The 288,358-nt window shown below is 41.7% G+C and overlaps 4 protein-coding genes and 1 pseudogene across 8 annotated transcripts; 3 read left to right on the top strand and 2 right to left on the bottom strand.

The window, feature by feature from the left end:
- The first annotated feature begins 11,558 nt into the window (after window positions 1–11,558).
- On the top strand, window positions 11,559–28,197 carry serpina10a (serpin peptidase inhibitor, clade A (alpha-1 antiproteinase, antitrypsin), member 10a). Of its 3 annotated transcripts, none has more exons than XM_071370432.1 (7): window positions 11,587–11,719; window positions 13,457–13,688; window positions 14,300–14,611; window positions 14,888–15,169; window positions 15,658–15,931; window positions 19,727–19,874; window positions 27,104–28,197. In XM_071370432.1, the coding sequence occupies exons 3-7, from the start codon at window positions 14,323–14,325 to the stop codon at window positions 27,287–27,289; spliced, it is 1,179 nt and encodes a 392-aa protein (XP_071226533.1). In that variant the 5' UTR covers window positions 11,587–11,719; window positions 13,457–13,688; window positions 14,300–14,322; the 3' UTR covers window positions 27,290–28,197. The 3 variants fall into 3 exon arrangements, with proteins under 3 accessions (XP_071226531.1, XP_071226533.1, XP_071226532.1); XM_071370431.1 differs by having other exon boundaries at window positions 13,457–13,510; XM_071370430.1 differs by lacking the exon at window positions 13,457–13,688 and having other exon boundaries at window positions 11,559–11,719.
- On the bottom strand, window positions 27,935–148,118 carry ppp4r4 (protein phosphatase 4, regulatory subunit 4). 2 transcript variants are annotated; one of them, XM_071370429.1, is made up of 26 exons: window positions 147,921–148,118; window positions 146,799–146,974; window positions 144,821–144,894; window positions 92,930–93,032; window positions 92,546–92,693; window positions 88,139–88,212; window positions 84,138–84,244; window positions 83,371–83,478; window positions 73,804–73,925; window positions 72,366–72,488; window positions 65,957–66,120; window positions 62,848–62,967; window positions 57,763–57,840; window positions 48,527–48,610; window positions 47,511–47,690; window positions 46,828–46,933; window positions 46,358–46,505; window positions 45,447–45,591; window positions 44,043–44,081; window positions 43,483–43,554; window positions 41,965–42,028; window positions 40,343–40,423; window positions 39,847–39,937; window positions 39,503–39,561; window positions 36,210–36,423; window positions 27,935–28,593 (listed from the first exon to the last, which is right to left on the bottom strand). In XM_071370429.1, the coding sequence occupies exons 2-26, from the start codon at window positions 146,901–146,903 to the stop codon at window positions 28,548–28,550; spliced, it is 2,655 nt and encodes an 884-aa protein (XP_071226530.1). In that variant the 5' UTR covers window positions 146,904–146,974; window positions 147,921–148,118; the 3' UTR covers window positions 27,935–28,547. The 2 variants fall into 2 exon arrangements, with proteins under 2 accessions (XP_071226530.1, XP_071226529.1); XM_071370428.1 differs by having other exon boundaries at window positions 147,902–148,118.
- Window positions 118,604–123,228, bottom strand: LOC139556454 (general transcription factor II-I repeat domain-containing protein 2A-like; annotated as a pseudogene).
- Window positions 148,119–174,823: 26,705 nt separating the features above from the next.
- On the top strand, window positions 174,824–193,501 carry LOC139556460 (ankyrin repeat and SOCS box protein 2-like). Of its 2 annotated transcripts, XM_071370433.1 has the most exons (10): window positions 174,824–175,061; window positions 184,822–185,111; window positions 187,828–188,178; window positions 189,384–189,553; window positions 189,693–189,848; window positions 190,087–190,332; window positions 190,816–190,987; window positions 191,071–191,659; window positions 191,781–191,934; window positions 192,275–193,501. In XM_071370433.1, exons 3-10 carry the CDS (start codon window positions 187,835–187,837, stop codon window positions 192,409–192,411), a joined length of 1,968 nt encoding a protein of 655 aa, XP_071226534.1. In that variant the 5' UTR covers window positions 174,824–175,061; window positions 184,822–185,111; window positions 187,828–187,834; the 3' UTR covers window positions 192,412–193,501. The 2 variants fall into 2 exon arrangements, with proteins under 2 accessions (XP_071226534.1, XP_071226535.1); XM_071370434.1 differs by lacking the exon at window positions 184,822–185,111.
- Window positions 193,502–215,404: 21,903 nt separating this feature from the next.
- On the top strand, window positions 215,405–260,703 carry LOC139556461 (ankyrin repeat and SOCS box protein 2-like). The gene is made up of 10 exons (XM_071370435.1): window positions 215,405–215,528; window positions 219,595–219,888; window positions 240,078–240,247; window positions 241,064–241,219; window positions 241,722–241,967; window positions 242,127–242,298; window positions 248,093–248,140; window positions 255,737–256,310; window positions 256,544–256,697; window positions 257,967–260,703. Exons 2-10 carry the CDS (start codon window positions 219,602–219,604, stop codon window positions 258,122–258,124), a joined length of 1,965 nt encoding a protein of 654 aa, XP_071226536.1. The 5' UTR covers window positions 215,405–215,528; window positions 219,595–219,601; the 3' UTR covers window positions 258,125–260,703.
- The last annotated feature ends 27,655 nt before the right edge of the window (window positions 260,704–288,358 follow it).

Genomic DNA, 288,358 nt, shown 5'->3' on the forward strand with positions numbered 1-288,358 from the left:
AAATAGCCCTTACACAGCCTGGAGGTGTGTTGTGTCATTGTCCTGTTGAAAAACAAATGATAGTCCCACTAAGCACAAACCAGATGGGATGGTGTATCGTTGCAGAATGCTGTGGAAGCCATGCTGGTTACGTGTGCCTTGAATTCTAAATAAAATCACTGACAGTGTCACCAGCAAAGCACCCCCACACCTCCTCCTCCATGCTTCACGGTGGGAACCACACATACACAGATCATCCGTTCACCTACTCTGCATCTCACAAAGACACAGTGGTTGGAACCAAAATCTCAAATTTGGACTCATCAGACCAAAGGACAGATTTCCACTAGTCTAAAGTCCATTGCTCATGTTTCTTGGCCCAAGCAAGTCTCTTCTTATTATTGGTGCCCTTTTAGTGGTTTCTTTGCAGCAATACGACCAGGAAGGCCTGATTCACGTAGTCTCCTCTGAAACGTGTCTGTTACTTGAACTCTGAAGCATTTATTTGGGCTACAATTTCTGAGGCTGGTAACTCTAATGAACTTATCCTCTGCAGGAGAGGTAACTCTGGGTCTTCCTTTCCTGTGGCGGTCCTCATGAGAACCAGTTTCATCATAGCACTTGATGGTTTTTGCGACTGCACTTGAAGAAACTTTCAAAGTTCTTGAAATTTTCCGGATTGACTGACCTTCATGTCTTAAACTAATGATGGACTGTTGTTTCTTTGCTTATTTGGAGCTGTTCTTGTCAAAATATGGACTTGGTCTTTTATCAAATAAGGTTATCTTCTGTATACAACCCCAAACCTTGTCACAACAACTGATTGGCTCAAATGCATTTAGAAGGGAAGAAATTTCACAAATTAACAAGGCACACATGTTAATCGAAATGCATTCCAGGTGAATACCTATTGAAGCTGGTTGAGAGAATGCCAAGAGTGTGCAAAGCTGTCAAGGCAATAAGGTGGCTTTGATTAACACTTTTTTGGTTACTACATGATTCCGGTGTATTTTTTCATAGTGTTGAAGTCTTCACTATTCCTCTACAATGTAGAAAATAGTAAAAATAAAGAAAAACCCTTGAATGAGTAGGTGTGTCCAAACTTTTGACTGGTACTGTAGGTATCATCATTATATCCAAATCTCTGATGAGCTTGAATTTGGCAGGTCGTGTAATGGTGGAAGGGGATGCAATGTTTGATTCTGTTGGCGCTAGTTAAGTTGGTAAGAATAACTGAACGATGGTAATAAGAATGGAGCTATAAAAAAGCTGAAATTGGAATTGAATCGCAGTTTCTGGTTGGAGTACTCTTCATGAATAAGGATTTTTATTTGGGAGACCCGTTTGCAGTTACGAAGACAGTGAAGGAAGAATTGTGAAAGGTGGAGTCGGTCAGATTGACCAGGAGGAGTATGTTGGTGTTTCATGTGTATCGAATAAGCAAAAGGAGAAAGCTCTGTGGCGCTATAAACTTTCAATGTACGAGGTGGAGAGTTATGATTTTCAGAGTAAGGCACCGAAGAAAGGTGTCATATCTGGTGTCTAGGGATAACATGCCGGGAATAGTTGGGGCTAGTTGATTAACACGTACTGTGAATGGAAAGGTGGAAAGGCTTTCCGTACTGTATATGAAGTTGTATACGTACAAAAACCAATACAATATAATTTTTAAAAAGTTTGACCATGTGTCAAGTATTTGCAGACGGAATATCAGTTTGAGTCTGAGGATGCACAATGCTGCAATTGTGATGGGAATCATGTTCCAGAGAAGGGTGAAGGAGGTCAAAGTAGTGAGGATCAGGGCTGTCGAGCAGGTCTCTTATGCGGAGGCAGTGAAAAGGAGAGAGTAGACGTGAAAGAGACGTGGAGAAGTCAGAGATAGCCAGAATTGTAAAGTGGGCTAAGGAACAGAAGTTGTGTTTAGGAGAAACGCCATCAGTGCGTGCTTTGCAAGCAATGTAGAGGATGAAGGCGCGGCAAGGGCGAGGTGAACAGATAGACATGGTTATGAACAGTGAGAAGAGCCGAGTGTAGTGGGAAGATGTGTGTTGAGGAAGAATGGTGTCAGACATGATAAAGAAGAATCTGGACCAGTAGGAGTGGAATTTTGGGAGGAAGTGGATCCCTTGCCTTTTGGCGGATCCATTTGTGGTTTCATGGTGGGTGAGAAAGGATTTGAGAAAAGTTGAATCCGTGAAGGTAACCTGTAGTGGACTTGTGATATTTGTTTGTGTTTCTTCTGACTAGAGGGCGAAGGCACTCCGTGTCACATAACTTGGGTCAAGATCTGTTTCTTGCTTTGCTCTTAGGAACAGGGCACCATTGAAAGAAGTGATTTATGGGGTAGCATTAAGTGTGGAGGTGGTACAATTGAAGTTGAAAATTCTTGTTGTTTGTGATGCCCGCTGTTTGGTACGACGCAGACCCGGTGGGTAGCGTGGTGAAACAGTCATTGTCAGTCCTTTTGAATTGAGTCTCTACCAGACAAAGAAATGTTAGGATATATCAGTTATACTGTTAGAGCTTTTGTGCCGAATCCACTGAGGTGTTTCAGGTGCAACGTTTATGGCCATCTTGCAGCAGTGTGTAGGAGGGAGATGTGGGAAGTGTGCTGGAGGGCATGGGATAGAGGATTGTGTAGTTTAGGTGGATAAAGTTGCGTCAATTGTAGGGGTGTTCATGTTGCTGGAGATCGGAAGTGTCCGGTGCAAGACAGGAAGATTTAAGTGGACAGAGTCAAAGTAGTGCAGAGGGTGTCGCATGCTGAGGCTGGATCAAGGGTGAGGGCTTCCGAGAGGATCCCTGTGAGTAGTAGATCTGTGCCAGTACAGAGGGATAGGGTAAGGAGTGAGTTATGCTTCAGTAAGGTTGGCTTCTTAGATGTCATAGCAATGGTTATCAACTGTACTGCAGAAACGGAGCATAAATCACAGAAAATAGATGTGGTGGCAGCTGCAGAGAAGTATTTGGGTATATGAGATTTGACTTCAGAAGTGTTACGGGATGTGTTGAGGGGTGGTGTCCCATCCTCCCAGGCTGTTGGCATGGGCAGGAGCAGATAGGGTCAAAGTAGTGGAATGGGGTAGTGGGTTTTTAATGGGTGTAGGTGGCAACTGCAGAGAAGTACCTGGGTGTATGAGATTTTACTGCAGAAGAGTTAATGGGGTGGCGATTTATATTTTCATGAAATAGTGGTAAACACACTACATGACCAAAAATAGGTGGACACCTGCTCGTCAAACATCTCATTCCAAAATCATGGGCATTAATATGGAGTTGGTCCCCCCCTTTGCTACTAACAATAACAGCCTCTACTCTTCTGGGAAGGCGTTCCACTAGATGTTGGAACATTACTGCCTGGGACTTGCTTCCAGTCGGCCACAAGACCATTAGTGAGGTCGGGCACTAATGTTGGGCAATTAGGCCTGGTTGAGGGCAGGGCTCTGTGAAGGCCAGTCAAGTTCTTCCACACCGGTCTCGATAAACCATTTCTGTACGGACCTCGCTTTGTGTACGGGGGCATTGTCATGCTGAAACAGGAAAGGGCCTTTCCCAAACTGTTGCCACAAAGTTGGAAGCACAGAATCGTCTAGAATTTCATTGTATGCTGTACCATTAAGATTTCCCTTCACTAGAACTAAAGGGTCTAGCCCAAACCATGAAAAACAGCCCCAGACCATTATTCCTCCTCCACCCAACTTTACAGTTGGCACTATGCATTCAGGCAGGTAGTGTTCTCCTGGCATCTGCCAAACCCAGATTTGTCCGTTGGACTGCCAGATGGTGAAGCGTGATTAATTTACTCCAGAGAAAGCATTTCCACTGCTCAGTCAAATGGCGGCAAGCTTTACACCATTCCAGCTGATGCTTGGCATGGCGAATGGCGATTTTAGGCTGTTCGGCCATGGAAACCCATTTAATGAAGCTCCCGATGAACAGTTATTGTGCTGACGTTGCTTCCAGAGGCAGTTTGGAACTCAGTAGTGAGTGCTACAACAGAGGACAGATTTTTATGCACTATGCGCTTCAACACTTGGCGGTTCCGTTCAGTGCGCTTGTGTGGCCTACCACTTCGCGGCTGAGCCGTTGTTGCACCTAGACCTTTCCAATCCACAATAACAGCAGTTACAGCTGAACGAGGCAGCTCTAGCAGGGCAGAAATTTGATGAACTGACTTGTTGGAAAGGTGGCATCCTATGACGATGCCACGTTGAATGTCACTGAGCTCTTCAGTAAGGCCATTCTACTGCCAATGTTTGTCTATGGAGATTGCATGGCTGTGTGCTCGATTTTATACACCTGTCAGCAACGGGTGTGGCTGAAATAGCCGAATCCACTAATTTGACAGGGTGACCACATACTTTTGTATATATAGTGTAGGTGTATGATTAGTTGGTGGTGCATTTTTTTCCTTCTCCTTTTTGGAACAGCAATAATGAAGAGAATTTAATGTAGGTAGGCCGTAACTGGCCTCACACTTCAGTACAGTAGATGGCGGTGTATGCACCATGAAAATGGATACGATCCACCAACCCAGTCCCGAAGAAGAAAAAGAGCAAATATAATACTTGGCCTATGCAGTGGTAGTGGAGGGTAAAAGCACTTTACTCACCTTTATATTTTGCGCTACAGTTTACACACCTTTTGCGGAAAAATGCATTAAAAGTACAGCGAGTGTTACTGTTTCACCGCGACCGACAAAATCTGAGTTTACCACCTATTAGTTATTTACCACTACATCGGGCCTATATTGATTTCCAAAACGAATAAAACATCGATATCAAGTTAACAAACCTAACGTTAGCCAGTTAGTTAGCTAAATAACTCGTCTAGCAAGGACACGATCAGATAGTTAACTATCCAACTTAACCGCAATTACCATTGAGTTAGCTAGCAACTGCTCATGTTTCTAGCTAGCTAACGTTAGCAAGCTAGCCAAGAAACGTTAGCTAGCTTGCTAAATTGTTAACGTTACACAAGTAAAACTACTCACAAATGAAGGAAACGTTACTTACTTGAGCAAACAAACTTTGCATTCCAATCTGGTACATGAACAGATGATAACAAAAAATGCTCAAATATCTACTGAATGGGTGTCGCTAATATAAAGAATTGTAAGGAGGAGCTCCGCGGAACCTTAGTGTCCGGAAGTAATTTAGCCATTCATTGTAGTTATTGCGATTTGTGGAGTTGCTATTTTCTCCGAGTTTTCTCGTGTCAATTAAGTCGTGACATTCTTGGATTACGCATTATATGAATAAAGGCCGATTTAATAAACAAATAAGATAGTCAGTTGAAAAAAGGTTAAGGATACATGACTGTGTACATATATGGCTGTGTTGGCAAAATCCCTACATATGCCATCGAGCCAAGCGGGGAGAGGCTGCCCGTTGTCACATCCAGCCAGTGTTTAGGAGGTACCAGAACAAAAAATGTGCACGCGCGAGGAAGCTCTGAGGTAACATAACGCACGAGAGAAAAAAATCAACTCAATAACAAAGCATCGCATTTGAGCCTGTGTAGACTTTGTGATTTTAACAGAAGTACCGTGAATTTTGGTTAGTATTTTTTGTTTTGGTAGTTTAGTATGAATTTGTTCATCCAAAACATATTTTGTTTTTGGGAATATTTTACTAACCCCGTACAGTAGGTGCGGGAATACGCCGAGTGTAGTCTGCCAATAAACCCCCAAAAAGTATAAGAAGAGCTCATTGTACGTGCATAGTGCAGTAGGGCATAACAGAAGTTGTACACATGGGGAAACATTTTTAGTAGCCTACGGTCAGGGGAAAATGTGGCCTTTTATACAATGATGCTTCATTTTACATGCCTGGAGACTTTGGCAGAATCTTTAATATTGCACAAATGATTGAAATAACAGGCTACTCTGACACTGAGATCAATAAAAACGACCTCGTCTTTAATGTCTGCATGCTGTTCACTTAAAGATTTGCCGCTCGTTCCCAACTGTAGACTATGCAATCCACAGCTAGGCACTTTTTTAAGCTAATGATCCTCTGTGGCTAAATTTTAGGCCTTTTCATGGTGTAGTAGGCTATTCTGAATTATTACATTACTTTCTGAACAGTCAGCAGTAATTATATAACTTTGGCAAATGTATTCAATTTATCAGGGGTGCTGCAGCTCCTCCAGAACCCAAAATAATGATAATTTAATCATTCTCCTATTTGTTTAAAATGCAGTGGTAAACATTGGATTCATGGTGATTTACATATCTTACAGTCTTGTACCCTTAAACATTTTAAAACTGACTATAGTATTTGTTTATTAAATTTGACTTTATTAATATAATGAGCAATCCAGTAATGTCACGAGTTAATTGACACAAGAATACTCTAGAAAATAGCAAATCTACAGATCCAATTAATACAATGAATAGCTAAATTACTTTCACTCCTCAGCACTCTATTTCCAAATGTTCGGTGGTGATAAATAAAAACAATACTTATTAAACTGTTCTTTCGTTCCAAAAGCCTGTGGAATTTTCTTTCCCAAAAGCTAGCTATTGGCTACTAGCTATCCAGTATAAAAGACAGGTTTGAAAACTCAATAGGTGAAGGTACCACCAAAGACAGTACAGTATGAAGATAGGCTAAAACTGCTTCTCCAATCGAATTCCCCAATCACACTTGTAAGCGATGTTGGCTAGCTAAACTCATGCACATGAACAAGTCTTCGCGTCTAACGGTCGTCTCGGGCCGAACTACGCATGTGCAGGCCGTCGAATCAAAGGCACTCCTTAAATATAAAGTAGTTTTTGACAAAAATGTAAACTTGTCAGTTTGTCACTTTCATGAGGTTGGAGTGACAATATGTTCAACAGCTTAAGCCATTGGCTCGAATCTAGTGTGTGCCTTTAGATTTCGAGAAAATTAACATCTAAAGAAAAGTGGTTGATTTCTAAAACCCCAAACCCCGCCCTGATTGCTGCAGTCCTAACACGTTGTTTACCCCCCAGCCCTCTTCCTAGCCACTTTCCCTCCCGGGAATCCCAGTCAAAACCGGATGGAGTTTGATTGCCATCTTATGTGGAGGTCCAATTCACAAACGTTGCAGCCTCGGCCCCCCACTTGTGAGGTTGATATGACTGTGTGACACCTTCATATTATGGTATTCCAGTAAAAGAAGAACTTACATATTTAGGCATAACCATTACAAAGGATCAGAAGTCTAGAGGCTTACTAAATTTTAACCCTCTTATTAAAAATACCCAGAAGAAGCTAAATCAATGGCTACAGAGGGACTTATCTTTAAAAGGTAGAGTCCTAATAACCAAGGCCGAAGGTATCTCTAGACTAACATATGGCGCTCTATCTTTATATCTTGACAGTAAAATAAGCAAGGAGATAGACCAGATGCTTTTCAACTTTCTTTGGAGAAACCGTACCCATTACATTAGGAAAACTGTTGTAATGAACACTTATGAAAATGGTGGACTGAATTTTCAGGACTTTACTACTTTAAATAATACTTTTAAGATCAATTGGATAAAACAATTCCTAAGAAGACCCACTTCTATCTGGAATTTTATTCCTCATCATGTCTTCTCTACTTTTGGTGGCCTTAACTTTTGTTGTGCAATTATAATATTGACAAAATTCCAGTGAAACTTTCTGCTTTTCATCGGCAGGTTTTCTTGTCATGGTCCTTAATTTATAAACACAATTTTTTTTCCACACAGATATTATATATGGAATAATCGGGATATATTGTATAAAAATACTTCTTTGTTTTTAGAATATTGGTTCCGAAATAATATCCTATTGGTGAGCCAACTGGTAAATGCAGAGGGTCTTTTACTCAGTTATAAGGAATTCTTATCTCTTTACAAGGTCCCTGTAACACCTAAAGATTTTGCAATTGTTTTAGACGCCATTCCCTCAGGTGTTGCTCTGTTATTCAGGAACGTGTCAAGACCTGACCCTCAGAGCCTACCTTCTATTGACCCTGTTGACTCATCAGTAGGAAAGATTTGTTTCTCTTTTGGCCCATTCAACAACAGAGCGATACGAACCTTGTTTCAGCAGGATGTTGTATCTATACCTTATGTCATGCCTTATTGGAATGGATTTATTGATAATATCTGTTGGAAAAAAGTTTGGATGTTGCCACACACATACCTACTGGTTAACTAAATTAAGGAGGTTTCCTTTAAAATTATTCATAAATATTACCCTGCCAACCACTATATGAAGAAGTTTAAGGAAAACATAAATTCAAATTGCTCCTTTTGTAATGACCACCCAGAAACAGTGTTGCATCTTTTTTGGCATTGTATACATGTAAGAAAACTGTGGCAAGACATCAGTAGATTTATAATTGAACACATTTATGAAGATTTTACACTATTGTGGAGAGATGTACTGCTTGGATTCTTTACATATGATAAAAATAAGCTGAAACATTTTTATGTAATTCATTTCATTATTCTTTTGGCCAAATTTCATATCCACAAATGTAAATTTACTAACAAAAAAACACATTTTCTTACCCTACAAAAAGAAATTGAACTGTATTTTAAGACTATTAAATACTCTAACAAAAAAGCTGTTAGAATTGTAAGTGTATGTATGTCCCTTAAGGTCCTTGTGTAATTGTAATGTGATATTTGTACCCCCTAGCTCGATTGTCCATTATATATAATCTATATATACTTGTGTTCCCTTATGTACTTTCTGTATTGATTTGTTGTTAAGAAAAAAAAGAAGAAAAAAAGAAAGAAAAGGTTGATATGACTCACAATTCAACGCAAACTGTGTCGAACTGCATTTTGGGCATGTCAGACAAAATTATGACGTTAGCTTGTAAATATATATACAGTGGGGCAAAAAAGTATTTGGTCAGCCACCAATTGTGCAAGTTCTGCCACTTAAAAAGATGAGAGAGGCCTGTAATTTTCATCAAAGGTACTTCAACTATGACAGACAAAATGAGAAAAAAAATCCAGAAAATCACATTGTATGATTTTTTATGAATTTATTTGCAAATTATGGTGGAAAATAAGTATTTGGTCAAAAACAAAAGTTTATCTCAATACTTTGTTATATACCCTTTGTTGGCAATGACAGAGGTCAAACGTTTTCTGTAAGTCTTCACAAGGTTTTCACACACTGTTGCTGGTATTTTGGCCCATTCCTCCATGCAGATCTCCTCTAGAGCAGTGATGTTTTGGGGCTGTTGCTGGGCAACACGGACTTTCAACTCCCTCCAAAGATTTTCTATGGGGTTGAGATCTGGAGACTGGCTAGGCCACTCCAGGACCTTGAAATGCTTCTTACGAAGCCACTCATTCGTTGCCCGGGCGGTGTGTTTGGGATCATTGTCATGCTGAAAGACCCAGCCACATTTCATCTTCAATGCCCTTGCTGGTGGTAGGCTTTGTTACTTTGGTCCCAGCTCTCTGCAGGTCATTCACTAGGTCCCCCCGTGTGGTTCTGGGATTTTTGCTCACCGTTCTTGTGATCATTTTGACCCCACGGGGTGAGATCTTGCGTGGAGCCCCAGATCGAGGGAGATTATCAGTGGTCTTGTATGTCTTCCATTTCCTAATAATTGCTCCCACAGTTGATTTCTTCAAACCAAGCTGCTTACCTATTGCAGATTCAGTCTTCCCAGCCTGGTGCAGGTCTACAATTTTGTTTCTGGTGTCCTTTGACAGCTCTTTGGTCTTGGCCATAGTGGAGTTTGGAGTGTGACTGTTTGAGGTTGTGGACAGGTGTCTTTTATACTGATAACAAGTTCAAACAGGTGCCATTAATACAGGTAACGAGTGGAGGACAGAGGAGCCTCTTAAAGAAGAAGTTACAGGTCTGTGAGAGCCAGAAATCTTGCTTGTTTGTAGGTGACCAAATACTTATTTTCCACCATAATTTGCAAATAAATTCATTAAAAATCCTACAATGTGATTTTCTGGATTTTTTTCTTCTCATTTTGTCTGTCATAGTTGAAGTGTACCTATGATGACAATTACAGGCCTCTCTCATCTTTTTAAGTGGGAGAACTTGCACAATTGGTGGCTGACTAAATACTTTTTTGCCCCACTGTGTATATATATATATATATATATATATATATGATGGAAAATTGGCATAGTCTCGTAGTGATGAGTCTATAACACTTAGCTCGCTTCATACACATCTTTTTTTGAATTCAGAAATGTATTCGAATAAATTACCCAACTATAAAACTATCTAGCCAGCTATGGGTAACTGTAGCTAGCTAGGTACATTCGTAGCTTTAGGTTGGTTGTTTTTAAGCTCAACTTTAAGATTTCCACCAAGGACGTTGCCTCTCCGATCATCACTCCCCTCGCTTGGGCAAGGGACATTTAAGGTACACTCGGACGTAAAACGTCATTCTATGGCTAAGGGCTGTCTACTTTGACTTTGGACTGTAACCAATGGGCCAGATATTTCACCGGATGTATAAATGTGAAGCATCTGGTTGGCGTTTCCATTCATTAGCAAATATGTTTAAGATAGGAAGCCCAGTGGCCGGAAGTGGGAGAAGATGGAGCGAGATGGACTTTGGCCGACCTTCTGCACATTTTCTCATCGATAAAACATTTGATCTCCATACAGTTTTCTGTTTCCAAACTAAAATCTGTATCAAACAGAGTGGACTGCATTTTATAGACTTTACACTTTGCCAAAGTTGAAAAAAAAATGCTACTCCTGCGCACTAGGATTAATTTGCTCCCCATTGGAAACGACAGGGTCTGGTCTATCCTGGCGTTGTTATAAAATTCTTTGATACCACTGTGAAGCAGGCAAGAATAACTATGTACTTCCGGGTCATGGATATTTGGAATCCTTCAGAATAAATGTCCCGTCCTGTTTACTTTGTAAATTAATAATTAGTGCGAAAAATGGAAAATGTGCACCATTATTTATATATTTCCTACTAGTTATCATACAAAGAATAATTAAAAGTATTTCTATAAGATGTTTTTTTTAAGCCTAAATGGTCAACATTATTTGTTGTGCGTGTACAATGAACCGTACAAAATTATCTGTAGCTTGTGTCACAGTAAAAGGGGGGTCCATTCTACTCAAGAGCACTTATAGTTTCCAAATTCACAGAGTTTACACCAAGAGGAGTGTCGCTGCTCATTTGGCGGCCCATAAAGAGTGGCCAATCAGATTAAATCCAATCATTTTTTCATACTGCAAATACATATTGCACTATACACAATTATGTGTACGTTGTGTCTCTATAAAAGGAGTGTCCATTTTACTACGTCCAATATGAATGGGCTAATTAACAATGGGATTTAAAGTATTTTCTAAAGTTGATTATTATAAATATAATGTTATTTCTAATATTGTTATTACTGTTATTATTAAGAGTAGCATTATAAATCATGTTTTATTTGTATTACTGTTGTTACCTTGATAACTATCTAGTAATCATCACTTTTAATGCTGTTAAAAATAATGTCAATAGTATAATATTATTTGTGTTATAAAGGAGATTCACTTTATTCCTGTTTTCATATTGTTTAAACTGCTAACATTTCCTCATAAATTTGTACGAATTTCTACTCTTTGTATTCTTCTTTGCATGACTTTTACTTTGAAGAAAAATCGCCGAGTTCATGGCCTTATTCTTTCTCGGTCTTGTTTATTCCTGCCTGCGGAACGGAGGTCTTCACAGACGTATTTTATGTTATCTGTGACGTTATCCTGATCAATTTCCAGGCTGGCTTTTTAGTGCAAAAGTAAGTATTCTATCGTCCTTTCTATTTTAAAATATGAGTTGCTATTCAGTGTCGCATCATCTTCGGTGAAGAAACCCCGTTCGTTACACCCATGCTATTGAAATTGCCTACGCATAATAATATTATTGCCATGTCTCTTGCCATAACTCAAATTGATGTAAATTTTAAAGCTAGATTAGGGTTCCATTTTATTTTATACAACGATATCACGGTGTTTTGATGCACTCTTGCGTAATAGTCGCCTATTTGTCTATTCTTGAATGGTTTAAATGGTTGTGGAATGTGCACATAAATAGCACCCCATCTCCCAAGATCAGGGCCATAATCTGTTAAATCCCCCTCAAAATCAATTCAAAAAGGTACTTTAATAAAGGTCAACGAGCCTGATACAACCTACCAGCCCATCCTATTTATGTCTCAGTAGCTAGGTTTCCATCAATGATTTGTATATACAATAGATGACTGATAGGGGGCGCTGTGTTGAAGCCACCACGCCTCCATCTTGGCACTCTTTGGAAGCTATGTAAATGCATTTATTATTGTCTTCATTCGTTTTTGCCACATGTATTATATTAGACACCTTAATGCATACTTTTAAATTATGTTATGTGTTGCTAAACATACAAAACAATATATAAAGATATTTTCCTTAAAGTCTATATATTTGAGATGACTAATGGTATATGTAATTTTGTTCTTAAAACATTATTGAAATAATGTAGAATTCCATTCATTCCTATGGAGGACTTTTCCTACTGGGGAGTGCCAATATGGCTGACTAACTGGTGGCTTCAAAGCCTCTTGATGGTAGTCCTTTGTAGCTCAGTTGGTAGAGCATGGCACTTGTAAAGCCTGGGTAAGGGGTTTTAATCCCCAGCACCACCCATACATAAAATGTATGCACGCATGACTGCAAGTTGCTTTTGATAAAAGCGTCTGCTAAATGGCATATATTATTATTATATTCATGTCCAATACATAGCATCAGCATTCCAGGGTTTATGTACATAATTGGTTTCCATCTGATTGGAGATACATTTTCATACAAATATTCTAAAATCTGCATAGAGAAAATAGTGTTGACACAACTGTGGGAAGCATTAGAGTCAACATGGGCCAGCATCCCTGTGGAATGCTTTTGACACCTTGTAGAGTTCATGCTCCAACGAATTGAGGCTGTTCTGAGGGAAAAAGAGTGCAACTCAATATTAGAAAGTTGTTCCTAATATTTTGTATGGAGGTTGGATTAATACTGTCAAATTATGAAAATGATAATGCCCTTTAAGTGTAAGAGAAATTTATTTTGGCCTGCCTGGTGACATCAGCTGGTGATAAATTTAGTTAATAGACTAATAAGAAAGAGTTCCAAATCTCTCTGCCAATAACAGCTAGTTTTCAGTTTTCCCTTCCCCACTCAGAACACTCTCAGACATTCCTAGCAAAATTCATAATTGAGAAAATCCTCTTTGCGAAGAAGCAGTTTTTAAAATATTTTTTTACTATTTTAATTTAAAAGAATCTCAGTAAGGTACTTAATTGTTACCCAGAAGTGACTGGATATTCTTTAAAAAAGTCTGCATTGGACCTTGTCGGGAAGAGTGAGGTGTGCCCGACTACAGAAGTGCTCTGGTTGTCTTCCTAACTGCTCCACTTGAGCGAGGTCCAGCCTGCAGTCTTGTGCCAGTCAGTTGATTAGGGAATGCCTTGCAGGTGTGCTGATTTAGTAATCCTGCACAGGTGTGTTGGGTGAGCAGAGCTGTGGCGCAGTCTTCGGCTGGCCTGGTGCTGAAGGTAATGCAGCCTTCCACATTGCTAAACTGAGTGCCACTGTCCATAGTGATGCACTGGGAGTCCTTCAGCTACGCCTATGCCCATGTCTTTCACGGTGCCACAGACCTTTGAACAAAAATGAAGGATTTCAGCACCCAAAGAAAATAATGCAGTTACACAGGACAGACTTAGGTACAAGGTACGCATTAAAAAAGTATCAACTGATACCGACTCAATGTAGTCGGAGGTACACTCCGCTGACACTCTTCGCAAGTCAACTCCATTGAGATTTATGAAGTGGAGTTTACTCAGCTACTCTGGACACCGACAGTTTTTTAGATTAGTGACCCTATTTTGTGGAATCAGTTTTTGTTTACAGAACACTGGTAATGAATTTCGGATGACAGGCACCTGAATGACGCGCAACTAGGATCCCATACTATATACAAGATCCTAGTTGTGGTCCCGAAGCTACTGTAGCACTGTCTGCATTGCCCATCAAATGTATTATTTGTAATATGTAGGTACTTTACTGTCCTAATAAAATATTGTAATTTTAATAGCCTGTTACATATCGTACATAATTATATAAATATTAAAAAGATAGTGGACCCCAAAACCAAAATTTGTCAAATATTTCTCAGCTCGATTTTAGACCATTTGTTTTGTATGAAAATGTCAGGCAACCTTTGGTTTTGGAGTGTACTATACCTTAAACGCTAGGCAAATTAAATGTTCATGTGTTAGTGTTGAACTTAACTTTCTGAGGACACTTTGCTTAAAACATATATCTTTTGTTTCCATTGCGAGCTGAGAAAAGCGGAAGAAGAACCATGACGTCCAGACTCCTCCCCCTCCTGGCGTGCATCCCACTCCTCGCCATGCCCCTCCTGGCACAGGAGCCCAGCGCTGTGGAAATCCAGGACCTGAGCACCAGAAATGCTGACTTCGCTGCCCGGCTGTACCGTGCCATTGCTAGCACCACTGATGACAACGTCCTTCTCTCCCCATTCACCGTATCTCTGGGTTTAGCTGCATTGATGAGTGGCGCCGACGGCTCTACACGCGAGCAAATCCTTCAGGGCCTGAGTCTGAATGCTCTCGACCACCTAAGGATCCCAGGTATTTAGCCCTAGAGAATAGAGACGCAGACCAGTAAGTGGGAGGGTGGTGGGTTCAAATCCCAGGCTAGAGGAGGAAACGAACCAGTAACCGAAGAGTTCCTGGTATCAGATTATTTTGCCGTTGTGCCCTTGAGCAAGGGACTTCACCTCAAAAAAGTTACATTGCTCTGCGGCTGACCCTGTATTGTTCCCATCATTTTTCTGTTTGTTTGTGTTTGTCAGAATAAAAAATAAAAAAATACAAATGTACATTTTCAATTGTTTTCTATGCCAGAACTGTTCCAGAGTGTCCGGGATAGCATGGCCCAGAGCGGGTTTGTGAACCAGGGTATCGGCATCCTTCCCCGCCAGCAGTTCAAAGTGGACTCGACCTACCGAGACGTTGTGCAGACCAAGTATGGAGGAAATGTCCAGGGGCTGGACTACAGCGACGGGGCTGCCAAGGACACCATCAACCAGTTTTTCTCCACCTACACCAGGGAGCAGGTGAAGGAGGTGGTCAGCGCCATCGACCCCCAGACCCAGATGATGCTAATCACTGCCGTCTTCTTTCAAGGTGAGGAGTAGGCACAGGGGTTCAGTAGAACATGGTGCTTGCAACTCCAGGATAATGGGTTCGATTACCTGGAACACCCATACGCAAAAAAAGTTGCTTTGGATAAAAGCGACTGCTAAATGGCAAATGTTATTATTATTATATTATACAGTATTTTACACCTTATTTTATGACCTTTTGTAAACATAACCATGCCCCCAGGCTGAAGCGCAAAGGGCAGAAGTGTCTGGGAATGAGATTATTGTAAGCACAGTCTGTTTATAAACATATCTTTCCAGGTGCCATTCACTGCCGTTGTTGCATTGAACAAGGCACCTAACATCTAAAAAAAAATGCTCTATTAGCACTGCTTTGTGGGTGATGCTGTGCTGCTCCCAGCCTTGTTCGTGTGTAAGTGAGGTTGGGTATTGTGACATCAACATATATTTCAGTTGTGACAGCAACATGTCTCTTTTCTATTTGATTCCCTTTTCTGTTTCTCTCACCAGGCCAGTTTGCCCTCACCTTCAATACCAGCTTCACCCAGGACGAGCGCTTCTACGTGAACAAGTACAAAATTGCCATGGTCCCCATGATGTTCCGCTCCGACAAGTACCACCTGGCGTACGACCGCTCTCTCAAACTGGGTGTCCTGAAGCTGCCCATGACGGGTGGTGCCGCCATGCTGGTGCTTCTGCCCGACGAGGACGTGGACTACACCTCCATCGACGAGGAGATCACAGGAGAACGCTTCCAAGGCTGGCTCAAACAACTCAAGAGGACGTAGGTTGGATTGGACTACAACAATGGAATGGGTTGCTTATATGTAGTTCATGGGTCGTTCAACCTAAAAATGCATCAGATTGTGCTGAAATCGTTTCTGTAGTTAAAAACAAATAAGATTAGCATTCCTGAAACATTATTTAGTTGAAATATAATTTGATCTGAGAAATTAAGCTAATTAATTGCACCCAATTTTGCCATTTTAATTTCTAGGATTCATATAATTTTCAATAAATATAGTACCTAACTTCCGATTTGGACCAAAATTCTTCCTAACTTTGGTAGAGCTCTATTTTCGTCTGGTGTTAAGTCAGCTCAATTTTCAAAGGCACACTAGTTTGTGATTTCGACCTGATAAAGCCAGCGCTCTTCAATTCTTAAACGCTAGTGCCAGGATTGGTAATTTACCTGTCTTATATGAGCGCGCTGATGTGGGAGGGGTGGCAATATCTGAGGTGTGTCCTTAAAAACGTGCGCCAAAGCACCAATTTCAGTATGCGCTGGTGGAGATGTTTAAGACCAACCGAAAGCTGGTCTTAGCGGCAACGTGGTTAGTTATGCCATGGATTCTGACTACAGAAGCTCAGCCTATCCAGATGTGATACACAGTGCCCATATGCACATGGAACAAGAAAGATGTGCTCTTTGTGCCCGTAAACCTCGTATTTAGAAACAGAAAAAAATATGTTTTTTGTTGTTATGCCCAATGCATTCACCAAGTAGTCAAGACTATCAATATGTGAGACCGCTTTAAAATTCATCTTTAAAAAGCTTTAATAAAATATGCAGATTATCAGCAGAAAAACAGTGATTGGACATCCTCCTTTTTATCTATGCAGGCTATTTAGCCAGCTCCTGTTATTATTTTGGATGTGCGTAAAAAACCCTCCATGTAGGCTATGCAGTGCATTCGGAAAGTATTTAAACTTTTTCCACATTTTGTTACTTTACAGCCTTATTCTAAAATGGATGAAATTGTTTTTTTGTCCTCAATCTACACACAATACCCCATAATGATGAAGCAAAAACAGATTTAAAAAAAACCCTGAAATATCACATTTACATAAGTATTCAGACCCTTTACTCAGTACTTTGTTGAAGCACCTTTGGCAGAGATTACAGCCTCGAGTCTTCTTCGGTATGAAGCTTGGCACACTGGTATTTGGGGAGTTTCTCCAATTCTTCACTGCAGATCCTGAAGCTCTGTCAGGTTGGATGGGGAGCGACACTGCACAGCTATTTTCAGGTCTCTCCAGAGATGTTCAATCGGGTTCAAGTCCGGGCACTGGCTGGGCCAGTCAAGGACATGCAGAGACTTGTCCCGAAGCCACTTCTACGTTGTCTTGGCTGTGTGCTTTGGGTCGTTGTCCTGTTGGAAGGTGAACGTTTGCCCCAGTCGGAGGTCCTGAGGTCCGGGCTCTAGAGCAGGTTTTCATCAAGGATCTCTCTGTACATTGCACTGTTCATCTTTCCCTTGATTCTGACTAGTCTCCCAGTCCCTGCCACTGAAAAACATCCCCACAGCATGATGAGGCCACCGCATAGCTTCACCATAGGCATGGTGCCAGGTTTCTTCCAGAAGTAATGCTTGGCATTCAGGCCATAGAGTTCAATATTGGTTTCATCAGACCAGAGAATCTTGTATCTCATGGTCTTAAAGTCCTTTAGGTGCCTTTTGACAAACTGTCATGTGTCTTTTACTGAGGAGTGGCTTCAGTCTGGCCACTCTACCATAAAGGCCTGATTGGTGGAGTGCAGCAGAGATGGTTGTCCTTCTGGAAAGTTCTATCATTTCCACTGCGGAACTCTGGACGTCTGTCAGAGTGACCATCAGGTTCTTGGTCACCTCCATGACCAAGGCCCTTCTCCCCACCAATTACACAGTTTGGCCGGGTCGGCCAGCTCAAACTTATTTTATTTAAGAATGATGGAGGTCACTGTGTTCTTGGGGATTTTCAATGCTGCAGACATTTGTTGGTACACTTCCCCAGATCTGTGCCTCAACACAATCCTGTCTCAGAGCTCTACTGACAATTCCTTCGATCTCGTGGCTTGGTTTTTGCTCTGACATGCACTGTCAACTGTGGGACCTTATATAGACAGGTATGTGCCTTTACAAATCAATGTCCAATCAATTGAATTTACCACAGGTGGACTCCAATCAAGTTGTAGAAACATCTCAAGGATGATCAATGGAAACAGGATGCACCTGAGCTCAATTTCGAGTTCATAGCAAAGGGTCTGAAATTATTATGTAAATAAGGTATTTCTGTTTATTGTTTTTTTATACATTTGCAAACATTTCAAAAAACCTATTTTCGCTTTGTCATTATGGGATATTGTGTGTAGATTAGAGATTTTTATTTAATCAATTTTAGAATAATGCTGTAACGTAACAACAACAAAAAAACAAGCCGTAGTAGGCCACCCTTACCCTACTATAACGAAAGTTGGTTCAACACCAAAGCATCTGGTGTCTTTTGTGAACGCTGCGTGTAACACATCCGGTGTCAGGATAAATAAAATGCAAGGTCTGCTAACTTTCTTTAATTATGTTTAATTACCGCAAACAATGAATGGCAAATGCAATTTTCGTATATACGGGTTCGCTGTTTCACCGCGCAGGATGAACAGAGAACTGGCAAGAAGTACGTAAACAGCTGTTCTTATACCGTGATGACGTAGTTTCAACGCGTCTGTTAGCCTATCACAGTAGAGGCTGGGCTTGGTTTAGACTTTGCCCCCCTTTGCTGGCCCTTTGTCCAAGCCCCTTGGCGCGTTCCTTTGTTCACATCTGGTTGCTGGGTAGATTAGCTCCGTCTTGGGTCTGTCGATTCTACACTAAAACAGTTCCTAATATGGTATTGTCCAGTATTCTAACCTCCTCGTTGGTCTAGAGAGATGCACCCCTCCCCTCTCCAGACTGTCCACAACTTTTATGGCCTGTGTTGGTCAGTCCTTACACCTACACACCCACACCCCTCTGTATAGTTTGTGTATGTGTGTAACAAAACAATATTCCTCTTCAACCAATATGCTAACAGGCTATTATGCTTAAACATAAATCCTAACACTTTCTTATCCTGGCCATTCATTAGCTAAGTAGCCTATCCATAAAAGGTTTCTAAATGTTCTACTCATGCATACTCAATTTGGCTTGTATCTGTCACCATTTCCAGAGTGCCTCTTGTCCGGTTACCAGAGGAGTGCTCCTTCAAGCATAGGCTATTCAGATTATTTCAGTCCTATAACGCCATATCAACGGTAGGCCTAGGCTATATTTTGCTTATTGAGAACGTGCCTCACACATACAATACAATTTACGGGAGCTTATAGTATTTTTTATTTGAGAAGTGCAATGCGTAAAGGCCTATACTCATTGAAGCCAAATGGGTTGTTACTGTAGTTTATGCTATTTAGTAAACTGTAGTATGAATCAACAATGGACTAGGATGAGAATATTCTGTGCCGCCAGCCGAATTGGAGTTGATGAAAAAGGAAGGCATAAATATCATACCCCAACAAAAATGCTAACCTCCCGTTATTGGTAATGGTGCGAGTTAGCATGTTTTGGGGGCATGAAAATACCCTCAAATAAAAGGTGTCAGTCGCCTCATATAAAACATTTGATCTCAAATCCAAAATGCTGGAGAATAGAGCCAATGCTGATAGAGCAAATGCTGGAGTATATATTATAATAATTTACTCATTTGCTTTTTTAGAACTTCAAACACTCAACCATTGGCCATATGACCCATTCCTAATGATTATGATGTCACTTCTGGTGCATTGCAGAAGGCTGGAGGTGCAGCTGCCTAGATTTATACTGGAGCAGTCATACTCCCTGCAGAAGGTCCTGCCAGGCCTGGGGATCAGCGAGGTCTTCCAGGACAGCGCTGACTTCTCTGGCATCGGTGGGGAAACGGGCCTGAGGCTCTCTGAGGTCAGTGTATGTGTGTGAGCTGGTGTTTCTCCATTAGTGTGTGTGTGTATCTGTCATTGAGTGTGCATATCTGTGTGTTCTTCATCAGTGTGTATGTGTTTCTCCCTCATGTACATGTCTGTCACAGTGTGTCTCCATATGTCACTTGACGGCCTCTTGCTCAAGTGTTAGACTGAGATAATGGAGGAGTGATAGATACCCACTGTGGGGTGGGTGGGGGACTATAAATAATTTTAGATGCATCCCACTTCCGGGAGTGTTTTGAATGTCCACCTGTGGTTACTTTATACTGTTTGGGTTAATTGTCTCTGTGAAAGGGAAGACAGGAATAGGCATCTTGCTGAAGGCCTGCATTTTGTGGTGTCCTTAATGTCTAAGCAAGGGCTCTTTGGTAACTTGTGGCCACTGAGAAATACTTTTTACTAACAGAAAATGAAAAGCTTCATAATATTCCCAAAGCAATGTGTCTCATCAGAGCCCCAAGTGAATACAAGTGAGTTGCTACAAAATCATTATAAAGTGATTAAAATAATAATATATTATGTGATAATATATATCAGTGCTTTCCCAAAGTTAAATTGGCAAACTGATTTCTTTGGTAACATTATTCTCAGAATGTCATGCATTCATTCACAGTAAAGACAAAGCCTTCCAGAGTAAGACAAGTCAAGGTTAGTACATTTAAAAAGGTTAGTGCATTTAAAAAAAAATATTTAAAAAGGTTAGTATGTTTAAAAAGGTTAGTACGTTTAAAAAGGTTAGTACATTCAAAAAGGTTAGTGCATTCACATCCGGTATGACACGAGGGAGAGCTCGGTTTGTTGTATTGAACGTTTTGAAAGTCCCCCCAAAAATGTGGTTACTAGCTACCTTTTGAATTTGAATCCTGTGATGCGGTTAGCCGTAGTTAAAGTATTTACTCCCCTAGACTTTTTCCACATTTTGTTGCGTTACAAAGTGGGGTTAAAATTGATTGTCTTTTTTGTCAACAATCTACACAAAATACTCTAAAGTCAAAGTGAAAGGAACATTTTTATTGATTTTACAAACTATAGAAACACCTTTGGCAGCAATTATTTATTTTTGGATGAGTCTCTTAAGAGATTTGCACACCTGGATTGTGCAATATTTGCCCATTATTATTTGTACAATCCTTCAAGCTCTATCAAGTTGGTTGTTGATCATCGCTACACAGCCATTTAAGTCTTGCCATAGATTTTCAAATAGATTTAAGTAAAAACTGTAATTAGGCCACTCAGGAACATTCAATGTCATCTTGGTAAGCAACTCTAGTGTAGATTTGGCTGTGTGTTTTAGGGTTATTGTCCTACTGAAAGGTGAATTTGTCTCTGTGTCTGTTGGAAATCTGACTAAACCAGGTTTTCCTCTAGGATTTTGCCTGTGCTTAGCTACATTCAGTTTCTGATCATCCTGAAAAACTCCCCAGTTCTTGCCGATGGCAAGTATACCCATAACATGATGCAGCCACCACCATGCTTTAAATTATGGAGAGTGGTACACAGTGATGTGTTGTGCTGGATTTGCCCCAAATATAACAGTTTGTATTTAGGACAAAAAGTTAATTCCTTTGCCACATTTTTTACAGTATTACTTATTGCCCTGTTGCCAACAGGATGTGTCTTTTGGGGTATTTAAAAAAATTCTGTACAGGCTTCCTTTTCACTCTTGTCATTAAGGTTAGTGTTTTGTAGTAACTATAATATTGATGTTTCATCCTCAGTTTTCTCCTATCACAACCATTAACTATTTAAAAATCACCATTGGCCTCATGGTGAAATCCCTGAGTGGTTGTCTTTTTCTCCTGCAACTCAGTTCGGAAGGAGGTCTGTATCTTTGTAGTGACTGTTGAACATCCACTTGTATTGATCATATCTTCACTAATGCTGCAGAGCTATGCTCCAAAGCAATATCAGTTTCCATTCCTGGATGTAGTGACCCTAACATTGTGGCAATAACAAGGAAATACAAAGTGCCAAATGTTGGGCCTAAAGTAATTTATAAGAGATAATACAAAATGTTTCCTCAGGATTTGTTTGTTGAAGACAATGTATGTTGGTCTGATGTGTGTGAGGAAGTGAATCCAAATGCAGCACTGCAAGTATTTGTAAAAGTATTAATGCCAATTGTTTATAAGCATGCACATGTTAAGTAACTAACTGTGCGAACTGTTGTAGCCCCCTGGATTGATGATGAATTGCAAAATTGTATGGTTCAAGGAAATTATGCAAAAGAGGTGGCAAACACGCCGGGCTGCTCAGCTGATTGGTTGACATACTGTAAATTGAGAAATGTGACTAAACTTAACAAAAAGAAGAATACATTATATTACCAAACACAGATAAATGACATAAAACACAATGGAGAAAACTTTGATGTACCTTAAATAATATCATGGGTGGAAAACCCAATTCATCTTCATTGTTCATTGAAGTTGATGGTTCATTTATAACAAAACCTTTCGATATTGCCAGTCAATTCAATGACTATTTCACTAGTAAAACTCCGTAGTGAAATGACAACATTGAACCATCACAGTATTTTTGAACAACCTACAGTGAGGGAAAAAAGTATTTGATCCCCTGCTGATTTTGTACGTTTGCCCACTGACAAAGAAATTATCAGTCTATAATTTTAATGGTAGGTTTATTTGAACAGTGAGAGACAGAATAACAACAAAAATATTAAGAAAAATGCATGTCAAAAATGTTATAAATTGATTTGCATTTTAATGAGGGAAATAAGTATTTGACCCCTTCTCAATCAAAAAGATTTCTGGCTCCCAGGTGTCTTTCATACAGGTAACGAACGGAGATTAGGAGCACACTCTTAAAGGGAGTGCTCCTAATCTCAGTTTCTTACCTGTATAAAAGATACCTGTCCACAGAAGCAATCAATCAATCAGATTCCAAACTCTCCACCATGGCCAAGACCAAAGAGCTCTCCAAGGATGTCAGGGACAAGATTGTAGACCTACACAAGGCTGGAATGGGCTACAAGACCACCGCCAAGCAGCTTGGTGAGAAGGTGACAACAGTTTCTGTGATTATTCGCAAATGGAAGAAACACAAAAGAACTGTCAATCTCCCTCAGCCTGGGGCTCCATGCAAGATCTCACCTCGTGGAGTTGCAATGATCATGAGAACGGTGAGGAATCAGCCCAGAACTACACAGGAGGATCTTGTCAATGATCTCAAGGCAGCTGGGACCATTGTCATCAAGAAAACAATTGGTAACACACTATGCCGTGAAGGACTGAAATCCTGCAGCGCCCGCAAGGTCCCCCTGCTCAAGAAAGCACATATACATGCCCGTCTGAAGTTTGCCAATGAACATCTGAATGATTCAGAGGACAACTGGGTGAACGTGTTGTGGTCAGATGAGACCAAAATGGAGTTCTTTGGCATCAACCCAACTTGCCGTGTTTGGAGGAGGAGGAATGCTGCCTATGACCCCAAGAAACCATCCCCACCGTCAAACATGGAGGTGGAAACATTATGCTTTGGGGGTGTTTTTCTGCTAAAGGGACAGGACAACTTCACCGCATCAAAGGGACGATGGACGGGGCCATGTACCGTCAAATCTTGGGTGAAAACCTCCTTCCCTCAGCCAGGGTATTGAAAATGGGTCGTGGATGGGTATTCCAGCATGACAATGACCCAAAACACACGGCCAAGGCAACAAAGGAGTGGCTCAAGAAGAAGCACATTAAGGTCCTGGAGTGGCCTAGCCAGTCTCCAGACCTTAATCCCATAGAAAATCTGTGGAGGGAGCTGAAGGTTCGAGTTGCCAAACGTCAGCCTCGAAACCTTAATGACTTGAAGAAGATCTGCAAAGAGGAGTGGGACAAAATCCCTCCTGAGATGTGTGCAAACCTGGTGGCCAACTACAAGAAACGTCTGACCTCTGTGATTGCCAACAAGGGTTTTGCCACTAAGTCATGTTTTGCAGAGGGGTCAAATACTTATTTCCCTCATTAAAATGCAAATCAATTCATAACATTTTTGACATGCGTTTTTCTGGATTTTTTTGTTGATATTCTGTCTCTCACTGTTCAAATAAACCTACCATTAAAATTATAGACTGATCATTTCTTTGTCAGTGGGCAAACGTACAAAATCAGCAGGGGATCAAATACTTTTTTCCCTCACTGTATCTAATAAGGAAAGAGAAGGATTGCTGTTTTGAATTTGGTCAAGTTAGTGTGGGAGAGGTGGAAAAACTATTGTTATCAATAATGATAAGCCACCAGGTATAGACAACCTTGATGGGAAACTATTGAGAATGGTAGCAGACTTTATTGCCACCGCTATTTTCTATATTTTTAACCAAAGCATAAAGGAGTGTGTGTGTGTGTTTAACTATACTTGTAGGGACCAGAAGACCCCACAAGTATAGTAAACCAGAAACAAATTGACCAACTGGGGACATTTTGTTAGTCCCCACAAGGTCAAATGCTATTTCTAGTAGGTTAAGGCTCGAATTAGTGTTAGGTTTATAATTAGATTTAGCTAGGGTTAGTTTTAGGGTTAGGAGACACATTTAGGTTTAGGATGAGGTTTTGGGGTTAAGGTTAGGGTAAGGGAAAATAGGATTTTGAATGGGACTGAATTGTGTGTCCCACAAGGTTAGTTATACAAGACTGTGTATGTGTCCACAGGTGTGGAAGGAAGCTAAAGTAATTCCACTGCCTAAAAAATAGTAAAGCACCCTTTGCTGGCTCTAACAGCCCCCCAATCAGTTTTCTGCCTGTTCTTAGTAAAATGATGGCAAGGATTGTGTTTTGCCAAATACAATGCTATTTTTACATCAACAAATACCCTTCAATTCATTACAATTTCATCTCTTATCAAAATGAAAAGAAACCAATAAATACATTTACCCAATAAATGTATGTAAAATGCAGTTTCCCCGACCCTGACTTTGAATACCAGTGCTCGAAGACCTAAACCAACTGGAGTTGTACTTAAAGGGTGGGACCATTGAGCAAGTTGAAGAAGCTAAACTCCTAGGTATAACATTGGATGGTCAATTATCATGGTCAAGTCATACTGACAAAGTTGTTGTGAAGACTGTTATAAAAAGATGTTATGCATTTTCTTACACAAACCAACTGTAGTAGTTGTTCTGGTCTTGTCCCGTCTTGATTACTGTCCTGTAATATGGTCAAGTGCAGTGAAGAAAGACCTAGCAAAGCTGCAGCTGGCTTAAAACAGAGCAGCACACCTTGCCCTTAACTGCACATACAGAACTAACATCAACAGTATGCATGCCAGTCTTTCCTGGTTGAGGGTTAAACAAGAGATTAACTGCTTCTCTTCTAGGTATGAGAAATATTACTGTGACAAATTTCAGATTGTCTGCATAATCAAATCAAATTCAGCTCAAACATCCATACAAACCCCACAAGACATGCCGCCAGGGGTCTCTTCCCAAGCCCAAAACGAATTCACGGCAACGCAGTTTTATACAGAGCCATAATTGCATAGAGATTCTCCAATTACTCAAGCAAACAGTAAAATTACCTGTAAAAAAACGGATTAAAAAACAACTCATGGAACGGCGGGGACTATAAGGACACACACAAAAACACACATTTGTTTTTGCATTGTTTGTACATTCGGAATGTATTAAGACCCCTTGACTTTCCTTATTTTGTTACGTTACAACCTTATTCTAAAATTGATTTACATTGTTTTATTCCTGATCAATCTACAAGCAATACCCCATAATGACAAAGCAAAAGAAGGGTTTTCAAAATTTGTGCAAATTTATAAATAAATACAAAACATTTACATAAGTATTCAGACCCTTTACTCAGTACTTTGTTGAAGCACCTTTGGCAGCGATTACAGCCTCAAGTCTTCTTGGGTATGACGCTACAAGCTTGGCACACCTGTATTTGGGGAGTTTCTCTCATTCTTCTCTGCAGATCCTCTCAAGCTCTGTCAGGTTGGATGGGGAGCGTCGCTGCACAGCTATTTTCAGTTCTCTCCAGAGATGTTCGATCGGGTTCAAGGCCGGGCTCTGCCTGGGCGTCTCAAGGACATTCAGACTTGTCCCGAAGCCACTCCTGCATTGTCTTGGCTGTGTGTTTAGGGTCGTTGTCCTGTTGGAAGGTGAACCTTCACCCTAGTCTGAGGTCCTGAGCGCTCTGGAGCAGGTATTCATCAAGGATCTCTCTGTACTTTGCTCCGTTCATCTTTCCCTCGATCCTGATGAGTCTCCCAGTCCCTGCCGCTGAAAAACATCCCCACAGCATGACGCTTCCATCACCATGCTTCACCGTAGGGAGGGTACTAGGTTTCCTCCAGATGTGAAGTTTGGCATTCAGGCCAAAGAGTTCAATCTGGGTTTCATCAGACCAGAGAATCTTGTTCATGGTCTGAGAGTCTTTAGGTGCCTTTTGGCAATTTCAAGCGGGCTGTCATGCGCCTTTTACTGAGGAGTGCCTTCCAACATCATGGCTTGGTTTTTGCTCTGACATGCACTGTCAACTGTGGAACCTTATATAGACAGGTGTGTGCTTTTGAAATCATGTCCAATCAATTGAATTTACCACAGGTGGACTCTAATCAAGTTGTATAAACATCAAGAAGGATCAATGGAAACAGGATGCACCTGAGCTCAATTTTGAGTCTCATAGCAAAGCGTCTGAATACTTATGTAAATAAGGTATTTGTAATTCATTTGCCAAAATTTCTAAAAACCTGTTTTCGCTTTGTCATTATGGGGTATTGTGTGTAGATTGACATTTTTTTTTTTTTGTGTCAATTTTAAAACAAGGCTGTAAGTAACAAAATGTGGAAAAAGTCAAGGGGTCTGAATACTTTCCAAATGCACTGTATATTGTTGTATTTTACATTTGTGTGACTTTCCTTGTCTATCCGTGTTTTGTTACTTGTCATGTTGTGTTTTTTGTGGACCCAAAAGCTAATGGGGGATCTAAATAAACAAGGAAGCTGCCTTTTCGAAAGGCCATCATTAGGCTTCCATCAGCTTCGTGCTGCCAGTTGTCTATTAGCACTATTATGCCAACTCCTTGCCACTCTTTGTCAATGTCATGACAATGGCAATTGGCTTGACCAGGATACTGGACAGCAATGGAGTAGGCAAGAGCACAAACAGATCTGGGGCCAGTTGGCAGCATTATTCACTTTCCTGACATCTTAACCATACAATCCTTTCTTAGCTTTATTCTGTGGTTTCAGGTTGTGCACAAGGCGGCCATCACCGTGGACGAGACCAGCAGCACCGGGAATGCTCATGCCCCGAACATCTTCGCTAGTCTACCTCCTCGGCTCACCGTCAACCGGCCTTTCCTCTTCCTCATTTACCACCAGGCCACCAGCAGCATTCTCTTCATGGGCAGGGTGATCGACCCCACCAAGAAGTAACTGCAACCGTAACCATTGTCATATAGGTGTTTGTGGTTGAGTAATAACACTGTAACTAATGGTCTTGTCTGCCTGTATTGTCCTCTTATAAACACACAAGTTGCAGGGCACCATAGGAGTCTGTGTAGATAGTATTAATGCATCCTTTTGGTGATTTACTTGGTGAACTATAGGTCATATTCAGATATAGTGACACGAGGTCAGATTGCAATTGGACAAAATGTCTAGTTTTCATTATTTGCATACCAATATGCTGAGCAGTTATGTAATTGCCTTCATCTTAAGTACTACTCTCCATCTCTTTTTTTCTCCCTCCCTTTACGAGGCTTAATTTGTCATTTTAAAGGCGCTGAACATGTTTAGCCTGCTGTACTCTAAAATTATAACATTTGCACTATGTAACCTATAGGGACCAATTGTGTTTAAAACAGAACAAAGGACTAACAAACTCTGTGGTGTTTTCCGGGACACAGATTAAGCCTAGTCCTGGACTAAAAACGACTTTAGGAGATTCTCCATTGAACATGCTTTTTAGTCCAGGACTAGGTTTAATCTGTGTCCGAGAGAACCTGCCCCAAAAAGTCATTCACTGACTTATGCTTTATATTAGAATAAGAAAGTAAGTAAGTTGAGCTCATTATCATGTCACATATTCAACACAGGTTTATTGATTGGGTGGTGAGGGTTGGCATGGGTGGATCACTCAGGCGCTTCAGAGGCACCAGGCACAATCTCATTTGTGGGATGGAGAAATTCCGGTACCAATCACAAGTGTTGGATCATTTGGTCTTCAAATAGCCATTTGGGAAAATATAAAACATAAGAGAAGAGACTTTTCAAAGCATGCTATAATACAGAAAATAATTGCCAATAAATAAAGGTACAAATAAAATGCATACTGTTACATATTTTGTTTGTAATTACTTATTTTTTGTTGAATGGAACGAGTTACGAGTATTTGTGGAATAAGGCAGAGATGGGTTCGATGTCTGTTCTGTTTCCCATTGGCGTAATTAAGACTCCGGACGTCTTTCCCCCGCAAGCCAATGTTGAAGTGTTTATTAGGGTTTGTTTGTCATTTGGAACCTGAAGCAGGGGGAGGACAGATGCACACTTTTGACAACTTGAGATAGATGAAGGAGGATGACCATCGGAGCAGGGGTGTAGTGGTCGTGGCCACCCGGTTCTTCACAATGCCTTGACCTCAAGGTCATTGCCGGGGACTAAGGGTTCTGTCATCGCCCCCATATAGCCAGCTTCACTCCCTCCCCGACTGCATACCGAAAGAGTTGGACTTCCTTTGTCTGGAAAACAGAACAGAATACAGGAGGTGCAGGTAAGCATTGGGTAAACAAGTTAATAAGTAGTAAACAAGGAGTGACCTATGCCAAATCGACCCCTAGCTCCCGCCCCTACATACGAGTTGGGCAATTTCTCCTGGCAAAGGCTGGTATGAGTGCAGGTTCTGATTATTTGAATCGGGGGTGTTAAAGCTGAGAAGATGAGGTGTATGCGATATGGTACAAATTCCACCTGGCCAATCTCATTCCAAAATCATGGGCATTAATATGAAGTTGGTCCACCCGTTGCTGCTATAACAGGCTCCACACTTCTGGGAATGCTTTCCACTAAAATTTGGAACATTGCTGCGGGGACTTGCTTCCATTCAGCCACAAGCATTAGTAAGGTTGGGCAGTGATGTTGGGCGATTAGGCCTGGCTCACAGTCGGCGCACCAATTCCTTACAACGGTGTTTGATGCGGTTGAGGTCAGGGATCTGTGCAGGCCACTCAAGTTCTTCCATCCCATTATAGTCGTGGCAAAAAGTTTAGAAAATGACACAAATATTAATTTCCACAAAGTTTGCTGCTTCAGTGTCTTTATATTTTTGTCAGATGTTACTATGGAATACTGAAGTATAATTACAATAATTTCATAAGTGTCAAAGGCTTTTATTGACAATTACATGAAGTTGATGCAAAGAGTCAATATTTGCAGTGTTGACCCTTCTTTTTCAAGACCTCTGCAATCCGCCCTGTCATGCTGTCAATTAACTTCTGGACCACATCCTGACTGATGGCAGCCCATTCTTGCATAATCAATGCTTGGAGTTTGTCAGAATTTGTGGGTTTTTGTTTGTCCACCCGCCTCTTGAGGACTGGCCACAAGTTCTCAATGGGATTAAGGTCTGGGGAGTTTCCTGGCCATGGACCCAAAATATCAATGTTTTGTTCCCCGAGCCACTTAGTTACCACTTTTGCCTTATGGCAAGGTGCTCCATCATGCTGGAAAATGCATTGTTCGTCACCAAACTGTTCCTGGATGGTTGGCAGAAGTTGCTCTCGGAAGATGTGTTGGTACCATTCTTTATTCATGGCTGTGTTCTTAGGCAAAATTGTGAGTGAGCCCACTCCCTTGGCTGAGAAGCAACCCCACACATGAATGGTCCCAGGATGCTTTACTGTTGGCATGACACAGGACTGATGGTAGCGCTCACCTTGTCTTCTCCGGACCCAAACAATCGGAAAGGGGATTCATCAGAGAAAATGACTTTACTCCAGTCCTCAGCAGTCCAATCCCTGTACCTTTTGCAGAATATCAGTCTGTCCCTGATGTTTTTCCTGGAGAGAAGTGGCTTCCTTGCTGCCCTTCTTGACACCAGGCCATCCTCCAAAAGTCTTTGCCTCACTGTGCTTGCAGATGCACTCACACCTGCCTGCTGCCATTCCTGAGCAAGCTCTGTACTGGTGGTGCCCCGATCCCGCAGCTGAATTAACTTTAGGAGACGGTCCTGGCGCTTGCTGGACTTTCTTGGGCGCTCTGAAGCCTTCTTCACAACAATAGAACCGCTCTCCTTGAAGTTCTTGATGATCCGATAAATGGTTGATTTAGGTGCAATCTTACTGGCAGCAATATCCTTGCCTGTGAAGCCCTTTTTGTGCAAAGCAATGATGACGGCACGTGTTTCCTTGCAGGTAACCATGGTTGACAGAGGAAGAACAATGATTCCAAGCACCACCTTCCTTTTGAAGCTTCCAGTCTGTTTTTCGAACTCAATCAGCATGGCAGAGTGATCTCCAGCCTTGTCCTTGTCAACACTCACACCTGTGTTAACGAGAGAATCACTGGCATGATGTCAGCTGGTCCTTTTGTGGCAGGGCTGAAATGCAGGGGAACTGTTTTTGGGGGATTCAGTTCATTTGCATGGCAAAGAGGGATTGCAATTAATCTGATCACTCTTCATAACATTCTGGAGTATATGCAAATTGCCATCATACAAACTGAGGCAGCAGACTTTGTGAAAATGTATATTTGTGTCATTCTCAAAACGTTTGACCACGACTGTAGATTGCAAAATAGTTGGGAAGAGATTTTTAATGTACAGATTCCATGGCACATGGTTTATGAACTGATACACAAAATGCTGCGGATTCAAAACTTAGAATTTCTCAATTTAAATTATACAAAAGTCTTGCAACCAATTGTTTTGGTACTGTCCATATGTAGCTTGTTTTTGGTCACAGGTTCAGGAATGACTGAAGAATTGCAACATTTACCTGGAGCTTACTCTGCAAATAGCACTGCTCTGTGATTTGAAAAGTCAGTAAATCTATCAATAATATAACACTTTTAGCAAAAAATGTATCTTTAATTTACAATCTGTAGAAACTATGAGAATAGAAAGGTTCAGAACTGTTGTGAAATATCAGCAACATTGAAAAATATATGGCAACTAGAAATCTAAACTGGATGGTGTTCAGAGATAGATGGGAGGGGTTGAGTGGAGCTGAAGGGTGGGACTAAAAACAAGATAACTAATGTAAAATATACTGTGTCCGTAAAATGTCTATAGGTTCAGAGCTTTGTGAAACAGCAGTTAAAAATGTATGGCAAATATAAATCAAAACTCAATGGTCTTCAGAGATAGAAGGAAGGGATTGAGGGTAGCTGAAGAATGGGATTAAAAACAAACAACGGATAACTATTGTATAATACACTGCATTCGGAAAGTATTCAGAACCATTGACTTTTTCCATATTTTGTTACATTAGTGTTATTCTAAAATTGATTAAATACATTTTTCCCTCAACACACAATAATACCCCATAATGACAAACCAAAAACAGGTTTATAGATTTTTTTGCTGTTGTCCATTAGTTTACTCCAATTAGGGGAGGGGTGGTTGGGTTAGGGGAAAATAAAGGAAAATATATTTACAAAATCTATATATATATATATATAAATAATAGGGGGGATTGGAAAGGGTGCAAACAATTACATTGATGGAAGCCACAATCTATCTGCAATATTAAAGCTGATCTACCCCCTAATTACATTTTTTTTTATCTCGTCAAACCATTTCTGTATGAACCTCGCTTTGTGCATGGGGACATTGTCATGCTGAAACAGGAAAGGGCCTTCCTGAAACTGTTGCCACAAAATTGGAAGCACAGAATCGTATAGAATGTCATTAATTGTATGCTGTAGCATTAAAATTTCCCTTCAATGGAACTAAGGGGCCAACCCCAAACCATGAAAAACAGACCATTATTCATCCTCCACCAAACTTTAGATATGCATGGGGCAGGTAGCGTTCTCCTGGTATCTGCCAAACCCAGATTCGTCCATCGGACTGCCAGATGGTGAAGCGTGATTCATCACTCCAGAGAATGTGTTTTCACTGCACCAGAGTTCAATGGTGGCGAGCTTTACACCCCTCCAGCTGACGCTTGGCATTGCGCATGTGATCTTAGGCTTGTGTGCGACTGCTTGGCCATGGAAACCCATTTCATGAAGCTGCCGACGAACAGTTCTTGTGCTGACGTTGCTTCCAGAGGCACTTTGGAATTCGCTAGTGAGTGTTGCAACTGAGGACAGATGATTTTTACGTGCATCAGCCTTGCCGGTTCCGTTCTGTGAGCTTGTGTGGCCTATCACTTCGCGGCTGAGCTGTTGTTGCTCCTAGATATTTCCACTTCACAATAACAGAACTTACAGTTGACCAGGGTAGCTCTAGTAGGGCAGAAATTTGACGAACTGACTTGTTGGAAAGGTGGCATCCTATGACGCTGCCACGTTGAAAGTCACTGAGCTCTTCATTAAGGCCATTCTACTGCCAATGTTTTGTCTATGGAGATTGCATGGCTGTGTGCTCGATTCTATACACCTGTCAGCAACGGATGTGGCTGAAATAGCCGAATTCACTCATTTGAAGGGGTGTCCACATATATTATAAACTCAGCAAAAAAAGAAACGCCCCCTTTTCAGGATCCTGTCTTTCAAAGATAATTCGTAAAAATCCAAATAACTGCACAGATCTTCATTGTAAACAGTTTAAAAACTGTTTCCCATGCTTGTTCATTGAACCATAAACAATTAATGAACATGCACCTGTGGAATGGTCGTTAAGACAGCTTATAAACGGTAGGCAATTTAGGTCACAGTTATAAAAGCTTAGGACACTAAAGAGGCCTTTCTACTGACTCTGAAAAACACTCATCTGCGTGAACGTGCCTTAGGCATGCTGCAAGGAGGCAGATGTGGCCAGGGCAATAAATTGCAATGTCCGTACTGTGAGATGCCTAAGACAGCACTACAGGGAGACAGGATGGACAGCTGGTCGTCCTCGCAGTGGCAGACCACGTGTAACAACACCTGCACAGGATTGGTACATCTGAACATCACACCTGCGGGACAGGTACAGGATGCAACAACAGTCCGAGTTACACCAGGAACGCACAATCCCTCCATCAGTGCTCAGACTGTCCGCAATAGGCTGAGAGAGGCTGGACTGAGGGCTTGTAGGCCTTTTCTAAGGCAGGTCCTCAACAGACATCACCGGCAACAACGTCGCCTATGGGCACAAACCCACCGTCGCTGGACCGGACGGGACTGGCAAAAAGTGCTCTTCACTGACGAGTCGCGGATTTGTCTCACCAGGGGCGATGGTCGGATTCGCGTTTATCGACGAAGGAATGAGCGTTACACCGAGGCCTGTACTCTGGAGCGGGATCGATTTGGAGGTGGAGGGTCCGTCATGGTCTGGGGCGGTGTGTCACAGCATCATCGGACTGAGCTTGTTGTCATTGCAGGCAAACTCAACGCTGTGCGTTACAGGGAAGACATCCGCCTCCCTCATGTGGTACCCTTCCTGCAGGCTCATCCTGACATGAACCTCCAGCATGACAATGCCACCAGCCATACTGCTTGTTCTGTGCGTGATTTCCTGCAGGAATGTCAGTGACAGGAATGTCAGTGTTCTGCCATGGCCAGCGAAGAGCCCAGATCTCAATCCTATTGAGCACGTCTGGGACCTGCTGGATCGGAGGGTGAGGGCTAGGGCCATTCCCCCCAGAAATGTCCGGGAACTCGCAGGTGCCTTGGTGGAAGAGTGGGGTAACATATCACAGCAAGAACTGGCAAATCTGGTGCAGTCCATGAGGAGGAGATGCACTGCAGTACTTAATGCAGCTGGTGGTCACACCAGATGCTGACTGCTACTTTTGATTTTGAACCCCCCTTTGTTCAGGGACACATTATTCCATTTATGTTAGTCACATGTCTGTGGAACTTGTTCAGTTGTTGATTTTGGTTATGTTCATTGAAATATTTACACATGTTAAGCTTGCTGAAAATAAACACAGTTGACAGTGAGAGGACGTTTCTTTTTTTGCTGAGTTTATATACACAAGTATTGAGGGTACTGGGCATGGGTCGATTTGGGATTGGAAAGTTCGCTTCACTGCAGTTCCTAAAAGTCCCTTAGACTGATATCAAAGGTCACGTTGAAAGATATGCCGTTGATGTTTGTTTTGATTGTTTAAATGCAGTTCCAAAAAGTCACTGACAATTTGTGTACTCATCATAAGTTAAATAATGCATGTGTCGGATGGTGTCTATTGCAATTTCCAAAATGCATTTACCATTTTGGTCTGGATTTGGTATTTGTGTGGATTGACTCACAAAGTGTATTATAAAGTGTATGACATAAAGAAGCCAACAAACTATAGGTGCGAGTGCAGATATCTGAACATATATTGACAGAATCGTGGGGATTGTGTAATCATCCAAAAAGACAACAGTTCAACAGTCATGTTCATTAGGGCACGCATGGGAAATCTTTCAAAAATGTTTTTCAACATAAACAAAAAGTTCATATAAACCATCCCTGTTTCAGTCTGATTTCCCCCCAATTTGGTACCTAATGAACACAACACTGGTAATAACTGACTAACTGCAGTAAGGCAGGACATTCTTTTTGGCCACACTTTACATTACATTACATAGGCTTTAGACCAGAGGAACTACAGTACAAGTAGAATAACCCATATATTTATCCTGCCTTCTAAGAACATGCTGATGTGCAGTACTTACCACGTTTGCCCTCACTTGTTTGTCTTTGGGCTCAATTTTTGCCTTGGAAAACAGAATTGGGGGATGGTAAGTGCTGTTACCTGCCTGTACTTCTAATCACATAAATTAAAGTTATTCCTAATAAACTTATACTACTAAACCTGAAATAATGCCCATGTAATGTAAAGGTTTGTGTTGCCTTGTTTTATGATGCATCTGTATAGTGGACTTGATGGAAGATGATCGTCAATGCTTAGCCCCCCCACCCTTTCATGTATATCTAAATTGATAAATTGGGTGTTAGCATTAGCAATATGAAAACAGATTAATCTTGCCCTGTGACTCCTAGGTTGAAATGATCGCCATATTTCTTACACCTATCCCATCCTTTCAGATCTACACAAGCGCCAAGGGGCAGTGGTCACCGACCGTAGTCCTGGAGCGCTAAAGGGTCCAGCACAGCACTGGCACACCTGATTCTACTAACCAACTGCTTATCCAAGGTAAATCAGGCGTCTCAGTGGTGGAACAAAAGCCTGTCCACCTTGTAGCTCTCTAGGGCAGTGCTCTCCTATGCTGGTCCTGGGGACCCACTGTGTACTTCGTAGGCTTTTTCTCCAGCACCTACACACCTGCTTTAACTTATCTCTAAAGCCAACCACTTGATTAGGCAAATCAGGTTTGTTAGTGTTGGGCGAGAACAAAAGCCTGTAATCCATATGGGTCTCTCCTTGGACCAGGCTTAGTGACCACTGGCCTAGAGGGTTGACTAGACCAGAGGCTGTAGGGGGTGGACTTTGAGTAACCCTATTTCACTCTTACATCACTGTGTAAACAACGACTGTATTAGCGGGGTAAACAGTTGCAAGTTACATTTTTAGCATCATAAAATACTAAAAGTGAACTGGTTTGTCCCAACTCTGTCGCTCTAAAATGCATTAATTTAATGTTTTATCTCTTTCCTCAGAGTTAAGTTGTTCACAGGAATGTCTCATTTGCTAAATAGTAACAACTTGCTACTATTTGGAACCTGGGGTGTATTTCCTTCACTGCAGTTCCAAAAAGTCACTTAAGACTAATATCAAAGAAGTCACGCTGAAAGATATGCCGTTCAAGTTGGTTTTGATTGTGTCAATGCAAAAAATCACTGACATAATTTGTGTACTCAGAGGTAAAATAATGCATCGGTGTAGGATGGTGTCTATTGCTATTTCCAAAATCGATTTAATTTGGTTTGGATTTGGTATTATTGTGGATTCACTCATAGTGTAAATCATGAAGGAGCCAACAAGCTATAGGTGTGAGTGCAGATATCTAAACTTGATGAACTAACGTCTCCTATTGAACCTGGGGTGTATGCATTAGTTCACACCGTAGAAAAACGTTTTTCAACGAGAACCAGAGTTTCATATTGGACAAGTTCAGGTAGCACCCTCCCCGTTTCGGTCTGTTTGGTTCCTAGTGAACACATCCCTGGCTGGCACACAGTTTTTCAAACGGTGATGCCATAGTAAAATAGGGTTATTGGAATTGGACGGAGGACGATGAGTGCTGAGAGAGGACCTACATGGAGAGTTTTCTGGACTGGGTGTCCTTGCTCCCGTTGGTGGTGCGGTGGTCCAGGGTGCTGCTGCGGTGCTGGTGTTGGTGCGGGTGGTCCACCAGGGTGTTGGTGGTGTTGCTGCGGATCAGGACGGGCATGGAGGAAGCCGAGGGAGTTGGAGACAGCACTGATGACGCTGCTGCCACGCTGAAGTGGTGCGACCGCAGAGCCTCGTCCGCTGCAACACACACAGGAAGTGATGAGGTGGCTGATGATGTGACAGACTAAGTGATGAGGTGACCACAGGAAGTGACAGGGTGGAAAATTTGGATTTAAAATAATTGTTATTTTATTTATGCTAATTTAGTTGACAGGGAGAGAGCACATGCTCCAGGGCTCTCCAAATCAGGGGTTTGGAAGGTCACCTGAGTCTGTATGTATGCAGGGATAGTTCACTCCAAAAATTAGATAGGGCTGATCTTTTCTGTAATTTGACTTTGAGATCTGTACATTTCTCCTCATGCTTATAATCTGATGGGCTGGAATGTGGACACCATACCGATTTGAGATTTACAAATGGTTATCAAGGAATTGTGTTCATATTTCTGTATTTATTTATTTAATATTGGCACTAAAATCAGATGAGTTGCACTAAAATAGGATGAGATTTTCACTAAAATAGGAGTTGCATTTACAAGAATGACCCAGCTTTTTGGGGTGTTGCATTACTTTAACAGAAGGTTCACACATGGTTACATTTAATTTAATTTGTTGTAATATTCTAGGAAGGTCCTACGAATGGTTTGACATTGGGAATGTTTTCAAAAAGTTCAGAGAACTTTAAGAAACAATGTTCTTCTGAGGGACTGTTTCTGTGGAAATGTCAGTACTTTCAAGATAACGTTTCCAACATGGTTCTTTTTGAAGTCATGTTCTCAAATTGTTCAGAGAACTTTAAGAAACAACATTCTTCTGTGGGAATTTCAGTACTACCACAGAACATTCCACTAAATGTTCCCATGTTTAATGTAATATTTTTACTACATTCTGGGAACATTCCAAAAAATTGTGTGACTTAAGCGATGTTCTCATAACGTTCAGAGAATGTATATTTCATGTCAGTTCTTACCAATATTCTAAAATGAAATGAAATTCTACACATTAACATCAAACTTTAAAGGTCCAATGCAGCTGTTTTTATCTCAATGTATCTCTGCCGAAGTCGGTTCCTCTCCTTGTTCGGGCGGTGTTCGGCGGTCGACGTCACCGGTCTTCTAGCCATCGCCGATCCATTTTTCATTTGTTTTGTCTTGTTTTCCCACACACCTGGTTTTCATTCCCTCATTACGTGTTGTGTATTTAACCCTCTGTTCCCCCCATGTCTTTGTGTGGTATTGTTTGTTTGTAAGTGCTGGTGCACATGTTGCCTGGTGCGCGTCGGGTTTTGTACCCAAGTTGTTATTTTCTTGATGCCGTTGGTTTTGGAATTAAACTGCTCCGGCTATTACCTAGTTCTGCTCTCCTGCGTCTGACTTCCCTGCCACCAGTTACACACCCCTTACACTCAATATAAAATAATTTTTGGGTAACCTTACTGTGATTGTTTTCAATTGAAATGGTCAAAAATAAACTTTTGCTAGGACTGTCTGGGAGTGGTCTTCGATGGGAGGGGAAAACTGAAAACAAGCTGTTATTGGAAGAGGTTTGGAATTCTTTCTTCCTGGTGATGTCACCAGGCAGGCCAAAACTCCATCCCACCAAAACAGCCTGAAATATCAGGCAGTCTTTTCAAACAACTCTTACACTAAAAGGGCATTATCAATTTTCACAATACTATTCTAACCTCATATTGTGGAAATATATATAAAACACAGGAAATCACATTTGACTGCACTGGGCCTTTAGATTTTGTTCTCAGAACATGAAAACTTTCCATAAAAACCACAAGAATACTTTTATAACTTTCACAGAATGTTATAAGAATGTTATTTAAAAACAAAACCATTCACTTTCTCAGCTTCAACAAAACTCTATCCTACAGCATATCTTGTTAAGTGTGTTCAGGTGCGTTGGCCACACCTGATCTTAATGAGTGAATAAACAAAAATGAAAAGCTTTGTATGCGTAACAAAACATGGCACGCTGGTGACAACCTGGTGGCGCAGTGGACTAATTCCATGGATAGAGAAGATAAGATCATAGGCTCGAATCTCACTGATGCTGTGCAGTGGTGTAAAGTACTTAAGTAAAAATACTTTGAACTACTACTTAAATAGTTTTTTTTAAGGTATCTGTACTTTACTATTTATATTTTTGACAACTTTTACTTCACTACATTCCTAAAGAAAAGTATGTACTTTTTACTCCTTACATTTTCCCTGACACCCAAAAATACTCGTTACATTTTCAAGAGAACATCCCTGGTCATCTCTACTACCTCTGATCTGGCGGACTCACTAAACACAAATGCTTTGTTTCTGAATGATGTATGAGGGTTGGAGTGTGCCCCTGGCTATCTATAAATTAGAAAAACACAAATTGTCCCGTCTGGTTTGCTTAATATATGGAATTTGAAATTATGTATACTTTTACTTTTGATACTAAAGTACATTTTTGCAATTACATTTACTTTTGATACTGTAGTATATTTAAAGCCAAATACTTTTAGAACTAAAACTAAATACTTTTACTAAAGTAGTATTTTACTGGGTGACTTTCACTTTTACTTGAGTCATTTCCTATTAAAGGTATCTTTACTTTGACTCAAGTATGATTATTGGGTACTTTTTCCACCACTGATGAAAAATGTATGTGTTTGTATAATTAATGCCAAAGAAAATTAATTCCTGTGTGTTTAAAAACATTAACCCAAAATAAGTCTTATTCAGTGAAAGTTTAATTAAAGGAAGTTATAAAAAAATAAAAAATAAAAACTTTAAATTTCGTTCTTAGTGTTAAGAAAATGTTCAAAAATAACCATTAAATGTTTATAACATGTAGAGAATGTTCTCAGAATGTTATTTCAAATAACCTATAATTTCCGTTCTCAGAGCGTCAATAAAACCTCCCAGGAAAAACTTTAAAGTAACTAGAGTAAAACATTCTCAGAACCTCCCTCGCTTTTGTTCTCAGAATGTACTTTTTGTTTGTTTTACCGGTTTGGAAATGTAGTGCTTCGTTCCCGGAACCAATTTGAAACCAACAACACAGGTTGGTTCCCACAACTTCCAAGGAACTAGCTGGGAAGCTACACTAAAATAGGATGATTTGCACTAAAATAGGATGAGCGCTGCACTCAAATAGGAATACTTGATTACCATTCATAGGAAGCAAGTTCTTCCCTTTTCCAGGACAGCTTCCTGAATCCTTGACCTTTCTGGGGAGGAAAACCAAGATGGAAGAACGTGTCAAGACAATAACAAGTGGCTAAAAAGTATACGTGGTCCCATAAATATAAATGTTACTGGAATGTGTGTGTGCGTGCGAGATTTATTTTCTTAAAATAACAATCGAAAAGCATAGCTGTTCCTATAAAGAGTATTTCTTTCAAATATATCCATACATTTATGTTTGATTAAATACATTATATCAAAATATATTTCAGCAAAATTATATAGTGATGTTTTGGGATAGGGATATGGTTGGACAGGGTACTACTTACAGAGTTTTGTCTGGATTAGCCATCTTGGGTGTAGTAGGGTGGCTGCTAAGCGACCGACTCCGTGCCAGTTTGGCCTTCCTCAACTCTTTACCTGTAGATTCACCATCACCATGATCAAACACTATCTCCACCAAGTTGAACAGGATAGCTTTTTGGGTCATGTTTTTTTGTCTTGATTCACTGTGAGTTGAAAGCGCTTTGTCGTGTGCAACAATCTGCTACTGTTGCTGTAGGAACAGAGTTATCAAAACCCCTTACGGTTATGCTAGAATGGCATGTACATTTCTATCCATGGTCAAGGTGCTTTGGTAACACTTTACAATAAATTAAATCTTAAAAAATGTGTGTTTACAAATAATAAAATACAAATGTATTAATTGTTCATAAAGAGTTAATGAATGCTTATTAGTATAAGGTGTTGCCAGTGTTTCTCTTTCCCACGTTGACAAATTTCCCAATTGGAAAAATAAAGATATTGATTGTTTCCCAGTCTTACCGGAGGAGGTGGACAAAGTGGCCCCGGACGTGGATCCAGACAGGCCCTTGGTCCCTGACAACCCTGTCTTACTGTCCCTCCCTGCCAACACAGCCACCCACACAGTCACAACATGTCACAGGGCACCATGTCTCAATGAATTTGAGATCTGTGTATTATCTATAATACAGTTGAAGTCAGAAGTTTACATACAGCCAAATACATGTAAACTCAGTTTCAAAATTCCTGACATTTAATCATGTCTTAGGTCAGTTAGGATCACCACTTTATTTTAAGAATGTGAAATGTTAGAATAATAGTAGAGAGAATGATTTATTTAAGTTTTTATTTCTTTCATCACATTCCCAGTGGGTCAGAAGTTTACATACACTCAATTAGTATTTGGTAGCATTGCCTTTAAATTGTTTAACTTGGGTCAAACATTTTGGGTAGCCTTCCACAAGCTTCCCACAATAAGTTGGGTGAATTTTGGCCCATTCCTCCTGACAGAGCTGGTGTAACTGAGTCAGGGTTGTAGGCCTCCTTGCTCGCACATGCATTTTCAGTTCTGCCCACATATTTTCTATAGGATTGAGGTCAGGGCTTTGTGATGGCCACTCCAATACATTGACTTTGATGTCCTTAAGCCATTTTGGCACAACTTTGGAACCAAGCTTTGCGACCAAGCTTTAACTTCCTGACTGATGTCTTGAGATGTTGCTTCAATATATCCACATCATTTTCATCCTCATGAAGCCATCTATTTTGTGAAGTGCACCAATCCCTCCTTCAGCAAAGCACCCCCACAACATGATGCTGCCCCCCCCGTGTTTCACAGTTGGGATGGTGTTCTTCAGCTTGCAAGCATCTCCCTTTTTCCTCCAAACATAACGATGGTTATTATGGCCAAACAGTTCTATTTTTGTTTCATCAGACCAGAGGACATTTCTCCAAAAAGTATGATTTTTGTCCCCATGTGTAGTTGCAAACTGTAGTCTGGCTTTTTTATGTCGGTTTTGGAGCAGTGGCTTCTTCCTTGCTGAGCGGCCTTTCAGGTTATGTCGATATAGGACTCATTTTACTGTGGATATAGATACTTTTGTACCTGTTTCCTCCAGCATCTTCACAAGGTCCTTTGCTGTTGTTCTGGGATTGATTTGCACCTTTCGCACCAAAGTACGTATCTCTAGGAGACAGAACGAGTCTCCTTCCTGAGCGGTATGACGGCTGAGTGGTCCCATGTTGTTTATACTATTGTTTGTACAGATGAACGTGGTACCTTCAGGCGTTTGGAAATTGCTCCCAAGGATGAACCAGACTTGTGGAGGTCTACAATTTTTTTTCTGAGGTCTTGGCTGATTACTTTTGATTTTCCCATGATGTCAAGCAAAGAGGCACATCCAGCACATGTTGGCTGGATTCACAACGAGTGTAGCTTTAATTTGGTATCTTACATGTGTGATTTAATGAAAGTTTGATTTTTATATCATTTTATTTGAATATGACGCCAGAGAGGTTAACAAGAAATTTGTGGAGTGTTTGAAAAAAAACGAGTTTTAATGACTCCAACTAAGTGTATGTAAACTTCCGACTTCAACTGTATATTTGTAAAAATCTCAACGCAGATGTGTGTGGGAACGTACGTTTCTTTTCTGTGTGTTTTTCACTGGTGAGCTTGGCTTCGCTCTGCTGTCGCTCTAGCTGTTCCTGTGGTGGACGAGAGAAGCGACTCAAAGGGTTAAAAAAAAGAAACAAAGGCAGTTATTACAATCTGTAAAATGTAAACACAACTGTGACATATTCGTCATCTTAGAGGGCATGTTTTGACACAATAACATTATGGTAGCTAGCAAAATAGTGTTGATGCAGTTGCTAACTAACTGTAATTAGCTTTAGCTAGCTATCAAACTAACTTGGCTAACGGTGGGGCCAACTATTTATTATACTGTATTAATATTATATTTATTTATAGTTAACTAGCTAGATACTGCACCCCTCTTTACTAGCAAACACAATGCTAATAATATTATAGGTTACTATTAACCTTAGGTTATAGATTAAAATTGTTTTACATGTTGACGTTTGTGACGTTTCTTCTTTCCAAACATATTGTGCCTTGTACAACCAAACCCATATATCCCCTTCAAAAGAGCCCTTCCTTGCTGCTATATTTACAACTAAGAATTGTGACAAAATACATTTCACAACAACCAGGAATAGATACCAAGGATACACACACACACACACACACACACTATGGACTTTTGACCTAGTTTTGAAGTCATAATAAAGTTAGTGTATTCTTTCATTGACTAGATGCCAAAGAAAATGACAACTGCTATAGTGCCTCAGAAGACAAAGGAATAGGCTATACACTAAAGCAGTGATATTCAAAAGTATTGTATTTTTGGGGGAACCAAAAAATAAGAGTACAGATTACTGTATGGGACAATATGAAATTCTATTGAATACATTTATTTATTGGTTTGCTTCTATTTTAAAAATGTAATAATTGAAGGTTATTTGTTTATTTACTGATTTTAAGGTTGTGTCATAAGATTTGGGGTGGCTTCGTGAGAAATTCTTGCCAAAGAAATGGGGTCCCCAGAAATTTCTAGCTGAAAAAATAGGGTCCCCGCTGAAAAAGTTTGAATACCACTGGACTAGAGCAGGGTGCTAGAGGAATTGAATAACAGAACATCAATCCATCTCTTTATAAATAAAGAGAGTCAAAAAAGCTTTCTGAAGAAAGAAATGAAAATAGATTTTTTGAAAAGGTTAATTCATGCAAATATATGCACGAGTATGTCATGTTAAAAATACCAATAATGTTCTGAACAAAGACGCATGTTTGCTTGTTTTATTTTCCACTAATAATAAACTGACAGTGCTGTATGCATAAAGGGGGCTTATAAAATATTGGTTCTACAAATAACAAGAACAAGGCGATGTTTGATGACATAGTGCTCGGTATTGACAGGATGGTGTAAAATCCCTCACCATCTTTAGAAGAGGGTTAATAGTACATACACTAACAAGCTTAACTTGTGTGTGTGGTGCTACGAGTTACTGCGCGAAAATCTACATTGTATAAAAATAACTCCTGGCACACGATTGGCAAAATCGTGTGTGCAGGAGTTATTTTTATACAAGTCCCTCACCATCTCCAGCAGTAGTGTCTCTTCCTTCTCCTTCTTCTGGTCTAGCAGATCTCTCTCGTGTCTCTTATGGTACTAAAATGGAAAAGTACATATTAGACTGTATTCAAATCAGACCTATGGTAGCACTTCCATGTTGTAACAATAGAAGGCAACCTTTAGGAATAATAGAGCTGTCCTCAGACCACTTGACTTTTTTCACATTTTGTAGCCTTATTCTAAAATAGAGTAAAAAAAAATAATCCTCAGCAATCTACACACAATACCCCATAATGACAAAGTCAAAACAGGTTTTCTGCAGCATTGAAAGTCCCCAAGAACACAGTGGCCTCCATCATTCAGGCCAAAGAGTTCAATCTTGGTTTCATCAGACCAGAGAATCTTATTTCTCAAAAGAGTGTAGAAACGGTTGCTAACTAACTGTAAGCAATTTTATCTGGCTAGCTAAACATCTTAGCTGTGGGGCTAAAACAATTCACTCATGCTTATAGGACATTGCTATCTGCTACATAACCATTCTTCCAAGTGTTCTAAAAGAGTGAAGAAAGTAAAGGATTACTTACAGGTTCTGTGATGTCCATTTTGTCCAATTCCAGCACTGTCTAAAAAAAAAAGGGGGAAAAAATGTTTATATATATATATACACACACACACACACACACACACACACACACACACACACACACACACACACACACACACACACACACACACACACACACACACACACACACACACACACACACACACACACACACACACACACACACACACACACACACATATACTACAGTTCAAAAGTTTGGGGTCACTTAGAAATGTCATTGTTTATGAAAGAAAAGCAATTTTTTTGTCCATTAAAATAACATCAAATTAATCAGAAATACAGTGTCGACATTGTCAATGTTGTAAATGACTATTGTAGCTGAAAACGGCAGATTTTTTATGGAATATCTACATAGGCGTACAGAGGCCCAGTATCAGCAACCATCACTCCTGTGTTCCAATAGGCATGTTGTGTTAGCTAATCCAAGTTTATCATTTTAAAAAGGCTAATTGATCATTAGAAAATCCTTTTGCAATTATGTTAGCACAGCTGAAAACTGTTGTCCTGATTAAAGAAGCAATTAAACTGGCCTTCTTTAGACTAGTTGAGTATCTGGAGCATCAGCATTTGTCCATTTGATTACAGGCTCAAAATGGCCAGGAACAAATAACTTTCTTCTGAAACTCGTCAGTCTATTCTTGTTCTCAGAAATGATGGCTATTCCATGCGAGAAATTGCCAAGAAACTGAAGAGGAGTGGGAGGCCCTGGTGCATAACTGAGCAAGAGGACAAGTACATTAGAGTATATTAGAGTGTCTAGTTTGAGAAACAGATGCCTCACAAGTCCTCAACTGGCAGCTTCATTAAATAGTACCCGCAAAACACCAGTCTCAACGTCAACAGTGAAGAGGCGACTCCGGGATGCTGGCCTTCTAGGCAGAGTTGCAAAGAAAAAGCCATATCTCAGACTGGCCAATAAAAATAGAAGATTAAGATGGGCAAAAAAACACAGACACTGGACAGAGGAACTCTGCCTAGAAGGCCAGCATCCCGGAGTCACCTCTTCACTGTTAATGTTGAGACTGGTGTTTTGAGAGTACTATTTAATGAAGCTGCCAGTGAGGCGTCTATTTCTCAAACCAGACACTCTAATGTACTTAAATGATAAACTTTGGAACACAGGAGTGATGGTTGCTGATAATGGGCCTCTGTACGCCTATGTAGACATTCCATAGAAAATCAGCCGTTTCCATCTACAATAGTAATTTACAACATTAACAATGTCTACACTGTATTTCTGATCAATTCTATGTTATTTTAATAGACAAAACATTTTATTTTCTTTCAAAAACAAGGACATTTCTAAGTGACCCCGATTGAAATTGTACTCAGTAATGTCATCCACCCCTCCCTCCCTCACCTTGCGGACGGTGGCCACCACATCCTTGTCCTTCTCCCGACAGAGTAGCTTGCGGACGCAGAACTCCAGCTGTTGCAGGAGGTGTTTGTCTGCAGGCAGCCTGATGGTGGACCTCAGCCGGGGCAGCATGTGGCACAGCTTATACCTGGGTCATGTTTATTCGGCACAAAACAGGAAAAACAATTCTAACAGGGAGGGCACAACCTGAGTGTGTCCAATAAGAATGCAGATTTTCATTTTCTGTTGCAAAACGTTTTGCAAGGGAGTGCTTACTGAACATGACCATGGTCAATATACATGGCATACTCAGAGGATGAATTTCTCTAAAGCTTCATAGTATTAAGATCATCTTTCATCCATTGTCTACAACAGCACGCTACGTTAGATGTCCCACCACGAGAGCAAACGTACAAGCGGATGTGTGGTGAGCTTGTACAAGAAATGGCTGCCAAGAAATGGATGCCATTGATGATGGATGAGGTGAGGTGTCCCCATATGAAGCAAAGCATCTAGAAAAGCACTCGAAAAATCAAATTAAGGAATTAAAGGAGGATTGGTTTTGACTTTTAAATTAATTATATATAGCCATTTACTCCTGAAGAATATACAGTAACTTATAAATGACTCATGGGCTTAGTTCAACTGTCGTACCCCAACGGAACCCAAAATATAAGCTTGTTTCACTCCATTATTTGTGAACAATTTAATTCTAAACAAATCCGGTATAGCCTCAAAACATGGTTAATTGGATGACGTCCATGAATCCATAACTCCGTATATGAATTTGAGAGTGTTACATTTCTCCATGCCCATCCCTCAGATGTTCACCAAAAAAAGTGGCGGGACAGACGTGTGTCGTTTGAATCCCTGTTTGTCCCTTTAAGTAACTTATTAATTACTGAATCCAGTACCTGACGTTGGCTACAGGGTCATTGACCAGCTCCAGAGCCTGGATGAGGAAGTGTTTGCAGAAGTAGGCCTTTGAGAAGAGCTCCATGGCAATCTCACACAGGTCCAGGTAGCGAAGCCTGTTCCAGTAACTTCTGCCCTGAGCAAGCTCTGGAAATGAGGGGGAGGGAAGGGAGAGAAGGCAGGATATACATTACATTACAAAAGTCACACAAACTGCCACGTTTGCGCGAAACATTAAGAGTCTTCTCTTTTATTCTAGGTAAAACCGTTGGGGAATTGGGAGCCATTTGCTTAGCAAATCTATCATGGCACAGGTTGTACTGGCATCTGTGACAACACTTTTTCCATATAGATGTCTGCATTGTATTGTTTATTTTTGTCAACCTTGTTGGCAAACAAAATAGATAGATGTATAGACAGACAGAGACACTAGACAGACAGACGTATTGACAGACAGACAGACACAGACCTTGCAGCACTTTGCCGATGATCTCTTGCCGCTGCTCCTGCTTGCGGTTGTAGCGTAGGAACATACACAGCGTCCTGGCCGCCTCTCTCTGGACTGGGAGAACATTCTGGCAACAACACGGAATAGACACACTTAGTGAGCAGAGACAGAGTGTTTGTCCCAAACGGTAGCCAATTCCTTTGATAGTGCAGTGCACTATGAAGGGAATAGGGTGCCACTTGAGATATATCCTCAGCCTGCTGTTAACACAATGTAGGATTTCCATTTTATAGTTTCTATCCCTTGTGGGATAGTTGAATAAAGTTCTATCCTACATCAACTCATCTAATCAGAGATGAACACATCGTTTAACAATGTAACATTGTGTTTTTCATTGGGAATTGATGTCAGAATAGAAAGTACCCGGGTCGTACACTGTACAATGCAAGAATGTGTAAGGTCATTGAGCTGAAGATTAGGCATTGGCTCAGGGAGCTAACACAAGTCTTAGGCAAGGTTACTCAGGTCTCAGGCTAGTTCATCAACGTATGTGTGTAGCTACAATATCTATAAAATATGTGACTGGCATGCCAGCCATAACTCTAACCCTAACCCTGAGCTTAAACCAAACCCTAACTATAATCAATTACGTCATTCAAAGTGAGTTTGTCCCATTAGATTCTCCCTATGTATGCTAGTCTCACGTTGGTGGTGACGATGGCGAACATCCTCTGCAGGAAGCGGAAGTAGATCTGGTCGGCGGAAACAACACGGGGCAGGCAGGCATAGCGTTGCAGCAGTCTCTCATGCACCCGCCAGCGGAGCGACAAGGCAGCCTTCTGCTCGGCCGCCGCCAGCGCCGGGACCAGCTCGGGGACAATCAGCTGGTGGACCCACCATTGGGAGGGGAGACAGGTGGGAGAGAGAAATGTAGAAGGGCATGGAGGAAGGGGGAGGCACAAAGAGTATAAGAAAGAGGGGTGAGGTTGAGAGAGGAAGGAGAGAAAAAAGGCAGCGAGGAGGTGGGGTAGACAAAGGGAGAAGGAGGGAGAGAAAGAGATGGAAGTGTGTAGATAAGAGTTAAAAAATATTATGGTGAGAGAGGTACAGACAGAGACAGAGGGTGGGTAGAGAGGGGGCAAGGGAATAATGAGTAGAGAGGGGGCAGGGGGAGAGAGAGGGAGCACAGAGATAAGAATAACAAAAAAAAGATTGAGATACAGAAACATCGCCAGAGTGAGAAGATGGCAAAGAGAGGAAAGATAAAATGAACGAAACAACAGAGCGAAACATTAGAGTGATGAAGAGAGTATGAGAGGGACATAGGTTATAACATTTTTAAAAAGTAGTGCAAAAACTGATTTTATGAGATAAACAGTAGTGTACGCACAACTAGTAGGTTCAGGGTACAAAAAGTCTGAAACATAGGTACTCACACACACGTTGAATAAGACTGGGAGGATTCAATCGTGTGCATGTATATATCTTTATATATGATAGCTGCACCACACAGAATCAACCAGCAGAGGGGGTTAGCTCATTCACAAAGACTACTAGACCTGGGTAAGTATCCACAAAGCCGCTCAGAGTAGGAGTGCTGATCTAGGATCCGTTTAAATCATGATAAGATTATATGGACAGATCCAAGATCAGCATTCCTACTCTGAGATATTTTGTGGATTCAGGCCCAGAGCAGTAGACCATAGACGGGGGTACGTACCTTGCTCTCGGGTCCTGGCCCTTCTCCTCTCGATGTGGCCAACTCCAGAGTCTCCTGAAGATGGCTTAGCAATGCATCTAATACCTGCACAGAATAAAAACATCATCATCACTATCATGATTGTCATCTTCATAAACAACGTCATCGTCGTCAGCATCATCATCGTTAACATCATGGTCTTCATAGTTGTCATAATCAAATGCCGACCGTATTACCTTCCAAGAGAAATCTCTTTGGTTATAGTCACAGCCATGTATATTCCCCCTCAAGCCAATTCCATGACTGAACTACACTGGACTTTGTGCAAACTGGAAACCATATACCCTGAGGCAGCATTTATTGTAGCTGGGGGTTTAAACGAAGCAAACGCTACCAAAGTTCTATCAACACATTGACTGTAGTACTCGCGCTGCAAAAACGCTCGACCACTGTTACTCCCCCTTCCGGGATGCCTACAAGGCCCTCCCCTACCCTCCCTTCGGCAAATCAGATCAAGACTACATTTTTCTCCTCCCTTCCTATAGGCAGAAACTCAAACAGGAAGTACCCGTGCTAAGGTCTTTTCAACACTTGTCTGACCAATCGGAATCCATGCTTCAAGAATGTTTTCATCACGCGGACTGGGATATGTTCCGGGTAGCCTCTAAGAATAACATTGACGTATACACGGGCAGGGTGACTGAGTTCATCAGGAAATGTATAGGGGGTGTTGTTACCACTGTGACTATTAAACCCTACCCAAACCAGAAACCGTGGATAGATGGCATCATTTGTGCAAAACTGAAAGAGCGAACCACCGTATTTAACCATGGCAAGGTGACTGGGAATATGGTTGAATACAAACAGTGTAGTTATTCCCTCCGTAAGGCAATCAAACAGGCAAAACGTCAAACAGAGACAGTGGAGTCGCAATTCAACGGCTCAGACACAAGACGTATGTGGCAGGGGCTACAGACAATCACGGATTACAAAGGGAAAACCAGCCACGTCACGGACACTAAAGTCTTGCTCCACGGAAAAGCTAAACACCTTCTTCGCCTGCTTTGAGGATAACACAGTGCCACCGATGCGGCCCGCTCCCAAGGACTGTAGGGTCTCGTTCTCCGTGGCCGACTTGACTAAAACATTTAAGCGTGTTAACCCTCGCAAGGCTGCCAGCCCTGACGGCATCCCCAGCCGCGTCCTCAGAGCATGCGCAGACCAGTTGGCTGGAGTGTTTACGGACATATTCAATCTCTCCCTATCCCAGTCTGCTGTCCCCACTTGCATCAAGATGTCCACCATTGTTCATGTACCCAAGAAAGCAAAGGTAACTGAACTAAATGACTATCGCCTCGTAGCACTCACTTCTGTCATCATGAAGCGCTTTGAGAGGCTAGTTAAGGATCATATCACCTCTACCTTACTTGACACCCTAGACCCACTTCAATTTGCATACCGCCCCAATAGATCCACAGACGATGCAATCGCCATCGCACTGCACACTGCCCTATCCCATCTGGACAAGAGGAATACCTATGTAAGAATGCTGTTCATTGACTATAGCTCAGCATTCAACACCATAGTACTCTCCAAGCTCATCATTAAGCTTGGGGCCTTGGGTCTGAACCCTGCCCTGTGCAACTGGGTCCTGGACTTCCTGACGGGCCGCCCCCAGGTGGTGAAGGTAGGAAACAACACCTCCACATTGCTGATCCTCAACACAGGGGCCCCACAAGGGTGCGTGCTCAGCCCTCTCCTGTACTCCCTGCTCACCCATGACTGTGTGGCCAAGCACGCCTCCAACTTAATCATCAAGTTTGCAGACATCACAAAAGTAGTTGGCCTGATTACCAACAATAACGAGACAGCCTATAGGGAGGAGGTGAGGGCCCTGGCGGAGTGGTGCCAGGAAAATAACCTCTCACCCAACGTCAACAAAACGAAGGAACTGATCATGGACTTCAGGAAACAGCAGAGGGAGCACACTCCTATCCATCGACAGGATCGCAGTGGAGAAGATGAAAAGCTCCTCGGCATACACATCACTGACAATCTGAAATGGTCCACCCACACATACAGTGCCCGCAACCGCAGGGCTCTCTAGAGGGTGGTGCGGTCTGCCCAACGCATCACAGTGGGCACACTGCCTGCCCTCCAGGACACCTACAGCCCCCAATGTCACAGAAAGCCCAAAAAGATCATCAAGGATGTCAATCACCCGAGCCACGGCCTGTTCACCCCGCTGCCATCCTGAAGGCGTGATCAGTACAGGTGCATCAAAGCCGAGAGACTGAAAAACAGCTTCTATCTCAAGGCCATCAGACTGTTAAACAGACATCATTAGCCGGCTACCACCCGGTTATTCAACCCTGCACCTTAAAGGCTGCTGCCCTATATACAGTTGAAGTCGGAAGTTTACATACACTTAGGTTGGAGTCATTACAACTCATTTTTCAACCACTCCACAAATTCTTGTTAACAAACGACAGTTTTGGCAAGTCGGTTTTTCCAACAATTGTTTACAGACAGATCATTTCACTTATAATTCACTGTATCACAATTCCAGTGTGTCAGAAGTTTACATACACTAAGTTGACTGTGCCTTTAAACAGCTTGGAAAATTCCAGAAAATGATGTCATGGCTTTAGAAGCTTCTAATAGGCTAATTGACATCATTAGAGTCAATTGGAGGTGTACCTGTGGATGTATTTCAAGGCCTACCTTCAAACTCAGTGCCTCTTTGCTTAACATCATGGGAAAATCAAAAGAAATCAGCCAAGACCTCAGATTTTTTTTAGACCTCCACAACTCTGGTTAATCCTTGGGCAAAATTTCCAAACGGCTGAAAGTACCACGTTCATCTGTACAAAAATAGTACGCAAGTATAAACACCACGCAGACATCATACCGCTCAGGAAGGAGACGCGTTCTGTCTCCTAGAGATGAACGACCTTTGGTGCGAAAAGTGCGAATCAATCCCAGAACAACGGCAAAGGACCTTGTGAATATGCTGGAGGAAACAGGTACAAAAGTATCTTTATCCACTGTAAAACGAGTCCTACATCGACGTAACCTGAAAGGCTGCTCAGCAAGGAAGAAGCCACTGCTCCAAAACTGACATAAAAAAGCCAGACTACGGTTTGCAACTGCACATGGGGACAAAGATCGTACTTTTTGGAAAAATGTAATCTGGTCTGAAGAAACAAAAATAGAACTGTTTGGCCATAATGACCATCGTTATATCTGGAGGAAAAAGGGGTACGCTTGCAAGCTGAAGAACACCATCCCAACCGTGAAGCATAGGGGTGGCAGCATCATGTTGTGTGGGTGCTTTGCTGCAGGAGGGACTGGTGCACTTCACAAAATAGTCAGCATCATGAGGAAGGACAATTATGTGGATATATTGAAGCAACATCTGAAGACATCAGTCAGGGAGTTAAAGTTTGGCAGCAAATGGGTCTTCCAAATGGACAATGAACGCAAGCATACTTTCAAAGTCGTGGCAAAATGGCTTAAGGACAACAAAGTCAAGGTATTGGAGTGGCCATCACAAAGCCCTGACCTCAATCCTATAGAACATTTGTGGGCAGAACTGAAAAAGCATGTGTGAGTAAGGAGGCCTAAAAACCTGACTCAGTTACACCAGCTCTGTCAGGAGGAATGGGCCAAAATTCACTCAATTTATTGTGAGAAGCTTGTGGAAGGCTACCCGAAACATTTGACCAAAGTTAAACAATTGAAAGGCAATGCTACCAAATACTAATTGAGTGTATGTGAACTTCTGACCCACTGGGAATGTGATGAAAGAAATAAAAGCTGAAATAAATCATTCTCTCTACTATTATTCTGACATTTCACATTCTTAAAATAAAGTGGTGATCTTAACTGACCTAAGACAGGGCATTTTTACTAGGATTAAATGTCAGGAATTGTAGGCCTCCCGGGTGGCGCAGTGCTATGCTGCGCCACCAGAGTCTGGGTTCGCGCCCAGGCTCTGTCGCAGCCGGTCGCGACCGGGAGGTCCGTGGGGCGACGCACAATTGGCTTAGCGTCGTCCGGGTTAGGGAGGGTTTGGCCGGTAGGGATATCCTTGTCTCATCGCGCTCCAGCGACTCCTGTGGCGGGCCGGGCGCAGTGCGCGCTAACCGAGGGGGGCGGGTGCACGGTGTTTCCTCCGACACATTGGTGCGGCTGGCTTCCGGGTTGGAGGCGCGCTGTGTTAAGAAGCAGTGCGGCTTGGTTGGGTTGTGCTTCGGAGGACGCATGACTTTCGACCTTCGTCTCTCCCGAGCCCGTACGGGAGTTGTAGCGATGAGACAAGATAGTAATTACTAGCGATTGGATACCACGAAAATTGGGGAGAAAAGGGGATAAAATTTAAATGTCAGGAATTGTGGAAAACTGAGTTTAAATGTATTTGGCTAAGGTGTATGTAAACTTCCGACTTCAACTGTACATAGACATGGGATCACTGGTCAGTTTAATTATGAAACACTAGTCACTTTAATAATGTTTACATACTGCTTTACTAATTTCATATTTATATTCTGTATTCTATTCTACTGTATTTTAGTCAATGCCACTCCGACATTGCTCATCTTAATATTTACATATTTCTTAATTCCATTATTTTACGTTTAGATTTGTGTGTATTGTTGTGAATTGTTAGATACTACTGCACTGTTGGAGCTAGGAACACAAGCATTTTGCTACACCCGCAATAAGATCTGCTAACTATATGTATGTGACCAATAAAATTTGATTTGATATTGGTTTTAAATATGCATAATTAACATCGGAGTCAATGCCGACCATGAGAGGTAGATGTTCAAAATACTGCTTTCTAACCATTTAAGATAGAAACACCAAACTAACTTCAGGATGATATAAACACTTTAAAGATTCATAACTATTAACTTAAAGTGATATTTAGGTTTGCATACATTTGCATAAATTAACTTGGGTTCCAATTACTTTCTAGACACTTTGAGCTACAAACACGGAACCAACTTCAAATCCACTCTAGTGTAGCCTCCAGAGCTTTATTTAACCAGATAGGACAGTTGAGAACAAGTTCTCAATATATGGAATGAGGTAGGTAGTTGGTTTGATGGATGGGCTATTTACAGATGGGCTGTGTACAGCTGCAGCGATCGGTAAGCTGCTCTGACAGCTGATGCTTAAAGTTAGTGAGGGAGATATAAGTCTCCAACTTCAGTGATTTTTGCAATTTGTTCCAGTCATTGGCAGATAACTGGAAGGAAAGGCAGCCAAAGGAGGTGTTGGCTTTGGAGATGACCAGTAAAATATACCTGCTGGAGCGCGTGCTACGGGTGGGTGTTGCTATGGTGACCAGTGAGCTGAGATAAGGCGGAGCTTTACCTAGCAAAGACTTATAGATGACCTGGAGCCAGTGGGTTTGGCGATGAATATGAAGCAAGGACCAGGCAAAGAGAGCATACAGGTCGCAGTGGTGGGTAGTATATGGGGCTTTGGTGACAAAACGGATGGCACTGTGATAGATTGCATCCAATTTGCTGAGTATAGTGTTGGAGGATATTTTGTAAATGACATCGCCGAAGTCAAGGATCGGTAGGATAGTCAGTTTTACGAGGGTATGTTTGGCAGCATGAGTGAAGGAGGCTTTGTTGTGAAATAGGAAGCCATTTCTAGATTTAATTTTGGATTGGAGATGCTTAATGTGAGTCTGTAAGGAGAGTTTACAGTCTAGCCAGACACCTAGGTATTTATAGTTGTCCACATATTCTAAGTCTAGTCATTCAACTGAGACTGCTCTTCTCTGTGTCACGGAGGCGCTCCGCACTGCTAAAGCTAACTCTCTCTCCTCTGCTCTCATCCTTCTAGACCTATCGGCTGCCTTTGATACTGTGAACCATCAGATCCTCCTCTCCACCCTCTCCGAGCTGGGCATCTCCGGCGCGGCCCACGCTTGGATTGCGTCCTACCTGACAGGTCGCTCCTACCAGGTGGCGTGGCGAGAATCTGTCTCCGCACCACGTGCTCTCACCACTGGTGTCCCCCAGGGCTCTGTTCTAGGCCCTCTCCTATTCTCGCTATACACCAAGTCACTTGGCTCTGTCATATCCTCACATGGTCTCTCCTATCATTGCTATGCAGACGACACACAATTAATCTTCTCCTTTCCCCCCTCTGATAACCAGGTGGTGAATCGCATCTCTGCATGTCTGGCAGACATATCAGTGTGGATGACGGATCACCACCTCAAGCTGAACCTCGGCAAGACGGAGCTGCTCTTCCTCCCGGGGAAGGACTGCCCGTTCCATGATCTCGCCATCACGGTTGACAACTCCATTGTGTCCTCCTCCCAGAGTGCTAAGAACCTTGGCGTGATCCTGGACAACACCCTGTCGTTCTCAACTAACATCAAGGCGGTGACCCGTTCCTGTAGGTTCATGCTCTACAACATTCGCAGAGTACGACCCTGCCTCACGCAGGAAGCGGCGCAGGTCCTAATCCAGGCACTTGTCATCTCCCGTCTGGATTACTGCAACTCGCTGTTGGCTGGGCTCCCTGCCTGTGCCATTAAACCCCTACAACTCATCCAGAACGCCGCAGCCCGTCTGGTGTTCAACTTTCCCAAGTTCTCTCACGTCACCCCGCTCCTCCGCTCTCTCCACTGGCTTCCAGTTGAAGCTCGCATCCGCTACAAGACCATGGTGCTTGCCTACGGAGCTGTGAGGGGAACGGCACCTCCGTACCTTCAGGCTCTGATCAGGCCCTACACCCAAACAAGGGCACTGCGTTCATCCACCTCTGGCCTGCTCGCCTCCCTACCTCTGAGGAAGTACAGTTCCCGCTCAGCCCAGTCAAAACTGTTCGCTGCTCTGGCACCCCAATGGTGGAACAAACTCCCTCACGACGCCAGGTCAGCGGAGTCAATCACCACCTTCCGGAGACACCTGAAACCCCACCTCTTTAAGGAATACCTAGGATAGGATAAAGTAATCCTTCTAACCCCCCCCCCCTTAAAAGAGTTAGATGCACTATTGTAAAGTGGTTGTTCCACTGGATATCATAAGGTGAATGCACCAATTTGTAAGTCGCTCTGGATAAGAGCGTCTGCTAAATGACTTAAATGTAATGTAAATGTAAGTCAGAACCGTCCAGAGTAGCGATGCTAGTCATGCGGGCGGGTGCGGGCAGAGATCGGTTGAAGAGCATGCATTTCGTTTTACTAGCATTTAAGAGCAGTTGGAGGCCACGGAAGGAGTGTTGTATGGCATTGAAGCTCGTTTGGAGGTTTGTTAACACAGTTTCCAAAGAAGGGCCAGATGTATACAGAATGGTGTCGTCTGCGTAGAGATGGATCAAAGAATCACCCGCAGCAAGAGCGACATCATTGATATATTCAGAGAAAAGAGTCGGCCCGAGAATTGAACCCTGTGGCACCCCCATAGAGACTGCTAGTAGTCCGGACAACAGGCCCTCCGATTTGACACATTGAACTCTATCTGAGAAGTAGTTAGTGAACCAGGCGAGGCAGTCATTAGAGAAACCAAGTTTGTTGAGTCTGCCGTTAAGAATACAGTGATTGACAGAGTCGAAAGCCTCGGCCAGGTCGATGAAGACGGCTACACAGTGCTGTCTTTATCGATGGAGGTTATGATATCGTTTAGGACCTTGAGCGTGGCTGATGTGCACCCGTGACCAGCTCGGAATCCGGATTGCATAGCGAGAAGGTACAGTGGGATTCGAAATGGTCGGTGATCTGTTTGTTCACTTGGCTTTCAAAGACTTTAAAAAGGCAGGGCAGGATGGATATAGGTCTGTAACAGTTTGGGTCTAGAGTGTCTCCCCCTTTGAAGAGGGGGATGAACACGTCCGCTTTCCAATCTTTAGTAATCTCAAACGATACGAAAGAGAGGTTGAGCAGACTAGTAATAGGGGTTGCAACAATGGCGGAGGATACTTTTAGGAAGAGAGGGTCCAGATTGTCTAGCCCAGCTGATTTGTAGGGATCCAGATATTGCAGCTCTATCAGAACATCAGCTGTCTGGATTTGGGTGAAGGAGAAGTGGGGGGTGGGGGGAGGGGGCTTGGGCAAGTTGCTGCTGGGGGTGCAGAGCTGTTGGCCGGGGTTGGGGTAGCCAGGTGGAAAGCATGGCCAGCCTTAGAGGAATGCTTATTGAAATTCTCGATTATTGTGGATTTATCGGTGGTGACAGTGTTTCCTAGCCTCAGTGCAGTGGGCAGCTGGGAGGAGGTGCTCTTATTCTCCATGGACTTTACAGTGTCTCAAAACTTTTTGGAGTTAGAGCTACAGGATGCAAATTTCTGTTTGAAAAAGCTAGCCTTTGCTTTCCTAACTGCCTGTGTATATTTGTTCCTGACTTCCCTGAAAAGTTGCATATCGCGGGGACTATTCGATGCTAGTGCAGTACGGCGCAGTGGTCTAAGGCACAGCATCGCAGTGCTAGCTGTGCCACTACAGATCCTGGTTCGAGTCCAGGCTCTGTCGCAGCCGGCCGCGACCGGGAGACCTATGGGGCGGCGCACAATTGGCCCAGCGTCGTCCGGGTTAGGGGAGGGTTTGGCCGGCAGGGATGTTCTTGTTCCATCGCGCACTAGCGACTCCTGTGGCGGGCCTGGCACAATGCACGCTGACACGGTCGCCAGGTGTACTATGTTTCCTCCGACATGGCTTCCGGGTTAAGCAGCATTGTGTCAAGAAGCAGCGCGGCTTGGCTGGGTTGTGTTTTGGGGGACGCATGGCTCTCAACCTTCGCCTCTCCGTACGGGAGTTGCAGCAATGGGACAAGACTGTAAACTACCAATTAGATACCACAGAATTGGGGAGAAAAAGGGGTAAACATTTTTTATACAAAATAATAATAAAATATTTAAAAAAAAATATATATATATAAAAACCACTCTAGTGTAAATTACGTAGCTCTGTTCAGATTATTTGTTTGATCATAAATTAGCATATAATAACCCACCAACAATAACAGTATCTCTTGAACCGTTCAATCTAGACACAAAATCAAATTTCACATGTCCTTGCTATCCTAGCCATCCTTCTATCAATCAATCTGTCCATGTAAGTACTTTTTCCACTATAACCATTCACTACCATTACTACTGAAGTCACTACCAATACCATAACTTATTTCACAATCATAAATACTTTAAGACAAGCTAGCAAGCACTTTTCTAGTTTACTACATATTTCAAACATACTTTTAACAAAGTGAGTCTTCTGCGTGTCTCACCTCAAGTGAGTCGTCCTGCAGTAACACAACCAGCTCCTTGTGAATGAAGTGGACATTGGGGCCCAACAGCTTGACAATCTGAGCGATCAAGAGGGGGAGAAGAGAAAATGTGACGTTATGTGTTGGCATACACAACCAGATTTTGAGGTCAAATCCATTTCTATTTCAAGGAATTAGACTAATCGATTCAGACTACTTCGAATTGGAATTCAGGCTGTCAAACTCCATCGGGTTGTGTCAGTGTGATCTATCACATTTTGAATTGTTCTGAAATGTAGCACACAGAAATTGCTTTTGGATGAGGATCTGGGACATACACAACATTTGTAGCTAATATAACTCAAGAAACATGTTGTCAAATTGGGTATGTTTCTTCAGCCGCAAGGCATTGGTGGGTCTTTTTGTCCTTGCCATGGATTGGCTAAGACACAAAGGCTTTTAAAAAAAACATTTTCACTGCATTGACCATATTATAGTCAAATCATGGTTTACAAGCAGGTGAGCTGGTCCTACTATTTTTTGCCATTTTCAGGTATTTTGTGTTGGAAAACTGAGAATGTTGAGTGTAACACGTCAACCCTGTTACCCATAGATATATAGGGTAGATAACAAATTATTATAATTTTTTAAGCTTACAGTGGGTATTATAAGTATTCATCCCCTTGGATTTATTCACATTTTATGATGTTACAAAGTGGTATTAAAATTGATTAAAACATTTTTTTTCAGCAATCTCCAGAAAATATTTTGTAATGTCAAAGTGGAAGAAAATATATATATTTTCTACAGACTAATATTAAAGAAAACACTGATATACAGTATCTTGATTAGATAAGTATTCACCACGCTGAGTCAATACATGTTAGAAACACCTTTTGCAGCGATTACAGCTGTGAGTCTTATTAAGTAAGAGCTTTGCACACATGGATTGTGCAACATTTACCTATTCGTCTTTTGAGAATTCTCCAAGCTTTGTCAAGTTGTTGGGGATCATCGATAGACAGCAATTTTCAAGTCATGCCATAGATTTTCAATCAGATTTAAGTCAAAACTGTAACTTAGCCACTCTGTCTCTGTCTTCTTGGTAAGCAACTCCAGCGTAGATTTGGCCTTGTTTTGTAGGTTATTGTCCTGCTGAAAGGTGAATTCCTCTCCCAGTGTCTGGTATAAAGCAGACTGAAGCTGGTTTTCGTCTTTGATTTTGCCTGTGCTTAGCTCCATCCTGTTTCTTTATATCCAATGTCAAGCATATCCATACCATGATGCAGCCACCACCATGCTTGAGAATAAGGAGGCAGTTAACTCAGTGATATGTTATGTTGGATTTACCCCAAACATAGAGTACCAGTCAAAGGTTTGGACACACCTAAATTGTAGAAAACTTTTAACAAGGAACACCTGTTAATTGAAATGCATTCCAGGTGACTACCTGATGAAGCTGGTTGAGAGAATGCCAAGAGTACGCAAAGCTGTCATCAAGGGAAAGGGTGGAAGAAGAATCTTACATATAAAATGTATTTTGATTTGTTTAACACTTTTTTGGTTACTACATGATTCTATATGCGTTATGTCATAGTTTTGATGTCTTCACTATTATTCTACAATGTAGAAAATAGTAAAAATAAAGAAAAACCCTGGAATGAGTAGGTGTGTCCAAACTTTTGACTGGTACTGTAAGGCTTTAACTTCATGCCAAAATGTGTATTGCTTTGATGTTGTCACACCCTGATCTGTTTCACCTGTCTTGTGATTGTCTCCAACCCCCACCAGGTGTCTCCCATTACCTCATGTGTATTTATACCTGCCTTTTCTGTTTGTCTGTTGCCAGTTTGTCCTGTTGCCAGTCCTACCAGCGTGTTCCCTTGTTTCCTGTGCTCTAGTTTTTGCTTTTTCTAGTCTTCCCAGTTCTGACCTTTCTGCCTGTCCTGATCCTGCCTGCCGTCCTGGACCTGCCTGACTCTGATTTGGATAACAACTCTTTGCCTGTCTTGACCTACCGATTGCCTGCCCCTTGTACTGAAATACACTCAGACTCGACTCGTACTATCCGCCTCCTGTGTCTGCATCTGGGTCTTAGCCTGAGCTGTGATAATACGAACTGGCCGTTAGACTGGGGATGAAAGCCAGAGGACAGGCTGGCCGACGACCCAATGAGGATGCATAACGCCTTCCAGAACCGGGATGAGAACTGAGGACAGCGATTGGAAACCATTACGACCGGAAGTCAATGGATCCGGAAGACGTGCTGCACCATGAACTGGACCGTCTACTTAGCTGAGGGCAACTTAGGAAGGGGGATAAAATGGGCGGCTTTGGAAAACCTATCCACCATCGTAAGGATGGTGGTGTTGCCCTCTGATGGAGGGAGACCCGTGACGAAGTCCAAGGATATATGGGACCAGGTTCCTGTGAGGAACAGGGAGTGGTTGAAGGAGGACAGCCGGAGCTTGCTGCGGAGTCTTGTTCTGCGCACACACAGTGCAGGCGGTAACGAACGTGGAGACGACAGGAACCATGGTGGGCCACCAAAAACGTTGTCGGAGCTAGCCAATCAGGACCTGAAGACAACTCTTCGTTGCCTCATCTCCACCAATCCCACCACCTGGAGCCAGCAACTTATGTGGATGGAATATGCCCGCAACACCCTTTCCTGTTCTGCTACTGGTCTCTCGCCTTTAGAGTGTTCCCTGGGACCCTGGGACCTTTAGAGTGTTCCCTCCACCTCCGTGTGGAGTCCCACAAACTTTACCCCCGTTCTATCGGCCCTTTCCCCATCTCTAAGGTCCTTAGCCCCTCTACTGTTGACCTTCTGTTGCCCTGCACCCTCCTTTCCATGTATCTAGAATTAAACCCCTGTCTCACAGCCCTTTGTCTCCTGTTTGTCTGTTGCCAGTTTGTCTTGTCCCGTCAAGTCCTACCAGCGTGCTCCCGTGTTTCCTGTGCTCTAGATGTAGCTTTTTCTAGTCTTCCCGGTTCTGACCTTTCTGCCTGTCCTGACCCTGCCTGCCGTCCTATACCTGCCTGACTCTGATTTGGATAATGACTCTTTGCCTGCCTTGACTTCCGATTGCCTGCCCGTTTTACTGAAATAAATTGTGAGACTCGTACTATTCGCCTCCCTTGTCTCCATCTGGGTCTGAGCAGTGTTGTGTTTTTTTTTTCAGTATTACTTTAGTGCTTCGTTGCATGTTTTGGAATATTTTATCCCGTATATTTGTATTCTTTTCACTGTCATTTAGGTAATTCCGGTGCATTCAGACCGTTGAGATTTTACACATTTTGTTACATTACAGCCTTATTTCTGAAATTGATTTAAATCTACACAATACCCAATAATGACAAAGCAAAAACAGGTTTGCTAATTTAATTAAACTGAAATACTACATTTACATAAGTATTCAGACCCTTTACTCAGTAATTTGTTGCGATTTACAGCCGTGATTCTTCTTGGGTATAACGCTACAAGCTTGGCACACCTGTATATTAGGAGTGTCTCCTATTCTTCTCTGCAGATACTCTCAAGCTCTGTCAAGTTGGATGGGAGCGTCACTTCACAGCTATTTTCAGGTCTCTTCAGAGATGTTCGATCGGGCTCAAGTCCGGGCTCTGGCTGGGCCACTCAAGGACATTCAGAAACCTGTCCCGAAGCCACTCCTGCATTGTCTTAGGGTTGTTGTCCTGTTGGAAAGGGGAACCTTTGTCACAGTCTGAGGTCCTGAGCACTCTGGAGCATGTTTTCATCAAGGCTCCCTCTGTACTTTGATCTTTCCCTTGATCCTGACTAGTCTCCCAGTCTCTACCTCTAAAAAACATCCCCACAGCATGATGCTGCCACCACTGCTTCACCGTAGAGATAGTGCCAGGTTTCCTCCAGACGTGACGCATGGCATTCAGTCAAAGTGTTCAATCCGGGTTTCATCAGACCAGAGAATATGGTTTCTTAAGGTCAGAGTCCTTTAGGTGACTTTTGTCAAACTCCAAGTGCACTGACATTTGCCTTTTACTGAGGTGTGGCCGTAGAGTAGCCAGATTGGTGGAGTGTTGCAGAGACGGTTGTTTTTCTTGAAGGTTCTCCCATCTTCACAGAAGAACTCTAGAGCTCTGTCGGGTTCTTGGTCACCTCCCTGACCAAGGCCCTTCTCCCCACGATTGCTCAGTTTGGCCCGGCGGCCAGCTGTGTTCTTGGGGACCTTCAATGGTGCAGACATTTTTTGGTACCCTTCCCCAGATCTGTGCCTCGACACAATCCTGTCTTGGAGCTCAATGGACAATTCCTTCGACCTCATGGCTTGGTTTTTGCTCTGACATGCACTGTCAACTGTGGGACCCTGAGCAGTTTCCTTCCTGTCCTGCAGCTCAGTTCAGAAGGTCAACTGTATCTTTGTGTCTTAACTTAACCATGCTTAAAGAGATATTCAATGTCTGATTTGTTATTGTTACCCATCTACTAATCACTGCCTTTCTTAATTAGGGTTTCGATAAGCTACCTGGTCTTTGTAGTTGAAACGGTGCTTGAAATTCAATACTTGACTGAGGGACCTTACTGATGTAAGTATGGGGGGGGGGGGGGGGGCAGAGGAAGGGTTAGTCATTCAGAAATGTCAATCCCTATTATTTCACACAGTGAGTCCATGTAACTTACTGTGTGATTTGTTAAGCCTAAAGAAAAGGGTTGGATACTTAAGTGACATATATATTTTTGTTATTAAATTGTTATTAATTAGATTATTTTTTAATTGTATTTTACTTTCACATTATGAAGTATTTTGTGTAGATCAATGACAAAAAAAAATCACAATTAAATCTATTTCAATCCCACTTTGTAACGCAACAAATTCTGAAAAAATCCCGGGGGGGGTACTTTGTACATTCAATAGCCCCTCTCTGTAGCACACAACACACTTCCATTCCCCCTTTCACAAGGGGAGTTATGGCTGATTTAAGATTAAATGGTCAACCCTGTCACTTAAATAGTTATTTTTTTGACAAAATTAATTAATGACACAAATCACATTGGCAGTCTATCCTTTATGTGTTTTATTGACAAAACAGAATAAGCCAGTGTCCAAACAGCAGCCACCTTACCTCGTGGAAGCCCTCGGCCATTGTGCGTCGCACCGTGATCTCGGGGTCATGACACAGACTGGAGAAGGTGGGGTAAAGCTCCGTCAGGAAGTGGTTGGGGTCAGCGAATAACACCATGGCCTGAAGAAAAAGTGATGTCACAGGGAGTGATAACTTGTTTAAAATGAATCCCTATGCACTTGTGGAAATCTGATACATATTTTTTGCCATAATCAAAATGGAATCTTCTACCACGCAAGGCTAGTATAACCACATAATGCAAGCATCCTTTAATTTACCAAGATTCAGTAGAAACTCTGTAGAACATACACAATAATGCCATTGTGCTGGAGTTTCCATTTTGAATATAAAGTTCTTATCTACAAGTACTAGGAGCAGTAAGTCTTGTAGTGTGTGAACAACACTCTTTTGAATTAAAACAATTCAATACTAAAATGGTGACCAGACACTAAAATGCAATTAACTTTGACAGTTTCCCTGATGCTTGCCTTCTCTTTTGAGACAGTTGGCGAGGTTTAACTCTGCAGACAGCTGGGTCGAGTTCATCGGCCACCAAACGGAAGGAAACAGGAAGGTACTTACACATTTTTACCCCCTTTTTCTCCACAGTTTCGTGATTACGATCTTGTCTCATCGCTGCAACTCCCCAACAGACTCGGGAGAGGCGAAGGTCGAGTTATGCGTCCTCCAAAACATAACCCGCCAAACCGCGCTTCTTAACATCCGCTCGCTAAACCCGGAAGTAAGCTGCACCAATGTGTCGGAGGAAACACCGTTCCACTGACGACCGAACTCAGCCTGCAAGCGCCCGGCCCACCACAATGAGTCGCTAGAGCGCGATGAGCCAAGTAAAAACAATACACATTTAAATCCTCATTAATCTACACAGCCCATAATGACAAAGCGAAAACATGTTTTTAGAAATGATTGCTATGAGACTCAATTGAGCTCAGCTGCATCATGTTTCCATTGAACATCTTTCAGATGTTTCTACAACTTGATTGGAGTCCACCTGTGGTAAATTCAATTGATTGGACATGATTTGGAAAGGCATACACTTTTTCTTTATAAGGTCGCATAGTTGGCAGTGCATGTCAGAGCAAAAACCAAACCATGAGGTCGAAGGAATTGTCTGTAGAGCTCCGAGACAGGATTGTGTCGACACAGCTCTGGGGAAGGGTACCAAAATATTTCTGAACCATTGAAGGTCCCCAAGAACAAAGTGGTCTCCATCATTTTTACAATGGAAGAAGTTTGGAACCACCAAGACTCTTCCTAGAGCTGCCCGCCCAGCCAAACTGAGCAATCGGGAGAAGGGCCTTGGTCAGGGAGGTGACCAAGAACCCGATGGTCACTCTGACAGAGCTACAGAGTTCCCCTGTGGAGGTGGGAGAAACTTCCAGAAAGACAACAATCTCTGCAGCATTCCACCAATCAGGCCTTTATGGTAGAGTGGCCAAACGGAAGCCTCTCCTTAGTAAAAGGCACATGTCTCCCAGTCCCTGCAGCTTGAAGTTTGCCAAAAGGCACCTAAAGACTCTCAGACCATAACAAACAAGATTGCCAAGCATCACGTCTGGAGGAAACCTGGCACCATCTCTACAGTGAAGCATGGTGGTGGCAGCATCATGCTGTGGGGATGTTTTTCAGAGGCAGGGACTGGGAGACTAGTCAGGATCAAGGGAAAGATAACCGGAGCAAAGTACAGAGAGATCCTTGATGAAAGCACTCTGGAACAGGTTCAGCACCTCAGACTGGGGTGAAGGTTCACCTTCCAACAGGCCAACGATCCTAAGCACACAGCCAAGACAATGCAGGAGTGGCTTTGGGACAAGTTTCTGAATGTCCTTCAGTGGCTCATCCAAAGCCCAGACTTGAACATGATTGAACATCTCTGTAGAGACCTGAAAAAAAGCTCCGCAGCGACCCTTCCCATCCAACCTTACAGAGTTTGAGAGAATATGCAGAGAAGAATGGGAGAAACTCTCCAAATACAGGTGTGCCAAGCTTGTAGCGTCATACCCAAGAAGAATCAAGGCTGTAATCGCTGCCAAAGGTGCTTCAACAAAGTACTGATGTTTGTTTCCAACATTAGGGCTGTTTTCCTAAAGAAGTTAATTCTGCTTCATGTTTTGTTTCCTTGCCACGACACAAACAAGTATTGCGATACTGGTTTCGATCCTACTATACACTCTCTACAACATCCACAATAGCGTGTGTGTGTGCACACACACACGCTATTGCCAAGACTATTTCAGTTCATACTGTAACGTTCCTGACCTGTTTTATGTTGTTTTTGTATGTGTATATGGTCAGGGCGTGAGTTTTGGGTGGGCAGTCTATGTTTTCTGTTTCTATGTTGGTTTTGGTTGCCTGGTATGGCTCTTAATTAGAGGCAGGTGTTTTGCGTTTTCCTCTAATTAAGAGTCATATTTAGGTAGGGTGTTCTCACTGTTTGTTTGTGGGTGATTGTCTCCTGTGTCGTCGATGTATGTACCATACGGGACTGTTTGGTTGTTCGTTCGTTTTGATGTAGTCTGTTCCTGTCCGTGAGTTTTACGTTTTAGTTATGTAAGTTCATGTTCAGGTTTTCGTCTACGTCGTTTTCTTGTTTTGTAATTTTGTAAGTGTTTTGTTTTCGTGTGCCGTCGTGTCAAATAAAGAGATGGCATATTTCCCTAATGCTGCGTATTGGTCCACTGATCCTTCTCTCCTCTCCTCATCTGAGGAAGAGGAGGACAACAGCCCTTACACATACACTATTGTAGGTGATTTAAATAACTGACTATAAGGCACACTATTCCCCTCTATAGACTCAAAGTTCAAGCTTTATAAAGCTTTTCAAACTTGTAAGGTGTTTGCAACATGTAGCCGCAACACTTAAGACATTTTTATAAAACACTAAGCCACCCATATGGCAACAATCACCAAGAGTTGACCAGGCGCATTTTCAAACAGAGGCAGAAAGACAGATGGTACAGTTACAGACTTGATTCCTTCAAACACGCTGCTAGACTTCAGAGACTGTTCAAGAGTGGGAGGGAGGGTTGGTAGGAAACTTGTGTTTGCATGCGTATATGTGTGCGTGTGTTGGTCAGCAGTCACTCACGGGGAAGTTGTAGGCGCAATTGCGTCGCACCAGGGCGTACTTGCTCTCCAACTCCAGCGGGTAGACCTGGTTGTCTGAGTGGCCGTTTTCATGCTGCAGGCCCAGTACACACAGCTTCTTATAGAACTCCAGGAACCACAGGTGCTGCTCCTCCGTGAAAGACGCTGCAGGAGAGAAGAATTAGGACCAGATAGGACCAAATCTAGCAGACAGGAATCAGAATTACACAAAGGGACCTGTGTGTGTTTATGTAGCCTGGCCTCCCGGTCATGGGTCTCCCGGTTGCGGTCGGCTGCGACACAGCCTGGGATCGAACCCGGGCGTCACTGCTATTTATATTTTTGACAACTTTTACTTCACTTCATCCCCCCCAAAAAATTATGTACTTTTTACTCCATACATTTTCCATGACACCCAACAGTACTTGTTACATTTTGAATGCTTAGCAAGACAGGAAAATTATTCAATTCACACACTTATGAGAACATTCCTGGTCATTCCTACTGCCTCTTATCTGGCGGACTCACTAAACACAAATTCTTCATTTGTAAATGATGTCTCAGTGTTGAACTGTGCCCCGAGCTATCCGTAAACAAAAAAAGAAAAATACAATTGTGCTGTCTGGTTTGATTAATATAAGGAATTTAAAATTATTTATATTTGTACTTTGACTTTTGATACTTAATGTTTAAAACCAAATACTTTATACTTTTACTCAAGTAGTATTTTACTGGGTGACTCACTTTTACTTGAGTGATTTTCTATTAAGGTATCTTTACTTTACTCAAGTAAAACTGACTAGATGGAAAGGTGCCGTCCTATGACGGTGCCAGGTTGAAAGTCACTGAGCTCTTCAGTAAAGCCATTCTACTGCCAATGTTTGTCTATAGAGATTGCATGGCTGTGTGCTCGATTGTATTCACCTGTCAGCAACGGGTGTGGCTGAAATAGCCGAATCCACTAATTTGAAGGGGTGTCCACATACTTTTGGCCATGTGTATTACCTCATTTGCGAATTTTAATACAAAAAGGACTGTATTTAATTTTAAAAGTATTGTATTCATGTCTACATTCAAGTGGTTCAAAATTCAAAAGGCACTCGCACATCTGAGCTATCTTTTTTGCAGGTGCATGGTAACAGTTGAATAACATTAAAAAAAGAAGCCCGCACACTGCTCTTGATAGTATCACTGCTCTTTAAAAAGCTTTATGTATCAGCCTCAAGGTCTTGGTCAGAGCTTTGTGATAAACATATTTTTTTTGCATCCTTATGTAGACATAGCTCCACCCACATCCGTTCCAAATCAAATCAAACTTTATTGGTCACATACACATGGTTAGCAGATGTTAATGCGAGTGTAGCGAAATTCTTGTGCTTCTAGCTTGCAGTAATATCTAACAAGTAATCTAACAATTTCACAACAACTACCTTATACACACAAGTGTAAAGGAATGAATAAGAACATGAACATATACATATATGGATGAGCGATGGCCGTGCGGCATAGGCAAGATGCAGTAGATGGTATAGAGTACAGTATATACAGTTGAAGTCGGAAGTTTACATACACTTAGGTTGGAGTCATTAAAACTCATTTTTCAACCACTCCACAAGTTTCTTGTTAACAAACTACAGTTTTGGCAAGTCGGTTAGGACATCTACTTTGTGCATGACACAAGTAATTTTCCCAACAATTGTTTACAAACATGATTTCATCTACTAAATCACTGTATCACAATTCCAGTGGGTCAGAAGTTAACATACACTAAGTTGACCGTGCCTTTAAACAGCTTGGAAAATTACAGAAAATGATGTCATGGATTTAGAAGCTTCTGATAGGCTAATTGACATAATTTGAGTCAATTGGAGGTGTACCTGTGGATGTATTTCAAGGCCTACCTTCAAACTCAGTGCCTCTTTGCTTGACATCATGGGAAAAACAAAATAAATCAGCCAAGACCTCCACAAGTCTGGTTCATCCTTGGGAGCAACTTCCAAACGCCTGAAGGTACCACGTTCATCTGTACGAACAATAGCACGCAAGTAAAAACACCATGAGACCACGCAATCGTCATACCGCTCAGGAAGGAGACGCGTTCTGTCTCCTAGAGATGAACGTACTTTGGTGCGAAAAGTGCAAATCAATCCCAGAACAACAGCAAAGGAAGACCTTGTGAAGATGGTGGAGGAAACAGGTACAAAAGTATCTATATCCACAGTAAAACGAGTCCTATATCGACATGACCTGAAAGGCCGCTCAGCAAGGAAGAAGCCACTGCTCCAAAACCGCCATAAAAAAGCCAGACTACGGTTTGCAACTGCACATGGGGACAAAGATCGTACTTTTTGGACAAATGTCTTCTGGTCTGATGAAACAAAAATAGAACTGTTTGGCCATAATGACCATCGTTATGTTTGGAGGAAAAAGGGGGATGCTTGCAAGCCGAAGAACAGCATCCACCATCATGTTGTGGGGGTGCTTTTTGCTGCAGGAGGGACTTGTGCACTTCACAAAATAGGTTTCATCTTAAGGATGAAAATTATGTGGATATATTGAAGCAACATCTCAAGATTTCAGTCAGGAAGTTAAAGCTTGGTCGCAAATGGGTCTTCCAAATGGACAATGACCCCAAGCATACTTCCAAAGTTGTGGCAAAATGGCTTAAGGACAACAAAGTCAAGGTATTGGAGTGGCCATCACAAAGCCCTGACCTCAATAACATAGAAATTTGGATGGCAGAACTGAAAAAGCGTGTGCGAGCAAGGAGGCCTACAAACCTGGCTCAGTTACACCAGCTACCCAAAACATTTGACCCAAGTTAAACAATTTAAAAGCAATGCTACCAAATATTAATTGAGTGTATGTAAACTTCTGACCCACTGGGAATGTGATGAAAACATTTTAAGCTGAAATAAATCATTCTCTCTACTATTATTCTGATATTTCGCATTCTTAAAATAAAGTGGTGATCCTAACTGACCTAAGACAAGGAATTTTTACTAGGATTAAATGTCAGGAATTGTGAAAAACTGAGTTTAAATGTATTTGGTTAAGGTGTATGTAAACCTCCGACTTCCAACTGTACATATGAGATGAGTAATGTAGGGTATGTAAACATTAAGTGGCATTGTTTAAAGTGACTATTGATACACTTGCTACATCCAATTTTGAATTGTTAAAGTGGCTAGAGATTGAGTCAGTATGTTGGCAGCAGCCACTCAATGTTAGTGATGGCTGTTTAACAGTCTGATGGCCTTGAGATGGAAGCTGTTTTTCAGTCTCTCGTTCCCTGCTTTGATGCACCTGTACTGACCACCTTCTGGATGATAGCGGGGTGAACAGGCAGTGGCTCGTGTGGTTGTTGTCCTTGATGATCTTTTTGGCCTTTCTGTGACATCGGGTGGTGTAGGTGTCCTGGAGGGCAGCTAGTTTGCCCCCGGTGATGCGTTGTGCAGACCTCACTACTCTCTGGAGAGACTTACGGTTATGGGCGGAGCAGTTGCCGTACCAGGCGTTGATACAGCCTGACAGGATGCTCTCGATTGTGCACCTGTAAAAGGTTGTCAGTGTTTTCGGGGACAAGCCAAATTTCTTCACCTTCCTGAGGTTGAAGAGGCGCTGTTGCGCCTCTGTTACCACGCTGTCTGTGTGGGTGGACCATTTCAGTTTGTCCGTGATGTGTATGCTGAGGAACTTAAAGCTTTCCACCTTCTCCACTACTGTCCCGTCGATGTGGATAGGGGGGTGCTCCCTCTGCTGTTTCCTGAAGTCCACGATCATCTCCTTCGTTTTGTTGACGTTGAGTGTGAGGTTATTTTCCTGACACCACACTCCGAGGGCCCTCACCTCCTCTCTGTAGGCCGTCTCGTCGTTGTTGGTAATCAAGCCTACCACCGTAGTGTCGTCTGCAAACTTGATGATTGAGTTGGAGGCGTGCATGGCCACGCAGTCAAGGGTGAACAGGGAGTACAGGAGAGGGCTGAGAACGCACCCTTGTGGGGCCCCCGTGTTGAGGATAAGCAGGGTGGAGATGTTGTTTCCTACCCTCACCACCTGGGGGCGGCCCGTCAGAAAGTCCAGGACCCAGTTGCACAGGGCGGGGTCGAGACCCAGGGTCACGAGCTTAATGACGAGTTTGGAGAGTACTATGGTGTTAAATGCTGAGCTGTAATCGATGAACAGCATTCTTACATAGGTATTCCTCTTGTCCAGATGGGTTAGGGCAGTGTGCAGTGTGATTGCGATTGCGTCGTCTGTGGACCTATTGGGGCGGTAAGAAATAGGGTGTCAGGTAGGTTGGAGGTGATATGATCCTTGACTAGTCTCTCAAAGCACTTCATGATGACAGAAGTGAGTGCTACGGGGCGATAGTCGTTTAGCTCAGTTACCTTAGCTTTCTTGGGAACAGGAACAATGGTGGCCCTCTTGAAGCATGTGGGAACAGCAGACTGGGATAGGGATTGACTGAATATGTCCGTAAACACACCAGCCAGCTGGTCTGTGCATGCTCTGAGGACGCGGCTCGGGATGCCGTCTGGGCCGGCAGCCTTGCGAGGGTTAACACGTTTAAATGTTTTACTCACGTTGGCTGCGGTGAAGGAGAGACTGCAGGTTTTGGTAGCGGGCCGTGTCAGTGGCACTGTATTGTCCTCAAAGCGAGCAAAGAAGTTGTTTAATTTGTCTTGGAGCAAGACGTCGGTGTCCGCGACGGGGCTGGTTTTCTTTTTGTAATCCGTGATTGACTGTAGACCCTGCCACATACGTCTCGTGTCTGAGCCGTTGAACTGCGACTCTACTTTGACTCTATATTGACGCTTAGCTTATTTGATCGCCTTGCAGAGGGAAAATCTACACTGTTTGTATTCGGTCATGTTTCAGGTCGCCTTGCCATGATTAAAAGCAGTGGTTCGCACTTTCAGTTTTGCGCGAATGCTGCCATCAATCCACGGTTTCTGGTTGAGGAAGGTTTTAATAGTCACTGTGGGTACAACATCACCGATGCACTTGCTAATAAACTCGCTCACCGGATCAGCGTATACATCAATGTTGTTGTCTGAGGCTATCCGGAACATATCCCAGTCCACGTGATCGAAGCAATCTTGAAGCGTGGAATCCGATTGGTCGGACCAGCCTTGAACAGACCTGAGCACGGGCGTTTCCTGTTTTAGTTTCTGTCTATAGGCTGGGAGCAACAAAATGGATTTGCCGAAAGGAGGGCGAGGGAGGGCTTTGTATGCGTGCGGAAGTTGGGGTAGCAATGATCCTGAATGCTGCCAGCCCGGGTTGCGCATTCGATATGCTGATAAAATTTAGGGAGCCTTGTTTTCATATTAGCTTTGTTAAAATCCCCAGCTACAATACATGCAGCCTCAGGATATATGGTTTCCAGTTTACATAGAGTCCAATGAAGTTCTTTCAGGGCCGTCGAGGTGTCTGCTTGTGGGGGGGGGGATATACATGGCTGTGATTATAATCGAAGAGAATTCTCTTGGTAGATAATGTGGTCGGCATTGGATTGTAAGGAATTCTAGTTCAGGTGAACAAAAATACTTGAGTTTCTGTATGTTGTTATGATCACACCACGACTCGTTAATCATAAGGCATACTCCCTCGCCCTTCTTCTTACCAAAGAGATGTTTGTTTCTGTTGGCGCGATGCATGAAGAAACCGGGTGGCTGTACCGACTCTGATAACATACCCCGAGTGAGCCATGTTTCCGTGAAACAGAGAATGTTACAATCTCTGATGTCTCTCTGGAAGGCAACCTTTGCTCGAATTTCGTCTACCTTGTTGTCAAGAGACTGGACATTGGCGAGTAGTATACTCGGGAGCGGTGCGTGATGTGCCTGCCTACAGAGCCTGACCAGAAGACTGCTCCGTCTGCCGCTTCTGCGGCGCTGTTGTTTTGGGTCGCCTACTGGGATCCGATCCATTGTCCTGGGTGGTGGTTCAAACAGAGGATCCGCTTTGGGAAAGTCGTATTCCTGGTCGTAATGTTGGTAAGTTGACGTTGCTCTTATATCCAATAGTTCTTCCCGGCTGTATGTAATAAGACTTAAGATTTCCTGGGGTAACAATGTAAGAAATAATACATAAAAAAACAAAATACTGCATAGTTTCCTAAGAACGCGAAGCGAGGCGACCATCTCTGTCGGCGCTATCATACGTAGTGTCCATGCATCGAATGGGGTTGGAGTTGAGGGAAAAGAAAAGTGTTACCAAATATAACAATGTGCATTTCATAAATATTAGAATAAAGTGTGTACATAAAACGTAATGAACCCGTCTGTAAAACCACAATGAGGACATCGACCCATTCAAGTGGTAAAAGTTAATTGTGATATGAATAAGGGGAAGAAATACCCTATTAGGGTGTGGTGCCTAGCCTTAAGAGGTCTGAAACCCACCTGAGAGTCCGTGACAGAGCTTGCCATACTGAAATGACAGCGAAGCCAGCACCGCCTCGTCAGCTTTAAAGCACTTTTCACAGAACGTCTTCACCAGCGGAAAGATAACACGCGTCCTGTCGTCTAAAAAGTGAGGGGGAGAGAAGAGAGAAAGACAGTTTGACATGATGGGGCTGCCTCCCAATGCAACGGGCATCTGGCAGAGAGAGGACAATCGGAATTGTCAGCCCTCATACACACAGTGGCCGCATTCCATTCCAAAACATAGCAATTATTTTCAACTCAATATGACGTTATCACTCATCATGCGGCCATGGAGTGTATAAGAGCTATCTTGGTACCTTTTCTCTGACCTGTCAACTTGCCTGGACAGGTCTGAAAGGACATCTAAAAGATGAACACAATAGGTCCGGGACTCCACGTAGCGAATCTGCAATGGTGAGTCGTCTAGTATAAAGGGGAAGGTAGCCAGTTTTCAGAATGGAATACGGCCCATGTCCTTGATGGCCCGACACGCGTGCAAAAGCCTCGTGAAGAGATAGAAGACCGACAGCTTAGTTGGAGCCAGTTTGCCAACTACTGTAACGAGTATAGTATTTGCATATCAAAGAAACTCTGCGGGTGCAGGGGTGTCTTGGAAGAGTGTCGCTAAGCCAGACAAGTAAGTGTTTCGCACAGACAATGTAGAGACAAGGTTGTGAAGTGCATTGGTTTTAATGAGCCAGGTTTATGTCTGTAGTAGACTGGTTCTTGGGAATCCCAATGATTGCATATTTTTTTTGCAGAGCACAAGCACACCATATACAGCTAATCAAGGGTTTGAGTATTAGTTGAGTAGTGAAATCAGTTGTGCTTGTGCAGAGCTAGAATAAAAAATATGCAACCCTAAGATAGATCTTAGGTAAAAAAAAAACGGATCAATAGGAACATCAAAACCATTGAATAGGAACATTATAACCGTATTTTCTGTAAGTGCTTTTATAAAGCTTTTCCAGTCAAAATACTGCTTTGGCTTAAAGACTTTTCCGGAACAATATGAACGTGTGGGCGTCTGTCCTCTCTTGGAACATCAATGAGTAGAAAATTGCCAGCGAACAAGAGCCGCCAGATCGGGAGTAGTGTGGGCTGCTTGCGAGGCACGCTGTAGTAAGAAGACAGAAGTGTAAGTTGAATGTGAGAGCAACATGGCCACAGAGACGGCTATGTAGGCTGTACGAGGGTGTAGCATGGCCTGCCACGCAGACAGAAGTATGTGGGCTGAATGACGTTACCGTGCCAGCAGTGGAAAAGCCATGTGGGCCGGCTGTGTGAGGGTGCAGGGTAATCACATAGAGTTTGTATGACGTTTGTATGAGGTGGTAAGATTGTATGAGTTTTATATGAGGTGATGAGGGTGCATGACATAGGTGATGTGGTGTCATTGTATGAGGTTTCTCACCACTGTCGAACATCTCCAGCAGGTTAATGATGGTGTCGAAGGCAGCCAGGCGCACCGTGCTCCCCTCGTCCCGAGCCAACTCTACGAGCTCAGGCAGCACTGCCGCCTTGGTGTGGTCCAGTCTGAGACACCAGAGGAGAAAGAGGAGACACAATTATATAACAAACACACATTCCCATTAAAGGGATCGTTTGAGTTTCCCCAAAATCAAAGTTCAATCATTTTATTCCTCAGAATGCATGGAAAATGGACTTGTGTGGCAAGAAAAAAATTGTGGCATGAGTAAGATGGCAACAGAGTTCTGTTCACCAACCTCCCTTTGTTTGTCCAAACTTTAGACAAACTTACGCATCTACAAGCTACAAACTTGAACGTGGCTTCTAAAATAACACTATCAAAAATAGACAACCGACTGCTCAGAAACAACCAGGAAGACACAGCCGGTGATTGTCAAGCAAATAACTGTCGGTCTCACAGTAATTGACCGCTAATTAACATAAGCACATTTTGCATCTCCTGGCTTCCACACATATCCTAAGTCTAATAAAAGTCTAATAAATCCATGTAATATAGCCTACACCTTCCCAATAAATCCATAATTTATTTTAGACAGTTCTAAAGAAGCATGATATGAAGAAAATGCAGTCTATTTTAGAAGAAAAGAATAGCATACTCCGAGTTGTCCTTATGTTAGGCCCTGATCTGGCTATGCCAAATGGCTGTGGGCTACACTAGTTCATTTAGCAGACAGGATTTGCTTATAATTTCATGCCATTATTTTATAGTATGAAGAATACAATTGAACAAAGCTGAATAAAATATAAATATTTTCTCCAAATGATTTGCGGGAGTGCGCACATGCGGCTATTCTGTGTTAAGCGGTTAACAAAGAAATAGGTAATCCTATATGCTTAATTTAGCGTTATTAACGTAACTTTAGTTGTTCTACAAACATTGGGCTACATGTTTAGATGTTTAATACATTGTAAGGCTGCATGATGAGACTCTAATGAAGATTTGAAAAAAGTTTATTGAAAGGCATGAGCTCCGCTACATTTTTTTGCGCAGGCTGTACACACTCTGTACACACTCACACAGCTCTCCATCACGTGATCGGGTCTTTCTCACAGAATACAAGTTAAGACAGACACATCCAAGGTGAATATTGAAGATATTGGAATAACTGTCCACATTTACTTTTCGTCAGCCAACAAGATGAGTAGGCCTAACAAACAGCAAAAGCACTAGCCGATGTCAATCTACTATCCCCCATAGTACAAAAGTCGACCTATTTTATTTTGTGAGGGAAATAAATATTCCAAACAGTTGTGGGATGCGATAGATCCCAAATTAATACAACCACTACCATCATAAAAAATGTTTTATGCAATAGTCAATGAACAGGCAGAGTTCCTCTGTCCAGTGTCTGTGTTCTTTTGCGCATCTTAATCTTTTATTTTATTGGCCAGTCTGAGATATGGCTTTTTCTTTGAAACTCTGCCTAGAAGGCCAGCATCCCGGAGTCGCCTCTTCACTGTTGACGTTGAGACTGGTGTTTTGCGGGTAATATTTAATGAAGCTGCTAATTGAGGACTTGTGAGGCATCTGTTTCTCAAACAAGACAATCTAATGTACTTGACCTCTTGCTCAGTTGTGCACCGGGGCCTCCCACTCCTCTTTCTATTCTGGTTAGAGACAGTTTGCGCTGTTCTGTGAAGGGAGTAGTACACACTGTTGTACGAGATCTTCAGTTTCTTGGCAATTTCTCGCATTAATTTCTCAGAACAAAAATAGCTTGACAAGTTTCAGAAGAAAGTTCTTTGTTTCTGGCCATTTTGAGCCTGTAGTCGAACCCACAAATGCTGATGCTCCAGATACTCAACTAGTCTAAAGAAGGCCAGTTTTATTGCTTCTTTAATCAGAACAAATGTTTTCAGTTGTGCTAACATAATTGCAAAAGGGTTTTCTAATGATCAATTAGCCTCTCAAAATTATAAACTTGGATTAGCTAACACAACGTACCATTGGAACACAGGCGTGATGGTTGCTGATAATGGGCCTCTGTATGCCTATGTAGATATTCCATTAAAAAACAGCCGTTTCCAGCTACAATAGTCATTTACAACATTAACAATGTCTACACTGTATTTCTGATCAATTTGAGGTTCTTTTAATGGATAGAATTAGCTTTTCTTTCAAAAACAAGGACATTTCTAAGTGACCCCAAACTTTTGAACAGTAGTGTATATAGGGCAGCAGCCTCTAATGTGCTAGTGATGGCTATTTAACAGTCTGATGGCCTTGAGATAGAAGCTGTTTTTCAGCCTCTCGGTCCCAGCTTTGATGCACCTGTACTGACCACGCCTTCTGGATGATAACGGGGTGAACAGACAGTGGCTCGGGTGGTTGTTGTCTTTGATAATCTTTTTGGTCTTCCTGTGACATCGGGTGCTGTAAGTGTCCTGGAGGGCAGGTAGTTTGCCCCTGATGATGCACTGGGCACACCGCACCACCCTCTGGAGAGCCCTGCAGTTGCGGGCGGTGCAGTTGCCGTACCAGGCGGTGATACAACCTGACAGGATGCTTCAATTGTGCATCTGTAAAAGTTTGTGAGTGTTTTAGGTGACAAGCCAATTTTCTTCAGCCTCCTGAGGTTGAAGAGGCACTGTCGCGCCTTCAACACCACACTGTCTGTGTGGGCGGACCATTTCAGTTTGTCAGTGATGTGTACGCTGGGGAACTTGAAGCTTTTCCACCTTCTCCACTGCAGTCCCGTCGATGTGGATAGGGGTGCGCTCCCTCTGTTGTTCAGCTCCTTTGTTTTGTTGAAGTTGGGTGAGAGGTTACTTTCCTGGCACCACACTCCCAGGTCCCTCACCTCCTCCCTGTAGTCTGTCTCGTCATTGTTGGTAATCAGGCCTACTACTGTTGTGTCATCTGCAAACTTGATGAATTGGAGGCGTGCGTGGCCACGCAGTCATGGGTGAACAGGGTGTACAGGAGGGGGCTGAGCACGCATTGTGGGGCCCCAGTGTTGAGGATCAGCGAAGTGAAGGTGTTGTTTCCTACCTTAACCACTTGCGGGCGCGCCTGTCAGGGAGTCCAGGACCCAGTTGCACAGGGCGGGGTTCAGACCCAGGGCCTCAAGCTTAATGATGAGCTTGGAGGGTACTATGGTGGTGAATGCTGAGCTATAGTCAATGAACAGCATTCTTACATAGTTATTCCTCTTGTCCAGATGGGATAGGGCAGTGTTCAGTGCGATGTGGATCATAGTCTGTGGATCACATATTAGAATATTCTTGATTTAATCTTGTCTTTACATATACTAAATAATATATATATATATGTGACATTTGTTTTGATTTAGAATGGACCATTATCATGCACCTGTATCGAAACAGGGGCAGTGGGAAAAAATACATGTCATCTATGCACTTAAATAGAGAATGGAGGATGCTTTTCCCCGTGGTTTATTTTCATGCCAGTCAGGTAGGCTATACTCCTGTTGTAAATATAAACAATGTGTTTAATATTAGGATAGTTGAGAAATAAATATAGTAGGCCTAGCCTATAGAAAGCTGATGAGAGCCTTGTCTTTTTATTAGCGGCCATCACTCTGTTTTCTCCCGCAATTGCATAGCCTATAGAAATGTTGCGCAACATGAGCTCATGGGCTCTCATGAAGCGCTCAATTAGATTTTCAAATACATTTGCAATGTCAGAGTGATTAGAGGGACAATAGAGGGCTGAGTACGAGGAAAGTTAGCAAGTTTGGTAGGCTACTAATGACCAGCAGCAACATGAGAGCTTGGAGAAGCCTAATTACCGTAACTAAACGATCATGTGGAATTTGACTGCCTTCATGACATGTAACCGCTGGTGAGGCGGTAATACGGTCACCGCAACAGCCCTAGTCATGGCTGATCCACATGAGATCTCTCAACCAACAGAGGGGTATCCTACAAAGCAAGCTATATCTACTCAGGGTTTTCTAAGGCTAACAAGTTTCAGCTTAACATTCCAGCTCAGACTTAATAGTACTACGACGGTTGATATCGCACGTCCTTCTGCGCTTGTAACTGCATAATGGCTAGTCGAACTCCACACTCTTCATTGAGACAATGGTGAAAAATGAATTCCATGGGCGAGTCAGTGCCACATTTCATTTCAGCTGAAATCAAAAGGATTTTTTTTAAATTATCTTGCCAATTTAAAAGGATATTGTGTGAAACAGGCTTTTAAAAGTGCCAACTTTATTTTATTACTTATCATTAATGCCATATTTGGCGTGCTAATCAATGCACAACCACAAGCACCTTTAATCCCACTCCTATCGATAAAATAATTTATTAAGTCATACAAAAGTGTTACTGTGCATTTTGGCAAGTCAGTTAGGACATCTACTTTGTGCATGACACAAGTAATTTTTCCAACAATTGTTTACAGACAGATCATTTCACTTATAATTCACTGTATCACAATTCTGGTGGGTCAGAAGTTTACATACACTAAGTTGACTGTGCCTTTAAACAGCTTGGAAAATTCCAGAAAATTATGTCATGGATTTAGAAGCTTCTGATAGGCTAATTGACATCATTTGAGTCAATTGGAGGTGTACCTGTGGATGTATTTCAAGGCCTACCTTCAAACTCAGTGCCTCTTTGCTTGACATCATGGGAAAATCAAATGAAATCTGCCAAGACCCCAGAAAAAAATTGTAGACCCCCACAAGTCTGGTTCATCCTTGGGAGCAATTTCCAAATGCCTGAAGGTACCGCGTTCATCTGTACGAACAATAGTACGCAAGTATAAACACCATGGGACCACGCAGCCATCATACCGCTCAGGAAGGAGACGCATTCTGTCTCCTAGAGATGGACGTATTTTGGTGCGAAAAGTGCAAACCAAACTACAGCAAAGAACCTTGTGAAGATGCTGGAGGAAACAGGTACAAAAGTATCTATATCCACAGTAAAACGAGTTATATATCGAAACCTAAAAGGCCAATCAGCAAGGAAGAAGTCACTGCTCCAAAACCGCCATAAAAAAGCCAGACTACGGTTTGCAACTGCACATGGGGACAAAGATCGTACTTTTTGGAAAAATGTCCTCTGGACTGAAGAAACAAAAATAGAACTGTTTGGGCATAATGTCCATCGTTATGCTTGGAGGAAAAAGGGGGATGCTTGCAAGCCGAAGCACACCATCCCAACCGTGAAGCACGGGGGTGGCAGCATCATGTTGTGAGGGTGCTTTGCTGCAGGAGGGACTGGTGCACTTCACAAAATAGATGGCATCATGAGGATGGACAATTGTGTGGATATATTGAAGCAACATCTCAAGACATCAGTCAGGAAGTTAAAGCTTGGTCGCAAATGGGTCTTCCATATGGACAATGACCCCAAGCACACTTGCAAAATGGCTTAAGGACAACAAATTCAAGGTATTGGAGTGGCCATCACAAAGCCCTTACCTCAATCCCATAGAAAATTTGTGGGCAGAACTGAAAAAGCGTGTGCGAGCAAGGAGGCCTACAAACCTGACTCAGTTACACCAGCTCTGTCAGGAGGAATGGGCCCAAATTTACTCAACTTATTGTGGGAAGCTTGTGGAAGGCTACCCGAAACGTTTGACCCAAGTTAAACAATTGAAAGGCAATGCTACCAAATACTAATTGAGTGTATGTAAACTTCTGACCCACTGGGAATGTGATGAAAGAAATAAAAGCTGTAATAAATCATTCTCTCTACTATTATTCTGACATTTCACATTCTTAAAATAAAGTGGTGATCCTAACTGACCTAAGACAGGGAATTTTTACTAGGATTAAATGTCAGGAATTGTGAAAAACTGAGTTTAAATGTATTTGGCTAAGGTGTATGTAAACGTCTGACTTCAACTGTATATTTCATATATTTTAACATTATAATTTTCTTAAATATATATATATTTTTTAATCAATTGTCTCCTCAAATGAAGGGGATGATGACACAATCTTTGCAAGTGAGGGAATATTATTTCATTGGTCCTCAACATATTGGCTCAGTCATTTCAGTGGAGTTACTTGTGAGTTAGCCTCCCCCGGAGCAGGTTAGTTCTGAATAATTAATTGCCATAGAAATTTACATGGCTAAAAGGTGAGCCACTTTCGTATGAGTGGTTATCCTGAGTTGAACTCAGAGTTGACCAAAGTTACCTCGCCAACTCCTCACACCTGCTTTGTAGTATACCCCTCTGAGCAATCCAACAGGCCTGGGGCAGGTTGCACCATTTTGTCATAAAGTCCAATGCTCCTTGTAGCACCACCTGATGGCCACTGGAAGAAAATGCACTCCCTAATCTCAAAATGTATCTGGACGAACAATGAAACAAGAATTAAACTCTCCATTTTACAGAGACAAAAGCCTCCCAAACTTCCAATGGTACTTTTGGTCATTTTCTCTGCATTCTTGCATTCTTGGCTAAATCCAGAAACTTGCTTGTCATGGCATCCAATAGAATAAAAATGTGTTCACCAACACAGATTACAAAACCTTATCTATTCCAACGTAGCTCTGAAACAATCTAAATTAAGATTCAGCTCTATTATTTCTCACTTCATTTCTGTTTGGCGTCTAACTGAAAAAATATGTGGAATCACACTGAACTGGTACCTCCAATCACCAATTTTTCATAATCTTGGTCTCCAAATTGGGAGGGTGCCCCATCTTATTTCCCATGTGGCATGACAGTCTCTGTGCATTCCAAGATATTCAACAAAAGTACAACCTGCCTGGCACCTCATTACTTTTCTACTTACAATTACGCTCATGAGGTATCTTGGAAAACAAAGCCTCACCTTCATCCCTTTCATAAGGTACTGCTTGGAAAAAGAGGTCTCGTCTCTGAAATTAATTCCCGTCTAGTAAAGTCCTCATCCAAGCCGCTTTCAATTGACAAATTGTGGAAAAAAGAGCTACAAACATCCAACAATGTTCTTAATTGGCAAACAATATGGCACAATATATCTCTCTCTTCCAGAAATCCAAATCACCAAATTATTCACTTTAATTTTGTTCACAGAATGTACTTTACTCCCCGGAAATTCTATTACATTAAAGCCAAACCATCACCCAATTGTACTCTATGCTCTAATGACACCCAAGGTACCTTAATCCATATGACGTGGGAAAGCCCGGGGATAAAATCATTCTGGAAGATGATCTTCCCTGTGCTCTCAATTTAACGCAACCTCTTTCTTTAATTATTATTTATCTTTCTTTAGTTTTCTCCCCTTTTTTTCATATTCATATACTTAACTGTCAATGGATAATAAATGTATATAAAAAATAAGGTTGACAAAAATACAATTCCAAATAAAAGCATGCTGATGCCATTGACATTGAGATACCGAGTCAGAGCTGCCTCTGTATGCCAATTTCGTTTATTTTAGCGTGCAAAGCTGATGTCATATTTTGCTGCATCTCTTTTGTAAAAACAATACTATCACTATGAATGCTACGAACATGAGTCACTGCCTATTTGCTGTGTTTATATATGCCTGTTATCCAACAAGTGTCAAAAAAAGGAAATGGACTTGACTTTAGTTTAAGACCACTGCTGATGTATGGAAACATGATACTATTTTATTGTGAACTAGGCTATCCCTAAGTGTAGGAGCTAAGAAGAATAGAATCTCCCTCCCCCAACATTGGCAATATAAAACAGCACATTTCATTAACTGCATCCAAAAGATCAATGAAGGATAACAAGAGAGTCAAGTTACAGAACGTATCATGTCAAGGTTACAGGGTTGTGTTGGTGACTGACACATAATACACCTTCTCCTTAATAAGTCACTCACCCTCTGACAAAATACATATTCTGATAACTCACTGTTGCACAGTTGGTTGCCTGCAATACTCCAATACCAATATTCAACAGTGGGTTTGACAGTAACTAAACCTAGCACATACTGTATTAATGTAGCACTGTTAAAGGGATAGTTCACACAACATTTTTTGTTGTTGTATTTTGTTAAAGTTTGATGGACTAATGAACAAAACACGAAAAGATCCATTCAAAGCATCAGGTAATTTGTTTCTGTGCACCAATTAGTGTTGGTGTTTCAATTCATTGCACCTGTCAGTAGCTCAAAGATGTTCTATTCAACTAATGGATCAATATATGTATATGTTATATGTATATGTATATGTTATCGAAGGAGAACATCTCTATGAGGATGGGGATAAGAAATAGGACATAATAAAATAACAGGAAAGGGGAGACGATAAGACAAATGATACTGAGATGCACTCTAGAGGCCGGTTTCCCAGACATCGGATTAAGCATAGTCCTGGATTTAAAAGTATGCTCAATGAAGATTCTCCATTGAAAGTGCTTTTTGTCCAGTACTAGGCTTAATCTGTGTCTGAGAAACCGGCCCAAAGAGTATACTGCACACTTAGGATGCCCAGTAGTGTGCCGTCCTGTGAGTTTATCTATTTGGTCAATATGTATCCATTAGTTGTAGTGCCACTAAGCATGAATACCAAAGTAAGCACTACCTTCCCCCTGCCACTTTCCTGATTGCAAAATAAAGCATTTGCTACACGGGTAACTGGGCAGCATTTTATAAATCGTTTTTCTTGACTGGGCCGGTTGTTCCCAGGGGGCTGCTGCAGTCTATCATGGTTGATAGTGTGTGATTGTCAAATGACACCCTATTCCCTATAAAGTGTCCATAGTGGGGGCCCATAGTGCTCTGCTCAAAAGTAGTGCGCTATATAGGGAATAGGGTGCCATTTGTGATACAGTGTTTCTGCTGCGTTCCATGGAGAGAGGCAAACTGAATCTGCGGGAGCTCTGGGCAACTGGGCCATGTTTATTAGGCACCAAACAGAAGAAAACGGAATGAAACATGGAGGGACGATCTGGTTTGGTCCAATAAGAAACGTTCATATTTGTTTTCTGTTGAGTGCCCTAATTAACACGACCCTGACTGATCCTCTACCACAGAGAGAAATGGATTGCAGACCCTCTGCAGTGTGCCTTCTATCATTGACATTCTGCTCAGCTTAGGGTGGGCAGTGGGCAATGGGGAGGGGTGGGGCTGCGATAAGCCTGCGTTTACAGTCATCTGTTGGAGGCTCATGATAGGAAAAAAGACCCCCCCCCACCCAACACATAAGCTTCAACGTAAAGCAAAGCTTCTAAGAATTGTTTTCGTATTCAAACAAAAGTTCAGGAGTATTTAGTCTTGCATACTGGCCTATTTCCTCGGGTCAACAAGGTGTGTTTAACCTTTTCAAAGACACCGTTCAATTTAACCGTTATGCCTTTCGGTTTGAATAATGTGACTGTTTCTACCAGTGGAGTCTGTGGGTGGAAAAATCAGAGGAGGGGCTCAATGTAATGGCTGGAATGGAATAAATGGAAAGGTATCAAACACATAAAACACATGGAAACCATTCCATTTATTTCATTCCAGCCATTACAATGAGCTCTCCTCCGATTTTAATGTGACACCACATTATTTGAAAGGATTATTCTCCTCTTTTTTTCTTCTCTGTTCTTTTCTTTTACCCGATTCCTCTGGCAATGTTCTCCAGCTGGCGACACATGCAGGAGCGCACCTCGTACTCCACGTCCTGGCACAGGGACCTCACCAGGGGCAGGAGGTCCTTCTTCACTCTGCCAAAAGGGGTTCACACAATTTTGGGGCATATCAAGAGAAATCAAATTATGATTGATTATTAGAAAGGTGTCCCAAAGGGCACAATAAAGATTTTTCTACGAGATATTAAAAAAGACTAATTGAATTGAAACTAATTCAGATGAGCTGTGAAATGATTGTAACTAATTTAGCCTAGAATCTATGGGTCCTACATCTATCGTCCAGGCCAGGGGTGGGCTCGCCAGCCAATTAAATGCGGCCTGTGGGGGATATTTTTATTGTTGTTAGGAGAAATTATTCTTTTGGGTTGAAAAAACACTCCAGGCCACACTTGAAAGTCTAAAACTAGATAGAAAGTATGTAGACATATATTTTCAAATAATTGCCCTTTTCTGGCCAGCAAATTGATTTTGACGAACAAATGTGTGGCTCCTCGTTGAATTTTTAAATCCCGATGTGGCCCTAGAGCCAAAAAGTTTGCCCACCCCTGGTCTAGACTTTCTATCATTAACTAGTTAATCCCACTGTAGCATCTATGGCCCCTACATCTATTTCACTAATTTAATGAAGACATTTTCTTACAGAAAAATAAGCATTTAATCAAGCAGAAAAACAAGCATCAGACCTTCTGTTTTGGTGATTGAGCAAGATACAAACTCCAGGGATACAAACTCACATGGGAGACTCAAACTTGCAGGCCACCTTCCCCAGGATACGACAGCTGGCTAAACGGGCCTGCAGGGACTGAGACAGCTGAGCTTTGGACACAAGCGGGCTGAGGATCTGCATGATCAACCAATGGGTACAGGCTATTAGGGTGTTAGGGAAGGAACAGCCTGTTTAAGGACGCCATAGGTTGCATCCCAAATGACATCCTATTCCATTTATAGTGCACTTTTGTTTTTACCAGGGCTCCATCGGGACCATGCTAAATTATGTTGCCAAGTTTAGTTTCCTAACTAACCACAGTTCTTTACAAGTAATTGCGGCTGACTTGAGTTGTCGGGCACAGTATTGTCATACTGAGAAATGATAGCCAACTTAGTTTCTTCCAATGGCACTGTTCCATTAGAAGCCATCTTAATTCCCCATATAAGATATACTAATGGTTATACAGTCATGGGCATTAAAAAGCGAACCTGTACTGCAGGGTAGTATAAAACAATTGCCTCAAACTGGATGTATCTGCATCGTCAGGGGCTTATTTCAGAAATATATTTCATAACATGCGTTATTGTTAAATGATTGCTAATGAACATGGTGCTTGGCATCTCCCTGTGAGAGAGTTTGTCATATTTACAAATGGACCTTGGCACAGCAAAGCATTTTGAAAAAGTACTGTTTTAATGCCCAGAAATATGCTCAGAAATTCCTTAGAAGCCTGGCATAATTCTCAGGTAAGATACTATGGAACGGTTTCCCAGACACGGAGTAAGCCTAGTTTTGAACTAAAAAGCAAGCTGAATGGAGAATTACAGTAACACATACAAGAAACACATTTAAATTAATAAAATGAGATGCAACAAAATACAAAACAATCTAAATGTCAGGGAGTTGAGGCAAAAATGGAGGTAGTCAGTTGACCAACTGAATGCAAATCGGCCCTATATGTGTCATATACTGCATCGCAGTGCTAGCTGTGCCACCAGAAACTCTGGGTTCGAGCCCAGGCTCTGTCGCAGCCGGCCGCGACCGGGAGGTCCATGGGGCGACGCACAATTGGCCTAGCGTCGTCCGGGTTAGGGGAGAGTTTGGCCGGTAGGGATATCCTTGTCTCATCGCGCAGTAGCGACTCCTGTGGCGGGCCGGGTGCAGTGCGCGCTGACCAGGTCTCTAGGCGTACGGTGTTTCCTCCGACACATTGGTGCGGCTGGCTTTCGGGTTGGATGTGTGTTAAGAAGCAGTGCGGCTTGGTTGGGTTGTGTTTCGGAGGACGCATGGCTCTCGACCTTTGTCTCTCCCGAGCCCGTACGGGAGTTGTAGCGATGAGACAAGACAGTAACTACTAACAATTGGATACCACGAAATTGGGGAGAAAAAGTAATACATTTAAAAGAATATATATATATTTTTTAAACGTTAATTATTGGCATCCCTGTTTTCAATACCTCAACTTGGGAGGATAACGGCACTTTATCTAAAATCTTTTATGAGACTGGAGAACACATTGGGAGGGATCTTGTATCATTCCTCCATACAGAATCTTTCCAGATCATTGATATCCTTTGTCTGCTCTCTTCAATTCAAACCATAAGGTTTTCAATGGGGTTCAAGTCCAGAGACTGAGATGGCAATTTCAAAATTGTGATTTTGTGGTCAATTAACCATTTCTTTATGGATTTTGATGTGTGCTTGGGGTTATTAATATTTTATATAAGATACTTTTAGCAATCAAAAGTAAGTGTGACAATTAACCACCATTACAAACCTGAGTCTAATCTGAATATAATGTTTGGGGTTGCGCAATAATCTATCCTACACAAATGCACATAGCCAGATTTTGGCTACGCTACTTTGAAGCAAGGTAAGACATACCTCATAATATGAAGTAAAACATACAGGTTTCAAACAATTAAGTATATGTTTTTAAAATGCATACGGTCTCCAGTTCAGATTGCAAGGTAGCCTGCCTACCGTGTTGCCTATGCACACAAATGGTGAATGGAGCACACGGTGTCACGTTCCTGACCTGTTTTCTGTTGTTTTGTATGTGTTTGACGGTCAGGGCGTGAGTTTGGGTGGGTAGTCTTTGTTATGTGTTTCTGTGTTGGTTTAAGGGTGACCTGATATGGCTCTCAATTAGAGGCAGGTGGTTTTCATTTCCTCTGATTGAGAGCCATATTAAGGTAGGTGTTTTCACTTTGATTGTTGTGGGTGGTTGTCTCCTGTGTCAGTGTCTGTGTATGTTACCCCACACGGGACTGTTTCGGTTTCGGTTTTGTTTGTTTGTTCGTTTTATGTAGTCATTTTTCCTGTTCGTGCGTTCTTCGTGTTTCATGTAAGTTCTTACGTTCAGGTCTGTCTACGTCGTTTGTTGTTTTGTAATTATTCAAGTATATGTTCGTGTTCGTTTTCATCTTGTTTAATAAATATTATGTCTACTAGCAACGCTGCGTTTTGGTTCAATCCCTGCTCCTCCTCTTCGGAAGAAGAGGAGGAGGAACACCGTTACACACGGTACAAAATAAAAACTGTATCTCTTTTTAAACGTTGCCATCAAAACACTGTTTTTAACACGCGATTGCATTTAGAACTTTTGCGCAATGACTGGGCTTATAAGAACACGTTTCACTCCAGTAGCAACCAGCTGTTTGAGAAGATGCAGCTCTCGCTGTCCGACAGGTGATATTCCGCTCAAACTAGGCACTGTGCACGACTGATAAATAGATACATGACGAACTAACGAAAATACACACGTGCCAATTTAATTCCATAAATTATGCTAATTAACGTATAGACCGGTAAGCATGACTGGTCAAATTTATTTGGTTCATTTTATAATTACCTGTATTATTATTTACATTTTTTTATTTCACCTTTATTTAACCAGGTAGGCCAGTTGAGAACAAGTTCTCATTGACAACTGCGACCTGGCCAAGATAAAGCAAAGCAGTGCGACAAAAACAACAACACAGAGTTACACATAAACAAAAGTACAGTCAATAACACAATAGAAAAATCTATGTACAGTGTGTGCAAACGTAGAGATAGTAGGGAGGTAAGGCAATAAATAGGCCATAGAGGCGAAATAATTACAATTTAGCATTAACACTGAAGTGATAGATGATGTGCAAGTAGAGATACTGGGGTGCAAAAGAGAAAGAGGATAAATAACAATAGGGGGATGAGGTAGTTGGGTGTGCTATTTACAGATTGGCTGTGTACAGGTACAGTGATCGGTAAACTGATCTGACAGCTGATGCTTAAAGTTAGAGAGGGAGATATAAGACTCCAGCTTCAGTGATTTTTGCAATTCGTTCCAGTCATTGGCAGCAGAGAACTGGAAGGAAAGGTGGCCAAAGGAAGTGTTGGCTTTGGGGATGACCAGTGAAATATACCTGCTGGAGCGCGCTATGGTGACCAGTGAGCTGAGATAAGGCGGGGCTTTACCTAGCAAAGACTTATAGATGACCTGGAGCCAGTGGGTTTGGCGACGAATATGTAGTGAGGGCCAGACAACGAGAGCATACAGGTCGCAGTGGTGGGTAGTATATGGGGCTTTGGTGACAAAATGGATGCCACTGTGATAGACTACATCCAGTTTGCTGAGTAGAGTATTGGAGGATATTTTGTAAATGACATCGCCGAAGTCAAGGATCAGTAGGATAGTCAGTTTTACGAGGGTATGTTTGGCAGCATGAGTGAAGGAGGCTTTGTTGCGAAATAGGAAGCTGATTCTAGATTTAATTTTGAATTGGAGATGCTTAATGTGAATCTGGAAAGAGAGTTTGCAGTCTAACCAGACACCTAGGTATTTGTAGTTGTCCACATATTCTAAGTCAGAAGCGTTCAGAGTAGTGATGCTAGTCGGGCAGGCGGGTGCGGGCAACAATCGGTTGAAGATCATGCATTTAGTTTTACTAGCATTTAAAAGCAGTTGGAGGCCACGGAAGGAGACAGGAGCTTGTATGTGTTACGTTAATGTGTTAGCTAGTGTACATTTCAGGTTGTTGTTACCTCCTGTCTGATGGTTTCCTTTGGTAAAGCATCGATTGCAGACAGCAAAGTTTCCAGCCATGCGTTGCTCACCACTGTCGAAGAGAAACAGAGAAAAACTGACATTTTAAAAACACTGAAAACTGCTTCCAATATTTAATAAGGATGCCAGGGCCTTTGAAGTTTCGAAATGGAACATCCCTGTGCCAGAGAGTATGATGCCCTGCCAACCTACAGCCCACCAGTGACGGTAAGTCACAACGGTTAAGCTCTGTCACGAATTCAAACTGCTGCATTCACTCCCTCGCTCACACTGTGGGCGAAATGCCAGGCAGACACCAGCTACATTGAACAGATCTGTGAGAAGAAGCTTTCATCGACTGTAATCCTGGAACAGTAGGATGCTGAATTGAAAACCTGAGTGAGCAACAGGCTTGTTCCTCTCGTGCCAACAATGGCTAAAGATTGATTCCTGCCGAGTAAGGTGCCACATGAATTGTACACAAGCTTAAAGCATGCTATTTGAGACTTTTGAGGGGATGTTACTTAACGCTCAATCTAAAGTTAAATCTTGAGCTAGGAGAGGAAAACTGCAAAGCTGAAAGCGGGGCTGTGTAGGTCTGGCTGCATCCAACTCGCCCGGTTGTTACTATACAACCCACAAGTCTCTGCAATGTCATTTTGGACAGGCTTAATTTGCCACTGGAAGACATTACACAAATAAAAAATACCCAGCTTTATGTCCTGCCAAAACATGACATTGTTTACATTCAGGGTCCAACATTAACTTTTTTCTTACTGGCCCAATTGAGCCAGTTGGCCAAAAAACTACTGTCCCGAACAGAATTTCAACGGGCCTGGACATGGTGTAGTTTGAAATGAATTGGTGTTATGCAGGACCCATAGATTGGAATGCTTCTTTCTATATTCAGCAATTAATAGGCTACATTTGGTTATTATGATACCGCTTAGATGTTAAGTCCCCTATTTAGGGGGCTTTGAGTGGTTCTGGACCGGTTTTGGCGTACAAAGCGCTCTGTGAACATCGTAGGGTCATGTGTCTTATAGTGCAAGAAAGCCCTGTCTCTCTGCTCCCACTCTCCCAGCGGGGCTAACTTGAAGTGTCAGGTATCAGACCCCACATTTGCATAGGGACGTGTCACATTTCCGGGCCTATCCAGATAAAGGAACGATTTCCTGTGTCTGTGAAACTTAGAGCTTCGCTTGCAATAGTGCATAATAAACGGGAGAATCTAGCAGATGCAACAATACTAGTTTAATCTCGCGGTGATATTCTCAGCAGGAATTAGAGCCCTCAACGTAAGTAAATAAAGTAATAGAATTGAACAAGACCACTTTCTCTTGTTCACAGACGGACAAAACCACTTTGTGCTTGAAGCTGAAGTTACGAGTCTGCACACATTTAAATGGTGTTTCTGTGCTTCTCAGTGGACGTTTAGGAGAAAATTCTCGGTCTGCAGTTATATTAAATAGTGCCAATATTGTACTAAGTATGACCATATTTATTTTACACATAGTATAAGATATCACATTTCTTATAAGTCATTTATAATTTCATCGTTACTACATTTAGAAAGGATTTCAGTAATTTCAAGACTTTTGTTCAATAGGAAAAAAATATATGATTCTTCACATTTTCCTAATATTTATATACATATATTTTTACAAGAAATGTGAGTTCCAGACCTTTCTAAAACTATGCAAATGTAGCAGTTATTGTTTATGGCCACCTCATGAAAAATGTTTACGTTTGGGTATGTCTATTTAGGTGGAAATCCACGCATCGTCTGATATTTTTTGTTGTGGTATTTTTTTATCTTTCTATTTTAAATTATTATTATTTATTTTTGTACACCAATTTTGAGGTATCCCAATTGGTAGTTACAGTCTTGTCCCATCGCTGCAACTCCAATACGGACTCAAGAGAGGTAAAGGTCGAGAGCCGTGCGTCCTCCGAAACATGACCCCACCAAGCCGCACTGCTTCTTGACACAATGCCCGCTTAACCCGGAAGCCAGCTGCACCAATGTGTCAGAAGAAACTGCGTACACCTGGTGACCATGTCAGCGTGCATGCGCCCGGCCCACCACAGGAGTTGCTAGAGCGCGATGAGACAAGTACATCCCGGGCAGCCAAACTCTCCCCTAACCCGGACGACGCTGGGCCAATTGTGCGCCGCCTTATGGGTCTCCCGGTCGCAGCCGGCTGCGACACAGCCGAACCAGGATCTGTAGTGACACAGCTAGAACTGTGATGCAGTGCCTTAGACTGCTGCGCCACTCGGGAGGCCTGTGCATTGTGTTATTTTAACCAATTATGCATACAGTTGAAGTCGGAAGTTTACATACACCTTAGCCAAATAGATTTAAACTTAGTTTTTCACATTTCCTGACCTTTAATCCTAGTAAAAAATTCCTGTCTTAGGTCAGTTAGGATCACCACTTTATTTTAAGTATGTGAAATGTCAGAATAATAGTAGAGAGAATTATTTATTTCAGCTTTTTTTTCTTTCATCACATTCCCAGTGGGTCAGAAGTTTACATACACTCAATTGTATTTGTAGCATTGCCTTTAAATTGTTTAACTTGGGTCAAACATTTCGGGTAGCCTTCCACAAGCTTCCCACAATAAGTTGGGTAAATTTGGGCCCATTCCTCCTGACAGAGCTGGTGTAACTGAGTCAGGTTTGTAGGCCTCCTTGCTCACACAACCTTTTTCAGTTCTGCCCTCAAATTTTCTATAAGATTTAGGTCAGGGCTTTGTAATGGCCACTCCAATACCTTGACTTTGTTGTCCTCAAGCCATTATGGGGTCATTGTCCATATGGAAGACCCATTTGCGACCAAGCTTTGAACATCCTGACTGAGGTCTTGAGATGTTGCTTCAATATATCCACATCATTTTCCATCCTCATGATGCCATCTATTTTGTGAAGTGCACCAGTCCCTCCTGCAGCAAAGCACCCCAACAACATGATGCTGCCACCCCCGTGCTTCACGGTTGAGATGGTTCTTCGGCTTGCAAGCCTCCCCCTTTTTCCTCCAAACATAACGATGATCATTGAGGCCAAACAGTTCTATTTTTGTTACATCAGACCAGAGGACATTTCCCCAAAAAGTACGATCTTTGTCCCCATGTGCAGTTGCAATCCGTAGTCTGGCTTTTTTATGGCGGTTTTGTAGCAGTGGCTTCTTCCTTGCTGAGCGGCCTTTCAGGTTATGTCGATATATGACTCGTTTAACTGTGGATATAGATACTTTTGAACCTGTTTCCTCCAGCATCTTCACAAAGCCCTTTGCTTTTGTTCTGGGATTGGTTTGCACTTTTTGCACCAAAGTACATTCATCTCTCGTGTGGCTCAGTTGGTAGAGCATGGCGCTTGCAACGCCAGGGTTGTGGGTTCATTCCCCACGGGGGACCAGGATGAATATGTATGAACTTTCCAATTTGTAAGTCGCTCTGGATAAGAGCGTCTGCTAAATGACTTAAATGTAAATGTAAATCTCTAGGAGCGGTATGACGGCTGCGTGGTACCATTGTGTTTATACTTGCGTACTATTGTTTGTACAGATGAACGTGGTACCTTCAGGCGTTTGGAAATTGCACCCAAAAATGAACCCGACTTGTGGAAGTCTACAATTCTTTTTCTGAGGTCTTGGCTGATTTATTTTGATTTTCCCATGACGTCAAGCAAAGAGTCACTGAGTTTGAAGGTAGGCCTTGAAATACATCCACAGGTACACCTCCAATTGACTCAAATGATGTCAATTAGCCTAACAAGCTTCTAAAGCCATGACATAATTTTATGGAATTTTCCAAGCTCTTTAAAGGCACAGTCAACTTAGTGTATGTAAACTTCTGACCCACTGGAATTGTGATACAGTGAAATAATCTGTCTGTAAACAATTGTGGGAAAAATTACTTGTGTCATGTAGACTCCAACCTAAGGGTATGTAAAACTTACAACTTCAACTGTAGGTATTGCCTACTAATTGGATGATTATTTCATTGGAAACACTTATCTTCCTCTACTAAAAAACATAGAAATGCGCCATTTTCACTTATGTTGATGTTGGAGTGGTGCTGGAGATGACGAATATAAAGTTGAACATTTTTCAAATTTCCCTTTTAGCTATAGCCAAAACCTATACATTTTTTAAATAACAGACACTCCTTAACTAACTACAAAGGTTGACATCGCCAAACTTTACCGCCTTGGTTTTTGTCAAATCAGTCTAGTTTGGCATGAGTTATTTGCTTACTAATGCCATGCTAATGACACGGTGAAGACAACTTTAACTTCCTGCAATGGTCTTGTCGAATCAGTTGTGGTAGCCTGTAATAAGTTATTATCATCACGACTGCTTATGACATCTCTTATGTTATGCTTATAAGAACCATGCTGACCTGTGTCCCGGTGGTCCAGGTTAAGTAGAACGATCTGTAGGATGGAGTGGGTGTGCGTCTGGATGAGGACAATGTCATCCTGGAGCAAGGTCAGGAAGGAGCCTGCCGCCGCTAGCTGCATGTCTGCCCCGGCTACGTGCAGTACTTCCTGTGTCAGAGGGCGAGAGGGGGTTAAAAGTGGGGAAGGGTTAGGAGTGAAGAGGTTTATTGACCATTTGTTACTATGGACATGTGTTACTACAAGACACACCAAAATGGAATAATTATAATTTAATGGACATTTGTCATTAATGTTTCTATTCAGTCATAAAATGTCGGTTTTACCACAGTACAGTGGTTAATATGAATATTAGGCTTTAGAGTAGAACAGATTAATTGGCCCACCCGAACTTTTGGCACTACCCGTCGGAAGGTCTCTGCTGGATTCTGACGCACCAGGTTTGGCAGGTTGATGATTACACTGGCTCTCTGGACATCCTGACCTGAGCTGGGGAAAGAGAAGCAAAGAACAGAGCACAGCTATAGCAAGCATGTTACATTTCCTGTAAGAATTGGGGGTGAATGCAACCATACAATACACAAAGAGTGTTCATTAATTAATACTTTGCTAACATACATACACATACATACACATACACACACACACACTGACACATACATACACCCACCATATACAATGCTGCTAATTGGTACTCTTATTATTATCTATCCTGATGCCTAGACACTTAACCCCTGCCTACATGTAGGTATGCCAGCAGCATACCACCCTGCAGCCAGCAGCATACCACCCTGCAGCCCACTGCTGGTTTAGCAGCATACCACCCTGCAGCCCACTGCTGGTTTAGCAGCATACCACCCTGCTGCACACTGCTGGCTTAGCTCTGAAGCTAAGCAGGGTTGGTCCCTGGATGGGAGACCAGATGCTGCTGGAAGTGGTGTTGGAGAACCAGTAGAAGGCACTCTCTTCTGGTCAAAGAAAAAAATATCTCAGGGCAGTAGGATGGGATGTCCTGACTCTCTATGGTCACTAAAGATCCCATGGTACTGATCTTAAGAGTAGGGGTGTTAACCCTGCAGTCCTGGTTAAATTCCTTATCTGGCCCTCATGGCCACCTAATCATCCCCAGCATCCAATTGGCTCATCAATCTCCCCTGTAACTATTCCCCAGGTTGTTGCTGTAAATGAGAATTTGTTCGCAGTCAAATTACCAGGTAAAAAAGAATTAAAGAAACAAGTTCATATCTACCACATAACCCTGGACATTGATATGGTATTGGTAATCCTTGTATATAGCTTCATTCTTGTGTTTTTATTTCTCATGTATTTTTTTCTTATCTAACGCTGCATCGTTGGGAAAGAGCTTGTAAGTAAGCATTTCATTCTAAGGTGTTGTATTGGGCACGTGATGAATACAATTTGATTTGATTTGCAGTCAATTCATTTCATGTCCAGTCAATACAGGAAGTGAACTGAAATTCAAAGAGTAATCAATAAAAAAGCTTAAATTAGAGTTGCAACATTCCGTCCACTTTCCCCAAATTCTGGTCACTTTTTGGGAAACCTGGGAACTTTCGGGATTTGCAACCCTAGCTTTGATGCTGTCCACCTAGAAAACAATTTTATTGATAAGTTATTAGTTTATGTTAGTATTATTTTAATATACAGTGGGGAGAACAAGTATTTGATACACTGCCGATTTTGCAGGTTTTCCTACTTACAAAGCATGTAGAGGTCTGTCATTTTTATCATAGTTACACTTCAACTGTGAGAGATGGAATCTAAAACAAAAATCCAGAAAATCACATTGTATGATTTTTAAGTAATTCATTTGCATTTTATTGCATGACATAAGTATTTGATCACCTACCAACCAGTAAGAATTCCGGCTCTCACCGACCTGTTAGTTTTTCTTTAAGAAGCCCTCCTGTTCTCCACTCATTACCTGTATTAACTGCACCTGTTTGAACTCGTTACCTGTATAAAAGACACCTGTCCACACACTCAATCAAACAGACTCCAACCTCTCCACAATGGCCAAGACCAGAGAGCTGTGTAAGGACATCAGGGATAAAATTGTAGACCTGCACAAGGCTGGGATGGGCTACAGGACAATAGGCAAGCAGCTTGGTGAGAAGGCAACAACTTTTGGCGCAATTATTAGAAAATGGAAGAAGTTCAAGATGACGGTCAATCACCCTCGGTCTGGGGCTCCATGCAAGATCTCACCTCGTGGGGGCATCAATGATCATGAGGAACCATTAGTAACACACTACGCCGTCATGGATTAAAATCCTGCAGCCCACGCATGGTCCCCCTGCTCAAGGCAGCGCATGTCCAGGCCCGTCTGAAGTTTGCCAATGACCATCTGGATGATCCAGAGGAGGAATGGAAGAAGGTTATGTGGTCTGATGAGACAAAAATAGAGCTTTTTGGTCTAAACTCCACTAGCCGTGTTTGGAGGAAGAAGGATGAGTACAACCCCAAGAACATCATCCCAACCGTGAAGCATGGAGGTGGAAACATCATTCTTTGGGGATGCTTTTCTGCAAAGGGGACAGGATGACTGCACCGTATTGAGGGGAGGATGGATGGGGCCATGTATCGCGAGATCTTGGCCAACAACCTCCTTCCCTCAGTAAGAGCATTGAAGATGGGTCGTGGCTGGGTCTTCCAGCATGACAACGACCCGAAACACACAGCCAGGGCAACTAAGGAGTGGCTCCGTAAGAAGCATCTCAAGGTCCTGGAGTGGCCTAGCCAGTCTCCAGACCTGAACCCAATAGAAAATCTTTGGAGGGAGCTGAAAGTCCGTATTGCCCAGCGACAGCCCCGAAACCTGAAGGATCTGGAGAAGGTCGGTATGGAGGAGTGGGACAAAATCCCCGCTGCAGTGTGTGCAAACCTGGTCAAGAACTACAGGAAACGTATGATCTCTGTAATTGCAAACAAAGGTTTCTGTACCAAATATTAAGTTCTGCTTTTCTGATGTATCAAATACTTATGTCATGCAATAAAATGCAAATTAATTACTTAAAAATCATACAATGTGATTTTCTGGATTTTTCATCTCTCACAGTTGAAGTGTACCTATGATAAAAATTACAGACCTCTACATGCTTTGTAAGTAGGAAAACCTGCAAAATCGGCAGTGTATCAAATACTTGTTCTCCCCACTGTATATTATTAGCTGAGTTTATTTTTCTCAATCAGAGCTAAACTTGGGACTCTTTTGTTAGGTGTGGAAGATAGCACCACCAAAGCGACACACTGCTGACCAATTTATATCATACGTAGTTTTATTTTTCAGTGGGACAATTACTCAAATGTTAATGCCAAAGACACACTAAGGTGTTGAGTGTTCCTGTGTGGTCCAGTCCCTGTCCTGACTTAAATTTGCTTGAAGATTAGGCACAAGCTTTGAATATTGCTGTCCATCAATGATTCCCAAACACATTTACTGAGCTTGAGCAATTTTGACAAAAACAATGCCTTCAGAAAGTATTCATACCCCTTGATTTATTCCACACTGTGTTGTTACAGCCTGAATTCAAAATGGATTTAAAAATATATATATACATCCATCTACATACAATACCTCATAATAACAAAGTGAAAACTTGATTTTAGAAATTTGTGCAAATTTATTGAAAATGACATACTATCACCTTCGGCAGCGATTACAGCTGTGAGTCTCTAAGAGCTTTGCACACCTGAACTGTACAATATTTGCACATCATTCTTTTTTTTTTATTCTTTAAGCTCTGTCAAGTTGGTTGTTGATCATTGCTAGAAAGCAATTTTCAAGTCTTGCCATAGATTTGCAAGCTGATTTAAGTCAAAACTGTAATTAGGCCACTCAGGAATATTCAATGTGGTCTTGGTAAGCAACTCCAGTGTAGATTTGGCCTTGTGTTTTAGGTTATTGTCCTGCTGAAAGGTGAATCTGTCTCCCAGTGTCTGTTGGAAAGCCGACTGAACCAGGTTTTCCTCTAGTATTTGCCTGTGCTTAGCTCTATTTAGTTTATTTTTATCCTAAAACACTCCGTAGTCTTTGCCAATGACAAACATACCCATAACAAGATGCACTTGTGATGCATTTAGAAAAAAATTATATGATTTTATTTCACTTGTGGGGTAGGTTGTGTAGATCTGTAGAAAGAAAATCAAATTTAATCTTGTTTTAGATTTACTTTTAAGGCAGCAAAAATGTGAAGAACAGTGCAAGGGGTGTGTAGACTCACTAGGCACCGTATATTTGCTGTAAATGTTCAAATGTTCTTCAAAGTCAATAGGTGAAAAGTGGTAGAGTTGCTTTGATGTGATAGCATTGTTGTTTAGATGTTTTCTTCCCACTAATTAGGCTATTTTCTGATTAATCATATCGTCTATCCACTAGAAATATAGATCTTGGATCAGGCTAATGAGACCATGAGGCTACAAGAGATTGGATTCATCTCACACACCACCAGTGAGCTGATCGATTTCAAGCTCATTGATCTTGTTAGCTTGGGGAGAACCGGGACGAAAGTAACACGGGGCAAAAGTAACAAGCCAATTTTCTCAGATAACACAGAAGCTGAAATGTTGTAGTGAAGCCAGCATGTTCCTAATGCGGAGGACAACCTTCCTGCAAAAAAGCAGCACAGTCTGACAATGTTTCGCCGAGTTATCAACAGAAAGTGTTTTTGTGTGACATAAATAGAAAAACGGATAAAGAAGTGTTTTCAGTTGTGTTGAGTTGTTCATGGTTACAAACATGTCATTTTCTAAACCCATCTTGTGACTAAATGACAGCATAGGTTTCAAGTATCATGCTAGCTAGTCTTGGGTATTAGCCAGGGAGAAGTTACAGGAGAGAGGCGTCATTCAAGATGGCGCAGATGCAGAAGGTTGCCGTTTTACGAGCTCCAAATCAACTTTGCTATTTAGTCATATTTTTTTTATACAGAAGGTTTATGCTATTATCTCCTATGACCACCAAACACTTTTTGACATCAGATCGACAGTTACTAACGTCATGATGTGGCAGGTGGCAGCGTGGTAGGCACAGCTTGTCCCATGAATTAACCACAAAAATAGAGGATTAACTGATAACTACGAAACCAACATTCTGGATAATATAGAGAATCTGGAACTATTTATTGATCAGCATTTTGATATGCTCGGAAAATAAACGGATACATCGAAGCGAACAAGAGAAGACCTTTCCTTGAGTTCTGTGAGCAAAACAGGAGGAAAGCCGAATCTAAAATTCCTAATTTAACATTGGAGGGGGTCGTTTTTATAACTATGTCTCCAGAAGACAGAGCATTGCTTACAAGCATGAGCGAGCAGTTAAAAAAACGGGATATATTGCCTGGGCTACTGGGGGAGGTTGAGGCCTCAAAACAGGATTGGATTACAGTAATAAAATGATGGAAGAAATACGAGCGGAAAATAAGATATTGAAAACTACCATGAACTCCCTTAAAGACACTACAGAGAGGCTACGGTATTATAATAAAACAATGAAATCCTAATTACTTGATCTAAAGTGCAGAAGTATAAAAATAATATTGTTTCAAAAGGCTCTGAGCAGAGAAGCAGAATGTTTGTCTAGTAGTGGATAAATTATATGTAAACAACCAAATGTTCAAGGACTCGAAGATTACAACGTGGCTGTGAGTGATAGCTACCTCCTGTTGAGGATACATATCTGCAACGCATTACACTGTACAAATATGGATTCATTCGTTTTTTACAAAAACATTTTATTTGTATTTTTTTGCATGAACAATAAAAAAAAGTTTTTTTTCAATTATACATTTTTTTTTATATTCATGCCGTATGGAACCGAGGACTATGTGGACTTAAGACAAGGTTTGACTTATTTTAGTTTAATTGAAACTTGGGTATCATTATGGTAAGTGGGAAAATAAGTAAAGCAAGTTATAATTGTAATGGCTTTGCAGATCAAAAAAAGACGATACATTTTTACATGGCTAGAAAGAATATGATATCTATTGTATACAGGAAACTCATTCATCAAATATAGATGAGGTTGGGTGGAAAAAGGACTGGGAGGGAAAAATATATTTTTGCCGTGGGCAAAGAAACTCAAAAGAGGTGATTATACTAATTAATACAAATTTTGATCCGATTGTGCAAACTGTGCAAACAGATCCGCAAGGAAGGTGGACTATTTTAAATATGCTATTGGACCAAAAACAGATTTGGCTAATTAATCTATATGGGCCAAATAATGATGATCCACACTTGTTCGAAATTATCTATATGATCTATTGAGCTCACAAGCAATGGAAGAATCTATTATTATGGTGGGAGATTATAATACGATTTTAAGTACCTCAATGGACCGTAAAGGAAATCACTCTACAAACTATCACCCTCAAGCACTTAAGGAGATCACAAAGATCATGGATACATTAAAACTAGTGGATATATGGAGGTTGAAAAACCCTGACCTAGTGAGATATACATGGAGGAGGCTTAATCAAGCTAGCCGTCTTGATTACTTCCTAGTCTCGTTCTTGCTGGCATCAAAAGTAAAACAAGTATTAATAGGAGAACAAATGCGATCGGACCACCATCTAATTGGCCTCCATATAACTCTTACAGAATTTCCCTGTGGACGGGGATATTGGAAATTTAATCAAAGCCTATTGGATGACAATTTGTTCTTAACTATGACAAAATAATTAACGAATTACTTTTTTTGTACAACATAGGTACAGCAGATCCCCTTGTTGTATGGAACACTTTGAAATGTACTTTTAGAGGCCATTCAATACAATACTCATTGTTAAAACAAAAGCAGTTTAGGACAAAAGAGATTAGAATAATAAAGGAAATAGAGGAAGCTACAGCGCAGGCAGATGGTAACGGAAACTGTACTATAGGCACAAAATAGGTTAGAGGAAAAACAAATTGGAGGTACTTATTCAAAAATGATCAAGTGTAATGTACAGTAATCCCTCGTTTATCGCGGGGGTTACGTTCCGAAAATGACCCGCGATAAGTGAAATCCGCGAAATAGAAAACTTTTTTTTGTTTTACAATTAGCAACTATTACATGTATACAAATACAGTGACTCACGTGTAGGCCGTTTCACTGCTCTTCAGACTGGGCCGCTGCATCCTGACTGCGCTCTGCAGTGTTCTCTTCTTCTGAAGCCCGCGGTGCAGGTGTGTTTGTTCGGGAGAAGAACATAGTGATAGGCAGCTGTTGTCGCTCTTTTTTCTTCTTTGCAAAAAGATCCTTGTACACCGACATGCCACCATCGATTACGTTGGAGAACTGTAATGAACGGCTCATCAAAGGGTCCCATTCCTCAGCTACTCGCTTAAGTTCAGTGGCCATTCGCACCATGGTTGCTAAGCGACCAAGCGTTAGTCCTTCCTTCCTTCCTGGCCAACTTAATGTAAATTTGCCAAGCTGTTTTATGTACGTACACATAACTGCACGAGACGACAAAATGATAGCACAATTCGTAGCATGTTTTGATACAAGAAGCGGGAGTGAGTTTTTAGCGAATCAGAATGCAGAGCACAATGCACAAAAAAAAAAAAAGAAATGCATTATGAAAATCCGCGAAATAGCGAATCCGCGATAAGTGAACCGCGAAGTGGCGAGGGATCACTGTATTACAAAAATAAAGCGAGTTGGATGGAAAATTGTGAAAAATGCACAACATTTTCTTGAATCTTCAACATAGAAATTCTACCAAAAAGAATTTACAGAAACTCGTTACAAATGATGGAGTTACCCAGGAAGCAAAATATTTTAAGAATATGTTTTCTTTTCAGTCTCCTCCATTTCCACTGAATGATGTTAACTGTAAGGATTTCCTTCCTAGTAATAATGTGAAATTAACAAATTTACAGAAAGACCTGTGTGAAGGCCAACTTACAGAAAGGGAATTTTGAGGCAATAAAATCTTTTCAGTCTGTAAAAACACCAGGGCTTGACGGCATACCAGCAGAAGTATATCAGACCTTTTTTGATGTACTCAAAGATCCATTATTAGCATGTTTTAATTACTCTTATACAAATGGTAGACTTTCAGGTACTCAACAAGAAGGTCTGATTTCATTACAACTTAAACAGGACACAGGTGGTAAGTATAAAGTATAAAGTATAAAAAAAACTGGAGGCCTCTAACACTTCAATGTTGCGATGTGAAAATCCTGGCGAAATGCATAGCACTTTGAATAAAAAAGGTTTTACCAGATATTGTTCATCCTGATCAGACATGTTTTTTAAATAGAGATAATATACGACAATTGACACAATTGAATATTATGAAACATCGAAGATACCAGGCCTGGTCTTCATAGCAGATTTTGAAAAGGCGTTTGATGAAGTACGACAAGAATGTATATATAAATGCCTGGATTACTTTAAATTTGATGAATCTCTTATACACTGGGTTAAAGTTATGTACAGCACCCCCAGAAGTAAAATAGTAAATAATGGTTACTTCTCAGAAAGTATTGCGCTTTTAAGAGGAGTACAACAAGGCTGTCCGTTGTCTCCATATCTATTTATTATGGCCATTGAAATGCTAGCTATTAAAATTAGATCCAACAAGATAATCTAGGGGTTAGAAATCCAGGGGATAAAAACAAAAGTTTCAATGTACAGTTGAAGTCGGAAGTTTACATACACCTTATCCAAATACATTTAAACTCAGTTTTTCACAATTACTGACATTTAATCCTAGTAAACATTCCCTGTTTTAGGTCAGTTAGGATCACCACTTTATTTTAAGAATGTGAAATGTCAGAATAATAGTAGAGAGAAGGTTTTATTTCAGCTTTTATTTCTTTCATCACATTCCCAGTGGGTCAGAAGTTTACATACACTCAATTAGTATTTGGTAGCATTGCCTTTACATTGTTTAACTTGGGTCAAACGTTTCGGGTAGCCTTCCACAAGCTTCCCACAATAGGTTGGGTGAATTTGGGCCCATTCCTCCTGACAGAGCTGGTGTAACAGTGTAACTGGGTCAGATTTGTAGGCCTCCTTGTTCGCACACGCTTTTTCAGTTCTGCCCACACATTTTCTATAGGATTGAGGTGATGGCCACTCCAATACCTTGACTTTGTTGTCCTTAAGCCATTTTGCCACAACTTTGGAAGTATGCTTGGGGTCATTGTCCATTTGGAAGACCCATTTGCCACCAAGCTTTAACTTCCTGACTGATGTCTTGAGATGTTGCTCCAATATATCCACATAATTTTTCATCCTCATGACGCCATCTATTTTGTGAAGTGCACCAGTCCCTCCTGCAGCAAAGCACCCCCACAACCTGATGCTGCCACCCCCATGCTTCACGGTTGGGATGTTGTTCTTCGTCTTGTAAGCCTCCCCCTTTCTCCTCCAAACATAACGATGGTCATTATGGCCAAACAGTTCTATTTTTGTCTCATCAGACCAGAGGACATTTCTACAAAAAGTACGATCTTTGTCCCCATGTCTTGGCTGATTTCTTTTGATTTTCCCATGATGTCAAGCAAAGAGGGACTGAGTTTGAAGGTAGGCCTTGAAATACATCCACAGGTACACCTCCAATTGACTCAAATGATGTCAATTAGCCTATCAGAAGCTTCTAAAGCCATGACATCATTTTCTGTAATTTTTCAAGCTGTTTAAAGGCACAGTCAACTTAGTGTATGTAAACTTCTGACCCACTGGATTTGTGATACAGTGAATTATAAGTTAAATAATCTGTCTGTAGACAATTATTGGAAAAATCACTTGTGTCATGCACAAAGTAGATGTCCTAAACGACTAACCGAAAAAAAACTACTGTTCTTGCTGACAAGCAAACTAAATAACCAACAATGGGTACCATAAGTATTCAATGAATTTAACAGATATTTTTGTCATTGATCTACACAAAATAGTCTGTAATGACAAAGTGGAAGAAAAATTATATCTTTTTTTAATTTATGAAAAATAAAACACAAATATACCTCGATTAGATTAGTATTCACCTCCGAGTCAATATATGTTAGAAACACCTTGTCACGTTCGTCGTAATCCTCCTCGTCTGAGGAGGAGTAAGGATCGGACCAAAGCGCAGCGTGGTTTGAATACATCTTCTCTATTTATTATAACGAAGACGAAGAACACTAAACAAACTTACAAAAACAACAAAACGAACGAACGTGAAGCTATATATGAAAAGTGCAGACACAGGCAACTTACACATAGACATAGACAATAACCCACAACCCACAATACAAAACAGACTACCTAAATATGGTTCCCAATAAGAGACAACACAAAACACCTGCCTCTGATTGAGAACCATATCAGGCCAAACTAGAAAACCCCACATAGAAACAGACAACATAAAACTGCCCACCCCAACTCACGCCCTGACCATACTAACTAAAGACAAAACAAAGGAAAATAAAGGTCAGAACGTGACACACCTTTGGCAACGATTACAGCTTAAAGTATTATTAGGCAAGTCTCTGCACACCTGGATTGTGCGATATTTGCCCATTATTCTTTTCAAAATTATTCAAGCTCTGTCAAGGTGTTGGGGATCATGGCTAGACAGTCTTGCCATAGATTTTCAAGAAGATTTGTGTCATAACTGTAACTTGGCCACTCAGGAACATTAACTGTCATTTTCTTTACCAACTAGTGTAGATTTGGCCTTGTGTTACAGGTTATGCTGAAAGGTAAATTCCTCTCCCAGTGTTATGTATAAAGCAGAATGAAGCAGGTTTTCCTCTAGTTTAGGATGAACTCCAAAAGTATTGGTATTGTGACCATTTTCTATTACTTTTTTTGTCTCTGTACTCTAGCACTTTGGATTTGAAATGATACAATGACTATGATGTTAAAGTGCAGACTGTCACCTTTAATTTGAAGGTATTTTCATCCATATCGGGTGAACCGTTTAGAAATTACAGCACTTTCTGTACATAGTCCCCCCATTTTAGGTGACCAAAAGTATTGGAATACATTCACTTATATCTGTATTAAAGTAATCAAAAGTTTAGTATTTTGTCCCATATTCCGAGCATGCAATCATTACACCAAGCTTGTGACTCTACAAACTTGTTGGATGCATTTGTTGTTCGTTTTGGTTGTGTTACAGATGATTTTGTTCCCAATAGAAATTAATGGTAAATAATGTATTGTGTCATTTTGGAGTCACTTTTATTGTAAATAAGAATATAATATGTCTCTAAACACATCTACATTAATGTGGATGCTACCATGATTATGGATAGTCCTGAATGAATCATGAATAATGATGAGTGAGAAAATTACAGATGCACAAATATCATACCCCCAAAATATGCTAACCTCTCACCATTACAATAACAGAGGTTAGCATTTTTGTGCTCGGTTATTAATCTACGACACTCAGGCTGCACTAGTCAGGCACACCAATATTTTAAAAGATAGTGTGAATTAAAAAAGAATCTTGGAGAAGATGAGTCTCTAACTGGCTATTTGAACGACGCTTTGGGAAAACACTGCATGCACGTATACACGCGTACACACACGCACACCCCAATTCATGTTTGTTTATGCCAGCAGGTTCCTAAAGAGACGATTGAGCCAATAAGTCTGCAAGGCTACATGGTTAGTTGACCATGGCCCTAACTGTCTCTCTACCTTGCAAGGAATACAACTTGCAAGTCATTGAAGCCTTACAGGGGATATTGGTTACTTTCCCCAACACTACTTTTGCCCTAACCCCATCTGCCCGTTTCACCCCTGGGGAGCGGAAATATCTTTTCACCAGCTAACCCCAGGAGATTTCCTCTCGCTGTGTGTCAGCCTCTCTCATTTGCTGTGTCGCTCTAAATAATATACTCTAGACAAGTATTCATTACCTTCAAGAATAGACTTTCGTCCAGTGGCCTTGTTGGCTGAGGGGTAGTTAATAATGAGGTGGGAACAGGGAACAGCCTTGCCTGCTGTCCCGGCTCCGAGCTACACTAGCAATATGAAATAGTGGATGCATCCAGGATTGGCACGCTTATGCGCCCTGGTAAAAAGTAGTGCACTATATAGGGAATAGGGTGCCATTTGGGACAGAGAGAAATGTGGTAACGGCTGTTGAGGTTGTTGACTGTATTGTCCAGAGCCTGGAGATTTAGTGCTGTTTATTTAGTGTTTCAAAAGGTGGAGGCAAGAGAGCACTTTGCAGTACCATATGCGATCTGGGGTGGGGTATCGGCTTGAGAATGAATTAATCAATTAAAGGGCAAGAGCTGAGCGCATGGGGTAACAGGAGCTGACGCCCGTAGGCCAGCGCTTTGATCTCTTCGGTGTGCTCTGGGGCCCTATAACGATACACCTGGAAGCCCTTCAGAAAGTAAAAAGACACACGCGCATTTGTAATTAGGCTTGACTGCTGAATGAGCGATGCAAGGCGGACTTGGGTTACATTTGACAAATGGAGGTAGGCTTCGGGGCCTACCCTGGGTGAACTTTCCATTCTTGCAGAAGGGGGAAAGACTGTAAAATGGAAGACCCGTTTTGGGTTGTGTTAACCATGTAAGCCATGTAAGAGAGAGAGATTTATTTTCCCTTTCTTACTTCAACTATTTGCACATTGTTACAACACTATACATAACCATAATACAACATTTTAAATATTATTTTTTTAACTTTTGTGAGTGTAATGTTTACTGTTCATTTCTGATAGTTTATTTTTGTTTAGTATCATTTCCACTTGCTTTGGCAATATAAACATGTTTCCCATGCCAATAAATCCCTTGAATTGAAAGTGAGAGAGAGCAAGAGAGAGAATTCACAGAGCTTCTTAGTCATTGTCTCCCCACAGGTTACTATGACGCAGTCCACAGGCCATGAAAAAAGATAAACTGGAAAAACAAAGGGAAAGTATTGCCAACATCCATCTACATGAAGAGTCAACATAAGCACTGCAATAAACATGCTAACAAGCCAAACACTTTGTTTGAATAACTTGATCTACTGTATCAACTAATGATCCACAGATACAGTCAATGTGATTTATGCATGTCAATTCAAATGTAGTCTAATGTCAACGAGGGGTTAGTAGGTAAACGTATTTATTTATTTTTATTTAACCTTTATTTAACTAGGCAAGTCAGTTAAGAACAAATTCTTATTTACAATAACGGCCTACACCGGACAAACTCGGATGACGCTGGGCCAATTGTGCGCCGCCCTATGGGACTCCCAATCACAGTCTGATAATCAAACCAGGGTGTCAACTTGCGCCTAGTTGTTGTAGTATTTTAATAGAGTAAATCAATGCATGAGCCTTGGTAAATTAGTAGTTTGATAGCTTTGAAGAGAACAATCTACCCTATATAAAGTATTGCACAAACCAGTCATTTACTGACATGATGGACCCATACAAACATAGAGGAATATACGCAAACACAGACATGCACAACAAAACAAAACATATTACCTGTGATTGACCTATTCAATAAAGCAACAAAGTGCTACAGATCAAGGGCAGGCTCCTAATTTGACACAGTGGAATTGAAACAAAAACCAGGTCAACAACTTGCCCATCACGTATGAACAGGAGTGGGTCCAGATATCCAAAAGAAACCCAACCCCAGAGAAGGAAGATGAAACAACTTCAGATAAGAGCCAAACTTTGGATAAACCAGATCAGTGTCGCTTTAGGTGGATGTGAAAGATGGCTATGGAAGACTGCCTAAATAGGCTAGTGTCTCAAGTAATTTGGCTACAGCATCGAGCCTATGGTTAACGGCACGTAGCCTATTGGCAACAGCATAGGCACCCATTTGACATTATCATACACACCTAATTCTTAAAAACATCAACAATACTGACATGTCTCCATATGACAAAACCATGTAATCAAACTGACAACTGACTTCCAGCGGACTTGTCACTTTTTCCAGAGTGAGTAGAGCGTAAGCGCCACTTGAATTCTTGAAAATGAAACCTGAGCAAAATTTTACACTGAGCAGCTCGAGCCTCTCGCAGAGCGAGCCTCTCGCAGAGCCATGCCGCTTATGCCCAAGGTTAATTGAAATGAATGGGAGCGTCTCACACTCTGTACAAGTTACACTTGCAGTGTAGCAGTCCTGTTACAGTCAACACACCAAAGTTTAGGCTACTTGAGTCCACTTTGTGGGAGTCGATAAACGGTTGATTTCTCGCAGGATCTGTTAGAACTATGGCACTTTTATATACTTTACTGACCTATCGTTAAACCCCACTTCACAAGGCTTCATATTAAGGAACTGAGACTGAGGAATGGATAGTTGGAGTTCAATGGAGTTTGAACAGTTAAATAGTTTCAGAGGAGTGGTGGACACAACCCCTGTTGTTTCCTGGCCATTAGTTAGCTGTGCATATTGAGCATAAGTGCTAAAAGCTGATTGGAATGCACATGACACAGAGAGGGGAGGTTGAACGGCTAGGCCCTTTTATGGCATGCTGTGTGTGTGTGTGTGTGTGTGTGTGTGTGTGTGTGTGTGTGTGTGTGTGTGTGTGTGTGTGTGTGTGTGTGTGTGTGTGTGTGTGTGTGTTGTGAGATTGACACCTCAGGTCTGGCTGAGGTTAGCGGGAGATGGCGCTCTCTTCGTGTCAGTCTATTGCTGCCTCACAGGCTCGCGCTAACTCTTGGGAGCTGTCACTTTTCAAAGCGCTGTCTGAATGTGATGAAGAGGAAACTGTGCACTAAAAGGCAACAATGCGCTCACTGTGCCATCCTTGACTTCAACCACACACGTTTGTTGACGCAGTTCTAGTGACCAGGCAAATCCATTCTTCTCTAAACTCTTGGGCAGGGATAAAAAGCATGACTATTCTTTTCATGCCTAGGCATCGCCTAATCCTCCAGCAGCGAAAAAAGAGCAGAGAGAGAGAGAGAGAGAGAGAAAGAGTGTGTGTGAGTGAGAGAGCATGAGGCAGATAAGAGGCACAAGGCTCATCTGCAGAGGTGAGGGTCAAAAAGGTATTACCCCAGTGGAGTAAATTGCATTCCATCTATTGTTAATGTTAAGTTCCCCAGTTTATATGTTTTGGGTATGTATGTGTTTGTATGTGTGTATTTCAGGAAATGGCTTCCTGGATTCTAAGCAGCTGATTGGTCGGCCCCATCGATGATTGGAGCTCTGAACCCTCCCTCTCGTCAGGGGAAACAGCTGTTTTCAATGACCAATTCCTTCTCCAGCTGGATAAAAGCCAGTGTTCCTTTGTCAAAAAGAGGGAGAGCGTCTTTGTATTGGCTGTGTTGGTTTGGTAAATTTGTTGTAAAGTATTTTGTAGCGGGTCCTGCAGAGGTATGTGTTTGCTATAGTACTTGGTGGTTGTGGTTTATTCAAATTGTTCACTGAGTTTGGTGACTTATTCTGTTTCATTTGTTCCCAGGGGGGAAGGGGAAGGCACCTTGGGAGTGTTTAGGCAAGAGGTCTGCGGGCATACATATACCCATAGTATATACTCTGTCTATGCACACTAGGTAAGACCTGGGTGGACCATCCCCTGTATTTTGGTTAGCGTACCAGGTGGTGTTAAGAAGAGGTAAGTAGTGGGTAGGTAGGAGAGGGGACTAACTTTTACTTTCTTTGGTTCTGTCCAGCCCCTTCCCCACATTTACTGTGTTAAGGAAATAGAATCTCTGTTAATGGTAATATTCTCTGCTTCTTTCATCCTTACCTGCACCTACAATCACATACCTCTTTCACTCCACGGGGAGTTGAGTGTAGCAGGGGTTGCGTTCCCTCCAAGAGTTGTATGTAACAGTTAACAAACCAAGGTAAACTAGCAATGAAGCAGAAGTACAAGGGCCATATGCAATCAATCATTGTAAAGTGACATGCTATTGTAGACAGATGATCTACTAGTTTTGTGTTTACTAGCGTAGCTGGGACTCTAAGGTTACCCATAAGGTTGTTTTTTGCATATAGTGAGGATATACCATACAGGGCTTGACAATAACTTTTTAGCCACTTGAACAAGAATGATGCACTGTTCCATTATGGTTTGCCTGGAGGATGGTTGGCCATCCTTTTTAGCCTATAAAATATTTCAACATTACAATTACAACCAAATACATCAAATAATTTCCTCATTCAAGGAAACCAAGACATGCTTATCTATAAACTTGTAAGGCTAAAATATGCAGGTTTCAGGGAAGATCTGTTGACAGCATGGGAGTTTGTCAATTAGGCTACTCTAAGAATATGTTTTACATTGTCATTACGACAGACTTATTTCTCAACTCCCAATATTGCGTGCTTTAGGCGGTTTTACAACAGGAGTATGTGCAATTGGTTTATTAACACTAAAGGTTTTCGCTGTAAATGTACAGCATTATACTGGCAGCAGAGTTGCCAGGTAAATACTGTAATGTTGCATGTTTTACAATAAGAAATTATACAATTACAGTAATTGGCTGGCAACTCTGCTGCCAGTTTAATGCTGTTTGCTAAGAGCTGGCAGCAAGCTGATAGATCTGCTGTTAGATACAGTAAAGGCTGCTTTACCACTCTTGGGTAGTGGAATTATTTTGGCTTCCCTCCAGACTTCAGGACAAAGACATTCCTCTAGGCTCAGATTAAAGATATGACAGGAGTGGCTATAGTCAGCTAACATCCTCAGTAGCTTTCCATCCAAGTTGTCAATGCCAGGAGGTTTGTCATAATTGAACAATAATTTTTCCACCTCTCCCACACTGACTTGCAATGCTTTTCTTTCATTCTTTTTTTTTATGCATGAATACGATGGCTCACTGTTCATTGTTGGTATTTCCTGCATAAGTTTGCCAACTATGTCAATGAAGCAATCATTAAAATAATTGGCAACATCAAGTGGTTTTGTGATGAATAAGCCATCTGATTCGATGAAAGATGGAGTTGAATTTGTCTTTCTGCCCATAATCTAATTTAAAGTACTAAAGTGTTTTTTTTCATCAATTCTTTATCATTGATCCTGGCTTCATAATATAGTTTATTTTTTCTGTTGAGTTGTCACATTTCTCAAATTTGCAGCCAGTCAGATGTGTAGCCAAAACTTATTAGCCACTCCTTTTGCCCCATCTCTTTCAACCATACAGTTTTTCAATTCCTCATCAATCCATGGAGACTTAACAGGTGCATGTTTATCAATAATTGGAAGAAGCAATTTCATAAATTCATCAAGGGCAGCGTCTGGATGCTCCTTATTAATCATATCTGACCAACACATCCTCCACATAAGAGGCACAGCAAAATCTTTTGTATGATCTCTTATACACTATTTTAGGCCCAGCATTTTGAATTTAGGCGTTCCTGGATATACACTATATTTTGATCACTGCATCCAATGAGTACGGATACAGTATTAGTAAAAATGTGATTGATACATGTGGATGATCTTGTTCCTGTAGTGTTTGATTAATAACCAGATTACAGGCACTGGTTACAGTGAAGTTTCCTCTTGAGTGGACAGCTTGATGAAAACCAGTCAATATTCAGGTCCCCAAGAAAGTAGACCACTATTTACATTACATACACTATCAAGCATTTCACACATATTATTTAGATACTGACTGTTAGCACTTGGTGGCCTATAGCAACACCCCAAAAGAAAAGGCTTTAGATGTGCCAAGTGAACCTGCAACCACTACACTTCAATAACACTTGACATAAGATCTTCAGGGATATGGCTCTGAATATATACTGCAATACCTCCCCATAAGTATTTATGTCTATTCTATAGATGTTATACCCTTGTATTGCTACTGCTGTATCATCAAATTAATTATCTAAGTGAGTCTCAAAATTGCTAATATACAAATGTTCTGATGTTAGCAAGTTGTTGTTTTCATTAACCTTATTTCTAAGGCTACATATATTAATATGGCCTATTTTCAGCCCTTTCCTGGGTAAATTATCAAAGATAGACATAATATGGGAAAGAGCAAACAATGCAAAAGAAAAAAAATATACATTCAGCCGTCCATTAATCAATTGGTGTGTGTGTGCGCGCGCTGTGGGGTTGAAGCTACGAACACATAGGCTTGGTTCTCTCATCCCTTCCAGGCTTCTGGGAGGGAGGGTGGACAATAGGCCTGTCCCCACGAGCTCTGGCAGCTTTCATGGCTGGGATAAGTTCTTTCCTCTTTTGGCGCACAGCTTTAGGATAGTTCTCGTTGAGGAAGATAAGTTCCTCAAGTCCTTGGCTCTTTCCAGAACAGCTACCATGTCCTTAACTCAGGAACTTGACCAGTAATCGGCCTGGGCCTGTCACCTGGGCCGGTGGTTGGTTTTCCAGTCCTGTGGGCACGCTCCACCTCAATCTTCCTGTGGTCCATCAATTTCTCCAAGATCATTTCCCTCACTTTGTCCTCAGACTCCATCCAGGTCTCATGTGGAGATTCTTCAATTCTGTCCACAACCATGTGCCTTGATCGTCCCTTGAGATTTCTCCATTTTTATCATAGATTCACAAATAGAACTGATGTCCTCTCTCAATGACCTACATATTGCTGTCATCTTGCCGTTCTCCTGTTTCAACTCATCGAGCTGACTCTGGGAGAATTGCAAACTGTTCTTCAGGTCCTGGACCTCTCTGGTCAGATTGCCCATTCTTTTATTAGTTGAATCCACCAGTATTTGGACAAAACACTTGAAGCTATTTTCTTGTTGTAACAACTGCTTGTAGAACTCTTTCTGTTCGTTTAATAGATCTTTCACCTGTGATGGAGAGACACCACTGTCCTCAATGGTACTCCTGCCGGATTTGGTCTTTGTCATGGTAGCTAGTGTAGGTTACGCTGTTACTCCTCGCAGTTCCAGAAAAGGGAGGTCACAAGGAAGATTGAAAACAACAATGAACAACAGATCTAGACAGCCACAAACCCGAGACAACCCGCGGTCCCAGCCACAAATGGCTAACTGCGTCGCGGGCTGCGTTCAAGCTTGATAGGCAACTAGCTAGCAGCTAGGCTAGCTAGGCTAGCTGCTACGCCAAATAGCTCCTCAGACTCGGCCTTGGTCGGCAGGATCACTGGACAGAGAGTAGCCGTCCCAGCAACTGATGCCAACTGCGTCGCGGGATCCAAACTCAAAAGTTAGCTAGCTACTAAAAACCTTCCAATACACTTTCAAAACAACAAACTTATCTCTAGATTAAACGTGACAGATTTGAGGATTTTAATACAACTTGCACTTTTAGTCGGCACTTCCGGGTTGGAGCGAGCGGTCGCATTTCGCACTTCGCTCCGCAGGTAGTATAACTTTTCATTACATTTCATTATAGTACAACGGTTTGATTTGTCTGATCTTAGCAATTTCTTCTTAGCTAGCTACATAGCCGTCTTTGTATCAAAGGTAATTGCGTAATTATCGTAATTCGTCGTCCTAACGTAGTCAACACTGCTATCTGGCCAGCAGCTAGCCAGCAGCTAGCCAGCTAGCCAACGCCCACCGTCTACCGAATAGCAGCACTGTAGAAACTATTACACTCAACGGAACAACTTGATTAGTGTAGTGTTAGCTAGCTACATAGTTGTCTTTGCTGTCTTCGTATCCAAGATAATTGTGTAGTTTTAGAGTGATTATCTTAATTTACCGAGGTTAGCTAGCCAGCTATTTGTCGTCCTTAACGTAGGAAACACTGCTAGCTAGCCAACAGCTAGCCAACGTCTACCGAATAGCAGCACTGTAGAAACTATTACATTCAACGGAACGACTTGATTAGCCTAGCTACATAGTTGTCTTTGCTGTCTTCGTATCCAAGATAATTGTGTAGATTACAGTAATTATCGTAATTTACCGAGGTTAGCTAGCCAGCTATTTGTCGTCCCTCTTAACGTAGGAAACACTGCTAGCTAGCCAGCTAGCCAACGTCTACCGTCTACCGAATAGCAGCACTGTAGAGACTATTACATTACAACGGAACGACTTGGTTAGTGTAGTGTTAGCTAGCTACATAGTTGTCTTTGCTGTCAAGATAATTGTGTAGTTTTTGAGTAATTGTCGAGGTTACCTAGCCAGTTACCGAGGCTACCTAGCCAGCTACACTTTCTAACTAAGTCAACAACGCAGCCACTGCTAGCTAGCCTACTTCAGCAGCACTGTATCATTTTTAGTCAATAAGATTTCTTGCAACGTAAGTTTAACTTTCTGAACATTCGAGACGTGTAGTCCACTTGTCATTCCAATCTCCTTTGCATTAGCGTAGCCTCTTCTGTAGCCTGTCAACTATGTGTCTGTCTATCCCTCTTCTCTCCTCTCTGCACAGACCATACAAACGCTTCACACCGCGTGGCCGCTGCCTGGTGGTCCCAGCGCGCACGACCCACGTGGAGTTCCAGGTCTCCGGCAGCCTCTGGAACTGCCGATCTGCGGCCAACAAGGCAGAGTTCATCTCAGCCTATGCTTCCCTCCAGTCCCTCGACTTCTTGGCACTGACGGAAACATGGATTACCACAGATAACACTGCTACTCCTACTGCTCTCTCCTCGTCTGCCCACGTGTTCTCGCACACCCCGAGAGCCTCTGGTCAGCGGGGTGGTGGCACAGGGATCCTCATCTCTCCCAAGTGGACATTCTCTCTTTCTCCCCTGACCCATCTGTCTATCGCCTCCTTTGAATTCCATGCTGTCACAGTTACCAGCCCTTTCAAGCTTAACATCCTTATCATTTATCGCCCCCCAGGTTCCCTTGGAGAGTTCATCAATGAGCTCGACGCCTTGATAAGCTCCTTTCCTGAGGATGGCTCACCTCTCACAGTTCTGGGTGACTTTAACCTCCCCACGTCTACCTTTGACTCATTCCTCTCTGCCTCCTTCTTTCCACTCCTCTCCTCTTTTGACCTCACCCTCTCACCTTCCCCCCTACTCACAAGGCAGGCAATACGCTTGACCTCATCTTTACTAGATGCTGTTCTTCCACTAATCTCATTGCAACTCCCCTCCAAGTCTCTGACCACTACCTTGTATCCTTTTCCCTCTCGCTCTCATCCAACACTTCCCACACTGCCCCTACTCGGATGGTATCGCGCCGTCCCAACCTTCGCTCTCTCTCCCCCGCTACTCTCTCCTCTTCCATCCTATCATCTCTTCCCTCTGCTCAAACCTTCTCCAACCTATCTCCTGATTCTGCCTCCTCAACCCTCCTCTCCTCCCTTTCTACATCCTTTGACTCTCTATGTCCCCTATCCTCCAGGCCGGCTCGGTCCTCCCCTCCTGCTCCGTGGCTCGACGACTCATTGCGAGCTCACAGAACAGGGCTCCGGGCAGCCGAGCGGAAATGGAGGAAAACTCGCCTCCCTGCGGACCTGGCATCCTTTCACTCCCTCCTCTCTACATTCTCCTCTTCTGTCTCTGCTGCTAAAGCCACTTTCTACCACTCTAAATTCCAAGCATCTGCCTCTAACCCTAGGAAGCTCTTTGCCACCTTCTCCTCCCTCCTGAATCCTCCTCCCCCCCCCCCCCCTCCCTCTCTGCGGATGACTTCGTCAACCATTTTGAAAAGAAGGTCGACGACATCCGATCCTCGTTTGCTAAGTCAAACGACACCGCTGGTTCTGCTCACACTGTCCTACCCTGTGCTTTGACCTCTTTCTCCCCTCTCTCTCCAGATGAAATCTCGCGTCTTGTGACGGCCGGCCGCCCAACAACCTGCCCGCTTGACCCTATCCCCTCCTCTCTTCTCCAGACCATTTCCGGAGACCTTCTCCCTTACCTCACCTCGCTCATCAACTCATCCTTGACCGCTGGCTACGTCCCTTCCGCCTTCAAGAGAGCGAGAGTTGCACCCCTTCTGAAAAAACCTACACTCGATCCCTCTGATGTCAACAACTACAGACCAGTATCCCTTCTTTCTTTTCTCTCCAAAACTCTTGAACGTGCCGTCCTTGCCCAGCTCTCCTGCTATCTCTCTCAGAATGACCTTCTTGATCCAAATCAGTCAGGTTTCAAGACTAGTCATTCAACTGAGACTGCTCTTCTCTGTGTCACGGAGGCGCTCCGCACTGCTAAAGCTAACTCTCTCTCCTCTGCTCTCATCCTTCTAGACCTATCGGCTGCCTTTGATACTGTGAACCATCAGATCCTCCTCTCCACCCTCTCCGAGGTGGGCATCTCCGGCGCGGCCCACGCTTGGATTGCGTCCTACCTGACAGGTCGCTCCTACCAGGTGGCGTGGCGAGAATCTGTCTCCGCACCACGTGCTCTCACCACTGGTGTCCCCCAGGGCTCTGTTCTAGGCCCTCTCCTATTCTCGCTATACACCAAGTCACTTGGCTCTGTCATATCCTCACATGGTCTCTCCTATCATTGCTATGCAGACGACACACAATTAATCTTCTCCTTTCCCCCTTCTGATAACCAGGTGGCGAATCGCATCTCTGCATGTCTGGCAGACATATCAGTGTGGATGACGGATCACCACCTCAAGCTGAACCTCGGCAAGACGGAGCTGCTCTTCCTCCCGGGGAAGGACTGCCCGTTCCATGATCTTGCCATCACGGTTGACAACTCCATTGTGTCCTCCTCCCAGAGCGCTAAGAACCTTGGCGTGATCCTGGACAACACCCTGTCGTTCTCAACCAACATCAAGGCGGTGACCCGTTCCTGTAGGTTCATGCTCTACAACATTCGCAGAGTACGACCCTGCCTCACACAGGAAGCGGCGCAGGTCCTAATCCAGGCACTTGTCATCTCCCGTCTGGATTACTGCAACTCGCTGTTGGCTGGGCTCCCTGCCTGTGCGATTAAACCCCTACAACTCATCCAGAACGCCGCAGCCCGTCTGGTGTTCAACCTTCCCAAGTTCTCTCACGTCACCCCGCTCCTCCGCTCTCTCCACTGGCTTCCAGTTGAAGCTCGCATCCGCTACAAGACCATGGTGCTTGCCTACGGAGCTGTGAGGGGAACGGCACCTCCGTACCTTCAGGCTCTGATCAGGCCCTACACCCAAACAAGGGCACTGCGTTCATCCACCTCTGGCCTGCTCGCCTCCCTACCTCTGAGGAAGTACAGCTCCCGCTCAGCCCAGTCAAAACTGTTCGCTGCTCTGGCACCCCAATGGTGGAACAAACTCCCCCACGACGCCAGGTCAGCGGAATCAATCACCACCTTCCGGAGACACCTGAAACCCCACCTCTTTAAGGAATTCCTATGATAGGATAAAGTAATCCTTCTAACCCCCCCCCCCCCCCCTTAGAGTTAGATGCACTATTGTAAAGTGGTTGTTCCACTGGACATCATAAGGTGAATGCACCAACTTGTAAGTCGCTCTGGATAAGAGCGTCTGCTAAATGACTTAAATGTAAATGTAAAAAGGCTTCCAGAGACTACAGGACAAAACAGACCAAGAATATTGCAAATACTTAGCCATTAAAAGTTTGAGGCTTGCTTCCACTCCAATATGTCCTTTATACAAATGTAGTTTGGACATTACTACCACATCAGTTCAATTGGAAGAGCACTCTCACTCACGGGTGCAACAAATGTAGCCTCTACAAGGCACGCCTCAAAATGTTAATAAGACAAAAACAACAATACCATGCACCCACTAGTTTTCACAAGGTTTTGGCACTCCAAAAATATTGTTGGGTACTGTATTCTATGGGGTGGAATTACAGTACCATTTGAAATATAGTACTTCTTTACAGAAATGTGTATATTGTTAAACCAACGTTTCATTGGAATTTATGGTATAATTTACAAGGTACGCTTAAAATCACCCAGAGTGATTGTCTGAGCTTCATACGTCTCACCCGACAGCATGAGGTTGGCCCCTGAAACTGAAAATTTGAATCTACAGTAGGCATAAGCTATTACTGTAAATAAATCCAGTATGTTAGAGTAATTTTTACAGGACGCTTCCAATTACAGTTAATAACAGTATTTTTCTGCATTTTACCCATAATGCAATACAATCCACAGCATTAATTCTGTAAAACACATTAAAGGTATTTTACAGTCTTACAGTGAAAGGACCCGTTCATCAACTGCATGTTGGCAATTTGGGGTTATTCAAGAGTGCCGGTCGAAAGTTTAGGACATCGGACATTTAGGACATTAATACATGCATAGCTCAATAGTTAAATACCGAGAACTAGCCAGGCTACACAATATGTGTTAAATTGGCTATCTAGTTAGGTTTATGTTTCTCTCTCCCCTTGGGCTGACTCGCACTGGCACACACTCTGAGGGAAAAATATATATATTTGTCACATGCGCTGAATACAACGCGTGTAAACTTTACTGCCCTTCCCAACAATACAGATTTAAAACGTAACACAAGAGGAATAAAATACACAAGAATGGAAGGTTACATACACCTTAGCCAAATACATTTAAACTCAGTTTTTTTTCACAATTCCTGACATTTAATCCTAGTAAAAATTCCCTGTCTTAGGTCAGTTAGGAATACCACTTTATTTTAAGAATGTGAAATGTCAGAATAATAGTAGAGAATGATTTATTTCAGCTTTTATTTCTTTCATCACATTCCCAGTGGGTCAGAAGTTTACATACACTCAATTACTATTTGGTAGCATTGCTGTTAAACTGTTTAACTTGGATCAAACGTTTTGGGTAGCCTGCCACAAGCTTCCCACAATAAGTTGGGTGAATTTTGGCCCATTCCTCCTGACAGAGCTGGTGTAACTGAGTCAGGTTTGTAGGCCTCCTTGAGCGCACACGCCTTTCAGTTCTGCCCACAAATGTTCTATAGGATTGAGGTCAGGGCTTTGTGATGGCCACTCCAATACCTTGACTTTGTTGTCCTTAAGCCACAACTTTGGAAGTATGCTTGGAGTCATTGTCCATTTGGAAGACCCATTTGCGACCAAGCTTTAACTTCCTGACTGATATCTTGATGTTGCTTCAATATATCCACATAATTGTCCATCCTCATGATGCCATCTATTTTGTGAAGTGTACCAGTCCCTCCTGCAGCAAAGCACCCCCACAACATGATGCTGCCACCCCCATGCTTCACGGTTGGGATGGTGTTCTTCGACTTGCAAGCCTCCCCCTTTTTTCCTCCAAACATAACGATGGTCATTATGGCCAAACAGTTCTATTTTTGTTTCATCAGACCAGAGGACATATCCCCAAAAAGTACGATCTTTGTCCCCATGTGCAGCTGCAAACCGTAGTCTGGCTTTTTTATGGTGGTTTTGGAGCAGTGGCTTCTTCCTTGCTGAGCGGCCTTTCAGGTTATGTCAATTATAGGACTCGTTTAACTGTAGATATAGATACTTTTGTACCGGTTTCCTCCAGCATCTTCACAAGGTCCTTTGCTGCTGTTCTGGGATTGATTTGCACTTTTCGCACCAAAGTACATTCATCTCTAGGAGAGAGAACGCGTCTCCTTCCTGAGCGGTATGACGGCTGCGTGGTCCCATGGTGTTCATACTTGCGTACTATTGTTTGTACAGATGCACGTGGTACCTTCAGGCATTTGGAAATTGCTCCCAAGGATGAACCAGACTTGCGGAAATCTACAAAAAAATAATCTGAGGTCTTGGCTGATTTCATTTGATTTTCCCTTGATGTCAAGCAAAGAGGCACTGACTTTGAAGGTAGGCCTTGAAATACATCCACAGGTACACCTCCAATTGACTCAAATGATGTCAATTAGCCTATCAGAAGCTTCTAAAGCCATGATATAATTTTCTGGATTTTTCCAAGCTGTTTAAAGGCACAGTCAACTTAGTGTATGTAAACTTCTGACCCACTGGAATTCTGATACAGTGAAATAATCTGTCTGTAAACAATTGTTGGAAAAATTACTTGTGTCATGCACAAAGTAGATGTCCTAAATGACTTGCCAAAACTATATTTTGTTTACAAGAAATGTGTGGAGTGGTTGAAAAACGAGTTTTAATGACTCCAACCTAAGTGTATGTAAACTCCCGACTTCAACTGTACAAAGAGTACCAGTACCAGATCAATGTGCAGAGGTACAAGGTATTTGAGGTAGATATGTACATGAAGGCAGAGTAAAGTGACTAGGCATCCGGATAGATAATACACACAGGTGATGCACACATGAGAGCTGGAACAATGCAACAAAAATGATTGACACCGACCATAAAGGACACTTATTGCAGGCATTTTAATGATATTGTTCATTATGGTAAGCAGCCTATACTAGAGAATAAAAATGAAATTATGGGACAATTGATGGCTACAACCATCAAACTAGTAGTTTAAAGGATAAATAAAAAAAACTGGTGCACATTAATGTAATAAACTTATCAATCTATTTATCGTTATCGCATCAATTCAGGCAATTTATCGCAATATGGATATACTGTATATATATTTTTACATGCATCATGACTTGACAGATTTTCATGACCGTACGAACCCTGTTTGCTGAGAAGAAATCAGCTATAACTTTGCAAATAACTCACTAATTTGCAAGGAATATCAACAACATAAATGCAGCTCTGTGCTTTGATCTCCAAAGCATATCTCGCAACTGCGAATGATTTGAAAGACCGCTCCTGCCTATCAATGCCATACAATTATACTATGATGCGCTCTACAGAAATTAGGAGAACAGCAATACAGCTTCCAGAGGACACTCTGATCCAATTCGGAGTAATTATTTGATACTCTGCTTGTCAGACTTTTTTTACTTGGCTAGGGATGCGGACAAGGGTTAACGTCGAGCCCTGCCCATTATTCTGTTCTAAACTACTGTTATGATACTGTGATATAATTTAGGCCTATGGTAAAGGCAGACTTATGAATGGGGTGAGCTGGGGAGGGTGGAGGGCTAAATAAAAGTATTGCCGACTGTTGTTTTATAATAAAGAAGCATTCAACTTCCAATATAGCTGCATTTCATGCACTGCACAGCCCTTACTACCAGTGATAAAGTAAATCTAATTCTCTACTGCTTTAGTTAGGTCAATTCCTGACAGTACAGAGGGAGAGGGCCAGTTGGGGAGAGATGCCAAGCACTGCAGCAAATCTGACTTGTGACCCTGCTGAAGCTTCACTCTCTCCAGGCAGCAGTCTGTTGTTACGCATTGCTGGCCACAGCTTTGTATCTGGCAGGCTCCAGAGCTGTGCTCCAAATGGCACACAATTCCTTATAAAGTGCACTATTTTTGACGAGCCCTGTGGACCCTGGTAAAAAGTTGTGCACTATGTAGGGAATAGGGTGCCATTTGGGAGCCAGACCAGCTCTCTATAGCCTTTCCCATAGGACGCTCATGGACAGGTGGTGTCTCAGGCAGCAGTAGCTATAGCGGGGAGAATCTCCCACTTCTCTCGTACACCAGAGACTTCGTGGAATTTCTCTAATTAGGCTAATAAGTCTAAGGGCTCCATTTAATCAAACCTTCTGTGAAGTATTATTGAGTAGTAGCATACAGTCAAAATATATATTTTTCCCTGTGGTCATATCAAATTGTATAATGGTTTTGGGGTAAACAGACTTCAATTAAGTAGATGCTTCCAGTTTTCCTAACCGCAAATAAGAGTAAACGCTTCACACATCTTGCCGCTAATAGGCTCCATTTAGACGGGCAGCCCAATTTGGATCTTTTTTTCACTAATTTGTATTTTGTCCAATCAGATCGGATGTGAAAAGATCTGATGTGATTGGTCAAAAGACCAATTTAATGGAAAAAATATCAGAATTGGGCTGCCTGTGTAAACAGCAATAGTGTGGACACAGTGGTGTGTGACACCAACTAGATTCAGCAGCGGGCTGATTTTTACTTGAGCGGCTGGTCAGGGGGCCGGAACATAATTACAAATAATTTGTAGATTGCAAATTGACCGCAAGAAACCCAAACAGATAACATTTAACTAAAACAATAATTTCAAACCTTTCTTATTTGCTGCAGTCTTTTGTCCCCCTCCCTGCACAGGGGGACAAATAAAATCAACTGCGGGCCACCAGTTGGGGAACCCTGTGCTAAGGTATAAAAACCGAACCCACTCTATGCACACATCAATGCGTGCAGATAGTCGCATGATAGGCACGTGTAAGCAAACTTTTTCAAAATCTTTTCTCCAGTGCACCGGTAAGTGTGCTTATTTATTCACAAACTCATATGAGAATCACGCTGGTCCCATTTTTCATGAGCTGAAATAAAAGATCCCAGAATTTTTCCATTTGCACAAAAATCATATTTCTCACATTTTATGCACATACTTTACATCCCTGCTCCCTGCTAGTTTACATCCCTGCTAGTGAACATTTCTCCTTTGCCAAGATAATCCATCCACTTGACAGGTGTGGCATATCAAGAAGCTGATTAAACAGCATGATCATTACACAGGTGCACCTTGTGCTGGGCACAATAAAATGCCACTCTAAAATGTGCAGTTTTGTCACACAACGCCACAGATGTCTCAAGTTTTTAGGGAGCGTGCAATTGGCATGCTGGCTGCAGGAATGACCACCAGAGCTGTTGCCAGAGAATTTAATGTGAATTTCTCTACCATAAGCTGCCTCGAAGGTCATTTAAGAGAATTTGGCAGTACATCCAACCGGCCTCACAACCGCAAACGACGTTTAACCATGCCAGCCCAGGACATCCACATCCGGCTTTGTCACCTGCGGGATTGTCTGAGACCCACGACCTGGACCGTTGATGAAACTGAGGAGTATTTCTGTCTGTAATAAAGCCCTTTTGTGTGAAAAAACAAATTCTGATGGTCAGGGCCTGACTCCCCAGTGGGTGGGCCTGGCTGCCAAGTGGGTGGGCCTATGCTCTCCCAGGCCCACCCATGGCTGCACCCCTGCCCAGTCATGTGAAATCCACGTATTAGGGCCTAATGACTTTATTTCAATTGACTGATTTCCTTATATGAACTGTAATTCAGTAAAATCGTTGTTGCGTTTATATTTGTGTTCAGTATAGTAGGTTCAATTTGTGATGTATATATTTTTAAGCATTTTACCGACTAAGGCCTACTGGAATTAAAAAGTAGGCTAGATGTGATCTATTCAAAATGACAAAACTATGCTATAGACCAGGCCTGGGCAATTCTTTTCCATGGAGGGCCACATTAGAATATATTGTTGCCATCGCGGGCCAGAATCATATTACAGGATTATACATAATGTGTATGACTGTGTTGTCAGATATATCTACTGTAAATCACATCCAGATATGCTACTTACTTACTTTTTTAACATGCACAGAAATAAACCACATCCATGTTCTCCTTTTGGTAGGTATTTTCATTATTAAACATGCAATGAACTACACGGAGGGAAAAGTACCCTGTGCATTCAGCCCCATGGACAGAACTCTTGTTAACGGGTATGCACAAAAACAAGAACGAGAGAGAGCTCAACATTACATTTAAACTACTCAATCAGTGTGAGGAGTGAAGTCTCTGATGAGCAGTGAAGTGAGGTATAGTTTCTGACATCGCTATGAGCAGGATTGGTGAGAGGTGAGAGTCAGTAAGAGATGATCTGTACCTTGACTTGTTATATTCATCACTGAAAATGTCTGTTCACATACATAGGTTGACCCAAACAGTACAAACATCTTCTAAACATGACTCCTGTTCATCGAGAGATGCATAGAACCTCGTCAGTGACATTGTTTTGAATAGTTCTCCAATCACTGCATCAGACTGAAGATAAGCTCAAGTTGCAGGTCAGTGGGAGCGTTATCCACATTGAAAGTGAAAGGAGAGGAAACCAACAGCATGTCATTTTCCAACACTTCGAAATCCTCAAATCGATGAGAAAACTCACCGTTCAGAGCACGCAGCAGCGATATATACTTCTCCCACTGGTCATCTGATAGGGAACAGACTAGTAGTGTCGGAAGGTGGGTGAGATTGTTGGCTTCTACTTGGCGGGTCAGGAGGATTAATTGTCCCTTGAAGGCTTTGACAAGGCTGTACATCTGATGTGCAAAAAGGCCCTTCCCTTGTAGTTTGGAATTCAGTTCATTCATGAGGGCCATGATGTCCACGGTGAATGCAAAATCAGCTAACCATTCTTTATCTTGCAGTTGAGGGAAATCCACATATTTTCCTTTCATTTGCAAAAACTCAGCCATCTCTGACTTCAGGTCCCACACCCTTTTAAGCGCCTTCCCCAAACTCAGCAATCTCACGTTTGTGTGGTAGGGGAGAAATGCATGACCCGACGACTCTGTCACTTCCAACAGTAAGACAAACTGCCTGTGGTTTAAAGATTTTGCTCTTATGAAGTTTACCACTTTAGTGACTGTATCCACAACATGGCTCATTTTCACAACACATTTACAGAGCACCCCCTGATGAATAATGCAATGCACGAAATACATTTTCTGATCTGGGTTCAGCTCAGCTACTTGATCTTGTATCCTTTTCAAAAGGTGTTTTTTCCTGTCAAATTTGGGCACCCGTCAGTGGTCACACTAGATAACTTTTCAAAACTCAGTTCCAGCTTTGCCACACATTTATTAACCTCCTCCAATAAATATTTTCCTGTGGTTGTGCTCTTCATTGGCTGCACTGAAGCAAGCTCCTCTGTAATTTCAAAGTCTGGGGTTATGCCTCGTAAGAATATCAACAACTGCGCCGTGTCACGTGCATCACTGCTATCATCCAGGACCAAGGAGAAATAGGTGAAATCCTTTACCTTGTGTTTCAACTGTTATTCCATATTCTCTGCGATGTCCTCAACACGCTGTGTCATGGTTCGTCTTGACAAGGAAACATTTTCAAACAGCTCTTTCTTGTCGGGGGCAAAGTACTGCTGCAGAGTCAATAAAAAATAATTTAATGAATTCGCCCTCAGCGAATGGCTTGCTATGTTTAGCAATTTTGTGGGACAGTACATACAGTTGAAGTCGGAAGTTTACATACACTTAGGTTGGAGTCATTAAAACTCGTTTTTCAACCACTCCACAAATTTCTTGTTAACAAACTATAGTTTTGGCAAATCGGTTAGGACATCTACTTTTATTATATATATTTTTTAAACCTTTATTTAACTAGGCAAGTCAGTTAAGAACAAATTCTTATTTTCAATGACGGCCTAGGAACTTTGTGCATGACAAGTAATTTTTCAACAATTGTTTATAGACAGATTATTTCACTTATAATTCACATACACAAAGTTGACTGTGCCTTTAAACAGCTTAGAAAATTCCAGAAAATTATATCATGGCTTTAGAAGCTTCTGATAGGCTAATTGACATCATTTGAGTCAATTGGAGGTGTACCTGTGGATGTATTTCAAGGCCTATCTTCAAACTCAGTGATCGTACTTTCCTCTGGTCTGATGAAACAAAAATAGAACTGTTTGGCCATAATGACCATCGTTATGTTTGGAGGAAAAAGGGGGAGGCTTGCAAACCGAAGAACAACATCCCAACCGTGAAGCACGGGGGTGGCAGCATCGTGTTGTGGGGGTGTTCATTCATAAACACAACCAAACAATAATTTTTGGGGTTAACATATGACATTTATTTGTAACAATGTCATGAAGACACGTCATTGGCTTAGGTACGGGGGTATCGAGGCCCGACATTTTAAGTGTTCAAGAACTACAACGGCTAAATTTAGCCACTACTAGCGAACAATCAATGAAAATGTGTTGTAGTTGTTTAAATCCTGACCTTCCCCTTTAAGCCCTCTGTCCACACCAGAACAAGGACACACACACACAACCCTGTCTGTCGACATACAAATCTCTAGTCTGGTATCCTGGTCTGCTTCAACTTCTCAAGTATAACGAGCCAACAGGAGCAATTAAATTGTTCTGAAAGAACTAGTTTGCTTCCCGTGGGAGTGGAGGGTGCCGCACCAATCTGCTCCCTTAATTAGCTCAGCAATGGAGGAACCCTTCGTTTTGTAGATTAAAGATAGGGAGGGGAGGAGATAACTAGAGGGTCAGCTTTCCACCACATCCTAGGCATAGGCAGTGCAATAGATAGACCAGTGTTTCCCCTATACCGTTGATTGTATGGCGGGATGGGTTCCCCCAATGACCAAAGCGTGGCTGTTGCCATTAGCCTTGTGCCCAGTCAGATTTTTTTTTTTTAAACAAACACTGACTGTCACTGCAATTCTATACAGTGCGCATACAAATGCAACCCAAACGGACAATTATTATATACACTCAGTGGCCAGTTTATTAGGTACACCACGCCGTTCACTAAAATGGTTCGCTCATACAGACAGTGAGACACGTGGCAGTGGTTTGCTATATAAAGCAGGCAGACAGGCATCCAGTTACTGTTTAATTGAACGTTAGAATGGGCTAAATGAGTGACCTAAGCAACGTTGAGCGTGGTATGATTGCCAGGCACGCCGGTTCCAGTATCTCAGAAAAGGGCTTTTCTGGGCTTTTCACGCACGACAGTGTCTAGCGTTTACCGAGAATGGTGCGACAAACCAAAAAACATCCAGTCAGCGGCAGTCCTGTGGGCAAAAACAGCTCGTTGATGAGAGGTTGAAGGAGAATGGCAAGAATCGGGCCACAAACAGGCAAATAACGGCACAGTACAACAGTGGTGTGCAGAACAGCATCTCGGAAAGTACAATTCGCCGGTCCTTGTCATGGATGAGCTATTGCTGCAGATGACCACACCGGGTTCCACTCCTATCAGCTAAAAACAAGAAGAAGCGGCTCCAGTGGGCACGCGATCACCAACACTGAACAATTGAGGAGTGGAAAAATATTGCCTGGTCCGACGAATCATGCTGATGGCAGTCAGGATTTGGCGTAAGCAGCATGAGTCTATGGCCCCATCCTGCCTGATGTAAACGGTACAGGCTGGTGGTGTAATGGTGTGGGGAATGTTTTCCTGGCACACGTTAGGTCCCTTGATACCAACTGAACAATGCCTGGAAAGAATTCAGGCTGGGGGTACGACCCAGTACTAGAAAAAACTGGCCAGTGTTTTTATGCCTCTTTATAATTCTATGTATAAACGCACATAGGATGCTGTATATAGCATTCTAACATATATAAAAGAAAAGACTCCAGAGATAAATAATATTTGTCAATCCGTTGCTGCTGTTTGCAGATGTGCATAATATGCTGCTAACTTAATCCAAGATAATAATAAAAAAAACTCTAAATAACAAAAACATAAGTAGGTTGTTGTAACAATTAAACTTAAAACATGTTTAAAAATTGTAGAATTCTGTATGGATCACTGGTGCAATTGAAAGCAGCATTGCTGTATCATGGTGCGCTCAAAATGTCTCAATCCAGTCCACTGCTTAAAGTGAATACACCGATGCGTACACATCAGGTTGTTATTTCCGAAAGTAGATGACTCAACTGTTGACAAATTTATACTTGCGTGTGTGTCCTACTGTCCTTCAATACGCAAGACAAACTAATTTCCACGATTTCACTATTATAAAAATCATAGCACGTTTTTGGGCTCATTTAGTAGTTCCTATTTGACGAAGTAGAATCCTGTTAAAATGTATATTACTAAAACATAAGTTGAAAATTATAAAATGATGATACAAAAAAATACAATGCTATGACTCTGCAAACAAATTGACAACAGACTTTCAGCATGCTTACAGAAAAGGGCACTCAACATGTAAAATACACACATTTTACTGTCAAGCTATTACTCAAACGAAAGGCAACCCCTGTCAATATTTAGAGGGATTATTCATTTAAATTATCCAATTTAAAAAGTGTTGCGTTTCCTATTTCGTATTGGCCATCTACTGTAAACATTTGACCATATCGAGACGAGTTGATAAAAGCCTACCACAGGTTCTCATCTAACGACAGTTAAATGTAGTATACCCAAGTTTGTTGGGGTTTGTCTTTTAGAAGAGCGCAAATGGTACTTGTTGCCGCAGTTATTGTCCCAGTTCCATTGATTTCAATACTATATCGATGTTAGTGAGGTTAGTGAAGTTAATTTGCACCGTCTATTGATTACAGTCTGGAGTTGACTGCTCGGTAAATTTTGTTGCATGAGCAGTTAAGGTACTAATTTAGCAAAATACAAGTAATCTGAACACAAGTGTGACACGTGTGTGTGTGTGTGTGTGTGTGTGTGTGTGTGTGTGTGTGTGTGTGTGTGTGTGTGTGTGTGTGTGTGTGTGTGTGTGTGTGTGTGTGTGTGTGTGTGTGTGACGTGTGTGTGTGTGTGTGGAGAGTAGTTTTTATGTCTTGGTCTTCAACATATCATGACTTATTTCAACATATTGACTCTGAATTTGGACATTTTAAAACCTGTGTTTTGACATTCGGCTATAATTCAAAAAGACATGACAATAGTAAGCAGCAGCAATATTTTGTATTTTTCAGTGTCCCTGTGAGATAGATAATCTGACTAGTAAACTGTGTCTTCGCTAATAGTTGAAGCAAAATCAAACATTGAAAAATAACCTAGTAGTGAACAAAACAATGTATATAAATTGACAAGAAACAGAAGAACAAAGTATCACTTTAGTAGACTTAAGTAAATTAGACCAACTTTTATGCCTGTGCGCAGAGCTTCTAAAAATGTATCTTACTTCAATCACAGTGCTCACAGCTCCCCAACCAGACAGTGTTGTTCTGCGCAAGGTCGGGTATTATTGGATTCGTAGTTCTTTGTGTGGTTAGCCACCAGTTATGAAACAGAATGACAAACACTTTGAAAACAGCTACTGCACATTTTATTTTGCGATAAATGCACTCATACTTGACTTTTATTTGTATTTGCAAATGCGAGTGAAATGCTTGCACTGTGGAGCCCTGACCACCTGTGAAATAGACATCTTACCCATGAATGCCAAAATTAATATCGGACCGATATAGACATCTGTAGCACAAGCAAAAAAAAACGACACATTTAAATTAAAAAAAATTCTGCATCTCCGCTTTGGCAAAAAAGGTAGTTGAAAATTAAGAACAGTATCTTACAGGATTCAATGGTTGGAATTGTAAGAGATGTTGACCTTTCCCTTTCTCTGCGATTGTCATTCTAATGGAATCCAGAAAAAAAACTAAATCCTGTCCTCAAACGTTTATATCAAAAGGTGCAAAGTTATGGGCAAAGACACAAAACATCTACATCAAATGTTTTTCTTGATCAAATAACATGGAAAACAAACACTTTTCATTTACCATCCTGTGCATTACTGTATGGTACATAGGCTGGCCATCTAGAAAAGGAACTTCCCCAAACTGTTGCCACAAAGTTCGAAGCACGGAATCGTCAAGGATGTCATTGTATGCTGTAGCATTAAGATTTCCCTTCGCTGGAACCAAGGGGCCCGAACCATGAAAAACAGACCCAGACCATTATTCCTCCTCCACCAAACTTTACAGTTGGCACTATGCATTCAGGCAGGTTGCATTCTCCTGGCATCCGTCAAACCCAGATTTGTCCGTCGGACTGCCAGATGGTGAAGCGTGATTCATCACTCCAGAGAACGCGTTTCCACTGCTCCAGAGTCCACTGGCGGTAAGGTGAGCTTTACACCACTTCAGCCAACGCTTGGCATTGTGCATGGTGATCTTAGGCTTGTGTGTGGCTGCTCGGCCATGGAAACCCATGTCATGAAGCTCCTGACGAACAGTTTGTTTGTGCTGACGTGCTTTCAGAGGCCGTATGGAACCCGGTAGTGAGTGTTACAAATGGTTTCCACTTCACAATAACAGCACCTACAGTTGACAGTGGCATTTCTAGCAGGACAGAAACTTGACGAACTGACTTGTTGGAAAGCTGGCATCCTATGACGGTGCCACATTTCATATGAGCCCTTGGGCTTCCAACCACACCTGCACAACGTTTTTATATAATTTTATCTGTATTGTTGTCTATCAGTTGTTTTCTTTGGTGCAAATAAATAAAACATATCATGCAAGTATTTTTATATTCCGCAAATATTATTAGATGAACTGTTTGTACAGAACATTATCAGACTCAAGTTACAAATGCTGGTAAACTCTCAAATACATTTAGTTTAGATATTTTCACAAATGTAGTGCACCGAGTCTTTACTAGCAGTTTGGGGCCTTTCTGCTTGAAAAATCTATGGCAAGACCTACCAATGAATATTTTTTTTTAAGAATAATGGGCAAATGTTGAAACAATCCAGGTGTGGAAAGCTCTTAAGAGACTTACCCAGAAAGACTCACATCTGTAATTGCTGCCAAATGTGATTGATTCTAACATGTATTGACTCAGGGGGTTGAATACTTATCAAATAAGATATTGGTGGTTTTTTCCGCATATAATATTTTTTACAACTGTTAGAATATTACTTCCACTTTGAAAGTAGAGTATTTTGTGAAGATCGTTGACAAGAAATGACAATTAAATCCATTTTATTCTCACTTTGTAACACAACATCATGTGGAAAAAGTCAAGAGGTGTGAATACTTTTTGAAGGCACAGTATATCTTAAAATGACTGCGTTTTAATGAATTTGACGATGCAAATTTGAAGCCCATTCTTAGCAAACAAAACTGGGACTATGGAAGTAAAATTGACACATCATTTTCATAGGGTATAAAAACAAGATGAAATACTTACCCTAGGTGCTCTCTAGCCACAGTTTAACTTTGTTTAGACAATGTCCAATCCGGGTAGAGTCAATAGACACTCATAAATACCGTAGTAAGCTTAAGGTCAGGCTTCCAGTTTCATAACTCATAGTTAACATGTCAACCCACTCTTGTCCTCATGAAACATAGATGAGAGATACAACACAATCTGTTTCTTTCTCACCGCATCTAATCTCTCTTGAACAGGAAATATCAACTAAATTATTAATAAATGTCCAATGCAGGCTCCAGAAACCACACCTAACACCTAGCACTTCATGGATATCTGAAAGAACTGGACAAGTATAAACATTTTGGTTGTAGCTGCAACTTAGACTAGGTCGAATTTTCCCCATATTGATTATACTCATTCAATCCTTTCAGATCTACACTTGTGCCTAGGAGCTAGGGGCAGCACGTGGGTTTGGGGACAGGGACTTTGCTCCTTTGCTTATATGTACAGTAAACTAGCCACCTAATAGCCTTTAATTACCCTGCTCACAGAACTGATGAAAGTAAGCACAGTATCTCCCTCCCTTTAACTGTGAATGGTATGGGGAGTTAATTGTTAGACAAATGGACTGGATGATAGGATGTTGGGATGACTCGTTGGGGAATATGATCAAACCTTAACTCTATCGCTCCTGTAATTAGAGCCCAGCCCATAAAACTTTGATGGACCTAAAAACATCCCATTACATACTAGCAACAGTGTGGCCACAGCTTGACCAGGATCTTGTTCTTTTGAGTGATGGGTCTAGACAGGAAGAAGACAAGTCAAGGTGAGGAACAGGTGACTCCTCACACTCTGACGTCCCCAAAGCGGGACACGGCCGGCTGACTCTGTCGGGGACATATGGGTTCAATCAAACGCCATCACTCCGAGCATATGAATGGACATGGGTGGTGAAGAGAAGATGGAAAGAGACGGTGATACGCTGAGATTAACGATCTTATCAGCAGATAAAGATGGAGAAGTTAAGGATGGGTCAGTATGAGTTCTTGATACAGGGCCAGTTATAACGTACCTGCATCTGGCGCTGATACAGTGCATTCAGAATGTATTTAGAACCCTTGACTTTTTCCACATTTTGTTATGTTACAGCCTTATTCTAAAATTGATTAAATTTTTTTTTTAATGCCCCATAACATGCAAATGTATTCAAAATAAAACACTGAAATATCACATTTAAATAAGTATTCAGAACTTTTACTCAGTACTTTGTTGAGGCACCTTTGGCTGCGATTGCAAGCCTGGAATCTTCTTGGATATGACGCTACAAGCTTGGCACACCTGTATTTGGGGAGTTTCTCCCATTCTTCTCTGCAGATACTCTCAGACTCTGACAGGTTGGATGGGAAGCGTTGCTGCACAGCTATTTTCAGGTCTCTCCAGAGATGTTTGATCGGGTTCAAGTCCGGGCTCTGACTAGGCCACTTAAGGACATTCAGAGACTTGTCCCGAAGCCACTCCTGCGTTGTCTTGGCTGTGTGCTTAGGGTCATTGTCCTGTTGGAAGGTGAACCTTTGCCCCAGTCGGAGGTCCTAAGCGCTCTGGAGCAGGTTTTCATCAAGGAGCTCTCTGTACTTTGCTCCATTCATCTTTACCTCGATCCTGACTAGTCTCCCAGTCGCTGCCTCTGAAAAACATCCCCACACAGCATGATGCTGTCACCACCATGCTTCACCGTAGGGATGGTGCCAGGTTTCCTCCAGATGTGACGCTTGGCATTCAGGACAAAGAGTTCAATCTTGGTTTCATCAGACCAGAGAATATTGTTTCTTATGGTCTGACAGTCCCTGTTAGGTGCCTTTTGGCAAACTTCAAGCAGGCTGTCATGTGGCTTTTACTCTACCATAAAGGCCTGATTGGTGGAGTACTGCTGAGATGGGAGAACCTTCTAGAAGGACAACCATCTCCACAGAGGAACTCTAGAGCTCTGTCAGAGTGACCATCGCGTTCTTGGTCACCTCCCTGACCAAGGCCCTTCTCCCCCGATTGCTCAGTTTGGCCGGGCAGCCAGCTCTCGGAAAAGTCTTGAAGGTTCCAAACTTCTTCCATTTAAGAATGATGGATGGTTTTTTGCTCTGACACGCACTGTCAACTTTGGGGCCTTATAAAGACAGGGGTGTGCCATTCCAAATCATGTACAATCAATTGAATTTACCCCAGGTGGACTCCAATCAAGTTGTAGAAACATCTCAAGGATGATCAATGGAAACAGGATGCACCTGAGTTAAATTTAGAGTCTCATAGCAAAAGGTCTGAATACTTGCGTAAATAAGTAATTTCTGTTTTGTTTTTCGCTTTTCGCTTTGTGGGGTATTGTGTGTAGATTGACGAGGAAAAACATTTATTTAATCTATTTTAGAATGAGGCTGTAAAGTAACAAAATGTGGAAAAAGGGAAGGGGTCTGAATACTTTACGAATGCACTGTATATATTATACTAGCAATGCTAGCACTGTAAATTAGCTTACTTTGGATATTTTGTGCTTCTGAAGAGGAAGGGTGGTTGTTTAAAAAAAATCTATGTCTACTCACAGCCAATCAGCCAGCAGCTGCTGGCAATCAGCACTCCACTCATACTTACTTTTCCAATATGACCCAGGCTCTCGTTAACAATGAAGAAAAAAACACTTATTTCATAAAAAGGTATCGAATCAGCAGTCTGAATTGTCCTAGAGGCACTAATACAGGGATCTCCAACCATTTCTAGCATGAGAGCTAAATAATTTAACAGTGAACCAGGAGTACTAATGTGATTCCTGAAATGCAGAGCGTATTGATAGAGTATTTTTTTCTAAACTGAAATTATACTTTTGTTACATTGTTTGCTAGCTCAGCTGGTTAGTGGTTATAGCTTTGACTGCATATGAATTCAGAGTCATTCAGTGATTAGTTACAATAAAAATAATTTTTCCAGGTTCCCGTGAAGCAATTGTAATGACAGTCCACCACAATATACCCAAAGAGTTTCCTAATTAGAAAGGTTTAACTTCTTATGGCTGCAATCCCGTTAACGGGATGATATGACAAAAGCCAGTGAAAGTGCAGGGCGCCAAAACGGAAATGGACAGGCATTTTTTGGAGAACAGACACATCGGCAAAAGTCTGTGAATCTCAAAGTCTTTAGGTAAAATATTAACAGACACTTTGAACGGAAGGCTTGGCTACACACAAAAACAACAATGATGAAAATATAAAAAATGTAATATATACTTTAGAGAGGAAAATTGACCGTTGTGGATGAGACATTCTCAGTTATGGATGTGACCATTATATTAAAAAGTTATTGCAACGGCTATCAAAGTGCACTCATGGGTCCCGTGTTAACCAACCAAAACTGCACAAATGTGACCGACCGGCTCAATTCGGTCTTATGCAGCAAAATTTGAAAGTGTTTTTTACATTGGATTAAAGTAAAGACTAAAGTAAAGAAAATTGTATATCATACACTACAGTTTAGGAACAATGGAAAGTAAATCTGCTTTGAAAGTTGATCAACTTTAACTGCACTTTTGAGAAAATGGCCCTTGAATGTTTTGGAACACCTCTTCTTTGTTTACACCCATTTAGCATGGTTCACACCCTCTTAAGCCTTAGCCCCACCCATCTCTTTAAGGAGTTACATGTGAGGCCATGTACTAAACAACCAAAGATTTCAAGACTAAAGGCTGGTTTATACTACGGGTGTGTTTGGAAATTCAATCTGCTAGCTAGCTAACAGTACGCTTTAACTTGAAATGATAACGTCTTTGACAAAATTTGAAAACTGTAACACCTGAAAATGTAGACATTTACAGCTGCCTAGAAGGCCAGCATCCTGGAGTCGCCTCTTCACTGTTGACGTTGAGACTGGTGTTTTGCGGGTACTATTCAATGAAGCTGCCAGTTGAGGACTTGTGAGGCATCTGTTTCTCAAACTAGACACTCGTCCTCTTGCTCAGTTGTCCTCTTGCTCAGTTGTGCACCGGGGCCTCCCACTCCTCTTTCTGTTCTGGTTAGAGCCAGTTTGCGCTGTTCTGTGAAGGGAGTAGTACACAGCGTTGTAGGAGATCTTCAGTTTCTTGGCAATTTCTCGCATGGAATAGCCTTCATTTCTCAGAACAAGAATAGACTGACGAGTTTCAGAAGAAAGGTCTTTGTTTCTGACCATTTTGAGCCTGTAAACTACCCCACAAATGCTGATGCTCCAGATACTCAACTAGTCTAAAGGCCAGTTTAATTGCTTCTTTAATCAGAACAAATGTTTTCAGCTGTGCTAACATAATTGCAAAAGGGTTTCCTAATGATCAATTAGCCTTTTAAATGCTAAACTTGGATTAGCTAACACAACGTGCCATTGGAACACAGGAGCGATTGTTGCTGATAATGGGCCTATGTAGATATTCCATAAAAATTCTGCCGTTTCCAGCTACAATAGTCATTTACAACATTAACAATGTCTACACTGTATTTCTCATCAATTTGATGTTATGGATAAAATATGGACAAAAAAAACAAGGAAATTTCTAAGTGACCCCAAACTTTTGAACAGTAGTGTACGTGTTTGCAAAGGGCATCCATGTCTTAACAGCACGATTTGCCAAGGCAAGAAACTCAGAGCAGCCCTATCCAGAAATCTGATTAAATTCAATTTTCAAAGAACCGCTTGTTGCAATTTCGATGAGGCTCTCTTGTTCAGATATCGATAAGTGGACTGGAGGCAGGGCATGAAAGGGATCACGAATCCAGTTGTTTGTGTCGTCCGTTTCGGGAAAGTACCTGAGTAATTGTGCACCCAGCTCACTCAGGTGCTTCGCTATATCACATTTGACATTGTCCGTAAGCTTGAGTTCATTTGCACACAAAAAAATCATATAATGATGGAAAGACCTGTGTGTTGTTAATGCAGGCAGACAATAGCTCCAACTTCTTAATCATAGCCTCAATTTTGTCCCGCACATTGAATATAGTTGCGGAGAGTCCCTGTAATCCTAGATTCAGATCATTCAGGCGAGAAAAAACATCACCCAGATAGGCCAGTCGTGTGAGAAACTCGTCATCATGCAAGCGGTCAGACAAGTGAAAATTATGGTCAGTAAAGAAAACTAAGCTTGTCTCTCAATTCAAAAAAACATGTCAATACTTTCCCCCTTGATAAACAACTCACTTCTGTATGTTATAAAAGCGTTACATGGTCGCTGCCCATATCATTAGATGAAAATACACAAGAGTTCATGGGCCTTGCTTAAACAAAGTTAACCATTTTCACTGTTGTGTCCAAAACATCTTTCAAGCTGTCAGGCATTCCCTTGGCAGCAAGAGCCTCTCAGTGGATGCTGCAGTGTACCCAAGTGCCATCGGGAGCAACTGCTTGCACGCACGTTACCACTCCACTTTGCGCCATCAGTACAGATACCAACACATCTTGACCACCAAATTCCATTTGATGTCACAAGCTGTCCAGTACTTTACAAATATCCTCTCATGTTGTCCTGGTTTCCAGTGTTTTGCAGAAGAGGATGTCTTCCTTAACTGACCCCCCCCCATAAACATAACGGACATATACCAGGAGCTGTGCCAGGCCCGCCACGTCTGTTGACTCATCCAGCTGTAACGCATATAATTCACTGGCTTGTATGCAAAGCAGTAATTGCTTCAAAACATCTCCTGCCATGTCACTGATGAGTCGTGAAACGTGTTGTTTGATGAAGGCATTGTCTGTATAGTTTTTTTTCTTTGTTTTCCCCCAGCATTGTCCCAGCCATATCCGCGACAGCAGGAAGAATTAAGTCCTCCACAATAGTATGGGGCTTGCCTGTCCTCGCCACTCGGTAGCTCACCATATAAGACGCTTCTAGCCCCTTCTCATTAATGTTATCTGTTGCTTTTATACATGTCTTACTACTTCGAAAGTTGTCTTTATTCTCACTCAAAAAACTTGTGGCTTATTTTTCTAAAATGTCATGTTTTGTTTTTAAATGTCTGCACAAGAGTGAAGGTTTCATTGAGTTGTGAGATAGTACTTTTGCACATATAACACACTGTGGCTGAGGAAAGGCACTACTCCCAATATAAGTGCACCCCAAATCAATGTAGTTCTCATCATATTTGCGCCTCTTCGATGGTCCAACATCCCTGTCTGTTGTTCGGTGCTTTCCCGGGTAAAGGGCCAGTAGCTCTTCGGCTGCATCAGATTCACAACTGTCAGTGTCCATGTAGGCTAGGATAACAACAAATGTAGAATTACTGATGCTAGCAGTGGATGTGCTCGTGGAAGCAGAACAACCTGTGTCATCGACAGGTGCAGGTGTAGTATTTCTGGTAGTAGCAGTACTACCAGTAAAGCTGTTATGTGTCTCTATGCGGGCCTTACTTTTAATAATTTTTGAGCAGACGGAATGAGCAGCAGCTACGTTTAGGGACCGTTAGTGGAATGTTCCAGAAGGCATTTCTGCCAAAAAACATGCGACATACACCTAGTTTCCTGAAACGAGTCACAAATATATACAAGCTTGTGCCTTTCCAAATCATGTCCAATCAATTGAATTTACCACTGGTGGACTCCAATCAACATGTCAAGGATGATCAATAGAAACAGGATGCACCTGAGCTCAATATCGAGTCTCATAACAAAAGGTTTTGAAAACTTATGTAAATAAGTAAGTAATCTGTTTTTAAAAAATTTATACATTTGCAAACATTTCTAAAAACCAGTTTTTGCTTTGTCATTATGGAGTATTGTGTGTAGATTGATGAGGATGTATTCTTGTTTTAATCTATTTTAGAATAAGGTTGTAACGTAACAAAATGTGGAAAAAGGGATGGGGTCTGAATAGTTAACGAATGCACTGTACAGTATATACTCCACAGGAGCGGAATAAGTGGAATGGTATTAAATACATCAAACACATGTTTCTGTGATATACGCCTAACCCTAGAATCTGCGATTGATACTTTAATTTCCATATTTATTTGAGCTAGCTGCACTTATTCCTCATTCATAGCTACCCATGTTGGCAGTCTCCGACGCTGCTTCAGTATGTTGGAGACACCCGCTAAGTGCTACTGAAAGTCAACAAAGGAACATACCCCTAGAGCCTGCGAGAGCTGGGGCGCAAGATGGCTCAACGACTGATCACACGGCTACGGACCCAGGAACGGAAACGACTACGAGTAGGAAAACAGCACATGAAACAACCATAACAGCAGCAGGACACACACTTCAGGTGTGCAGCTGTGGTTGGGAGAGAGTAACATCGGCAAGGGGGTTAAGGATCCATCAAGGGAGGAAAAGGTGCTTGGGAGAGCAGAGACAGGGACCTCGCATTGACCAGTACTTCTTACGAAGCAGCCAGTCAAATCAGTCGAATGAAGCACAGCGACGGGACGCAAACCAAAGTTCGCAGAGCATCAGCACCCCTGTAACGGAGGAGGATAACAAGCACAGAAATGCCGGTAGATGAACTCACCCAACCACAGAGACCTCTAAAAGAGGAAAAGATCAAAGGGCACAGACCGAGTGTGAAGTGGCCCAAAGCTGTTGAAAAGAGAGAGTGGGAAACAATCAACAACGACCTGACAAATCTTTGAACAACAGTTAGGAACAGCAGAGAAAAAGCTTGAAAGAATGGGAGACATTATCTACCACTACGGAGAAGTCTGCTTTGGAGTAAACGAAAGGAGAAGTGGCAAGACACCACCCGCGCCAGCCAAATCTAGGAGGCAGCAAGAGATCGAGATATTGTCAGAGAGAGAAGGCAGCTGAGAAATCAGTGGAAGAAGGCCTCTGATGCAGAGAGAGAAGGTCTCATGCTACTCCAAGCAGACATCAAATGTCGGCTGGCAACCTTGCGAAGAGCGGAAAACGTAAGGAAACTTCATAGGAAGAAGGAACACTCAAGAACACGGTTCTATAAAAAAAACTTTAAGTTTGTCAAAGACCTCTTCGCAAAGGAAAAGTGTGGAATCCTAAAAACTCCAAAGCCAGAACTGGAAGAACATCTGGGAAAGGTCCACCAGGACACGAAAAGGCATGAGCAGATCATCATCCCACCTATTCAACCACCAGAATTCAATCTGGACACTGACCCTCCAAAATGGAAGGAAGTAGAGAACGTTGTCCGACGAGCAAGAGCGGCCTCGGCTCCTGGGACTAATGGAATACCATACAAGCTCTACAAGAATGCCCCAGATGTTCTACGCTTTCGTTGGAGGCTCATGAGGATAGTGTGGCAGAAGGAAATAATACCAAAGGCATGGCGAAGGGCTGGTGGTGTGCTAATCCTGAAAGAGAAGCATGCGACAGACATCAGTCAATTCCGACCAATCTCCCTTCTCAACGTCGAAGGGAAGATCTTTTTCAGTATAATAGCACAGAGGCTGTCCACTTACCTGGAAAGGAACAAGTACATTGATACATCTGTACAGAAAGCAGGCATTCCTGGTTTCTCTGGTTGCCTGGAACATACTAGTATGATTTGGCACCAGATCCAAACAGCTAAGAAGGACAAGAGAGACCTCTATGTCATCTTCCTCGACCTGGCCAATGCCTTTGGCTCAGTTCCCCATGAACTCCTCTGGGAATCCTTTAACATTTTTCACATACCAGAACCCATCACTACACTGGTAAAGGCCTATTTCCAAGACCTGCAATTGTGTTTCACAACACCTGACTTCATAACAACATGGCAGCGCTTGGAAGTAGGCATAATGGCAGGCTGTACAATTTCACCTCTGGCCTTCACTATGTCCATGGAAGTCATCATCAGGGCATCGAGATGGGTGGTCGGCGGTGAGAGAACTAAGGAAGGGCTCCGTCTCCCACCTATCCGAGCATACATGGATGACATGACTACACTGACCACCACTGCAGCATGCACCAGGCGGCTACTTGCAAAACTCCAGGATAACATCAAGTGGGCCCGGATGAAAATCAAGCCAAGCAAATCTCGAAGCATCTCCATAGTCAAGGGACAGCTTAAAGATGTGAGGTTCTGCATTGGTGATGACCCGATACCAACGGTGTCTGAGCAACCTGTCAAGAGCCTGGGTAGATGGTACAACGAAAGCCTCCGGGATAAAGATCAAGTGCAGCAAGTAAGGCAGGACATCGCCGACGGTCTTGAGAACATCAACAAGACCCTACTGCCTGGGAAGCTCCCTACTGCCAGTCTCCTCCTGCGCAGACAGGAGGAGACTGCAAGAAGTGCAAAGGCTGTCTCTCTTGCTAAACAAGGGCAATGGACGCGGTGGGAAGGCCTGGAGAGGAGAAAGATCAACTGGAGTGAGCTTTGGCAAATGGAGGCAAGCAACATCAGCTTCATCATAAGAGCTGTTTATGATGTGCTTCCGTTACCAAAAAACCTACATCAATGGTATGGCGAGGACCCGACCTGCCCCCTCTGCCCAGCTCCAGCGACTCTCAGACATATAATGACAGGTTGCAGGACCCGCCTCTTACAAGGCCGCTACACCTGGAGGCACAATCAGGTCCTCAAGAGCCTGGCTGCAGCACTTGAGACCAAGAGGAGTGCAACCAATTCATTACCTCCAAAAACAAGCAATCGCGTCAAAACAACAACATTCATCCGGGAGGGACAGAAAAGGCCCAAGCATCCTCCTACGAAGCCAGAAACTGGACACCTAGCCATGGCCCGGGACTGGAAGATGCTTGTCAATATTGGCCAGCAACTCATTTTTCCACCTGAGATTGCTTCTACCAACCTTAGGCCAGGCATGGTACTCTGGTCCCCTTCACGAAAGGCTGTGTACATCATAGAGCTCACAGTCCCGTGGGAAAACTCTGTTGAAGAGGCCTACGAGCGTAAGAAACTGCGTTACACAGAGTTGGCAGCAGACGCAACTCAGCGTGGCTGGAATGCAAAAGTCTGGCCAGTTGAAGTGGGATGCAGAGGACTCGTGGCTTCTTCCACCATCAGGTTGCTGAAAGAACTTGGAATCTATGGACAGGCTCTGCGGCAGACCGTCAGAGCAGTTTCTCAAGCAGCTGAAAGAGGCAGCCAGTGGATCTGGATCAAACGGAAGGACCCTTGCTGGGCTATAACTTCATGACCCCCCACCCCCACCTGAGAACCCAATTCAGATCCCTCCAACTTGAGGAGGGCATATGAGGTATGCGGTCAGCTGTAGGGCTGGCTCAGGGAAGAGGACACCCCTGCCTTGCATAGTCCCGTGGGAAATCTTAATTGGGCATGGGACACAAGCTAAGGCTTGATCACCCTTTAGCTGGCCACCTTTGATGAGGGTGTTTAGTGATTAAAGGCTCAGGCTCAGGCTTGACAGCTGCAGTTCTCAAGTACCACAAAGACACTGAAAAATATTGTCACTGGGGGGTACCCGTGCTTACTCAGGAAGTAAACAAACTCAGCATGACCGGTGAAAGTTTTTAAGACCTTTATGATCACATGCAATGCTCCGGTTAGCAGAACAACGCATCATTGCAGTTCATAAGAGAACGTGCGTAGACCCGTAACGGATCACTCACACAGATAGTAAGCTAGCTGGCTATCTTAATCTAACATAAACACACTTCGGAAGCAGTACGAAGTGAATGAACATTTTATTATGATCGCGTTATGCAGTGATGCTGACTAGTGAGTCCATAATCATTTTATGAAGTGTATGTAACAGTCACATCCGTTACGCTTAGAATGAGTACTGACAAAGATAGAAAGGCAACCAATTACACATCCCCTCAGCCCTTGATGAAAGTTAGCTTTGCATAGAAAATTTGAATACATTCATACTCGAAATGCATCTACAATAACTTTTTCAAAAATGTAACGGATGTGACACCGCCTGTCCAAATCAGCGTTCTATCTTTACTAGATTGTAAAATTCTATACTAGCACTCAATGGACTAAAATGTGTTTGATATTGTTTCATTAACCTTCTGACTTTGTCAGAAACACAGGAGGACAGATGTGAGTACCAAAACAAGTTCTGTGAGCCATTGCCAAAAGCTATGAAATCTGGTTGACTGAAAAGCCTTATTTTGAGACATTATATCCTACCTTGTATTAACAATAACACAACATTTCGAAAATATAAAGGCCAACTATAGTCTGTACTTCAAAATACACACATTCAATTAAATATGAAAGTAGTGTAATTAGGAAATTAGCTATTTAGTTTTTTCATGCTCAGATTGACCTTACCATTGAATTTCGCCTTACGGAAGAACAATAATAATAACCAACGCCAACAAATACAATAGGATTTCTCGCAGCTTTGCTGCTTGATCCCCTATAAATCCAATGTCTTACTCAGAACTCCAAATAAATCAAGGTCATTAGAAGGGGACACATGCAGGCCTAGCAGACGGTTAAGTTAGCATCGCACAGTGATCTCCACACATTCCTTGAGAACTCAAGAAGCGACAAGCTAGCTTCTTGCTCCAGAACGTTCCACGGTTGACTCAAGTGTGTTATGTTAGGAGAATGCAGATTCGAATGTTGGGTCTGCAGTGGCAGAGATGGACCCCTCGACACACAATCAATATGTAATAACAGTCAATGTTCAATGGTTTGTAAACTCCCACATTTTCCAAACAAAGCCAGACTTCTCCATGTGACTCATTTGGCTACTAAGTTGTAGCCAAGATGTCCAGTCAGGTATTTTCATTTGGCAACTTGAAGCCTAGAGGTCCAGACAGGGATTTTCCTATGTTCATTAGCTACAGCAGCATTTTCCAAATTACAGTTGAAGTCAGAAATGTACATACACTTAGGTTGGAGTCATTAAAACTTGTTTTTCAACCACTCCACAAATTTCTTGTTAACAAACTATAGTTTTGGCAAGTCGTTTAGGACATCTACTTTGGGCACGACACAAGTAATTTTTCCAACAATTTTTTACAGACAGATTATTTCACTTATAATTCACTGTGTCACAATTCCAGTGGGTCAGAAGTTTACATACACTAAATTGACTGTGCCTTTAAACAGCTTGGAAAATTCCCAAAATTATATCATGGCTATAGAAGCTTCTGATAGGCTAATTGACATCATTTGAGTCAATTGGAGGTGTACCTGTGGATGTATTTCAAGGCCTACCTTCAAACTCAGTGCCTCTTTGCTTGACATCATGGGAAAATTAAAATAAATCAGCCAAGACCTCAGGAAAAAATGTGGAGACCTCCCCATCATCTTTGGGAGCAATTTCCAAACGCCTGAAGGTACCACGTTCATCTGTACAAACAATAGTACGCAAGTATAAACACCATGGGACCACGCAGCCGTCATACCGCTCAGGAAGGAGACGCGTTCTCTCTCCTAGAGATGAACGTACTTTGGTGCTTAAAGTGCAATCCCAGAACAACAGCAAAGGACCTTGTGAAGATGCTGGAGGAAACAGGTACAAAAGTATCTATATCCACAGTAAAGCGAGTCCTATATAAAGATAACCTGAAAGGCCGGTCAGCAAGGAAGAAGCCACTGCTCCAAAACCGCCATAAAAAAGACAGACTACGGTTTGCAACTGTACATGGGGACAAAGATCGTACTTGTTGGAGAAATGTCCTCTGGTCTGATGAAGCAAAAAATAGAACTGTTTGGCCATAATGACCATCGTTATGTTTGGAGGAAAAAGGGGGAGGCTTGCAAGCCGAAGAACACCATCCCATCCGTGAAGCACGGGGGTGGCAACATTGTGTTGTGGGGGTGCTTGCTGCAGGAGGGACTGGTGCACTTCACAAAATAGATGGCATCATGAGGATGGACAATTATGTGGATATATTGAAGCAACATCTCAAGACATCAGTCAGGAAGTTAAAGCTTGGTCGCAAATGGGTCTTCCAAATGGACAATGACCTCAAGCATACTTCCAAAGTTGTGGCAAAATGGCTTAAGGACAACAAAGTCAAGGTATTAGAGAGGCCATCACAAAGCCCTGACCTCAATCCTATAGAAAATTTGTGGGCAGAACTGAAAAAGCGTGTGCGAGCAAGGAGGCCTTACAACCCTGACCCAGTTACACCAGCTCTGTCAGGAGGAATGGGCCAAAATTCACCCAACTTATTGTGGGAAGCTTGTGGAAGGCTACCCGAAAGTTTCACCCAAGTTAAACAATATAAAGGCAATGCTACCAAATACTAATTGAGTGTATGTAAACTTCTGACCCACTGGGAATGTGATGAAAGAAATAAATCTGAAATAAATAATTCTCTCTACTATTATTCTGACATTTCACATTCTTAAAATAAAGTGGTGATCCTAACTGACCTAAGACAGGGAATTTTACTTGGATTAAATGTCAGGAATTGTGAAAAATTTTGTTTAAATGTATTTGGCTAAGGTGTATGTAAACTTCTGACCTTAACTGTAGGTGTTGAGACCTGATTAGAAAATGGGGTCGCGAGAGAAACTCTGAAAAATTATATAAAAATGGGGTCATGGTAGGAATGTTAACAGTTAACCATTAATTGGTTAGTTGCCGAAAATACATTGACCGCTCCTGTTATCGGTCTATAGAATAATTAGCATAATTTAGAGGAAGTAAATTGGCATGTGTGTATTTTTGTTCGTCGTCATGTATCTTATCACATATGCACAACATACAGAGCCTAGTTTAAGGAGTGGAATGGCCCATCACTTGTCAGACAGCGTGAGAGCAGCTCCTCGAAAAGCTAGTACTAGAGTGAAACGTGCTTTTATAAGCCCAGTCATTGAGCAAAAAAGAACAATTCCAAATGTAATCGCGTGTTTAAAACTGTTTTGATGGCCACGATTAAAAAGAGCTAGTATTTGTATTTCTCAATCTCAACTCGTAATTAAAGTGCTACTCCCATTCGCCATTTGAGTGCATAGGCTATATAGTCAACGGTAGGCATGCTATCAGCGAGTCACCCACCACTTCGCAATGTGAGCTTGAGGCAGTATAATTGTTTGAAACCTGAACGTTTTACTTTACTTCAAATAATGATGAATGTCTTACCTTGCTTCAAAGTAGCCTAGCCAAAATCCAACCATAGAAACGTGGAGGCAATTCTTTTACAGAGACTTCCTCTTGCTATTAACCAGCATTTCTCTCCTGTTCTATTGGTTTTCATATTAACTTTCTTTCATTGTCCAGAAGTCAAAGGCACAATCCTAGTCATATTAGCAACCCATCATAGTTGTTGCTTTTAGAATCCCCCTCTTTTAAGAGTCTCTGTCACTTATGGAAATGCATGCTTAAGGTGTGCTGTTTAGTAGGCTTGGGCGGTGTACCCTATATACTGTATACTGTGGTATTTGGAAATAGCCACGGGATCGTATTTCAATAACATTGAAACTATTTATTTGAATTTCTTCAATAAATGTTCATATTTGTCGCTACTTTTACAGTAAATACCTGCAGTCAACTTGTGCAATACGTTAGGAGATAAAGCTGATTGTGTTCTTCATTTCACCTGTCACATTATTTTACATTATGAAGCTTACCATAGTTCCCCAGAACAGTTGAGCCAGTCAAGTGTTTGTTTGTAAATAGCACAACGGGAGAAAGTGGGAGAAGGTGAGTCCAGCTGTGTATTGACAGGGGTCGCATTTTATATTGAAAGTGAACAGTGTTTTTTTGCTTGAATAGAGTGACCAGGGACATGCAACTATACATTAATGCAACATATTCTGAAAAAAATAGCTTAATTTTCATCAGATGACAAACAGAAGTGCAACGCTATTTGGCTGGCAACCACACAAGAAAATGATCTTACAATGAAAAAGCAAGGTATTTTATGCAAAGACGATGCATGGCTATCATATTTCTAATATTTATCATAGAAAGAATGTAGCCAGCTACATTTCCTAATGTTTCACTTGAAGTTAATTTTGCATTTTACCGGAGAAAAGTAGACTGGCTACACCGAGAAAAGTACAGGAGAAAAGTCAGAGTGGTGTTGATAGAATGCCCATTTGTAAATTCTCATCTGAGTGGATAAGTGCAACTGAAGCACAACATTTCTCTGATGCTGAGCAGAAATTACAATAAGAAGCATTTTAGATCTGCGTTAACAAAAAGCAGCAAGATAATTCTTAGGCGTTTTATATTTTTTACCTGCGTCAAAAACAAAAAATTCTGCGTTAACACGACCTCTAATTTAAACTTGCTAGTTATCTAAGTAAGTGGCTGAATTAATAAAGTGAAGGGCCATACAAATGTGTTAGCTTTCTGCCGCGTTTGAAAAGTCAAAGCCCTTTGGATGAGTTATCTGTACAGCTGCCACAGCTATCTTTTGATTTCCTTGCATTTTTTTAATCATCTGTTCTTGCCCTGTCCATGGAAATTCACTATTACTTGTGCTAATTTTGTTAGCATTCTGGTAATAGACATCCAATGGGCTCCCCCTTGTGTACTAAGCCAGTAATACTGTAAATCCTGGGATGAGACAAGGACTGTATGACGATATGAAAATCCCCAACCCTACTGTTTACAACTGTGATTTCACGCAAATTGCATTTTGGCAAATGTTTGAAAATGACTTTTTATTAGCTGCTTCATTACAGCAGTTGCATGTTCAATTATAGGCTATAGCCTTTTGACTAAGGTAATAGTCTTGCTATAGTTGCTTGTTTTGATGAATCTCAATGAAAAACATTTAACCGTTTGTTGACCGGTTAATGAGGGTCGGTTAGTCGGAAGCTAAATTGAACGAAACCCCTGAGCTAATGTTTATTGCAGACATCAGATAATAGCTCCACCTTGCCCTCTGACCGCATTACTTAGGCTACACCTATTCAATCATTTCAAAAGTTTTCATAAGGGTCTAGAGACTGTTTGTGATTAAAAATGACTGTGGTCTCTTACAATAGCCCTCCATTCCCCTTTACCTGAGGAGGTAGACCGCCCGCTCAATGTCATTCAAATCCTCGTCCACAGTCAGCTTCTCTATCTCTTCAGCAGTCTGAAAGTAGAACAGTAGACAGAAGATAATGAGAGATTAATCAGTTCAAGCCTAATAAAAACAGACATTGGACAACTTTATAAAGGACACATCGCCATCTACAAAACCACTGTAATGCTGATCAAATCGATAACTAAGTAACTTATGAGGATGCTCACCCACTAGGCACGAACGTCTATTCAACCTTTATTCCACATTGGTTCAATGTCATTTAATTGAAATGACGTGGAAACAATGTTGATTCAACCATTGTGTGCAAAGGGACTCCATTATGTGAATGTGTGTGTGTGTGGGAGGGAGGGAAGGTTAACTACATTCTGGCCCCGTCTGTCGCTTCACTGGCTCTACCACTGTGACTGGGCATCCTATTGCACTAGTAATGACCTGTTTACCCAGACTTGAGTGGGGGAGGAGGGGGGCAAATTCTGGGTTGATGTGGTGAGGGCTGGACAGGATTCTGAGTACGGTTCTAAATTGACTCAGCGAGTCATAAGTAAGGGGGTTGCAGTGAGGCACGACAGACTGACTGCAGTTATTTCTCTCTGTCCCTGTTTGCTTGTGTGGGAGAGTGTGCGTGGGGGACCAGGGGGAGTGTGGGTGTGTGTGTGCGTAGTCTCTTACGTTGAAGCTTCTCTCATTATCTGAGCCGCCTCACTCTGGATCCTCCTCGACACAGAAAAAAAGAAAGCGGAGCACAGAAAACACACGCCCACCTCGGAAGGAGCAGCCATGCATACAGAATAAGATAGTTAAAGTAGCCTAACCCTTTCCTCACTACCCCACTGTCAGCCTAACAAGTATTTAAAGAAAGGACGAGGAGAAAGATGAGACTCTAACCCTTTATGCATTCCCTAAGGTTGTCCATGTTTTAATATCACATTTGCACCAAGAGGATCCATAAACTACAGCAGGGAGAATAAAAAAAACGCTTGTGGGCTGCCTCTTGCTAACCCCTGAACTACAGCATAGAGGAGGGTGACTATTTTTGATGGAGAGGAAATCCTTGACTGTTCTGCAGATACTGTCCGCAGTGGAGGAGCGGGCAAGTGAGGGGGAGAAAGAGAGCCAGTGATGCAAACAGCTGACAGAAGCTGCGTCACAGGAGAAAGCAAACGTGTGGGCAACCCCATTACATAGTCGGTTCTTGTAGTGATTTATGCTGCATTCAAAGCAACTGGGAATTCGGAAAGCACCATTCAAGACAACTGGAACCTTGTGAAAAAACTAGGTCAAATCATAAAGTGTTCCTGACTTGAAATTCCAAGTCGGATGACCGTTCAAACCGATTTTCGCAGTCGGAGATTTTTTTTCCCACGAGTGCCCAATTGTCTTGAACGCATTGACGTCGGAAGTCGGCGATTTCCCAGTTCCCAGTTGTTTTGAACGCGGCTTTGGTTCGTGCAAGTAGCGATTTCACAGGGGTAGCCTACACTGATGCTGAAATGATAACTGTCGCTGCCGTGTCGCCAGGCTACAGTGCGATAGCATGTTCCATTGACTATTTGTGCGAGGAACTAAAAGTTATGATATAGGCTAAGTCATGACAATGGCTAAGTGTAGGCAGGTGCCTATGTTTTGCTGTAATAAAGCAGAACCATAACTGAAAAGAAAAGGAAAATACAAATGGCAGATGAAGGTGACAATAAGCATTGTCAGCATAGCTACATATACATTTTCATATAGGCTCTTCGTAACATTAACAAACCTAGGCTTTGATATCAGAATATCTAATCATAGCCTATAACCCTGTTTTTAGTGATGTATGAAATTATTTCAATTACATTTCTACAAAGACAATTTTCTGAGAAAAAGGCATACAAAACATCACGCGGAATATAGTAAACAAATAGCAGAAGATCAATATTTCAAACATAACGTTAGCTATGCACTTTCTTGTCAAATACCTTTAGACTCCTGCGTATAGGTCTTTCGATGAATGTTAAGTCTTGCAGATCGTCTACCTGACCAAACAGGCTGGACTGGTTCAAAGTCATTTTGCTGACGAACATCTGTGTTTTTAGTCTCCTTTTTGGAACAGCTGTCGCAAGTGTTAAAGCCTTGTCATGGTCATGGCTCCAAACTGTGAATGTGTAAGATGAATTCTTTGATTTGGGGAAAGCTGATCCACCCACGAGAAAGCTTATTTGATGTTAGCTAACGTTACTGCCTTGGAACTTGATGGGTAGCAGTGGTGATAGATGATGATGCTGAGTAACGTTAGTTCCAAGCACATCCGAAAAGCATGATCATCTCCCTCTCTGATTTGACAGCTTTCTATCTATGTATAAATAATGAAAAAATGCTGTAGTTATGCTTAAATCTCACAAGGTGAGATGTCACCTAATATCCCACCTTGTCACCTACTATCGCAAACAGTGATGCACTCAATTCCCACGACAAGCTCTCATCGTCAACTGGTTTGGTTTGGCTACCTAGCTAGTTTTTTAGAATAACACGACCTACGAGCTTGCTAACGTTCCCTGGTGCACTTAGAGACGTTGTTTATTATCTTGAAATAACTAGCTAGCTACAGTACTTCATAGCAGAAGTAATGTTTCCAAGTTCACTTCCTATATTAGAGTAGTTTCGACCTGTTCCAAGTGACAGAATGATGAAGTCCTTTTCGATGGATGAAAGTGATTCATTGCTGCTGACTAATAAACAGCTGAGACAGACTTAGCCAAAGCAAAACTCTACATGTAAACCGAAAAATAGTTTGCCAAAATAGCTAACGTTAGCTAGCTATCTTACAACAACATAACTACCAAAACTAAGCTTTGAAATCCATCTACCCACAGTTGCTACCTATCAAGATTCAAATTAGCCTACAAACGTAACGTTAGCTAGCTAAAACGTTAATACTGTAGCTAGCTAGCCAGGTTGGAGTTTAACTGAAGTGAAGTGAGTAGCAGATTATGCCCTTTTTGCTGTGCTAAAAACATTACTATCAACAACAGAAAAATATATCTCTACTCCAAGCAAACAAAAAAACAATGTTATAGTTTACGTGTTCATTTTCCAGACACCTTGAAAATATCTCTCTCGGCCCTGTAATTTTCAACATAATCCACGCACACGCACATACTGTTTACACCACGGAAACGCACTGCAGCGACTAAAGAGGTTTCCATGGCGACGACATGCTACAGTGCCTGGCTGAAAGAACGTAATGCACCTCTCATCAAATTCTAGTCCAGTACTAGCTAGATAAGATTGAAAATAGTTCGATTTGGTATAGAAGCGTGAAAATGGCCACATGTATATACTTTTTCGCGCTGAAACCCCCCTGATATAATGCAATTTCAGCAAAGCCTCTGGTCGGCCTTTAGCGTCATCTATACGTCAATGTGAAAATGCAGTTACCTGCTTTTACGTTTTGGGTCTAGATCAGCCTTTCTTAAAGTAATGGGTCACGATCCAAAATGGGTCGCATACCTGTTAATGGTGGGTCGCAACGTGTCAGAGTAAATGTATAATTATTTTATTGATTACTGGAATTGATTTGGTCAAGTGAAACTGCACTCACTGTTCAGTGCGCTCTATGTTTAGCAGCGGTCTCTGCTAAATTTGGCAGCTACGCAAGTGGGAGATGCCCGTGTGCTTCGCGGTTTACCAGATCTTTTTTTGTTGCAGTTTTCTTGAAGATCCCTCCGCGACCCACACGCTGCAGTTCGGCAGCAGATGATGCGCTGTCAGCCACTGATTTATCAATCCCACTCGCCACTGTCATCAAATGGACTCAAGACAGCCACAAATTCTGACTGAGCGCAATCGTCATGAAACGCAAATACAGCAATGAGTTTCTCTCTCTTGGTTTCATACACACTTTGAGAAATAACGAGGAGCACTCACAATTTGTTTTGTGGGGGAAGTGCTTAGTTAAGCAAGTCAGCCATATCAGCTATGGTTTTTAAAAAGACACTAAACAAGGCTGAATTAATTGTTTCCCTGCCAGACAAGGCTCCACTGATAGCCAGGATTAGCGGTGGTAAGGATTCACTCCATTGTGCTGGAAAGCTCTGCTGTTGGTACAACTTTATGTAGGCCCTAACAGTTTGTGGGCACCGCTTTTCGCAGTTATAGTGCAATTAATGTATTGTTTAGTGTTGTGTAGTGTCTTTGCTGGCATGGATCAAACTTAATTTTTTATTTTTGCCCCATCAAGATTTACATGCTAAAATCGCCACTGGTAATTAGTCTCTAAAAAACAACAAACAAATAAGACGACACGTCCTGTCCAAACATCCACAGCATGACGGTAAACCCAGGGAGTTATTTCAGAACAGGGCAGAATGCTAAAGGAAACAGTGCTTCGACAGTGGAAAAGAAAGTCAGTTAGCAAGGTATTGTTGTCATTTTATAACAGGTGATGATAAGCAGAAATAAGGGAGTACTGTCTCTCATTCTAGTATATGTGAGTTACTCTTTCAAACAGTCCTGGCCTTTTACACAGCTAATAGCTAACGTTAGCCACAACAAGCTAGCAAGCTACTGCAACCGTAACTAAGAGTAAATACAGATGAAGATGAAAAATGATCAGGCCTACTGTACATCTTACTGTGGACATTATTGTTCGAAACAAATCTAGATTGGAACTGTGCAAAGCTGATACAGACATACCCAAGACTCAAAGCTGTAATCGCCACCAAAGGTGCTTCTACAACGTATTGACCCAGGGTTGTGAATACTTATGCAAATGATTCCATTTGCACTGTTCCAGACATTATTATGAGCCTCCCTCCAGCAGCAGATTTTTTTTATTTTGACCCTTCACATTTCAGCCCCCTCTAAAGCCTTGTTCACACTGCAGGCCTTAATGCTCAAATCAGTTTTGTTATTCAAATCCGTTTTGGACTACTGACTGTCCAAATGTAACGGATGTGAAATGGCTAGCTAGTTAGCGGGTACGCGCTAGTAGCATTTCAATCAGTTACGTCACTTGCTCTGAAACCAATATGTAGTGTTGCCCCTTGCTCTGCAAGGGCCGTGGCCTTTGTGGAGCGATGGGTAACGATGCTTCGTGGGCGACCGTTGTTGATGTGTGCAGAGGGTCCCTGGTTCGCGCCCGTGTCGGGGCGAGGGGACGACGTAAAGTTATACTGTTACATTGATGCTGTTGACCCGGATCACTGGTTGCTGCGGAAAAGGAGGAGGTTGAAAGGGGGGTGAGTGTAACGGATGTGAAATGGCTAGCTAGTTAGCGGGTACGCGCTAGTAGCATTTCAATCAGTTACGTCACTTGCTCTGAAACCAATATGTAGTGTTGCCCCTTGCTCTGCAAGGGCCGCGGCTTTTGTGGAGCAATGGGTAACGACGCTTCGTGGGTGTCAGTTGTTGATGTGTGCAGAGGGTCCCTGGTTCGCGCCCGTGTCGGGGCGAGGGGACGGTCTAAAGTTATACTGTTACACAAACAGAAGGTTACAAGTGACCAAATCGGATGTGTATGTGTTCAGACAGCAGTAATTTGCTGACAAGGCTAAACTAGTTGTCATAGTAACGACAGGCATGTGTGCAGTGGTGTAGGCTGATTGGTGGCGGTGCTGGTGTTTCCTATCACTCAGAAGTAATGCCGCAAGCTAAGGTGACAACAATGCCTGCCATAGACATTTCCCAGTTGCATTGAATGTTAAAATCATAGGGTAAGAACACATTTAAAGCCTCAAAGGATAAGATGATCCAACTTTCAAAACAAATTGTTTTTGGCTAGCCACAGCAGTCAGCTAACTAGCCACAGTAGTTAGGTAGCTGTTTGGTTTTCCAGCGCATTCACTATTTTGTAAACAATTAACAAGCTAGTTATCTACCACATGTTCTTGTCAAACTGTCAACAGAGCAGCTAGCAAGTGACAAGATATGCCAAATAACAGTCTAAAAACCACTAGAGAGCAAATCAATCAGATTTTACCATTCAGACACAAGTCACCAGATTTGTATCTTACTTCAAACCACCTAAAAAGGTGGCTTGAAATATCAAATTCCATGTGCTAGTTACATTTGTATTTTAGTCATTTAGTAGACTCTCTTATCCAGAAAATATTTTTTTTAATTGTTCATACTGGTACCCCATGGGAATTGAATCCACAACCCTGGTGTTGCAAGTGCCATGCTCTACCATCTGAGCCACACGGGACCAGAGACTGTTCAGACTGCAGGAAAAATATAGATTTGAATCGGATATGCAAATCAATGGGATTTGAGTCACTTCAAACTGCCAATAGGAACATGGCTATAGTGATCTCAAAATGTTGAATTAGATCTGTGGATGAGAATGATATGTAATGCGTCCCAAAATAGGGCTTTCATATGAAGCAATATTGTAAGTATTGTCTTAATTTAAATCAAGAGGGATACATCTATGATAAACTATTCTTAGCATATTGCTTAATATGAAAAACAGTTTTGGAACATGTTATCTACAAGTATCACTGAACATTTTATCACTACGCAGGGGCTGAAATGTGATGTCTTAAAGGGGTAATCTGCAGTTGGTACATCTATTTTTGGACATTTAAATTAACGTTATGCAGTGCATTCGGAAAGTATTCAGACCCCTTGACTTTTTCCACGTTTTGTTACGTTACAGAATTATTCTAAAATGCTAAAATAGTTTTTTCCCCTCATAAATCTACACACGATACCCCATAATGACAAAGCAAAAACAGATTTTTAGAAATGTTTGCAAATTTATAATCATAAAAAACAGGTGGAACTGCTCTAATTTGGCCCCGGGGAGCTGGATGGCGGCCATATTGGGAAATTGCTGCATATCGTGTAATAGGCTAACTCTACAATGGCACTATACAGTACATTCAGAAAGTATTCAGACACATTCACTTTTTCCACATTTTTTTACTTTACAGCATTGTCCTAAAATTGATTAAATAATTTTTTCCTCATCAATCTACACACAATAACCCATAATGCCAAATCGAAAACATGTTTTTAGAAATGTTTGCAAATTTATAATAAAACAAAAACAGAAATACCTTATTTACATAAGTTTTCAGACCCTTAGCAATGAGACTCGAAATTGATTATCCTTGAGATGTTTCTACAACTTGATGACAGCCCGCTTGAAGTTTGCCAAAAGGCACCTAAAGGTCTCTCAGGCCATGAGAAACAAGATTCTCTGATCTGATGAAGCCAAGATTGAACTCTTTGGCCTGAATGACAAGCGTCATGTCTGGAGGAAGCCTGGCACCATCCCTATGGTGAAGCATGGTTGTGGCATTATCATGCTGTGGGGATGTTTTTCAGCGGCAGGGACTGGGAGACTAGTCAGGATCGAGGGAAAGATGAATGAAGCAAAGTACAGAGGGATCCTTGGTGAAAATCTGCTCCAGAGCGCTCAGGACCTCAGACTGGGGCGAAGGTTCACCTTCCAACAGGACAACGTCCCTAAGTACACAGCCAAGACAACGTAGAAGTGGCTTCAGGACAAGTCTCTGAATGTCCTTGAGTGGCCCAGGCAGAGCCTGGACTTGAACCCAATCAAACATCTCTGGAGAGACCTGAAAATAGCTGTGCATCAATGCTCCCCATCCAACCTGACAGAGCTTGAGAGGATTTGCAGAGAAGAATGGGAGAAACTCCCCAAATACAGGTGTGCCAAGCTTGTAGCATCATACCCAAGAAGACTCAAAGCTGTAATCGCTGCCAAAGGTTCTTCAACAAAGTACTGAATACTTATGTAAATGTAATATTTCCTTTTAAAAATATATAAATTAGGAAAACATTCTGAAAACCTGTTTTTGCTTTGTGATTATGGGGTATTGTGTGTAGATTGCTGAGGAAAAAATACAATTTAATACATTTTAGAATAAGGCTGTAACCTAACAAAGTATGTAAGAAGTCAAGGGGTCTGAATACTTTCCGAAGGCACTGTATATATTCAGAATCAGGGTAGGATGGAGAAAAATCCATACATTTTTGTTATTGTTGAAATTTAGAATTGTTGATTTTGGGGGGATTTCAATATTCAATAGGTACTGGACCAAGCATGTCATCACTGTGAAATGGTATAGTCTAAATCATTGGAGGATGGAGAAAAACCAACACCAATTCTTTTGTTGAAATGTCTTCTCTTTTTTTTCCGGATCATCAATAGCTCTGAAACAAAGTGTGCCATCAAGATGAAAATTATATATTCTGAATTAGGAGAGGATGGAGAAAAATCCATACCTTTTTTCATTGTTGAAATTTTGGTTTTGATTTATTTTGGGTGGGGGTAAGGATTTCAATCTTCAATAGGTAACCATGTTTGCCATGACTATGAAAATGGTATATTCTAAATCAGGGGTGGATTGGAAACAATCCTGTAACAACAACAAAAGTACAAATAAAATTTGATTTTGGATATCAATCTTCAATTGCTCTTAAACAAAGTGTTCCATGCCTATGAAAATGATATATTCTGAATCAGGGGAGGAGGGAGAAAAATCCAAGCCTTCAAAAAAATAACATTATTCTGTATTTTAATCTTCAATAGCTCTTAAACAAAGCGTGCCATGACTATGGAAATTATATATTCAGGGGATGATGGAGAAACATCTTAAGACACAACTTTTTAGCCAAGCTTTTAATTATGGTGCTTTTAGTCAGACTATCTATTTTATTTATTTTATTCTATATACTGTATCTTGCTTATTTATATGTATTTTAATGCATTAGTCTCTCATGTCCACTTTTTATTATTATTGTTTTACTATTTGAATTTGTTTCTTTCAGAAAATGTATTGTTACATTTTTTACCACCTTTTATTATTGTATTTGTTAAGCACTTTAAAATGCATCCCTTGTAAGAAATGTGCTCCATATATAAAGTTTGATTTGATTTAACAGTTTTCAACAAATAATTGTAGAGCAAAGGTGCACTAGAAATGTATCATGGAAATGTGGGTGAGCGTCCCAAATGGCACCCTAATTCCTACATAGCGCACAACTTTTGACCCTAGCAAAACTTGGTGCACTATGTAGGGAATAGTGGTAAAAGGTAGTGCACTATGGAGGGAATAGGGTGCAGTTTGAGACACAACAACATCCTCTTTTACTAACAACTTAAATGAGCATGGCCGATAGCCCCATTTCACAGCTGTCAGTACTCCTTCCTGCACACTCACCAAGTCAATGCTTTACTGATACATTTCCACATCTGTAGTGCCTTCAGAAAGTATACATACCCTTTGACTTATTCCACATGTAATTGTGGTACAGCCTGAATTACAAGTGTATTAAAAAAAATATATCTCACCCATCTGCACAAAATACCCCATAATGACAAAGTGAAAAGATGTTTTTAGAAATTTTTGCTAATTTACAAAAGAATACAGAAATATCTCATTTACATAACATTATTCAAGCTCTGTCAAATTGGTTGTGGATCATTGCTATACAGCCATTTTCTAGTCTTGCCATAGATTTTGAATCCAGGAACCTACCAATGTCGTCTTGATAAGCAACCAGGGTATATTTGGCCTTGTGATTTAGCTTATTGTCCTGCTGAAAGCAGACTGAACCAGGTTTTCCTCTTGGATTTTGCCTGTGCTTACTGTAGCTCTATTCCGTTTCTTTTTATCCTAAAAGCCGATGACAAGCATACCCATAACCAATGTTCGCTCTAAGCTGCAGTCGTGCGCGGGCGCACAGTAGCCCCGAGACTGCCATGCAGCTACCCCAGGACTGCCACGCAGAACAAATATTAGCCCATAGAGAGAAGCACGAGATTGAACTGCACTAAACTTTCTAGAGCTGTGGTCACCAACCGGTCGATTGCGATTGACTGGTCGATCTCCAAGGCCTTCCTAGTCCATTGCCAAACATTTATGTAAAACAATAAACAATAAATACTATTTTTTTATTAGTCTCATGCTGTTGGTGGTAGGTGAACACGATTCTGCTGCCCTGCGGCCGGGTAGAGAACTGTTGCCATTTTTAACCATTTCATGTGTCTAAAGGTACAAACTCTGCCTTTCTGGTGGCCCAGAGAGCAAATCAAGTGCACTAGAAGCCTACCGCTGGCCAATCGGATGGCTCAGATTATTGTGTCTGTAATAATGTAGCAGGCGTAAAAGAAAGCTACAGCAAAGTTGATATGCTTGAAACCATGACTAGAGAGAGACTGTCAACTAATACAGCAAAAAGCTGTTGTTTTTATGAGTGAGTTCATGTTTACTCACTGACAGCACTTTGTATTCAATACTTTTATAAGCCATATAATGCGCTTTCTTCCTATTTCCTGTCAGTACTACAACAAGCACTGCAGCAGTAATGAATGAAAAAGGAAAATGTATCTATTGTCTTGCGTTGTTATTATTAGCAGCTTTGGTCTTTTTTAATATCAAGGAATATTTCACTTTTCTGTTCATAGGAGCAACAACATGAATTTGTGCATGAGGCAGAAATAATGAGGTGCGACTCAAATTTACCCATCAGCTGGAAGACAGTGTCCCTTTTTGGTCAGTGTCAGTGGAGGAAAGAGAGAGCGGATGGATGTTGAGAGGCGGACCCTCAGTCTGCTGCTCTCTCCCTCCGCTGAAACTGACCATCAGATTTAGGCACCATCAGCCCAGTAAAACACAAATAAAAAGCAAATTATTTAAATGTAGGATTCTATTGCATTGACATGCACCACAGCCCGTACTCTACACAGACCAGTGCGGCGTAAACAATCAGAGCTGCAGTAGGCCTATATGCAAACAGACCATTGACATATATGGATCTGTACTATTTACTTTGAACTGGACTGTGTTTACAGCATGAGTGGTTGTGAGTAGATGTGCTTGTTTTGAGATCAAAGCGAGAGCTGCATGTAGCCACGTGTGCACATTTTGTAATAATGCATTTTATTTTGTAAAGGTTTCTTGCATCAAACAACACAACAACATTTTCAGTTACCTCCTTGTCTGAAGGACAAGTGGATAAACAGGTTAATGTCAAGCCATGCATGTTTTTTTCAAAAGTTTCATGGAATGTAGGCCTACATTGAACACCACACATTGGCTGCTACTGTAGGCTGAATGATAGAACAGCTATTAACATGTTAAAATGTTATGGGATGCATTTTCTCCATTGTGTTTGATGGTAGGCCATTCTGGTAGGCCTAGATTCTGATCAAATAGCCACAGTACCCTACTTGGCCACTGTTAAAACTGTAACTTAAAGCGGTTACAACCTCAGTGTTCACAACGTTCAAGTTGCTCAGCAGACCTGAAATTTGTCGAAAACAATTACAGGGAACATTGCTCATCACATAATGCAGCCCGACCAGATTTGAAAATATGGAGAGTGATACTAAGTAATGTGTTGTATTGGATTTGTTTGTTGTTGATCCATCTTCAGTTTTTTCCTATCACAGCCATTCAACTCTGTAACTGTTTTAAAGTCACCCTTTGCCTCATGGTGAAATCCCTAAGCTATTTCCTTCCTCTCCTGCAAATGAGTTAGGAAGGACGCCTGTATCTTTGTAGTGACTTGGTATATTGATACAGCAGCCAAAGTGTAATTAATAACTTCACCATGCTCAAAGGAATATTCAGTGTCTGCCCTTTTTTCTTTTACCCATCTACCAATAGGTGCCCTTCTTTGCGAGACATTGGAAAAACTCACTGGTCTTTTTGGTTGATTCTGTGTTTGGAATTCACTGCTCGACTGAGGGACCTTACAGATAATTGTATGTATGGGGTACAGAGATGAGATAGTCATTCAAAAATCATGTTAAACACTATTATTGCACTCAGAGTGAGTCCATGCAACTTATTATGTGACTTGTTAAGCACATTTTTACTCCTGAAAACTATTTATTAATTTGTAAAAATGTATCAAAACATAATTACACGTTGACATTATGGGGTATTTTGTGTAGGCCAGTGGCACAAAATCTCAATGTAATACATTTTAAATTCAGGTTGTAACACAACAAAATGTGTAAAAGGTCAAGGGGTGTGAATACTTTCTGAATGCACTGTACATTCTCTTGAAGGTTTTTATTTGACTATACCGCCACCTGGTGTATAGATAGATTACTGTACTCAGTAAATGGATAAAAAGGTAAAGAGAAGCTCCATAGGTCTACATTTCCAATAAGAATTTGGTAGTTGGCTTGCTTTGATGATAGTGAATTGCAGCTTGTGCTTTATAATTCATTCTTACTACTCAGGACAATTTTTGAAATAAAAATCTTACTACTCGAAACCTATCGTCCTCTTGGCTCCAGTAGCATTCTAAACTAAGATAATCGAACCAACCTACTGGGTGCCATGCATTGGTTGTTTTGGTTGTGTTATCACTCAGTAAGACGGTGGATTGCTATATAGCCTATTGTCCATTTCTGGGATTTGTTCATAACTGCCTGAAAGCATCAGATTAAATAATAACATTAAAAACAACTAGGAATTACAGTGCATAGTGAAAGTCTACACACCCCTTGCACAGTCTTTACATTTTGCTGCCTTAAAATTCAACTACATTTTTCCCCTAATGATTTACACAGCCTACTTCCATATTGTCAGTGTGAAGAACAATGATAGAAAATGTTAATTAAAAATAGAAAACTAGGATGTCTTGATTGCCTATGTCTTCACACCACAGAGTTAATACTTAGTGGAAACAACTTTGCCAGCCATTACAGCTGTGAATCATTTTGAATAAGATTCTACTAACTTTGCACAATGCTTAGGGCAACATATATCCATGTTGTCCACACACACACACATTGATAGACAGCAATTTTCAAGCAGATTTAAGTCAGGACTGAGACTGGACCACTCAGGAACACTAACCACCTTTTGGAAAGCCGTTCTGTTGTGTCTTTGGCATCACAATTACCAGGATTAGGTATTCAGAAGACTGAGGCAGGTTTTCCTCTCTCTTATCTGGGCTTTGCGCCTTTCAAATTTATTTTGATCCTGACAAACTCCCTAGTCCCTGCCGGTGACAAGCATACCCATAACATAATGCTGCCACCACAGTAGATATAAGAGCAGAATGTGTAGATTGGAAGGAAAAACTTCCAATTGATTCCCTTTTTAGATTAAACTTTAAGGCGTGAAAAAAAAATCTGCTTCCTCAAATACATAAGTCATCAAACAGGCGTCATAACATAATTTAAGAGATATGTGATCATGAGATAAACATGCTATCCAAACAGAAATGCATGGGATGTGTGCAGGGCCAGATTACCGCACAGTAAAAATATATATAATTGAGTTAATAAAGCTGCATACAAACATGGTCTCTTTTTGTTTTCTTGAGAAAGGCAGCTCCAAAATATAGATGTTTCAGTCTAACACAGTGCTTTCTGTGATGGTGGGGCAAGCCAGCAGAAAATACGGAGCGTTGTGTCGTGATTGGCTCAGTGTTCTGTCATTCATGGGGACACTACGTCACCGCAAAGTCTAACCGTAGACCTCGAAAATTCTAGCCTCTTGGGTGCTGCCATAGAGTTACATTAGACGTGCCCATCCAAGAAGGCTCAAGATAAAATTACGTCAAATCACGCTATATCTACAGTAGCGTTGTTTGGACTGATCATGTCAACATTACACTTTCAAAATCTTAGCTAGCAGTCATCATCATGAATCAAGTCGACAATCTACTGGCAAATCCTTTTTAATCCTTGTCATATGAAGAGAAATAATTAAGAGAAATTAGAGATAAAATGTATCGGTGCTCATCGGCCATTGGACATTACACAACAAGTTGGAAATCGCAAATTCAACAATGAGTGGTTTGGAAGGAATCAGTGGCTAACTGCAAGCATTGCAAAGCAATCATTAGCCTGCTATTCGGTGGAATGGCTGTGGCTGTGTGGTCCCAAGTCTAAGATTAAGGGTATTTTTTCCTAGTTCAAAATGATAAACATTCAACATTGGCCATGCTGTCATTGAAGCATGATTTGTGCCGTGCTCAAAACAACTGTTAACTCGGAACTGCAAAATCTTTAGTGAGTTCAAGGCAACTGTGAACTCGGGAAAAACGAGCTAGGACTGGGAAAATAAGTTTTGAACTTTCATCCAACTCGAAATTGTAAATCAGGAACTCAGGCCTCTTTATAGAACTACGACCTGAAGATCACTGACATCATCATGATTCAACTTTTTTTTCCTGGAGTTCCCAGTTGTCTGGGACCATAAAGCACCATAAATGCTAGACTTTGATGACAGTTGATGACAAAATTTGCCCACGCAGGACCTGTTCAAGTGAGCACAGCACAACAAAGTGAGTCTAAAAATGTCTTGTATGCTGCTGCATAAATTATGTAATATACCAGGGAGATATGTATACTGTAGCTAAGAAAGTAACACTAAGTGTATGTTGTGTAGTAAGTTGTTAGTAGCCCATGTGCCTCACCCTAATAATTTGGTCCCTTTTCACCTCTAATTTCACTTTCATTGTCTGCTTATATGCCCCCATTATTTATCGGTTCTTACTTGGTGTACAGGGAGAACACTGTAAGAAAGGCCCATGTTCTGAATTATGTCGCTGTACATTTAAAAAGTGCTTAACAAATAGTTATATTGACTACGTCCATCCTAGCTTGCTCATTAATGTCTTAATCGAAATTACGGATAGCCTCTTATCCGCTTGTCGTCCCCTTATGCCATAGTTTGTACATCTCAATTGTCAGTAGAGACCACATGTGTTTAAGCAAGTCAGCCATGTCAGCAGTTTTCTTTTAAAGGCAGTAAATGAGGCTGAATGAACTGTTTCGCAGCCAGACAAGGCTTCGCTGATAGTCAGGTGTAGCAGTGGTATAGTGCAATTAATATTGTTTAGTGGTGTGTTGTGTAGTGGCTTTGCTGGCATGCATCCCAGAATTTATTTTTGCCCCACCAAGATTTACATGCTAAAATCGCCACTGTGTGACGACCTAATGCGTTGAATATTGGAGATCATTACAGCCAAAATGACTTTCTTTTCATCCCGCTATGTAAAAAAAGCTGATTTAAACTAGTTTTGTTCAGCTAATAAGATGAAAACATATCTTCAAACTACTTTTGGGTACCTTGTTAACATTTCAACAATATGAACGTTGCTACGTTTCAGAAATAGCAAAAAAAACGTGTAATCTGTTTGACACATTAATGTGACTTACAGATCACAAAGTCATCGAATTTCCACTCCATTCATATGCAAATCAATTTGTTTAATACACTGGCTTGTCTTGTTGACATGTTTGTTTTTTTAGCTTCCCTCGCCTTGTCTTGTCTACACTGAAATAATATTATTTCAGTAGTCCTCCATTATGATACAGTTTTTCCTATCTTGCATAGCTCATTAGTACACCCTTGTGGTTGATTATACTGTATATGTACCTACTGTAGGTCCTAGGAAATACAACAATGAATAATGTTGAACTAACAAATAGCATCAAGGGATACATTACAATTTACAACAATGAACACCTTGTGAACAGATATGAAAACCAACATGGCAATATTTAAATATATACATTTTGATCTTTTAGTGGTACAGGTGTGTCACTCATTTATTTTCACAGATTTTGTATACACTCACATGGCAATCATAGACTGAAATACTCCATTCTGATGTGTGAAATAGAGAGGAGATGGATGCTGTGTGGGTGGGTAGTTCTGCCTGTCACTTGTTGTCAACAGGCAGCCAGTCTCAAAAGGGGGACTTGAAGAGGGAGACTGCGAAGTCCAGGCACTGCTGCTCTCTTTGTGTGTTTGCACTGCTAGTGTTTTTAGTCCATCTGTGTATCTCACATATTATGTGCCCAGTATGATACAGCAAGCAAACTTTTTTAGCAGATAATGACAACATGACAATAACAGTAATTGTAGATGATGAAAAGTTGGAGGATGGTTGGTAATGGAGGACATCAGGTGGAGCCACATCTGGGTGTTAGGCAGAACCCCTAGGTCCTGGTGAACAGGAGCAGTTAAAGGGAACAGGGGATGAGACAGAGACGTAAACAAGCAAACACATAGGTTCCAGGTAATCCGGTATGTCAAAATATAGTTATTTCTTTAATTTAAATTAAATGTTTGATTAGACATGCAATAATGTTAATGGTAGACATAGAAAATAAAAGAAAGGATACATGTCTGTTATTTTTTACATTAGAGGAGTTGATGAGGGCAGTAAGGAATGGGAGGAGCTCTCCAGAGATGAAGAAGAGAGGAGGGAATGGGATGAGTGGGCAGATTTTTGGTCAGATGTCACTAGGTGCAGAATTTTGTCTGGAGGGAGAGGAGAGAAAGAGTTAAAGGATGAGGAGAGGGGGAAGAGGCAGAATCAAGAGACAGGAGCTGCAGGGGCTAATTCTTCCTGTCACTTGTCCTCGACATATAGCCAGTCTCAGAAGGGGTGCTTGAAGTTGTCTTGTCCAGTCGCCTCAGTCTCGGAATATGGCAGAACCCCTGGAGATCAAAAGCAGAGTAAAGGGAAGAGGAGGAGGCAGGGGTGGCGGGATGAAAAAGCAAACACAAAGGTTATGTAATTTTCAATAACGGGCCTGGTTTAGTTGAAAGCTCTCTCACCACGTCATGGTATAGGCCAAGATACAGTCAAACGTTTCGACACACCTACTCATTCAAGGGTTTTTCTTTATTTTTTACTATTTTCGACATTATAGAATAATAATGAAGACAACCAAACTTTGAAATAACACATATGGAATCATGTAGTAACCAAAAAAGTGTTTAACAAATATATATTTGAGATTCTTCAAAGTAGCCACCCTTTTCCTTGATGACAGCTTTGCACACTCTTGGCATTCTCTCAACCAGCTTCATGAGGTAGTCACCAGGAATGCATTTCAATTAACAGGTGTGCCTTGTTAAAAGTTAATTTGTGGAATTTCTTTACTTCTTAATGCTTTTGAGCCAAACGTCCAACTGCTCCAACTGGAGGTTGTTTGTTTCCACGAGGTAACCCTAGGAAGACAAAGATAAAAATATCAGTGTTAGGAAAGTCTAAAACTAGCTTCAGGTTATTTTGTGTGCAAATGCAAATAGTTATTATATGAGATTTTAATATTCACCTTAACGGATGGTGAACCCCAGCTAGGAGCGAAAGAGCAGCAAGATTTTCCAAGTCTTGCCTACCTTTCGTCCTTCTTCCAAACCAAGTCATTCGCCCGGATGTCGAAGCACTTGGTCCCATTCTTGATCCTCCTCTGGTAGCTCTCGTTCTGCTTCTCCTGTGCCTTGTCGATATTCAGTCTCACTTTGTTTGATAACATAAATAAAAAATATATTTTATATTATTACAAAGCCATCTCTTACATATCTCTTAGAGGGCCAGAAAATAAATTAATAACAGACAATAATTTTTTACTGGTCAAAAACCTCCATCTACTTCTTAGCCCGTACCTGAAGGTGGTCCTCGAAGGCGTTCTGATCTGGTTTGACAACTTCCACCACATCAGGTGGAGTTTCAGTGATCTGAAAGTACGTTATGCAAAAATAGCAATAGACAAACAACAACACATTAAGTCAATCACAAATTTGAATGACCACAGTATATGCAATAATTTGCTTTAATTGTATTTACAATTGTATTGTTTACTTCAGCCAACAGCGGCTCCTGTCCGTACAGCAGGCAATAGGGTGGGTACTTGGTGGAGGCCTGGACACTGCTGTTGTGTGCAAAGAGAATTACCTTCAGGTTGTACTCCCACCTTTCCTGGTACCCGTCAAGCGACTTGCCCATGGCAGTCTTAGCGGTCTGGTTGGTCCGTTCATCCAAACCTGGAGGAGGGGGTAGGAAAGGGATATCGATTGACAATGTAGGATATTGAAATATGTCTGATTATAGGAAAAAAATAAAAACTAATGTCAAAAAAGATAAACAAACCGTTGTTCTGTGGATGATATGCAGCGGAGACCGGTTGCTTCACCCCCCAGTCCTCAAACAAGGCATTGTTGGTCTAGACTTGGCTATTTATATATACTGATCAAAAATATAAATGCAACATGCAACAATTTCAATGAATTTACTGGGTTACAGTTCAAATAAGGAAATCAGTCAATTGAAATAAATTCATTGGGCCCTAATCTATGGATTGCACATTTTAGAGTGGCCTTTTACCTCAGCACAAGGTACACCTGTGTAATGATAATGCTGTTTAATCAGCTTCTTGATATGCCACACCTGTCAAGATTATCTTGGCAAAGGAAAAATGCTCACTAACTGGGATGTAAACAAATTTGTGCCAAAAATTTGAGAGAAATAAGTGTTTTGTGTGAATTGAAAAATGTCTAGGATCTTTTATTTCAGCTCATGAAACATGGGACCAACACTTTACATTTATATTGCTTTTATATTTTTGTTCAGTATAGTTGGTGACAGAGTATAGCCTATAATATCCTTACCTTGTTCCAGAGTTCATGACCTCGATCACTCAAGATGACCTCAGGAGCACCGTTGAAGATGTCAATCATCGACTTGGAGGTGCCCTCGCCAGTCTTGTCCTTGATAGGTATTATTCAACATGCAAATCAATTTTGCTTCCAAGCACCCTATTTAATGCGTTACAGAAAGTAATTTAGAGTTAAGCACGTTCTCTTTATTTACTGACGTTAACAGGTATTGGTGAAGTAATCAGTCGCCATCAGACACCTGCGGTTGCCATTCCTGGATTTTGTGAAGGGTCCGATCAGGTCCACCCCTAACATTGAAAGTGTTAGAGAGAAGATTACTTTGTTCTGTGTCATACAGTATGCATATTTTCATGTATGTAAGGATACTGGCACACGCACACATGATATAATATTGAACTCTGCTGTGGTCAAATAAATCAACCATTACAGAACAACTTATCAGTGCAAAACTTTCATTGTGACACACTTACCCATCATATGACATGGTGAAAAAACTTTGATGGCTTCAACTCCGATGCCACAGTCTTCACCCTCTCAAACTTCTGGCAGGCTAGACAGGTCGAAACATTGTGTTCTCTATGATATGACATTCATTGAAAGTCTACTCATTTCACATATAATAGAATGTGATTGATAAACAAAAGGTTATTCACTTGGCCAGCTGTCCACATCCTTGACAATCCCACGCCAGAAGAAGCGTAGGTTGATTTTGGCAATCATGCATTTCACTCCGAAATGGCCAGCATGCATCTTGGTCAGCACAGCCTCCTTCCTCCTTAGTGAAAATCACCCTCCTGTGTGGTTGGCCATCCTTCCCCCGTAGGTACTGTACATGTGCTGCAACTTGGTCTCAGAATATTTCGTATTATTCTGTATGTAAATCCGAGGCACTCCATTTAGTATGATATGTTATGTTTCATATGATATGTATTAATTTATGGATGCCCATCACTCATTTCGTATGATGTTACAAATTACAATTCGTATTATATGTGCATTATATGTGCAAAATGTACAATATGTGACCAATTTCAAGAAGTTAGGTGTGTGTTGCACGTCACTACTTCACAGCACAGGCATTTAAACGTTTTAGAAAAATATTTTTATCAAAATGCGTCTTTTGGCAGAAATGCCTTCTGGAACATGTGAACTTTCATTTGCCTTAATAACATACGTGTACGCCATCTATAAATATGAATAAAATTGTTCAATTACAAGCCTAGTTGGTTTAGCTATGGAAAAATACAGGAACATTCCCACTAGCCATGATTGGCTGAGATAATGGATGGGCTGGACATGCCGAGAGATGAGTTCGGATTGGTCTGGCATGTAGCATGCTTCTGTCTATAACATGAGCTGCTCAGTATGTGTGGTTAATCCTGTCTACCCAGGCTTTTTTTAAAGATATCATGAAGAACTAAAAAAGTGTTGCATTGCTGCCTTGAAGTTAACCTTTCTAGCGCAGGCGTTCCGCTAGCGGAACCCTTCAACAACACTCCGCTGAAAAGGCGAAATTCAAAAATATTTTTGGGAAATATCCAATACAGCAAATGAAAGATAAACATCTTGTTAATCTACCCATCGTGTCCGATTTCAAAAAGGCTTTACAGCGAAAGCACAACATAGGATTATGTTAGTTCAGAGCCAAGTCAAAAAAACACAGCCATTTTCCCAGCCAAAGTCACAAAAAGCAGAAATATAGTAGATAAAATTAATCACTAACCTTTGATGATCTTCATCAGATGACACTCATAGGACATCATGTTACACAAAACATGTATGTTTTGTTCGATAATGTGCATATTTATATCCAAAATCTCAGTTTACATTGGCGCGTTACGTGCAGTAATGTTTTGATTATAAAACATCCGGTGATTTTGCAGATAGCCACAGAAATCCCAGAAATACTCATAATAGACATTGATAAAAAATACAAGTGTTATTCACAGAATTAAAGATAGACTTCTCCTTAATGCAACCGCTGTGTCAGATTTTTTTTAAACTTTACGGAAAAAGCATAATCTGAGTACGGCGCTCAGAGCCCAATCCAGCCGAAGAAATACCCGCCATGTTGGAGTCAACAGAAGTTAGAAATAACATTATAAATATTCACTTACCTTTGATGATCTTCAGAATGCACTCCCAGGAATCCCAGTTCGACAATGATTTGATTTGAACTGATTTGTTCCATAAAGTCCATAATTTATGTCCAAATAGCCACTAGTTGTTAGCGTGTTCAGCCCAGTAATCCATCTTCATGAGCACTACGTCCAGACAAAAACTCGAAAAAGTTCCGTTACAGGTCGTAGAAACATATCAAATGATGTATGGAATCAATCTTTAGGATGTTTTTAACATAAATCATCAATAATGTTCCAACCGGAGAATTCCATTGTCTGTAGCAAAGCACTGGAACGAGAGCTAACTCTGTCGGGAGCGAGTGTCACGAGCCTGAGACACTCTGCCAGACCCATGACTCATTCAGCTACCATTCCCCCCTCCTTTATAGCAGAAGCCTGAAACAAGTTTCTAAAGATGGTTGACATCTATTGGAAGCCTTAGGAAGTGCAACGTAACCCAATAGACACTGTATTCGTTAGGCCAAGCTTTGAAAAACAACAAACCTCAGATTTCCCACTTCCTGGTTGGATTTTTTCAGGTTTTCGCCTACCATATGAGTTCTGTTATACTCACAGACATTATTCAAACAGTTTCAGAAACTTCAGAGTGTTTTTTATTCAATAACACTAATAATATGCATATATTAGCATCTGGGACAGAGTAGCAGGCAGTTTATTCTGGGCACGCATTTCATGCAAAAGTGTAAATGCTTCTTCCTATCCCTAACAGGTTTTAATAGCGCTATCGACAAATATCACTGGGAAAAAGTTGTGATGGACTACTTTCTGGAGGACGATCGTGCCTTGTTTAAACTCACTGACTGAAATAAATCAGACTTTGAGGAAATCCCTGATTTAGTAAAAACATTTTCATTGAACCAGACATTGTAGAGTCTTCCCCCATCACTGTCATCAGATGAAACGGCGATCAACAGTGTTTTTGTTACGGAAGAAGCTGACCGAGTTTTGAAATCAATGGAATGCTTGGTGGAAGCAGGGAGATGATTGCCAAATGAGAGTTGAAAGGAGAACACAGGAGGCTGTTGTATAAAACACCTGTCTCCGGGTTACATTTTCAAACTAAGGGCAACTATGACAGAGGGAGAAGTGTTCATCCATGTATATGAGTAAGAGTCTAGCTACAACTTCAACTACAACTTTATTATACTGTCGTGGAAATTCTTACACAGGGACTCTCAAAGTCAATCTTAAATGAATCATTCTTTATTTGTCAGGGCGCTGGAGAGGTTCCAACCAACTCAATGCACCATAGTACACATGTCAATCAGGAGCTCCGCCTGGGCAGTCCCAGCAGTTGTCTTATTTACGGCTACACACAGACAAGTTATATTTGCATGATTTAGCTAAATCAATTCATCATTACCGTTTTGTTTAATTCATGTGACCGACCAATACTGGTTCATAACATGTGACAGGTGACAGACCAGGCTTCTTTTATCTAAGCTGAGACCTGGAAACTGAGATATCTTTCGTTCTCGTTCTCAAAACAAGGTTTGGGCGTACTGCCAAATTGCAGCTTCTGATAGTGAGGATTCGTTCAGTCAGTCACTTGCATGAACACTGAAATTGGTTTGCAGAACAGCACATAAATAGAACACAGACATTAGTTATAAGAAAAGCACGGACATTAAAATGTCCATTACAATACATTTCTAATTTTGTCAGAAAGTCGTTTTCATTGCAAGTTAAAGCGTACTGTTAGCCAGCTAATGTTACGAATGTTAATAGTAATATTATTTGTATCTCAGAAATCCATTTGCATTGCTAGTTATAGCCTAATGTTAGCTGTATCCTTTGCATATGTCAAATAAACTTAGATTCTAAACTCAGCAAAAAAATAAACGTCCCTTTTTCAGGACCCTGTCTTTCAAAGATAATTCATAAAAATCCAAATAACTTCACAGATCTTCATTGTAAAGGGTTTAAACACTGTTTCCCATGCTTGTTCAATGAACCATAAACAATTAATGAACATGCACCTGTGGAAAGGTCATTAAGACACTAACAGCTTACAGACAATTAAGGTCACAGTTATGAAAACTTAGGACACCAAAGAGGCCTTTCTACTGACTCTGGAAAAACACCAAATAAAAGATGCCCAGGATCCCTGTTCATCTGCGTGAACGTGCCTAAGGCATGCTGCAAGGAGGCATGAGGACTGCAGATGTGGCCAGGGCAAAAAATGTCAAAGTCCGTACTGTGAGACGCCTAAGACAGCGCTACAGGGAGACAGGATGGACAGCTGATTGTCCTCGCAGTGGCAGACCATGTGTAACAACACCTGCACAGGATCGGTACACCCGAACATCACACCTACGGGACAGGTACAGGATGGCAACAACAACTGCCCAAGTTACACCAGGAATGCACAATCCCTCCATCAGTGCTCAGACTGTCCACAATAGGCTGAGAGAGGCTGGACTGAGGGCTTGTAGGCCTGTTGTATGACAGGTCCTCACCAGACATCACCGGCAAAAATGTCGCCAATGGGCACAAACCCACCGTCGCTGGACCAGACAGGACTGACAAAAAGTGCTCTTCACTGACGAGTCGCAGTTTTGTCTCACCAGGGGTGATGGTCGGATTTGCGTTTATCGTCGAAGGAATGAGCGTTATACCGAGGCCTGTACTCTGGAGTGGGATCGATTTGGAGGTGGAGGGTCTGTCATGGTCTTGGGCGGCGTGTCACAGCATCATCGGACTGAGCTTGTTGTCATTGCAGGCAATCTCAACTCTGTGCGTTACAGGGAAGACATCCTTCTCCGTCATGTGGTACCCTTCCTGCAGGTTCATCCTGACATGACCCTCCAGCATGACAATGCCACCAGCCATACTGCTTGTGCTGTGCGTCATTTCCTGCAAGACAAGAATGTCAGTGTTCTGCCATGGCCAGCGAAGAGCCCGGATCTCAATCCTATTGAGCACGTCTGCGACCTGTTGGATCGAGGGTGAGGGCTAGGGCCATTCCCCCCAGAAATGTCTGGGAACTTGCAGGTGCCTTGATGGAAGAGTAGGGTAGCATCTCACAGCAAGAACTGGCAAATATGGTGCAGTCCATGAGGAAGAGATGCACTGCAGTACTTAATGCAGCTGGTGGCCACACCAGACACTGACTGTTACTTTTGATTTTGACCCCTCCTTTGTTCAGGGACACATTATTCCATTTCTGTTAGTCACATGTCTGTGGAACTTGTTCAGTTTATGTCTCAGTTGTTGAATCTTGTTATGTTCATACAAATATTTACACATGTTAAGTTTGCTGAAAATAAACGCAGTTGACAGTGAGAGGACATTTATATTTGATATAGTGTGTGTTTACCAGAGATGGTAATGTGAAGAACATGGCCTGCACCACAATCAGATTAGGATATAGGCCAAGGACTAGACAAAGTCTGTTTTTACTGCTACTTTTTTGCTACTACTTTCACCACTTTTAGACTTAGAATCTTTGGTTGTTTACTACATCACCATATTCACTCTGTTTAGCACATGGCCACACATGAATCCTTAAAGTGATGGGCGTGGCTAAGGCTTAAGAGGGTGTGAACAATGCTGAATGGGTGTAGACAAAGAAGCGCAGTCCAGTATGGGTACCAAGAAATTCATGTGCCATTTTCTCAAAAGTGGGGTTACAAGTTGATCAACTTTCAAAGCAGAATTACTTTCCCATTGTTCCTCAACTGCAGTGTATGATATACAATTTTCTAGCTCTGAGTTTCTACTTTTATCCAATGTGAAAAACACAATTTCATATTTGGTACATAGGACTGAATCCAGCTTGTCTGTTGAGGAGCCTTTTGGTCCTAGACTTGGCGCTCCGGTACTGCTTGCTGTGCTGTGCGGTAGCAGAGAAAACAGTCTCTGGAGTCTCTGACAATTTCATGGGCTTTCCTCTGACACCGCCTATTGTATCGGTCCTGGATGGCAGGAAGTGTGGCCCCAGTGATATATTGGGCCTTCGCACTACCCTCTGTAGTGCCTTACGGTCAGATGCCGAGCAGTTGCCATACCGGGCGGTGATGCAACTGGTCAGGATGCTCTCAATTTGTGCAGCTGTATAACCTTTTAAGGATCTGGGGACCCATGCCAAATCTTTTTATTCTCCTGAGGAGGAAAATGTTTTGTCGTGCCCTCTTCACGACTGTCTTGGTATGTTTGGACCATGATAGTTTGTTGGTGATGTGGACACCAAGGAACTTGAAACTCTCGACCCGCTCCACTACAGTCCAGTCGATGTTAATGGGGGCTTGTTCGTCCCGCCTTTCCTGTAGTCCACGATCATCTCCTTTGTCTTGCTCACATTGAGGGAGATGTTGTTGTCCTGGCACCACACTGCCAGTTCTCTGACCTCCTCCCTATAGGCTGTCTCACCATTGTCGGTGATCAGGCCTACCACTGTTGTGTCGTCAGCAAACTTAATGATGGTGTTGGAGTCGTGTTTGGCCACGCAGTTGTGGGTGAACAGGGAATACAGGAGGGGTGCACACCCCTGAGGGGTCCCAGTGTTAAGGATCAGCGTGGCAGATGTGTTGTTGCCTACTCTCACCACCTGGGGGCGGCCCGTCAGGAAGTCCAGGATCCAGTTGCAGAGGGAGGTGTTTAGTCCCAGAGTTCTTAGCTTAGTGATGAGCTTCGTGGGCACTATGGTGTTGAACACTGAGCTGTAGTCAATGAACAGCATTCTCACATAGGTGTTCTTTATGTCCAGGTGAGAAAGGGATCTGTTGGGGCGGTATGCGAATTGGAGTGGGTCTAGGGCAGGGGTGTCAAAGTCAAATGGACGGAGGGCCAAATAAAAAATTTAGCTACAAGCCGAGGGCCGGACTGTTCGAATGTTCATTGAAAAAATTTTAAATGACGCATATAGTCTAGTGAACCTAATTGAACCTACTGAAAACCTAACAAATATATTCCAATATGATCAGATAAATAAAGCAATATTTTCTTATGGCTCTGTCAGTAATCTTTAATTTTCAACAGACACAAAAGACAAATTTCCTTTATATAAAAATCCCCATAACATGAACATTAAATGAAAGAAACCGGTATTCAAGGCACCTTTCCCTGGCTTAGCCATCGCACCTCTGTGTGATAAGGCAAATCACCATGCTCCGTTTCTAACTCTGTCAGAAATGCCTTGAACTGGCGGTGATTCAAACCTTTGGCTCTGATAAAGTTAACTGTGCGCGTGATGATGCTCATTACATGCTCCATTTTCAAGGCTTTACCGCACAACGCTTCCTGGTGTATGATACAATGATAAGCTGTCAGCTCACCTGTCGCGTTTTCCTCTTGCATCTTTTCCCGTATCTTCGCCACCAGTCCGCTCCTGTGTCCACACATCGCAGGTGCTCCGTCGGTTGTCAAACCCACGAGTTTTTCCCAAGGCAGCTCCATCTCATTTACACAGCAGCCTACTGCTCGGTGCGTCACCGTTGCATTGTGGGAAATTTAGTATTGGTGCGTGTAAAAGATCTGCGGGCTGCCGGCTTGCTGCGGTCTGCGGGCCGGTTCTAATAATAAATCAAGATCATCCCAGGGGCCGTAAAAAACCTTCTCGCGGGCCGGATGTGGCCCGCGGGCCTTGACTCTGACATATATGGTCTAGGGTGTCCGGGAGGATGCTGTTGATGTGAGCCATGACCAGCCTTTCAAAGCACTTCATGGCTACCGACATGAGTGCCATGGGGCGGTAATCATTTAGCTAGGTTACCTTCGCTTCCTTGGGCACAGGGACTATGGTGGTCTGCTTGAAACGTGTAGCTATTACAGAGTCGGTCAGGGAGAGGTTGAAAATGTAAGTGAAGACCCTTGACAGATCCGTGCATGCTTTGAGTACACGTCCTGGTAATCCATCTGGTCCAGCGAGTTTGTGAATGTTGACCTGTTTAAAGGCTGTGTTCACATCGGCTAACGAGAGCGTTATCACACAGTCATCCAGAACAGCTGGTAATCTTGTGCATACTTCAGTGTTGTTTGCCTCGAAGCGAGCATAAAAGGCATTTAGCTCGTCTAGTAGGCACAGGGCAGATTGCGTCTGGGTTTCCCTTTGTAATCCGTAATAGATTTCAGGCCCTGCCACATCCGACGAGTGGCTTAAGGACAAGTCTCTGAATGTCCTTGAGTGGTCCAGCCAGAGCCTGGATTTGAACCCGATCGAACATCTCTGGAGAGACCTGAAAATAGCTGTGGAGCAATGCTCCCCATCCAACCTGACAGAGCTTGAGAGGATCTGCAGAGAAGAATTGGAGAAACTCCCCATATTATTATTATAATTTTTTTTATACAGATGTGCCAAGCTTGTAGCGTCATTCCCAAGAAGACTCGAGGCTGTAATCGCTGCTAAAGGTGCTTCAACAAAGTACTGGGTAATGGGTCTGAATATAAATGTGATAAATATTTTTGTATTTTTATAAATTAGCAACATTTCTAAAAACCTATTTTTGCTTTGTCATTATGGGGTATTGTGTGTAGAGTGATTGGAAAAAAAGAATTTTATACATTTAGAATAAGGCTGTAACGTAAAAAAAAATGTGGAAAAAGTCAAGGGTTTCTGAATACTTTCCGAAAGCACTGTATGTGGGAAGGACACTCAACAAGCACAGAACTTACACAAATGACTGATGATTGGCTCAGAGAAATTGATGATAAAATGATTGTGGGGGCTGTCTTGTTAGACTTCAGTGCAGCTTTTGACATTATCGATCATTGTCTGCTGCTGGAAAAACATATGTGTTATGGCTTTACACCCCTTGCTATAATGTGGATAAAGAGTTTCTTGTCTTACAGAACACAGAGGGTGTTATTTAATGGAAACCTTTCAAATATAATCCAGTTAGAATCAGGAATTCCCCAGGGTAGCTGTTTAGGCTCCTTGCTTTTAATTCTTTTTACTAACGACATGCCACTGACTTTGAGTAAAGCCAGAATGTCTATGTATGCGGATGACTCAACACTATACACGTCAGCTACTACATCAAATTAAATTACTGCAACACTCAACAAAAAGTTGCAGTTAGTTTCAGAGTGGGTGGCAGGGAATAAGTTAGCACTAAATATTTTTTAAACTAAAAGCATTGTATTTGGAACAAAATACTCACTAAACCCTTAACCACAACTAAATCTTGTAATAATGAATGTGGAAATTGAGCAAGTTGAGATGACTAAACTGCTTGGAGTAACGCTAGTAGTAGCTAAGATGGGGAGAAGTATGTCTATAATAAAGCGATGCTCTGCCTTCTTAACACTATCAACAAGGCAGGTCCTACAGGCCCTAGTTTTGTCGCACCTTGACTACTGTTCAGTCGTGTGGTCAGGTGCCACAAAAAAGGACTTAGGAAAATTGCAATTGGCTCAGAACAGGGCAGCACGGCTGGCTCTTGGACGTACACAGAGAGCTAATATTAATAATATGCATGTCAATCTCCCCTGGCTGAAAGTGGAGGAGAGATTGACTTCATCACTACTTTTATTTATGAGAGGTATTGACATGTTGAATGCACCGAGCTGTCTACTGGCACACAGCTCAGACACCCATGCATACCCCACAAGACATGCCACATGAGGTCTCTTCACAGTCCCCAAGTCCAGGACAGACTATTAGATTTAAAAAACAGAAAAAACAGTGGGGACTGTGAAGCAACGTAAACATTGGCACACACACACACACGCGATAACATATGCCCTATACATACACATAGATTTAGTACTGTAGATATGTGGTAGTGGTGGAGTAGGGGCCTGAGGACACAGTGTGTTGTGAAATCTGTGAATGTATTGTAATGTTTTTAAAATAGCATAAACTGCCTTAATTTTGCTGGACATCAGGAAGAGTATGTTGCTTTGGCAGCAGCTAATGGGGATCCATAATAAATATAAATACCCCTGGTTTATAGTGCTTCAAACAGTATTTGCCTATTGGGCCACATCAATAGTAGGCTGCGTTGGCCACTCACCCCACCCCACCTCAATTGCCTTGCAACCCAAGTGAAGTGGAAACAAGTGGGGTCATCATTTTTGTGACACTGAGGTCACACAATATTTGCCACACAAACACTAGTTTTACCAGTTAATAACCAGATATCAGACAAGTAGGGTATTAGAAAAGGGGATACTACTTTATGTTATTGTTATCATAGAGCATAGCAAATAGCAAATATTTTAAGAATGTTTTTTGGGGGAAAGAGGTAGGTGACCTTGATTGTTTCATCTTGGGTGGGTGTTAAAGTTCCAAATGCAGCTGATTTTGCCTCAATAGCAAATAATTTCTGTATAACAATTAAGTACCTTACTGTGATTGTTTTCAATTAAATTGTCAAAAAGAAACAAAAATTCCTTCTTAGCAAAGAGCAATTTCTCAAGCAATACTTTTGCTAGGACTGTCTGGGAGTGGTCTGAGTGAAGAGGGGGAAACAGAAAACTAGCTGTTATAGGCAGAGGGGTTTGGAACTCTCTTTTTTATTGGTCTATTAACTCATTTACCGCCTGGTGATGTCACCAGGCAGGCCAAAACTCCATCCCACCAAAACAGGCTGAAATTTCATGCAGCATTTTCAAACAGCTCTTACATTAAAGCACATTATCCAAATTTTCACGATTTCACAGTATTATCCAACCTCATAGTGTGGAAATATATATAAAACACAGGAAAATTACATTGTTGACTGCACTGGGCCTTTAAATGTCCTTCATCAGTTTGTATGAATTGTTTCAGACACAAACATGCTGTTGAATACTAGTAGAAAGAGGAGGAAGGGAAGCGCTACTGAGGTACACAATAGTACATTTTGGTAGAATACGTTTGAATAACTTTTTGTGTGTGGATAATATTGTTTACAGTGATTTCAAATAGTAGTATTATCAAATCGCAAATATGTTACATCTATTTATTCATACTGCATTGCATGTGTTTCCAGTATGCATAACCTCTAGATCTGGACAAATGACTTATTCTTGTTTTACTATGGCATGACACAATAGTGCCAAAATGGAAGGGTCAGTTGTCAGAAGATTGTATTTTTAATTTGTTTGGCACTAACATAGCCTACTGTATTTGCTTGTACTATAAATCAAATGTCCTACCGAGCAAAGACATCTGATCAACATCCAATTTTGGTTAATAATTGATTGAGCTGTCAACAAATGTGAATTCAGCATGAAATAGACCAAACATTGAAACCCTTTCCGTGATTATAGTGACTGTGTTATGTACGGGTTATCAATGTTTTATGAAGTCCTTATCTAGATACCCTCCAAATAAAGTGTTACCCTGTATATAATATTCAGTATATTATTATTATTATTATATTGTATTACACATGAATACAAATAAGTATAATTATAATACGTATAGTTGATATTAGTGACTCATTAATTCCTCCCACAGTTACATCATGGCCACTGGCAGTTTGTACATGCCAGAGTCAGCAGAGTACAGGACTCTGGGCATTGACGATTACAGCTTTTACAGTAGCTTGTTGGATGAGGAGCTGCTACAGCTGGCTGTGGAGAGGAGCTTGGCTGATGCCCAGAGAACTGGGGGCCTGATGAGATCCTCCACATCAGCTGTATCTGGCAGGACCCCCAACCCATCTGGGCATTCCCTAACAATGTACCCCCTTTTGCCAACCCCGGCACTCCTAATTCACACAGGTGAGCCTGCATGAAATTTCAACTGCAGGTAAATTGATTACTTTTCTATAACCTTTTAGAAACATAACATTTCAAACGTTTTTGTGGTTAAGGTAATTGTGCAGTTACTTCTGATAAGTAGTAACAATAACACATACAGTAATATTCAATATTCGAGTCTGTGTTTAATGGAAACTTTCCTGGTTGAGCAAGGGTTAAAAATTGACACAAAAATACTTAATAAGATAAATATAATATAATTCATTAAAGAGGTATTACTAAAACATCTCTCAGAGGGCCTATGAGATCAAACGTATTCTTAGTTATGAAGTGACATGAATTTGGCATACGTAAACTAATATCAGTTGACCATATTTATTGCTTACAAATGGAAAGCTTGCCCTAGATTGCCAGTGCATGCTTGCAGCATTTATTTATTTACTTGCTGGCATGGAAACATGGACCAATATGTACACCGCATGGGACTTTCCCTTGGCATGCTGTACACAAGGCCATACCCCCTGTGACAACTGTTATTACACAGTCAATGTTTAAGTGCTGAGTCCAAGTGGCATCAGTCCAAGTGGGTGGCCTTGGCTCTGAATATCACATGCCAGTAAGGGGAAAACAAAATATTTTATTAGACCAGGTCAGATTTCTACTGTAGGTCAGACACAATTCAGAGATTCGTGCTCAGCAAAAACATTTGAAGCAACAGTGGTGGCAAAGTTTTACAGATTAAATAGTTCATGATATGTTAGTAATGTTTGAGGAGGAGAGGGGCCAATAAAGTGCAAGTATTGAAAAAGTACTCCAAATTATTAGCACCCAGGAGGCGGGGTTGTATCGACATGGTCACCCTATTGGTGTAGCACCGAGACAACATTAACGCCTGCATCCCATACTACCCTACTATGTTCCCTGACACTGTTATGATCTGTATAAGATGTCTGTCTCTGCTAAAAAACCTCATGGACGGGCCTCCCGGGTGGCGCAGTGGTCTAGTGCACTGCATCGCAGTGCTAGCTGCGCCACCAGAGTCTCTGGGTTCGCGCCCAGGCTCTGTCGCAGCCGGCTGCGACCGGGAGGTCCGTGGGGCGACGCACAATTGGCATAGCGTCGTCCGGGTTAGGGAGGGTTTGGCCGGTAGGGATATCCTTGTCTCATCGCGCTCCAGCGACTCCTGTGGCGGGCCGGGCGCAGTGCGCGCTAACCAAGGGGGCCAGGTACACGGTGTTTCCTCCGAAACATTGGTGCGGCTGGCTTCCGGGTTGGAGGCGCGCTGTGTCAAGAAGCAGTGCGGCTTGGTTGGGTTGTGCTTCGGAGGACGCATGGCTTTCGACCTTCGTCTCTCCCGAGCCCGTACGGGAGTTGTAGCGATGAGACAAGATAGTAATTACTAGCGATTGGATACCACGAAAATTAGGGAGAAAATGGGATCAAATTTAAATGTAAAAAAAATTTAAATAAATAAAAAACAACTCATGGACAATGGCTGTGATGCCGCTTCCGGTTTTCAGTGCAAGTATGGCTGCAGACCACAACCGCTGGTCGAGGACTTTGACTTTTGTTGATCTGCGATAGAGGCCTCAAGTGTACATGTGCTCCTGTTCGCAGGTAGCTTCAATATTGTGGGCATAGACCATACAAAATAAGGGTTGTGGGTGATGTTTCCCAATGTTTTATTCAAACAGGCCAAGAAAGATAACACTACTTCAACTGGTCTAACATAAATAATAGTTTATTTTAACTGTCTCAATATACTGCCTTTATACAGTGCTTTAGAAAGTATTCATACCCCTTGACTTATTATACATTTTGTTGTGTTACAGGCTGAATTGAAAATGGATTTAAAAAACTTTGACATCTCACCCATCTACTGTACAGTTGTGGCCAAAGGTTTTGAGAATGACACAAATATTAATTTCCACAAAGTTTGCAGCTTCAGTGTCTTTAGATATTTTTGTCAGATGTTACTATGAAATACTGAAGTATAATTACAAGCATTTCATAAGTGTCAAAGGCTTTTTATTGACAATTACATGAAGTTGATGCAAAGAGTTATTTTTCAAGACCACCCTGGCATGCTGTCAATTAACTTCAGGGCCACATCCTGACTGATGGCAGCCCATTCTTGCATAATCAATGCTTGGAGTTTGTCAGAATTTGTTTGTCCACCCGCCTCTTGAGGATTGACCACAAGTTCTCAATGGGATTAAGGTCTGGGGAGTTTCCTGGCCATGGACCCAAAATATCAATGTTTTGTTCCCCGAGCCACTTAGTTACCACTTTTGCCTTATGGCAAGGTGCTCCATCATGCTGGAAAATGCATTGTTCGTCACCAAACTGTTCCTGGATGGTTGGCAGAAGTTGCTCTCGGAAGATGTGTTGGTACCATTCTTTATTCATGGCTGTGTTCTTAGGCAAAATTGTGAGTGAGCCCACTCCCTTGGCTGAGAAGCAACCCCACACATGAATGGTCTCAGGATGCTTTACTGTTGGCATGACACAGGACTGATGGTAGCGCTCACCTTGTCTTCTCCGGACAAGCTTTTTTCCGGATGCCCCAAACAATCGGAAAGGGGATTCATCAGAGAAAATGACTTTACCCCAGTCCTCAGCAGTCCATTCCCTGTACCTTTTGCAGAATATCAGTCTGACCCTGATGTTTTTCCTGGAGAGAAGCTGCTTCTTTGCTGCCCTTCTTGACACCAGGCCATCCTCCAAAAGTCTTCGCCTCACTGTGCGTGCACATGCACTCACACCTGCCTGCTGCCATTTCAAACAACAGAAATCTCATAATTAAAATTCCTCAAACTTACATGAGTCATATCATTTTAAAGGTAATCTTGTTGTTAATCCCACCAAAGTGTCCGATTTTAAATATGCTTTTCAGCGAAAGCACTACAAACGATTATGTTAGGTCACCACCAAACCACAATAAGCACAGCCATTTTTCCAGCGAAATATAGCAGTCACAAAAAGCAGAAATAGAGATAAAATGAATCACTAACCTTTGATTATCTTCATCAGATGACACGCATAGGACTTCATGTTACACAATACATGCATGTTTTGTTTGATAAAGGTCATATTTATATAAAAAAATCTGAGTTTACATTGGCGCGTTACATTCACTAGTTCCAAAAACATCAAGTGATTTGCATAGCCACATCGTTTCAACAGAAATACTCATCATAAATGTAGATGATAATACAAGTTATACACATGGAATTATAGATATACCTCTCCTTAATGCAACCGCTGTGTCAGATTTCAAAAAAACTTTACTGAAAAAGCAACCCATGCAATAATCTGAGACGGCGCTCAGAAATATAATAAAATTAGCCGTCATTTTGGAGTCAACAGAAACCAGAAAATACATGATAAATGTTTCCTTACCTTTGATGAACTTCATCAGAATGCAGTCCTAGGAATCTCAGGTCCACAATAAATGCTTGATTTGTTCGATAATGTCCGTTATTTATGTCCAATTAGCTACTTTGGTTAGCGCGTTTGGTAAACAATTCCAAAGTCACAGTCTGTCTGTGGTACAGAGATGAAGTAGTCATTCAAAAATCATGTTAAACACTAGTATTGCACAGAGTGAGTCCATGCAACTTACTATGTGACTTATTAAGCACATTTCTACTCCTGAAGTTATTTAGGCTTGTCATAGCAAAGGGGTTGAATATTTAAGACATTTCAGCTTTTCATATTTTATTAATTTGTAAAAATTTCGAAAAACATCATTCCACTTTGACATTATGGGGTATTATGTGTAGGCCAGTGACAAAAACATTCAATTTAATACATTTTGAATTCAGGCTGTAACAGAACAAAATGCGGAAAAAGTCAAGGGGTTTGAATACTTTCTGAAGGCACTGTAAATAACATGTCATAAAGGCCATTCGTTTTCACACCCACCTTTTGATTCTGACGGCAACTACTGCTGGATAAAATGGTCAACATCTGAAAGATCATGTGTTGAAATGGTAACACTGTTATGAACTAATTACATTGAGTTGATAATATGTTTGCCGTTAAAGTGCAGTGGACATAGCCAAATCAAGACCTGTCATCAGATAACTAAAATTGAGTACGGTGTACAAAACTACACTGCTCAAAAAAATAAAGGGAACACTTAAACAACACAATGTAACTCCAAGTCAATCACACTTCTGTGAAATCAAACTGTCCACTTAGGAAGCAACACTGATTGACAATACATTTCACATGCTGTTGTGCAAATGGAATAGACAAAAGGTGGAAATTATAGGCAATTATCAAGACACCCCCAATAAAGGAGTGATTCTGCAGGTGGTGACCACAGACCACTTCTCAATTCCTATGCTTCCTGGCTGATGTTTTGGTCACTTTTGAATGCTGGCGGTGCTCTCACTCTAGTGGTAGCATGAGACGGAGTCTACAACCCACACAAGTGGCTCAGGTAGTGCAGCTCATCCAGGATGGCACATCAATGCGAGCTGTGGCAAGAAGGTTTGCTGTGTCTGTCAGCGTAGTGTCCAGAGCATGGAGGCGCTACCAGGAGACATGCCAGTACATCAGGAGACGTGGAGGAGGCCGTAGGAGGGCAACACCCCAGCAGCAGGACCGCTACCTCCGCCTTTGTGCAAGGAGGAGCACTGCCAGAGCCCTGCAAAATGACCTCCAGCAGGCCACCCTTTGCCTTGATGACAGCTTTGCACACTCTTGGAATTCTCTCAACCAGCTTCACCTGGAATGCTTTTCCAACAGTCTTGAAGGAGGTCCCACATATGCTGAGCACTTGTTTGCTGCTTTTTCTTCACTCTGTGGTCCAACTCATCCCAAACCATCTCAATTGGGTTGAGGTCGGGTGATTGTGGAGGCCAGGTCATCTGATGCAGCACTCCATCACTCTCCTTTTTGGTCAATAGCCATTACACAGCCTGGAGGTGTGTTGGGTTATTGTCCTGTTGAAAAATTAAATGATAGTCCCAGTAACCGCAAACAAGATGGGATGGCGTATCGCATCAGAATTGTGTGGTAGCCATGCTGGTTAAGTGTGCCTTGAATTCTAAATAAATCACTGACAGTGTCACCAGCAAAGCACCCCCACACTATCACACCTCCTCCTCCATGCTTCACGGTGGGAACCACACATGCAAAGATCATCCATTCACCTACTCTGTCTCACAAAGCCTCGGCGGTTGGAGCCGAAAATCTCAGATTTGGACTCACCAGACCAAAGGATAGATTTCCACCGGTCTAATGTCCATTTCTCATGTTTATTGGCCCAAGCAAGTCTCTTCTTCTTTTTGGTGGCCTTTAGTAGCGGTTTCTTTGCAGCAATTCGATCATGAAGGCCTGATTCACGCAGTCTCCTCAGAACAGTTGATATTGAGATGTGTCTGTTACTTGAACTCTGAATCATTTATTTGGGCTGCAATTTCTGAGGCTGGTAACTAAAATGAATTTATCCTCTGCAACTGGTCTGCACCCCCCACCAGGTAACTCCTATTTGCCCCATTATCCACTGTGCATTTACCTGTGTTTTCTGTGTGTCTGTTGCCAGTTCGTCTTGTCTCGTTAAGTCTACCAGCATGTTTTTTCCGGTTCTCCTGTTCTCTTTAGTCCCTTTGGCCTACCCCTGTGTACTCAATAAATCTCTGAGACTTGAACCATCTGTCTCATGTGTCTGCATCTGGGTCTCACCCTGAGTCATGATAAATATAAAATATATTTTAATTTGTTAAAAAAAATTTGGCAACTGCATGATTCCATATGTGTTATTTCATAGTTTTGATGTCTTCACTATTATTCTACAATGTAGAAAATAGTAAAAAACCCTGGAATGAGTAGGTGTGTCCAAACTTTTGATTGGTACTGTATTGCAGAGTAGTTGATAGTAATGTTGCATTAAATACAATACACTATCACCTTGTGTTATTTTGATACTGTATTTTAACATTTAATTAACAAAAAATAAAACATTAAGATGTATTGATGGCATAGCCTATGTCTTCACACCCCAGAGTTAATACTTGGTGGAAGCACCTTTGTTAGCTGTTTCTGCTGTGAATCATTTTGGATAAGATTCTACCAACCTTGCACAAATCTAAGGGCAACATGTATCCATTATTTTTGTCAAAATTGCTCAAGCTCACTAAATTAAACCAAATTATTTGGTTGGGAATCGTTGATGGACGGCAATATTCAAACCATGTCTCTGATTTTCAAGCAGGACAAAATATTATAGCATATAGTGGTATTGTACAACTGAGGTAAGTGTCTAGTCACAGTGAAACTTAATTTCCATTTAGTTGAGTGATGAACAAGACTTGTAAATGTGGCAACAGAACACAGTATGGGAAGAAAAGTTTCAGCACACCTGTTCCCACAAACTGATGATTTTAAAAAATCCAAATAGACAGCATTTCAACAGCTATAGATTAGTAGAAAGAGGAGGAAGGGAAGCGCTACTAAGGTACACAATAGTACATTTTGGTAGATAGAAGGTGCTCTTTGGTAAAAGGGGTAAATTGGTCATCAAAAAAAAAGGAGGACCAAGGCACTCTTCATATAATTAATTAAAATGCCTTTATTAGTATGGCATGTTCAATAGAAACGTTTTTTAAACCCGACGCGTTTTCGGCTGAATGGCCTTCATCAGGGAGTACTCCCCAAATCTGTAAACACGGGCACCCTCATAGATATCATCCTAACCAACCTGCCCTCCAAATACACCTCTGCTGTCTTCAACCAGGATCTCAGCGATCACTGCCGCATTGCCTGCGTCCGTAATGGGTCTGTGGTCAAACGACCACCCCTCATCACTGTCAAATGCTCCCTAAAACACTTCAGCGAGTAGGCCTTTCTAATCGACCTGGCCCGGGTATCCTGGAACGATATTGACCTCATTCCGTCAGTAGAGGATGCCTGGTTATTCTTTAAAAGTGCTTTCCTCACCATCTTAAATAAGCACACCACATTCAAAAAATGTAGAACCAGGAACAGATATAGCACTTGGTTCACTCCAGACCTGACTGCCCTTGACCAGCACAAAAACATCCTGTGGCGTTGTCACGATCGTTGTAATGAGGAGACCAAGGCGCAGCGTGATATGCATACATTCTTCTTTTAATGAAGAAAGAACACTAAACAAAGTAACAAAACGAACGTGAAGCTATATAAAACGAATGCTGACAGGCAACTACACATAGACAAGAACCCACAAAACCAAACGGGGAAAATGGCAACCTAAATAGGATCCCCAATCAGAGACAACGATAAACAGCTGCCTCTGATTGGGAACCAATTCAGGTCACCATAGACCTACAATTACCTAGACTTACAAAAAAAACCTAGACAAAAACAAGCATACCCACCCTCGTCACACCCTGACCTGACCAAAATAATAAAGAAAACATAGATAACTAAGGTCAGGGCGTGACAGCCGTACTGCATTAGCATCGAATAGTCCCCTCGATATGCAACTTTGCATCGAAGCTAGGAACCAATATACACAGGCAGTTAGGAAACCTAAGGCTAGCTTTTTCAAACAGAAATTTGCATCCTGTCGCACAAACTCCCAAAAGATCTGGGACACTGTAAAGTCCATGGAGAATAAGAGCACCTCCTCCCAGCTGCCCACTGCACTGAGGCTAGGAAACACTGTCACCACCGATAAATCCGCGATAATTGAGAATTTCAATAAGCATTTTTCTACGGCTGGCCATGCTTTTCACCTGGCTACCCCTACCCCGATCAACAGCCCTGCGCCCCCCACAGCAACTTGCCCAAGCCTCCCCCATTTCTCCTTCACCCAAATCCAGATAGCTGATGTTCTGAAAGAGCTGCAAAATCTGGACCCCTACAAATCAGCCGGGCTTGACAATCTGGACCCTCTCTTTCTAAAATTATCCACCCGAAATTGTTGCAAACCCTATTACTAGCCTTTTCAACCTCTCTTTCGTATCGTCTGAGATCCCCAAAGATTGGAAATCTGCCGCGGTCATCCCCCTCTTTAAAGGGGGAGACATTCTAGACCCAAACTGCTACAGACCTATATCTATCCTACCCTGCATTTCTAAGGTCTTCGAAAGCCAAGTTAACAAACAGATCACCGACCATTTCGAATCCCACCGTACATTCTCCACTATGCAATCTGGTTTCCGAGATGGTCATGGGTGCACCTCAGCCACGCTCAAGGTCCTAAACGATATCATAACCGCCATCGATAAAAGACTATACTGTGCAGCTGTATTCATCGACCTGGCCAAGGCTTTCGACTCTGTCAATCACCACATTCTTATCGGCAGACTCAACAGCCTTGGCTTCTCAAATGACTGCCTCGCCTGGTTCACCAACTACTTCTCAGACACAGTTCAGTGTGTCAAATCGGAGGGCCTGTTGTCCGGACCTCTGGCAGTCTCTATGGGGGTGCCACAGGGTTCAATCCTCGGGCCGACTCTTTTCTCTGTATACATCAATGATGTTGCTCTTGCTGCTGGTGATTCTCTGATCCACCTCTACGCAGACGACACCATTCTGTATACTTCTGGCCCTTCTTTGGACAATGTGTTAATTAACCTCCAGTCGAGCTTCAATGCCATACAACTCTCCTTCGGTGGCCTCCAACTGCTCTTAAATGCAAGTTAAACTAAATGCATGCTCTTCAACCGCTCGCAGCACACACCTGCCTGCCCGTCCAGCATCACTACTCTGGACGGTTCTGACTTAGAATATGTGGACAACTACAAATACCAAGGTGTCTGGGTAGCCTGTAAACTCTCCTTCCAGACTCACATTAAGCATCTCCAATCCAAAATTAAATCTAGAATCGGCCTCCTTCACTCATGCTGCCAAACATATCCTCGTAAAACTGACTATCCTACCGATCCTTGACTTCGGCGATGTCATTTACAAAATAGCCTCCAACACTCTACCTAGTAATTGGATGCAGTCTATCACAGTGCCATCCGTTTTGTCACCAAAGCCCCATATACTACCCACCACTGCGACATGTATGCTCTCGTTGGCTGGCCCTCGCTTCCTATTCATTGCCAAACCCACTGGCTCCAGGTCATCTATAAGTCTTTGCTAGGTAAAGTCCCGCCTTATCTCAGCTCACTGGTCACCATAGCAGCACCCACCTGTAGCACGCGCTCCAGCAGGTATATTTCACTGGTCACCCCCAAAGCCAATTCCTCCTTCGGCCGCCTTTCCTTCCAATTATCTGCTGCCAATCACTGGAACGGACTGCAAAAATCACTGAAGCTGGAGACTCATATCTCCCTCACTAGCTTTAAGCACCAGACTTCAGAGCAGCTCACAGATCACTGCACCTGTACATAGCTCATCTGTAAATAGCCCATCCAACTACCTCGTCCCCATACTGTATTTATTTATTTATTTTGCTCCTTTGCACCCCAGTATCTCTACTTGTACACTCATCTTCTGCACATCTATCACTCCAGTGTCTAATTGCTATATTGTAATTATCTCGCCACTATGGCCTATTTATTGCCTTACCTCCCTTATCCTACCTCATTTGCACACATTCTATATATAATTTTTCTATTGTATTATTGACTGTATGTTTGTTAATTCCATGTATAACTCTGTGTTGTTGTTTGTGTCACACTGCTTTGCTTTATCTACAGCTCGCAGTTGTAAATGAGAACTTGTTCTCAACTAGCTTACCTGGTTAAATAAAGGTGAAATAAAAAAATAAAAAAAATGACAGCCTTGGGAGTAACCTGGGCCGTTTTCCACAATAGTGTGTGTGTTGCACAAGTTTATGTTTGGTTTCCCCCGCTCTCTAGGCACTTTAAGTGTCAGCATCAACCGTGCCATATCTGAAGTAGGGCATTCCTATTCTGAGCGACACATGGAAGCAAAGTTTGCCATCAAGGGTCAGCTTTTCAAAGAATGAAATCAAGACCCCCTTTGGAATATGTCATTAACATTGAGCTGCTGCTTTTTCTTCATTCGCCTGGAGGACAACACAGAGTGCGGGACATTTTCAAATCCTCATCCCCTCACGAGGACTGCAATCTGATAACTGCTAGTCTACTGTTAAAGTGTTTTGACTGCACACTGCAGACACTACAAAGTAGGTATAGCATGCCAGTAGGGTTTGTATTCCTTTAATCTTACTCAAGTTGCCTTCAGCCACATTACTTTATGCTTATGTTAACAGCCATGTTATTACTCAGCTGTATAGGGACAGCATGCATGCTTTCATTAATTGCACTTTACACTAAGTTGCCTTTAGCCACATGATTTTGTTTATTTGGTCACCAGCTACAATGTCATTATTAAGCTAACTACAGATCCAAAAAACAATGGTACACAAAACAATGACTTTGTGGAAATTAATGGTTAAATTACTGTTTATAATTGTATACTAGCATAGTTACTGTAGAGAAATCACATCAAGACACGCCATGGATCAATCTATCTTAGCCTGCATGTGGTATGCAGTCTAAGATTCTCTCATTTCAATTTATAAAATGATTAACTAATTTGGAGGAATATGATGTAATGCGATTGGTACAGCTGTCTTACTATATAACCAAAAACTAAGGACATTCTTCTCCATTAGTTATGTTTTTGTTGTCATAGGAGACTTAGTAAACAAATGATGTACAACTTAAAATCAAATCTTTGTTCTCAATTAAGCTTTTGGCTAAAGTACACTCCTGTCGGTTTGATATAGGATTACTATTGTATGATGCTGATTTTTGGTAAATCCCAGCACTAACACTTATCAAGAGCTTGGTGGTAAGTTAAATGTACGGAAGAATATTAGGGCAAGAGAAGAGATAAATAAGCAGTGATGTGATTTTATTTGTTGCACGGATAGTACTTTTAAAACTCAAAATGCTTGAAATAGTTGAAATTGAGAATGAAGTTGAAATACATTTTTTTAAATTAAGTCAAAATTACATTTTGTGAATACATTCAATTTTTTCTCTTCACCTGGCCCTAATACTCTTCTGTAAAATTGTGTTAGTGCTAGGTAAAAAAAATAATTGTTAAATAAAATCTTATTTGTCACATGCGCCGAATACATTTTGTGTTGTAGACCGTGAAATTCTTATATTTAAAAAATAAAAGTTACTTTTACAAATAAAAGTAACAAGTAATTAAAGGGCAGCAGTAAAATAACATAGCGAGACTATATACAGGGGGCTACCAGTACAGAGTCAATGTGCGGGGGCACCGGTTAGTTGAAGTAATATGCACATGTAGGTAGAGTTATTAAAGTGACTATGCATAGATGATAACAACAGAGAGTAGCAGCGGTGTAAAAGAGAGGGGGGGGGGGGGGGGCTATTCTATCAACCTGTAGAATGTAAATAGTCTGGGTAGCCATTTGACTAGATGTTCAGGATTCTTATGGCTTGGGGGTAGAAGCTGTTTAGAAGCCTCTTGAACTTAGACTTGGCGCTCCACTACCGCTTGCCGTGCGGTAGCAGAGAGAACAGTTTATGACTAGGGTGGCTGGAGTCTTTGACAATTTTTGGGGCCTTCCTCTGACACCGCCTGGTATAGAGGTTCTGAATGGCAGGAAGCTTGGCCCCAGTGATGTACTGGGCCGTACGCACTACCCTCTGTAGGGTAGTTGCCATACCAGCTGCCATACCAAGCAGTGATGCAACCAGTCAGGATGCCCTCAATGGTGCAGCTGTAGAAACTTCTGAGGACCATGCCAAATCTTTTCAGTCTCCTGAGGGGGAATAGGTTTGGTCATGCCCTCTTCACAACTGTCTTGGTGTGCTTGTTAGTTTGTTGGTGATGTGGACACCAAGGAACTTGGAACTCTCAACCTGCTCCATTACAGCCCCGTCGATAAGAATGGGGGTGTGCTCGGTCCTCTTTTTCCTGTAGTCCACAATCATCTCCTTTGTCTTGATCACATTGAGGGAGAGGGTGTTGTCCTGGCACCACACGGCCAGGTCTCTGACATCCCCCCAAAAGGCTGTCTCGTCGTTGTCGGTGATCAGGCCTACCACTGTTGTGTCATCTGCAAACTTAATAATGGTGTTAGAGTCATGCCTGACCGTGCAGTCATGAATGAACAGGGAGTACAGGAGGGGACTGAGCACGCACCCCTAAGGGGCCCCTGTGTTGAGAATCAGCGTGGTGGATGTGTTGTTACCTACCCTTACCACCTGGGGGCGGCCCGTCAGGATGTCCAGGATCCAGTTGCAGAGGGAGGTGTTTATTCCCAGGGTCCTTAGCTTATTGATGAGCTTTGAGGGCACTATAGTGTTGAACGCTGAGCTCTAGTCAATGAACAGAATTCTCACATAGGTGTTCCTCTTGTCCAGGTGGGAAAGGGCAGTGTGGAGTGGGATTGACATTGCATCATCTGTGGATCTGTTACGGCGGTATGCACATTGGAGTGGGTCTAGGGTTTCTGGGATAATGGTGTTGATGTGAGCCATGACCAGCCTTTCAAAGCACTTCATGGCACTTCATAGACAGGTTACCTTCGCTTTCTTGGGCCCAGGGACTATGGTGGTCTGTTTGAAACATGTTGGTATCCACACTATGTTCACAACACTGACTTTGCAAAAGGTTTTTATCCTCAATCTTTAAACTCAAAAATGTTTTGAATTACCTCTTTGGCAATAGCACATGCAGTACACATGTCTCACAGTCTTGACTTTCATATATAAATATAAAAAAATAGTTTTAGCAGTTTTACTTTGACATGCACGTGCTGTTAGTGGTTTTGGTTGCATACTGAATCGTGTTTTAAAAGTGTAGTTCAGTTTTAGTGAATTTCATTGTCATGACTTTTGTATCCTTGCAAATAGATCAACCATGGCTGTGGCCAGCATGTCCATGCCTGGAAGGATGGGGAATCCTAGAGGTCTTGATGACTACAGTCATTACAGCGCCCTGTCAGATGAGGAGCTGATGCAGCTGGCCATTGAACGCAGCCTCACTGAGGACCACACCTCTATTAACGCCATTCAATCATCCCCACCTGTGTATTGGCAACCCAATTACCAGCCAAACCAACTTACCACCAACCAATTTATGACTGGTGTCAGGCACCCCTCTGCAACAAGGCACATGTATGACTTTCCCAGAGCCAACCCGAACCCAGCCAACCCACCTCCAAACCCCTCAACTGCAAACCCACCTTTAGTAGACCATATTATGTGAGTCTGTCAACCCTTTATCTTATTTTGACAATATGTATGCCAGATAGGATGAGTATAAATACATCAGGTTTATTATAATTCCAAAATGCCAAAAATACAGTAGAAATCAGATGGTGGGTGACAGCTCTCCCTAACAGCACCAGCAGTAACACAGGGATTCCACAAGGGTGTCTCCTGATGCGGCTAATGTTTACATAACATGAGATACACTGAGTGTAAAAAAACATTAGAAATCTGCTCTTTCCATGACATAGCCTGATCAGGGGAATCCAGGGGAAAGCTATGATCCCTTATTGATGTCACCTTTTAACCCCCTAGAGTCGATTGACACACCGGTGCGTCAATCTAAGTTACATAACAAAAACCTCCCAGCAGTTTAAGGTAGAGATATCAGGTTTATTTTTGCATTGGATGCATCTCAAACCACCGCATCCGCCAGTGTTGCACTTCTGCATCTGCGGCGAAAGGTGAGAGAGCTAGAGCGGTGTTTGTCCCACCATGAGACATTCACGAAAATTAGTCTTCTCACAAAAACGTCTGTAGCATCTGAACGGTTTGACTTAGAAACTATGGAAAGGGGAGACTCTCACGAACACGATGGTGTTCTCCGATTTGCTCTAAAATTCAGACAATTGAGACATGGATTGTGTATGTTGGGCCATTCAGAGGGTGAATGGGAAAGACAAAAGATTTAAGTGCCTTTGAACAGGGTATGGTAGTAGGTGCCAAGAGCACCGGTTTGAGTGTAGAGTCCATGTCCCGACGAATTGAGGCTGTTCTGATAAAAGAGGGTGCAACTCAATATTAGGAAGGTGTTCCTAATATTTTGTACACTCAGTGTACACTGACTATACCAAACATTAGGAACACCTTTCTAATATTGAGTTGCATCCCACCTTTTGCCCGCAGAACAGCCTCAATTCGTCATGGACTCTACACGGTGTCGAAAGCTTTTCACAGGGATGCTAGCCCATGTTGACTCCAATGCTTCGCACAAAAGTTGGCTGGATGTCCTATGGGTGGTGGACCATTCAAGATACACACAGGAAACTGTTGAGTATAAAAATCCAGCAGCGTTGCAGTTCTTGACACAAACCGGTGCACATGGCACCTACTACCATACCCCATTCAAAGGCACTTACATTTTTTATCTTGCCAACATTTTATGACCATTTTCCCCTTAATCTTTGTCTATGCCTTAGAGATGTGAGACCCCTGGTGCCTGTGATTGAGAATGGTGATTTAAAGGCCTTAAAAGAAATAGTGAAATGCAATCCAAAGAGTCTCTTTGTACCAAATGAGGATGGATGGATTTCTCTACACGAAGCTGCATATTACGGTCAAGAGGAATGCCTCAAGATAATATTAAGAGGTGAGGGTGAAACAAAGAAAAGTGTAATTGAGAATGGTTTCTATTTTATACACACAGCTCTCCTGAATCTCAGGAAGACCCTTTATCAGTACATGCTGATTGTTTTTAACTTGCTTGGGTCTGTTATTTTTTCCCACAGCCCATCCTGGGATAGTGAACACATGTGGTACATGCAATCAGACCCCACTTCTTTTGGCTGCCATCTTTCACCATGTGAGTTGTGTGGAATGCCTTCTAGACAGAGGTGCAAATCCCAACATTGCCAATAACGACGGAGAAACACCACTCTTGAAAGGTAAATAATTGATTTCAAAGCTGTTCTGTCAAGAGGTTCAATAGTGAACAGTGTGATATGAAACGCAGCCAGGTTGTCTGTGTGACTCAACTCTGTGTTAGCTTGGGGGGAACACAAGTCTCGAGGTCTCAAGCTAGGTTACCGGTCATACCGGTGAAGTCCATCACTGTTATACAATCAGCTTATGTTTTACAAACAGCAAATCCAACCAAAGTTGTTTCTCACATTCTGTTTTCAGCTTGTGCGAAGCCCAATGCAGAGATTGTAGACCACCTCCTAAAGTATGGAGCCTCAGTGCACAAGGCTTGCGTTCAGGGTGTGACACCTCTCCATGAAGCAGCCGGGCATGATAATGTGGAAATTTGCCAGATGTTGTTGGATGCCGGTGCCAAGCTTAATGCAGCCAATATCTACGGGATAGACCCTTTCTTTACGGCAGCACAGAACGGGAGAGTGGAGGTGTTGTCTTTCCTGATTAGCAAAGGTAAGGTTTTCGAATTTTGACAACCAACTTTAAGATTATTTGAATTGATTATATTAAATAAGCAATATCACTTTATCCACCCTCAAATCATGTCAATAATGTCCAAAGTCATGAAACAGGTCATGACAAGCCCTTATTGAATACACATTTGGGAATCCATGACCCTTTATGACTTTGAACAGCGCAGTGTCTGTGGCGAACACATACAATTGTGGATCCATTAAATCGTCCCAATGGCATGACAATGAAATCCTACAACCCAAACTGAACCTGAAAATGACTTCTATGTGCAAAACCTATTCGGTTTCCTAGTATCAGATGCCTATATCTTGAAGAACAGTATTCCATTCCTTACAACGCCATGAATAGATTCAAAAATAACCATTAAGCATCCAGACGATCTGATGCTGGTGGTGTTAGTGTTGCCACTTTTCCAGTATTTCAACATTGTAAATATTTTGACTATTCTCCTGTGTATTGTAGGGGTTGATATGAACTGCCAGGCATGTGATGGGGCAACACCCTTGTACGAGGCAAGTAAGAATGGTCACAAGGAAGTTGTGGAACTGCTTCTATCTCAGAAAGCAGATGCAAACCGAACAACCAAGTCTGGCCTCGTGCCTCTTCATGTTGCTGTCCAGAAAGGACATTTTGAGTGAGTTCAGTGAATTAATTGATTGGTTAATTCAAAGCATTGGTTTCTCTTTGAAAAGTGATCTCTTTGCTTCCCTTTTGTAGCATTGTATCCATGCTGATCCCTGCCACAAGTAAGGCCAAAGTTCAATGCAGTGGCATCAGTCCCCTCCACCTGGCTGCTGAGCACAACAGGGACTGGATTCTAGAAGTGCTTATCAAGGGAGGATATGACGTCAATCTCCAGCTGGCAGAAGACCGATCCAAAATGTATGAGGACCGTCGCAGCACAGCGCTCTACTTCGCTGTCGCCAACAACAACCTAGAGGCTGCCGAAATGCTTCTGGAGGCCGGCGCTAACCCCAACCTTGACATGTTCAACCCTCTTCTTATCGCTGTGAGGCGGGGTTGCATGGAAATGATCACAGTGCTGGTGGAGCACGGAGCTAACATGAACGCGTCCATCCTCACACACCCCTGCTCCTTCCCGGCAGTGGTCATGCTTGGTATGAAGTATTCACAAATCCTGAAGTATCTGATGGACAATGGCTGCGATGCCCTTTCCTGTTTCGACTGCACATATGGCAGCAAGCCACACCCACCCCTGAAAACTTTAAGTAGGGGCAGAGGCTTCGCCGAAATTTTGCACTACGCTACCGATGAGGACGAAGCTCCAATCAACATGTGCATCCAGGTAGGTTGGGTTAATATGCAAAACAGACAGTTTGCTGGTCTATTAGTTTCCAATTCCATCTCAGCTCAATTCACCTATTATTGGCTGTTCTTTGAATCCAATTTGAACCCTTTATTTTCAGTTCTGTGAGACGATCAACGATCCGACGATAAGCTGCTGGGCTGGACCCATCATAGACACGCTCCTGGATTATGTTGGCCATGTGAAACTCTGCTCCCGGCTGATCGAGCACCTGGATAGCAACCATGATTGGGCAGGGATCAAAGTGAAAGCAAGTAAGTGAGCTTATGCCAGCGATCTCCACTAATAACAGAGCTTGGAGTATTTCATTTACCATGATATAATCATTAGGGTCTGTGATCACTTAGGGTCAATTACCTAGAGAAATTAGCATGTATCGCAAAGTTTCATGTAAATTATGCATGGGTGTCAATGGGATATGTCTGCATAATGTCAGGTTGCACATGAGTATCTATTTTCTAAGGTTATGCCCTTATTTTTGTACTGTTGCATACTTGTTACCTTGACTATTCTCATGTGTGTTAAGCAGATAAATATGTTGCTCTCCAATCGCACAGTCCCTTTAATAAGCAACTTCTTTGCACTTTCTTTCAGTGCCACCATATTCACTGATGCAGCTGTGTAGGCTGAAGGTCCGTCAGCAGGTTGGAATCCCCAGACTGAGGCACATCGACACCCTGCCCCTCCCACCAATACTAATCAAGTTCCTTAACTATAAAAAGGGAGATTGACTGAATGTCTAAAATGTATTTTTCATTTGTTGATTCCATGAATCGTCTCCAATAAAACAAAAATGTATATTGTATAAGCCAGCTGAGATGAAGAGGGAATGTATCTTTGCCCAGTTGCATACTGTTTAATAGGCTTGATTTGATATTACAATGGCAAGAGTAACATTTTAATGAACCTATTGTAAATTGTATGTATACATTTAATATTTTAGAGGTACACTCTTAGCACCTTTTTTCTATCTAGAACCTTAAAGGGTTCCCCTGCTGTCCCCATAGCAGAACCCTTTAAAGAACCCTTTTTGGTTGCAGGAAGAACCCTTTTGGTTCCATGTAGAACCCTTTCTACAGAGGGTTTTACCTGGAACCCAAAAAGTGTTGTACCTGGAACCAAAAGAGATTATCCTATGGGGACATCCGAAGAACCATTTTGGAACCCTTTTTTCTAAGAGTGTAGAATCCTTGGGTTTGGTTAGCAACAGCCACACTGACTCTTATGGCCTACTAAATTAATGTTTACCCTGCGCAGTGAGATTTTTTTTTTACACTAAAAGAAAGTGAAATTGCTTCGTAGATGTGACCGCATCGGAGAATGAAGCACAGCTTGGAACGCTTCTTGGGCAATCAGATCAAATTATCAATACGGAAACATCTGTTTTATAATTGAAGTGATAGTTATTTGTATTGTGTAGGTTGGTTGGCAGCCATAGGCGGGTGGAGCTATTTCAGTGTTTTATTTCAACTTAAAAAAAAAAACAAATAGACTGAAGTAAAATTATTGATGGATACTGCAGATTGACAGATTTATTATGATATCACCAGTGCTTGCTTAAAGCACAGCCATGCAATGTCTAAAAACAAAAACAAACACTGTAAACAAAGTCTTAACATTTTGTTTAAAAAGTCAATTATTTTATTTGATCTACTACAGTAGTTGAGGTCAGAGTCGACGTGCATCAGGCTGTATATATCTGGTGTTCAAACCATGTAATATGAAATTTCATTATTTTGATGTTGATTGGGAACTTGTAGAAAATGTACAGTCTGTGTTTTGTATTTGGAAAAAATTGAAAAATAAACGAGGTTGAGTATCTGAAAAGGAGTTTGTTTTGTGTGTCTGTGCTTATGACATAATGTGAAAGCGGGGCGGAACAAGAATGAGGGGAAGCCTTCAGACCAAGTTGACCTTTGACCAACTCAGGTAAACAACTTACATAGCATCATCAAATCAAATCAAATCAAACTTTATTAGTCACATACACATGGTTAGCAGATGTTAATGCGAGTGTAGCGAAATGCTTGTGCTTCTAGTTCCGACAATGCAGTAATAACAACAAGTAATCTAACCTAACAAATTCCACAACTAATACCTTATACACACACAAGTGTAAAGGGATAAAGAATATGTACATAAAGATATATGAATGAGTGATGGTACAGAACGGCATAGGCAAGATGCAGTAGATGGTATAGAGTACGGTATATACAGTGGGGAGAACAAGTATTTGATACACTGCCGATTTTGCAGGTTTTCCTACTTACAAAGCATGTAGAGGTCTGTAATTTTTATCATAGGTACACTTCAACTGTGAGAGACGGAATCTAAAACAAAAATCCAGAAAATCACATTGTATGATTTTTAAGTAATTCATTTGCATTTTATTGCATGACATAAGTATTTGATCACCTACCAACCAGTAAGAATTCCGGCTCTCACAGACCTGTTAGTTTTTCTTTAAGAAGCCCTCCTGTTCTCCACTCATTACCTGTATTAACTGCACCTGTTTGAACTCGTTACCTGTATAAAAGACACCTGTCCACATACTCAATCAAACAGACTCCAACCTCTCCACAATGGCCAAGACCAGAGAGCTGTGTAAGGACATCAGGGATAAAATTGTAGACCTGCACAAGGCTGGGATGGGCTACAGGACAATAGGCAAGCAGCTTGGTGAGAAGGCAACAACTGTTGGCGCAATTATTAGAAAATAGTAGAAAATAGAAGAAGTTCAAGATGATGGTCAATCACCCTCGGTCTGGGGCTCCATGCAAGATCTCACCTCGTGGGGCATCAATGATCATGAGGAAGGTGAGGGATCAGCCCAGAACTACACGGCAGGACCTGGTCAATGACCTGAAGAGAGCTGGGACCACAGTCTCAAAGAAAACCATTAGTAACACACTACGCCGTCATGGATTAAAATCCTGCAGCGCACACAAGGTCCCCCTGCTCAAGCAGGCGCATGTCCAGGCCCGTCTGAAGTTTGCCAATGACCATCTGGATGATCCAGAGGAGGAATGGGAGAAGGTCATGTGGTCTGATGATTCAAAAATAGAGCTTTTTGGTCTAAACTCCACTCGCCGTGTTTGGAGGAAGAAGAAGGATGAGTACAACCCCAAGAACACCATCCCAACCGTGAAGCATGGAGGTGGAAACATCATTCTTTGGGGATGCTTTTCTGCAAAGGGGACAGGACGACTGCACCGTATTGAGGGGAGGATGGATGGGGCCATGTATTGCGAGATCTTAGCCAACAACCTCCTTCCCTCAGTAAGAGCATTGATGATGGGTCGTGGCTGGGTCTTCCAGCATGACAACGACCCGAAACACACAGCCAGGGCAACTAAGGAGTGGCTCCGTAAGAAGTATCTCAAGGTCCTGGAGTGGCCTAGCCAGTCTCCAGACCTGAACCCAATAGAAAATCTTTGGAGGGAGCTGAAAGTCCGTATTGCCCAGCGACAGCCCCGAAACCTGAAGGATCTGGAGAAGGTCTGTATGGAGGAGTGGGCCAAAATCCCTGCTGCAGTGTGTGCAAACCTGGTCAAGAACTACAGGAAACGTATGATCTCTGTAATTGCAAACAAAGGATTCTGTACCAAATATTAAGTTCTGCTTTTCTGATGTATCAAATACTTATGTCATGCAATAAAATGCTAATTAATTACTTAAAAATCATACAATGTGATTTTCGGGATTTTTGTTTTAGATTCCGTCTCTCACAGTTGAAGTGTACCTATGATAAAAATTACAGACCTCTACATGCTTTTTAAGTAGGAAAATCTGCAAAATCGGCAGTGTATCAAATACTTGTTCTCCCCACTGTACATATACATATGAGATGGGTAATGTAGGGTATGTAAACATAAAGTGGCATAGTTTAAAGTGGCTAGTGGTACATGTATTACATAAAGATGGCAAGATGCAGTAGATGATATAGAGTACAGTATATACATATGAGATGGGTAATGTAGGGTATGTAAACATTATATTAAGTGGCATTGTTTAAAGTGGCTAGTGGTACATTTTTACATAATTTCCATCAATTCCCATTTTTAAAGTGGCTGGAGTTGAGTCAGTATGTTGGCAGCGGCCGCTAAATGTTAGTGGTGGCTGTTTAACAGTCTGATGGCCTTGAGATAGAAGCTGTTTTTCAGTCTCTCGGTCCCTGCTTTGATGCACCTGTACTGACCTCGCCTTCTGGATGATAGCGGGGTGAACAGGCAGTGGCTTGGGTGGTTGTTGTCCTTGATGATCTTTATGGCCTTCCTGTGACATCGGGTGGTGTAGGTGTCCTGGAGGGCAGGTAGTTTGCCCCCGGTGATGCGTTCTGCAGACCTCACTACCCTCTGGAGAGCCGGGTGGTGTAGGTGTCCTGGAGGGCAGGTAGTTTGCCCCCGGTGATGCGTTCTGCAGACCTCACTACCCTCTGGAGAGCCTTACGGTTGTGGGCGGAGCAGTTGCCGTACCAGGCGGTGATACAGCCCGACAGGATGCTCTCGATTGTGCATCTGTAGAAGTTTGTGAGTGCTTTTGGTGACAAGCCGAATTTCTTCAGCCTCCTGAGGTTGAAGAGGCGCTGCTGCGCCTTCTTCACAACGCTGTCTGTGTGGGTGGACCAATTCAGTTTGTCCGTGATGTGTACACCGAGGAACTTAAAACTTTCCACCTTCTCCACTACTGACCCGTCGATGTGGATAGGGGGGTGCTCCCTCTGCTGGACTTCCGGAAGTCCAGCAATCATCTCCTTTGTTTTGTTGACGTTGAGTGTGAGGTTATTTTCCTGACACCACACTCCGAGGGCCCTCACCTCCTCCCTGTAGGCCGTCTCGTCGTTGTTGGTAATCAAGCCTACCACTGTAGTGTCATCCGCAAACTTGATGATTGAGTTGGAGGCGTGCATGGCCACGCAGTCGTGGGTGAACAGGGAGTACAGGAGAGGGCTCAGAACGCACCCTTGTGGGGCCCCAGTGTTGAGGATCAGCGGGGTGGAGATGTTGTTACCTACCCTCACCACCTGGGGGCGGCCCGTCAGGAAGTCCAGGACCCAGTTGCACAGGGCGGGGTCGAGACCCAGGGTCTCGAGCTTGATGACGAGTTTGGAGAGTACTATGGTGTTAAATGCTGAGCTGTAATCGATGAACAGCATTCTCACATAGGTATTCCTCTTGTCCAGATGGGTTAGGGCAGTGTGCAGTGTGGTTGCGATTGCGTCGTCTGTGGACCTATTGGGTCGGTAAGCAAATTGGAGTGGGTCTAGGGTGTCCGGTAGGGTGGAGGTGATATGGTCCTTGACTAGTCTCTCAAAGCACTTCATGATGACGGAAGTGAGTGCTACGGGGCGGTAGTCGTTTAGCTCAGTTACCTTAGCTTTCTTGGGAACAGGAACAATGGTGGCCCTCTTGAAGCATGTGGGAACAGCAGACTGGGATAAGGATTGATTGAATATGTCCGTAAACACACCAGCCAGCTGGTCTGCGCATGCTCTGAGGACGCGGCTGGGAATGCCGTCTGGGCCTGCAGCCTTGCGAGGGTTAACACGTTTAAATGTTTTACTCACCTCGGCTGCAGTGAAGGAGAGCCCGCAGGTTTTGGTAGCGGGCCGTGTCAGTGGCACTGTATTGTCCTCAAAGCGGGCAAAAAAGTTATTTAGCCTGTCTGGGAGCAAGACATCCTGGTCCGCGACGGGGCTGGTTTTCTTTTTGTAATCCGTGATTGACTGTAGACCCTGCCACATACCTCTTGTGTCTGAGCTGTTGAATTGCGACTCTATTTTGTCTCTGTACTGGGACTTAGCCTGTTTGATTGCCTTGCGGAGAGAATAGCTACACTGTTTGTATTCGGTCATGTTTCCGGTCACCTTGCCCTGGTTAAAAGCAGTGGTTCGCGCTTTCAGTTTCACGCGAATGCTGCCGTCAATCCACGGTTTCTGGTTTGGGAATGTTTTAATCGTTGCTGTGGGTACGACATCGTCAATGCACTTCCTAATGAACTCGCTCACCGAATCAGCATATTCGTCAATGTTGTAGTTGGACGCAATGCGGAACATATTCCAATCCGCGTGATCGAAGCAGTCTTGAAGCGTGGAATCAGATTGGTCGGACCAGCGTTGAACAGACCTGAGCGCGGGAGCTTGTTGTTTTAGTTTCTGTTTGTAGGCTGGAATCAACAAAATGGAGTCGTGGTCAGCTTTTCCGAAAGGAGGGCGGGGGAGGGCCTTATATGCGTCGCGGAAGTTAGTATAACAATGATCCAGGGTTTTACCAGCCCTGGTAGCACAATCGATATGCTGATAGAATTTAGGGAGTTTTGTTTTTAGATTAGCCTTGTTAAAATCCCCAGCTACGATGAATGCAGCCTCAGGGTGTGTGGTTTCCAGTTTACAAAGAGTCAGATAAAGTTCGTTCAGGGCCATCGATGTGTCTGCTTGGGGGGGAATATATACGGCTGTGATTATGATCGAAGAGAATTCCCTTGGTAGATAATGCGGTCGACATTTGATTGTGAGGAGTTCTAGATCAGGTGAACAGAATGACTTGAGTTCCTGTGTGTTGTTATGATGATCACACCACGTCTCGTTAATCATAAGGCATACCCCCCCGCCCCTCTTCTTACCAGAAAGATGTATGTTTCTGTCGGCGCGATGCGTGAAGAAACCAGCTGGCTGCACCGACTCCGTTAGCGTCTCTTGAGTTAGCCATGTTTCCGTGAAGCAGAGCACGTTGCAATCCCTGATGTCTCTCTGGAATGTTACCCGTGCTCGGATTTCATCAACCTTATTGTCAAGAGACTGGACATTGGCGAGTAGTATGCTAGGGAGTGGAGCGCGATGTGCCCGTCTCCGAAGCCTGACCAGGAGACCGCTACGTTTTCCCCTTTTACGGCGTCGCATAGGGTCGCCGGCTGGGATCAGATCCATTGTATTGGGTGGAAGGCAAAACACTGGATCCGTTTCGGGAAAGTCATATTCCTGGTAGGAACGATGGTGAGTTGACGTTAATCGTATGTTCAGTAGTTCCTCCCGACTGTATGTAATGAAACCTAAGATTACCTGGGGTACCGATGTAAGAAATAACACATAAAAAAACAAAATACTGCATATTTTCCAAGGAACGCGAAGCGAGGCGGCCATCTCGGTCTGCGCCGGAAGAATGTAGAAGTCAGTCACTGGCTGTGGGCAGCATTTGGTACTTTAACGCAAGCACACATTCATCACTCCTCCCTGCTCCGTTATCAGATAAGTTAACAATGTGGGTCGACACACAAGTTAACTTATCTATCTTAGTACATACATTTCACACTTACGTCAGTAACCGGTTATGGTATAAAGAAATAAACATACAAGTGTTCATATTTAATATAAGTAATATTTATTATACTTATCGATGTTATGGATGAGCGCGTTGTTTGTTTGTTCTGTTCCTCTCTCTCCATCTCTGTAGCTTCCGGGTATGCTGGATAAGGACCCGAGCTAAGGGAATGGGCTGACTTTGTAGTGCCTGTCCCGACTGGCTCATTAATGTAAATGGGCATATTGAAAGACACTGTCAGTAGTGAGGTAATTTTGTAAATGTTATGTTGTGATATTGTTTCATAAACGTGTTGCAATGTATATACTTTAGTTTGTTTAGTTAAATGGTAAATTTAGGTTTGTATAGGTAATTGCTCAATTAATTAGGGTTAATTGTTCTGAGGGGAGGGGCGAGCCCTACAAAAGGAGCCTCTCTTTCAGTTCATGGAGAGGCAATTTTGGATTGAGCTGTGGATGGGGTAGCATTGTTTTTAGCTGGCCCATAAGGTATATATGTTTGATGGCAGTACTGTTGTTTTTGTTCCGGAATCACTTTGTAAATAAACACCCTTGCACAGAATAACTTTTGCGGCTCCGCCATCTTTTTATTTTGATAGAGGTTAGGTTTTCCAGTTTAGCCTTCTGGCCTACTCTACGTGACATACATCATATTGATATTTTCTTTGAAGTAAACGTTCAAACATTATCCCTTATAATTCAGATGACGTCTTAGAAATGCATAGCTCTACTAAACACTATTTGAAATTGTAAGGATCGGCGCTGGAGATGAGAAGCAAGTTCAGGGAGTGAACATTTACTGGAAAATGGACATCAAACCAAAACAAGAACAGTTTATGGACAGGGGGAACAAAACGACATAAAGACAATAATGCTGACACGGGGAACCAACTGAAGAACAGACAGATATAGAAGGGCAATCAATAAAGTAATGGTGTCCAGGTGAGTCCAATATTGCGCAGCTGCGCGTAATGAAGGTGACAGATGTGCGTAATGAAGGGCAGCCTGGCGCCCTCGAGTGCCAGGGAGGAGGAGCGGGAGCAGGCGTGACAGAAATACCATCGTGAAGTATTTCAGGAATGTCTCGTGTCAGCTTGGGAGACACAAACAAGTTTGCTAACACTTCCTAAGTTACCTGTTATGTAATGCATTATAAATACATTATTGATATTTATGCATGTATAAAGGTGAGTTTGTTTTAAGGAACTATTAGTGCAATATAGGACTTGCTATGAACCTGTTTTGCAATAACTGTTGAGCCAGTCCTTGCAATCAGTTCCATCTCGAATAATGGTTTTATTCTCCAGCCTCCAAGCAGCAAACCAAGTGGCAGGGTGGCCAATAATATATCAAATAACTGTGACTTTTAGCTTCAGTTATGTTGCCTATAGCATCATTTCCTGTTTTTCATATCATCATTCTAATAAATGTGTTCATTGTTACAGGTGGAGTTTCAGTTAAGAACCGGGTTACACCAATTGATTCTGAGAAATGCTTCTCTATGCAAGCTTCAAACATCCTACCCAATTAACAATAGTTGGTCCCACAGTCACCACCTCTTTGCATATTAAGGCTACCCAGCAATGTGTTTCACCACGTTGGTTCCTTTACTGCTAGTATGCAAGGTTAATCTGTCACCAGTGTGTTCTTGGTTAGCACCCAGTTTGCATTTTGGTACACCAGAAGTACATTGATTTCCAATGGAACGCTGCGTTTGCCTTGCAGCATTGCATTGCAGAGGCAGTTGAAGTGCGTTCTGTGTGGTGCATACATTGGATTTATCGAACTGTATGCATCAAACTGTATGCATAGAATGCTTGACAGAAATGGTATCAGAAGGTGAATGTTGAACTTTTGTTGCACACATATCCAGATGATAATCCGTTCCATTTTGCACAATGACACTGTCGGTGTGATTGAGGGGTAACACTTTTACTATGGTTGTTGAAACAGTGCCTGATCTCAATCTCATTATCTGTGGTTGTTGACCCCAGTTGACTCTCGAGGACAGGTTTTACTATGGATGCTTCCCATCCATGTACTTTTGGGGGATTTTCAAGCTCATTGTCTGCTGTTCATTGGTTTACATCACAGGCTAATTGGTTTGTAGGTAGCCAGTGGTGTAAAGTACTTAAATAGTACTTTAAGTATTTTTACTTAAGTAGTTTTACAGCATGCGTGCTTAAGTTCTACGTACAAGCATAGATATTATTTCATCGAAACACATAAGCAAATGTTTATCTGGCACTCAGCGCGCAATGCTTGATTGAGGAATGTCACATTATCAAATTACACTCATGCTTATAGAAGTGGCGGTCATTCATCAATACACCTTATCATATTGTAACAATGTGAGGCACTCAGCATATCAACATTGGGCCGGGACTTTTAGCAGGTGCCCATATCGTCCCGCATTTTGGCATGTACTATTTGGTTTTGGTATTTTATTAGGATCCCCATTAGCTGTTGAAAAAGCAGCAGTTACTCTTCCTGGGGTCCACACAAAACATGACATAATACAGAACTTTAATAGACATGAACAGCTCAACGACAAAACTTCATAATTTTTTTAAAGGCACACTTAGCTTACATATCAATATATACACACAAACTATCTAGGTCAAATAGGGGTGAGGCGTTGTGCCGTGAGGTGTTGTTTCATCTGTTTTTTAAAACCAGGTTTGCTGTTTATTTGAGCAATATGAGATGGAAATAATGACTATATAATACTGTACGCTTTCTTGAATTTGTTCTGGATTTGGGAGCTGTGAAAAGACCCCCGGTGGCATGTTTGGTGGGGAAAGCCGACTGGCTCAAATTGGTCATACGTAGAAACATTTAAAATGTTTGTTTTTTTAACATTTTTTTACGTTGGATAAAAGTAAAGATTCAGAGATACAAAATGCCATATCTTACACAACAGCTAAGGAACAATGGGAAAGTAATTTTGCTTTGAAAGTTGATAAACTTGTAAACTCACTTTAAGAAAATGGCCTTTGAATCTTTTGGTACTACTACTGGGAGAGAGGAGAGGGAGGAGCTAGATTCATATGAGGGGTTCATGGCTCTGGTCAAATGCAACTTTGATCATCCCCCGGAGGGCAGAGAGGGGGGTGAGCGCCTACTCCAATTAAGGCAGGGGGACCAGACGGCTGCCGAGTATGCGCTCACCTTCCAGACAGTAGCAGCATCCAGCGGATGGAACGTGCTGGCACTTCGTACACTATTCAGAAGAGGTCTGCGCGAGGAGGTCCAGACAGAACTGGCCTTGTTGAGACGACAACCGCTCCTTGGACTCACTCATTGCGATGGCCATCCGTCTGGATAACCTACTTCGGGAGCATCAGTACTCTCATTGCTTCTCTCTCTCCCCCTCCCTCCCTCAATGAACACTCTGGATCAGAGCCTGAACCCATGGAGGTAGGGGTCACACGCCTCCCCGCGGTGGAGCAACGCAGACGGAGACAGCTGGGGCTCTGTCTGTATTGTGGTCAAGGAGGGCACCAGTTCTAGTGGTGTCCGGCGCTTCCTGATCTGGGATCCACAAGAGCAGAGGGACAGTCACATGATCTTCCACCTCTTGGGGCAGGAGTGAGTATTCCAATTTCATCACTTTCTGCTAAACTCTTTTTGGTGTCCATCACACTAGTTGACTGTCCCTCATGTGTCTACAGCATTAGTGGATTCCGGTGCCATTGACCAGACCCTTGCCTCCTCTCTTAACATCATCTCATACCCGCTCTCCTCTCCTTTCCTGGTTCAAGCCCTCAATAAATCGGCCACTAAGATCCGGAACCATCATACACATCACCCAACCACTCACCCTCACCGTAGAGTCCATTCATCAGGAGAACATCCCTTTCTTCATCACCAGTGCACCCGTTCACAAGATCCTTGGCCTCAACGCCATAACCCCACCATCTCATGGTCGTGGATGAAAATCAGACTGGTCACCTGAATGCCGGAGGACCTGCATCCCCATCCCATGTGGTTCCATGTCAGTTGAGAGTCCTGTGGTTGCCCTTCAGCCCAACATCCCGGAGGTATACCAGGACCTGCGGGAGGTATTGTCCAAGACCACCGCCACCGGTCTTCCTCTTCATTGCCGCTGGGACTGTGCCATCAACCCGTAGCTTTCCATCTAAGTTGTCAATGGCAGGAGGTTTGTCATTATTGATTGATAACTATAATTTATCCACCTCTCCCACACTAACTTGACAAAATCTAAACTCGCAATGCTTTTCTTTCATTATTTGTTTTTTATGCTTGAATACAATGGCGCGTTGTTGGCATTTTCTGCCTAAGTTTGGCCACTTTGCCAATGAAGTAATTAAAAAATAACTGGCAACATCAAATGGTTTTGTGATGAATAAGCCATCTGATTCAATGTCTTTCTGACCATCATTTAATTTAAGGAGCCTTTTGGTCCTAGACTTGGCGCTCCAGTATCACTTGCCGTGTGGTAGCAGAGAGAACAGTCTATTACTTGGGTGACTGGAGTCTTTGACAATTCTTTGTGCCTTTCTCTGACACCGCCTAGTATATAGGTCCTGGATGGTAGGAAGCTTGGCCCCAGTGATGTACTGGGCCGTACGCACTATCCTCTGTAGTGCCTTACGGTCAGATGCCAAGCAGTTGCCATACCAGGCGGTGACGCAACCGGTCAGGATGCTCTTGAAGATGTAGCTATAGAACTTTTTGAGGATCCGGGCACCCATGCCATATATTTTCAGTCTCCTGAGGGGGAAAAGGTGTTGTCGTGCCATCTTCACGACTGTCTTGGTGTGTTTGGACCATGATAGTTTGTTGGTAATGTGGACACCAAGGAACTTGAAACTCTCGACCCGCTCCACTACAGCCCCGTCAATGTTAATGGGGGCCTGTTCAGCCCACCTTTTCCTGTAGTCCACAACCAGCTCCTTTGTCTTGCTCACAATGTGGGAGAGGTTGTTGTACTGGCACCACACTGCCAGGTCTCTGACCTCCTCCCTATAGGCTGACTCATCGTTGTCGGTGATCAACACTGTTGTGTTGTCATAATACAGTTTAGTCACATCATTTCTCAATTTGCAGTAAGTCAGCCAGTCAGATTTGCAGCCAGACTTATTAGCCACTTATTTTGCCCCATCTCTTTCAACCATACAGTTTTTCAATTCCTCATCAATCCATGGAGCCTTAACAGTTCTAACAGTCAGCATCTTGCTCAGCTAGTGTTTCACGTTAATCATACATATCACATTACGGCAGGCGTGGTTGGGTAGATGTACATGCAGTCTCATTTTATTCTAACACATAACGATGCTTAAATCCTACTCTCAGCGTACTTGCATTGATAAACATTTCATATACTACTTTCCATATCAGCATAATTGCACTTTTGTTCTATTCTTCATATGCATCTCCTTTACCTCTAATGATCGTTGTTTTCTCTTACCTTTAGATTGAACAATTTCTCCACTATGTCCCTTCTTCCTGGTGAGTATGTTATCTATTTTGGAGGGCATCAATTCCAGCTGCCCAGCAAAGGGCTAGCTGTCATCAGCATCTGGCTCCTCGGGGACGAGGCCATGCCCCAAACTATTTAATAAAATTCCATATTGCATTCTGTCTTCATTGTTCATTCAGATAAGCCTGTACTTGATTAAACTGCGTCAGTGTGGTCGTCAGGTGCTCGATCCTAAAAGACAAGAGGAAGAAGTGAGTAGCCGAAAGCATTCAGGAGGGAGGAGCCTTTTCAGGAGAGAAGGACAATGAAGGGGTTTGGTTACGTATACCTGTACAATGCCAGTCTGAGGAATAGGGAGAAAGAGTAGGAGCAAAAGTGAAGATTCGGGGTAAACCGTAACCCAGGCAAACACAGCAGATGCAGCCTTCAGGTGAAGTATTTGTCATGGAATGAAGGGTATCGTAACAGTTTTCTGTGGGTTGGATTTATTTTAATCCTGCCCTCATGCCCTCAGCCGGCAGCACTCAGGTAATCATCAATCCGGAGTGCAGCTGCACGCGACCCAATCGTAATTTTCATGGTCAATTTAGTTCGACATGCGATATCCCTATGGGGCTAGTTTGAGACCATCAGTAAATTACATGGGACAATATTTTAAAAGGTCAATAGCTCTAAATTTCAATGACAAAAAAACTCCAACTATAAATTGTAGAAATTCATATACAAATATTGAAAGCATTTAATGAGACAACTAAAAGATGTGCAACATGAAAATATTACCCTATTTACATTGTGTAATTCATTGATGGTCCCTAACTATCCCCAGAGATATCCAAAGTCTAACCAACTTTCCCACGGTTGCAAACCAGCCGACTAATTGGCGAAATTATTTGGCTAACTCTTCCCAACTGTGAACACACACATAAGATACTAGCAAGGTCGTTGAAGATTGATGGCAAAATTGGACGTCAGGAAATGCCTTTAAATCCAGCCACTAGAGGCAACAATGACTCTGGATCACAAGGTTGTGTGTTCGATCCTAGTCGTGGACACTTTTCCCCCCCAAATAACTGCCAAGCAAATTGTTGTAATCCCGTGGATCAGAAGGTTGTGTGTTTGATTCAAGTTGATTACAGTCATAGATACTGTTTTTTCCCCACACACAACCACCAAGCAAATTTATGTAATCCCGTAACTCTGGATCACAAGGTTGTGTGTTTGATCCCAGTCATGGACACTTTTTTTTAAATGTAGGTTTTAACCCTATCCCAAACCTTAACCCTTGCTTTAACCATTTGGAATGATTCCTGTGACTCTGGGTGAGAAGGTACCTAACCTTAACCATTTGTGACCGACTGGCTCGATCATACATTACAGTTGAGGAACAATGGGAAAGTAATTCTGCTTTGAAAGTTGATAAACTTGTAACCCCACTTTTGAGAAAATGGCCCTTAAATGTTTTGGTACACTTACTGGAGACCTTTTTTTTTGTCTACACCCATTCAGCATTGTTTACACCCTCTTAAGCCTTATCCCCACCCATCTCTTTAAGGATTCACATATGAGGCCATGTGCTAAACAGAGTGAGTATGGTACTGTACTAAACAATCAAAAATGTCAAGACTAAAGGCAGGTTTATACTACGCCTATCGACATGTCTGTAGACAGTTGTCGCAGTGACATCTTGAACATTCTATTGCCATCCGGCATCAAACTTGTCTTTGTCTTAATGAAAAAGTGTAAACAAAAATGACAGGCTGCATGACATCAGCAGCTTGGTGGTCCAAAATAGCATAACTGGTGCATTTTAACACCAATAAACCCATCCGTTTAAAAATGAATTTAGTATATGTCAATCTAGCTAACCAGGCAACTAAAATCAACATTCTAAAGAATGTTCTGGTTAGTTTCTAGCTTGTTAAGCTAGCTAACATGAAGTTAGCTGGCTAGCCAGTTCAAATAATGACCATATCATATAGCTGACAACGTCTTAACTGTAACTCATTTGTATTCATTGTTACAGAAAAATAAACTCACAAGATCCTTATTTACAAGTTAATGGAAAGCTAATTACAGAAAATAGCTTACGGTTGGGAGTGTGACGAAATAAACAGGGCATTCTACCTGAGAATTTTAGAACTTGGACACTGTCTCATCGGCCTAACGTTATATCCTAACTTGACTTTGGTGCAGGTTATGTTCTTCTTCACATTACCGACTCTGGTAAACACACTATATCAAATACAATATAGGTTTATTCGTCACATGCACAGGATACAGAAGGTGTAAACTGTATAGTGAAATGGTTACTTGCAAGCTAGCTAGCTAAACAATGAACCATAATTCCAACTCATAACGTTACATGAATATGTAGCTAAAGCTAACCAACTAGGTTAAATGTTAGCTAGCTAGCTAACTGGCCTGATGTTAGCCAGCTGGCCTGAAGCCAGACTGGTAAAAGTTGGTTAGCAGTGAGGTGTGAGTGAAGCTGGACTTTAGATAGAAATGGGAGGTTGGAAACAGGCCTGTAGTTTGAGAGGAGGTCTTGGTCGAGGGATGGTTTCTTGAGCAAGAGGGTGACGGCAGCATACTTTGAACAGTGATGGCACCTGCACAGTGTGTAGGGACTTGTTGAACAGGTTGGATACAAACTGGATGAGAGCTAGGGGTTGGAACCGGTTCAGGGAACAGAACCAAAACACAGAAAAATTACGTTATTTTCAGAGGAACGGAAACAGAACCGGGAACGAAGGGGATCTCTTGTGTTCTGAAACAGAACCATTATTTTTAAAGCATTGGAACTGGTTAATAACGTTATTTTACATGCCAAGCGTTTTATTTATTTTTAATTCTGGTGCCGTAAGCTTGTTAGCTGGCTCTGGTCTAGGGTGTTGAGCCAACTCTCGGATGTTCAAAGTTTCTCCATATTAGTCGCTCCTCCATAGGTATCTAGCTAGTATAATTATGTAATTCAGTTAATTAATGATAGGCCTACTTCTAATATCCTAAATACATTATAATGCAACTCATGTCATGATGCCCAGCGTGTCAAGCCAAGCCTCCCATGTCCACCCCTCTCTCTCCCTCTCTCCCCACACCCGCACAATTTCAGTTGCATCTTTTGCCCTATACTTGTCTGTCCATCAGCATTTGTCAGTCTGAAATTTTGTAGTTGACACTCGGATATGGGTCGGGTCCTGTTTGGTGGCCATGGACCTCGGGTCTGTGTAAAAATGTGAAATACAGACAGAACCCGAAATTAGATTACAAGAGTTTAGTTCCTAATAGCCTCTTGGCGCACCGATCCCTTTAGCGGGATCATTTTCGTCAACATCCACTGAATTGCAGAGTGCCAAATTCAAAAGAAATTACAAAAAATATTTAATTTCATGAAATCACAAGTGCAATATACCAAAACACAGCTTAGCTTGTTTTTAATCCACCTGTCGTGTCAGATTTTGAAAATATGCTTTACAGAGAAAGCAATCCAAGCGTTTGTGTGAGTTTATCGATCAGTACACAAAACATTACAAACACCTAGCAGCAAAGTATCTTGGTCACGAAAGTCAGAAAAGCAATAAAATGAATCGCTTACCTTTGATGATCTTCGGATGTTTGCACTCACGAGACTCCCAGTTATACAATAAATGTTCCTTTTGTTCGATAAAGATTATTATTTATTATCAATCCTCAGGTTGTTTTTAACATAAATAATTGATAATATTTCAAACGGACGGTAAACTATTCAATACAAGAGAGAAAGAATATGTCGAGCTACCACTTTCGCGCGCATGAACTAATCGAAGGACATCTGGCAGTCCACTGACGCGATTTGATAAATCTCGCTAATTTTTCAGAATAAAAGCTTGAAACTATGTCTAAAGACTGTTCACACCCTGTGGAAGCCTTAGGAAAATGAATCTGGTTGATATCCCTTTAAATGGAGGAAAGGCAGGCAATGGAACAGGGATTTTTCAAAATAAAGGCACTTCCTGGTTGGATTTCCTCAGGTTTTCGCCTGCAAAATCAGTTCTGTTATACTCACAGACAATATTTTGACAGTTTTGGAAACTTTAGAGTGTTTTCTATCCTAATCTGTCAATTATATGCATATTCTAGCATCTGGGCCTGAGAAATAGGCTGTTTACTTTGGGAACGTTATTTTTTCCAAACATAAAAATACTGCCCCCTAGCTTCAAGAGGGTCCCTAACTAACAAACAAAAATGTTACGTTTATTCTCTAGAATAGCTGGCCTCGAGGCATCCCAATTTAGCCGATGCGTGCCTCAACATTCCAACAGCCTAATAAATACATTTCATATATGATATCGAAAAATGAATCATTTGGCTGTGTTTACGAATGTCTTGGGTAACATTCAAAGTAAAAATGAAAAACCTCTAAAACACCACAATTCAAGTGTTAATAAATAGGATACATTTAATATACATCATCACAAAGAAATCCATGTTTCTTCATTTAGGCAGGTCTTAAAGGAACATTATGAATATAAGAAAATTATTTTTAAAAGAACAGAATAGCATATTTGAGTTGAATTACGTTACTGTACTTAAGTGTTGCGAGTGCCTACATGTGGGCCAAAAAGTTAGGCCTATATTTGAAACCGAGCTGCACATTTTTTAAGCATTGTTTGGCAAAGGTAGGTGATATGGTAACTTTAAAAGATTTGTCTATTTCTGATGTAAAAAGATTTACCTGCATACGACAGACAGTATGATGATTTGAAAAAGTCACCTTTTGGTGCTCCATTTCCAGCCGTGCCTTGGATACCTTTTCTATCAACCACATCCAAACCAAACTCAAGGCTAATTCTATAAAGGATATATATCTACTTTTCATTTAGAACAATAAATAAACTATTATAATGAGTTAGACCTGAGTTACAGAAATAGGCTGCAATAATCAATTAACACTACCGTTCAAAAGTTTGGGGTCACTTAGAAATGTCCTTGTTTTCAATGAAAACATACATGAAATGAGTTGCAAAATGAATAGGAAATATATTCAAGACGTTGACAAGGTTATAAATAATGATTTTTAATTGAAATAATAATTGTGTCCTTCAAACTTCGCTTTCGTCATAGAATCCTTCATTTGCACCAATTACAGCCTTGCAGACCTTTGGCATTCTAGTTGTCAATTTGTTGAGGTAATCTGAAGAGATTTCACCCCATGCTTCCTGAAGCACCTCCCACAAGTTGGATTGACTTAATGGGTACTTATTACGTACCATACAGTCAAGCTGCTCCCCACAACAGCTCAATAGGGTTGAGATCCGGTGACTGTGCTGGCCACTCCACTATAGACAGAATACCAGCTGACTGCTTCTTCCCTAAATAGTTTTTGCATAGTTTGGAGCTGTGCTTTAGGTCATTGTCCTGTTGTAGGAGGAAATTGGCTCCAATTAAGTGACAGCCTTCCTTCTTCAAGATCCCTTTTACCCTGTACAAATCTTCCACTTTACCACCACCAAAGCACCCCCAGACCATCACATTGCCACCACCATGCTTGACAGATGGCGTCAAGCACTCCTCCTGCATCTTTCAATTTTTTTCTGCATCTCACGAATGTTCTTCTTTGTGATCCGAACACCTCAAACTTAGATTTGTCTATCCATAACACTTTTTTCCAATCTTCCTCTATCAAGTGTCCGTTCAAAAGTTTGGGGTCACTTAGAAATGTTCTTGTTTTTGAAAGAAAAACAAATTTTTTGTCCATTAAAAGGACATCAAATTGATCAGAAACACAATGTAGACATTGTTAATGTTGTAAATTTCTATTGTAGCTGGAAACGGCAGATATTTTATGGAATATTAACCTCTCTCGGGCAGGTGGGACGCAAACGTCCCACCGGCCAATAGCCAGGGAAAATACAGCGCGGCATATTCAAATAACATTATATAAAAATCAAACTTTCATTAAATCACACATGTAAGATACCAAATTAAAGCTACACTCGTTGTGAATCCAGCCAACATGTCAGATTTCAAAAAGGCTTTTCGGCGAAAGCATAAGATGCTATTATCTGATGACAGCACAATGTCAACAAAGAGAGAGTAGCATATTTCAACACTGCAAGCACGACACAAAACGCAGAAATAAAATATAAATCATGCCTTACCTTTGACGAAATTCTTTTGTTGGCACTCCAATATGTCCCATAAACATCACAAATGGTCCTTTTGTTCGATTAATTCCGCCGATATATATCCAAAATGTCAATTTATTTGGACCGTTTCATCCAGAAAAACACAGCTTCCAACTATCGCTACTTCTCTACAAAATATATCAAAAGTTACATGTAAACTTTACCAAAACATTTCAAACTAATTTTGTAATACAACGTTAGGTATTTTTAAACGTTAATAATCGATCAATTTGAAGACGGGATGTTCTGTGTCCAATACAAAAGAAAACAAACTGACGCAACTTTTTTCGTAACGTGGCTCTCTCAAAAAATGTACTTCATGTGACCCTCATTTACGATAGCCCTACTTCTTCAGTACACAAAGGAATAACCTCAATCAATTTCCAAGGACTGGTGACATCCAGTGGAAGCGGTAGGAACTGCAAGCAAGTCAATTTGAAATCTGGTGTCTCTAAAAAACTCATTGAAAAGACAGTGACATCAAAAAAATACAAATTCTGAATGGTTTGTCCTCAGGGTTTTGCCTGCTACATAAGTTCTGTTATTCTCACAGATATGATTCAAACAGTTTTAGAAACTTCAGAGTGTTTTCTATCCACATCTACTAATAATATGCATATCTTATATTCTGGGGATGAGTAGCAGGTAGTTGAATTTTTGCATGCTATTTTTCCAAAAGTGAAAATGCTGGCCCCTGCCCACAAGAAGTTAACACAGGTGTACAGAGGCCCATTATTAGCAACCATCACTTCTGCGTTCCAACGGCACGTTGTGTTAGCTAATCCAAGTTTATAATTTTAAAAAGCTACTTGATCATTACAAAACCCTTTTGCAATTATGTTAGCACAGCTGAAAACTGTTGTTCTGATTAAAAGAAGCAATAAAACTTTCCTTCTTTAGACTAGTTGAGTATCGGTGCATCAGCATTTGTGGGTTCGATTACAGGCTCAAAATGGCCAGAAACAAAGACCTTTCCTGTGAAACTCGTCAGTCTATTCTTGTTCTGAGAAATGAAGGCTATTCCATGTGAGAAATTGACAAGAAACTGAAGATCTCGTACAACGCTGTGTACTACTCCCTTCACAGAATAGTGCAAACTGGCTCTAACCAGAACAGAAAGAGGAGTGGGAGGCCCGAGTGCACAACTGAGCAAGAGGACAAGTACATTAGAGTGTCTAGTTTGAGAAACAGACGCCTCACAAGTCCTCAACTGGCAGCTTCATTAAATAGTACTCGCAAAACACCAGTCTCAACGTCAACAGTGAAGAGGCGACTCCGGGATGCTGGCCTTCTAGGCAGAGTTCCTCTGTCCAGCGTCTGTGTTATTTTGCCCATCTTAATCTTTTATTTTTATTGGCCAGTCTGAGATATGGCTTATTCTTTGCAACTCTGCCTAGAAGGCCAGCATCCCGGAGTCGCCTCTTCGCTGTTGAGACTGGTGTTTCAAGAAGAATTTCAATAAATTCTAAAACATTAAAATCGGAAAAGTGGTGCGTGCATATGTATTCACCCCCTTTGCTATGAAGCCCCTAAATAGGATCTGGTGCAACCATTTACCTTCAGAAGTCACATAATTTGTTAAATAAAGTCTACCTGTGTGCAATCTAAGTGTCACATGATCTGTCACATGAGAAGTACAGATCAGGGTTGGGTTATAAAAAAATATCCCAAACTTTGAACATCCCACGGAGCACCATTAAATCCACCAAAACTCACAGACCAGGCAAGGAGGGCATTAATCAGATAGGGAACAAGGAGACCAAAGATAACCCTGAAGGAGCAGCAAAGCTCCACAGTGGAGATTGGAGTATCTGTCCATAGGATCAGTTTAAGCCGTACACTCCACAGGGCTGGGCTTTACGGAAGAGTGGTCAGAAAAAAGCCATTGCTTAAAGAAAAAAATAAGCAAACACGTTTGGTGTCTGCCAAAAGGCATGTGGGATACTCCCCAAACATATGGAAGAAGTTACTCTGGTCAGATGAAACTAAAATGTAGATTTTTGGCCATCAAGGAAAATGCTATGTCTTGCGCAAACCCAACATCTCTCGTCACCCCGAGAAGCATGGTGGTGGCAGCATCATGATGTGGGGATGTTTTTCATCGGCAGGGACTTTGAATTGAAGGAATGATGGATGGTGCTAAATACAGAGAAATTCTTGAGGGAAACCTGTTTCAGACTTCCAGAGATTTGAGACTGAGACGGAGGTTCACCTTCCAGCAGGACAATGACCCTAAGCATACTGCTAAAGCAACACTCAAGTGGTTTAAGGGGATACATTTAAAATGTCTTGGAATGGCCTAGTCAAAGCCCAGACCTCAATCCAATTGAGAGTCTGTGGTATGACTTAAAGATTGCTGAACACCAGCGGATCCCATCCAACCTGAAAGAGCTGGAGCAGTTTTTCCTTGAAGAATGGGCAAAAATTACAGTGGCTAGATATGCCAAGCTTATAGAGACATACCCCAAGAGACTTGCAGCTGTAATTGCTGAAAAAGGTGGCTCTACAAACTATTGAATTTAGGGGGGTGAATAGTTATGCACGCTCAAGTTCTGTTTTTGTCTTATTTCTTGCTTGTTTCACAATAAAAAAAGTGGTAGGCATGTTGTGTAAATCAAATGATACAAATCCCCCCAAAATAATTTTAAATTCCAGGTTGTAAGGCACCAAAATAGGAAAAATGCCAAGGGGGTGAATACTTTTGTAAGCCACTGTAGTGTTTGTTTACATTCTTTGTTTACAAACATTGGAGTAAAACAAGCTTATATTTTTGGGTTCTGATGGGGTACGACTGTTGAACTAAGCTCATAAACTAAGCTCATAAGTGATATTCTTCAAGAATAAATGGGTACATATCATTAACAACAATTTATGTAGCAACTGCTGATTGCCCCTTTAAGCGGCTGAGCTAGCTAGGTAGCTGTTGAGCACTTCGATTGTGACAACTTTCTAGCAACCCAAAGACAGCAAGCTAGCTAACTATTTTCCAATTAGGCATTTGTTTCATAACCCATCTAGCGAAGGTTGCAAGCTAGCTTAATCTAGCCTGCATAATACTGTTTGCCTTGTTTGTTGATCTTTAATACTAGCTAGCTAGCTATGCAGTTCCAACCTGCCTAGATTCCCATCCGACCAGCTAGCAATGGACAGCTACCTAGCTAAATATTTATAGTAGTAGTTATAGAAGTTGGATATTAGTAGTTGTTTAGTAAAGGAGACAGGAGTTGGCCTAGGTCTGCTACACCTGGGCCTGATTGACTAACAAGCTACTTTTTAAACAATTCAACATTTTGTTTTCAACTTTAGTCTTGGCCTGCTCCTGGAGGGAAAAGACGTCCACCGAAATGCTGCCTCCGACGCCTCGAGTGCCACTACGTACTGATATTAGCATTTTCAGCGCATTATGCCCATATCATCAGAAAAGTATCTAAAAACAGATTTTGAAGGTCAAAAAAGTCAAAGAGCATTTGAACATGAGGCGTGAAAAATGCTAATAATGGTACCATGACTTGAATGGGATTTGTGCCACAAATACTAAAACATTAGGTGAAGGAACCTCTGCCAAAGCATGAATTGCTGTCATACCTTGTCCATAGACTGCTTACAGGGTAAGGAAACCAATGTAATTTTGTAATTTTCACACTTATATTTCCACTTTGATACTGTAGGCAAAACTGGGCAACAGGTAGCCTACTGGTTAAGAGTGTTGGGCTTGTAACCGAAAGGACGCTGGTTTGAATCCCAGAGTTGACTAGATGAAAAATCTGTCAATGTGCCCTTGAGAAGGGCACTTAACTCTAATTGCTCTGGATAAGACTGTCTGCTAAATGAAAACATTTATATAAATTGTGTTTTCTGTCAACGCCAGGCTTTCTGCAACAGCCTTTAACTTCTTCTTCTGCACCACAACAAACAATTAAGCAAGTACTTTACTAACCCCTAACCATAGTACTGAGGTCAGTGCTAAACTAACCTCCAAGCTCTACACTCAACAGGGTATTAAAAGACTTACTGATGATACAACTGTAACTCTAGTGGCTGGTATTCTGGAATCCAGCCTGTGGGGTATCTGTGACCTTTCCCTCATACGAGAATACATGTAAAGTGTACAAGGTTCAGAATTTAAACTAACACATGATGCAGATTGGCCTGCCAACACAACGGGAAGGTTACCTTGTCAATAAACTTGACCCTTTTTTTTGTTGTCTAAAAATACGGAACAGGCATCCACAATGAATTTTAACACCTCTTTGCATTGCAGTGATTGTAACACAAGACAATACCAGACTACTCAACATAAGGAACAAGTCACACCGACTCGCCACAACAAAACCTGATCCAGACTCAGCAGATGATTGACCTAGCACAGGAGGACTACAATCCAAACACTGTACTTGGGACGACTCACACCAGTTGGTTTACCTTGAACACAGACAATATCACTCAATTGTAATATGTACGAATTCTATGAGTCACATTACCTGATGAAGATATTCGCCACATTATTATTAGACAAGATGGTGGCCGTTTTGCTAGCTCCTCCTCAACCTTGCTATTTTTTTGTGTGTAAGGATTTCACTGTACCATTTACACTCACTGTGTCCTGTGCACGTGACAAATAAACGTGTTTAATTTATTACGCCAAGACTTCCAGCTATTTGTTTTGTTGTTCAGTACTATCCGTCCCTCTTCAAAAAAGTGGGCCAGCTCCCCCCCAGGAGCATTCTGAGTTATGAAGGAGGTAGATGAAAAGTTGACCTCCCCCCCACCATATCATATGCCTCAAGAAATATCCCAGACAGAAGCCCAGTTTCAGAAACCTCCACTGACAGAAGTGGAGAAGTCTTAGTAGGGGAGACTAACCAAAGAGGAAAACTTGGACACTTTTTTTTAGGAAAACAGTAAAAGTTTGGGAGAAAGGTAAGACATATTTTTCTATTAAATTGTTATTTGACAACGTTGGTGCACTCTTTTTTTTTATTTTTTTAGTTATTGACATTTTTTCTACATGGACCCGATGGTAATGAGCATTTTAGAATTATTATTAGAAGTAGTACACTCCATTGGTTATTTCAGAAATCCTTAAATTATTAGAATTTAAGATTTTAACACTTTTTCAAGGGGAGCATATCCTCATTTCATGGTCCAATCCTAACATAATCCCAGCATTAGCCAACCTAAATACAACCTTAAATTTTGTTCTCTTCAAATCTATCCATTTGAATGACATGCTTGTGTTCAAAGGGAATTCTCCTTAATTGACAAGCCCACCTGTACATATGTTCCTTTACTTTGCTCTTGCAGTTTCTGCCTGCCAGCCAATGTTCAGCAGTGAGTACATTAATACATATGCACTTGAGAGCCTAAAACAGTCCTGTGCAATGGACCCATGGGATTTTGGTTTGCAGGTCTATTTATAAACTGTATCTACATTGCACGCAGGGCGATATTTGCGAATGGGCTAATGGGATACTGTAGCTGTCTTATGACTTGCAAAACACATCTTATATGGAGCAAATGATACGCTGCCCTTCAACTGGGCACTTGTAAGTATGTAGGGTAACTTATTTGGCAATAAGGTGTGTTGAAGACTATGCCTGATTGTTTGAATGAATGAATGAACAGTACATGACAAAACAATTTATAGAACAGAGTATTTATTTTCTTTTTTTAAAGTATTTTTTACTTCAAATGCTGAGTGTGCTTGTCCTGATTCCTTACTTGAGAAATAGTGGTGTCTGAACTGACTGAAATCCTTGATAAAGATGAGCAACAATGACTGTATAAATAATTCAAATACTGAGCTCCAGTATGTTGTATGCTCAAAAAAAAAGAAATGGGGAACTTATATTATTTTATTCACTTGCTCAGAGAAAGCGATTGTTAAACAAATCATATATTTTTTCCCTAAAATGTAGGATTCAAAATTATTCACACCCCTAAAGAGTCTTGTGAATAAGGTAGTACAAGTTTAGTATTTGGTCCCATATTCCTAGCACGCAATGACTATATCAAGCTTGTGACTCTACAAACTTGTTGGATGCATTTGCAGTTCGTTTTAGTTGTTTCAGTTAATTTTGTGCCCAATAGAAATGAATGGTAAATAATGTATTATATTATTCTGGAGTCACTTTTATTATAAATAAGAATATAATATGTTTCTAAACACTTTTACATTAATCTGAATGCTACCATGATTACGGATAATCTCAACTGAATCGTGAATAATGATGAGTGAGAAAGTTAGAGGGTCAAAGATCATATCCCCAAGACATGCTAACCTCCCCTGTTATTGGTAATGATGAGAGGTTAGCATGTCTTTGACCCTTTGTAACTTTCTTACTCATTATTATTCACGATTCATTCAGGATTACATTAATGGAGAAGTGTTTATATACATATTATTATTTATAATAAAAAGTGACTCCAGAATGATACAATAGATTATTTATCATTCATTTCTATTGGGCAAAAAATAATCTGTAACAACTAAAACGAACTGCAAATGCATCCAACAAGTTCGTAGAGTCACAAGCTTAATGTACAGTAGTCATTGCGTGCTAGGAAAATGGGACCAAATACTAAACTTTTGAGTCTTTAGGTGTCAATTTTTACCCCTACATTTTGGGAAAAAATGTTTAACAAGTAATATCAATCTCTTTTTCTGAGCAATAGTAAAACTGTAAAAACATATTTCCCATTGTATTGGGGAGCATACAATATTTGCAAAGGACTGTAAAGGTTTGAAAATGATGATTCTACAGTATATTAGGAATGTATTCAGACCCTTTGCTATGAGACTAAAAATTGAGCCCAGGTGCATCTTGTTTCCATTGATCATCCTTGAGATGTTTCTACAACTTGATTGGAGTCAACCTGTGATAAAATAAATTGATTGGACATGATTTGGAAAGGCATACACCTTTTCTTTAAAAAGTCCCACAGTTGACAATGCATGTCAGAGCAAAAATCAAGCCATGAGGTCGAAGGATTGTCCGTAGAGCTCCGAGACACGATTATTTTGCAGCATTGAAGGTCCCCAAGAACACAGTGGCCTCCATCATTCTTAAATGGGAGACGTTTGGTACTACCAAAAAGGTAGTACCAAAAAGGCACATGACCGCCCGCTTGGAGTTTTCCAAAAGGCACCTAAAAGGACTCTCAGACCATAACAAACAAGATTATCTGGTCTGACGGAACCAAGATTGAACTCTTTGGCCTTAATGCCAAGACAGCGCAGGAGTGGCTTCGGGAAAAGTCTCTGAACGCCTTTGAGTGACCCAGCCAGAGCCCGGACTTGAACCCGATCGAACATCTCTGGAGAGACCTGAAAATAGCTGTGCAGCGACACTCCCCAACCAACCGGACAGAGCTTGAGAGGATCTACAGAGAAGAATGGGAGAAACTCCCAATACAGGTGTGCCAAGCTTGTAGCGCCATACCCACAAAGAATTGAGGCTGTAATCACTGCCAAAGGTGCTTCAACAAAGTACTGAGGAAAGGGTCTGAATACTTATGTACATGTGATATCAGTTATTTTTTATATATACACATTTGCTATAATTTCTTAACAGTTTTTGCATTGTCATTATATGGTATTGTGCCTATTTTTGCATGTTATTTTGGCATTAATACGTGTCACATATCAGTTTGCAAACAATGTAAAAAAATTAATATATAATTGAGCCGCATACAAACAGACAGCTCCAAAATGCAGGTATTTCAGCCTAGCTAGGTGCTTTCTGTGGTGGTGGGGCAGGCCAGCAGAAAACAGGAGCATTGCACCGTGATTGGCTCAGTGTTCTGTCACTCATGGGGACACTGTCACCTGCCTTTAGTAAGGGTAGACATCAAGAATGTGAGCCCTTTGGGTGCTGCCATAGAGTTACATTAGAAGTTCCCTTCCAAGAAGGCTCAAATTGGCTACAGAAATGATGTCAAACCCACGAAGGACAGCCTCGCCACTTTCCTGTTCAAGCACATCGCAACATGAGTCCAAAAATGTCTTATGTTGCTTCTTAAATGATGTAGGATGCCAGTGAGATAGTATTACTTTCTTAGCTACAGTATACATAAGTTTGTTGTGTAGTAAGCTGTTAGTAGCCCATGTGCCTCACCCTAATAATTTGGTCTATTTTCACATTGTAAACACATTGTTCGTGGCCGGTGTGTGCTTGTTTGCAAACCTTTTGTTATAGCTTTGACAGTGCTACGGATAGTAGTGTACTGTAAGAACGGCCCATGTTCTGAATTGTCGCTGTACATTTCAAAAGTGCTGAACAAATAGTTATTGACTACGTCTGTTGTCGCTCGCTTATTAATGTCGAAATTACGGATTGCCTTTTATCTGCTTGTCTTCCCCATATGCCATAGTTTGTACATCTCAATTGTCAGTAGAAACCACATTTGTTCAAGCAAGTCAGCCATACCAGCTATGTTTCTTTAAAAGGCAGTAAATGATGCTGAATGAACTGTTTCGCTGCCAGACAAGGCTCAGCTGAAAGCCAGGTGTAGCAGTGGTAAGATGTTAGGACTGCTGTTGGGACAGCTTTATGTAGGCCTTAACAGTTTGTGGGCACCATTTGTCACCGTTATAGTGCAATTCATGTATTGTTTAGTGTATTTTTTATTTTTTTTGCCCCACCAAGATTTGCATGCTAAAATTGCCACTGAACCCAGGACAAAATTATATATTGATATCACTACCCTGTAAGCAGTATGGACAGGTTAGACAGCAATCCATGCTTTAGTTTTATTTACCTGGCCAAGTTTTTTTGCAATATCCCTGAAATTAGCATTTTCACACTTCATGTCCAAGTCATCTTAAAGTAACATAATTAAACTACACAATTAAAACCAATATGTCATTTTGTAATTTGGGTAAAATAATATATTGGCTTGGTGTGCTTAGGAATGGGTCTCGCAAGATCCAACTTGGTGAACATAATGCATAATACGTAACTGCATGCCCTCTTTTTCTCTCGAGATTCAACATGGCAGTTGCCAGCATGGCCATGCCTGGCTCCACAGCAGGCCCCACACTGGGTTTTGATGACTACAGTCTCTACAGCAACCTGTCAGATGATGAGCTGATGCAGCTGGCTATCGAACGCAGCCTCAGTGATGCCACTGCACCGGGTGAAGCCAGCAACACCACCACAGCTCTAGGAAGAAGAATAGTCCAGTATAGGGCAAATCCACCCCCAACCAGGGTGAACCCACCAAATCCACCAAGGCAGGAACCAAGCCACAGGCCGCCTACTGCCAAACCAACTGACGCGTATGTACCAGCTGAAAAGATCCTTCATTTTTTTTCATTATCCACAGGGTCATTGGGACACCCTTTACATTAAGTTGTAGGGTACAGATAGTTACATGCAATTCAAATTTCTTGACATGTTATTTGCAGATGTATGCACGAGTGACTGTTTTCTTAAATGAATGACTTAGTTAACGTGACTAAACTATCTACCTGCTAATACTGCTAGCCGGCAAACCAAGAGGCCCCGAGTATCAGTTGTTGACATACGACACCTCGTTAACATGCTGTCCTCATTGCTTCCCGTTGGGCCACGTGCCAAACACCTGTCCTATCGCATCTCATGGCACTGGATTCTTACCCAACGGGCATTTTAGGAATAGATCCAAGTAGCAGTCTGAAGTTCATATGCCACCATGGAGGGAAATAGAAACACTAACAAAAACAAGTCTTGGTGTAGAGTTGGACGTACTGTTGCAGGCTCTAAAAAGTTAGCTATGTCACGTTACAGTATTGGCAGGACAATTTCTGGATGGTGTGTGTAAATTGTCATTCTAGCATCTAGGGATTTTTATTTTATTTTTTAAGTATAATAATTGTGCCCTCCAACTGTACATGTTGGATATTAACATACTATGCATATGTCTAAAGTCTACCCCTTAGAAAAGCATTCAGAGAAACACTTGAAGGGAGATATGAACTAAAATTGTGATAGTGGACAGGTATTTTAGATGTAATAAGAGCAATGAGAATTGATTAAGGAATCAAACAATTAACTTTTGAAGAAACACACATTATCTATTGAGTTTAGGATTCCTCCATATTAGTTTAGTTAATTTAAAGTACACATTTGCAGCAGTCAGCTATATTACTGAGTATTCACCCCTCTTGGATTTTTGCACATTTTTGCACATTTTGTTACAAAGTAGGTTGAAATGGATTTAATTGTGATTTCTTTTTGGGTCATTGATCTACCCAATACTCTAATGTCAAATCATTTTAATATACACTGAACAAAAACATGAACACAACATGTAATAAAAATTCCCAGAAATGTTTAATACGCACCCCAAAATATTAATTCTCTCAAATGTTGTGCACAAATTTGTTTATATCCCTGTTATATCCCTGCTAGTGAGCAGGGATATATCCCTGCTAGTGAGTCTTTGCCAAAATAATCCATCCACCTGACAGGTGTGGCATATCAAGAAGTTGATTAAACATGATCATTACACAGGTGTAGCTTGTGCTGGTGACAATAATTGGCTACTCTAAAATGTACAGTTTTGTCACACAACGAGATGCCACATATGTCTCAAGTTGAGGGAGCGTGCAATTGGCATGCTGATTGCAGGAATGTCGACCAGGTCCTGGCTGGGTGGGCCTGGCTGCCAAGTGGGTGGGCCTATGCCCTCCCCCATGGCTGCACCCCTGATCAGTTGTGATTAGGACCTAATAACATTATTTTTCAATTGACTGATTTCCTTATATGAACTGTAACTCAAGAAAATCTTTGAAATTGTTGCATGTTGCGTTTATATTTTTTGTTCAGTATAGTTGTATAAGTATTCACGCGCTTTGTTTTTGGCAAGCCTAAATTAGTTTAGGAGTCAAATTTGGCTTAACAAATCACATGATAAGTTAGAAGGTTTCACTCTGTGAAATAATAGGGGTTAACATGATTTTTGAATGACTACCCCTTCCTCTGTCCAGACTGCTCCCCATACATACACTACCGTTCAAAAGTTCGGGGTCACTTAGAAATGTCCTTGTTTTTGAAAGAAAAGCAAAAATGTTTGTCCATTAAAATAACATAAATTATGGCCTCCCGGGTGGCGCAGTGGTCTAGGGCACTGCATCGCAGTGCTAGCTGCGCCACCAGAGTCTCTGGGTTCGCGCCCAGGCTCTGTTGCAGCCGGCCGCGACCGGGAGGTCCGTGGGGCGACGCACAATTGGCATAGCGTCGTCTGGGTTAGGGAGGGTTTGGCCGGTAGGGATATCCTTGTCTCATCGCGCTCCAGCGACTCCTGTGGCGGGCCGGGCGCAGTGCGTGCTAACCAAGGGGGCCAGGTACACGGTGTTTCCTCCGACACATTGGTGCGGCTGGCTTCCGGGTTGGAGGCGCGCTGTGTTAAGAAGCAGTGCGGCTTGGTTGGGTTGTGCTTCGGAGGACGCATGGCTTTCGACCTTCGTCTCTCCCGAGCCCGTACGGGAGTTGTAGCGATGAGACAAGATAGTAATTACTAGCGATTGGATACCATGAAAATTGGGGAGAAAATGGGATAAAAAATATAAATAAATTTTAAAAAATAACAAATTGAGCAGAAATACAGTGTAGACATTGTTAATGTTGTAAATTACTATTATAGCTGGAAACTGGTGATTTTTTTATGGAATATCCACATATGCGTACAGAGACCCATTATCAGTAACCATCACTCCTGTGTTCCAATGGCACGTTGTGTTAGCAAATCCAAGTGTATCATTTTAAAAAGCTAATTGATCATTAGAAAACCCTTTTGCAATTTTGTTAGCACGTTCCCATCTCCACAGAGGAACTCAAGAGATCTGTCAGACTGACCATCGGGTTCTTGGTCAGCTCCCTGACCAAGGCCCTTCTCCCCGATTGCTCAGTTTGGCCAGATGGCCAGCTCTAGGAAGAGTCTTGGTGGTTCCAAACTTCTTCCATTTAAGAATGATTGAGGCCACTGTGTTCTTGGGGACCTTCAATGCTGCAGAAATGCTTTGGTACCCTTCCCCAGATCTGTGCCTCAACACAATCCTGTCTTGGAGTTCTACGGACAATTCCTTCGACCTAATGGTTTGGTTTTTGCTCTGACATGCACTGTCAACTGTGGGACCTTATATAGACAGGTGTGTGCCTTTCCAATCATGTCCAATCAATTTAATTCACCACAGGTGGACTCTAATCAAGTTGTAGAACCATCTCAAGGATGGTCAATGGAAACAGGATGCACCTGAGGTCAATTTTTAAATCTCAAAGCAAAGGGTCTGAATACTTGTGTAAATATTTCTAAAAACCTGTTTCCGCTTTGTCAATATTGATTTGAATTGGGTTGAGATCTGTTGAATGAGACAGCCATGGCATATGGGTTACATCTTTTTCATGATCATCAAACCATTCACTTGGTGGCATAGCCATGGTAGTCAAAATAATGGCCTGCCCAGCATTTTTATACATGACCCAAAGCACAATGGGATGTTCATTGCTTAATTAAATCAGGAACCACACCTGTGTGGAAGCACCTGCTTTCAATATACCCAGTTTATCCCTGATTTACTCAAGTGTTTCCATTATTTTGGTAGTTACCTGTATGTACTTGGGTGATTCTCATGAAACTGGCACTTGACAAAAAATATTTTGACAATAAAATCATAAGAATGTGGTGATTGACAGAGTCGAAAGCCTTGGCCAAGTCGATGAAGACGGCTGCACAGTACTGTCTCTTATCGATGACGGTTATGATATCGTTTAGGAACTTGAGCGTGGCTGAGGTGCACCCATGACCAGCTCAGAAACCAGATTGCATAGTGGAGAAGGTACGGTGGGATTCAAAATGGGAATAAATATTAGTTTTTTGCATTGGATATATTTACATATCATTTGGAGACAGAAACATAAACCTTTTACCTTATCATAAGTAGACATCATTGCAAATGATTAAATCCTTCCAATATATATATTTTTTTACGAATTGAACTTTAATTTAATGAGTTGACTCTTCACATGGGATGATTTCACTGAACAAGAAAAGATACGGAATATTATATCAGGCTCAAAAAGCCCAAAATTTGCCCGGATGGCCACCAATTTTTCAACCCTTGTATTGGTCAGCCTGTTGCTTGCGTGTTCCCAAACAAGGACCAGTTGCGCTCTGAAGCAACTGATGTTGGTGGGATTTGGAGAATAATGGAGGCAACAGGGGAAAGAGCCTCATATCTACAAAGCCCCTTCCACCAGGTAGCTGATGAGATATGCTAGCACCACTGCCATATTGCATCTCCATCCCAAAGCCCTTGCTTGGAAGTGTACTTTGCCAGACTGCCAAGAACCTTGCCCTCATCCAGGCCAAGGTGGCGAGACACAGTAGTGATGAAACCATAGGCGTTGTTGAGCTCTGCACCAGACAGGATGCTCTTGCCAGCATACTTGGGGTCCAACATGTATGCTGCGGCATGTATGGGCTTCAGGCAGAAGTCTTCACGTAATTGATGTATTTCAGAACTGTAGTTTCCTTGCTTGGAGCAACAGTGAAGTGGGCAGGGCAGTACGGATTTCTTCTCTTACATCTGCAAGCAGAGTCTGAACATCAGACAGGATGGCATTGTCTCCCTCAGTCCGTGCAATGGCTACTGCTAAAGGTTTCAGGAGTTTCAGGCTGCTTACCACTCTCTCCCAAAAATACATCATCCAGGAGGATCCTCTTGATGGGGCTGTCCATATCGGCAGACTGTGATATGGCCATTTCTTGGAGAGACTCCTTCCCCTCCAGGAGAATGTCAAACATGATGACAACACCACCCCAACGAGTGTTGCTGGGCAGCTTCAATGTGGTGCTCTTATTCTTCTCACTTTGCTTGGTGAGGTAGATTACTGCTATAACTTGATGACCCTTCACATACCTAACCATTTCCTTGGCTCTCTTGTAGAGTGTATCCATTGTTTTCAGTGCCATGATGTCCTTGAGGAGCAGATTCAATGCATGAGCAGCAATGGGTGCGCAGCCAATGGGTGCGATGTGAGGGTAGGATGCCTCAACCGTAGACCAAGCAGCCTTCATGTTCGACAGATAATGCTGCACCAGTGCAAATACATTCTGTGGTCCAAGGTCATTGATGATTGCCTTCAGCTCATCTGCAATGTAGAGACCGGTGTGTCTGTTGTCCCTTGTGTCTGGGCTCTTGTAGAATACTGGTTGAGGGGTGGAGATGATGTAGTTAATTATTCCTTGCCCATGAACATTCGACCACCCATCAGAAATGATTGCAATACAGTCTGCTTTCTCTATGATTTACTTGACCTTCACTTCAACTCTGTTGAACTCTGCATCCAGCAAATTAGTAGATAAAGGATGTCTGGTTTGAGGGGTGTATGCTGGGCGAAGAACATTCAGAAATCTCTTCCAATACACATTGCCTGTGAGCATCAGAGGTGAACCAGTTGCCTACACAGCTCGAGCAAGACATTTATCAGCATTTCTCTGACTACATTCCTCCATTGAGTCAAAAAACATATGATTCCAGGAGGACTATGAGCTGTTGCTATCGATAAGGTGTCTGATTCATGATTTTCACCTCGAATAGAAGTAGAAGGACTTTTGTCAGAGGTTGCTTGTTGTGAGCGCTGAGGGAACTTTATGAACTTGGCCAGATGATTCTGCATCTTTGTTGCATTCTTCACATATGATTTGGCACAGTATTTGCAAATGTACACAGCTTTTCCTTCTACATTAGCTGCAGTGAAATGTCTCCACACATCAGATAGTGCCCGTGGCATTTTCCTGTAAAGATTAGAAAAGAATGAGTAAAACAATAAATAAATATATATATATATATATACAGACACACACACACACAATTCCATGTACAGATAAATAGTTAGATTAAACAACTCCTTTGTAAGATAAATGTTTTAAAATGAAACATGTATGGAAACAGGTGAATTAACACTCAGTTAGCAGGCTCAAGCTAGCTAAAACCCACATGGTAGCAAAGACTAACTAGCAGAAATTGTTAACAAGGTAGAAATAATTTAAACACACTTTGCTGTAGGCTACTATTAACTGGTTAACAAAAAATCATGTATGTCATATAAAATACACTGCTCAAAAAAATAAAGGGAACACTTAAACAACACAATGTAACTCCAAGTCAATCACACTTCTGTGAAATCAAACTGTCCACTTAGGAAGTAACACTGATTGACAATAAATTGCACATGCTGTTGTGCAAATGGAATAGACAAAAGGTGGAAATTATAGGCAATTAGCAAGACACCCCCAAAAAAGGAGTGATTCTGCAGGTGGTGACCACAGACAACTTCTCAGTTCCTATGCTTCCTGGCTGATGTTTTGGTCACTTTTGAATGCTGGCGGTGCTCTCACTCTAGTGGTAGTATGAGACGGAGTTTACAACCCACACAAGTGGCTCAGGTAGTGCAGTTCATCCAGGATGGCACATCAATGCGAGCTGTGGCAAAAAGGTTTGCTGTGTCTGTCAGCGTAGTGTCCAGAGCATGGAGGCGCTACCAGGAGACAGGCCAGTACATCAGGAGACGTGGAGGAGGCCGTAGGAGGGCAACAACCCAGCAGCAGGACCGCTACCTCCGCCTTTGTGCAAGGAGGTGCACTGCCAGAGCCCTGCAAAATGACCTCCAGCAGGCCACAAATGTGCATGTGTCTGCTCAAACGGTCAGAAACAGACTCCATGAGGGTGGTATGAGGGCCCGACGTCCACAGATGGGGGTTGTGCTTACAGCCCAGCACCGTGCAGGACGTTTGGCATTTGCCAGAGAACACCAAGATTGGCAAATTCGCCACTGGCGCCCTGTGCTCTTCAAAGATGAAAGCAGGTTCACACTGAGCACATGAGCACATGTGACAGACGTGACAGAGTCTGGAGACGCCGTGGAAAATGTTCTGCTGCCTGCAACATCCTCCAGCATGACCGGTTTGGCGGTGGGTCAGTCATGGTGTGGGGTGGCATTTCTTTGTGGGGCCGCACAGCCCTCCATGTGCTCGCCAGAGGTAGCCTGACTGCCATTAGGTACCGAGATGAGATCCTCAGACCCCTTGTGAGACCATATGCTGACATATGCACATTTGTGGCCTGCTGGAGGTCATTTTGCAGGGCTCTGGCAGTGCACCTCCTTGCACAAAGGCGGAGGTAGCGGTCCTGCTGCTGGGTTGTTGCCCTCCTACGGCCTCCTCCACGTCTCCTGATGTACTGGCCTGTCTCCTGGTAGCGCCTCCATGCTCTGGACACTACGCTGACAGACACAGCAAACCTTTTTGCCACAGCTCGCATTGATGTGCCATCCTGGATGAACTGCACTACCTGAGCCACTTGTGTGGGTTGTAGACTCCGTCTCATACTACCACTAGAGTGAGAGCACCGCCAGCATTCAAAAGTGACCAAAACATCAGCCAGGAAGCATAGGAACTGAGAAGTTGTCTGTGGTCACCACCTGCAGAATCACTCCTTTTTTGGGGGTGTCTTGCTAATTGCCTATAATTTCCACCTTTTGTCTATTCCATTTGCACAACAGCATGTGCAATTTATTGTCAATCAGTGTTACTTCCTAAGTGGACAGTTTGATTTCACAGAAGTGTGATTGACTTGGAGTTACATTGTGTTGTTTAAGTGTTCCCTTTATTTTTTTGAGCAGTGTATATTCACCCCCCCCCAGTATGTCACACCCTGGCCTTAGTTAGCTTTGTTTTCTTTATTATTTTAGTTAGGTCAGGGTGTGACATGGGGGATGTATGTGTTTTGTATTGTCTAGGAGTTTTGTATGTTTATGGGTGCTGTGGCTTAGTTGGTTAAAGTGTCTAGTCTAGGTGTATGTATGTCTATGATTGCCTAGATTGGTTCTCAATTAGAGACAGCCGTCTATCGTTGTCTCTGATTGGGAACCATATTTAGGCAGCCATATTCATTAGGTAGTTTGTGGGTGATTGTCTATGTTGCATGTCAGCACATTGTTTATATAGCGTCACGTTTGTTGTTTTTGTTTAGTTTGTAAAGTGTTCTTCGTTTCATCTTCGTTTCATTAAAAGAGAAGATGTATTGTTATCACGCTGCGCCTTGGTCCTCTCTTCCACCATATGACAATCGTGACAGTATTGTAATAAAAACTTACCAGAAAGCATGTAGTCCTTTGCTCAGACAGTGTAGCAGTGTGGGCTCAATAGCATCTCATTAGTGTGCAATATCTTGAGAATCAGCTGTACATGTGATGGAAGAATGCACTGTGCATGCAGAGGGTTGCAATTTCATTGAATTGGGGATAGTTTAACCAAAATATGCCACAAGACCTAGAATTGCCTTGTGTACATTGTTATAAGCTAACTTTCTTGATGAATTTAAGCAAAATTCCCAGCCTAACTTCCCATTGAAAATTTCCAGGGTAAAAAAATCTGACCCTTTGCAACCCTATTCTGAAGGCATATACATGAAAAAAAATGTAATGAAAGTATGCTAAGGACAACTCCTCTAGAAGATGCATCATGGGTGAATTAAACTTTATTAAAACAATTACGGAAGTTTTTACAGCAATTTACGGTAAAGAGAAACATGTCCAAAGACATTGTGTTTTTAAGTAATACATATTATAGTTTAATGTAAACTTCAACTAGTATACAATTTTTCTGATTTATGGACCAACTACAGCAACATACTCTGTGTTTTATCAAAACAAGTTAGGTTTTTCTAAAATGACCCAAGAATTTAATCCGGACGCATTTTGGTAATGTCACGTATACTCCCCCCTCTAGGTCATCAGGCTGCTGATTATCCCGCACACCTGTCACCATCCTCTCACGCAACTGCGCCTCATGACACTCACCTGTACTCCATTACCCCCTTGACTATTTTCCCTATAAATCGGTCACTCTTCTTGGTTCTTTCCTCAGGTGTTATGCACTCTGTTTTCATGTCAGTGCGTTGTTTGTGTTTGAAAGATGAAAGAAATAAAAGCTGGAATAAATCATTCTCAGTACTATTATTCTGACACTTCACATTCTTAAAGAAAAGTATTGATCCTAACTGACCTAAGACAGGGAATTTTTTTGCAAGGATTAGATGTCAGGAATTGTGAAAAACTGAGTTTAAATGTTTTTGGCAAAGGTGTATGTAAACTTCTGACTTCAACTGTAGGTATTCCTCTTGTCCAGATGGGATAAGGCAGTGTGCAGTGTGATGGTGATTGCATCGTCTGTGGACCTATTGGGGCGGTAAGCAAATTGAAGTGGGTCTAGGGTGACAGGCAAGGTGGAGGTGATATGATGCTTGACTAGTCTCTCAAAGCACTTCACGGTGACAGAAGTGAGTGCTACGGGGCGATAGTCATTTAGTTCAGTTACCTTTCCTTTCTTGGGTACAGGAACAATGGTGGCCATCTTGAAGGATGTGGGGACAGCAGACTGGGATAGGGAGAGATTGAATATGTCCGTAAACACATCAGCCAGCTGGTCTGCGCATGCTCTGAGTACGCGGCTAGGGATGCCGTCTGGGCCGGCAGCCTTGCGAGGGTTAACACGTTTAAATGTCTTACTCACGTCGGCCACAGAGAAGGAGAGACCACAGTCCTTGGTCGCGGGCCATGTCAGTGGCACTGTATTATCCTCAAAACGGGCAAAGAAGGTGTTTAGTTTGTCTGGTAGAAAGACGTCAGAGTCCGTGACGTGGCGGGTTTTCCTTTTGTAGTCTGTGATTGTCTGTAAACCCTGCCACATATGTCTCGTGTCTGAGCCATTGAATTGCGACTCCACTTTTTTCTATACGGATATTTCGCTTGTTTGATTGCCTTGCGGAGGGAATAACTACACTGTTTGTATTCAGCCATATTCCCAGTCACCTTTCCATGGTTAAATGCGGTGGTTTGCGCTTTCAGTTTTGCTTGAATTCCGCCATCTATCCACGGTTTCTGGTTAGGGTAGGTTTTAATACTGTTGCTTACTGTTGCTTGTGGAGCTAGCTAGTACACTAGCACATTCTAAATGTAATTTCACTACATATGCTGTTGGTGGTGGTAACACACCATACTCTCTGGCACCATTCGACATCCTGCCTGACCTCGCATGTCTCACAGCGTCTGTGGCGTGAAAAGGTAACTGCTGGAGCCAGACCCATGTTGAAATATTGCACAATCCAGGTATGGAAAGCTCTTAGAGACTTACCAAAAAAGACTCAGTTGTAATCGCTGTGAAGGGTGTTTCTATCATGTATTGCATACTTATCTAATCAAGATATATTAGTATATATTGTTTCATTAAAATATTAATAAATTCAACTCGGGTGAATACTTATAATAGGCACTGTATCTCACATCTAGCAGGAGGAGGAAATATGACGACGTTGCAGTGACTCACTTGGTGGAAAGCGCATGCTGGCATATCACAGGCAATGGCTCCATTTAGTATGTGCCAGAGGCAAAGGAGTAAGTGTGTCCTTTCACAAAAGACAACAAATATTGCTTTCACACCAAGACATGAAGACTTTAGGATATGTAATGATGTTTGTATAATATGTGATGACATTTGTTGTACGTTTTACATTATTTTCCCACTTTATAGGATACAAACCTGCTGGGAAAGATCTGTTGAAGGGAAATTCCACCACTTTTAACCTCATATCCGGCACCATATCAGTGTCTACATATGTTAAAATGACGCATTCCAAGTGCGAATTACGGGACAGAATGAGAAATAGGCTCCTCTAAAGGTAACAAATGTCCAACTTTAGGGGGTCTCTAAATATACAGAATTTGACAGAGACCCGTGCCGACAGCAAGATGCATCAATCTCACATCATACTCTTTTTGGCCAAATGGCATCAGATACATGGGCTGCATATACTGAGAGAGGGGGCGCTGTTTCACTCGCTCAGATGCTTTCAGCCACTTACTGCAAACTGAAGGAAAATTATGATACATGATAGGTCTTTAAAAATGTTATTGTTCACATTTTGGGGGAGCATGGCTTGCCTTGGCATCCATGAATACACACCTCTGTAGTAGGCCATATGACAATCGCTGAATGTCATTACACTTATGGTGTTTGGAAAGAGACATCTGTTACATTCATCAAATGGAGCATGCACAGTTGGATGCTGGAATTATTTTGATGCCGCAGGTATCCTACTTTTTTTAAGTGATTTGTTTAACAATCAGATGAAAACATCATGACTGGTTGTGTTCATGCCACAAATGTAATACATTTTTACCCTTACATTACGTCTTTACGATTAAGGCCCAATATAGAGGCTCCCTCGGATTTCATGGTATAATTCACACTCTGGACGCATTTCTACATTCTGTAGTTAAAAGGCTAAGGCTGTGTGATCAAACCACTAGTTCCTGAGAGCACGTGATGCCGCGGAGCTGAGCAGACGTTGACAAACCGAGCTCTTCAAAGTTATTCTATTATTACCTAAATAACAACGTTGAAACAATATTCTAACATCGGCTGATAAATTTTCAAGTACTTACCTTCCCAAAGAGCCATGGACCTCCGACCGAGAGGCAAGAAGGACGACCAAAACGTGGTTGATTCCCAAGATAACGATAACGCTACAGCTAGCAAGATTAGCATTAGCCCTCATAACTCAAACGACAGTTCCAGACTGTTGCTCTCGGCCTCTTGCGAGCCTGCCGACATGCTGGCTACTCTCCTCCGGGAAATTCAGGATGGTAACAAAGGCCTTTCTATGAAAATCGATAAGAAAACGGCTGAACTCCATTCTTCCATTGACGACCTGAAATCCTCCATGAATGATCTCCTTCTGAGAACGACTGAGGCAGAGTTGCGCATTAGCACAGTTGAAGACACCATCGCTCGACATGACCAGGTCTTGATACAACTGCAAAAGGACAATGCCTACCTAAAAAACAAGGTAGATCAGATGGAGAACCAGAGCAGACGTAGTAATATCCGTGTGGTGGGATTGAAAGAGGACAGCGAGGGCCGTGACCCGGTCCGTTTCTTCACTCAATGGATCCCGGATGTCCTAGGCACAATCAACTTCACCAAGCCACTGGAAATCGAACGCGCCCACAGAACATCAGCGCCGAAACCCCGGCCAGATGAGCCCCCACGGGCCGTCCTGATCAGGTTCCTCCGTTTCCAAGACAGAGAGAAGGTACTGCAACTCGCAAGAGCCAAAGGGGACATAACCATTGATGGCAAGAGGGTCAGCCTTTTCCCGGATATGAGCGCGGATCTCGCAAGACGTCGCAAGCAGTTCAGACCTGCCGCCAAAGCACTGAAGGAGAAGAACATCATCGGCTACCTCATCCACCCTGCGCGGATGAAAGTTCAGTACAAAGGCCGAAGCCATCTCTTCAACACACCGGGAGAAGTGTACACTTTTCTCAAAGAACTGAGCAACGTCTGAGCCAGGACGGTCTCTTTGGGGGATAAGATGCAGTTTGTTTGTTTTCTCTTATCCGGACTGAACCGCTGATATCCTCCGGTCGCTATAATTGATTTGTACATTTTCAACTAACCGTACCTTTCCGGGGTGAGTTCTATTACATTTACAGGAGAGTATATTTTGGTTTAGTCCATGTCGCTGGGCGAAGCAATAAGTGGGTTTAGGCCCACTGCTTTCCCCCTCATTTATGTTAATCTTTCGAAAAGAGACTCAAGCAGCCCTTACCGTGGGCAGTAAATTTTCAGCCATAAATGTCTATTCACAACGTTTGTTTTCAATTTAGAGAGCTCGCAGGTTTTAGTTTACGCCAAGGTTTAGCTAGTAAGAGCAAGATGGAAAGCGAGCAGCAACGTATCTCTACAAGTGTATTCATGTTTGATTGTTGGGATTGTGGTTTTAGTCTAACAATCGGGGTGGGTGGGTTTCTTTATTTTATTCCCCTTTTTTCTATGTTTATTGTTTCCTCCCTAAAGAGACACATAGGTCACTTCTGTGTTAAAACCAAAGTTGAAACATTTCCTAACTATCTACATATGATAGATTTCCATTCAGTTACATACTTGAAACCCAACTATGCTTAATCCACTAAAATATGTCACATTCAACGTAAAAGGTCTTAACAGCCCGATTAAAAGGAAGAGAGTCTATACATACCTTAAGAAATTAAAGGCTGACATTGTGTTTTTACAAGAAACACATCTCACAGCCAGTGAACACAAGAAATTGAAGAGGGAATGGGTAGGACAAGTTGTTGCGTCCTCTTTTAACTCCAAAGCAAGAGGAACTGCAATTTTGATAAGTAGACACATCCCCTTCTGCGTCAACAACACCATCTCTGATCCCTCTGGCAGGTTTGTTTTGGTGCAGGGGCATATGTTTTCAGAGTCTTGGACCCTATTGAATATCTATGCTCCTAACTTCGATGACCATATGTTTATTCAGAATGTCTTCCTTCAGGTTGCTCAAGCACCACCAGGATGGTTACTGGTTGGAGGAGATTTTAATTTTTGGTTTAGATACAGTTCTTGATAGGTCCTCTGATAAACCCTCACTTCTTACCAAAGCCAGCAAGCTCACCATGTCATTCATGAAAGATCTCAATTTACTAGACATCTGGAGACAGTTGCACCCACAGGATAGGGACTACTCTTTTTATTCACACCCACACAAGACACACACACGCATAGATAACTTTTTAATATCGACACAACTGTTTCATAGAGTGTTAGATGTCGATTATCTCCCCAGATTGCTTAGTGACCATTCTCCCCTGGTATTATCAATCTCCATTCCTACCAAGGTAAATGGAGCGTATAGATGGAGACTAAATTCTACACTCCTAAAGCAACCTGAATTTTGTGCATTCATCAAAGAGCAGATCAATATTTTCACTTTGACAAACAAACCCTCCGCTCCTGACAGTTTCATTCTTTGGGACACATTGAAGGCCTATCTGAGGGGACAGATCATTTCCTATACTAAAGGGCTGAAGAGAAAACACGGTGCGGAACTGAGTGCCCTTGAATCTGAAATCTCAGAGCTAGAGAAAACCTACCAAAGAGGCCCGACTAAAGATCTATACAGGCTTTTGGTAAATAAAAAACTGAAATATAATATTCTGAACACATATCAAGCTGAGAGGGCCATCACTAAATCAAAACAGCGTTATTACGAGCTTGGAGAGAAAGCTCACAAAGTATTGGCATGGCAACTGAAAGCAGAGGAAAGTAAGAGGACAATTAATGCTATAGAAACTCTTACTAATGAGATATCTTTCGACCCTACTGAAATTAATAATACTTTTAAGAAATACTATGAAGACCTCTACACTTCCCAATCAAGCGATGATCTATCAGAGATCGACTCCTTTCTCGCCTCTCTCAACCTCCCATGCCTGTCAGGGGAAGACAGCGAGCGCCTGAGTGAACACTTCTCAGTTCCTGAATTGTTGGAGGCCATTAAATCCTTACCTTCTAATAAATCTCCTGGGGAGGATGGCTTCCCTCCAGAGTTCTATAAAGAATTTAGGGAGCTGTTGGTCCCCTACCTTATGGAGGTACTTAAAAAAGCCAGGGAAGACAACTACTTTCCAGAGTCTTTCTCTCAAGCAGTAATTACTGTAATCCACAAGAAAGGGAAAAATCCACTAAAGTGTGCCTCATATAGACCAATCTCTCTCCTTAACACAGATTGTAAACTGGTCACCAAGATGCTATCTAAGAGACTGGAGTCATGTCTTCCCCTGTTGGTCAACCCAGATCAGACTGGCTTCATAATTAATAGATTGTCCTCCAATAATCTCAGAAGGTTCTTTGATATAATTCACCTTGCTAACAAAAACAAAATACCTAGTGTCGCAGTCTCCCTCGATGCTGAAAAGGCCTTTGATAGGGTTGAATGGCCATACCTCTTCCGCGTCTTGGAAAAGTTTGGTTTAGGCACCGTGTTTGTAAATTTGATAAAATCACTCTACAAATCTCCTAAAGCTAGGATTGCTACCAACGGGATTACTTCCTCCTCTTTCCCTCTCTATAGGGGGAACAGACAAGGTTGCCCAATTAGCCCCCACCTCTTTGCCCTCGCCATCGAACCGTTGGCTGAGGCTATTAGAACGTGCCCTGACATACATGGCTTTGAGGTGGGCCCCCATACCCATAAATTATCACTCTTTGCGGACGACCTTATCTTATTTCTAACAAACCCAGAACACTCCCTCTCTCACTTGCAGATCCTACTACAGTGTTATAGTTCTTTCTCTGGATATAAGGTCAATTTAGATAAAAGCGAAATCTTACCGTTGTCTGTCTTTGACCATCATACCATCAAGCACAAGTTTCCTTTTAGATGGTCGCCTATGGGCTTCACATATTTGGGCATAATGGTGGATGGTAACCTGAACAACCTCTATAAACTCAATCTGGCCAGTTTGTTACAAAAGGTGGAGGGTGACCTTTGTAAATGGATGGACTTACCTCTCACTCTACTGGGTAGAGTCAATGTAATTAAAATGAATGTCCTGCCCAGATGTCTATATCTGTTTCAATCTCTCCCTATCCCTGTCCCCGCAGCATTCTTTTCCTCTCTCGACAAGATGACCAGACGGTTTATCTGGCACGGCAAAACCCCTAGGGTTGGCCTGGATAAACTGACCCTGGATTACAGTCAAGGAGGCTTAAACCTCCCCAATTTTAGAATGTACTACTGGGCAGCACAGTCTAGGTTTCTGGCTCAGAGGTTTGATAAGGCTCCCTCTCCCTCATGGTTGAACATTGAAAAGCTTGAGGTAAACGATGACACTGGGGCAGAATTGTTTTACAAATGGGACAGAAAATCTATAAAAACCATCACAGACAACCCTTTAATCATACATTCAGTCCTGACATGGTGCAAACTGCAAGAGCTGTTCGGACGAGGGGGATTCCTTTCCCCTAAAACCCCTTTATGGAACAATAGATTGATTCCTATGTTTTTCCAGAATAGTAACTTTAGACCATGGTCCGATAAGGGGATCACTCTTCTGGAACATTGTTACGAGGAGGGAGTTCTTATGTCTTTTGATCAGCTGAAACAGAAATACCACTTGCCTAACAGGGACTTCTTTAGCTACCTACAACTACGAAACTTTATTAGGGTGTCTCTCAAGGGACAATGGAACCTACCTAAGATGTCACCTATTGAACAACTCTGCCACGCAGACCAACCACTGTTTAAGACCATTTCCCGTGTTTACGATGCTCTTATGTCAGGACTAACACTGCCTGGGCTAGATAAACCCCGACTTAGATGGGAAAAAGATCTGGGTATTGATCTTGAGGAGGGTCTATGGAGTGACCTATGCAGGAATGGTGTTACATCCACACTGAACTCCAGATACAGACTGATCCAGTTTAATTTCCTCCATCAGCTCTATATCACGCCATCTAGACTGCACAAGTTCAACCCTGATATCTCCTCCCTATGTTTTAGATGTGGCTCAGATGAAGGAACATTCCTCCATTCCACTTGGCAGTGTTCAAAACTACACGGTTTCTGGCAGGGGGTATGCGACACCATATCCTCAATTCATGGGGTTGCATTCCCTTTAGACCCGGAGGTCTGTCTACTGGGCAACTTTACTAACACCAATCTTAGGCAAAGCCATACTATAAAGCTAACAGAAATATTGCTAGCGATTGCCAAGAAATGTATTGCCTTGAAATGGAAATTGGATTCCCCCTGCCAGTTGCAATGTGGCTATCAGAAGTTAATAGTTGTATCCCACTGGAGAAAATCACTTACCGCTTGAGGAATAAGCTAAACACATTCTACAGAATTTGGCAACCTTTTATTGACTATATGGAGAATCTCCCCCCACATCACATTGAATGAATCTCTATATTATCCTTATATAATGTTTCACACGTAATGTATAATATGTAGCCTACGGCAGGTGACCATATGATCCAATGTCTCATTATAATCTTTTTTTATTGTATGTTTGTTTGTATATATAATTATAATTTGTTTGATTTTTACTTTCTTTGTTACGCTCATCTGTTACTGTCACTTTGTCCTATTGTTGTCTAATATCTTTTCACGTTTGTCTTGAATGTTGTTAATTGGAAAATGCAAAAATAAAATATTAAACAAAAAAAAACACTAGTTCCTCCCCTGGAGGCCTACTTTACAAACATATTTTTTCCTTAGCTGCTGCTTATCCTCACTCTCCCTTTAGTAACTCTCAATCATGAATTGATCATTCCTGCTAACCATTTGATCTCGATCAGTTTCATGGGAATATGAAATAATATTTTCTTGAATTATGTAGTGTTGCATCGTGAGTGAATTTTAGAGCAGGCCTGGTTGCGTGCGCTGAGAGAGAAATGAGAACATTCCAACTATCATCCTAAATGTCATAAGAAATTTGGTGGTGCTTTTGTCTTAACGGTAATGTTATACTATTATATTCGGTTATGTTATGCAGAACACTAATGAATCATTATGTGATCATGACATTGATTTAGCTTTGATCTAACTTCATTAAAAGAGCACCCTGCAGGCTCTGACATGTTAGTGATGGGAAGGAAGACAAGGAAAGAAATACCCCAAATAATGTAGTAAAAAAACGTCTCCTTGCAAAAAAAAATACTTTAAATATTTGGAATAATAAAGAATAAAAATAAATATATATATATAGTTTAGTCCCCCATATGTGGGAGGTGGGTTCAAAATAATAACAATGATAATAATTAATAAAAAATTGCACTTTTTTAAATCTTATTATTTAAACTACAACACTACTTTCACATACTTTATATAGACACTATGGTGCTGGAGATAATGAATATGAGGTTGAAAAGTAGTGGAATTCCCCTTTAAATTAACCAATACATTTAAAATGTTTTAAATTGAGATTTTGTGTAACTGGCCTACTACACACAATACCCCATTATGTCAATGTGGGATTAGGATTTTAGAAATGTTTACTAATTAATAAAAAATGAAAAGCTGAAATGTTTTGAGTCAATAAGTATTCAACCATTTTGTTATGGCAAGTAAAAATAAGTTGTAAAAAATGTGATTAACAAGACACATACTTGGTGCTTAACAAGTAATACATTGCATGGACTCACTATGTGTGCAATAATAGTGTTTAACATTGTTTTGTTATGACTACCTCATCTCTGTACCCAACATATACAATTAAAGTATCTGTAAGGTCCCTCAGTCGAGCACTGAATTTCAAACACAGATTCAACCACTAAGACCAGGGAGCTTTTCCAATGCCTCACAAAGGGCACCTATTGGTAGACGGGTATAAAAAAAGACATTGAATATCTCTTTTAGCATGGTGAAGTTATTAATTGCCATTTGCATGGTGTATCAATACTCAGTTACTGCAAAGATACAAGCGTCCTTCCTAACTCAGTTGCCAAAGGGGATGTAAACCAGGGATTGGTGACTTTAAAACATTTACAGTTTAATGGCTGTGATAGGAGAAAACTGCAATGTTGTTGATCCATCCTCAGTCAATACACAATACTAACCTAAATGATAGAGTGAAAAGAAGGAAGCTTCTACAGAATAGAAAATATTCCAAAACATGCATCCTGTTTGCAATAAGGCCCTAAAGTAAAATTGCAAAAAATGTGGCAAAGAAAGGAATTTTATGTGCTGAATACAAACCACTTTTTTTTGCAAATCCAAAACAACACATCACTGATTACCACTCTTCACATTTTCACATGTCATCGGCAAGGACTAGGGAGTTTTTTAGGATAAAAAGAAAGCTCAGGCAAAATCCTAGAGGGAAAACCTGCTTGTGTCTGCTTTCCAACAGACACTGGGAGACAAATTCACCTTTCAGCATGACAATAACTTAAACCACAAGGCCAAATATACACTGGAGTTACTTACCCAGACGACATTGAATGTTCCTGAGTTGCCTAATTACAGTTCGACTTAAATTGGCTTGACAATCTATCGCAAGACTTGAACATGGCTGTCTAGCACAGGAGGTTGGTGGCACCTTAATTGGGAACGGGCTCGTGGTAATGACTGGAGCGGAATCAGTGGAATGATATCAAATACATCAAACACATTTTTATTTATTTATTTATTTAACCTTTATTTAACCAGTTAGGCTAGTTAAGAACAAGTTCTCATTTGCAACTGCGACCTGGCCAAGATAAAGCATAGCAATTCGACACATACAACAACACAGAGTTATACATGGAACAAACAAAACATACAGTCAATAATACAGCAGAAAAATAAGTCTATATACAATGTGAGCAAATGAGGTGAGATAAGGGAGGTAAAGGCAAAAAAAGGCCATGGTGGCGAGGTAAATACAATATAGCAAGTAAAACACTGGAATGGTAGATTTGCAGTGGAAGAATGTGCAAAGTAGAAATAATGGGGTGCAAAGGAGCAAAATAAATAAATACAGTAGGGGAAGTGGCAGTTGTTTGGGCTAAATTATAGATGGGCTATGTACATGTGCAGTAATCTGTGAGCTGCTCTGACAGCTGGTGCTTAAAGCTAGTGAGGGAGATAAGTGTTTCCAGTTTCAGAGATTTTTGCAGTTCGTTCCAGTCATTGGCAGCAGAGAACTGGAAGGAAAGATGACCAAAGGAGGAATTGGCTTTGGGGGTGACCAGTGAGATATACCTGCTGGAGCGCGTGCTACAAGTGGGTGCTGCTATGGTGACCAGTGAGCTGAGATAAGGCGGGGCTTTACCTAGCAGAGACTTGTACATAACCTGTAGCCAGTGGGTTTGGCGACGAGTATGAAGCGAAGGCCAACCAACGAGAGCGTACAGGTCGCAATGGTGGGTAGTGTATGGGGCTTTGGTGACAAAACGGATGGCACTGTGATAGACTGCATCCAGTTTGTTGAGTAGAGTGTTGAAGGGTATTTTATAAAGGACATCACCGAAGTCGAGGATCGGTAGGATGGTCAGTTTTACGAGGGTATGTTTGGCAGCCTGAGTGAAGGATTCTTTGTTGCGATATAGGAAGCCGATTCTAGATTTAATTTTCGATTGGAGATGCTTAATGTGATGGTTTCCAAGTGTTTGATGCCATTCCATTTACTCCATTCTGACCATTATTATGAGCTGTTCTCCCCTCAGCCTGCTGTCTAGCAATGTTCAACAACCAACTTGACAGAGCTTGAGTTTTTAAAATAATAATGTGAAAATATTGCACAATCCAGGTGTGCAAAGCTCTAATCACAATCCAGGTGTGCACAGCTTTAATCGCTGCCAAAGGTGATTCTAGCATGTTTTGACTCAGGGGTGTGAATACTTATGTAAATTAGATTTCTGTATTTCATTTTTTATAAATTAGCAAAAATGTCTAAAAACATGTTTTCACTTTGTCATTATGGGGTATTGTGTAGATGGGTAAAAAAAGTGAATCCATTTTGAATTCAGACTGTAACACAACAAAATGTGCAATAAGTCAAGGGGTATGAATACTTTCTGAAGGCATTGTATGTGGACTAGGTGAAAAAGGGTAAGTGGATGATGGTGGGTATGTTTGCCTATTAGAGAAGAGGACACTATTGTGAAAGCGATCCTGAATGGTGATGTGACTACGTTACGAGCTATGGCTAAAGACACCGGGAATAACATACTGCGGCCTGACAAGTATGGATGGATCCCGCTGCACGAGGCTGCATATTATGGCCAAGACCAGTGTGTCAGGGTTCTTCTTGGGGGTAAGTGCAATTCAAAACTCCATAGATGTTAATAGTGATGCAAAGTCATTAATTGGATTATTGTTGTCCTTTTTGGTTTAACAATGGACATTTTCTGGGCTCACGACAATTATTATATATATATATTTATTTTTTTACAATTGAACGCAATAGTAGTCCATACCAAATAGTACACCCATTTTAACCCTAAAAACGCCAACATATTTTTTTGTTTAAAAGCACGGGGGTCATTTTTTTACCCCAAATTGGTATTCATTGCAAAGAAACACTGTCTGTCAAGCATTAACACTTTTCATTTATTAACCTTTTGTAATACAAGTAAATAGATTTACATTTTCAGGGTACATACATGTACAACTGTGCCAAATGTTGTGCTTTTACCACAAAGTTTACTATTGAGCCCACATTTTCAGCTTAGCCATACAACATTAATAATACTGAACTAGCAACCTTTCTGTTACTGGCCCAATGCTCTAACCACTACGCAACGTGCCACCCCTCACTAGTATACAAAATAAATATAATTTTTCATTCCTCCATATTAACACAGAACTCATGATAAATTATATATTTTTGTCTGTAAGTAGTTGGTTGACAAAGTAAAAAACATTCAGAAGCATTAAAAAAAGGGTTTCGAAATGATGTTATTCTAAATTTACCCCTGTGGGCGCTTTTATGGTTAACATTTAATTACCAAGTATTTTACAGTTTTCCATGTAAATGCCAGCTAAATAGCTGACTTTAAAAAACTGTATAAAATAAAGTAAAAACCTAGTCTCATGTTTGTCTCCTGTGTTCTTCTTTCCACTTTTCAAGCTCAACCTGGAATGATTAACAAATGCGACCTGAAAGGCCAGACTGCTCTTATCTTGGCGGTGGGCAGGGAAAGGGTGGCCTGTGTAAAGGCGCTTCTGGAGAAAGGGGCAGACCCAGAACTCGCCACCAAGGAGAGAGAGACCCCCCTCTACAAAGGTAACACATTTGCCTTAGAGACCTACTAAGACCTATATCTTCCAACCTCTTTGTCATTATCCTTTTATTCTAAGCGTAGTAAGTCATAGACTACTTGACTGACAGTAAAATAACTTGTTGGGCAGCAACACTGTGAGAAAACCTTGGCTGAAAAACTAGCCTTTGGGTTGGCTGGGCTGCAGATTTGAAAGAAAATCACTGGTATAAGAAACATGGTGGTGGAAAATCCCTCCAGACCATGCCTACACCGATCGAATGCTTTTACATTTGTGGGGAGTACTAGTGAACAAGTGCACACTTCCGGAGAAGGAGAGGTGATTGGAAGACCAAAACAACTACACCCAAAATCTGCCATTACAGATTCGCTCTCCCAGTACCTGCAAGCTGTACCCTGGGAATAACCTCAAACCCTTGTTTAGGAAACACTGCCTACCATGACTAACAAAGGCTGGGAAATCTTCCATTTCTCCCCTGTCTGTCAATCTTTGACCGTATTCCACAGCTTGTGAAAGGGAGAATGCTGAGATTGTGGCCATGCTTCTGAATCACGGTGCTGTGGTGAACAAACACTGCATCCAGGGCTGGACGGCTCTCCAGGAGGCTGTGAGCCGCAACAGTGTGGAGATATGTGAGATGTTGGTCCAGGCCGGGGCTAAGCTCAGCCCAACCAACATGTACGGTATCACGCCCCTGTTTACTGCAGCCCAGAGTGGATGCGTGGAAACACTTCGATTTCTCATTAAACACGGTACGATTTTCCCTTCGAAAAGCGGGTGAATTCTGTAGGCCAAATGACATTACACCGAATTGAGACAGTCCACACACCACATAGAGCTGTTATGGAGCTCTAACCATGGATCTTTGGTTGACGTTTCTTACTGTATGTTACACTGAATATATGTTGTAGGTGCTGATATCAACAGCGAGGCCAGCGATGGGGCCACAGCTCTGTATGAGGCGGCTAAGAATGGCCATGAAGACATTGTGAAGCTTCTTCTTTCTCAGAATGCTGATGCCAACAAAGCGGGCAAGAAAGGACTTCTGCCACTACATATCGCTGCCCAACGAGGAACTGATGGGTAGGCGCAATTAGCTTAAATAACCTTGAAATATGGGAAGACATCCCCGCACAGACATCCCCGCACAGTACACTTAAAGGGATAGTTTGCCCAAATTACAAAATTACATATTGGTTTCTTTACCCTGTGAGCAGTCTGTGGACAAGGTATGACAGCAATCCATGTTTTGTTTGCCTGGCCACTGTTTCCAAATGCTGTGACACAAATCCAAGGCAATGCTACCGATATTAGCATTTTTTGCACTTCAAGTCCAAATCAGCTCAATTAAGTTACTTATAGATGATTTTTGATGCTGTATGTCTCATTATATGAGAGGCACAGTGCCTTCGGAAAATATTCATACCCTTTGTCTTATTCCACATTTTGTGTGTTAAAGCCTGAATTCAAAATTGATTAAACAGTTTTTTTTCTCTCACCCATCTACATGCAAAACCCCATGACAACAAAGCGAAACCATGTTTTTAGAATTTGTCATATTTATTGAAAATGAAATACAGAAATATCTAATTTACATAACTATTCACACCTCTGAGTCAATACTATGTAGAAAAACCTTTGGCAGAGATTACATCTTTGAGTCATCTTGGGTACGTGGGTATCAGTTTTGTACATCTGGATTTGGGGATTTCCCCCCTTGCAGATTTTCTCAAACTCTGTTAAATTACATTGGAAGAGAAGGTGAACAGTGTAATGTAGTGAACATTATGCCATAATCCAGTCTGTATTCGTTCTGTGGGATTCCAGTTGATATGCCATGTGAACCATGTAATGTCAGCATACTTCTGAGCAAAGTTAAACTAAAGTATACGAATGCCCCCGACCTCAGTTCTTATAAACATAAGCAATCTAAACAGCGGGATGTTACCATTGGCGACGAGTGAAACGCGCAAGAGAAGAACGCATTATACAAGACAAACTACGTACCTATGTGAGTAAACACAGATAGCAACAACAGCCTAGCTAACATAATATTCAGCTAACATCGTACATTACGGTATAATACCACGATAGCTAGAGCCCAACTCAATCGGCTCGAGGTGGAAAAAATGGATCAACAGATTCAAGAATTTTCTAGTTGCATTAGACATTGCGGATAACACACAGAAAAGGGCATTACTGTTACACTATGCAGGGTCGGATGTGTACGGTATACTTGACAAACTGCAAGATACCGGAGCAGCTGATGACTATGTTACAGCTGTAGCCAAGCTCAATGCAAATTTATGTCTAAAAGTCAACACTGAATATGGAACTTACGTTTTCTTGACAAGCGAGACAAAATGAAAACGAAACCTTGGATGCTTACCACACAAGATTGAAGCAATTAGCATCCACCGGATGGGGCTAAAAGATGGTTCAATGGCTCTACAACAACTACTTGATACATGCAGCGCACAAGAGATGTCGGATAAACAAGCTGCAGGCATGGAGAATGCTCATTCAAAATCACAAAAATTTAAAGCCCAGCTGTGAATTAAAACAGGCTAAAACAAACATCTTTGCTTATGGCTCCGAACCACTTCCACTGAAAGGAAAATACACAGTACCAGTCTGCTCCAAGACTAAGATGGTGGATACCACTTTCTATGCAGTCAAAGGTGACTCTGGCTCACTACTTCGCTGTCAGACAGCAACAGACCTTGGACTTCTGAAAATAATAAACTCTCTGTCCACTCCAAGTGAACCAGCTGATGGTTCATTCATAAGCCAGTTTACAAACGAATACCAGGACCTCTTCCAAGGCATTGGAAAACTCAAAGACTTTCAAGTGAAGCTGCACATTGATGACACATTTCAAACAGCAGTACAACCACATAGGAGGATTTCTTTCCACATGAAAGAAAAAGTTCAACAGGAGCTTTACACACTACAAAGCCAAGACATCGTTGAAAAAAATCAGCGGGCCAACACTATGGGTATCCCAGACCAAACCCAAGACCCCTGGTAAAGTTTGTCTGTGTCGACATGCGCCTTCTGAACACAGCAATACAACGTGAATGACAAATCACACCAACGGTTGATGATCTCATCCATGATCTGAATGGGGCAGTGGTGTTCTCCAAGCTAGATCTTAATGCTGGATACCACCAGCTTAAGTTACATCCAGACTCAAGATATATCACAACCGTCACTACACATACTGGCCGCTGGAGATACACCAGACTGAACTTTGGCCTAAATTCAGCTGCCAAGGTGTTTCAAAATGCAATACAGCAAGTGCTGCAAGGAATTCCCAATGTGAGAAACATGAGCGATGACATACTAGTCTAAGGTAGACCTCAAGATGAACACAACACAAGTCTCAAAGCTGTGTTTCAGAGATTGAGAGAGAAAAATCTCACGCTAAACAAAGAAAAATGTGAATACAGCAAAACAACACTTGATTTTTATGGCTATGTTTTCTCAGAGAAGGGCATTTGATCCAAAGAAAATCAAAGCCATACAGAATCTGCCAGAACCTCAAAATGTCCCGAAAGTTTGCAGTCTACTTGGTATGATACAATACTGCTCACGGTTCATCCCAGACTTCGCAACAACCGCACAGCCTCTTTGTGAGCTCACAAGAAAAGATCACACCTGGTCATGGGGACCAAAGCGATGAAAAAATGAAGAACACGTCTGATGCAGCACACGACGACATCCTACTTTGACCCAGCCAAGAGGTCGACACTGTTAGTTGACGCCAGCCAAGTTGATTTAGGTGCCATACTAAGTCAGCATAACCCTACAAGTGACAAAAATGTCCAGATCATCGCATATGCCAGCGGAGCGCTTTCAGAGATTGAATAGCGCTACTCACAAACCGAGTGAGAAGCTCTGGAGATCATCTGGGCATGTGAACACTTTCACTTGTATCTCTACGGAGCTCACTTCACGGTCATCACAGACCCTAAACGAGTAGAGGTTATCTTCAACAACCCAAAAGCCACACCCCCAGCATGACTTGAGCATGGAGACTGAGACTACAACCCTACAGCTACACTGTGAAGTACAAAGCCGGTAAAGATAACCCTGACGAATATATGTCAAGACATCCCATCGCAGAGGAAACACCACAAAGAACCTCTTGCATGGCAGACAAATATGTGAACTTTATCATTGACAACACAGTTCCCAAAGCTGATTCTAAAAGAGGTGCAATAAGAAACAAAGACTCAGCTCTACAGAAGGTGATGTGCCTATTGTCCACAGGAACCTGGCAAGATTCACTACATGACACACAAGATGTTGATTTCCAAACATTAAAAGCACTCTTTCGCATGCGACATGAACTAACAATCAATGCACAATAAAACATCCTTCTGAGAGGAACACGGCTCGTTCTTCCAGCCTTTCTCCATAACAAAGCAATCAACCTAGCTCACACAGGCCATCTAAGCATTGTGAAAACAAAACAGCTACTGAGAGAGGTTTGGTTTCCAGGCATATATGACATGGTGGAAAAAGCAATTCAGCACTGCATTCCATGTCAAGCTGCCACAGCAGGAAATCATATGGAACCACTGTCTATGTCGAAACATTGACAAAGTTTTCTCCTCCTTTGGAGTACCTGAGATTGTAAAAACGGACAATGGACCTCCCTTCAATGGACAGTCCTTCACAGATTTCAGCCACTACCTTGGGTTTAAACATAGAAAGATAACACCTTACTGGCTGAGAGCTAATGCCGAAGCAGAACGCCTAATGAGAACACTCAAGAAATCTGTCACAGTCACAAACTCTGAAGGAAAACCTTGGAAACAAAATCACAACAGTTTTCTGAGAAACTACTGCGCAACCTCTCATGGAACTAATCAACAAACCCCAGCAGAACTGATGTTTGGAAGAAAACGTTGCACTACACTTCCCACAATGCCTCACTTCGCACCAAACATCAAGCTACGTGACATGCAAAGCAACGTATGAAAGAGACTGCTGACTACAAGAACCGAGCACAAACCTCGACACTCAAACGAGGAGACACGGTACTTTGCTGTCAGCATGTCAAAGGAAAACTCACGACTCCCTACGATCCTAAACCTTACAAAGTCATGAGAATTAAAGGATCGATGATAACGGTGACACGCTCTGGATGTCTGGAAACCAGAAACTCGTCCTTCTTCAAAATGCTCCCACCGTCAATACCTGTTGACTTTGACCCCGAGCTGTCGGAAGAATAGGACGATCTGAACACTTGTCCACATGTCGCTGAATAGTTAACCTTAATTTTGTATCCCAAGTGAAATGTATACTGACCAGTAGTGATAACCTAAGTTTATTTATATTTTGAAATATGGGAGGGATGTAACGTAGTGAACATTATGCCATAATCCAGTCTGTGTATTCGTACTGTGGGATTCCAGTTCCATGTTTTACAGTAGCCAGACAGTGGGAGTGATATGCCATGTGAACCATGTCATGTCAGCATACTTCTGAGTAAAGTTAAACTAAAGTATACGAATGCCCCCGACCTCAGTTCTTATAAACATAAGCAATCTAAACAGCGGGACATTACAAACAGCAGTCTTCAAGTCTTTCCATAGATTTTCAATGGGATTCAAGTCTGGGCTTTGGTTGGGACACTCAAGGACTTTCACATTCTTGTTCTGAAGCCATTCCAGCATTGCTTTGGCAGTATGCTTGGGGTCAGTCCTGTTGGAACGTAAATCTTTGACCCAGTCGAAGGTAATTTGCACTGAAACAGGTTCTCATCAAGGATTTTTCAGTCTCTGCCACTGAAAACTTCCCCATAGCATGATGCTGACACCACCATGCTTCACGGTAGGGATGGTGTTAGACAGGTGATTAGCTGTGCCTGGTTTTCACAAGACATAGCGCTTGACATTCAGGCCAAATAGTTACATTTTTGCCTATGCTCTCTGTCTTTCACGTGCCATTGTGCAAACTCCAGGCTTGCTGTCATGTGCCTTTTTCTCAGGAGTGGCGTCCATCTGGCCACTCTCCCATAAAGCAAAGATTGGGGATGTGCTGTAGAGACTGTTGTCCTTCTACAGGTTCTCCTATCTCAGCCAAGGAACTCTGTAGTTCCGTCAGAGTGGTCATTAGGTTCTCGGTCACCTCCCTGACCAAGGTCCTTCTAGCCCAGCTGCTCAGTTTGGTCGGACGGCCAGCTCTAGGCAGAGTCTGGGTAGTTACATATTTTTTCAATTTCTCAATGATGGAGACCACTGTGCTCTTGGAAACTTTCAACACTAGAAATTGTTTTATACCCTTCCCAAGATATATGCTTCATCACAATTATATCTCGGAGATCTACGGACAGTACCTTGGACTGTCAACTGTGGGACCTTATATAGACAGGTGTGTTTCTTTCTAAATCATATCCAAACAATTGAATTGACCACAGGTGGACTCCTATCAAGTTGTAGTGAAATCTCAAGCATGATCAAAGGAAATTGGATGAACCTGAGCTCAATTTGGAGTGTCATAGCAACGTGTGTGAATACTGAAGTAAATTAGATATTTCTGTACTTTATTTTCAATAAATTTGCAACACTTCTAAAAACATGTTTTCACTTTGTCATTATGGGGTATTGTGTGTAGCTGGGTGAGAGAATTATTCTTTTTTTTAATCCATTTTGAATTCAGGGTGTAACGATAAAGGAATAAGTCAAGGGGTATAAATACTTTCTGAAGACACTATATGTTTATTCTCAATTTCCATTTTACAAATAGCCTACACCAGGGATAGCCAAATTATTATAATTATGTTGCTTACCCCTGGCCCACTTATTATTATTATTATTATTATTATTATATATATTAATATCATACATTGTTTTATTGTTTCCAGAAAAACCTTGCTGACCTATGACTTCTACAATTATGACAAGTCAGTTAAGTAAGTGCCTATGTCTGACTGGAGTTGCCAACGAAGATGTGGTAGATAAGCGCTCCTTTAACATGTGACTTTAACCCAAGCTTTGCTCAGTAGAATATTTATTTATGCGTTATTTAAACGTTATCTCTGGAATGTTTTTTGGTCCTCTGTAATATTGTTGTATATTAATATTTTCATGTTTTCTGTAACCATTGCTTTGTTTATGGAGGTTTACTTTGGGTTAGCTTTTTAATGTGTTTTTTTGTCATTAATGTCAGTAAATGTAATCATTCACACTCAATCCATTGAGTGGCATGATATCCATGATGTTCATCCCCATGTGTTCAATGTGTGTGGTATGACAACAGAATTATCTAAGCTTTTAGCATTATAGCATTACAGTATCAGAGGAGACCTGCTCACACAGAGTGAGTTGGATGTTGGAAAACAGCTCCAAAGCTGATAAATCGATTCACCATCTGGTCCCAATTTTTTTTTAAATAATTGGTGTAATTAGATCATAATGAGTGCACCAAACTTTACATGAAGCTAGGAAAAGCCTAAACATTGATGGCTTGCTATTGTACACATTTTCCAATATGGCCACCAAACAGCTCCATTGGTTTTAATTGGATTGGTCTAACATTGACACAACTCTTTCAATAATACTGTAGGTAGAATGTGCCCAATGATAATTATTCCTTTATTAATTATTCCTTTAACATTCCTTTATCAGCCTGTGAACATTCTATTGCATAGACTCACTACAACAAGATATATAAAGGTGTGGAAAATATAGAAAGCACATTTCTTGGAGAGGGTATCAGATATAAATTTGATCAGGGGCTTGTAGGGAACAATTTACCATCAAACCTTTGCCTCACTAAAGTGGACACATTTTTCCGCTGACACATGGATTATAACTTCCAAACCAACAAGATGGAAAGACGTTACATTCCATATATTTAGCAAAAGATAGTTTTAAAAGTGCAAACAACTTCAGGTTGTTGCTATGCAAGATGCCATCTTGTCTATAGAAATATAATGAATCATTCTACATTATGTGAGCTTGCCACAGATAACCATTCTGATTGGTTACTTGAATTGGTTACGCAATTCAAGTTCAGGAGGATACGTTCAGGTAACCTCGGTCCAACGCTGTGATTTCACTGCTGGTGTCCATTCTTTTGAATAGACTTCAAGTGCAAAAATGCATGAAAATGCTAAATGTTTGTCGAATGCATTGGGCAGAAGTAAATTAATATATAAATGAACAAAAATATAAACTCAACATACAACAATTTCAAAGATTTTACTGAGTTACAGTTCATATGAGGAAATCAGGCAATTGAAATAAATAAATTAGGTCCTAATCTATAGATTTCACATGACTGGAAATACAGATATGCATATGTTGGTCACAGACACCTTAAAAAAATGGGCCTCACAATCTCATCACGGTATTTCTGTGTATTCAAATGGTCATTAATAAAATGCAATCATGTTCGTTATCCATAGCTTATGCCCGCCCATACCATAAGGCCGGTTGGACGTACTGCGAAATTCCCTAAAATGAGATTGGAGGCTGGTTGTGGTAGAGAAATTAACATTAAATTATCTGGCAACAGCTCTGGTGGACAGTCCCGCAGTCAGCATGCTAGTTGTACGCTTTCTCAAAACTTGAGACATCTGTGGCATTGTGTTGTGTGACAAAACTGCACATTTTAGAGTGGCCTTTTATTGTCCCCAGCACAAGGTGCACCTGTATAATGATCATGATGTTTAATCAGCTTCTTGACACCTGTCAGTTGGATGGATTATCTTGGCAAAGGAGAAATGCTCACTAACAGGGATGTAAACAAATTTATGCACAACATTTTATAGAAATAAGCTTTTGTGCGTATGGAACATTTCTAGGATCTTTTATTTCAGCTCATGAAACATAGAACACTTTACATGTTGCGTTTATATTTTTGTTCAGTGTAATTAGGTGTGCTTGCTGAAGGCAAAGCACAACTCTAAATTTCTCTGTCTTCTTCTTATTGTATTTCTTCCGCCCGCTCTAGAGTTTCAACAATTTAAGCTATTAAGACTAAACCAACTTCCAAATGTCCAGACTTCCCCAACTTAGATTGCTTGAAAAAATATTTTTGACAGCATTTATACTTTTTGAAGTACAACAATATTTAAATAAGCTCCCAATGCATTTCGATTTCAAAGGCCCCTAAACTCTTTCACCATTTATCAACTCCAACTCAACGTTAAAAGGATACTTCGGGAATTTGACGATGAGGCCCTTTATCTACTTCCCCAGAGTCAGAAGAACTCGTGGACACCATTTTAATGTCTCTGATTGCAGTTTGAAGGAAGTTGCTAACTAGCACTAGCGTAATTGCAAACTAGAGTTGGCGCAAAGACTATGGGTATCTGCTAGCATGCTAGAACTATAACCATTTTAAATGTTTGTAAAAGCACACTGTTGGAAAAGCATTCCAGGTGAAGCTGGTTGAGAGTATGCCAAGAGTGTGCAAAGCTGTCATCAAGGCAAAAAGTGGCTACTTTGAAGAATCTCAAATATAAAACATATTTGTTTAACCCTTTTTTGGTTACTACATGATTCCATATGTGTTATTTCATCGTTTTCATGTCTTCACTATTATTCTACAATGTAGAAAATAGTAAAAATAAAGAAAATCCCTTGATTGAGAACGTGTGTCCAAACTTTTGACAGGTGCTGTATATATTTGCATAAATTAGCATAAAATAACTAACCGATGGTAACTCTTGAACCATTCAAGCTAGTGACACCAAACCAACTTTCACATGTTCAGGCTATCCTAACTTCAAATTATATAACACCTTTATAAACTATAAACAGTGGTAATTAGCATTATTAGCACTGCTCTTTAACCGTTTAAGCTATAAACATTAAAATAACATTAACATTTTCTAAACTTTTCAAAACCATAAATACTGTAAAACAAGTTAGCAAGCACACCACATTTTCTTCAGGAAATGTACTTTTCTAGTTTTATATAATACTAAAACACTAAAAAAACAGTGTGCTTGCTTCAGCAAGAGCTAATGATCAAATAATTTAAGATATATAATATAAATACTCTTAATAGCTGGTAATGTTGCTGTTCCCCTTGTGGTGATACTGATGATTTATTGACTCCCTTCGTGGGAGCCGCTCATGTCGTGGCCATCTACAGTGCCTTTGGAAAGTATTCAGACCCCTTGACATTTTCCACATTTTCTTAGGTTACAGCCTTATTCTAAAATTGATTAAATCGTTTTTTCTCCCTCATCAATCTACACACAATACCCCATAATGACAAAGCAAAAACAGGATTTTAGACATTTTTGCACATTTATTAACAATAAAAACTGCTATCACATTTACAAAAGTATTCAGACCCTTTACTCAATACTTCGTTGAAGCACCTTCGGCAGCGATTACAGTCTCAAGTCTTCTTGGGTATGACGCTCCAGCTTGGCACCCCTGTATTTGGGAAGTTTCTCCCATTTCTTCTCTGCAGATCCTCTCAAGCTATTTTCAGGTCTCTCCAGAGACGTTCGATCATGTTCCAAGTACGGTCTTTAACTGGGCAACTCAAGGACATTCAGAGACTTGTCCCGAAGCCACTCCTGCGTTGTCTTGGCTGTGTGCTTAGGGTCGTTGTCCTGTTGGAAGGGGAATCTTTGCCCCAGTCTGAGTTCCTGAGCGCTCTGGAGCAGGTTTTCATCAAGGATCTGTCTGTACTTTGCTCCGTTAATCTTTGCATCGATCCTGACTAGTCTCCCAGTCCTTGCCGCTGAACAACATCCCCACAGCATGATGCTCCCACCACCATGCTTCACCATAGGCATGGTGCAATGTTTCCTCCAGAAGTGAAACCTTGGCGTGATCCTGGACAACACCCTGTCGTTCTCAACTAACATCAAGGCGGTGACCCGTTCCTGTAGGTTCATGCTCTACAACATTCGCAGAGTACGACCCTGCCTCACGCAGGAAGCGGCGCAGGTCCTAATCCAGGCACTTGTCATCTCCCGTCTGGATTACTGCAACTCGCTGTTGGCTGGGCTCCCTGCCTGTGCCATTAAACCCCTACAACTCATCCAGAACGCCGCAGCCCGTCTGGTGTTCAACTTTCCCAAGTTCTCTCACGTCACCCCGCTCCTCCGCTCTCTCCACTGGCTTCCAGTTGAAGCTCGCATCCGCTACAAGACCATGGTGCTTGCCTACGGAGCTGTGAGGGGAACGGCACCTCCGTACCTTCAGGCTCTGATCAGGCCCTACACCCAAACAAGGGCACTGCGTTCATCCACCTCTGGCCTGCTCGCCTCCCTACCTCTGAGGAAGTACAGTTCCCGCTCAGCCCAGTCAAAACTGTTCGCTGCTCTGGCACCCCAATGGTGGAACAAACTCCCTCACGACGCCAGGTCAGCGGAGTCAATCACCACCTTCCGGAGACACCTGAAACCCCACCTCTTTAAGGAATACCTAGGATAGGATAAAGTAATCCTTCTAACCCCCCCCCCCCCCTTAAAAGAGTTAGATGCACTATTGTAAAGTGGTTGTTCCACTGGATATCATAAGGTGAATGCACCAATTTGTAAGTCGCTCTGGATAAGAGCGTCTGCTAAATGACTTAAATGTAAATGTAAGTGACTCTTGGCCTTGAGGCCAAAGAGTTCAGTCTTGGTTTCATCAGACCAGAGAATCTTGTTTGTCATGGTCTGAGAGTCTTTAGGTGCCTTTTGGCAAACTCCAAGCTGTCTGTCGTGCTTTTTACTGAGGAAAGGCTTCCGTCTGGCCACTCTACCATAAAGGCCTGAATGGTGGAGTGCTGCAGAGATGGTTGTCCTTCTGGAAGGTTCTCCCATCTCCACAGAGGAACTCTAGATCTCTGTCAGACTGACCATCGGGTTCCTGTTCACCTCCCTAACCAAGGCCCTTCTCCCCTGATTGCTCAGTTTGGCCAGGCGGCCAACTCTATTAAGAGACTTGGTGGTTTCAAACGTCTTCCATTTAAGAATGATGGAGGCCACTGTCTTCGAGGAAATTTTTTGGTACCCTTGCCCAGATCTGTGCCTCGACATAATCCAGTCTCGGAGCTCTACAGACAATTCCTTCGACCTCGTGTCTTGGTTTTTGCTCTGACATTCACTGTCAACTGTGGGACTTTGTATAGACAGATGTGTGCCTTTCCAAATCATGTCCAATCAATTGAGTTTACCACAGAAAGAAACATCTCAAGGATGATCAATGGAAACAGGAAGCACCTGAGCTAAATTTCGAGTCTCATATGAAAGGGGCTGAATACTTATATAAATAAGGTATTTCTGTTCTTTATTTTTAATAAATGTGCAAAAGTTTCTAAAACCAGTTTTTGCTTTGTCATTTATGCGGTATTGTGTGTAGATTGCTGAGGATTTATTTAATCCATTTTAGAAAAAGGCTGTAACGTAACAACGTGTAAAAAGTTAAATGGTCTGGATACTTTCCGAAGGCACTGTATGTAATCATGGGCTTGAACAAGGTGAGCAAATTGCTTATATACAGTCTTCCACCATTACGTCATTATTTTAAAAGGAATACTTAACAATTTCAGCCTGTTTTCAGCCTGTTTTGGGAGGATGGAGTTTTGGCATGCCTGGTGATAAATTAGTTAATAAAATAGTTCCAAATCTCTATGCCAATTACTGCTACTTTTCAGTTTCCCCATCCCCACACAGACCACTCCCAGACAGTACTAGCAGAATTCTTGCTTGAGAGTTTGCTATTTGCTAAGAAGCTATTTCTGTTTCTTTTTTACCATTTTAAGGTAGCTCACCCAAATCATCTATAAGTGACTATGTTAAGCATTGTAATACATTTTTCGATACGTTCAGATGATTTGTACATGATGCACGAAAATGTTTTAATATCGGTCCCATGATTTCAATTTGGGTTTTTGCCACAAATGCGAATACCTTTCATACCTTGTCCATAGACTGCTTACAAGATAAGGAAACCAATATGTCATTTTGTAAACTTGAACTATCCCTTTAAAGCAGCAATGTGTAACTTTTTGGGAGACCTGACCAAATCCACATAGAAATGTAGATAGTTCTGTCATTCTCATTGAAAGCAAGTCTATGAAGCAGTAGATCTGTTCTGTGTGTGCTATTGCTATGCTTCCCCTTATTAAGTACATTTCTTGTACACCAGCTTCACAGGTGAAAATACAATATTTTTGGTTACGGAAAGATGATACAATGATTATCTATACTATACTTGCTTTTTTGTCACATGAACTGAAATTACGCAACTTATTCAAATTTGAGCAAAAAGGAAATGTTGGTGTGATTTCTGCATAGTGCATCGTTAATTGTTGCCTATATAACGCTAGTGCTTAAATAATCATAAAAAATCTTCTTGTGGACTAAAAGTCAGATTCACTCCAAATGTGGTCTTTGGACTCATCACAATAGTCCGTAAAGAGTTTCAGAAAATAAAATTGATATGCTACGATACGCTAAAAACACTTAAAAATTCTTATTGTCATGAACACTAGGACCAAATGGAACAATTTGGAATGTATGCCCATGGTACATTTCTTAACTTAGTTTGAGAAAATCTAAGGGATTGGTAAAAAGATGACTGAGTTATTGACAAATCAAAAATCTGATTTTAGGTGTCCATTTAAACCCCTGCAAAATGGCTCCACAGTGGCTTATCAACTTGAAACGTGTCATCGCTATCGAGGACATCCCTAAGATTAACCAGACTTTTTGATGTCTCAAAAAACAAAGAAACTATTAACAACTAATTTGCATATGTAACACTAATGCTGAAAATCATCTGCAATCATCTTTTCCTCATTAACCATATTTCAGATTCACTCCAGATTCTGTATTTAGACTCATTACATCAGTCTTTAATGGTTTTGAGAAAAAAATAGTTGCTACATTCTAATATGGGAGTATTGTACCTATTGATTCAGTGAAGTCGCCTCTAATGAATTTGAGAAATATAACCAACCTACAGCACTAGACTAAACTTAACTTGCGTCATCCTTGTGGTATTGCGAGATAAACATGGTAATGCTTTCACTGATTCCACATAAAGGAAGATAGTTTCTACATGATAGAGTGCTTGCTTTGTTATTCAACTGATCTTTTGACCTTTCTGTGATCCAGTGAACCCTGTTCATTGCTGCTTGCAGCCACATGTTATATCTTTTTTTAAATAATGATTGTGCTCTCCGCCTTGCCTCTATCCTTTACACTACCCTACCCCCTAGTTTATGTTTCCAACTCTATCGACTTCCCTCTCACTTGCACAGTCCTCCAGGAGTCCGCACATCAACTGGAAGTAACAGAAGTTAGAAAGGGATTCTCAACTAATGATAATGCTACAGTAATCATTCAGTTTGTAGAGCACACAATTCCGGTTGGAGGATTCCCACAATCAGGAGGGTAAAAACCAGGGATGGAATTCTCCATCTGGGAATACTCCAACTGGGATTTCTGAAAAACGTGGACGTTTTGGGGGAATTTTGCAACCCTACCCCTTGATCCTCAACTCTGGGCACCCTCTAATTTCCCCTGTGTGGTTTTCTATTTCAGTATCGTGTCGTTGCTGATCAAAGCCACCAGCAAGTCCAGAGTGAATCGCAGTGGCATCAGTCCCCTCCATCTTGCTGCCGAGTGCAACAGGGATGAAGTCCTGGAGGTCCTAATCGAGGCCGGCTACGATGTCAATGCCATGCTGTCAGAGGACCGCTCCAAGATGTACGAGGATCATCGCAGCACAATTCTATACTTTGCCGTCACCAACGGCAATGTGGAAGCGACCACCATGCTTCTAGAAGCCGGTGCCAACCCCAACCTAGACACCTTCAACACGCTACTGGTGGCCGTGAGGCAGGGTAGTATCGAATTGGTCACTTTGCTGGTGGAGCACGGGGCCAACGTTAACGCCTACGTCCCCACTCACCCCACCTCATTCCCGGCCACTGTCATGTTCAGTATGAAGTACCTGTCCATGCTGAAGTATTTGATGGACAATGGCTGTGATGCCCACTCCTGTTTTACTTGCACTTACGGCAGTGGTCCACATCCACCCATTCAAGAGACATCTGAGAGGGATGACTTGCGCTACAATAACGATACACGCAGGAATACTGGGAAAGCTGTTCAGGTAAACAAAATGTACATGGGAGTTAAAGTTATTATACTACATAGTAGTACTAATTATACCACAGCCAGGTATAACAGCTGTAAGTACTTTGTAACAATGTTTACCTACACTGTAATCTCCTATGTAACTGTCATGCTGTCATGTTAGCACAGGTATTTGGAACACTTTCTTGTGGGGACTTAAAAATACAATATACCATAGCCTACCATCGCTTTTTGTGTTTCCATCAATAGTTCTGTGAGATAATCTCAACTCAGGCAATAAACCGCTGGGCAGGACCCATCATAGACATACTCCTGGATTATGTTGGCCATGTGAAACTCTGCTCCAGACTTACTGAACACCTAGATAGCTTTGAGGACTGGGAAGCCATCAAGGAGAAAGCAAGTGAGTGTCCCCAGACTTGCAAACAAGCACACACACACGTACCCATACTGTACACACACACACACACACACACACACACACACACACACACACTCTTAGAAAAGTGCTATCTAGAACCTTTAAGGATTCTTCGGCTGCAGGAGAACCCTTAGAATAACCATTTTTGGTTCCAGGTAGAATCCTTTTGGGTTCCATGTAGAACCCTTTCTACAGCGGGTTTTACATGGAACTTAAAAGGGTTATACAATTGAAGTCAGAAGATTACATACACTTAGGTTGGCGTCCTTAAAACTCATTTTTCAATCACTCCACAAATTTCTTGTTAACAAACTATAGTTTTGGCAAGTCGGTTAGGACATCTACTTTGTGCATGACACAAGTAATTTTTCCAACAATTGTTTACAGACAGATTATTTCACTGTATCACAATTCCAGTGGGTCAGAAGTTTACATACACTAAGTTGACTGTGCCTTTAAACAGCTTGGAAAATTACAGAAAATTATGTCATGGCTTTAGAAGCTACCGATAGGCTAATTGACATCATTTGAATCAATTGGAGGTGTACAATTTAAAGGCAATGCTCCCAAATACTAATTGAGTGAATGTAAACTTCCGACCCACTGGGAATGTGATGAAAGAAATAAAAGCTGAAATAAATCACTTTCTACTGTTATTCTGACATATCACATTCTTAAAATAAGTGGTGATCCTAACTGACCTAAGACAGGGAATTTTTACGAAGATTAAATGTCAGGAATGGTGAAAAACTGAGTTTAAATATGTTTGGCTAAGGTGTATGTGAACTTCCGACTTCAAATGTATCTGGAACCAAAAAGGTTTCTACATGGAACCAAAAAGGGTTATTCTAAGGGTTCTCCTACAGCCAAATAACCCTTAAGGGTTCTCCTACAGCCAAAGAACCCTTAAGGGTTCCCCTACAGCCGAATAACCCTTTTTTTCTAAGAGTTTATTACACAACAGAAGGTAGAATTTTGGTGTAGCGGTACTGTATGCGTGGTTGATAACCAGGGTTCAATAAGAGCCTGTTACAGTGGTGCCGTGACCTGGATCGCAGAGCTAATGTCTAGCAGCTGCTGGGGTTACTTCTGTGATGAGGGGGGATGTCATGCACGCGTGCACACACAGCCACACACGCCAATGCCCAAACAGGCACTTATTTTGAGTGACTTGTGCACATGTTATATGTACACTGTTTATATAATGTACAAGCGTCACATATTACCGTATCTGTTGCCATTGTCTTCCAGCGCCACCGCGTCCACTGATGCAGCTGTGTAGGCTGAAGATCCGGCAGCAGGTTGGAATCCACAGACTGAGGTGCATCAACAAACTGCCCCTCCCACCACGAGTAATCAAGTACCTTAACCACGAAGAGCGCAACCAAGAAGAGTTTTGTGCATTCTAGAGAGTAACATCATAGTCAAAACAAGAGATGACAGAGGGAATGCCTCACAAAATCGATTGACATAATCAGTGTTTATGGTGTGAATATTTTTACTGATATTTGAGCAGTAATGTACAGTTACATTTCACAATTAAACTTTAAGATCAGACTTATATAGTAATTTAATAAGCTCACCCGACAGGTAGACTTACCAAAGTTGGTAGCATTTTATTTGACTGTTGTAGACATTACTAGGTACTTTCTAGTAATTACTTTTATTTAAATTACTAGGTATTCGCAAGTACATGGTAAAATGCTAATTATAGTAATAACATATTCATTACGTGTTTGTTTCAGTGAGACCAATTTAAGCCAAATTTTTAAACAAATATTGAAATGGGAATTTTGTCAAGTTTAGAAAATCTACATGTTTAAGTGTACAGGAATTTTGGGGCGTTATAGGACCCTGTAAGGCAAGCTTTTATGAATTTGTAAGTTCAACCTTAGTTGAGACTTCATAATATTGTTATTGAGAATAGTCTATTCAATTTCTCAATGGAAGATAAATATGAAAGAAATACACAAATGGATTTTTGTCAAGGTTTGGAAAGCTGCCTATTTGATTGCACAGTATTTTTGGGGAAACATTTTACTCTTTTAGGCTACCTTATATGTACAGTTGAAGTCGGAAGTATACATACACCTTAGTCAAATACATTTAAACTCAGTTTTTCACAATTCCTGAAATGTTATCCTAATAAAAATTCCCTGTCTTAGGTCAGTTAGGATCACTACTTTATTTTAAGAATGTGAAATATCAGAATAATAGTAGAGAGAATGATTTATTTCAGCTTTTATTTCTTTCATCACATTCCCAGTGGGTCAGAAGTTTACATACACTCAATTAGTATATGGTAGCATTGCCTTTAAATTGTTTAACTTGGGTCAAACATTTCGGGTAGCCTTCCACAAGCTTCCCACAATAAGTTGGGTGAATTTTGGCCCATTCCTCCTGATAGAGCTGATGTAACTGGGTCAGGTTTGTAGGCCTCCTTGCTCGCACACGCATTTTCAGTTCTGCCCACAAATGTTCTATGGGATTGAGGTCAGGGCTTTGTGATGGCCACTCCAATACCTTGACTTTGTTTTCCTTAAGCCATTTTGCCACAACTTTGGAGGTTTGATTGGGGTCATTGCCCATTTGGAAGACCCATTTGTGACCAAGCTTTAACTTCCTGACTGATGTCTTCAGATGTTGCTTCAATATATCCACATAATTTTCCTTCCTCGTGATGCCATCTATATTGTGAAATGCACCAGTCCCTCCTGCAGCAAAGCACCCCCACAACATGATCCTGCCACCCCCATGCTTCACGGTTGGGATGGTGTTTTTTGGCTTGCAAGCCTCCCCCTTTTTCCTCCAAACATAATGATGGTCATTATGGCCAAACAGTTCTTTCATCAGACCAGAGGACATTTGTCCAAAAAGTACGATCTTTGTCCCCATGTGCAGTTGCAAACCGTAGTCTGGCTTTTTTGGGGTGGTTTTGGAGCAATGGCTTCTTCCTTGCTGAGCGGCCTTTCAGGTTATGTCGATATAGGACTCGTTATACTGTGGATATAGATACTTTTGTACCCGTTTCCTCCAGCATCTTCACAAGGTCCTTTGCTGTTGTTCTGGGATTGATTTGCACTTTTCGCACCAAAGTCTCTATCTCTAGGAGACAGAACGCTTCTCCTTCCTGAGCGGTATAACGGCTGCGTGGTCCCATGGTGTTTATACTTGCGTACTATTGTTTTTACAGATGAACGTGGTACCTTCAGGCATTTGGAAATTGCTCCCAAGGATGAACCAGACTTATGGAGGTCTACAATTTATTTTCTGAGATCTTGGCTGATTTATTTTGATTTTCCCATGATGTCAAGCAAAGAGGCACTGAGTTTGAAGGAAGGCCTTGAAATACATCCACAGGTACACCTCCAATTGACTCAAATGATGTCAATTAGCCTATCAGAAGCTTCTAAAGCCATGACATCATTTTCTGTAATTTTCCAAGCTGTTTAAAGGCACAGTCAATTTATTGTATGTAAACCTCTGACCCACTGGAATATTGATTAAGTGAATTACTTGTGTCATGCACAAAGTAGATGTCCTAACCGACTTGCCAAAACTATAGTTTGTTAACAAGAAATATGTGGAGTGGTTGAAAAACAAGAATTATTGACTCCAACCTAAGTGTATGTAAAATTTCGACTTCAACTGTATATATACGTTGTGTTTTTGTAAATATTAAATTTGTACAGTTTAACTTATGCCAAAGATAGCAGTTGAACATTAAGGTTTACAGCATTTCCTGAAAGTAAATTTCACAGGAGAGATTGAGAATATGAGAACAAAGCACTATATTTAATTTGATATGTGTAAATAGATTCCAATTTGTGTATTTGCAGTATTCTGTATGACATCTGAGGTAAGGGTCACCTTTTTCTAATATTTGGGTATATTTCTCTAGAAGGTGACCTCCATGTACTTTTATTTCCGATCATGGAAACAATTCAATCTTGTGTCTGGAAAAAAATAAACATAATTTGAATATCAATTTCTATGGGTTGAGCATTAGTCATCAAATAATCCATTAGTCCAGTAATTAACAGTTAAAAAAATACTAATTGATTGTATTCATTGGGATATGCAATAATTACATAGTTTGCGATTCCAGTTTTAGGGTCTAGCATTCCTGAATAAATAGTGATTGTTGATTAGAATGTGTGTGTGTGTGCATGCTTGCACTTCACTTCAGACAAACTCCTCATGACGGTACCAAATGACTTCACAGAGGATTGCTCTATGGATAAAGTTGTGTTTATACCTTCATCCCTCTTGCTCTCTAGCGTTGGACAGAACTACTGCTGTAGATCACAGGAGGTGTGCTGTAGATCACAGGAGGTTGGTGGCACCTTAATTAGGGAGGACGGGCTGGACTGGCTGGACGTGGTAATGGCTGGAGCGGAATTGGTGGTATGGTATCAAAGACACTACAAGAACAAAAGTATATGGACACCTGGTCGTTGAATTTCTCATTCCAAAATCATGGGCATTAATATGGAGTTGGTCCCCTCTTTGCTGCTATAACAACCTCCACTATTCTGGGAAGGCTTTCCACTAGATGCTAGGACATTGCTGCAGGGACTTGCTTCCATTCAGCTACAAGCATTAGTGAGGTCAGGCACTGATGATGGGCAATTAGGCCTGACTCGCAGTCAGCGTTCCAATTCATCCCAAAGGTGTTCAATAGGGTTGAGGTCAGGGCTCTGTGCAGGCCAGTCAAGTTCTTCCACACCAATCTCGACAAGCCATTTCTGTATGGACCTCGCTTTGTGCGTGGGGTCATTGTCATGCTGAAACAGAAAAGGGCCTTCCCAAAACTGTTGCCACAAAGTTGCAAGCACAGAATGGTCTAGAATGTTATTGTATGCTGTAGCGTTAAGATTTCCCTTCAAAGAAACTAAGGGGCCTAGCCTTAACCATGAAAAACAGCCCCAGACCATTATTCCTCCTCCACCAAAGTAGTTAGCACTATGCATTGGGGGAGGTAGCGTTCTCCTGACATCCGCCAAACCCAGATTCGTCCGTCAGACTGCCAGATGGAGAATCATGATTCATCACTTCAGAGAACACGTTTCCTCTGCTCCAGAGTCCAATGGCGGCGAGCTTTACACCACTCCAGCCGACGCTTGGCATTGCGCATGGTGATCTTAGGCTTGTGTGCGGCTGCTCGGTCATGGAAACCCATTTCATTACGCTCCCAAATAACAGTTCTTGTGCTGACCTTGCTCCCAGAGGCAGTTTGGAACTCGGTAGTGAGTGTTGCAACCGAGGACAGACGATTTTTATGCGCTTCAGTACTCGGCGGTCATGTTCTGTGAGCTTGTGTGGCCTACCACTTGCGGCTGAGCCGTTATTGCTCCTAGACGTTTCCACTTCACAAAAACAGCACTTACAGTTGACCGGGGCAGCTCTAGCAGGGCAGAAATTTGATAATCTGACTTGTTGGAAAGGTGGCATCCTATGACGGTGCCACGTTGAAAGTCACTGAGCTCTTCACTAAGGCCATTCTACTGCCAAAGTTTGTCTATGGAGATTGCATGGCTGTGTGCTCGATTTGATACACCTGTCAGCAATGGGTGTGGCTGAAATAGCCGAATCAACTAATTTGAAGGGGTGTCCACATAGTTTTGTATAACAAAAATCATGGTTTGATGCCATTCCATTTTTTCCGTTCCAGCCATTATTATGAGCTGGCCTCCCCTCAGCAGGCTTCACTGCTGCAGTTATATTGTTAGACTGGAGCATGGTTATACCACATTCATTCTTTATTTATTTAACCTTTATTTAACTAGGCAAGTCAGTTAGGAACAAATTCTTATTTACAACGACGTCCCCGCAAAAGGCAAAAGGCTGCCTGCGGGGACGGGGGCCTGGATTAAAAATATACACTACCGTTCAATATACACTACCGGGGTCACTTAGAAATTCCCTTGTGTTTGAAAGAAAAGCACATTTTTTGTCCATTAAAAGGACATCAAATTGATCAGAAATACAGTGTAGGCATTGTTAATGTTGTAAATGACTATTGTAGCTGGAAACGGCTGTTTTATCAGCAACCATCACTCCAGTGTTCCAATGGAGTTCTATTCTTGTTCTGAGAAATGAAGGAGATTCCATGCGAGAAATTGCCAAGAAATTGAACATCTCTTACAACCCTGTGTACTACTCCCTTCACAGAACAGCGCAAACTGACTCTAACCAGAATAGAAAGAGGAGTGGGAGGCCCCGGTGCACAACTGACAAGAGGACAAGTACATTAGAGTGTCTAGTTTGAGAAACAGACACCTCACAAGTCCTCAACTGGCAGCTTCATTAAATAGTACCCGCAAAACACCAGTCTCAACGTCAACAGTGTAGAGGCGACTCCGGGATGCTGGCCTGACCCCCCCCCCATCTCTTTAAGAATTTGCATGTTAACACGAGTCAGCATGGAATTGTCCTCCAGAAAGTAGTCTCTCATAACTTTCTTCCACTGTGCTTTTGTCGATAGCACAAGCTAAATTGGGCAGCAATGTTGTTGAGAGGTATAGAAACACTTTTGCAGTTGTCTATAACTATATGTTGTGTCTTTGCTATGCCGGATTAAGTGATATGACATGCTATTCTATAAAATAATTTCTCTGTAATTAATATTACCTGATTGAACTAATCATGTAAATGTAATTAACTAGAAAGTCGGGGCACCACGAAATAATGTTTATAGAGCTGTTATCTTCCGAATAACTTCTTAAAGACCTGGTCATCTTTTACCTCAATAGCAGTCAATATTTAATTGTCACCTTATTCAGTCTCATCTAAAAGTTCTAAATTATTGGTTATCTTCACGAACCTGGCTAACAAGTTGAATCAGCAATAACACATTTGGTTTAATTATTTATTTACTAAATACCTAAACAATCACACAGAATTACACATACACAGGATGGTCATACATTGAATACTAATTGTGTCATACAAGAAATCGTCCCTGGTGGACGGAACCGTTATGACGGCTGGTTACACAAGGAGAAGGGGTTGGGTTTGAGTGAAAGAGCAGGAAGACTGAGGAACAAAAAGGTTTTGTGTCTCTATCGGGCCGTATGCAGCTATGCTATCTCAAATACAGTATCTTATGCATTCTAAATAACCGCCCATTTGGAAAAGGAAAATGCAATAAATATTTACTCTGAGCTGCGCTTCGGTAGATTGGTCGTAGATAGAAGGCCGGGTTGTCCAGCATGGATCTCTTGTCCTCTGAACAATGTCTAGTGGTGAACTTGAGCGTGGTAGAATGGATACTCTGTCCGTCCTCTCCTAGCCTACGTGTACAGTTGCTGCGGCTAACTCAATCGGCTAGGAGGTATCACTTCTTTAGTGAATAAGAGTTCAAAGTTCATACCAAGTTGCCATACTTTAAGCTCATGCTATATTCTGGCTGGTATAGTAGAAATTCATCCTTTCGGCGTGTCGATCGTCCTCTTCACGTTGAAATTCAATGCTAATTTCGTTAGTTTCTTATCTTAGCCCTTTCAACGTAGGGACCATCGTCCTCTCGTCCTTGGAACACAAAGTTGGATTTTTGTCAACGGGCTTATATCGTGGTGAAGAGAAGGGCGTGTTTCATAGTTTACAACCAATGTCTGTTCACTTGGGCGGGGCCTCTGAGTGAGCAGAGTTTACTCTATGACAAACCGTTCTCTCATTAAGAAGCTAAAATTGCATTTAATCTTTTCACAAATAGTTTCATATTTAAACATTTCAATTGCACAATAATTCCATGTGAATCTGATAACTAGAATGTGTAGACTTTCCAAGATACAGTTTATGACATACTATCATTAGTAGTAATGTCTCAGACAACAACTGACCTGACATATTCATTAAGTACCAACGCATATTTTCAACTGGTTGGATTATGGTTCTGTTTCCCACCTTTTGATGTTACCAGACTCTCTATGTTAACAAAGGCTTTCCAAGAGTCAACTCTATAAAGTAGAGAGAGAGAAAAGGGGAAAGGTATTTATGGGGGTCATAAACCTCCCCCAACAGGCCAACGTTATGACATATATCTTTCCAGAAATCCATGGTAGCAAAGATTATCTATACTGACAAGTGGCGATTTTAGCATGTACATCTTGGTGGGGCAAACAACAGCAAAAAATTGGGGGGATGCACGCCAGCAAAGCTAATACACAACCCAACACATACCGCATTTATTGTAGTCGGGGATTTTAACAAAGCTAATCTGAGGAAAACGCTACCGAAGTTCTACCAACACATTGACTGTAGTACTCCCTCAGAGAAAACATTGGAGCACTCCTACTCAACTTCTTGAAATGCCTACAAGGCCCTCCCCCGCCCTCCCTTTGACAGATCTGATCATTTGCTCCTCCCTTCCTATAGGCAGAAACTCAAACAGGAAGTATTGTGCTACGGACTATTCAACGCTGTTCTGACCAATCGGAATCCATGCTTCACGATTGTTTTGATTACGGGGACTGGGATATGTTCCTGGCAGCCTCTGAAAATAATATTGACGAATACACGGATACGGTGACTGAGTTTATCAGGAAATGTATAGGTGATGTTGTACCAACTGTGACTATTAAAACCTAACCAAACCAAAAACCGTGGACAGATCGTAGCATTCCCACAAAACTGAAAGTGCGCACCACTGCATTTAACCATGGCAAGGTGACTAGGAATATGGCCGAATACAAACAGTGTAGTTATTCCCTCCGCAAGGCAATCAAACAGGAGAAACGTCTGTACAGAGACAAAGTGGAGTCGCAATTCAACGGCTCAGACACGCGACGTATGTGACAGGGTCTACAGACAATCACGGACTACAAAGGGAAAATCAGCCACGTCGCGGACACTGACCTCTTGCTTCCGGATAAGCTAAACACCTTTTTCGCCCTCTTTGAGGATAACACAGTGCCACCGACGCAGCCAGCTACCAAGGACTGTGGGCTCTCATTCTCCGTGGCCGACTTGAGTAAGACATTTAAGTGTGTTAACCCTCGCAAGGCTGCCGGGCCAGACGGCATCCCTAGCTGCGTCCTCAGAGCATGTGCAGACCAGCTAGTTGGAGTGTTTACGGACATATTCAATCTCTCCCTATCCCAGTCTGCTGTTCCGACATGCATCAAGATGTCCACCATTGTTCCTGTACTCAAGAAATCAAAGTTAACTGAACTAAATGACTATCGCCCTGTAGCACTCACTTCTGTCGTCATGAAGAGCTTTGATAGACTAGTCAAGGATCATATCACCTCTACCGTACATGACACCCTAGACCCACTTCAATTTGCTTACCACCACAATAGATCCACAGACGATGCAATAGCCATCGCACTGCACACTGCCCTATCCCATCTGGACAAGAGGAATACCTATGTATGAATGCTGTTCATTGACTATAGCTCAGCATTCAACACCAGGCCCTGGGTCTGAACCTCGCTCTGTGCAACTGGGTCCTGGACTTCCTGACGAGCCGCCATACTACAACAGTAGTAGGCCTGAATACCAACAATGACGAGACAGTCTACAGGGAGGAGGTGAGGACCCTGGAAGTGTGGTGCCAGGAAAATAACCTCTCACTCAACATCAACAAAAAAAAGGAGCTGATCGGGGACTTCAGGAAACAGCAGAGGGATCACCCCCCTATCCACATCGACAGAACCGCAGAGGAGAAGGTGGAAAGCTTCAAGTTCATTCGGCGTACACTGACAAACTGAAATGGTCCACCCACACAGACAGGGTGGTGAAGAAGGCGTAACAGCGCCTCTTCAACCTCAGGAGGCTGAAGAAATGTGGCTTGGCACCTAAAACCCTCAATCTTTTCCAGGACACCTGCAGCACCCGATGTCACAGGAAGGCCAAAAAGATAATCAAGGACAACAACCACCTGAGCCACTGCCTATCACCCAGAATACGAGGTCAGTACAGGTCCATCAAAACTGGGACGGATAGACTGAAAAACAGATTCTATATAGGGCTGCTGCCCTATACAGTGGCTTACGAAAGTATTCACCCCCCTTGGCATTTTCCCCATTTTGTTGCCTTACAACCTGGAATTAAAATATATTTTTGGGGGGTTTGTATCATTTGATTAACACAACATGCCTACCACTTTGAAGATGCTAAATATTTTTTATTGTGAAACAAGCAAGAAATAAGACAAAAAAACTGAAAACTTGAGCGTGCATAACTATTCAACCCCTAAACTCTACTTTGTAGAGCCACCTTTTGCAGCAATTACAGCTGCAAGTCTCTTGGGGTATGTCTCTATAAGCTTGGCACATCTAGCCACTGGGATTTTTGCCCATTCTTCAAGGCAAAACTGCTCCAGCTCCTTCAAGTTGGATGGGTTCCGCTGGTGTACAGCAATCTTTAAGTCATACCGCAGATTCTCAATTGGATTGAGGTCTAGGCTTTGATTAGGCCATTCCAAGACATTTAAATGTTTCCCCTTAAACCACTCGAGTGTTACTTTAGCAGTATGCTTAGAGTCATTGTCCTGCTGGAAGGTGAACCACCGTCCCAGTCTCAAATCTCTGGAAGACTGAAACAGGTTTCCCTCAAGAATTTCCCTGTATTTAACTCCATCCATCATTCCTTCAATTCTGACCAGTTTCCCAGTCTCTGCCGATGAAAAACATCCCCACAGCATGATGCTGCCACCACCATGCTTCACTGTGGGGATGGTGTTCTCGGGGTGATGAGAAGTGTTGGGTTTGTGCCAGACATAGCGTTTTCCTTGATGGCCAAAAAGCTACATTTTAGTTTCATCTGACCAGAGTACCTTCTTCCATATACTTGGGGAGACTCCCACATGCCTATTGGCAAACACCAAACATGTTTGCCTATTTTTTTCTTCAAGCAATGGCTTTTTTCTGGCCACTCTTCCGTAAAGCCTTGCTCTGTGGAGTGTATGGCTTAAAGTGGTCCTATTGACAAATACTCCAAGCTCCACTGTGGAGCTTTGCAGCTCCTTCAGGGTTCTCTCTGATTAATGCCCTCCTTGCCTGGTCTGGGAGTTTTGGTGGGCGGCCCTCACTTGGTAGTTTTTTTGTGGTGCCATATTCTTTCCATTTTTTAATAATGGATTTAATGGTGCTCCGTGGGATGTTCAAAGTTTTTTATATTTTTTTATAACCCTACCTTGATCTGTACTTCTCCACAACTTTGCCCCTGACCTGTTTGGAGAACTCCTTGGTCTTCATGATGCCGCTTGCTTGGTGGTGCCCCTTGCTTAGTGGTGTTGCAGACTCTTGGGCCTTTCAGAACAGGTGTAATACACTGAGATCATGTGACAGTTCATGTGACACTTAGATTGCACACAGGTGGACTTTATTTAAATAATTATTTGACTTCTGAAGGTAAATGGTTGCACCAGATCTTATTTAGGGTACTCATAGCAAATTTGAGAATTTATTGAAACAAGTTATTTTTTTCATTTCACTTCACAAATTTGGACTATTTTGTGTAAGTCCATTACATGAAAAATCCATTCAAATTACAGGTTGTAATGCAAGAAAATAGGAAAAACGCCAAGGGGGATGAATAATTTTGCAAGACACTGTATACATAGACTTGAAATCACTGATCACTTTAACAATGGAACACTAGTCACTTTAATAATGTTTACATATTTTGCATTACTCATCTCATATGCATATACTGTATTCTATTCTACTCTACTGTATTTTAGTCTATGCAGCTCCGACATTGCTCGTCCAAAATGTATATATTCTTAATTCCATTCCTTTACTTTAGATTTGTGTGTATTGTTTTGTTGTGAAATTGTTAGATATTACTTGTTAGATATTACTGCACTACAGTTGAAGTCGTAAGTTCACATACACCTTGGCCAAATATATTTAATCTCAAGTTTTTCACAATTCCTGACATTTCAACCTAGTAAAAACTCCCTGTTTTAGGTCAGTTAGGATCACCACTTTATTTTAAGAATGTGAAATGTCAGAATAATAGTAGAGAGAATGATTTATTTCAGCTTTTATTTCTTTCATCACATTCCCAGTGGGTCAGAAGTTTACATACACTCAATTATGGGTCAAACGTTTCTGGTAGCCTTCCACAATCTTCCCACAATAAGTTGGGTAAATTTGGGCCCATTCCACCTGACAGAGCTGGTGTAACGCTCGTCCTCCTCCTCGTCTGAGGATGAGCAAGGATCGGACCAATATGCAGCGTGGTATGTATCCATAGTTTATTTATTTAAGCGACGTAATGAAGAACACTTAAACAAAATAGAAAATAACAAAACGACGTGAACAGAGCTTAACTTGAAAACATAAAACATGAACGCACGAACAGGAACAAACGAACGAACGAAACAGTACCGTGTGGCGAACAAACACAGACACAGCAACAATCAAATCAAATCCAATTTTATTTGTCACATACACATGGTTAGCAGATGTTAATGTGAGTGTAGCGAAATGCTTGTGCTTCTAGTTCCGACAATGCAGTAATAACCAACAAGTAATCTAACCTAACAATTCCACAACTACTACCTTATACACACAAGTGTAAAGGGATAAAGAATATGTACATAAAGATATATGAATGAGTGATGGTACAGAACGGCATAGGCAAGATGCAGTAGATGGTATAGAGTACAGTATATACATATACATATGAGATTAGTAATCTAGGGTATGTAAACATTATATTAAGTGGCATTGTTTAAAGTGGCTAGTGGTAAATTTTTACATAATTTCCATCAATTCCCATTATTAAAGTGGCTGGAGTTGAGTCAGTATGTTGGCAGCGGCCACTAAATGTTAGTGGTGGCTGTTTAACAGTCTGATGGCCTTGAGATAGAAGCTGTTTTTCAGTCTCTCGGTCCCTGCTTTGATGCACCTGTACTGACCTCGCCTTCTGGATGATAGCGGGGTGAACAGGCAGTGGCTTGGGTGGTTGTTGTCCTTGATGATCTTTATGGCCTTCCTGTGACATCGGGTGGTGTAGGTGTCCTGGAGGGCAGGTAGTTTGCCCCCGGTGATGCGTTGTGCAGACCTCACTACCCTCTGGAGAGCCTTACGGTTGTGGGCGGAGCAGTTGCCGTACCAGGCGGTGATACAGCCCGACAGGATGCTCTCGATTGTGCATCTGTAGAAGTTTGTGAGTGCTTTTGGTGACAAGCCAAATTTCTTCAGCCTCCTGAGGCTGCTGCGCCTTCTTCACAACGCTGTTTGTGTGGGTGGACCAATTCAGTTTGTCCGTGATGTGTACACCGAGGAACTTAAAACTTTCCACCTTCTCCACTACTGTCCCGTCGATGTGGATAGGGGGGTGCTCCCTCTGCTGTTTCCTGAAGTCCACAATCATCTCCTTTGTTTTGTTGACGTTGAGTGTGAGGTTATTTTCCTGATTGAGCCATCACCCACAAACAAACAGTGAGAACAGCCTACCTTAATATGGTTCTCAATCAGAGGAAACGTAAAACACCTGCCCCTGATTGAGAACCATATCAGGCTAATACAATGAACCCAACATAGAAACACATAACATAGAATGCCCACCCAGCTCACGTCCTGACCAACTAAACAAGGCTAAACAAAGGAAATAAGTTCAGGAACGTGACAGTACAATGTTGAAATAACGTTTATGTAAGATTGATTTTGTTACTTCACATTAAAGGTAACTTTTAATCCAAGATATACTTGGAGAAGTAGTAAACAGCAATGGACAAGTTGTTTCCTATTTTGATGTAATTTACAAAGAAAAGTTACGAATAGGCGTACACATTTTCACACTTATATTTCCACTTTTATGGAAATACAACTATAAATTGTGTTTTCTGTCAACGGCAGGCTTTCTGCAAAAGCCTTTCATTTCTTGTTCTGCACCAAAACAAACAATTAAACAAGTCCTTTACTAACCCCTAACCTTAGTAATGAGGTTATTACTGAGTTAACCCTTAAGCTCTCCAAAAGACTCATTGATGACGCGACTGTAACTCTAGTGGCTGATATTCTGTAATCCAGCCTTTGGGGTATCTGTAACCTTGCCCTCATACGAAAATAAATGTAAAGTATGCTGGCTTCAGAATTAAACTAACACAAGATGCAGATTGGCCTGCCAACACAACAGGGAGAAGGTTACCTTGTCAATAAACTTGACCCTTTTCCCATGAATTTGTTTGTCTAAAAATAAGGAACAGGCATCCGCAATAAACACTTTTTTGCATTGCTGTGATTGAAACCCAACACAATACCAGACCACTCAACATAAGGAACAAGACACGCCAACTCGCCACAACAAACCCTGATCCAGACGCAGAAAGAGTCTGACCCAGGAGGACTACAAGCCTGAACACTGTACCTGGGACGACTCACAGTTTCCATTGAACAGTCAGTAAATAAAGTAACATGTACAAATGGACCCCTTTTGACCCATTTCCTGATTAATAAGATACTGTACTCCAGTGGAGGCTGGTGACTTGAAGAATTGAGGAGGATGGGAGAACCACGGTATAGGTGTGGAATGCACGAGAGACCATAAAGTGTGTTTCAAAAATCATCAAAGACTAATTATTTTAACCTATGACATTTAACAAAGACATTTATAGTACAATATTATGGGGAAGGGGAATGAGAGGGCTACTTACACAGTGTTGGAAAAGGATCACAGCAGTGATTGAATGAGGTTATGTGGCATGAATTGAGGTGTTCAGAGGCTTGACCAATGCAGGACAGAATTTTACTGGGAAGACACAAAACAATAACACAAGACACTACACAGTTAGACAAAAGAGCTAAGAATGAGTTAGTCCAAGCAAGGAGTAAAATCTTTGATGTGTAATAATGTGATTGACTCTACATTCAGTAATGAGAGAAAATTGATAGGGGTACTCACAGTGCTTGGAAGGGAAACATTCAATGTGCCAGTGGATGAGCGGGCACATGAGACGTTGTGGCTTCAGTTAATGTCAGGAGAAAGTTGACAATGGTAGTGGAGTGGAGTAGTCATCACCTCTTAAATCAGGGAACATGAGGGGACTTAGCTGTAAATACAAATAGCAGATACATTCCATTACAGCTGCGCCATCGTAGGTCTCTATGATGTTAAACTCAGACATCTCAAAATTCATAAAGTCAAACACAGACTGTGCATCTCGCCCACTTGACACATCAAAGTAGCCCAAGAAACGTTCCTAAATAAAGCCCTGATCATCCACATACCTGACGAGAACTGACAACTGCAAGCAGACTGGTGGCACCATAGGCCCCAGAGCGGTGGGGCAATTTTTACCCCTTGTGGCCTGGAGTTTTTCCTTATATGTTAACCTAACTAGGAAAACTCTGGACCCTATAAGGTATGACAGTGATTAATCAGTTCTAAAAAGGTGTTATATCGGCTATGATGGGACCAGTTTTTCCTAATCATATTTTTTTTTAACTCCTGAAAAAAACTCCTGGCTCTGGGGGGGGGGGGGGGGGGATGAAACCCTGTCAAACTGCAGCCATCTTATATTTGTTCATATAAATGATATTTAGACTAGATTAGGAGGGGGATTTCCTCTACCCAGATACATAGACAACAACGGATAGATAATAGAACTCACAGGGCTGAGCTTGCTTTATGCATGTTTGCATCATGCAAGCATATGCAACTGTAAGCCTTATAAAAATAATTACATCTGCCATCTCTATTATGTCGATTGATTAATTCCAGGTAATTATTTTGGATTAAAAACGTATAGGCAGCCTAGCCAGCCCGTTTTTGAATATAATCTCAATTTGATCACATTCACATTTTCTCCTTACACACAAATGGACTATATGTTCAGATGTTCAGCATGTAAAGCATCGTAACATGCAATTACAGGCGGCTGATGAAAGGCTCCCTGTCAACCAGCTATACATTTGATACCAGTTGGCATTGAATGCTCTCACCTTTTCATCCTTCATGAATCTGATCTCAGGCAGAGGTCAACCCTCGCTTTTAATTCACACCTTTTCCGTGTACCCCAGAGAATGAAAGGGGTTCTTCAACAAAAACTCCACCACATTTTCGGCAGCGTTGGCCATTCTACCATTCTGGCGGAGAAAACTGCACACTGGCGCTGGTAGCTAGCTTGCTACTGAAGTTAGCAAGGCAAATTTTTATGAATTGCACTAACTGAACACAAACATAAAGTTCTAAACCCAAGAAAACTATTTATAATATACATCTCCTGTAATATGAAAAAACTAATTTGAATTAAATAACGTCTCAAAAATGCTCAACTATCACTCTTCACTCTTAATCTCTATCCAACAATGTCACCAACCTTCTCAACATAGAACCCCCATAATGCTCTGTGGCACAATCCCAATACAACACACTAGGATGATCCTACATCTATGATTGGATGGACAACATGTCAGTTCTCACTGCAAAAGCTTTGATTGGTTGGAGGACGTCCTCTGGGAAGTAGTCATAATTACCATGTATGTCTATGGAAGGGGGTGAGGCCTGCTAGCCTCCTAGGTTTTGTATTGAAGTCAATGTAGCCAGAGGAGGACGGAAGCTAGCTGTCCTCTGGCTACACCTTGGTGCTAGCCCAGACAGTGCTGTTGAAGTTACAGTAGACCTTCATTGTAAAACAGTGTATTTTAACCAATTATTTGGTGACATATGAATATATTTAGTATAGTTTTAAAAAGGATAACTTTTTTAATTTTTCACTATAAAAACAAATATGAAATTTCACTGAGGAGGATGGTCCTCCCCTTCCTCCTCTGAGGAGCCTCCACTGCTGTACTCACACGTTTTGGGATACCTCGCTATCACTCCCAAGAGCTCCAGCTATTTATTTTGTTGTTCAGTACCCTCTGTCCCTCTTTAAAAAACTAGGCCAGCTCCCCCTCAGGAGCAATCTGAGCTACTAGGGGGGAAGAGAAGAAGTTGGCCCACCACCCTGTGAGTATCATGTGAAGCATCCAGAAATATCCTAGATGGCTGGAGCAGAAGCCCAGGCTCAGAAACCTCCACTGACAGAGGTGGGGCGAAGACTTAGTGGAGGAGAGCGAGACTAACCAGAGAGGAAAACTTTTTCTTGCCTTTGGAAAACTAAGAACTACAGGGAAAGGTAAGACATATTTTCATTTACGTTGTTATTTGGAAATAGCATGAGGAAAAATTAGGGAATGTGTCCTTTTAAAGTAAGCTGCATAATCAAAAAAATGACTTTTTGTAATTAGGGTGAAATACCGCTTTAATCATGGTCTCTAGACAAAAGATACAGTGGCAGGCTTGGCCACCCCTGGTGTACTGTAGGTGCTTAGGAATGGTCCAACATGGTGGACATAATGCATAAAACATACTGCGTAACTGATACACTGTATGCTCTCTTTTTCTCTCCAGATCCAGCATGGCAGTTGCCAGCATGTCCATGCCTGGCTCCACAACCAACCTAGACTCAGATGTTACATAGTAAATGTAAATCTGTCTCTCTCCATTTAGTCATTACAAAGTAGCTATAGCCAATATGACATATGGGCAACAATTGCCAGTCACGGTATGTTCAAGAAAATATTATTATAGGGCTCTAGGAAGAACATGTGTCACTATACAGACATCTCCATCAATTTAAATATAGAGTGGCGTCCAGAATGATTGGCACCCTCGATAAAGATGTGCAAAAAAGACTGTATAAAATATATAATAAGAATACTGAGCTATATTGTATGCTAAATTTTTGGGAGGAAATTATCTTATTTTATACTCATACAATTGCTAAGAGAAAGATATTTTGTTTAACAAGTAATACTTTTTTTCAGAAAATTGTTGGCACCCCTGTTTTCAGTACATTACATGCGACGATAACGGCAGTGTCTTTTTCGAAAATGTTGTATGAGATTGGAGAACACATTGGGAAGGATCTTAGACCATTCCTCCATACAGAATCTTTCCAGGTCCTTCATATCCTTTGTCTGCGCTTATGAACTGCCCTCTTCAATTCAAACCACAGGTTTTCAGTGGGGTTAAAGTCTACTGATCCTGGGTTGAGGGCATCATGAACCCTGTACCAGGACATTTTAGCCCAAAACCTGGTTGCCTCTGTCAAGAGGCTGAAATTTGGGCGCAAGTGGATATTCCAGAAAGACAATAACCCCAAGCACGTATAAAAATCCAAAGAAATTGTTAATTGACCACAAAATCTAAATTTTCCACTGTCCATCTCAGTCTCTGGACTTGAACCCCATTGAAAACCTGTGGTTTGAATTATTACATATTACCTTTATTCTGCATTGTTGGGAAAGAGCTCACAAGTTAAGCATTTCATTGTACTGTTTTAAACCTGATGTATGGAGTGCACGTAACAATACTACTTTGAAACGTGAATGACTCATGTCTCATGTGCAAACTAATGACTTTACTTGTGCAGAGTTTACACCTGCTAAGCTAACGTGACAAATAGATTTACTCACTAATACTGCTAGCTGGCAAACCGAGACGCCCAGAGTATTTTGATACAACACTTGGTTTTGATATACAACACTTGGTTAACAGGCTGGCCACGTGCAAAACACCTGTCCCATAGCATCTCACAGCACTGGCCTCTTACCCAACAGGCATTTTGGGAATAGATCCAAGTAACACGGTCTGAAGTTCACATGTCACCAAGGAGGAAAATAACACCACTGACGAAAACAAGTCTCCGTGCTGAGTTGGATGTACGGTTGGAGGCTCAAAAAAGTTAGCTAGGTCAGGTTGCAGTACTGGCAGAACAATTGCTACAAGTGTAAAACACGGCGCTCTACCATCTCCTAGCGATAGTTTGTGTCATGGTCCCCTGGAGGTTTTTTGTCTAGTTCCCGGTTTGTTAGGGGGACGTCTCCAAGGGCATTTATAGGACGTTCTTTCAGCGTTCTGTGCTGGTCCCCTCTGGGTTTTTGTCTAATTCCCAGCATTGAGGACAGGGTCAGGAGATTATTAGGACATCGGCAGGACATTCAGTGTATAAGTCGTCAGGACATCGTCTTATGGTCAAAGAGAAACGATCTCCTCCACCCCCCAAAAAATGTGACTCACCTACCCGGGCATGCTCACCCTCGTTTCATTACACATCACCCCTTGTTACCTTTTCAGAGCCCATCAAGGACCTGATTGGTGAACCACTGATCCATTCACAGCTTTGGCTGTTGACAAGGTTAGGGACTACCACACGCAGTGCTTTTAATATACAGTGTTTTCAACTTACATATTTTAAATACATAATTGCATTGTGCATGTTAATTTACAGTAATTATTATTCAACGTATTCTCACCTGGAATTTAAACTCACAACCTCGTGGTTCACAGATTTCCAATCTTCCTGTTACGCCACCGTGTCTGTGTCAACGCCAGCTTTCACCTGTATTGTTACACTTTGCACTTCGAAGTAAATCTCAGATCTGTTAAAAATACACGGAAGAAAAACAAGTTTATTTTTATAGTGATTCAGGAGTAACATTAAAAAACATTAGATAGCTAACTATACAGTATATTGCAAAGCCTCAAATTGCTGAAACAAGTCAATCAAATCACTGATGAGAGATTAGTCAGATTAAAACTTCTTTGGGATCGGTGTCCCTTCCATGGGACGGTTGAGCTAACGTAGGCTAATGCAAATAGCATGAGTTTGTAAGTAACAAGAACATTTCCCAGGACATAGACATATCTGATATTGGCAGAAAGCTTAAATTCTTGTTCATCTAACTACACTGTCCAATTTACAGTAGCTATTACAGTGAAATAATACTATGCTATTGTTTGAGGAGAGTGCACACTTTTGTACATGAAAAGTTATTAATAAACAAATTAGGCACATTTGGGCAGTCTTGATACAACATTTTGAACAGAAATACAATGGTTCATTGGATCAGTCCAAAACTTTGCACATACATTGCTGCCATCTAGTGGCCAAAATCTAAATTGGACCTGTGCTGGAATAATACATTATGTTCTTTCTCTTGCAAAACAAAGATGATAATTATATTATCTTATATTATCTTTGTATTATCTTTCACCAGAACTGTTGTGTTATACTCTTCTACATTCCTTTCACATTTCCACAAACTTCAAAGTGTTTCCTTTCAAATGGTACAAAGAATATGCATATCCTTGCTTCAGGGCCTGAGCTACAGGCAGCTAGATTTGGGTATGTGATTTTAAGCGAATATTGAAAAAAGGGGGCGTATCCTTAAGAGATTTTAACTGATAACTGAAATAGCAGTGCACTCTTTTGCTAAGTGCAGAGATGTGTTATAGGTAATTAATGTGTAGGGGACTTATGAAGAATGCTATACACTTTGTATGTAGAAAGATCAGTACACTCCATTCCAGAGGTTGTGAATTCAAATTTCAGGTGGAATCATATCGAAGTCTGTACTATAAAAGTGAAAATGTCAAATGTAATCATATTGTCATTGATTAAAGTTTTGCACTATTTTAGCTAAGCAGCATCCTACTTACCTTCAAAACACCCATCCCATTTGATGACTTTACTTATAAAACAAATGTCCTCAACGACGTCCTAGTAACTTTCAGGGAACTAGACAAAGTTTCCCCGTCCTCAGTGACGTCCTGGTAACTTACAGGGAACTACAAAAAGGTCCCCCCAGAGTACATTCCCTTGTGACCGTCATGAAACGTCCCCTTGTGGTCATTGAATGTCCCATGGATAACTTCCTATCAGAACCAATTAGGAACCTATTCCTAATGTTCCCTAATGGACATCAAAATACCTTATTATAACATTATACAGCAACCAAACCGGGACCTGTATTGAACGTCCCCTTAGGTCCCAAGGTTAACCTCATGTTTTAATGTTCCTAGAACATTCTCAGAACATCAGTGTGATAATGTCTCACCAAAACCCTAAAAGGGACCTAATGGGAACGTTGCCTAAAGTCCTTAGGATGGCACCTGTTTGCTGGGAACTTACTATGCATGTCTCAAGCCTACCCCTTAGAAAAGCTTTCAGAGGAACACTAGAGAGGAGATCTGAACTAGGATTGTGATAGTGGACAGATATTTTACTTTAGTGACTGATACAGAGCTTTCCATAGTACGCATGTCAGTAATGAAAATTGATTAAGAAATCCAATAGTCAACTGAGTATATCTCACTGCTCCTGTAGCAGGAGAAGGAAATGTGATGAAAGGAAGAAATGTGACAATGCTGTGGTGACTCATTTTGTCACAGGCAACGGAAAGCACATGCTGGCATATCACAGGAGCAATGGCTCCTTTCAGTACATGTCGGAGAGAGAGGATCTCCTTTCACAAAGGGAGTTTTAACAACACATCTGGCCATAAACCATAAAATCTAACAGATGTGTGTATTTCGTTTAATCAATTATCCATAACTCAATGACACCAAACTAAAACAAGGCAATAGTAAACATGTCTTCCCCCACAAATGATGCAGAGCCTCACCTTGGACCAATCAGTGACAATTATTCAAACGTATGCTGTGTGGATTAATGAGAGAGAAAAACTTGATAGCTCACAATGGACGCGATGTCAGAGAACCAACTCCACTGCTTGATAGGGAGATGCATTACAGGAGAAAAGCAAAGACAACAAACTTCATGGCGTGTGGGGAAATGTATTATTTCACAGGCAGATATGTAATCAGAGTGAAATAGTGTTTATATATTTGGATCCAAATCTCAATATCTGTTATCAAATTGTTTTGCTGCAACCAGCAATTCCAAGGGCCAAGCACGCTATAGACATATTTAAGCCACCATGTGGTCAATCGGAGTGTCCTTGGAGTGATCTATCACTGTTCAAAGTTTCGTGACAAAAGTTCAGGCAGCTTTTTTCAATAATACTTTTGTAATATACACTACCATTCAAAAGTTTGGGGTCACTTAGAAATGTCCTTGTATTAGAAAGAAAATCAAATTTTTTGTCCATTAAAAGAACATAAAATTGATCAGAAATATTGTTAATGTTGTAAATGACTATTGTAGCTGGAAACGGCTGATTTGTTATGGAATATCTACATCAGCAACCATCACTCCTGTGTTCCAATGGCACGTTGTGTTAGCTAATCCAAGTTTATCATTTTAAAAGGCTAATTGATCATTAGAAAAGCCTTTTACAATTATGTTAGCACAACTAAAAACTGTTGTCGTGATTAAAGAAGCAATAAAAATGGCCTTCTTTAGACTAGTTGAGTATCTGGAGCATCAGCATTTGTGGGTTCGGTTACAGGCTCAAAATGGCCAGAAACAAAGACCTTTCTTCTGAAACTCGTCAGTCCATTCTTGTTCTGAGAAATGAAGGCTATTCCATGCGAGAAATTTCCTAGAAACAGAAGATCTCGTACAACGCTGTGTACTACCCCCTTCACAGAACAGCGCAAACTGGCACTAACCAGAATAGAAAGAGGAGTGGGAGGCCCCGGTGCACAACTGAGCCAGAGGACAAGTACATTAGATTGTCTAGTTTGAGAAACAGACGTCTCATAAGTCCTCAACTGGCAGCTTTATTAAATATTACCTGCAAAACACGAGTCTCAACGTCAACAGTGAAGAGGCGACTCCGGGATGCTGGCCTTCTAGACAGAGTTGCAAAGAAAAAGCCATATCTCAGACTGGCCAATAAAAAGAAAAGATTAAGATGGGCAAAATAACACAGACACTGGACAGTGTTCAGGTATGTTTATCCCCATTTCAGTCCCTTTGCTTCCACTTAAGAAACGTTTTTCAACAGAATCGATGGAATGAATACACCCCTGATCACTCGCAAACACAGCTCACTTTCAAAGCAGCCACATACATACAACAAAGATCCCTTTGATTGTTGTATAATTTCTTAGCGCATCTACGTGGTCTCCTCCTCTCACCTTTTCCCTTTGTTTGTGGACTTCAGTGCATATCATAACCGCTAACCGCTACACATTCAAAGATTCAATCATGACACTCTTACTGACAGTTGTGTCTGCTTCGCGGGATGTATTGTTGTCTATACCTTCTTGCCCTTTGTGCTGATATCTGTGCCCAATAATGTTTGTACCATGTTGTGCTGCTGCCATGTTGTGTTGCTACCATGTTGTTGTCATGTTGTGTTGCTGCCATGCTATGTTATTGTCTTAGGTCTCTCTGTAGTGTTGTGGTGTCTCTCTTGTCATGATGTGTGTTCTGTCCTATATTATTTTTTTTTTCCCAGCCCCTGTCCCCACTGTCACGACTTCCGCCGAAGTCAGTCCCTCTCCTTATTCGGGTGCCGTTCGGCGGTCGACGTCACCGGCCTTCTAGCCACCGCCGATCCACTTTTCATTTTCCATTTGTTTTGTCTTTGTTTTACACACCTGATTTCAATCCCACAATTACTTGTTCATTATTTAACCCTCTGTTCCCCCATGGTTTTTTTGTGAGTAATTGTTTATTGTATTTTCGGTCTGTCATGGTGTGCGTGTAGTTGTTACTTTTGGTGTGCGTGTAGTTGTATATTTGACATTTTGAGTAAAAGTACGTTGATTACTCATATCTGCTGTCCTGCGCCTGACTCTCTACACCAGCTACACATAGGACCCATTACACCCACAGGAGGCCTTTTGGTAGGCCATCATTGTAAATAAGAATTTGTTCTTAACTGACTTGCCTAGTTAAATAAAGGTTAAATAAATAAAATAAAAATACACACAGACTACATCGTTGTCACCCTATTAGAATGTCATAGTCAACATAGCTACTAGAACTAACACGTTAGTAAACCCGCTACAATCATGCAGTAAGTACAGTGTACAGTCAGCAAGGAGTTTAGCAATTACACTGGCGGGCCCGGTGACAATAAATTAATAAAACCAAAATCTTACCTTGACTTCCAGCTAGCTAACATAGCATCCCTCTCTGTTGGAACCAGGTATTTGAGTAGGCTAAACTAGCTACAGTAGCTGCATTTGCTAGCTAAGTAAGTGAACGTGAAAAAAATACTAAATATAGCTAGCTCTCTCTCTCTCTCTCTCTCTGTAACTTCTCCTTAATTTTTTAAGAAACTAATTTGTTCAAAACTGTTAAACTATTGTTTTTCTTTCCTTTGAGTCAACTACTCACCACATGTTATGCACTGCAGTGCTAGCTAGCTGTAGATTTCCGTTCATGCTGCAAGAGCTCTGATAGGTTGGAGGACGTCCTCCGGAAGTTATCATAATTACTGTTTAAGTCTATGGAAGGGGATGAGAACCCCGAGCCTCCTAGGTTTTGTACTGTATTTCCATCCTGTACCTAGAGCAGGACGGAAACTTGCTGTCCTCTGGCTACACAATGGTGCTACCCTACAGAGTGCTGTTAAGGCTACTGTAAACCTTCATTGCAAAACAGTGTGTTTTAATAAATAATTTGGTGACGTGAATATATTTAGTATTGTTTAATCTAAAAAATTATTACTTTTTTAATGTTTCACTATTTACATTTTTCTGAAATTCATTGAGGAGGATGGTTCTCCCCTTCTTCCCCTAAGGAGCCTCCACCGGTACAGTGCCTTCAGAAAGTATTTATACCCCTTGACCTATTCCACATTTTGTTTTGTTACAGCCTGAATCAAAAATGTATTAAATATATTTTTTCTAACCCATCTACACACAATACCCCATAATGCCAAAGTGAAAATATGTTTTTAGAAATGTTTCCTAATTTATTGAAAATTAAATACCGAAACATCTCATTTACGTACAGTACCAGTCAAAAGTTTGGACACACCTACTCATTCAAGGGTTTTTCTTTATTTGGACTATTTTTTACATTTTAGAATAATAGTGAAGACATCAAAACTATGAAATAACACATATGGAACACACAGTCTGTGAACAAACTTAAAATGTATACATTTATGGTTCGGATTATAGGATGCCAAGGTCATATTTTAGAAATAGAAATTGTGTGAGCAATAATAGGACCAAAGAGTAGTTTACATTATTTAAGGGATATATGACTGTGTCACGGACCCCTCCGGAACTTTCATCACGCACACCTGTCCCTTATTCCCACTGATTAGTATTTGTATATACAGTATGTGCCCTTTGGTTTCCATGGTCTTGTCGGTTATTGTTACAATGTCTGTTGGTGCGTGTGAATACCTGTGCTGTGTGTTTTGGGCTTTCGTGCCCTTGTGGATTGCGCAGATGATTACGGGTCTCGTCCCATGCGGTAATCATTGTGCGTGTGTGTATTTATTCGAGGAATTCGTCGTTCTTTAGTTTGGGTTTCAACCCTGTGTTTTGTGTACATGTTTCTTTGGTCTTCGTCCCCGTGTCTTTACACGGTACGCCGTAATTTGGGCTGAATAAAAATCCCTATTACGCATTCCTGCGCCTGTCTCCCGAATCTCTTCATGCCAACATGACAGACTGAAGACCACCTCTAGGAGGCATCATTCTCTCTTTACTCAGCCAGGGGGCAGAATAATCATGTCTAAACCAATTTTGGATGGGGAGAAATGCTAGTGAAATGCTGGAAATGTCTGGAAATACAATTTAAAGTTTGGTGCGGATAGTCCTTCTACGTCTTTCTCTATGTGAGTTTGTAAATTTTATCAGGAAACATTTACTTTGCCATATACATTTTTAAACCGCACTATGAATTTTAGCCCAATAGCCAGAATTGGGAGCCATGGAAAGCATTGAACTATAAAAATTCAGCCGTGGCAATATATTAGTATTGACAATAGATATTCTGCTGGTTAAAGCAACTGGTATATTCTTTCATCTACTGAAGTCAGATTGAATTGATTTGAGCGTTCTGTTATTAAAGTTTCTAGCAATGGCTTTATCCAAGGAAGGAAATATATCTACTCCCAAATGTATTATATTCATAATTTTGACAATAACTAGACTAAATCATTAATCAAATGACAAAAATTTGACTAACATGCTAACCACACCGCTCGTGTCGCTTGCGCGAGCGTTGCAAAATAAATGTACACATACATGTTATTCAATCATTACACCCACACTGCTAGCGAGCGTCTGCGTGGCCAGGAGCTAAAATAGAAATTGGTTCTATTTGTGACACTCAACACGCTGCAAGTCTGGCCTCTCCCATCTCCTCATTGGTGTTTAGAAGCATATACCCACGTGGGTGATTGAAAGATTAACTTAGGTCCACACTCCGGTTGGTTGTAGTAATACTGTAAAGTTGGGTGCCAACCGCCATATAAAGTCCCAAGAAGAAAAAGAAGCCCAAAGGAAGGAGGAGAGATGATGAGAAACTAATTCAGTTTACCGTTTTATCTGTGGATTAAATGTCAGAGTAGAGGACCTTGTGCATTTCAGGTAAAATAACAACCCAATGTTTATATACCAGGACAAATTAGCTAGCAACAGCAAGCTAGCTCGCTAAATTTCCATAAATGTTTCATGCTTTTTGACCCGTCCCCAAATTAATCTAATTGGTTCAGAGTTTGTTTTGATATTTCAACCTGCGTGTCCTGATCACTTCTGGTGTGGGTGAACAAAATCAACGTGCGGATGCACGCACACGTCCGATTTTGTCAGCATGTTAGACTTAATGATATTTTAGTAAAAATGACTAATACTAGACTAAATCTAAAAAAGTGCCAAAATTAACACTGTGCTATGGTTAGGTTTAAATTATAAAGTAAATCTCAATGTGGCTTTTAAAGGAATAGAGGTGAGACTGGTGCAAACAAAATATGGTGGAAGAAAACTCTTGCCCATGTTTACACCAATTCAGTGCTTTTTTACTTTGGTAGTACATATAAGAAGAATCAAGTTAGCTACTTAGCCGTCTTTGTTTACAAATATTGGTGTAAAACAAGCTCATGTTATCACGAATCAAGGTAAGACCCAGATGCAGACTGTCGAAGTAACAATGTTTAATGTTCCAACAGAGGCAAGCAGAAGACAGGTCAAGGCAGGCAGAGGTCGGTAACCCAGAGGGAGGCAGAGGTACAAGTCGGCGTGCAGGCTCAGGGTCGGGGGCAGGCAGAGTGGTCAGGCAGGCGGGCTCAGAGACAGGACTGGCAAGGGTCAAGACCGGGAGGAATAGCAAAAACTGAATAGAAGCAGGAATACGGAAAACACGCTGGTTGACTTGAAAAACATACAAGACAAACTGGCACCAGACAGACAGAGAACACAGGTATAAATACAAAGGGGATAATGGGGAAGAAGGGCGACACCTGGAGGGGGGTGGAGACAAGCAGAAGGACAGGTGAAACAGATCAGGGCGTGACACATATTTTGGGTTCTGATGTGGTACGACAGTTGAACTAAGCTCATGAGTCATTTATAAGTTATATTCATTAAGAATCAATGGGTACATATCATTAATGTATAAGTCCAAAAATCTATTTAGCAACACATTTAAATAGACCATACAGGCTGATATAGGAAATATGGCAACTAGACACAAACTGGTACCCAAGTCCTATTTTCCAGCCCACAAAATTAAAAAATCACTACAAACATTCTCAAATTCAAATAGTTTTAAACTCCACAGAAAACAGTATATATCAGCCTTTGGTATAGAGTTTACAGTAAAACTTGAAAATGCTTCACATTCAATTGTCATGCAGTCAACAAAAGCTTTTATAATCATGCAATAAATAATCAAGTTATACACATGTGCTCTATGGAGTGGGCAAAGAAACAATAACAGCGAGAAACCAGACTGTACTGTATGCCCTGGGCCAGTTTTCTACGAGCAGCCCCACTCGCTAGTCTACAAGCAACACCAAAGAAGAAAACAAAAACAAAGTAAAGCTAAAGCATTTACAAAATAGCTTTGATCCATATATCCCTGCCTAGAAGCCGACGCATCCTCCCGCCGGCTGGGCCGAAGTTTCCAATATTCCACAACCTTTAGCAGTCCATTGTTCTCGGATGCGCATGACCCCGTCTCTCTCCTGAGAGAGGACGAGGTGAGGGAGAGACCACACTGCTGCAACAACACCAGGAGGAGCGGCAAAGACCACAGGATGAGTGCCATTGTCTGGATGAATAATAGTAACTCACTCCAAAATTCTAGGTAATCTGAAGATCGTCCCTTAATAGTACGGCTATAGAGCGTTGTCTGGAAGGCTGTAGTCACGGGTAGTATTGGCGTTCAAAGATTCGAGGTGAAGATGCTCTACGTGGGTGGCGAGCGGAGCTTCCTGTGTCTGGGCGGTGGAAAGGCGTTTTCTATCTCTGGGCTGGGAGAAGCGGTCAGGTTTCTCCTCCCCGGAGTTGCTTGCCTCTGTTTTGAATCGCTGCTTTTTAATGCAGGTAACCAGCCAATGTAGAAACGCCAGGTGGAGGTCTGCTAACAACACTTCTGTGTCGAAACCTGCAGAGGGGAAAAGTTCTCCAAACAATAGCACAAGCACTATACCTCAATCATTCATAAGAGTCTATGCTCAGTTCATAGTAGGTGATTGTTTGTTAATCAGTTCATGTCAGATCAATCAGGCCTGGGTACGGTTAGAGCGTTGGGCCAGTAACTGAAAGGTCGCTAGTTCAAATCCCCGAGCCGACACGGTATAACAATCTGTCAATCTGCTCTTGAGCAAGGCACTTATGTCTAATTGCTCCAGGGTCACTGTTGATAATGGTTGACATTGGCTGTGACCCCACTCTCCAAGGGTGTATAAGAGGGAGTTGGGATATGCAAAAAACACACACCAAATGATTATCAGTTCCATTCATTCTCACTCTATGCACATTACCCACTGAGCAAAAACTGTTTGAATCAACATTGTCTCCACATCATTTCAACACAAAAATGAAATGTGATGACGTAAGGGAATTTCGTCATTTTTTTCACCCAACCTTTAAACCTACATTCAATGACATGGTGAAATGTTTTATTGATTTCACATTGAATTCACGTTAGTTGACAACTCAACCAAATGTAAATTAAAACTAAACGTTGAACTGAAGTCTGTGCCCAGTGGGTAGTTCATCACATTAGTTGATCTTTCATGTCTAAAACGTAACGGCGCATAACAAAGTAGCACCAGAGCTTGGACCTCCTGATCCTCTTCAAACTCTGGGGTGTGACTCAACTCAGACCCTGACCCTTCTGACCCTTCTGGCTTAGCTACTGGATGTGTGCGGGCTGGCTCAGGAGAGGCAGAGGTTACAGGGGGCCCTACAGGAGGCACTATGGAAGGCCCAACAAAGGAACCTCCAGGGGGCGCTATAGCCAGTGCTACAGGTGAGATTGCTACAGGTGGCCCTACAGGGGATGCAAGAGCAGGAAGTGTGGCAAGTGGCAGCTCCCTAACAGCAGGTCCTGGTGGAGGCAGTACGAGGAAAGGAAGTGCAGTGGTACAGGTAACTGGCAAAATAATGGGAACAATCGAGTAACTGAGATATCCAAAGTATATTGAAAGCAGGTTTTTCCACACAGGTGTGGTTCCTGAGTTAATTAAGCAATTAACATCCCATCATGCTTATGTATAGAAATGCTGGGCACGCCATTATTTTGGCTACGTCCCATAGGAAGGCAATGCCCCTATCCACAATGCACGAGTGGTCACTGAATGGTTTGATGAGCATGAAAATGAAAATGATGTAAACTATATGCCATGGCCATCTGAGTCACCAGAGGTCAACCCAATTGAACATTTATGGGAGATTCTTGAGCGGCGCCTGAGACGGCATTTTCCATCACCATCAACAAAACACCAAATTATGGAATTTCTCGTGGAAGAAAGGTGTCGCATCCCTCAAATTGAGTTCCAGACACTTGTAGAATCTATGCCAAGGTGCATTGAAGCTGTTCTGGATTGTGGTGGCCCTTATTAGGACACTTTATGCTGGTGTTTCCTTTATTTTGGCAGTTACCTGTACCTGCTCCTGAAGGACAGTGATGCTGTCTCATTGCAAGCTGATGGGGCTCCACTGGCTCAGCTGGCGGATGTTCTACTTCAGCATGACATGGGTGGAGATTGTTGCGATGTATGGTACCGGTCCGACCCTCCCTCCCTTCAGGGCGAATTGAATAGCAAGCACTATACCTCAATCATTCATAATAGAGTCTTTGCTCAGTTCGTAGTAGGTAATTGTTCGTTAATCAGTTCGTCAAGTTCATCAGTTCTATTCATTCTCAGCCTATGCAAATTAGTTCATCTTTCGTATCAGACGGTGAGAGCAAAACAGTAGATGTCATTTGATAAGTGTTGTTGATTTACCAAAATAGATTCCAATTGCAATATTTACAGTATTTTCTTATGACCACTGTGGAATTTTTTCTGATAATTGGGTATATTTCGCTTGAAGGTGACTTCCATGTATTTCTGATCACGGAAACAATCAAATATTTTTTTGGGGGGGTGGGGAGATAAACTTTTTCTATGGGTTTTCCTTAAATATGTGTATGAGCGATCATCAATCATGCAATATTCCATTTGTCCAGTAATTTAATGGTCCAAAAATTACTAATCGATTGTATTCATTGGGATGTGCAATAATTACATAGTTTCCATGTTTATGTGTTTCACTTTTATGTGTCCAGCATTCCTGGATAAGTAATAATTTTTGATTAGAATTGTGTGTGTGTGCGTGCCGTGCTTGCACTTCACTTCAGACAAACTCCTCATGAGGGCGCCAAATAACTTTACAGAGCGCCAAACTACTATGGCTGACCCTGTAAAACAACACATTTCACAGCACCTTTTTTTACTGTAGTTATATTGTTAGATTGTAGCATGGCTATACCACACAACCCAATCAAGTGCATTACTCATGCAATGTACTGTCCATGTTATGATGGCCCACATTAAAAAAAATATATCATCTACTTTGTGGGTTACCTTTTATCTTGGAATGTTTGTCAAATTAGATTATGATCAATCATTAGATTAGATCAAAATTAATATGGTAAAGGCAGACGTTCTAGTCTTGAAACACATCTGAGAAGCAATCCATTCTGTATCCATGATTGAGAACTACATTGTTCAGCATTATAAACTTAGTACTGTATGTAATTACAAAACCTGTCAAGGTAAAGGAAACTAATAATCAACTGTTGATTGACAGATGAACAGACAAACACAGCCCACCTTTTCTGCATAATCCATCACATGTGATCCATCCAGTACATATACTGTAAGATATGGGAGTCTTGTTCCACTTCCAGCACAGTGGTCTACTCTGTCCGAACGCCACATCATTTAGTATTTATTAGGATCCTCTGACTCTGTCTTTACTAGCTCACAGCTCATTTCAACTAAGTAAGAGAAAATCATAACGGTAAGTTAGGAAGCAGACATTTTATATACATGCATTTTGATATATTGTTTTTAAATGCTCCTCTGTGATTCTCTCCAGTGAATTTTACAGACGATAACCCACAATAGATGTGGATTTATGTGACATTGCTGTTGTTTGGTTTTACTTGAGTTGAGTGCAAGACATATCTATGTCATTTCACATTCTGGATTGTTTGGTGCAGTCTTTATTATGCTGCGCTAAATGTGAATGTAGAGATAACAATTTCATTGCAAATGTGGTCGAACTATCATATAATTCCTATAATTGCATTCATATAACTGAACATATAAATAATATAATTGCACGTGTGGTTGAACTATCATATAATACGTGTATGATGATGCCTCAATTAGAGTGTTATATATTTTCGTCATACCTCGTATGATTCTTGTTATTTGTTGCACTGCACCTTTTCCCCCCATTCTTCTTAAAGT

The sequence above is a fragment of the Salvelinus alpinus genome, chromosome 27, assembly GCF_045679555.1.
Source record: "Salvelinus alpinus chromosome 27, SLU_Salpinus.1, whole genome shotgun sequence".
Classification (NCBI taxonomy): Eukaryota; Metazoa; Chordata; class Actinopteri; order Salmoniformes; family Salmonidae; genus Salvelinus; species Salvelinus alpinus.

Coding starts and splice junctions, on each gene's coding strand:
- LOC139556460 (XM_071370433.1), top strand. CDS start 187,835: ATGGCTGTGGCCAGCATGTCCATGCCTGGAAGGATGGGGAATCCTAGA. Junction 189,849..190,086: donor AGAAACACCACTCTTGAAAG/GTAAATAATTGA, acceptor TTCTGTTTTCAG/CTTGTGCGAAGCCCAATGCA. Junction 191,935..192,274: donor AGGGATCAAAGTGAAAGCAA/GTAAGTGAGCTT, acceptor ACTTTCTTTCAG/TGCCACCATATTCACTGATG.
- serpina10a (XM_071370430.1), top strand. CDS start 14,323: ATGACGTCCAGACTCCTCCCCCTCCTGGCGTGCATCCCACTCCTCGCC. Junction 14,612..14,887: donor CGACCACCTAAGGATCCCAG/GTATTTAGCCCT, acceptor TTTCTATGCCAG/AACTGTTCCAGAGTGTCCGG. Junction 19,875..27,103: donor CGGGCCTGAGGCTCTCTGAG/GTCAGTGTATGT, acceptor CTGTGGTTTCAG/GTTGTGCACAAGGCGGCCAT.
- LOC139556461 (XM_071370435.1), top strand. CDS start 219,602: ATGGCAGTTGCCAGCATGGCCATGCCTGGCTCCACAGCAGGCCCCACA. Junction 219,889..240,077: donor ACTGCCAAACCAACTGACGC/GTATGTACCAGC, acceptor TTTGCCTATTAG/AGAAGAGGACACTATTGTGA. Junction 240,248..241,063: donor TGTCAGGGTTCTTCTTGGGG/GTAAGTGCAATT, acceptor CCACTTTTCAAG/CTCAACCTGGAATGATTAAC.
- ppp4r4 (XM_071370429.1), bottom strand. CDS start 146,903: ATGTTCGTCAGCAAAATGACTTTGAACCAGTCCAGCCTGTTTGGTCAG. Junction 46,934..47,510: donor TCGCCATCGTCACCACCAAC/GTGAGACTAGCA, acceptor TGTTGTTGCCAG/AATGTTCTCCCAGTCCAGAG. Junction 36,424..39,502: donor GAACTTGCTTCCTATGAATG/GTAATCAAGTAT, acceptor TGTGTGTTGCAG/CGGACGAGGCTCTGCGGTCG.